The sequence below is a fragment of the Meriones unguiculatus genome, chromosome 2 (genome assembly GCF_030254825.1).
Source record: "Meriones unguiculatus strain TT.TT164.6M chromosome 2, Bangor_MerUng_6.1, whole genome shotgun sequence".
NCBI classification, from domain to species: Eukaryota; Metazoa; Chordata; class Mammalia; order Rodentia; family Muridae; genus Meriones; species Meriones unguiculatus.
The window spans coordinates 111,175,669-111,464,026 of NC_083350.1; the positions used below are offsets into that span (position 1 = coordinate 111,175,669).

Below are 288,358 nucleotides of genomic sequence, written 5' to 3' on the forward strand. Positions count from 1 at the left end.
TTGAAAACAATAGGTTGGCAAAAGTATAAGGTTTTTAAATAGAGTCAAGGACTAAAAGGCCACATTTAACATCAGTATTATGCATGTTGTGCAAAATTATGGCTGGAGAGATTTTACGACAGGCAACACATTTAAAAAAATAATGAAGAAAATTAGCCTGGATAATTAAAATACACAGGAAAAGTAAGGATGTATCATTAAATGATATTTTTTCCCATTTTTCCCTCTTACTGGCAATGTATAACAAACCCAAAAGGCACAGACCATTGAATATTTTTCAGTTACTGACTCTGAAAGAAAAATAAAAAAATAAAAATAAATAAATAAATGCTTTAGTAAATTAAAAATTTGTTAAACGTGGAAAACATTTTCTAGAGGTTAGATTTTCACTCTTGACTATTGTAGCAGGTGTAATTAACCCTGAGCTCACCCTCTGCGTCAAGCCACGCCCACTGCCCTGGATGCGCATTCTCTGTCATTGACCATACCTGTGGATAGCTGTCAGTCCTTGGCAAAACTGATATGTCATAGGTGGCCGCAAAGTGGCTTTTAGCTTGCTGTATTTGGCCATAACGTTCTCTTTTTCTCCACTTGGCCCTTCGATTTTGAAACCAAACCTAGTGTTATTTTTTAAAAGAGTATAATTTTAGCTGAAGAACATTATGGAAAGCAAAGTCGATGTTCAATTTTTCAAGCCAGAAATGAAAAAAACAAGCTAATAACAATTAACAGTTAAGAAAATTCTTTATATCAGGACTACATCCACGTTTCACTTTCTCCCATATTCTGAGACGATGGTACCTACACGAAGCAACTTAAATTAATAAAAATAATCAGACTTCAGAAAACTTCATTTATGTATATGTATGTCTGTGCTTTCATTTGTAGAAAATTTTGTGACTATTATCATCCTTGTTGTCTTGTAATTCATCCTCTAAGTCACTGCAGTGAGCCTGGGAGACAACCTTATGCCACGCTTTCCTCCAGCACACTCATAACAGTTATCATCTTTGTCTACCAACAGACTATTAAAAAATGGCCATAAACTGAATACTCTTCTGAGATACAGTTATACTTAAGTGGTCATATACAATTTAAAAGTTGATATTTTATCTAACGTGACCGGCAACAGTTACACCTTGATTACTTAGAAATAGGAAGCTATGATTGCATATCTATCACAGAGCTGATAGTTGGGCTTCCATGTTAAGTTAAACTGTGGTTTTAAAACACATGACTGCATTTATTACATACAATTACAAACACTTACAGATAGCAAAATAAGAAGAGCAAAAGGAGCTAAGTATCATAAATGCCTGTAAGTTAGCATGCCTCTCCCAGTTCATTAAACTGTCTTTCATGATTTTTCTAATTATATCTTAGAAATCTTGCTTCAAAGAACTCTATCCCTAAGAAGAATCTTTAATCTTCCTTTCTTACTCTTGAAATTTTTATTCTAATAGTGCAACATTTTAAAAGGAGAAACAGAAAATTATATTTAAAATGAAAGCTTCAATATGTTTGAGTAAACACCACGTAAGCAGTATTCAGGAATGGTTCAATCTTCTTCAAGCAACTATATTTAGATCCTAAATGGATTAGAAAGAAGTTAGAAATCACGTATAAATAAAAACAAATTACAGAAATCCTTTCATTAAGCTTTACTTGAAATTTGTGTATATTTTAATAATAAATTTTAATTTTGTTCATTTTATACCTTCACAGCTTCCACTTTCTATTAATATCCATTTCAAGGCCTATATATATGCTGCAATTTTAATATTATTCTTTGAAGAGTTTCCTGAAGTTAAAGCGAGACTTTAAGGAATTATCTGGTATTCTCAGGTTACGTTGATAGTATGAAATAGTGTCCATAGTTTCCAGGGCCGGGGCCGACCAAATAAGAACACACATTTTCCTGTACTCTATACAGAGACTCACGAAGAATATTCTGGAAGTCATAAGTCTCTTTAAAACGGGTGTTGATTTTCACCCTCCTGTAAAATGCATGAAAGAGAACAACCTGAGTTGACATGGGTCAGGTTGGTTCCCTCTGCGTGCCCTCACACAGATAGAAATCTGTACTAAGGGGAAACATGCAGCAAACAGCTGATCACTCTGCATGTAAACATGTTTTTCTATGGTTACGAGTATAACTAATTTAAATAATGGACACGGAACAGAGAACACATGCAGGCCTGGTGTTAATACTGGACATTTCTAACGTTCTTCGTTGGTGCAAACCTTCTTTGTATTATTTTTTTGAAATATGATGAAATTATCATCTGGTTCAAGAAAGACAGTCACAGCCTGCTACCTGTCCTAGCAAATCACCACATGTGGTCAGTAATGACAAATGGAGTATACACAAACTATTAACAAAAGAAAAAAATAACACACACACATAATTTACTCATCTTTCTATTAAAGTAGTTTATGAAAGAGGGAACTTAATAATTTCCTACTTAAAGCAATGGACGTATATGAAAAGAAAATAGGCCTTTCTTTTGAAGTATTGTTGCCTTTCATGTTTATGCTTAATTACCTGACAACTAATAAAGTGTGAATTAAAAATATCAGTTCTATCCACAATCAAGTACTGCTGAGAAGCAAATATAATTTTATCCATATTATTTATTTTAGCTTAAAAAAAAGAAATTAGATCTGTTGTAACTGCTGCCTTAATCATTTGACTAAGCCGTTTATAAAAATAATCAAGTATATACAAAATTACTTAAACTGCATTATTAACATTTACTCTGAAAAAGTCTGAGTAATAACCTATAGCTTTAAAACTAAAATTCAATGGTATGTGTTGAAATGGTGGGAGCTAAAACAATCTCTGAAAGTTTTTATGCTGTTATGTATACCTTAAATTTTATTAGTGAAAATAACTTACGGTATACATAACTATTAAGAGTTTGGTTTGAGTTTGTGATATCATTTAATTTTTTATTATAATAATTCTGACTGTAATAAAGCTATAGATTTGTGGAATGGTATATAAATAATTTGCAAATAACTCACATATACTCTAAGAAATAAAATCCCAATAGTTGAAAAATAAAAAAAATATTTTTATTTATTAACTAAAGATTACAATGACATTTGGTCTTCACCCTTTAAAGTTATTTTTTTTTAACCAGAGATATGCTACCATTTTCTTTTCTTTTTAATTACTTCATTATTAAGCTTCTGAAACAATTCTTGTCCCGCTTAGTGAGCGGCCAAAACTTTTTGCAATTATGAAGAAATTTTTAATGGGCCAGTTTGCTCGCAAGTTACTTTGACACAAGTCTTAGCTGGGAATGCTTCTTCCTTTTGACAAAATATAAGTTTTCAAACATTCTAATATTACCCCTCCCTGAAAAGCCTCCAGCTTTTGGTGCTTACCTGGACCCTGGCCTCCGTGAGCTCCGTTCTCAGCGCAAGCTGTTCTCTGACATATACATCCGGGTAATGGGTCTTTTGGAAGACCTTCTCCAGTTCCTCTAGCTGCAAACTGGTGAATGTAGTTCGGTGTCTCCTCTTTTTGCTGCTGGACACATTGCTGTCACATTTGTCCCCAAGTTCATCCAGTTCGCCCTTCTCTGGCATCCCTTTCACTGGCGACATCCTGAGATTGTTGCAGCTCTCCATTGCTCGATTCAGATCCGTGTGAAGGGGCTGTCCTTCCACTTTCGTGACCCCGTAGTTCACTGTGCTCAGAGGGGAGAACAGTAGTACTCAGGATGGTGAAACACACTTACACGAAATGATTAGTGCGAAATAATTTAGAGCATCAAGAAATAGGTAGGTCTGCTAATGATTTACTTTGTATTAATTCTATCATCACATGATGTGCGGTGCATAATTATTAATTCACTGTGGATCAGGCTTAAGAAGAGTTTTAAATGTGTACATGGGCTCAAGGAGGGCCAAAGTCCACAGATCTATTTTATATGGCAAATGTACTGTTTATGCATATAATTTATAATCAAATTAAAATAGTCAAGTGAAAATTTTCTCCAGACTAAAAAAAAAGAAAGAAAGAAATCTGAAAAACCATGACTTCTGAAATGTGTATGTACAAAACTTATAGCATATACTTTCATTTTACATATGACAAAATTAAACTACTTCTGGTTTTTAAATACCATATTTCAGGCTTAAATAATACCTACTACCAATGTTAAATCTATCTCCAGATCCTCATGAGAAAGAATTCAATAGGGTATGACTTTCATTACATTTCTCAAATTTGAACTCATTGAGTTACTTGTGTCTAAATGTATATTCCCTTCAGAAGGTGATCTACTAACTTTTAAAAATTCCTAGCAAGGTCTGAAAATACTTTTTAATAGAAAGATTTAAGATTTAAGTAAACTTCTTTACATTAAAAACACCTTATATTCCATGAATACTTCAATACTTCTCTTTAACTAGTATATACTTAGGACAGAAAGTTTTATTGTTTTCCGTAGGAAAGCTCAGAAATGCTAATCACAAAAGTAAATAAATAATAAATAAATAAACTAAAATATAAAACGGCATCTTTCATTCCGTCAGTAGTTGTTTCGATTTCAGTCATTTTCTTGAGATCGGAGTTCATGCTTGCAATATGACAAGAAACGAATTATATCACTAAAATTTACAGACAAACGAACATAAGGAAAGAGGTGACAATTTATGTGGGTTTTTCCTTTGTGTGTGTGTTGTTACTGTTATTTTGTAAGGAAAACAAAGTCATTCCAACTAGAACACTGCTTTCCGAAGATTGATCATACTCTTTTTCATTTGCTTCTTTAAAAGGGGGACGGTTGGGGTGTGGGGTGCGATTCTTCAAAACGGTCTGAAGAACCATTTCTTGTGTCCTAGGAATACATCGAAGTTATTGTCTATATAACTCATACTGCACATTGACTTTACGCAAAGGAAGATGTAATTTAAAGTTGGGACTATGAATGATGAACAATAAGGTTTTGTCTTAGCAGACAAGAGTTAAACCGGGAACTGCGGTAATTAGAGAGGGGGAGGGGAAGCCGCAAAGACGCTGGGGGCAGGTCTAGAGAAAGACGGGCTTTTTCTCAAATGTTGCCGGTAACCGTCCATGTCCATTTCATTAAATATTTCCCCGTGAAAACGCTTCCAAACAATGAGATGACCATTTAAAAGTTAACGAAGCACTCCAAATCAATCACCATTTCTCTCTCCCTTTTCCTGACAATTTAAAACACGATGGAGTTTATCTAGCAGTCAACGCAGGCACTACAGAACCATTTATAAAAATCCTGTCAGTTCAAATAACTTCATGCATGCATCTAAGAACGCCGAAAACACAGATGCGGCCTCAGAAATGTAGCCAGGAAGCCAGAAATTTCTTGTATGTAAAATTAGCTGTCCCAGTCTTTCCAAATAAACGACTGAATTCACTTAAACGATAATTTTCTTTATTATGTGCATTTTCTTTTGTAACCGTACAAGTCAAAAGTCACCATCCGCTCTGAATAGAACATAAGATTCATTAAAAAAAATATCTGTCGACAAAGTATTGAGCGAATGAGCTCGCGGAAGAATGATCGTCTTGCCAGGTTTTTGAACCTCCATTAAAATAGGGGGCGGTGGCTTGTTGTAAATATTTCACACTTAATTCGTTTGTTTTTTTTAAGGCAGCCCGCTCCTTAGAGCTTAAGGGTGCAGTGTGCACTGTGATAAGGAAAAGTCCTCTCAGAATCATAAACCTGCTTTAACTGTCGGAATGTGAAATGATAGGTTTGTACTGGGTTAAGAGATAGAAAAAGATAGATGGTTTGTTTTGATAACATTTTGACTTGGAGATACTCGGGCATTCAAAGGTGGAGATTCTATCCAGAAGCATTCCGAAAGGCTCCTTAGGTGGCATTTTGTGTGGAGGAAGAAAAATAGACATTGCAGAGTCCGAAAGTGAGTCACTTTCTTCGGGAATGCTTTTGCCCAAAGCTAATGTGATTTGGTATTTAACAAGAACTTGTTTCGCTCACTGCAAAGGCAATAGATAAAGAAGGAAAATCCTCAGAAATCGCAAATTCACAGACTCTAATACATAGCGACGGGAACACATCAATTTCACTCTTAGGACAATTAAATCGGTTTTGTTGCTTTCCCCCCCACATGCCTAAAAAGAGCTCAAAGATTTTAGTTTTCCTGAGCAGTATGATGTTCAGTGATTGATTTCACCTTCTTGCGCCCTGGCATCCTGGTGGGTTCACAGCGGAGGCGCGCTATCTCGACTCAATTATTGCCTATTTAGCGCCCTGTTCACCTATACTGTGGTCTTGGTCAGAGTCTTCCGCGGCCAGCTGTGGACTCTACGGGAAAGCGAAATAGAATCGCGCAGGATTTAGCTCCGGACCCCGGTGTGTTGCGGGAGTCCCAAAGCAGAGGAAAAGGCGCAGTGCCCGGGGCCCCTCAGCAGTGTGCAACCCTGTGTCCTCATTTCTCCACAGCAACCCTCCCTGCATCTCGCTTCGAGGATGAGGATGGACAGCCCCTGCCCAGCCGCCCGGAAATGGGGATAAGGAAGGATGGGGCTTTGGCTGGAGCCCGGCCCGGGTCCTGGCGACTTACCGCTGCTGTCCTGACAGGGCGAGGTCCTGTCCAGGCGCACGTGATGCTCAGCCCTCGGCAGCGGCCCGAAGGCCTGCACGCATTTGCCTGCCGTCGCTTTGCCGTAAAAGGACTCATTGTCCAGCGTCTCCATAACGTGCTCCAACGCGCCTCCTGTGCCCATGTAAAAGTCGCTGTTTTTACTTGGCGGGCTCTTCAGGGCAAACTTCTCACTCAGGAACTCCATAACCCCGCAAGGCTGTCCGAGAGCTCCCGGGGAGCGTGGAGGCTGCAGGGCGCTGAGGGAGGAGGGAGCAGTGGGCGGGAGGAGGGAGGGTCAGAAAGGAGGGAAGGGGAAGCGAGCCCCGCGACGCCAGGAGCTGCCCGGCTTCCAGACTCTTAATACGTCCCGGCTGCAAGAAGGGGCACCCGAAGTTGCTTTTATATCTTGAAACTCAGCTGGGCTCCTCCGGCAACCTCCCAGCCCTAATGAATATGAAAATAGGCAGGGACTAACTCCACCCCAGGGCCTCCTCCTCCCCCACCCCCCACCCCCCATCCCCTGCTCACCCCCGGCAGGGCGATTCCTGGCCTAGTTCACACAGACAGTTCCATTTCAGGCAAATGTCAAGAGAGACAAGGCCCCTGCACCCAGAAACGCAGTGGCCTCAGCAGAGAACTGGTCCTGGTGAGGAGCCCGGTGAGAACGTCGAGCGGTTCACCCTCCACTCCCTGCTCCCCGAAGTCCCCCCCACACACACACACACTACCCCCCAACACCCGCTGTCCACCCCGCCCCCACGCCAGCCACTCACTCCCGGAAGATTTAGAGGCTTCTTAAGAACTTGAAAGGAAGTATTGCTCTAAAGGGGCTTTTATTTCATCCGTAAATCGTTTACGTGGAAGATCCACATTAATCTGATCCCAAGACGCCGGATGCAGCGGCGGCTGTTAACCGGGTTGATGGTGGCAACGGGGCCGAGGCTGGCGTCGCGGCGGCCGCGGCGCTCGCCCTGGCAAGGCCCTGGCCTCCGTGTTCGCTGTGGGATGCAGCAGGGGTGCGGTGGCATCGGATGGGGACGGGGGTGGGGGTTGAGCAAGAGTCTTTGAAAGACTTTGACTTTACCAATACCAACCAGTTTCTCCGCCTCTGCCCTTGGTCCGCGAGTTAAAAAATAGAACTTTTTTTTTTTTAAGACAAAATTCATAAAGACAAGTGCTTCCGAAAATCCCTTTCTTAGTGGAGGTCAGGAGGGCTCACCACACAGAGTGGTGTGGGGAAATGAAGGCCTTTAGAGCGTTTTAATAAAAGCAGGTTTCGAGAGTTGTGGTGGTGCCTTCGGAAAGGGTTGGGGGAAGCTACTCGCTTCTCCCGACTGAGCTGCACTCGCGGACACAAAACCTTACCACCAACTGCAGGAGAGAGATGCTAGGGAGGGTGAAGCAGCGCTTTAGAGCTGTAAACCATTCTGCTTGGCCTTGTGCCCCGCTTCAGCTTCTGAGGAGCCCGAGGTCGGAGGGAAAAGCGTTCCTTTCCTTGGGCACACATAAGCAGCCATTTGCAGTAGGTCACTCAAGCTCGCAAATTTGGTGAAACTCCTCTACAGATTGTGGACAAGGGAGGTCTCAGCTGACCGGTCCTGACATAGACGTCCTTCCCTGCGGCTACTACTTTTCTACAGGCTACTTTGGCAATTACATCAGAGCCTTAGGCACTTGAGGTATCCCTGCAGAGGATGCAGGGAGCCTAGCCCAGTTCAGAGAAGTGTCCATCCGCAAGGGTTCGGAAATTTCCACTTTCTCGGGGTCCTCGTTTGACCCACACCTCACAGGTGAGACCTTCTTTGAAGCCCAACTTGGCCACAGCTTGAGAAAGATTCCAGGCACTAGTGAACACGAGAACTGTGCTCAGCACTGCCCCAAGGGCGGGGCTGGCAACGAAAAGGCAGATGCCATCGGGTGGGACCTGAGCTGCGGCCAGGAGCAGCAACCTTGTTCACCGGGTCTCGGTCCAACATAGACGCTTCTCTCAAGAAGGGACTCACATGGACAATTCCTCAGATCCCACGAGTTGACACTGTTCTGTCTTTTAACGGATTCCATTATATTTTCTATCTTTCTCTCCGGAGCAGTGCTATAATACCAACAGCCAACTGACGAATCTCCAAGAGATTGCTGTCAAAGAAAAGCATCGAGGGTACTGAGCTCTAGCGGAAAGAAAGACAGGGCTCCAAGCGAGGCATTCTCAGCGATGAGACGTCAAGTTTGCTCAGTCTTCCTTGAAGTGGGATGTAAGTAGGGAGGGAAAGCCCAGGAAATGTGAATGCCAGGTTTGCTGGAAGACCTAGCTTACAGATAGAGATGCTCTATACATCTGGACCGTTTGTCAGATTGGGGAGGCACACTGAGTTAGCCACTAACTTCTTGTTGGCTTGGTGATTTTTGCACAATACCAGCTCTCTCCCTTTTAAATCCATCTTACCTCTACATGTTCTGGAAGTCGGCTTTACCCTAATAAAGGATAGCTATTTGGTGGGTCTTTCAAATATTCACAATAGCAGCAAGCGCTCCTATTACAGATGAAGAACTATTCAGAGAATTTCTAGTTTAAAACTTAGCAGTGCCCTGGGTATGTCAGTCTGTTTATAAATATGCGTTTTAGGAGCCCCAAATTCCCTGAAAAACATTTGGTGTCTTTTAAATCAAAGACACATGATACAAGCTCTCCAGTACACCAATAGAGGTCCGACCAGGAGGAAACTTCAGTGCAGTCCAGGTCAACTGCTTCCTAGGAAGCCTTTTACACCCCATTACCCAAATGCACTCGATGGAAGTGGTACAAGGGTGGGTCCAAGGTGTCATAAACCCTCTTCAGATCCCTGAAACCTCCTGGAAATTCAGGTCTATTACACGGAACCCCTTGTGTTTTGTGACATGTAACCACATGTGCTCATAACTGAGGGAACAGTTAATGGTAAACTCCCATAACGAATGCATAATCTGCAGTTTTTGGCAAGAAGCTGGGTCTTTGGCTGCCAAGAGCTGCACCAAATAGACTTTGGGAGGTTGAGGAGTTCACAGTAATGACACAACCCTAACCACTACAGAGTTAATAGTAAATGTAAAAATACTAATCAAGGTAATAATAATTACAAAGTTTCTGGAAGTCACAAACAAGATGAAGAAATAGAATAGGGGGTCATTTCACCTGTTCTCTGTCGGCCTGATGTCTTTGGTACACAACATTGAGGACAGACTGAAACACTTGGAAAAAAGCTCTCACTCTGCACATACCCAGCATGGGTGCCAATGCACTTTTAAAATTTGTTTGTTCTAGTTTTTGCACATCCCAACTCTCCCTGATTCCAGTCATGAAAAGTCATGGATCAAGTGGGAAGGAAGAACTAAGTTAATTAAGTCTGGATTTAGGTGACTCTCCCTCCCCTTTTTTTTTCTTCAGCCTCAGCCTGTTACTTCCAGGCTCCTATTTCACTTTTCTAGTTCTGCACATTCAAAACTTGTGATCTAAACTCAAAATTTGCTTCTCTCCTTTTCTCTTAACTTAATAAGTCACAAGAGTCTCTCTGCAACCTTTCTCTTATCTGCTTCCTTCACGTTTGAATTTTGAAGTTGGGATATCAACAGAGATCAAGGGCCATTATTTTTCTTTTTAAGCCTGGAAACATTCTGAACTTGTCAGGATTACAGCTCTTTCAGATCCCTGGAAGTTTCCTAGTCTTTGGTGGAGTCTGAGTACCTGTGTAACACTTCAGAGAGGACCATGAAAAGTAAAGAAAGAGAAGAGATGAAGATGGTTAAAAAGACTTTGGGTTAAGGCATGGCTGTTTTCTCCTCTAGCAATTAAGATGTTTTGTGGTAAACTAGATCATTCTTCTGGTGCCCTTTCATGGTTAAAAACAAGGGGAGAATATTTTGTGGATATAGCTGCTAGTCTGTTCTGAGGTCACACCTAACATTGTCCCTGCAGACCTTATTGCTTTTGTGAGCTAGCAGACTCCCATACAGAAATATGATCTGTGTGTTTTTGAAGTTTTATTTGGTTTCCCTTTAATGTCTTTTATTTAAAGAATCAATATCAGAATAAACATGAGCCAAACTATTTGAATATTCTATTAAAGTGATTATTGTAGACACTCCTTCAGGTGTAACTAATTAGAAGTTCAGATGATTGATCAGAAAGGACAATTTGACTCGGTTCATAAAGAAAAGAGGAGGAGGAGGAAGAAGAGGAGAGTAAGAAGAAATCACAGATTAAAGCTGCTTTGAATGATTCCCTTCCCTATGTGATGCAATTTTAATTTTGGAAATGAAAGATAATTCTACTCATATCAAAGCAGTAGAAAAGGCAACATGTGGACAATTCTAGTTTCTTTCCCAACTCACTAAATTAAATGTCACATTTAAATGGCAATAGTGAGCATGTCAAGATAAAACTCAAAACGTTAGTTTTAGCACTTTCTTATTGTAGAGAGTGTCTCGGGCTTATATGAAAAGCTTGGGGTTGGAAGACATCTATGCATGCTGACTCAGGCACAGTGTACCTAGTGTAGAAAAGCAATGTTCTCCAGAGGGGAGGAGGAGCTGGTGAGAGAGAAACTCTCATGAAAAAGTACAAAAATAATTGAATGTCATGTACCATGGCAGGAAGCCAGATGGCCTCATGTTTGTGTGTGCTTTGCTGCTGAGCTCCTTCCCTGGCATCATCTTTAGCCTTCCCACAGTTCTGCAGACAAATGACGCAGAAATATATATCACATCAGAGCAGCCTGGTAGTTTACACACACACACACACACACACACACACACACACACACACACTAGGAGGGGGAGAAGAGAGGGAGGGAGAGAGAAAGAAAGAAAAAAAAAAGAAAGAAAGAAAGAAAGAAAGAAAGAAAGAAAGAGGGAGAGGGAAAGGGAGAAAGAGAGAGGTGATATTTAAAATAGGTCTCAAGTTATAATAACCCCTGGAAAACAGTTCTCTGGTTCTACAGGATCCAACTTACCTATAACAAAAATCAGGTGATGGGTTGCCCTTGGTACAAATATTCTGTTATTTAATACAGTATAGTACATAATACAGTATATTTTGAGTTTATTTGTCTTACCACTTCTGACCTATTTAGCAACTTGTAACATTAGAGGCATGTTTTTATATTCATTAAAAAGTGTGTTTCATTGTGACTATATAAAGAGTAGCTAAATAATAATATTTTATTATATAAAATATAATAGGTATCTAGAGGTAATAGGGATAACTATTTCTCTTTAAAATTGTGTTAATTTTTCAAAAATGTTCTGAACATAACAATGGGTCGATGGAGTTTTCACATGACATCTGTTCCTTTAAATGGTGAATAAACTCAACTGACTTCAATTCCTAAATCCTAATTGCCCTAGTAAATAATTAATCATTTAGAACATACTTCCTAATATCATATTTGATGAGCAATTTGTTTAAACTTCTATTCAGTATATTTTTGAGGTTTTTTTTTTTGTTTTTTTTTTTTTCTCTTACTGATTTCTGGGGTATGTCTTAAAGGCATACTTGTTTTCATGAAGTTATTTGTCTATATACTATAAGCTTTTTATCCTCTCATGTGAAGCCTTTTTTAAAAAGAAATCACAGTACAGATTTTGCTCAACTGACAGATGTTTCTCCTTTGCAGTAGAATTAAACTATGTTAAGTGTAAAATCCATGGTTATTAAAACAAGTCAAACAGGGTAAGTCAGATAGGTGAAATCAAGGCAGGTTCAAAGAGAGAGAAACTTTCTCCTGTGTAAATACCTCACCTACTGGGCCCCTCCATCCCTGCACCCTGTGACTCCACACCAGAAGACAGGGTCCTGAAGCTGAGATATTAGTGCTGTTTGGTAGACATGGCATTTACTGGAAATCTAACAACTTCTTTACCACGGTGCGTCCTACTTCATCAACCGAACAGCAAGAAAAAGAAGAGCACAGTTGTTACACCAGAATTTATTTCTAGAGGGAGAGGAAAAGGTGAGTGTACCAACTTCTTTAGAAAATTAATAAAGAACCCGAGAGAAAAGCAAGGCTCAATAAGCACTCATCTCTCCAAATTGCTTAGACCCTCACTGCAGCATTCATGGTGTGAATTTGGATAAGTGAGATTTAACTTGCAGAGTTTCCTAAGGAGAGTTTCTGGGTAAACAAAGGTCTTTGCGTCTGGGCGAGCCCTGTGGGCCTGCAAGCAGGGTCCCTCCCTGGGAGAACTTGGATCCTGAGCCCATGCCCTCACTGGTGGCCACGGCAGCCTGACAGCCCACCAGGTCGATCTGGTTATAGTTCCACAGACAACCCTTGTGCTGAGGTGGAGGACACCTGGTGCTTGCTCACCTGCTGGGTAGAATACCCTCCCCCAGGAAGCTACAGGTAAGGCGTATTGACAATCTGGGGTGGAGGCTGGGTTTCCAAAAGCAGCCTGGTGTCATTCAGCACTGTGGGCAACACGACCTGCAACCAGAGAAACGTCTTTGTTTGAACGTGGCTGTCTCTTCTGAGCGAAAGGAGCGAAGACGTTTCTTCGCTTCCAAATGGAAGAACAAGAAAGATGTTAGTGGTTAACCGATTTGCTGCTAGTGTTTCATCATCGGTACTCCCCCCCCCCCCCTTTAAAGTCTGACTCTTGGAAAAACAACATATTTTTAAGCTTTCCATCCAAATATTGATGTTGGCAAATAGATAAGCTAACAGTCCCTTGGTAAGGACAGTGCCGTTTTTGTTTTGCAGGTTGGGAATTAGAATTAATCCATATCACAAATTTGATGCATATTTAGAGGTGGTAGAGGCAGGAGGCAGGCACCTTTGACGGTAGTTCCTGAGTACTTCGTGCATGTGTTTGTGTGTTTATAGACACGGACTGCTTTGGAACGAGTCCTCCAGTTTCACATGCCTTCTCTGGATGAGAGATCCAGTCTATGAATTGCGGGAATCCAGGTCTTCTGAGTGACTGCACGCTGTTTCTAGCTTAATAGTGAAATGCCGGCCCTCCTCCCCTTCGCTTTTAAGATCTTACTCTAAAGTAAATTTTTCTTAACAACAGTGAAAATTTTCTGTCGTATTTTATTCAACCAGAGCTGACCTACTTTACCTTTACCAGGGAGCACTGGGTGGTGTCCAGTCTTCTACTAAAGAGGAGGGCCCCAGGACCACGGGGAAATATGTCATCTTTCCAACATCAGATGTTCAGAAATGCACCCTTTTTATCAAGTCAAAGCAAAAGTAAACGCTGCCTGCCTTCATGGATGCTAAAATCACACAAGTTCCATGAACAGTTGATTGTTTATAGTAAGCAGTCCCAATATTTACTGTTATTCGGGTAACTAGTTAGGTGAGAATTTTTTAAGATCAACAACAACAACAACAACAAAAGTCCTTTAAACTTTATTTTTTTATTTTTTTTTGGTTTCTTTGTGAGGTTTCACACACTTGTGCAAGAAACAAACCTGTTATAAGGAGGATTTTCATTTTAAAAGGAACTGTTTGGAGAAAAATCTCTTTAATGCAATTAGTTATAGGGAACCTAACTCCAATAGTGTGCATTTCTGCTTGAAGTTCTTGGAATTCTTTCTTTCACACTGTATTTGATTCATATGTGCTACTTTTGGGGAGAGAAGTATACAGGCTTTCTTTCTCTGTGTTAGGATTGGCTCAATAATTGAATCGAATTAAGCAAATCTAAGTAACTCATTATTCTATTTTGAGTAAAAATGCTCTTTAATCTTGTATTCTAATGTTAATAAAATTTTGAATACTTTGAATACTGTCTTAGCATTTTAAAAGAAATGTAAATCTTGGCAAAATGAATTAAGTGAAGAAACTTTAAAGTATTTTTCATTTCTTAATTAAATAAAGAAGACTATCTCTCCCATAAGGTATGTAGGGTTCTTTTGGGTATCTGTTTGCATCATAATTGAAGAAAACATGGATAGGATGCAAGGTCATTTCTACAGTTCATCATGCAACTTCTTAGCTCCAGAAGTAATAGCAGACTCTGTAAATCTCTTACTCTCCTGCAGGGATGCTATTGATGATGAGCATCAAATTAAAACTTTCACTAAAACGCCAAGAATATTCTTACTAGATAAGGTCTTTATTTATTTATATATTTATTTATTTATTTATTTATTTATTTTTAATGTTACTTAAACCTTTGGGAAAAGAAAACAAAATTTGACTTTGGAAAAGAAAGATTGATAGAATTAAATCAGCTGAGAGAAACACAAAGGTGTAAATTAGGGTTAAGAAACAGAAGGAAACAAAGCTTGTAGGCTTCTAAGCACTGAAGATGTTAGGATACTTTTAATCTACTGTGTGACTTAGTTGCTGGAACAAATTTCATGTACTCTACAGGAACATAAGTGAAATTGGTCCCACAGGAAAGCTCAGGTCTACACTATAAATCATACTATGTAGAAATCTTACATTGAGAGATACTTTTGGGAACTATTTTTGTAGACAGAAGTAAGGTTTTTAAAGTTTTCTTTTTTGTAGTGGCTGGAACTGAGCCAAAAAGAATTTAAAAGTTTATCATAAGAATGGATGAGAGAACTTTTACCCAAGAAGATACATGTGTGGATGATTAAATGAACTCAGTATAGACACAGGAGCAAAAATGCTGGACAACATTGGATCAGAGAATATATTTGTCAAAATGTTTTTAAAAATTGATGATACCTATGATTATAGTGGACTGGTTCTCACAGCTGCAACTACTGGACAAGAGATGTTGAAGAGGTGCATGTGGGTCATGCAAATATCTTTAAAATCGACTTCCAAGTGATGTTCTTAACAATGAAGGAGCTTGCAACCCTGGAATGACCTTTGCAAGAAAATCAGAGTTGCATCATTTTTCAAATTAGGATCAGTTTTTGCCAAAGAGAAAAAAAATGTTGTTCTGCTATTAATAATTTCAAAAACTATAACATTTAGATTTGAATTTCCTATTTACAGATGTTTGACTCTGTAAGGATATGCATGTTGGTCATAATGTATGTTCATATCTATTTATCCATAGCGCCAAAAAATAATAACAATGTGTCAGCTAGATTTAGACTCACAGCATTATGTCCAGACTTGATTGCTAAGGATGATGGCACAGGAATGCATATGCTCTGATCTCTGATTCTCTATCAGGGTGTGTAAAATGGGGGCAATTTCTATCATAGGGGAAGCAGCAAATGTATGAAGAGAGCTAACATACATAGCTATGGACAGGGCTTGGTTATATTTTTTTAATGTAATTTTAAAGACTCAGGATGGAAAATCACTCAATGAAGACGATGGATCAAGAGACTTCAACAAATAAACTAATTGTGTTATGAAGTGTAAAAAAGGATGCTAAAGTGAGTTCTAAGATAGCCATGGCTGTTACACAGAGAAACCCCGTCTCAAAAAACAAACAAACAAAACAACAGAAACAATACCAACAACAGAAATATATAATTAACCACGAAGCCTACATGGAAATGACCTAGGCCCTTGGCACAAATATAATGTTTGTGTAGCTTGGTCTTATCCTGGGACTACTGACAGTGGAGGCAGGGGCTTTCTCTGACTCTGTGGCCTGCCTTTGGGATCTTTTCCTCCTATTAAGATGCCTAGCCTAGGGTTAATAGGAGAGGAGGTGCCTAGTCTTACTGCAATGTGATATGTCATGGCTGTTTGATATCCATTGAGAGGACTGTCTTTTTCTGAAGAGAAATGGAAGACGGAATTGGGGAGAGAAGAGAAGAGGGGAGATAGAGAGGAAGAACTAGGAGGGAAGGAAACTGTAGTTGTGATGTAAGAACAAACAGAGAGATGGAAAGGATCAAGAATCATACATAAAAAATTTCTTAATGTTGTTATGTCTTGAAGGATGTGCACCCAGCATGAAGTTAGGTCCTAAGGTATGTATACCATGAAAATCAGTGTACTTGCCCCACTTTCATTCAGTTATGGTATAAACATAGGTGTCATTAGTAACATACATTCCTTGCCACTTAAGGAACTAGGGTGCTACTCTTAGTTTTATTATTAATTATCCCTATAACATAAAACAAATGCAGGTGCCATTTAGCAACTCAGTTTTTACTATAAGCTATCATTGTAAAACTGTGGAAAATACATTGAAATTTTTGGAAAAGAATGCATTGCTTTAAGATGTTTATCCTCACTAAAGGTATATCTTCCCTCTCCCAACGTATTTGTGATGGAGGAGGTTAATCAACAGACAGCATTTGGAGGTGGAGTCTCTGGAAGACAACAAGGTGAGGTCAGGTCAAGAGGTCAGATCTCAGGATGGAATTACTAGCCTTAAAAGTGGATGAAGGACTGCAAACTCTTACACTTCTCCATCTGTGTGTAGTGCCAGCAAGAAATTGGCTTCCTTCAAATGGTAACCAAGGGTTCAGCAGGGCTAGCACCATGCTTCTCAGAGCTCTGGCATGCAGAACCATAAAAGTAAAATTTTGCTGTTTCAGCCCTTCAGTCTGTGGTATTTGCTGTTTAAGATAAATCCCTCCCGATGTTTGCAAACGCTTTTTCCAAAGCATCCTTTGTTTGGAGATAGCATAGACTGCTGGAAGGAGTCAGGGAGGTGGCACATGGGTCAGACTTAAAGATCAGCATACACCAAGATCAGCTCTTATCAGATTCTCAAAAGTTAATGATGTTCTCTCTACATTATTGGAATTTTGTCTAAGGACAAGTAAAGGAATCATCCCACTCTTTAAGTAGGGACTTTGGTCTAGGTAACCCTACAGACATAATATTATATTAAAAATGTTTCTTAATCTCTGTTTAGCTCTAAAAGTATCCCACTAATTACCACTAATAATACTGCTTTAGAATATCACTTTGTTTTCAAAAACAATCACGAAACACATAAAGGCCGCAACATGAAGGGACTAAAAGCTGTCTGGCTCTTAGTGTAGTTTGTTGTCCTTCTTGCTAATCACTTCTCCCCACTACCTCCCTAACATTCTCACCAGGCTCCCTAACTTCTGCACAATAGTCACATCCCTTGTTGCTCTACTTTCTATTACTTGTGTGTATCAAATGTATTATTCCTCAAACATTTGTTTTGGTTGTATCCCTTTGCCAAAAGTGATTTAATCATATCAACTCATCCTTCAAAATCAAATAGAATATGAAAATGCCCTTTCCTTGACCATCCTTATTTGAAACTAATTCTTCTTGTCTCCAGGTTTAAATATCTTTTTAAATGTTAAAATAAAAATCCCTTAGAGTATCGACTGTTAAGTATACATTGATACTCACTAAAAAGTTAACACATGAAAAATAAAGGTTTTTGTACTCAATATAAAATATAACTGAAGATTTAAGCCCTGAGTAAAGATTCGGAATCAGAAATAAGGGTAGATGTTGTTTGCTTTTTGTGCCTAGAGATGAACCAATATTATTTTCATTAGAAGAGGAAGAAATGAAAAGAATATAGGGATTTTAGACAACTATGTGACATACCCTATGAGATTCTGGAGGTAGAAACATTTCACTAATTTATTTTGTAGTATAAAATATTGCCTAGAGAGCCTTGAGGCTGAAAGTTTTATTTCCTATACATATATTTTATTTGTCTTTGTAAAAAATTAGTCAACATGCTATATATATATATATATATATATATATATATATATATATATATCACTTGGGAGCAAGAAAGATGGCCTAATGGGAAGGACCTGTTATTGCCTAAAGACCCAAGTCTGAACTCAGTTCCACACAGTAGAAGGAAAGAACTGACACCTTGGAATGCACGTGTGACCCAACCAGACAGCCAGACAGCCAGACAGCCAGACAGCCAGACAGCCAGACAGCCAGACAACCAGACAACCAGACAGCCAGACAGCCAGACAGCCAGACAGCCTGACACACATTCAAGAACAAATATGATAAATAAATTTACAATAATTCTAACATAAATAACTTTTGCATTTCCAAAGTATTATACAAGCTTTAAACAATGGATACTCAAGATTTATATATTCAAACTTTGCATTTTACTGTGACTTCAAGATAAATATAAAAACACCAAGTTTTACATATTTCTTAAGTGCATATTCCCATCAATTCATGGAAGTATTTATTAAATGATAAGCAGAAATGGTCCATCTTAATTCTGCTTAATGAAATTTTGGTTTAGTTTTGGAAGACTAGTTAGGAAAGGTTGACTGTGCCATACTACTCTTTTTTTTTGACAACACACAACCAAGAAATTGAGCCTGGGCCTTCTCATACACTGTTATTTGACCTTATAGAATCATTAAGCTGCATATTAAATTGTTAATTTAATAGTAAGGAAAGGGTCTTGGGGAGTTTGTCACTTGTTCAAGATGACTCATCAAAGTAAGGAGTTTAACACATGTCAGTCAGGTTTTTAAAGGCATGTTCTTTTCACTTTCTTCCATATGCTTTGTACTAAAATATGCAGTTAGCAGGGTAAGACTGCTGGGCTGATTTCTTACTTTGTTCTGTGTATCATATTGAGTTATTCCAAACATTGGTTTCATTTTGAAGTTCATAGAAAATCCATGGTTAGACCAAATCTGAGTGATGCAGAGAGATGAGAAACAGACCCAGACTTACTATGTCTCCTTGTAATTTTCTGTTGCTAGAAATATTTGGTAGACAAGTCTAGAGTCCAATAACTTTCAAGAGAAACCTCAAATCCACATCAAAGTTTGAAATAATAAATTTAGTCTTTATGTATTTGATTTGGAACGTTTGGTAACTTATTTATTAAGGGTTATACATTTATAAATATGTAAATCTACAATTTCCCTTAATCCATATCTTTTATTGTACTGTAATATTAAGGGGTAACATAGTTGTAGTTTTCCACTGTAAGACAACTTCTTCTTTGCCAACTTTAACAACACACACTGATTCTGCACATACAGAGAGCTGATTTAAGAGACTAGAGCATGTTAGTTTGTTATACAACATGGGGTCCTAAAACCAGTCAGTTGTGAACAGTGAGAAAAGACCTACCTACCGTATATAAAAAACTAAAAAATATGAAAGTAAAAGTTTGTCAATGTTTGCATGTTTACTGTAGTTGTCAGAAACTTTATTTATGTGTCCCATAATGCATTTGTACTTCCTAGTGATTAACTAGAGCAGTTCAATTACACATCTAAAATAATCCTGAAAGTCTCTGTAACAGACATTACAGCACACTCATACTTTTCATTAATTTCAGTGGTGTGCTCATTATGAATGAAATTTCCCATTTACTTACCTGGTTACATCTAGCAAATGTGCCAAGATTGTGTAAACTACTGATGGGCTTGCAGTGTATCTAACCTCTGGCTCTCAATTATAAAGTGCTATGAAGATGTGGTTATGCTAAAGCAAATAACACTGCTTCAACATAAACATAAGCCAGGAAGAACAAGAGGATTTTTTTTTATGTTTTATTACTTAAGTTGGTTCATTTTTTTTTCTCAGTTTCACAGAAATACTGGGAGAGATGACATAAACACCTGACAATCACAAGGAGGTTGAGGCTAGAAAATTGCCACGAGTTCTAAGAAGAGTTGGGTTATTTAGTGAGTACCAGAACAGCCAGGGATACATAACAAATGTTGATCTGGAGAAGAAGACATTGTGCTGTAACAGATATGATCAAGCAGTTCACTGTTCCAGGCTGCTTCAGGACAACTTCACTGAACACTAATGAAACCTCCTGATTCCATCCCACAGTTCTTTTCAACATCTACTAGAAAACCACTGAAACTTAGTTCTCCTTTGTCCGAAAACTGATGCTTTGTCCTAAACAATGATGTGGGTTCTGGAGAGATGGCTCAGAGGTTGAGAGCACTGGCTCCTCTTCCAAAGGTTCTGAGTTCAATTCCCAGCAACTGTACTATGGCTCACAACCATTTATATTCAGATCTGGTGCCCAAAATATTGTCCATGTAATAAATCCTAAAAAACAAAACAACTAAAACAAAAAGCTTTACTCCATGTTTGGTTTAGGAAAAACCTTGGCTTCTGGTAGTAGCTGTTGAAATGCATATGAGGGAGGGAGGGAAAGCAGAAACTTGGCAAAAGGAATCACACAAAGAAGGTGCTGATCACATCCACTCTAGAATTGATAGACACAACTCATTCATGAGGGCTCTAAGTAGCTGGGTTATTCAGCTCATAATGAAGTGGGATGTTTTACAATAGGCTTAAGATCATTATTGCTTACTAGGTTCACAAAAGTAGTGTTGGTGGCTCAGACTGTGAGAAGGGATTCTTGTTATAAGCCAACATATGGACTCTCAGACCAAAACATTCTGGAATCGTTAAATAACTCACCAAACACTTCCAACAGGCCTTTATCATATAATGATTCAGTTTATCATTCTTACCTGGAAGCAAAACAAAACAACAACAATAACAATAAACTGGTCAGTCTTCCATACTGGAAGTGGCAAATGGAAAGGAAGGGAAGACTCTAATTCAGAAGATCTTAAAAGTAAGACATAGTGTCACATAAAAACAGACAATTGGACCAATGCACTTATGACTAAGTCCACTGTTGTCAATATGAAATTCATTGTCAGGTACATGATATAACAGGCTTACATATTCATCTTCTTGAACCATAAAAGCAAGTATTTGTTAAAAATGCCTCAAGGGCAAGCAAGATGGCTGGCCAGGTAGAGGCACTTGTGCTCAGTACTGACAAGTTGAGTTCCATCTTGGAACCCACAAGGTGGCAGGAGAGAACTGACTCCTGAGATTAGTCCTTTGACTTCCATATATATGTCCTGCCATAAGCACCCACCATTTCTACCCCTGCCTCTCTTTCTCTCGCACACACACACACAAACACACACACACACACACACACACACACACACATATACGGAGAGAGAAATCGAGGAAAGATGTACAGAGACAGAAACACAATTAACACAAACACACACTTAAATGAATGTCTTCTAAAGAAAACAATTCTTTGTTCAAATATTTTGATGCTTTATTAAATTTTAAAAATAACAGTTCCATGAGCACAAATATACTACTAATACTACAAAATGACAGGCTTGAAGTTATAAGGTTCTTTGAATAATCAGTTTTAGGGTAGGCACAATAAATCATTTTATAAAAAACTTCAGATTTAAACACCATAATCTGAAAAGACTTTTATTGACATTTATCAATCATCACCTACAAATTTAAGAGTATCAATACCAATGATCTTCACAATATTATGAAAAAAATCACAAAAGTTACAGAAAAAAACTATGAAGTTTATTTTATATACTAAAACAGTTTAATAATAAACATCTTATTTCTCATACTAGCCTTTCCACTTCATTGGGTAAGTATATGAACCATAAAACCCTATCAATGTCAGCTTTAATGTGGTTTTCTCCTTCCAAGTTGAAAATAAACTGAGATAAAATATTTTCCATCATTACATTATGCTGATTTGTGGATGTTGTTAGCAAAGGGATGACCTAACAGTGTTCACAAAAACAAATACATGTGGAGCTCAATTTCTAGGTTAAAACATATGAATCAATGTTTTCTTTATAGATTGACAGCTCAAGGCTCATTAACATTTCTATCTCAATCAGGTTAAAAGAGATTTACAGGTTTGAAATGCAACAGGACTCCAAAAGTACATGGGGATAAGAACTAAACAAATGTATCTGGAAATCTGTTTAGTCATTTCTGGATGAAGAATTTCAGTGGAGAGCAGGGGAAACAAAAGAGAAAGCTGAAGTTCACTGGATCTTATTACACAGAGTGCACTATGGAGAGTCACTGGAGAACCCTGGCTTTAGCTTCGTGAAAGGCATTCCAGATGCAGAGAAATAGACCCCCTGAGTCCTGAGTTGAACGCAATATTTTGCATACTGTATTAGCTAAGACTAGGAGAAAATTATCCTCATACTAGTAAAATTTAGTAAAACTTCTCTGTAATTAAGAAAAAAATATACTAATATTTTCAAATGATGGTTTTCAGCTTTGAAAAAAAATAAAATGGCAATTGATATGTGCTTTAACAAAATTCAAAGTGATTGAGTATGTGTAAATGAGTTGAATGATTTTAAATAATCAGAATTCACATCTACCTTTTATAAACAAGGATAAGATATACATGAATGAAACATTACAGATAAACTTTCAAATTATTAGGTCTATTATTGTTTAAATTTATCTGTCATTTTAACTTAAATGGTACATATATTTTATTAGCATAATAAATTCTAAGAAGCTGTAAAATAAAAATATTGATTTTCACTATTTATTTTGAATTACCACATTATAGTTTATCATTTACAAATCTAAGAAATATCCATTGATACTTATTAATGTAGTAATTATCCACGAATATTTCTCTAAGCAATATCAACATAGTTATACTCCTTTACACATTATATTAAAATAATTAATAACCTTGAGTATATGTGTCATAAAATATAAACCAAAGGGGAAAGTGTATGTACAAATTGCCCTGCAGTATTTCAGGAATTATTGAGGGATAAGGCCATTCTACAAGTACACAAGAGGGACTACAAACTCTTATTGCTTCTCATTTATTATGAGAAGGAAGGTTACTGCTCCTAGAAAACTACATTATGAACTATCATAAGGAACATTTAAATGCAACACCCTGAAACTTTGTTCACAACTGATAACAGGACCAGATATCTGTAGAAATAACTCAGTCATGTGCTCTGCATTTGGAATGTTGGAGCAGGAAGCATTAGGTGGAGAATTTTGCCTTCTTTTTGCCACTTCCCCATCCACCACTGAGTCGAACAGGATTGTCACGGAACGATATGCGCTCTTTAATAGAAGGTCTTGTATTTGTTATCATTGGTGCAATTATCCCCTTGCTTGAGCAACCTAGACAGTGATATTAAATATGCTTTCACTTAACATGTACTTGAAAAGTTTATAATCTCCAATCTTATTTAAAAAAATCTTCATTGAATTATTGTTTACAAAATGGTATGCTAAAAAATTGGCACATATTACAATTAGGTTAAATAAAAGGAAAACTCTAAAAGATCTAATAGATGTCATTATTTCCATCTATTGGGGTCTTTCCATTTTACTAGCTGTAGGTTCAAAGTTACAAGACAATGCAAAAGAAGAAACATTGTAATGAATCTATACATTCTTATGTTTAAAAGGTTAATATTTAATGGTGTATGTTTTTATAACATAAAGCATATGCTAATATTGTCCTAAAATGTTCAATTATTGAATTATTTCTTCATAATAAAGAAACTTTGATAGAATGTGAAGCACATTTAGAAATTAAGACCATTTATAGGATCAAATCTAGCAAAACAACATATAGACACACAGACACACCCCAGTGCTGTTGAGAACCTTGGTTGTATAGATGGAGGAAGTCACAGATGCCTTACAGGTTGGTGTGGGGCAATATGGTAATGACAGCAAACTGTAAGGATATTTTGCTCCCAGGTGCTATAAAATGGGCGGGGTTAAGATCCAGTTACAGATTACTTGCAGAAAAATAACAGCAAGTGCTACAGGTTAAAACAAATGGTAGTGGCAGAAATGGGCAAGTGGACAAAGCATGTTTTGTTCAGCAAGATTCAAAAGGGCCAAATCAAGAATACCATTAAAGACTGGTGCTCATCTGCTTCAAATCTCCTGGGGATTAAGCAACAGGGCTGTATTTGTGTGGAAATTTCTGTAAAAGCAGCAGAAAGACACATTCCAGGGCTTCCTCAATATTGGCTGGAGGCAAAGGTTCAAACCACATGACTCCTTGCTCTGATGCCATCATGTTTAAATAAGTTTAGACAAAACAAAACAAACTTCCAAAACGTTTTTTTTTTTTTTTTTAATTTAGGCTAATATGTTCTAATGAAAATTTCAGTATACTTTAAAACATTTTAGAAGAACTAGGAAAAGAATAGTCCCTTTGTGGGCAGTGCTTTGTGATTTAAATTTTGTGTAAGATAACGTGAGTATGAGCTTCAGAATCTTATTTCATACTTAAAAATACTCTCATAAGCAGAGTACTATACTTTAGTTGCTGGTGTCAATACTGTGATTAAACAAATTCAGGGAAGTTATTGCTTATCTGCAAAGGAGTACATTTTCTTGATAGTCTACAAAAAGAAGTATTTCTGGAAAGTGTGTGTAGGGAGGGGACTAAAACCTATTGTTTTAGGAAAGGGTGTTTGGGACATAAAAAGATTACCACCTAAGAGCCAAAACTGTTGGAGACAATACAGTTCAGGAGTTTAGAGACTTCTCAGCTGGCACTTCCTTAATGCAACCTCAGCCTAGAGACTAATTAGGGAGAGAAATGACAACTGAAGTTGGCTTCCACATGTGGCCAGATTTATCCTGTGTTAATCTATCCCTGTTGGGAAGACTGCAGATTGGGAGAGTGCTTTCACGTAACAGCGATGAAGATCCGGACATGAAACAGAGATTTCCCAGATGATAAACCAGTGGCCTAAAGGATGCCAGTGGAGCAAGCTGACAGCACAGCCTCTTTCTCACTGTTACATTTTGGAATGATCTAATTTAATTTTTCCCCTAATACCAGAATGAAATGTCTACTTTAGACTTTTCAAAAAGCAGTAAGGGCAAATTCTCATTACACTCCAGCACCTAAAACTTAGAAGAAACTATGCATGATTTTATGACAATTCACAGACACAGACATACACACACACACACACACACACACACACACACACGCACGCACGCACACACACACACACACACACGCACACACACACACACTCACTTGGCTAAGGTTGGGCATGGTATTACAAGTTATCTGAGAATTAATATACTAAAAATGAGATTAATAAAAAATGAGCAGGTTTTCACTACTGTCAGGCCAAATGCGGTGCTCAGTTAGAGAGAGCTAAATCAAGTTGTTGCAAAAATTATCCAAAGTGGTACAGAGAAATAAGTATGAGCTTTAAAACTTAAGTCAATAACATAGCTTACTATCAGTTAAAGCTATTCTTCATAGTGCTATCTAATCGCAACATGTATCATTCAAGTACGTTGTTCTTAATAAAAGTTTGTTACCAGAATACCAAGGAACACCTAAAAAGAAAAGCATTTTATGTCCATATTATTGAAATATTTATAGCTAATTTAATACTCTTCCAGAACAATTAATTTAAAATCAGACTGAAATGAATTTAAACACTTGTTAAAAGAGAAAGAACAAACTCTAATTATAATAGTGTTTCTGCATTTCGAAGGATTCTGTTACTAAAAGTTGACCTTGTGGCCTATTTGTTTTACTAATACTACTTTGTTGCTGTACTTATTTTGAATTTGCTGATGAGTCTTCAAATCTTCTTGTACTTATCTTCACTCTGCTCCTATATTTACAAAGGCTCTTTACAAATTTTCCCTTGTTTAGTGTACTTCATTCGGAAAATAATAGCTACAATTTAAAAAACATTATGGGACAAATTCACAGCAATTGTGAAATATGCTGTTAGTGAATTGGCAACTAGGGAATTAATCTTTAAAATAGACAATACGGTAGTGAACACAGAGTTTTTTTCTAAGACAATAGTTTAGGTGTGATTAAGTGCTTGAGTTTATTATCTTGCTATGTGTAAATGAACAATTTAAACAGCAAACCATTTGGCTTATTTTTCTCATTGCATTAATGTGGGTCTTTGTTACTATCATATAAACTCACAAATAACTAGATACATTGAATACAAATTGGGGAGTAAAAACACATCTGCAGAGGAATCACTTATTGGTGCCCATAACAAAGTCATTACTTCATCCCATGATTACTCTAAGAATGAAACACAGAAATAAAAAGCAATTTCATATGGTCAATGTATAATCGTTCTAAAATTACTTACCCACATGGAAATAAAATAGCAAATTTTCTTGCTTCAAAAAATTGATATTGGAGTTAGACTGAAGAGAGCTCCAGGAACAGAAAAATATGGCCAAAGGAATTCTTACCAGTACCGTTCTGCAGTATTATTGTTATGGATTTTATTTTTTAATAACAATCTGCTGAATATATTCAGGTGATCATAGAAACCAGTCAATTGGTCTCTTATGTTTGTGCAGAAAATGTGTCCTCATGACTGTGCACTACGTCCCAAGAAACCACTTCTTTGCCACATGATATATGTTTTGCTCAAGATTTGTTCTGGTCATTAAAGTTTTTTAAAAAATATTTTTAGATTTAATCCTTGGTTCCTTAACAAATGTCAAGGTCTATATATACTGTGTTTTGATAAGTAATTTAATATGTAAAATGCTTTGAATGACTCTCCTGGTATGTATAAAATAACCTGTTAAACAGGTCAAAATAGAAATCTTATGATGTATAGTAATACGTCATTGGATTTTCATCAATACATCCAATACTGTGTCCGGATATAAAAACTTTTGCAAAGGCCATTCCATATTGTATTACTTAACAGCAGATACTGCATGAGTAGAGCATGGAGGGAAAAAACACAACATTTTAATGAAAGTGACCAGAACAAATTTTTAGCAGCAAAGTATTTAGATCAATTTAAGTGCTATGAATTAGTTCACTGGCCAAATTTGAATCACAGTAGACAGGACAGATTTCAAATAACAACATTTTAAAAGATAACTGCTATGTTAAACCTTGAGTCTGAATGAAGTTCAGGTGGATAAATTTAAAATTTAGCACCAAGTATACAAATAAAGGATGCACAAATTATCTATCCCGTGTGCAGATTTCCTTAATTTCATTTTGATTGTGCTTGAGATTTTATATTTTGTTTACAGAATGAAAGATTTCCTATTGATTTATATTATTAAAAGAATTTTACTTGTTCCCCAAATTGCAACCGAACAATGGAAATTATATTTCTTTTTATTGTTTTGCTTTTGAGAAAGAATGTAAAACTATGGAGTCTCAGCTGGCCTCAGATGCTCACTATGAAGACAAGGCAAGCAGGGGACTCAAAGAGATCAACCTGCCTCTGTCTCCTGAGTGCTGGCCTGTAAGGGTGAAAGATCACAAAATCTCGCTTATATTTATTCTTCTTATGACTTAAGAGACAAAAATTAAAAACCAATAGTCTGTGTACCCTTGATAGTCACAAAGACAGCCACAGTGTTTGCTATCACTGTTAAGATAAATATCCATGCTTGCTTTCTCTTTTTAATTTTGGGGGTTGAGCTTTCAAAATGTCAAAATGTATAATACAGATATGTAGCACTGACAAAGTATATTTAGTTTCAAGAAGTACACACAAAAGTTAAAATGTATCCCATAGAGTAATTTATTGTACAGAATATCTTGTATTTTGCTTATTTAGAAGTTCTATAGTAAATGCCATGTATATGTGAATTAGATTCTTTTTAAAAGAATAACTTCCAGTATACAGTTTTTTAGGTTGTTTTTCTTTTAGCATGTGCTTGTTGAATTCTCATTTAGTACTTCTTGAAGCTGTTTTCTGCATGAACAAAGATGACTGGAACATGTAGAAAACATGGAGTGCTAAAGTCTATTTCTGCTCCTACATATCCTGTGCTTATTATTGCTAATATTCATCATTTTCCTCCTGGAGAATGTTAACTTTGGTGATTTGATTTGGATGATAAAATCTGAATGCTGTGTGCTTTGTTTCAGAAATAGACTACCACCCTCTTGTATGACTCCAAGTTATCACAAACACTTGTTTCCATTGAGAATTATTTTGCATACCCCTGGCTATTGTGGTTTTATGACCCCTCAATTTCATATTAGATAGTTATTGGTCTTTTAAACTTCTATTAACAAGGTAATCAAAGGTAACTCTCATTATTCAAAGATTGAACTTTAATAACCAACACTTCTATCACTTTCTCTAGATACTTCTATTCTCAAATGGAACTTTAAAAGTCAGACCAGGTAAGTTATATTTCTCATGTTGATTTGGGAGAAGTTTATTTATAGAACTCTCAATCACTTTTAAAAATAGTCTTTTCAGAACTATATTCTGTTTCAATTTATTAACATCTAAGAGTTCACAAGTAATTTTAACTAAAGAACAGTGTCATAGGGTAAATGATTACATGCATATTTTTATCTTAGCTTGATATATGTATTTACTTGATGATATCTAGCTAAAGTTTAACACTGTATTTAAATTTTTAATTACCTTTTGTCTTGTTTGCCACATGTTAACTTTGCCAAAGTAAATTTTAAATATTTTTTAAAATGTTTTTTCATATCATTTAAAATGTGAACCTTTAAAATTTCATTTGGATCTTCAAGTTCACATCCTGTCTTTGCATGCTTTGATTTAAAACATTGCTTTAGTTCACATGTCCACTGGTCAATGTGTGTATGTGTGTGTGTGTGTGTATGTGTGTGTGTTGCCTCTAATGAAGACACTGCTCTTTTCCTAATGTTCAAGGTCACTTTCTGGTCAGTTTCCTTCTGTAATACCAAATGATATCAAGAACTGTTATATTTTAGTGGTTTCCATTGTGATTCTAGTCTCTGAATTTCATCTTTACTGTCCTCATATGGAACTTTTATAATACAAATACTTATTTCCACATTCTCAGATAGTGAAGACTTGTGGATAGGTTTTCCAAAAATTTTTCATGGAAACTTTCATTATCCTCTTTCATGCTTATTAGTTCTTAGCAGAGAGACATTTGGCAACAATAAACATGGCTAGCCTGAGGATTTATTATATTATTTCACTTCAGTTTCATTCACTTGACAAATGCATTTCACATTTGACCATACCCATTTATTTTTGAACCACATTAACTAGTATAAGATATTAGCTTGAAAGCAACAACAACAATAACATACATGAAAAAAAAATAGAGTAACACAACTTATTTAGGAAAGAAATTGTCATGAAGAAAAGTCATGAAGAATTAAAATGTTACAGTTAGAAACATTATGCTTTGATCTATTATCAATAAAGCATGTATGTATTCTGTCTTCAAAAAATATTACTTTGTTATTACACAAAGAATAAGTGTAGCTGACATGTCCAGCTATTTTTCCCACATGAAGGCACATGAAATTTGTCTTTTTTTTTGATTGTGTCAGTCTATGTTTAAACTAGCTACTGTTTTAGATCTAAAAATGTTAGCCTGTGGTTACAAATAACTGTTACGTTTAACTGGGCTTAAAATCATTGCTTACTCTTTCGTTAAGCTGTCTCAGACTTTGGATAGCATAAACTAGTTCATAGATATTAAGACAATAGTAATTTATTTTGTGTCCCCTTTCTTATTAAGAGAATTTTAAATATTATTTATATTAGTGGAGTCTGCTGACCATATGAACATGGCTTTGGTGTCAAAACAATTAACAACTTAACATTAATTTTCCAGTGTTGTTCATTAGAATATTCTAAGAGTAGAAATGTCAGTCACTTTTTTTGTTTAATTAACTGTCAAGTACTTCAGAGATAAAATACAAAGATTTAATAAGTTTTTATATTTTAAAGTTCCTGGTCAATAACTTTTTTAAAAAAGCAAAAAATAAAACAGTCGACCACAACAATAAACAAATAAACAAACAAAACAACAAAGTAACAACAACAAAACAGACCACCTTCAAAAACAAGAATAAGAAAGAGCTTCGGAGTAGTAAACAGGTCAGCAGGAAAAATAATTGCTCTTAAGTCTGCGGAACTGAATTCACTCCTCCAGACCCACATGGCTGAAGGAGAGCGTGATCTCCTGACGCCTACATGAGCAGAGAGCACTGCATGTGTGAGTGCACACCCGTGTGCACTCCCATAAACGGGCAAACACACACACACGGAGAGGAATACAATAAAAAGGAGCCTTCAAGTTAAAAGCTTTACATTGGCAGAGGTTAACTATAATAGTAATAATTCTGTGTGATGTCATGTGGAATTTTTTGCTGATACTTGTATTACTATAAAATAAAAGAGATAATAAAAATCTCACATTTTATTGCATAGGATAAAAGTTTAACTGAGCCACAAACATTTTTAAAGTTATGCCTCCACGTATTCATTTGTTTGCGTGTGGGGAACAGAAGCATGCAAAAGCCACAACACATAATGTCTTGGAGGGATTATAAGTCACATGTTTTTCATGTACAGTATAAAAGACAATTGAAAATGTCCTATAGTAAATTTTTACAGTTTTCACCAATTGTGAACATCTAGTAATTGTTTTAGTAGATTTTGTAGACAGAACAGAGCAAATATCTCTTTGCTATCTATTAAAACCATTAGTATAATATATTAAAATATATAATATATATTAAAATCACATTTTATTATTCAATCTGCTAAAGGAATATTTCATGTTTTTCCATGTGCTTTCATCATCCACTTGCTCTTAAATTCTTTGTTGAGATGAATTCCTTCATGCTGTTACTGAAAACATCATACTGAAGGTATAGCAGGGGGTTGGAGTCTACTATGGGCCATGTTACTTGAGCCTCCCATTATTACTTCTCCGTAAAAGATAGCTCACCATTCACAGTTGCAAATTAGAAGCCACAGGCATTATACTAAGTTATTGCTCAAAACACAATAGTAGTAACAGAAACAAAAAAACCCAGAATTTCCAAAAATATCCTGTACAACAACAGATGATCTGGAGGCATCTCCATCCCTGATATCAAGCTGTACTATAGAGCAATAGTAATAAAAACTGCATGGTACTGGCATAGAAACAGAATGGTGGATCAATGGAACCAAATAGAAGAAATAAACCCACCTATGAATACTTGATTTTGACAAAGAAGCCAAAAACATTCAATGGAAAAAAGACAGCATCTTTAACAAATGGAGCTGGTCTAACTGAATGTCAACATGCAGAAAAAAATGCAAATAGATCCATATTTACCACCCTGCACAAAACTAAAGTCCAAGTGGATCAAAGACCTCAACATCAAACCAGATACTCTAAATCAATTGGAAAAAAAAGTGGGGAAAAGCATTGAACTATCAGCACAGGAGACAACTTCCTGAACAGAACACCAACAGCACAGGCTCTAAGATCAACAATCAATAAATGGGACCTCATTAAATGAATAGCTTCTGTAAAGCAAAGGACACTGTCATCAGAACAAAACGACAGCCTACAGATTGGGAAAGAATCTTCACCAACCCAATATCTGACAGAGGACTGATATACAAAATATATAAATAACTAAAGTTAAAAAGCAACAAATCAAGCAATGCAATTAAAAAATGGGGTACAGACCTGAACAGAGAATTCTCTGTAGAGGAATATAAAATGGTAGAGAAACACTTAAAGAAATGTTCAATTTCCTTACTCATCAGGGAGATGTGAATCAAAATGATCATGGGATTTTCCCTTAAACTCATCAGAATGGCTAAGATCAAAAAACTCAAGTGACAACACATGCTGGAGAGGTTCTGGAGAAAGGGGAGCACTCCCCCACTTTTGGTGGGAATGTAAACTTGTACATCACTTTGGAAATCAATCTGGTGCTTTCTCAGACAATTAGGAATAGTGCTTCCCCAAGATCCAGCTATTCCACTCTTATGCCTATATCCAAAAGATGCTCAAGTACACAACAAGAACATTTGTTCAACCATGTTTGTAGCAGCTTTATTCATAATACCCAGAACCTAGAAAAAACCCAGATGTCCCTCAATGGAAGAATGGATACAGAAATTGTCATACAATTACACAATTAAAAACTACTCAGAAATTAAAAACAATGAAATCATGAAGTTTGCAGGCAATGGTGGGATCTAGAAAAGATCATCCTGAGTGAGGTATCCCACAAGCAGAAAGACACACATGGTATATACTCACTTATAAGTAGATACTAGAACTATAAGATAGGATAAACATACTAAAATTTGTACACCTCAAGAAGATAAACAAGAAAGAAGACCCAGGGTAAGATGATCAATCTTTACTCAGACAGACATTGGAAGTAGGAAAAAACAAGTAACAGGATAGGAGTCTACCACAGAGGGCCTCTGAAAGACTCTACCTTTCAGTTTATCTAAGACTCAACCAAACCTTGGGCAGAGTGCAAGGAATCATATGAAAGAAGGGGGAGTTAGTATGACCTGGAGAGGACAGGAGCTCCACAAGGACCAAATCTGGACACAATGGTCTTTTTTGGGATTGTTTCTCCAACCAAGGACCATGCATGGATATAACCTAGAACCCTTGCTGGGATGTAGCCCATGGTAGCTCAGCACCCAAGTGGGTACCCTAGTAAGGGAAACAGAGACTTTCTCTGACATGAACTAAGTGACTGGCTCTTTGACCTTTTCCCCCCAACCCTTGGGGCGGAACAGCCTTGCTAGGCTACACAGGAGGACATTACAAACAGTCCTGAACAAGCTAGGGTCAGATGGAAGGGGAAGAAGCCCTCCCCTATCAGTGGACTTAGAGAGGGACAGGGAGGAGATGAGGGAGGGAGTGTGTAATTGGGAGGGAATGAGGAAGGTGTCTATAGCTGGGATACAAAGTAAATAAACTGTGACCAATAGAAAAAAATAAAAATTTAATTAAAAAACAATTTATCTTTTTGATTTATATATTTTTAAATTTTATTTATAATTAATTACACTTTATTCACTTTGTATCCCCTCTCCTCACCCAGTCCTACCCTCTTTCCCTCTTCTCCATGCATGCCCCTCGCCAGGTCCACTGACAGGGGAGGTCTTCCTCTTCTTCCCTCTGATCCTAGTCTATCAGGTCTCATCAGGAGTGGCTGCATTGTCTTCCTCTGTGGCCTGGTAAGGCTGCTCCACCCTCAGGGGGAGGTGATCGAAGAGCAGGCCCATCAGTTCACACCACAGTGTTCCCATCACTATGGAACCCACGTGGACACTGAACTGCCATGGGTTATATCTGTGCAGGGGATCTAGGTTATCTCCAAGAATGGTCCTTGGTTGGATACTGTGCCCAGATTTTTTGGTTTTGTTGCTCTCCTTGTGGAGCTCCTGTCCTCTCCAGGACTTACTATTTCACACTTCTTTCATAAGACTCCCTGCACTCTGCTCAAAGGTTGGCCATAAGTCTCAGCATCTGCTTTGATAGTCTGCAGGGCAGAACCTTTCAGAGGCCCTCTGTGGCAGACTCTTGTCCTGTTCCCCATGTTCTCCTTCTTCTGATGTCCATCCTCTTTGCCTTTTTGAATAGGGATTGAGCATTTTAGCTCTCGTCCTCCTTGTTTAGCTTCTTTACATGTACAGATTTTAGTAGGTTTATCCTATATTATATGTCTAATATCCACTTATGAGTGAGTATATACCATGTGTATCTTTCTGCTTCTGGGATACCTCACTCAGGATGATCTTTTCCAGTTCCCACCATTTACCCACAAATTTCATTATTTCCTTGCTTTTTATTGCTGAGTAATATTCCATTGTGTAAATGTACCATATTTTCTGTATGCATTCCTCAGATGAGGGAGATCTGGATTGTTTTGGCAGGAATAATATACTAAAAATGGCCATCTTACCAAAAGCAATCTACTGATTCAATGCAATTCCCATCAAATTACCTACACGATTCTGTATAGACCTTGAAAGAAAAATTCTCAACTTCATATGGAATAACAAGAAACCCAGAATTGCTAAAACAATCCTCTACACTATAAGATCTTCTGGAGGTATCTCCATCCCTGATCTCAAGCTGTACTATAGAGCAACAATAGTAAAAACTGCATGGTACTGGCATAGAAACAGACTGGTGGATCAATAGAATCGAATAGCAGACCCAGAAATAAACCCACACACTTGTGGACACCTGATCTTTGACAAAGATGCCAAAACCATTCAATGGAAAAAAAAAATAGCATCTTCAACAAATGGTGCTGTTCTAAGTGGATGTCTACATGCAGGAAAATGCAAATAGATCCATACTTACTTATCACCCTTGCCCAAAACTAAATCCAAATGGATCAAAGACCTCAATATAAAAACCGGGGTACAGAAATTGTGGTATTTTTACACAATGGAATACTACTCAGCAATCAAAAAGGAGGAAATCATGAAATTTGCAGGCAAATTGTGGCATCTAGAAAAGATCATTCTGAGTGAAATATCCCAGAAGGAGAAAGACAAACACGGTATATACTCACTTATATAGACCTATAAGATATGATCAACATAATGAAATCTATACACCTAAAAAAGATAATCAAGAGAGCGGACATGGGGTAAAATGATCAATCCTCGTTTAGAAAGACAGATGGGATGTGCATTGAATGTATGACAGGAGTCTACTGAGCGCATCTGAAAGACTCTAACTAGCAGTGTTTTCAAAGCAAAGACTCATGACCAAACCTTTGGCAGAGTACAGGGAATCATAAGAAAGAAGGGGAGTTAGTCTGATGGGGAAAGGATAGGAGCTCCACAAGGACCAAATATATCTGGGCACAGGGTCTTTTCTGAGACTGACATTCAACCAAGGACCATGTATGGATATAACCTAGAACCTCTGTTCACATGTAACCTGTGGTAGCTCAGTAACCAATTGGTTTCCCAAAGTGAGGGGAAGAAGGACTATTTCTAACAGGAACTCAATGACTGGCTCTTTGGCCTCCCCACCCCCAAGGGAGGAGCAGTCCTGTTAGGCCACAGAGGAGGGCTTTGCAGCCAGTCCTGAAGATACCTGATAAAACAGGATCAGATGAATGGGGAGAAGGTCCCCCCCATCACTACTGGACTTGGAAATGGGCACGGTGGAGATGAAGGAGGGAGGGAGGGACTGGGAGGGAATGAGGGATCGGGACATGGCTGGGATACAGAGTTAATAAAATGTAACTGATAAGAAAAAAATAAAATTAAAAAAAAAACGCACAAGAGACATCTTCCTAAACAAAACACCAACAGCACAGGCTCTAAGAGCAACAATCAAGAATTTATCTTTTAAAATTAAATATGTACTCACCTTATTCATGAAAAGTTTTTTTTCCTTATTATTATTAATTACAATTTATTTACTTTGTATCCAGGATGTAGTCCCTCCCTCATCTCCTCCCAGTCCTACCCTCCTTTTTTTCTCCCTTTCATGTCCCTCTCCTAGTACAATGATAGAGGAGGTCCTCTTCCCCTATTATCTGTTGGAGGACCTATCAGGTCTCATCAGGATTGTCTGGATCCTCTTTCTTTGTGGCCTAGTATGGCATCATTGCCATGGAGAAGTGATCAAGAGATTTTTTTTTAAATATTATGTAGTTATAACAATTTATTTACTTTGTATCCCCACTGTAGTCCCCTCCCTCATCTCCTCCTAGGCTCACCCACCCTCCATCTTTGCAAGAGGATGAAGCTTTTGAATTTTTGACCAGAGTATTAGTACAATATACTCTCTGATAAACTTCCCTGAGTTATCAGAGCAAATCAGGGGTTCAAATCCCCAACAAATATTTACATAGATCACAAACTCCATGACAGATAGACACTGTGCACTTGTTCTGTTATCTCTTCCTTTAGTGATATACTGAATCATCAAAGTGTACATGACATTCTCTTTTGTATAAAAAATGATGGACTGACTTTATTTAAGTAGGAACTACAGAAGTTTGTGCCTTGTGAGTGGATTTGAAAAAACTCAGGTGGAAAAAAATTATTCATCTACTGGCAGATTATCCTCATGGATGCTCATAAATGCATGGATTTAAGTCATTGCAGATACTCTTAGACACTAGAGAATCTACTTTTGAATTTCCATTAAGACTTTTACCTTCCTTGATCAGCATACCATGCCTCCAGTGAAGGAAGAAAAAAATTGTCAGATAATTTCCTTCTTAGCGTTATGTAGTCAATGGAATTCTTTTTTTCTTTCTTTTTTTTTTATTTTATTTTCTTTTATCAGTTACATTTTATTAACTCTGTATCCCAGCCGTGTCCCGATCCCTCATTCCCTCCCAGTCCCTCCCTCCCTCCCTCCCTCATCTCCACCGTGCCCCTTTCCAAGTCCACTGATGGGGGGGACCTCCTCCCCATTCATCTGATCCTGTTTTATCAGGTATCTTCAGGACTGGCTGCAAAGCCCTCCTCTGTGGCCTAAAAGGACTGCTCCTCCCTTCGGGGGTGGGGAGACCAAAGAGCCAGTCATCGAGTTCCTGTTAGAAATAGTCCCTGTTCCCCTCACTTTGGGAAACCAATTGGTTACTGAGCTACCACAGGCTACAAAGATCATTCTGAGTGAAATATCCCAGAAGGAGAAAGACAAACATGGGATATACTCACTTATATAGACCTATAAGATATGATAAACATAATGAAATCTATACACCTAAAAAAGATAATCAATTGAGCGGACATGGGGTAAGATGATCAATCCTCATTTAGAAAGACAGACGGGATGTGCATTGAACATATGACAGGAGTCTACTGAGCGCATCTGAAAGACTCTAACTAGCAGTGTTTTCAAAGCAAAGACTCATGACCAAACCTTTGGCAGAGTACAGGGAATCATAAGAAAGAAGGGGAGTTAGTCTGATGGGGAAAGGATAGGAGCTCCACAAGGACCAAATATATCTGGGCACAGGGTCTTTTCTGAGACTGACATTCAACCAAGGACCATGTATGGATATAACCTAGAACCTCCACTCAGATGTAGCCTGTGGTCAATGGAATTCTTATCTACTCATGCGTGCACTCATTCATACATACATCCACACGGCCAGTAGATGTGAAGGGCCTACCATACACAAGAGAGCTTTCCTAAGAACTAAGAACATTTCATTAAATTCCTGGATGTAGAACATGTGTTCTAGGAGTGGAGAACAAGAGCCATAAACTTACATAATTGGTATGACATGACTGTAGATGTTGTTTAGTGATTCTGGGAGAAAAATTTACCAACAATAGAGGCCTCTTAAAAAGTTTGTATTCATGATGATTGAATTCAGAGTATGCTTTTCTGCTACAAGAAAATATTTTATTATCACTCTAAATCTCATATTTAGACAGTTATATATATATATATTCATTATTTAGCAACAAAATAAATTCACTAAAAGATAAAGTAAAAGGAAAATATTATAAATACAGCAGTAAATCCATATTCTTAATGTGTCTCGTATTTATAGGGAATATAAAAGTCAACTTTGTATTTATGGCTTATAGAAATGTTCTACACATTGCAGATATCTGAGTTGTTATCTGGATGTGTGGTTTGTATAACAACCCAAATATATATATCCTAATACTTACACATTAAATTTACTCAGCATAGTATCATAAATATAGTTTAGCCCAAAGTAGATATTTATATATATGTACTTGTACAAACAGACATGCATCAATAGGCAACATGCCAATGATTCTTGATTTGAAAATTTTTAAATTATATTAGTAAAATGTGCTCATTCCATTTGAAATGAGTAATGGAAGAATAATGGTTGTTTTTAGAAGCTACTTTTGCTTTAGCTACTACTGAAGCCTCTCAGTGTGTATAAGGTATCAGGCGGGCCTCCTGCATACTAAAGACAAAAGGGCTGAGAAAGAAATTAGGGAAACTACACTCTTCACAATAAGCCACTAAGAACATAGAGAACCTCGGTGTAACTCTAACCAAGCAAGTAAAACACCTGTTTGAAAAAAAAAAAAAAAAAAAAAACAACAACTTCAAGTATCTGAAGAAAGAAATTGAAGAAGATATCAGAAGATGGAAAGATCTCCCATGCTCACTGATTAGTAGGATTACAATAGTGAAAATGGCCATCCTCCCCAAAGCAATCTACAGAGTCAATGCAATTCCCATCAAAATAAAAACACAGTTCTTTACAGACCTTGAAAGAACAATTCTCAATTTCATATGGAAAAACAAACAAACAAAAAAGAGAGAATTGCTAAAACAATCTTGTACAACAACAGATAATCTGGATGAATCTCCATCCCTGACCTCAAGCTGTACTAGAGAGCAACAGTAATAAAAACTGGATGGCACTGGCAAAGAAACAGATGGTGGATCAATGGAACCGAATAGAAGACCAAGAAATAAACCCACATACCTATGCAAACTTGAATTTTCACAAAGAAGCCAAAACCATTCAATGGAAAAAGGACAGCATCTTCAACAAATGGTGCTGGTCTAATTGTATGTCTACATGCAGGAAAAATGAAAATAGATCCTTATTTATCACCCTGCACAAAACTAAAGTCCAAGTGGATCAAAGACCTCAATATAAAAATGGATACACTAAACCTATTAGAAGAAAAAGTGGAGAATAACCTAGAACTCATTGGCACAGGAGATAACTTCCTGAACAGAACACCAACAGCACAGGCTCTAAGAGCAACAATCAATAAATGGGACCTCATGAAACTGAAAAGCTTCTGTAAAGCAAAGGACACTGTCATCAGAACAAAACAACAGCCTACAGATTGAGAAAGGATCTTCACCAGCCCTATATCTGAGAGAGGGCTAATATCCACTATATGTAAAGAACCCAAGAAGTTAAACAGCAACAAATCAAGTAACTCAATTAAAAAATGGGGTACAGAACTAAACAGAGAATTCTTAATAGAGTAACATTGAATGCAGAGAAACACTTAAAAAAATGCTCAACATCCTTAATCATCTGGAAAATGCAAATCAAAATGACCCTGAGATTTTCCCTTACATTCATCAGAATGGCTAAGATAAAAAATTCAAGTGATAAAACATGCTGGAGAGGATGTGGAGAAAGAGGAACCCTATTCCATTGCTAGTGGGAATGTAAACTCGTACAACCACTTTGGAAATCAATCTGGCATTTTATCAGACAATTAGGAATAGCACTACCTCAATATCTAGCTATACCACTCCTAGGCATATATCCAAAAGATGCTCAAGTATACAAGGACATTTTGCTCAACCATGTTCGTAGCAGCTTTATTTGTAATAGCCAGAATCTGGAAACAACCCAATTGTCCCTTAGCTGAGGAATGGATTTAGAAATTTAGGTATATTTAAAACAATGGAATACTACTCAGCAAGTAAAAACAAGGAAATCATGAAATTTGCAGGCAAAAAGTGTGAACCAGAAATGATCATCCTGAGTGAGCTATCTCAGAAATGGAATTACACACATGGTATATACTCACTTATAAGTGGATATTAGACATATAATATTGGATAAACATACTAAAATCTGAACACCTAGAGAAGCTAAGCAAGGAGGACCACCCTAGGCAAGATGATCAATCCTTATTCAGAAGGGCAAAAAGGACAGACATCGGAATAGGGAGAAAACAGGGAACAGGATAGGAGCCTTCCATAGAGGGTCTCTGAAAGACTCTACCCAGCAGCGTATGGAAGCAAATGTTGAGACTCACTGGCAAACTTTGGGCAGAATACGGGCAATCTTTGGAAAGAAGGGGTTGATGAAAGACCTGGAGGGGACAGGAGCTCTACAAGGAGAGCAACACATCGAAAATATCTGGGCACAGGGGTCTTTTCTGAGACTGATACTACAACCAAGGACCATTCATGGATATAACCTAGAACCCTTGCTCAGTTGTAGCCTATGGCAGCTCAGTATCCAAGTGGGTACCTTAGTAAGCGGAACAGGAACAGGGCTTGTCTCTGACATGATCTCAGTGGCTGGGTCTTTGATCACCTCGCCCTGAGTGGGGAGCAGCCTTATCAGGCCACAGTGGAAGACAATGCAGTCAGTCCTGATGAGACCTGATAGGCTAGGGTCAGATGGAAGGGAAGGAGGACTGCTCCTATCAGTGGACTGGGGGGAGGGACTTTGGAGGAAATGAGGGAGGAAGAGAGGGATTGGGAGGAGATGAGGGAGCAGGTCACAGCTATGATACAATGTGAATAAATTGTAATTAATAATAAAAATTAATAAAAATAAAGACATCGTGCATGGATGTAGTAGCTGCATTTCATGATTTTGATCACAAAGTTTATCACTTTGGAATAAAAGGTATAAAATTGCTGCCAATATATTTGAGTCACAACATAATCGTACTTTTCCTACTAATCTATGCTTTCAAAGTTCCAAGTTAATTTCTGAAGTCTTCATTAGCCACTTGTTATTAGGAAGAAAGTTAAGTGTTCCACCTAAGACTTCTCAAAAACTAAGCTTCCTTTCAAATCTCACCTTATTTTATATTGCTTTGGTTTTTTGAAAACATTTGTGATAAACACTCTATTATTTTGTGTTCTATTATTTTATTTCTTTAGTATGTAGAAATTCTGACCCAGAAAAATTGTTCCATGGCCCACAAGCATCTATTAGTTTTTACTGTTTGCCTCTATTTAAGAGGACTTCTTGCCATTTCTTTATTTCCCAATTTTCTTTTTTTTTTTTTTTTTTTACTTTTTTGTGACTTTTTTTTTTTATCAGTTACATTTTATTAACTCTGTATCCCAGCCGTGTCCCGATCCCTCATTCCCTCCCAGTCCCTCCCTCCCTCCTTCCCTCATCTCCACCATGCCCCTTTCCAAGTCCACTGATGGGGGGGACCTCCTCCCCATTCATCTGATCCTGTTTTATCAGGTATCTTCAGGACTGGCTGCAAAGCCCTCCTCTGTGGCCTAACAGGACTGCTCCTCCCTTCGGGGGTGGGGAGACCAAAGAGCCAGTCATTGAGTTCCTGTTAGAAATAGTCCCTGTTCCCCTCACTTTGGGAAACCAATTGGTTACTGAGCTACCACAGGCTACATCTGAGTGGAGGTTCTAGGTTATATCCATACATGGTCCTTGGTTGAATGTCAGTCTCAGAAAAGACCCTGTGCCCAGATATATTTGGTCCTTGTGGAGCTCCTATCCTTTCCCCATCAGACTAACTCCCCAGCTCTATTTGTAATAGCCAGAACCTTGAAACAACCCAGATGTCCATCAACGTTGGAATGGGTACAGAAATTGTGGTATTTTTATACAATGGAATACTACTCAGCAATCAAAAAGGAGGAAATCATGAAATTTGCAGGCAAATGGTGGGATCTAGAAAAGATCATTCTGAGTGAAATATCCCAGAAGGAGAAAGACAAACATGGGATATACTCACTTATATAGACCTATAAGATATGATAAACATAATGAAATCTATACACCTAAAAACGATAATCAATTGAGCGGACATGGGGTAAGATGATCAATCCTCATTTAGAAAGACAGATGGGATGTGCATTGAACGTATGACAGGAGTCTACTGAGCGCATCTGAAAGCAGTGTTTTCAAAGCAAAGACTCATGACCAAACCTTTGGCAGAGTACAGGGAATCATATTTCCCAATTTTCATTGTCAGTACGTGTGAAGCACACTGCTTATGAGAGGCCTTCCACTCTCAGTGCAACTACATTAATTGAGTCACTTCTGAACAACACTTATTTCCATATCCAGAAGAATGAATACCTCAGTAAAAAGATTACCAAGTCATAGAAATTTCTATATACGCAAATGAGGACATGACTTGGGTTTATAATTCACTATTACTGAGCCATTTTGTATCTCAGTTCTTTGGTAATTGTAAAAAATGAAGGCTATTCAGAAAGCTCAGCGATGGTCAGAAGTCACCATGGTGAGTGTATAGACAGTGAGACCTCAATAAATGGTTTGAAAATAATTATGCTCTACCCATTATCAAAAAAGTTGTGACTTGGAGGATTCAAGTAGCCACTATCTCTTTTTTGAGGGAGAAGTGAAATCTAATTTGTTAAATTCTTTAATCTTATTCATACTAGCTGTCAAAGAAAAACAATGAAGAATACAACAAACATAAAAATGCATTTACAGTAAAATTATTATTATTGTGATGCATTGTAAGAAATAGGTATGAGATGAGAAAAACAAAATAAGCCAAAATAATTAAAAAATATTTCTGTAAGCATTATTTAAGAAACTCTCTGACATACAAAGTTCTGGATAACAAAAACGCATCCATTCTTTCTTTGAAAACTTTTTGATGGTTCAGAAATCTGGATAGTGATGGTAATTTGGGCTTCTTTTAGTGAGAAATAAAGATGAAAAGAAAGGGGATAAAAATTAGAAATTTCTATATTCCAACACACAATCACTTGCATAGTAGAAAAACACTCAAAAGAAAGACAATTCTGTTGTGGGCTTGTTTTAAAATTATGCAACAAAAGAAAAGCTTCAACAAAGAAAACAGTAGATCCTGCTGTTCCAGCCCTCACGATATGCTAAGTGCTATGTGGCCTGCTTTACACATTTCTTCATTTTACAGAGAATGAACTTGTACTTCGAAGCTAGCTCACTCATGGTCGTATGGCTTGTCTGTGACAGTAGACCTGGGTCTTTCTGACCACAAAGATACCACACTGTTACTGCAACAGGGAAGGGAACATCTAGAAAAGTCCAAAGGCTCAAGGAGGTTTTCACAGTTGTGGCCCATAAACTACTCTCTAGATTTGACTTACAAAGAAGAAAAGAAATGCTTTAGTTTTAACAAGGTGGCAAGTTTTGAGAGAGGGAGAGAGAGAAAGCTCAAGGAAAAAGAGCTTTCAGGGCCATGAAAGTGCAGTTTTTAAAAATGATAAAGTTCAGAGGATCTCCACAGAGTAAAAGTCTAAACCGACTATTTTGGTCGAGTCACTAAGAGTAAGGTTCTTTTATACCCTTGGATCCCCTTATTCTAGCTGGGCTACCTTGTCATACCTCAGTGGGAGAGTATAGACTTAGTGCTGCTGAGACTTGATGTTTCAAGGAGAGATGGTTAGCCTTGAGGACCTCTCCTTCTCTGAGAAGGAGAAGGATAGGGGGAATGATGAATGGGAGAGTGAGTGTGAGGCTGGGAAGAGAGGAGGAAGGGGGCTGGAATCAGGCTGGAAAATGATTAAATAAATAGATAGATAGGTAGGTAGATAGATAGATAGAAAGATAGATTGGTAAATAACCAATTAGCCTATTTATCTTTACACTTGAAATCTTGGTAAAGTCAGCCGCTATTCCAAGATGATGGTTATAAAAACACTTACTAATAAATTATTTTGACCTGATATTATTTTAAATGTTTTCTATTTGATTCTTACAGTAAATCTACACAAAAGTATCATCCCTTTAGGAGGGACTAGGTTATGTTTCATGTCTGAGCTCACAGTCTTTACATATATAGTATATTATGCTGATGTCGAAGATTAACAATAACAATGATTAAGTACTTTATCCAATTGTTTTGTTATTTAATATAATCTTTTTCTAAAGGGCTTATCTTAAAATTTCACTTGCTAAGAATATTTAAACATTGTTATTTAAAGATAAACATAGGTCTTGAAGAAAAGCTTTGATACTCTGTATAGTGAGAAAATAGTATTTGGTGGTTTTCATTCTAGATTGTTCATTTTTTACCTATAGTAGTTGAAATTGATGTTCACTGTATAAGATATATAACATTATTCATGCATGTGTGTGCCACAGTCGATATCTATGTAATCTACATAGTATAACAAGAACCCAGAAATTTATATTTGATAAGTAATTTTCTTTATGTCAATAAACCTAAAATATTTTTAAATCAAACAAAGAAATTAACCAGGGTCTGTAATCAAGTAATAAATATTCAAGAATTGTAAGAACTTCAAAATCTAGGAATATGTGAAAATTAGATATATTGAAATAATTCTTGTAATAGTAAGCCAACATTTATCACAATTAAGTGTATGCATAAAGGGATAGAAATTCTTACAATCTGTCAAAGTCCAAGTACCTGGATTTTAAAAGTGAAAGCTCCAGAATAATTTTCAAGTTTTATCTAGAAAACATGCAATAGAATAGTAATTTATATCTATCTATCTATCTAGCTATATAGATAGATAGATAGATAGATATAAGATCAATAAGTATTCAAGCTTTCAAATGAATAATTACAATGCAGTATGACTTTGTATGTAGACATGAACTTCACTGTTTCTGAACATAGTGAAAATTAACACATACAATATGAAATAAAACATATTACATAATATTATAACATACTAAACAGTATTTCAAATGGTCTGAAATATAAATTAAGTGAAGACTTAGAAAAACATGGGTTATTTCCATAAAACACCTCAATATGAAGATATTTTTCATGTTTATTTTTTTCAGGTTTATAGCTACTACACATTTTTCTTAATACAGATTATGTTTTTGTACAGCAAGCTGTTTTGTTCCTAAGTTAAATGTGAGAGAAAATAGAAGAGGCAGGTATGAATATAAGTTCACCTGTAACAGACGTGATCAGAATGGCATCTTACAAATTAAAGTACTTGTATAAATCATGTCCATTTGACACTTAAAATTCTGATATATTATTTGAAAATTGTCTTTAAAAAGTAATTGTACCTATAATATTTATTAATGACAAAGGCCCAAATTCTCTTGTTTGATATGCAAATTTAACTTTTAAAAGTTATCCTAAAAACCTTTCGAAAAAAGATCAAGGAATTCAACATGCTTAAGAGCGTGGAGGAGTGACGAATCTTCATTTACATAATATAATTAAGAAATAGCGATGACATTCATTTTAGAAATATTTTAATTCAGTCTATATCAAAGAAGACATGTAAAGGAAGGAAAGAGTATGTTTGTGGGTAGCACTGGTGGCTGGCACCCCCCCATCTGTAAAAGAATGCTTGCTGGCATTAGCTTCCATCAATTCGTTTGTGATTGCTAAATTAATTCTGAAGGAAACCAAAGCTTACTTGAGGATCCTGCTGCATATCTGTGTGCCTGGATTTTTTTTTCTTTGTTCACAGACAAAGTGTTTCCACTGGTCATGGAAAAAAGGTCTAAATCCGTGTCTTCTCTGCTTACAAGTCTTGCCTGGGAGCAATGGGAGAGAATGTATACAATCATGAAACAAAATATGGCATTTTCTGAATGCAGCTCACATTACGCCAAATAAACAAACAGGCTCTGTCAAACAACCTTCTTCAGAATGATACCACAATCCTTTATTGCTGCCCAGGCAGAACAAATGTACTATGTCAAAGCATTTTTTGCAAATAAGAGCCGATTTTAAAATTGAGGCTTGCTATTTGAGTCTGTACAACAAAAGAAAACATTTTAGTACAGTAATTTTGATGAAAATCAATCTTAAAAGCAGCCGGTGAAACTTTAAACAGCTTAACATCACTTACTGACCAAGTATATTACTTAATACTAATTAAATGTGAGATGTCATATTAGATTATTTTTCCAGTATCTGTATTTATACTGAGTGTAGCTCTATTTTCTATCAAAATTCATTGAAATGAATTTTCCATATTTGTTTACTATTGCATCACAGACTATATATCCTTTCATTTTAACTGTTATCAGTGTAAAGTATTACATTTTAAATGGCCTAATTTTGGGGTAATGTTAAGTCTATAGTAATTTTAAGATATATTTCATGCACCCAATGGATTTTTCAGTTCATCTAAAATTACTCCTTTACCTTTTTTTTTTTTTTTAAAATATGCTATGTTTATACCTAGCAAAAATAGAACTGCTTCTATTACCTGTGGGATCTTATCCTACAGAATGTCTGGCATAATTAGGAATTTATAAAGAATGAGCTTTGAAGTGGGAAAAATGCTATTATTAAAAAAAAAGAAAGAAAAAAGTGGATAAGATTTACCCAAACCACTGCATAATTGGATCCCTGTGAGAGAGTATTGTCCTAAATGTTTGATGAGAGGAAAATTTAAGCGTAGTGAAATAAAGGCAAGTAACCACCACTGTGGTTAAAAAGTTATCTCTGTGTAATGAGTTACAGAGTCCCAAGAAACCAGAATCTAAGTATTCTCTTTCGCTTTTAGATATTACCTCTTCTCCTCTGCCCCCTCCTCTACCTTCCTCCCCTCCTCTACCGTCCTCCCTTCTCCTACCTTCCTACCCCTCATCATCTTCCTCTGCATCTTCCCCTCCTTTTTCTCCCTCTTCCTTGTTCCTCTTTTCCTTCCCCCATTCCTCTCCCTTTCTTCCTTGGAACTCTGAATCCTCTTCCTGGCTTCCTGGGACTCTCTAGTGGTAAGATTACAAGCACACATCATATCTGGCTTGCCATTTTCTTTCCCTTTTTTTCCACTACCTTTTCACTGTCACTCAAAAATTACTAAAAATGTTGTTTTCTCAAATAAATTTAGTTTTAAGGTTATATTTTTGCTTGCTTATTTTGTGTAATACATTTAAAAATGTATACATTATGGAATAGGCCAAAACAGCTACTGACATATGAATTAATGAGATAACATATCAAGTAAGCCTTCCACATACAAACCTTTGGGCCACATCTCAAATTCAAACCATATAATATAAAAAATCAAAAATTAAAGTTAAATTTAACAGGAACAATAATTTCACAAAAGTGCCATCTGACATCTTAAATTTAAACTTCCAAACTCTTATTGATTTACATCATGGGAAGACAAGTGGGATCCTGACAGTCTTCTCCTTCAAAGCCTAGAAATCTCACACCTAGGTTCAATCCATGTCTGTCAATGAATCTGCTATAGCTTATATATTATTAATGTTTAAATTCTATTTCTGAAATATTGGACTTACTTTTGTTCTATAAACTAACAGAGATAGTAACATCCATCCATCTATCATCTATCATCTATCTATCTATCTATCTATCTATCTATCTATCTATCTATCTATCTATCTATCCATCCATCTAATCTATCTATTCTACTGTATGCTTTCTGTCATTGGAATCTGATGTATCTCTACAAAAAGCTTATGTTCTGATGGTCTGAGCTAGTAGACCCAATCTTAACTGATACTCCAGCCAAGGACCACTCATGGAGATGGCCTGAAACCCCTGCACAGAGGTAGTCTAACTAAGTTCAGTATCCAAGTGGGCTCCATAGTAATGGGGACAGAGACTGTCTCTGACAGGAACTGATTGGCTTGCTCTTTGATTACCTCCCCCTGAGGGGGGAACAGCCTTACCAGGCCACAGAAGAAGACAATGCAGCCACTCCTGATGAGACCTGATAGACTAGGATCAGAGGTAAGGGGAGGAGGACCTCCCTTATCAGTGGATTGGGAGAGGGATGGGGGTGGGGAAGAGGGAGGGTGGGACTGAGAGAGGAAGAGGAAGGAAGGTAAGGGGGGGGGAATACAAAGTGAATAAACTATGGTGTTGGACCAACTGGATGTTTACATGTAGAAAAATGAAAATAGATCCATATTTATCACCCTGCACAAAACTAAAGTCAAAGTGGATCAAGGACCTCAACATAAAACCAGATACCCTAAATCAATTGGAAAAAAAAGTGGGGAACAGCCTAGAACTCATTGGCACAGGAGACAACTTCCTGAACAGAACACCAACAGCACAGGCTCTAAGAGCAACAATCAATAAATGGTACCTCATGAAACTGAAAAGTTTCTGTAAAGCAAAGGATACCGTAATCAAAACAAAATGACTGCCTACAGATTGGGAAAGAATCTTCACTAACCCTTTATCTGACACAGGACTAATATCCAGTATATACAAAGAAGCTGAAAAGCAGCAAACCAAGTAATCCAATTAAAAAATGGGGAACAGAGCTAAACAGAGAATTCTCGACAGAGGAATATCGAATGGCAGAAAAACACTTAAAGAAATGCTCATCCTCATTAGCCATCAGGGAAATGCAAATCAAAACGACCCTGAGATATCACCTTACATCCATCAGAATGGCCAAGATGAAAAACTCAAGCGATAACACATGCTGGAGAGGTTGTGGAGAAAGGGGAACCCTCCTCCACTGCTGGTGGGAATGTAAACTGGTACAACCACTCTGGAAAGATATCTGGCGCTTTCTAAGACAAATAGGAATAGTGCTTCCTCCAGACCCAGCTATACCACTGCTAGGTATATACCCAAAGTTTGTTCAAGTACACAAAAAGGACACTTGCTCAACCATGTTTATAGCAGCTCTATTTGTAATATCCAGAACCTGGAAACAACCCAGATGTCCATCAACGGTGGAATGGGTACAGAAATTGTGGTATTTTTATACAATGGAATACTACTCAGCAATCAAAAAGGAGGAAATCATGAAATTTGCAGGCAAATGGTGGGATCTAGAAAAGATCATTCTGAGTGAAATATCCCAGAAGGAGAAAGACAAACATGGGATATACTCACTTATATAGACCTATAAGATATGATAAACATAATGAAATCTATACACCTAAAAAAGATAATCAATTGAGCGGACATGGGGTAAGATGATCAATCCTCATTTAGAAAGACAGATGGGATGTGCATTGAACGTATGACAGGAGTCTACTGAGCGCATCTGAAAGACTCTAACTAGCAGTGTTTTCAAAGCAAAGACTCATGACCAAACCTTTGGCAGAGTACAGGGAATCATAAGAAAGAAGGGGAGTTAGTCTGATGGGGAAAGGATAGGAGCTCCACAAGGACCAAATATATCTTTAGGGTCTTTTCTGAGAATGACATTCAACCAAGGACCATGTATGGATATAACCTAGAACCTCCACTCAGATGTAGCCTGTGGTAGCTCAGTAACCAATTGGTTTCCCAAAGTGAGGGGAACAGGGACTATTTCTAACAGGAACTCAATGACTGGCTCTTTGGTCTCCCCACCCCTGAAGGGAGGAGCAGTCCTGTTAGGCCACAGAGGACAGCTTTGCAGCCAGTCCTGAAGATACCTGATAAAACAGGATCAGATGAATGGGGAGGAGGTCCCCCCCATCAGTGGACTTGGAAAGGGGCACGGTGGAGATGAGGGAGGGAGGGAGGGACTGGGAGGGAATGAGGGATCGGGACACGGCTGGGATACAGAGATAATAAAATGTAACTGATAAAAAAAAAAACTTAAAAAAAAAAACAAAGTGAATAAACTGTAATTAATAAAAATAAAAAGAAGTTTAAAAAAATAACCTGACATAAAGCAATTGTTAGCTCCATTATTATTACTAGTATTTTTATTATTTACTTTCCCTCCCATATGTAGTTAAAAGAAATAATTCTTGGTGACCACTGTATTTGTAAATTTGCTATTCCATTTCATCAGCTACTGGACAAATTGAGGAGTTCACTAAAAAAATCTCTAGGAAGTTAACCTATTTCTATTGTTTGTAGACTTTGGTATATATTATCTTTGAGGCTTTTATGAATAAACTATAAACATTTCCATGATAAAAAAATTCTAAACTACAGACCCTATTATATCCTGGGCAGATTTCATTTGTACAGCTTGTTTTTATTGTAGTTCTATTGTTTTTCATTATATTTATATATTATTATGATAACTTCCATTACAGCTAACTCAGAACCCTGTTTCATTATTCTAAAAGAGAGCCCATCCTCAGATTAACTAGCAACTACTCATTTGTTATCTTCTGTTAGCACTGTGGTTTTCAGAATAGTATATAACGATCTGAGGCAAACTCTTCTTATTTATCATCATGTTTTCTGCATTAATAATTTTCTTGCTTATTGACATGCAATCATTTTGTTGTACAGTCATTTTACCAGAATTCCACCATTGTATTTTCACCCACTGAGTATACTTTGGTTAAGTTTTGGAGCTCTTATTAACAAAACTACTATAAAAATATTGTACTGTATTCAAAATAGATAATTTTCAAAATTCTTTGAGAATTTCATACAAACTATTTTGATCATATACAACCCTTGTAGTTTTAACATTTATCATTAGTTTTAATGAATGTTAATTTCTTTGAGAAAAAAAAAGTTCAGTAGCAGTACTGTTTAGCTCATCTGTTACATTATGTTTAATTTTAAAAGAAAGTGTCACTTTTTTCCAAGGCTGGCTGTGTAATCTTTCCATCAACTTCCTCTCCAAATTGCAAGGAATATTATGAAAGAAGGGGGAGATAGAAAGACCTGACAGGAGGTGACAGGAGCTCCACAGGGAGGGCAATTCATCAAGAAATCTGGGCACAGGGGTCTTTTCTGAGACTGATACTCCTACCAAGGACCTTGCATGGAGATAACCTAGAACCCATGAACAGATGTAGCCCATGGCAGCTCAGTGTCCAAGTGGGTTCCATAGTAAGGGGAATAGGGACTGTCTGTTATGAACTCAGTGGCTGGGTCTTTGATCACCTCCCACTGAAGGGGCAGCAGCCTTACCAGGCCACAGAGGAGGACAATGCAGCAAGTCCTGATGAGATTTGATAGGCTAGGGTCAAATGGAAGGGGGGGAGGATCTCCCTATTAGGAGACTTGGGGAGAGGCATGTGAGGAGATGAGAGGTGAGGGAGGGACAGTGGGATTGGGAGAGAATGCAGGAGGGGCTATAGCTGGATACAAAGTGAATAAACTGTAATTAACAAAAAAGTTAAAAATAAAAAATAATAAATAGATAAAAATAAATAAATAAAAAGAATAAACTACAATAACCAGCAAGCATGGATATCCATAAGGGTGCAAGAGTGGTATTCATACCTCGGCGGTAACCAAGAGCTCTCTAATTAGATTCAAAGTACACTCAACTGGATGGAAATCATGTCTGGTACCAGATTCCTAGTCAGCTACCGGATATTAGTAAGATCATGGATCATAAAGGCAAACTCACTACCAGTACTTTACTAGACCACATAATTCCTTACTGTGTTCTCAAACTTAGCCTTATATCCACAGATCAGAATAGCTCTAACCTTAAATCAAGATGAAACAAAACAAAACAAACAACTTCCCTTTGCAGCAAACAGACCATTACAGAAAAACACAACTGATTACAACACATGGACTAAGTGATTCTGGTGTTCTGCACCCCAAGGTGGATGCGTCTACAGCAAAACCCGACACCTAAACCTCAGCGATGTTGGGGAAGTGGTTTTGCATAGATTAGAAGGCAAAAGATCAAGAGTCCTCTGCACCTTTATGTATCCTAGAAGCAAAAGAGAACTTCCACACATGATACCTCAACAATATGGTTACCTGAACAATTGCAACCCTAATAGATATGTTAAAAAGGAATGGGGAACTCAATAAATCCCATAGTCCCAAATTTCAAAATCTGGATCTATTTCTGGAATAATGTGAAACATATCTATTCTCTAGAAAATCCCAGAATTTGATCCACTTATCAATTTAATTCAAATATCAGCAAACTTTTCTATATTGTTGACATATTTCCTAATAAATTTTGAAATATTATAAAATAACATTTTCTTATTCCTTTTGGTTATGTAACATGTTTTAGCTGTGCTTAGATACATTATTTTCTAGCTCCTTGACGTGCAGAAATTGACTTTGATTAAGTCTTATGCTATATTATTGAAGTTTAATAAAATTAATAATATTTATAAACATTATTAATAATTTACTGGCTTTTAATGCTTTTCCCTCATTTCTCAAAAGTGGCCACTCAATAATATGTATAATACTAGCAGTCTGACCGACTAATATTCCTAGGGTCATATGTATGACACTCTCACTGAAGAATTTTACTAAAATACAGGAAAATACTTAATGAATGATAATTTTGAATATGAACATAGGTTTTTAACCTCTCTCTTTATATGTATATCACACACATATGTATATATTCAGCAATTATTGATCAAATTTAGGAAAGTGATTGTAAAAATTATTCAAGAAAATGGTGTGTAAATGCTCTGAAAGTCATAATATTATCTTTTATCATAAAGAAAAGTATCTTTAGACATAAAATTCTCCATGGAAAACAAAATGGTAATCTATTTGCTGGGTCTATATAGAATCTTAGCAAGGAATATTTCTTAGTTTTTATAAATGGGTAGTGTCATCCACTTTCATCAACCACAGAAGTACCATACACTCAGAAGTCATAATGACTTCCTCTTTGAAATTTTCTGAGATGACACTAAAATTTTTCCATGTTACAAGATACACTTTTCTAGATTCCATGGTGGCACTGTCATCTATTTACAATAGATGCCTTTCTTCAATTAACTTACAGACAGTGGATTTAACAGCATATGCATTTCATTTTCAAGACTATATTCTGGTTGCCATGCTTAGAATCTTGCCTTAAAGCTCAGTTAATACTTTTCAAAGTATTACACCCAATAAAACTTAGAAGGGTTATATTGATAATCACTTGTTGCTTTTAATATGGTTTGATTTTCCAATTGGGAACTCATTGCTGTTTATTTCCAGTGTAATCTACAAATTCAACTCTTAGAATTTTTAAGAAAATAATCTCACTAAGCAATTTCCCATCCAGAGTAACTTTGTTTAAAAATGGTAACATGTTAATATTTTTACATATGTCAAATAAAATTATTTTAAGCACTGTCATCTTGTAACATTATACTGGAAGTCAAGAAAATACATTATTATTTTAACACATGGTATTTGAGGTTACCACAAAGTAGATACAGTTGTGATATTTTCAAAATTTAAAGATATTATGAACATATTGAAAAGTATTTTTATTGAGTGCTTGTGTCTATGATATTTCTCACTTTTCTGTAACTTTAAACATATTTCTTACCACAAGTTGAACTCTTCCACCATTAAGCACATCGGGATCTAACTCAGGCAAGAAGTGATTGCTACATGGTGACACAAAAAGGACAACAAGTTACAGCATAAATATTGAATGAAAACATCTTAAAATGCCCAAATGAGATAAAAAGCACAGCTTTAAACTATGTTACATATAAAAATGCACATGTTACATATATGCAAGTTATTTCTAAATTAAGTTTCACAAAAATTAATTTCTAAATGATATTTCAATACCACAATTCTTTTAAAATATAAATGTAAATGAACAAAACTGACAGTGATAGTTAGTAAACCTAAATATATTTTAATTATATTTACTTATTTATCCTCCTTTTGCTTTGGCTTTTTGAGACAGCATCTCTTACATCCCAGGATGGATTCAAACTCACCATGTATTCAACGACAAGGCTGAGCTCTTTGTCCATTTGTCTCCACGTTCAAGTACAGGTATGCATCATAACTCTTGGTTTTTACAATTGTAACTTTCACTTGAAACAGGCAAAGATTTCTGCCTGTAATGCTATACTGTGTTTAATGCATACAACTAAGATTTACAGTGATTTAATTTTATCAGAATACTGAGATTTTTACTTTAAATAGTTTTTGTGTTTGGGAGCTGTAGAGATGGGTCAGTACATAAACAGCTTGCTGTGCAAACATGAGAACTTCAGTCATGGTTAGAGTGCTTAGAATCAAAGAACTATGCCGAGGGGGTTGGGCGGAGGGGGCGGGGGATAAACAGATCCTTAGGCTTTGAGGGGCCGCTAGTCTAATTACACTTCATGTCTGAAAAAAAAATGTTGTGGCGTTAAAAAAAGACATGTCAAAAATACCTGGTCCCAGGGAGGGCTGCAGAGATCAATACTCCAACCAAAGACCATGCATGGAGAGGACCTAGTCTTCCTGTTCAAAGGAAGCTCATTGGCTACTCAGTTTCCAAGTGGGTTCCCTAGTAAGGAACTAGTAAGGTACAGGGGCTGTCTCTAACATGAACCCAGTGGCAGGGTCTTTGATCATCTCCCCCTGGGGGGGTGCAGCCTTGCCAAGCCACAGAGGAAGATGATGCAACCAGTCCTGAGGAGACCTGATAGGCTAGGGTTAGAGAGAAAGGGAGGAGGACATCCCCTGTCAGAGGACTTGGGAAAAGGCATAGGGGGAGAAGAGGAAGAGTGGGTGGAACTGGGAGGAGATGAGGGAGGGGATGCAGCAGGGATGCAAAGTAAATAAATTATAATAAATAAATATATAAATAATTTTTTGAAGACATGAATTGTGTGGGTAGAGAAGAGGCGTTGGATCTGGGAAGAGTTTGGTAAGGAAGTCATTATGATCAAAACACACTGTACAAAATTGTCAAAGAACTAACAGAAAAAAAAACAAGATGGAGGGTTCCCAAGAAATGACATTAAAAGTTTATTTCTGATTTCAACATAACATACACACATATGCACCTGAACACAGACACATGCACCCATCCCATGATACACAGACATGCACACACACACACACACACACACACACAGTAATTTTCTATTTGTAAAAGTGATTTTTTTACTATACTACAAAGAAATCTTTTATATTTAATAATAGAAAATAGAAATTCTGAAGAATTTTTGTTTCTTTTACTAGATACAGATTTTACTTACTAGCAAGTGATATTAAATGTTTAACATTTAAAGTTTATCCTCAAAAACATTGGTTATATTTCTACTTTATCACTTCTGCATTAATACTTTTGAATGAGATTTCTCATGTCAAGTTAATATAAACAAATAATAGATTCTGTTGTATTTATTGTAATTCTAAGGAAGCTATTACTATGAATACAGTCAACCTGATTAATTGAACATGACCTTAATTTATGTTTGCATTAGTCAGAATACTTCAAATTAAATGTGAACTATTGATGACTTTATTTCTTTCTTTGTTCATAATAAATATATCAAGTAACAAAATGTTCCCATTTTCTATTTTTTAATTTATATCTTTTTTATAAATTACAGTTTATTCACTTTGTATCCCAGCTATAGCACCTTCCCCCATCCTCTCTCAATCCCACCTTTCCTCTCTCATCTCCTCCCATGACCCTCCCTAAATCCACTGATGGGGAGGTCCTCTTCCACATCCCTATGATCCTAGACTATCAGGTCTCATCAGGACTGGCTACATTGTTTTCCTCTGTGTCCTGGTAAGGTTATCATATCATCTCCTGAGGTGATCAAAGATCCAGGGACTGAGTTCCTGTCAGAGACAGCCCCTGTTCTCCTTACTAGGCACACTTTACTATGGACACTGAGCTGCCATGGGCTACATCTCTGCAGGGGTTCTATCTCCATGCAAGGTCCTTGGTTGGAGTCTCAGAAAAGACCGCTGTCTTTTTGGTTCTGTTGCTCTCTTTGTGGAGCTCCTATCCCCTCCAGGTCTTTCTATTTTCAATTTGCTTTCGTATGAAAGATTAAGACACATATATCAACATAAAACGTTAGACTTTAATTTTAACTGTCAATTACAAATAACCAATTTTTAAAAATCCATACTCACAGAGTAATAGTTACTAGGTATACCCTTTTTCTTCATGAAGGAGAAAAGACTGCATGGTTTATGCATTAGTTATAAATATTACAGAACAATGTTCTTCCTAAACATTTTTGGTGTTTAGGTGAAAACTATAAAGAACAATTAAATCTGCTCTGTATGAAAACCCCTGGTGATGTGATGTATTCACTTTTGGCAATGAAGTTGTGTTTGTTTTAGCACAATTAACACACGTTTCACTTTTCAAGATATGTTTACAATACAAAACTCTAATTTAAAAAATGATCTCACCATTTTTGGTTTCTGGAACTAGTTGTTTCAGAAAAGCCAGCTTGTGTATGAAGCCACTGGTATGTGTACTCCTTACTCCTCTCTAACTTCTCATTTTCAGTGGTTGCCTTGGAAACTGCATCTTCCTCCTCATCTTGGAAAGAAATGTGTAACTTAGTTACTCAAAGAATTTAAACTGGGACAGGTAGCTAACATAATGCTAAGAATTTATTTATAATAAATATTGACTAATGCATCATTACTAAATAATGGCTGCCATTAAAAATTAAGCATTTTTCTAGTTTGAGTTTCAATCACAAGTATTTTGAAAATTAAAAGAAAATTGTAATGCAACTGGCACTGTTTAAATATTAATTAGAAAACTCAGGGTTGTTTTGGGGAAGACAGTAGATTTTTATTGGCAAGAAGTTATGTAAATGTTGGAAATTGAACCTCAGTTCTGAAGAAGAGCAATAAATGTTCATAACCTCAAAGTTATCTCTCTATTCCCCTGATGATTAGATTTTTATTAGCCATTTAATTTATTTTAAGGTGAATTTAAAGATAGTATGTCTAAAATTTTAAATATTTTGGAAAACTTGGTATACCCAGCGTATATTTGCACACTGTTTAATGTTCCATTCATTTTCCACAAATATAGTTCACTGAATCCTTGCTTCATGTTGGTGTCTTAAATACTTAAAAAGATCATCCTGATTGAGGTGTCCCAGGCTCAGAAAGACACACATGGTATATACTCACTTATAAGTGTATATTAAACATATAATATAGGATAAACATATTAAAATATGTACACCTAAAGAAGCTAAGCAAGGACGACAACCCTGGGTAAGATGATCAATCTTCATTCAGAAAGATAAATGGGATGGACATTGGAAGCAGAAGAAAACAGGAAACAGGACAGAAGCCTACCACAGAGGGCCTCTGAAAGACTCTACTAGCAGGGTATCAAAGCAGATGCTGAGACTCAAAACCAAACCTTGGGCAGAGAGCAGGGAATCTTATGAAAGAAGGGGGAGACAGAAAGACCTGGAGTGGACAGGAGCTCTCCTTGTGGGAGATAAAAAGTAAATAACTGTAATTAATACAAAAAATAAAAATTTAGTTAAAAATATTTTTAAAATAAATAAAAAGTTATTGATAATTGGACAATATTGTCTATTTATAGCCATGATTTCTTTACTAATAGGTAAACAACATTAGCCCACATAGTTACTTATTATTTTATATTATATACTGTGAAAATTGTTTCTCATTCTTTTAAATTAGAAACTACCTAAATCTTCATTTATGTTGCTAACTAAGCTCAAATCCTTTTTTATTAATGGTGAAAATATTTTTCTTGTTTTTTGGTGATTTTAATTTCTATTCTATTTTCAAAAAGTCCAACTCTCACAAAATGGGGACAACCTGTTTGTATTACACTTCACACAAAAAACCATCTTTTCATTGAAGCATTTTCTGAATTGAAGTGATTTCGGAAAAGGAAACAAAATAATTAACATACTAACTTAAAATATTTTCCTTCCTTCTTCTTTCTTTCTTTTCTTTCTTCTACCTTCTTCTCTTTCCTTCTTTTGTTCCTTCCATCCTTCTTCCCCTCCTTTCTTTCTAAGGCAGAATTTGAATCCAGAGCCTTTCTTATGGTAAACAAGCTAAGCAAGTACTCTGGCACTGATACTGAACTCCAGCGCTAAATCACATTCTTTCTGATTTGAAACTGAATGAAGTAAAAGAAGCAAGATAACCCAAGAACTGAACAAAGATATGTGAATCATTTTAGCACTGAAAAGGAAAAAAAATAATACTTTGTCATAAATAAATTAATGTGTATTGAAATTTGGCTTGATTCTTAATTTGATATTCCTCTTTTAATACTTCCAGTCTAGTCTTCCAGTAAATAATCTGCCAGGATCGATCAACTTTGTCCTAGTTAAGTAAAAATCTGGTGGTGTCAGATGGACCAAAAGGAACTTACTACCAACAACTACTTAAAAACCATCTCTATAGGGGATTGTGCAATGGTTAACAGACAAAAAGTACTTTTTTTGAAATCATGAAGACATTATTTTGGTCAGCAAGAGCACAGACAGGAACGTTACCTTGGTTGTGGTATACACAAACCACACATAGAAGCACGTGCAGACACACACAGACACAGAAATCGTTCCTATAAAATCTATTTATCAAAAATAATTTCCTAAATATCTTAATTAGCAAAAATTAGATTTTGTTACATTTACAATTTTTATCTACTCTTTACCCAATACTCTCTTTGTTATAAATATAAAATGATTACTTCATTCAAGGACAAGCAAGCATGGAATGAATTTATATCTGCTGTAATTTTGTAAATTAGAAAAGGAGTCAAATCAAAGCTTTGTTCTATTTTGAGATGTGTTGTTATCTGAAGAAAGGCAGCTCATTAAATTTCCAATTATTTTCTAAAAAAAAAAAAAATAGGCCAATTCTCTAGGCATGCAAATTTGTCTATGTCCTAAATATCCTTTGAACTACATGTCATTTTGCTCTGGTGACTTGAGGCTTGTATCTTTGATTTCAACTGCATGAAGTGTAGGACTCCATGAAGAACTTCTGCACATTTTCAGTGATTTATCTTCTACAACAAAACCCTTTCTTTTTTATTTTGTCTTTTTCTATTCTTTTGTAATTTTCTGCAATCTTATTTAGCTAAATTGAAATTTGAGGGATGGGTATTTAGTTACATAGTAGAAAGCTTACCAAGCATACATAGGGCCTAGGCTTCAGCTGCTAGTATAACAAGAAAAAAAATTAACTATTATATCCTTAACCTAACAAGGATCACCCTTATGTTCTCATCATTCTAGAGATTGAGATGAAATGACTGGTGTGAATTTAAAGCTAGCCTGCACTATGGTGACTCAAAAATGACTAAACCAACTCCAAGCAAATTTAAGGCTTTAATTGTTTTCTGTCTATAAGAATATTCACTCAGTATTATAGTTGACTTTTTTTTTAAACAGGTACATTCTCTTCTCTATGATACCATAGAAACCATGATGTGATTGATTCCCTTCAGACTATTTCAAAGAATTTTTGAAGATGTTGGTTTGTTGGGTATACATGGACCGATAAACCCCTTATTATAATGCCTCTCAATATGCTGGCTTCTGATAATGACTAAATAGTTTTATATCTCATAGGGCTAGTAAATTGGATCCCTAGGAATAAATAACTTCCAACATGCTCCTAGAAATATCTTATATTGTCAGCTGAACTTCATTATTTGTATTCAAAATCATCATTTCATCATCATAATCATCATCATCAGGTGATTTTGTTCATGAAGTTCTAAGTTACCTAGCCCACATAAACTGCATTGAGCCCCTGCTACTCTTTCCTTAGCACTAACACATAACCGAACAATGGTGAGCTTACCTCCATGATATGACATTAAGATTGTTCCTATTTTCTACACTTCAATCATTTTGAAAAGGAGTCAGTATGCTTTATTTCATCCCCATTACCTTCCATGCAAAACCTTTCCTTTCAAAAAGACTCCCCCCATCTCCACTTTCAGGTATTTTATTGTATGTGCCTCAATGAGTCTGATTAAGGCTTCTAGCAAGATCACAGATAGGCTATTTACTGGAGCACAGGCTGTTTCTCTGTGGCAGCATCACTGAACATAATGACATCCTTTTGCAACAACCATTAATTGTCATTAATCCATCAGTTAGGGGTGGAAACTCTGTAGCCCCTCCATAATGAAATGTTGCAGACCTGGCCTAGTGTAGGCCTGGTGTAGGTAATCATTAAAACACCTTTGTACAATTTCCTCTACTTCCTCTCCTTTTCTAACCATGGTGTCTTAAACTAGGAAAGGGATCTGACGTACCTGCTATAACGCTTCTGCAAAATGGTTTATTCTTGATATCAGCTCACTAAAACTATGCAAAAATCAACACATTGCTAGATTTTGAAGTGTTATAAACTTACTTATGTTTTGAATAAGAATACCTTTAATATCTGGTCCCTGTTTGGTAGAACTGTTTGGGAAGAATAAGGAGTTATGACCTGGTTGGAGGTGATAGATCACTGGGGACGGGTTTTAAGGTTTCAAAAGCCCATGTCATTTCAAGTACCCCAGCCCCCACTACCCCCTTTTTCTGTCTCTCTTTGTCTCTGTCTCTCTGTATCTCTGACTGTCTCTGTCTTTATGTCTCTTTGTATCTCTGTCTCTCTATTTTTCTCTCCCTCTCTTTCTCTCTCTCTCTGGTGCTTGTGGATCAGGATGTAACTCTCAGCTACTGCTCAAGTTCCATGCTTGCTGGTGCCATGCTTCTCACCATGATGATCATGTTCTGTAACACTGTGCAACCGTGAGCCCCATCAAATACTTTCTTTTATAAGTTGTGTTGGTCATGGAGTCTCTTTATTGCATAGAAGAGTAATGAAGATTCAAGACTTCACTGTTTTTAATTCTCAAAAGTGCTGATTACATTAGATTTTGTTTAATTATACTTGCTGTCTTTCTCCCCTCTTGTAACCACATACCACAACATTTGAGGGTCCAATTCTTGCCAGCCCTTTAGAGTTCAGATATTCATACCTGGAAGACTTTTGCCATGCTATTTTACTCTTAGTTATATGTCCTTATATGGTAACATCTGTTGAAATTCTTTAATCACTATTTTATCTCATTGTGAAATAAAAGATTTTTGTTATGGTTTGAATCTGCAATGCCCCCCAAAGACCCAACTGTTCTCCAGTGCAGCAGTGTTGAGATTGGGGTGAGCCCCGGGGCTCAAAGTTCACCAATGCAGAAATCCACAGGTAGCACAATAGTAAAATGGACATCGGAGGTAGCACAAACTGCGAGAGAGGTGGACCTACCTGAGAAGGTCACAAAAAAAAAAAAAAAAAAAAAAAAAACCCTGAGACTTTTAAGAGTATATCTTGTCCTTTGTCCCTTGTCCCTTGCTCTCTCTCTGCTTCTCAGCTACCATGAAGAAAGCACCTTTGTTTTAACTTAAACATTTTCCCTACCATAAAGCTTTTTCTTCTCTTTGGCACAAAACAACAAACTCCATAAACTGCAGGCTCTTTTATTGTCAGCAAAATAAATCTTTCCTTCTTTTAACTGAATTGTTTGTAACAGTGATAAAAAGATAGCATACCTCATATAGATAGCCCATCATACATCTTGAAAGCCACAATTGAAAAGGTTTCTTTTTTTGCTTTTTTAAAAATTAGTATCGTTTATAACAATTTATCAGTTTGTATCCCAGCTGCGACTCCTACCTCTTCTCCTCCTAATTCCACCCTCCCCCCTTCTCATCCTATGCTCCTCCCCTATCCCACTGATAGGGGAGGTCCTCTGCCCCTTCTATTTGACCCTAACTTATCAGGTCTCATAAGAACTGGTTACATTGTCTTCCTCTGTGGCCTGGCAAGGCTGCACCCCCCAGGGGGAGGTGATCAAAGAGCCAGCCACTGAGTTCATGCCAGAGAAAAACCCTGTTCCTCTTACCAGGGACCCTACGTGGGGACTGAGTCTTAGGCTACATCTGAGTTGGGGTTTTAGGTCCTCTCCATGCATGGGTCCTTAGTTGGGGGAAATTCTTGTTTCTTACCTGCCTTTGGATAATATTCAAAGTGTTTTTTCTTTTACATAGTAGACAAGTGTTTCTTTAGATCTTGCTACCAGACACAATTTAGTTACCCAGCTTTTTGTATCTACATGCTTCTCCTCATTAATGGTATTTCTCCTTCAAGTCTTCAAGTAATTTCATAAAAACTGTTCTTCAGATTAAACTATCTGACTTTCAACAATGTACTTTATATTTTGATTAGTTATTGGTATGGTTTGAATATTTCGTCCAGTGGGTGGTATTGTTTGGGAAGGTATCACGATTTGGTTATGTGGATTTAGGACATTAGTGATGGGCCTTTGAAGGTACAGCTCAGACTTTGGTTCAAGTCTAGCTTTCCATGTCCTGATTCACCAAGACAAAAGGAGACTCCTTGTCCTACCTTGGATTATACCACTGTGATGTAACATGAACAAAAATAACCTGGGCAGGAATGGACTTATTTGGCTTATACATCTGATCACTGTCCATTACTGGGGGAAGCCAAGGCAGGAACACAACCAAAACAGAATTCTGGAGACATAAACTGAATCAAAGACAATTTGAGGACTGTGTCATACTGGCTTGCGTCTCATGTCTCATTCAGAATGTTTTCTTATACAACTCAGGATCATCTGCTCAAGTTTGACATGGCCTACAGTGACCAGGACTTCCATCCATAAATCATTCATCATGAAAATGCCCTATAGACTTGCTTGCAGGCCCATTTGATTAAGGCATTTCCTCAGTTGAGGTTCCTTACCTTTTCCAGGTGGCTCTAACTTGTGTGAGGTTAAACAAAAAATTAACTGTAGCACAATTTACAAATTGTCAGCTTTGTTCATTAACCTTTCACTATTAAAACATAACATGCCTTTCTTCTTATCTTCATTATTTTATTTTAATGTCATAATATAAAACATAATATAACTTTGAGTCCCATAGTCCTTTAAAATTAAAATGCATTAAAAGCACTTTTAAAAAGAAGTCACCAACATTTTTTTAAAACCCAGTATCTCTTACCTATGTGGTCCTATGAAAAAAAAATATAAGTTACATAATTCATTTCCCAAGAGGAAATAACCAGGGCGCAATTGCAACTAGATCAAAGCAAAACAAAATTCTAACAGTGCTAATAGCTTAATGTTCAATGTCTTGAACTCACTCAAGATCTTCTGTGCTCTAAAGGGCTTGGGAAGCTGTACTTCTCTTTACTATCAGCACATACAACTTGTCTTTTAGGTTCATGCCTGCTCTACACCTGCTTTATTCATAGGGGATCCTCCAACTGTCCTGGCATCTCTAACACGTGAGGTTCTCCACTGCAAATGAGGGTAACATCTCTGCAGGGCCGAGCTTCAAGTGTCTCCATCCTGTCAAAATCAGCAACATGTGGTAGACATTGCCAAGCATGGCTTGTCAGCATGTGATGCAGCCTCCATTACTTCCCCACTTATGGATCACAGCTTCTGTCTGTTGACCCTGTAGAAATATTCCCCAAAAGGTTTCACCTAAATGACTCTGTTCTTCCTTAATCAGGGCTGATATCTTAGTCCTACTTAACCAGCGTCAATTGTCCTAGTTAATCAAAGTTTCACTTCTATGGTTCTTGTCTGTTAATTACTGATGTTTCATCAGCCCCAATTGACCAGAAACCACAAACTATTAATTTAAATATATCACATGAACAGTGCTGATAGTCTTTGCCTCTGTCTGAGACTTCATAAGCCAAGTCCCTATCATCTAGAACTCTGTCAGTATTACCTTCCAAGTTCTGGGCACGCAAAGGCCTTTCCAGCTGCAAATTTTAAAATCCTTCTATAAGCTTCCCTCCAAAAAGCATGATCAGGCCAATCTCAGTAACATTTCACTCACTCTGTGGTACATTGACCAAAACCAATCTGGGGAGCAAAGTACCTATTTGGCATACGAATCTTAATCACTGTCCATCATGGAGAAAATAAGGCAGGAACTTAAGTGAGGCAAGAAACTGGAGGTAGAAACTGAATCAGAGACCACGGGAAAGTGCTGCTTACTGGCTTTCTTCTTACGGCCTGCTTACATTGCTTTCCTATGTAACCCTGGACCACTAACTCAGAAGTGGCACCACTCAGAGTGGGCAGGGCCTGCCCATGTTAACTGTTCATCAAGAAAATGCATACAGGACTATCTGATAGCAGCATTTTCTCAATTGAGGTTTCCTTTTCCCAGATGATTGTAGCTTGTATCAAATTTACAAAAATCTGAGAAGCACGCCCCAATAAGCTGTTGTGGACATCAAATGTGCTACATTTTTTCCTGCCATGATGAGGTGAAGCCATGAACCAAAATAAAATCTTTCCTCCCTTATGTTTCTTCTGTCAGGCTTTGTGTCACAGCAACAGTAAAAGGGACTGTTACAGAGATGCTCATTTCAGAGGACCCGAGAGGTATTCCTTGACACTTTTTTCCCTATGTCATATCATAATTTCCTATTTAATTTCTGTTTTGCCTCTTACAATATAAGCTCTTAAAGACACTAATGCATAAATTGATGCCACTCAGTAAATATCGGTGAAAAAAAAATAAGAATATGTGCCAGTTATTCTTTCTGTTTTAAAAAGTGCAGAGCTAAAATGCAAGGGTTTTAGTGCGCATCTGAGCCCGAGTATTGAGAGAGATAGCTCATGTCTAAACATGATTAACTTAATTACTAGACTAGGAAGAAACATTAACTCTGAAAGTAAGAATTACATCAGAATAATAATAAAAAGACAACTAAAGCTAGCAAATGAAAACACAGAACCAAAAAAGGAAGACCTCTTCATATGTCCAGAGTGTGCATAAGCATAGAGGGGAGCAGTTTTATTGAAGAGGTTCACCAAAAGAAATGAAGTAATTTAAAAATTCATGGAAATATTATTCTTTTCTTCATAAGAGGTAATAAAAGGTGCTCATTAAATCCATATGCTTCAAATAAATCAAATTTCTAAATTTTCTGCATAATATCCTATACTGAGGGAAATTAAGATTCAATTATCATTTAAGGCACAGAGAAATAAACTGAGTAGTTATATTTTAGTTCACGTGGTAACTTTCCCATGCCTGTTTCCTTTTTCACTAATGGCTTTTCTCCATAATATAATTTTGAAATAGTCTTGGTTTCATGAGCAGAGATGAGTTCATTTGTTTACCAAAAGCTTTTTGAGGACATTGTTGTGGCTACACAAAATGCTTCTTCTCGTGCTGTGAAATATTTTAAGTCATTTTGATAAATGGTTGATTCTATATAGCTCATGCTAAAAATACAAAAAAAAAATTTATAAAGTATAAATGGCTTGGATGTGTTTAGTAAAGAAATTATTACCTCATACCTCACAAATAAAGGACAACCAAAAGTGGAATTTGGCATAAATACACTAAGAGAATTTGAGTTTCATTAACATCTGTATAAATACTTGTTGATAGGCTGTTTACGGCTCCTTCCTTAACCAAGCCAATCTGCGCCTGGCAAGCAGACAGCCCTGGCAGGAAACCAATAACTCTCTCAGAGCCATTTGAATGTGACAGGAACATCACGATTCTTTAAAGACATATTTGAGTATACATGCCCTGGATCGCTAAGGAAAAAAAAAATGACTTAATGAATAAAGACCAGGACTGTTGGTAAAAAGATTAAAAACAGAAACTTTGGGAAGGCGGCCAAAATTATGCATGTAAGGTCAAAGGCTAACTACAGCATTAATCACTCCTTTACTCAGTTCATTCAATTTTTATGGCCAAAGTGATTAAAAAAATAAAATGAAAGATACTTGTGAGTTTCTGACATTTGAATTAATTCTTAAAACCGGGCTGTTTACAGGCTGAGGTATACAAGAAACATAAGTGGCATTTATGAAACAAAAAAAAACAAACAAAAAACAAACATATAAATATATATGTTTTTAAAGACTACCCTTTAAAAATTTGCTTGATGCAGTGAATGCTTTTGAAATAACAAAAAATCCTTTAACAAAGTGTTTATTATCCAATCATAAAAAGAACATGACTACTTCTTCTACCCAAATATAGCATATTTTTGACATTTGTGTTCTTTAGCTGAGCTGTGTCTTCTTGCTCATGTGTGTATAGTGTATTCTTAAGAGTACATCTATGGTTTCTTTCCTGACAGTAATATAAATTGGAAAAGAAAAGAAAAAAAAAACTTAGGTGGCCTAGATCTCATTTGTAACTGGGTAGGTGACTATGTTAAGATAAGGAAGACAAGAGAGATATTCTCCTGACAAAAATTTTAAAGAAGTGTCAAGAATCAAGAAATATTTTGATGAAATATTATTTATGTATTTATTTTATATCTATTTGATACAAATTTATATTTAGTGACATTTACATATTATATAAATTTATGTTATATATTTATATGTTATAATACTTATTTATGTTATATATAGTTATCAAAATAAATATTTTACTGTTACATGTCTTAATAAAACTCAGGGAAAAATTTATGGTCAACTCTTCAGAATAAGTAACAATGTTCTGTTGAGACACCTGAAGCCTTCAACCAAAAGTCATGCTGATCCTGCCTCTCCCTTGATGTGTGTTTATTTCTGTGTAATACTATCAAAAGCATCAATAGGACATTATTTTTAGAACTGCCAAGTAGCCATAGGGCTTACTTCTTTATATATAGTTTTGTATGAATATGGCACAGAACTTCATTGTTTATGAACAGAGACTCTGAGTTATGACATATAAATTATCTTTGAAACTAAGTAACTTTTTTTTTTTTAAAAAAGAAACTAAGTAACTTAAGAGATGTTTGGAGAGTTGTATTTCATCACTGTTGTACCTGTAGGAAAGTGAGTTGTACAGAGTAAGGTGGTTTTGCACCTATAGGCTGTTTAGTGAGACAAGATAATTTACCATCTCTCTGCTTCTTATGCTTGTACTTGTATTTGATGCACTACTAATAAAAATGTGTAACTCTTAGTTATATATATAGTATAATTAATATATATATATTAGTGCTCCTAATATATAGCTATTTTGTAACTGTAGCTATATTTCTATGATACTCAAAGAAAATGGATTCTGTTTTGCATGGTATTAATATTATCTCGCGTCACAGGCCAGACCTAACCTACCATGCAAGGAAAGGTCTGTGTATTCGTTAGTTTCCAGGAGGTTACTGCAAGGAAGGGAAGATTTCAGAGTTACTCACAATGAGAGAGAACAGTTTTCTGGAGGTTAGTCCAGGAAGTCCTCTTTAGAAAATTTCTAAATCTTCAACAGATATTTTTTAAAAAATGTATTTTCTTTCATAATATGTAAGGGTTCTCACATGTCTTTTTCAGAGAAAAATCAATTTCCAGGAGATAAGAAGGGTGTATGGTCCTAATTGATTTTAAGTTGCTTCAAATAATTTTTAGCAATTGCTTAGTAATAACCATGAAGGAGGTTCCATTGACATGATTCTCTCCTGTTTCACTCCTTTAATTTAATTATACTTGGAAAATATTCCTCTGTCTAACCTCAATTCCCTCAGGGAGTGTTAATATGGTAGGTCATCCAAACTAAGGCCCACCCAAAAGAATAATCAAGGGTAATGATGTAATCAGGTTGGTTTTCAGAATAATATAGTCATATTGACCAAATAAGTATCACTGACTTATTTGACTTATTATTGACCATATATTATTTTTATAGTTTATTTTTCTGGTTTTGATATAAACATGTATACAACATTTTGCTCTTTGGCAAAAAGACATCTACAATTATACTCATTCATATATTTATTTATTAATTGGTAACCAAACTAATGACTTGATTTCCTTCACCTGTTTTATTTCGATGGAAGATAATAAGTGGATCTATATTGGTTCATTAAGGGTAGGAGGTTTAAACTAAAGTTATTTAGAATTTCTTGCCATAATTTTAATCATAGAATATTACGTAACAATGCAACAGAAATACTCCTGTAGCACACACATTTGCACATTCAAAATGAACTTCTCATTGTGCTATTATATATTTAGTAAATTTCACAGTAATGTTTTTCAAATTAAATACAGATACTGTTCTGTTACTGAAAAGAGCTCATACAAAATACTAAATATATTGTAAACTATTGATTGCATTAAAAATAATAATTAAGTGTTTTATTTCACATATTAAACAGACACATCCTGAAGAATATGAAGAGACTTGTTCTGCAGATACTCAGAAAGATATTTTTCATTCTTATAACTTTACTAGTAAAAAGATGAGTCATTATTTCATTTAGTATGATTTTATTTTGTACAAATAATGTCTTCATGATCAATTTTACATTTTTAGAAATAAGCTAGGGAGTCCCAATATATTTTTATGCTAGTAGAGAAAGCCCATAGAGAAAGTATATACCTATCAAAAAAAGTCACTCTCAGCTTCAAACCATTGCAGAACACACAAAAATTCAATATAGAAGGAATACAGGATTCTAAGATTTATGGAGCAAGAAAAAATAATTATATAAATTAAAATAAAATAGTCCAAGATATCTCTGATAATTTCAACAATAGAATACAGTTTGCAAATCAAAAATCCTACTAACCCCGACCTAGGCCCCCAGGGGAAGGCAGCAAACAGAGACTGAACCACCAAAGAGCATGCATCCGCTGCACCTAGAACCACATGTGCAGCAGTTGTGCAGCTTGGTCATCATGTGGGTCCCTAACAATGGGAGTAGGTGCTGTCTCTGACTCTGTTGCCTGCCTTTGGATCCCTTTCCCCTATCTGGACTGCCTTGTGCTTAGTCCTGCTGCCACAGTGGGTTGGAACCCCCTTGGGAACCTCTTCATTCTCTGAGGAGCTGAGGGAGAGGAGGGGATGAGGGTGAGACTGGGAGGAAAGAACTGACAAGGCCGGGATCAGGCTGTAAAGTGATTAAATAAAGGAATGAATGAAAAAAAGAAAATAAAAACCTCTTAGTAATAATCTAATTTGCAAACTCACAAAGGAATCCCTGGATACAGCCCAGGTGCTCTTATGTATGTCTCAGGACCCACTAATGACTTACAGTATAATCTATTCTGTACTTTTGCATTGTTTATGAATAAAAGTCTCTGCTACTTTGAGCAACATAATGATTGCTATTTTTAAATGACTTTTTAAAATTATATGTATTTGTCTGTGCCTATGTGGGTACTCAGAGAAACCAGAAGAGGGCATCAGATCCCCTAGAGCTAGAGTTACAGGTATTTATGAGCCAGCTAAGTTGGGTGCTGGGAACTGAACTCCGGTTCTCTGCAAGAGTGGTAAGCCCTTTTAACCACCTAGAATTCTGTCCAGGCCCCTCATTATTTGCCCTATACATAAACAGATAAATTCTGTAAGTGTTCTTTTTTCTTAGAAATTATTTGAGCATTATTTTATATTGAATATGGCTCTACTATATTGCATTTTAATTATTGCACTGCATTTAATTCAATGAGTGTGTTATAGTTATCCATACCACTGTTGTTTGACACATGAACAAATTCTGTAATTTCTATAAGTTGTGACATATTACAGGTTACAAATATGACAAGAACTTATCTCTTATTGGTTATTTGTGTACTCAACTTTCCATTCAAATTATAGACTCTATTTGTCAAGTATATAATTAAAATTTTTTTCTGCAAAATTAATTTAGATTATCTTGCACTTTTAAGTCAATTTGGGGAAAAATACTTCACTCTGGAAATTAAAAAAAGAAGAAGAAGAAAAAACAGTACCAGGAGTGAGTTATCTCTTTAAGCTATTGGTCAATGAGGTCCCAAAGACTCCAAAGCATTATAGTCTACAGTTGTACTCTTGATTACCCTCCAGAATTTATAGTAAAGTTCTCTTGCAGAAGACACTATATAATCGAGAAAGATAGCATGAAGAAGTCAAGCTGGTACTCACTGGAAGATTTATCCCTACTGGCTAGTTCTCAGGTTCTTGAAAGATGCTATATACTACCAGAGGAGAAAATAAATCATCAATTCACACTGAGCTGTGACTCCTGCAAGATACAGCAATTACTAGCCTGGCAAGATAACTCTTTTGGTGAAATAATGGCACTAATATTATGAGAGTAATCAAGCATTTTTGATTGGTTCTAAGGTCCATATGAGGTGAAACCCATACATGGAGTTAAGAGGAGAATAATCTGTGTCTAGGTCATCTGAGGTCATTGGCCCTTAGGGAGACTCCAGTATTATTATTCTGCTTGTTGGACACAGTATAAAAACTACTTTTAAGAACTTATTGCTATTAGCATAGATCAGAGAATCTTTCACCTTTTATCAGAGAAGCTTCTTGTACTATGGCAATTAACACAGAGACCTTCAACTGGTCAACATAGAAAGAATAAAGGTCAGTAGAATTCTCTGCCCTAAATTAGACATATATAACACACCTCTTCTCATAAAGCTCACAGAAGTTTTAAAGATAGAGATAGAAAGTTTGTAAGACTTGGGGTGTTGGATAACAACAAGGAAATTGTATTTTTCAGACACAATAAGGCATTTGCACAAATGAACACACAATGACTGTGACAATATGTAAAAACTGTGCAAGCTCAAGCAAGACAAAAATCCCAGCACAGAAGAAGTAAGGTGGGAATGAAATCACACCACTGAGAGTCCATTAGCATTTGATGGCTTCTGGGAGTAGAAGACTAAGTTTTCTTTAATGATGGGACCCTTATGTCATGTCAGCATATTTCAGAGAAGATTAATTGGGCAACACAAATTGGGCTGTTGAGAACTGGAGAGAAGAGGAAAACTCAAAGTTGGGTAGGGAGGGTGGAGAGGGTCATTATGTCAGGAGCTGTGGGTAGGGGAAAACTATATTTAAATTACATTCTATGGAATTCTCCAAGAATAAGTAAGCTATTGATTAAAAAACAAACAAACAAACAAACAAACAAAAAACAGTGAACAGGACAGGAGTCTTCCACAGAAGGCCTCTGAAAGACTACCCAGCAGGGTATCAAAGCAGATGCTGAGACTCATAGCCAAACTTTGGGCAGAGTGCAGGGAATCATATGAAAGAAGGGGGAGTTAGTATGACCTGGACAAGACAGGAGCTCCACAAGGACCAAATATATCTGTACACAATGGTCTTTTCTGAGATTGTTTCTCCAACCAAGGGCCATGCATGGATATAACCTAGAACCTTTGCTGGGATGTAGCCCATGGTAGAATCTTATGGAAGAAGAGGGAGATTGAAAGATCTGGAGGGTACAGGAGCTCCACTAGGAGACCAACAGAGCCAAAATATCTGAGCCCAGGGAGGCCTCCAGAGACTGAAACCCTAACCAAGGACCATACATAGAAAGGACCTACACCCCCTGCTAAGATGTAGCCCATGGGCAGCTCATTCTCCATGTGGGTTCCTTAGTAAGGAGGGCAGGGCCAGTCTCTGATATGAACTCAGTTGCCTACTCTTTGATCAACTCCTCCAGGAGAAGTGGCCTTACTCAGCCACAGAGAAAGAGGATCCAGAAAGTCCTGATGAAACCTGATAGGCCCTCGATCAGATAGTAGTGGAGGAGGACCTCCCCTATCAGTGGACTAGGAAAGAGAGATATTGGGGAGAGGGGCAGGAGAAGATGAGGGAGGGTGCTACAACCAGGATACAAAGTGAATCAATTGTAATCAATAATAATAATAATAATAACAGTAATAATAAAGAAAAACTAATAAAAAGAATATGTAAATATTTAAAATTGAAAGTCTTTTATATCATAAAGTATCCCATAAATATTAATAGTTGAAATGCCTGCCTATGTACCAGTTGTTTAGACTGAAACACCCTCTTCCTAATGAGTTCAAAGCTAGCCTAGTCTACAGAGTAAGCTGTAGGAGAGCCAAGGCTACACAGAGAAACCATGTCTCAAAAAAAGTCAACTAAACATATCAATCCTTAACTTGGCACACTATTCCTTTTTCTACCTAGCCACCATACAGTAACCACTGTTCCATGCTTTAGTATATTTTGTCTTAATTTCTGCAACTGCTTGATAAATTATATATTGACATGGCAAATTGTCTCACTTTGTCATTATGAATGCATTTCAGTTGTTCATGGATTTTACTTTATACACTAAGCTTTGGTTCTGCTTGTCCACTTCACAAATCACTGTCACTTGGAATTTATTTGATTTGCATTGTATTTTTCTTAAACTTAAAAGGACCTCATATTTTATGATCAAATTCATAAATATACTCAATGTATTTCACTAATTTTCAAAAATTTTAATATTCCCCTCACAAAGTATTATTCACATTTTGATAAATGGTATATGATTTAAAGTTATAGTATTGTGATTAAGGCATAATAGTGCGTTTCTTCACTCTCACCATTCTGAAAACAAAGCCAGGAAGATTTCTGTGCATTAAAGACCAAGGAAGCCGGTCCTGATGAGACCTGATAGGTTAGGGTCAGATAGAAGCGGAGGAGGATCTCCCTAACAGTAGACTAGGGGAGGGACATGGAGGGAGAAAAAAGAGGGAGGGTAGAACTGGAAAGAGAGAAGGGAGGGGGCACAGCCGGGATACAAATTGAATAAATGGCAATAAACAAATAAATAAATAAATAAACTTATTCTTTCATACTCTGGAGCTTCAGATGGGTGTGTTGTCAATTCATGAGATGTACTTAAGATATCTTTTGTATTTTTCTGCTATTGTCTGACTTTTTCATTAAAATACTATGTCATCTTTAAATATTCCTCTACTCTCCACTCTCATATATTACATATAAGTGTTTAAGGTTAATTTTAAGGTTGTCATGCAGTGTTGGGTTTCATTATAGGATTTTTGTCATAATTCATATTCCTCTCTAATGACCCTCCTCTACACTTAGCAGTTCTTTTTTTCTGGCATCCCTTCTCCCTCCAAATAACTGGCTTCTTTATGACATCAATCTCTGTCAGCCATGTATTCCATAGTCTAATAGACTTTTATAACCACATACCATGCTTTCAGGCTTTCTGTTGTTTAATCCCTAATTCTCACCTCAAACTTCCTACTAAGTATGCCATAGCCTGAAGAGCGAAATTTCTTCTGATAAACTAGCTCATCGCTTAAAACTTAAAGTCTTCTCCAACGTCTCAGGAAATGAAAAGATGCTGTCACACATTTTTCCCCCATATGTAGCCTAACGACCACAGTGTTTGCTGTCTGAATTCTTCTTTGTATTCTGGTGTCCTCAACTGTTAGCAGAATTACAGATTCAGCAGGCTTACAGAATTCTTGAGTTTTAGTCCCGTATCTCCAAAATCTTTCACATCCCTATCATAAATTAGTTCCTAGCATTTAAGGAGTACACAGTGATATTAGTTATGGCAATGATCACACTTAGTATTTTCCATATTAGTTACTTTTCTTGTTACCCTGACGAAGACTCTGACATAAATAATTAAAGACAGAAAAATTTATTTTTTACTTCAAGAGTTGAGTTGGAGAGGGGCATAGAAGGAGATGAGGGAGGAAGGGTGAGATTGGGAGGGGATGAGGGAAGGGGCTACAGCTGGGAATAAATTGAATAAACTGTAATTAATATAAAAAATAAAAATTTAATTAAAAAATAGAGTTGAGTCTAATCTCATGCCCACATGCTTGGGCAAAATTCACGACTGTACAGGCCTTTGCAGGTAAAAATTGGTTCTATTTCATGAGAATCAGAAGGAGAAATAGAAATAGAAATACAGAAATAGAAATATTGGAAATAAGAGAACTGTGGTCCATCCATAATCTTCAAGGCACAAGACTCCCTCTTTGGCACAACTTCTAAAATATACATACTCTCCCCAAATAAAATGAGCAGCTTTCAAAGTTGGATCTGTGGGGAACATTTCATATTAGAAAATCCTTTCTTTTGCCAGATAAAGTCTATTTTGCCAGATTTCTTTAGTGTTTGTGATATTTAAAAACTGTACTAACAAAAATAATTTCCTAATGTTTTTTATTACTTAACCTAACCCTAACTGAAATATTTGCAACTAGGTTGAGTCTCAAAAAAAACAAAAAACAAAAAACAAAACCCTGCTGTTATTGATTTGAATTTTGAGCTGTTGAAAGACTCTTGCCCAGTTACCAATACTATGGCTGCTGGCAGTATCCTTAAAAGATAATAGGTAAAGGGAATTAGGACACTAGGCATGTGCTCTTGAAAGGCACATTGCATTGAATTGAATCCAGAATTCTTCCTAAATTTTTCTGCTTTTAGAAAAAATTAGGTCTCATTCACAACCATCATCAGGAATATTGACTTTCCCCAGGCCCCACAAACAGACCCCAGAAATCATGGACTGAAACCACATTTCCTCCTTTATGCCGATATTCTCAAATATATTGTTAAGGTGATGGAAAGCTAACATGACTGATACATGGGAATTCATCCAACATTTTAGGATTCCATTCATCATGCGTGCACCATGTTTTTCCTTGCCTTCAAATTGTATTGACTACCTTTTCTTCTCTTTTTGTTCTACTAGTGTAGAGATTAGTTGTACCTATCCCTTTAGTTTTTAATCCTAGAAACTATGATGTACATATTCGACTTAATGAAATGTATACTTAACTAAATTTTTCTATATTTTATTTTACTGCTTTGTGAAACCATTCTATTATACATGTTTCCCACCTGAAACATGGTATAGAAACCAGGCTGGCCTGGAACTCAGAGGTCATCCAGCACCTGGGTTAAAGGTGTCTTCCACCAAAGAACCCTAAGTTTCCCTTTTCTTGGGGAATGTAAGACTCAGTTTACATCCAGCTGACTGCATATTAACATTTCTCTCTGTACTTTACATATATATAATTTAGTGATGTTATCCAAATTATTAATTTATCCTTAATTGTTCCATTTTTTTAAGCCAGAATGTTTTATACCTTCTGTAATGGTATATTTAAAAAAAATCTCTTGACTCCAAAGAGAATGAACTTTCCCAGATGTCACCACTGAGTTAATATGTCTTGGTATCATATAAGTCTATTTCCTTAACCAGCTATCCAATCTGTACTCAGCCTGTTTAACTTTAAACTGCCGATAAAAAAAAATATCCAACTGTGCTGTATTTTACATTTCTCATGCAGCCAGTTTTTACAACTGTGATGTGTAGCTTTAATTGTAAATTATGTATAATTCCATGCTGCTAACCCAGAATAATATATGTGTGATTATGTTTTAGTAATCATTAACTGAAAATAGCCAATAGGTTGAGGGCAACCTTATAGAACAAACACCCACCACGAATACTTTAAACTATATATTGATATTGCTTGAGAGTATTTTTTTTTTTGCAGCGTGAGTATTTGAAGTCAGTTTGGTGTCAGTTAAGTTACTCTTTTGCTTGTAAAATTCTGTTAAATATATATGTAATGTGAACTCAGTGGCTGGCTCTTTGATCACTTCCTCCTGATAGGGGAGCAGCCTTACCAGGCCACAGAGGAAGACAATGCAGCCACTCGTGATGAAATCTGATAGGCTAGGGTCAGATGGAAGGCAAGGAGGACCTCCCCTTTCAGTGGACTTGGAGAGAGGCATCCAAGGAGATGAGGGAGGGGCGGTGGGATGGGGAGGGAAAGAAGGAGGGGCTACAGCTGGGATACAAAGTGAATAAATTGTAATTAATATAAAAAAATAAAAATTAACGAATCCCTCATTTCAATTCTTTCCCACTGTTTTTTGTGCTTCTCAATAAATACAGCTCTTTGCTGGAGAGAGTCACAACAGACAGAACACAAGCAACAGGGACAACAAACAGATCAGAAACACACTGACAGATTACAGATAGTCCAGAAACCAGACTACAGATGGGAGACACTGATAAAGAAGCAGAGAATTAAAATTCAGAGTCCCTCTTGGTCATATTAATTCCAGAGGAAGTTACATTTGTTTTTATGTCTTCGTGTGACATCTAAAAACCTTCTGGGGTTACCTTTAATGTGTTTAACTGACACAGTTTTCTTGTATTTGTGATTTTTCATCTAGAAATTTTTTTTCCAGAAACAAGTAATCATTCAGAGTAGAACAAAGCCATCACCGACACCACCATCAACACTAACACCACAACCACCACCCACCAACATCTACCACCCCATCTACCATCTCTAACAACACCCACCAACTGCCACCACAGCAACCACCACCACAACCCACCAATATCTGCCACCCACCACCACCACCACCACTATCCACCAACACACACCAACACTATCACCTACCTCCACAGACATCAACATCCGCTACCACCACAGCACCATAACCACAACCAATAACACCAGACGCTACCACCAACAACAACGCCACCACAACCACAACCAACAGCACCCACCACCACCACGACGAACACTAATAACAGCAACAATCTCCCCAACTTATCCATTCCAAAACATTTCATTTAATAAGGATCAACTAAGGAATTCAAGATTTTTTTATTTGAAAATGTATAACTCTGGAAAGATAATTTAATGATACAGAATTCAATGATACAGAATGTAGTTATATTTCCTACATTAACAAGGATGTTAATTACATTAACATTAACGAGGATGGTTACTCTCATCCTTGTCACCTTTTTCTACTGCTTTTAAAACATCAACTGAAGTCCCACTGCATCTTATTTTTGTTGTTTTTTTTAAAACTCATTTATGTATTCACTTTACACCCCGATTGCAGCCTCCTTCCACTACATCTTATTTAAGGGTGATCACATGTGTAAAGCAGAAAATATGACTTCTTTATGTACAGCTTCAACAGTTATGAAACAGGAAACATACACCTCTTCCAGTCTTACCATGATAATTCAGGCCATAAAATTGATTTTTTTTTAATGTCCTACTCTATTGAAGTATGATTGGTGTACCATCTAAGGATTTCTTTTCAAACACATCCTACACATGATTCAGTATCATGGATTTGTTTAGTGCAGTTCAGGATAATTTTCTGAACTGTATTTTGCTTAGCTGCTTCTTTACCTGGAACTCAAATTAGCCATGATTTACACCAGTTGCTCTCACCCTTCCTAATGCTGCGACCGTTTAATACAGTTGTTCATGTTGTAGTGACCCCAGCCATAAACTTTTCACTGCTACTTCGCAATTTTAATTGTTATTGTTGTGAATTGTAACGAAAATGTTTGCGTTTTCCGAGGGTCTTAGGAGACCACTGTGGAAAGGTTGAGAGCCACTGATTTAGATTATTCTCTCTGAATTTTTACCTCTTAGACCTTTATCCCTTTGCACTAGGATTTAGGATGGCTTCTCACATATTTACAAATTCCTTTCTTGAATCTGTCTGTTGTGGAATTACAGCTAGAGGACAAGATTTTAATTTCAATTGTACTAATTAAATTTGTAAAAAATCTATATTCAGTTCTTTCTCGAATATTTTTTCATGTGCAGATATTTCGTTTTTAATTAAAATTTTATTTTTATATATTAATTACAGTTTATTCATTTTGCATCCCAGCTGTAGCTTCCTCACTCATTCCCTCCCCATCCCACTCTCACTCCCTCATCTCCTCATATGCCTCTATCCAAGTCCATTGATAGGGGAGGTCCTCTTCCTTTCCATCTGACTCTAGCTTATCAAGTCTGATCAGGACTGATTGCATTGTCTTCCTCTGTGGCCTGACAAGGCTGCTCCCCGCTCAGGGGGAGGTGATCAAAGAGCCAGCCACTGAGTTCATGTCAGAGACATTCCCCGTTCCCCTTACTCCCACTTGGATACTGAGCTGCCATGGGTTACATCTGAGCAGGGGTTCTAGGTTATATCTATGAATGATACTTAAGTATCAGTCTCAGAAAAGATCCTTGTGTCCAGATTTTGGTTCTTTTGCTCTCCCTCTGGAGGTCCTGTCCTCTCCAGGTCTTACTAACTCCCCCTTCTTTCCTAAGATTCGTTTCACTCTGCCCAAAGTTTGGTTATGAGTCTCCACATCTGCTTTGATACCCTGTGCAGATATTTCTAAGATAGTGTTTATTCTTTTTTCTTTCTTTTAGTTTTTCGAAACAGCGTTTTTCTGTGTAGCCTCGGCTGTCCTGGACTTACTTTGTAGACCAAGCTGGTCTCAAACTTCCAGAAATTAACCTGCCTCTGCCTTCCAAAGTGTTGGGATTACATGCGTGTGCCACTGTGCCCAGCTGTGTTTATTCTTTAATGAAACTTAACATATGCCATTATTTGTACTTATATATAATTTGTGGTTATAATATTTATTTATCCATCATGGTATGGTGGATATAGAATTGAACTGTCAATCAGGATCTATTATGACATTTATAATTTCACCAATTATGAAACAGAAAACATGCACATCTTTTCTCTTGTGGAGTCATTTTTTCCTAATGTGGAGGCATTATGAAGTCATTTGAGTTTTGTTAAAGATTACTGTCATTATTTTTCTTTCTTCTATTGAGAACTCTCCTTTTTTGACACTTTTTTTTGAGTTCTTTATATATTCTGGAAGTTAAAACTGTCAAACGTATAGCTGACTAAAATTCTCTCCCACTCTGTGTATGTCCTTGTCCCCCAAGTCATTGCTTCTTATGCTTTACAGAAACCCTTTAGATTTATGAAGTCACACCCGTCTTCTTTTGGAATTAAATTGCTGAATGGAATCTTATTCAGAAATAAGATTTATTTCTGAATTTAAAGTTTTCATTGTGGAGGTGCTTCTCTTCCTTGATGATTTGCTTTATTCCAAGATGTTTTATTTTCTTTAAGGCTGTTATGAATGTGAGGGTTCCTATGATCTCTTTCTTTGTTTGCTCATGTATAGAAATGCTATTGACTTTTGCAAGTTATTCTGAATCCTGCTATACTGATGGATATATCTATTATTTCTAGAAGTTTTCTGTTAGAATTTTTGGAATATTGAATGTATAAATATGTCATCTCCAAATAGAGTAAATCTATTTCCTATACTTATTTCCTATACTTTTATCATATAAAATATTGCATTTGTTTTCTTCAAGCAATTTTAGTGTTTCAGACTTCATGTTTAATTCTTTGATCCATTTGGTGTTAGTTTTGGTGACAAAAATGAATGTATCATGATTTTTCTGTATGTGGACATTCACTTTACCCAGAAATCTTTGCTGAAGATGGTTTCTGATTTTTAGTATATGTTTCTGGTTTCTGTCATGTATGTTCTGATGGTACTGTCCTCATGTCTGGGTCTTTGATTTGGCTCTATTGGCCTACATGTCTCCTTCTCCCCAATCCCTCCTCCTCTTCCTCCTGGTTCTGTTTCCCCTCCTCCTCTTTGATTCTGCCAAATTATTTTGCTTTTATTACTAAAGTTCTGCAATATATCTTGACATCTGGAATTGCAATATCCCTAGCATCTTTCTTTCCTTTAGAATAGTTATGGTTACTCGGGTTTTTCTCTGATTCTACTGAAATTAATTATAGTATTTTCTATTTCAGTAATGAATTAGACACAGACTTTGATTCTGGTTAAATTTGCCCTGTACACAGCTTTTGGTAAAATGGTCATTTTTACAATTAATTTTACCAACTCATGAGTATGGACATCTTTCCATTTTCTAACGTCTTTCTCCATCTTGTTCTTCAGAGATTTAAAGTTTCATTGTGGAGGTGCTTCTCTTCCTTGATGATTTGCTTTATTCCAAGATGTTTTATTTTCTTTAAGGCTGTTATGAATGTGAGGTTTCCTATGATCTCTTTGTATGTTTGCTCAATGCTATTGACTTTTGCAAGTTATTCTGAATCCTGCTATACTGATGGATATATTTATTATTTCTAGAAGTTTTCTGTTAGAATTTTTGGAATATTGAGTGTATAAATATGTCATCTCCAAATTGAGTAGTTTGAATTATAACAAGAATTAAGAAAATGAGGTCATGAGTTTGAGAGAGAGCAAGTGGTGTATATGTGGAGTTTGGAGGGAATAAAGGAAGAGAAAATTATGTAGTTATCAACTATACATGAAAGCAAGGATTAAAAAAAATTAAGATTCACTACAATTATATCCTATATGTAGCTAATAGAGATACTACTCTATAAAAGATAAATAAAAGAAGACCTCCCCTATCAGTGGACTTGGGGAGGGGCATGTATGCAGAGGGTGGAGGAAGGGAGGGATTGGGACGGGAGGAGGGAGCGAACCACGGGGGGGATACAAAGTGAATAAGTGCAATTAATAAAGAAAAATAAAAACAAACAAACAAACAAAATATAAATAAGTATTCCTTGTGCCCAATTAGAGAATTTCCCTATAGAAAATGCTCAGATTTAATAATCTAAGAGAATTATATTTCCATCATCTTTATTATCAGTGTTTCTATATTGCAGGTCTTTGTTATATGAAATCCATTATATTTTTAATTATGAACATCATCATACTGTATTATTTATTCATGGGTGTGTATATGTGTGTGTGCATCATGATACTCTCAATTTTTTATTCTGGAGGTCACAGCAATGAACTTTCTTGTTACAGTGTTTTTATTTCAATAAAATTGAATATACTCTGATAAAATTTTTACATTTTAAAATATTTATATAAATTATAAAAAATTTAAAAAGACTACTATTGTATTTTGCTTCTGAGTACAAAAAGAAAAAAGTAAAGCAGTTCCATTTACTGAGCCAATTTTTTTTTGTAGTTTCAAGAGTTTCTCTCTGATATAAAAAAATGGCAATATTCCTTGTTATAATCCATAAAATGCATATGTTTATATCATAGAGACAGCCAGATAAATTAAGATTGTCATAGACATAGCCAGATAAATTAAGATTGTTATAAACACAAAATAAAGAAAATTGTTATAGTCTCAAAATACTGTAAATTCATGTTTATAAAACTATTATATGCCAAGATGCGGTAATTGTACTCCAACTGTTGCCAAAGCAGTCCACAAAATGAATTCATAAAAAAAGGAAAGAAACAGTATTTGAGGCTGATGAGATAAGTGGTTATGTAGTTTAAGATTGTTTTCTCTGTAGTCTTCCACAGGCCTGCTTAGACCAACAGAGCCAAAAATTCTGGGCCCAGGTGGTCCTGAAGAAACTGATGAGTAAATCAAGGACCGTTCATGGAGGACTTAGGCTCCCTGTTCAGACGCAGCTCATGGGCAGCTCAGTCTCCATGTGGGCTCCCTAGTGAGGGGAGCAGGTGCAGTCACTGGTACGAACTGTTTTGCCTGCTCTTTGATAACCTCCCCCTGGTGAGGTAGCCTTACTAGGTAGCCACAAAGAAAGAGGATCCAAACAGTCCTGATGAGACCTGATAGGCTAGGGTCAGATAGTAGTGTAGAAGAATCGTTCCTATTAGTGGACTAGGGGAGGGACATGGGGTAGGGGGAGAAGAGGGAGGGATGATGGGAAGGGAGGAGATGAGGGAGTGGGCTACAGCCTGGATAAAAAGTGAATAAATTGTAAATGTTGATGATGATAATAACAGTAACAACAACAATAATAATAAAAGATTGCTTTCTAGGAAATCATGAGGACTGGAGTTCGGACCAAAGCCCCATAATACAGTCCTATGTTAATGTAGGATTCTGGGTTTGGAAAAGACAGAGACAGGGGAGCTTTCTGGGACTTGCATTCTTCTAGCACTGCTACAAAACATGGTCTCCAGTTCAGAAGTGGCCCTTCCAGGATGGAAGTGATGAAAAGTGATAGAAGAGGATATATGATGCACTACACATAGAGACACATTTAATTCATAAATAAATAAAAAGATAGAAGATTTCTAAGTTGGGTATAAAGGGTTTATTCATAAAATAATAAGCATGAACAGCAGCAAATTTTTATTAGTCCACTTTGTTTCTCTCTCAATTTTAGTAAAGATGAGCTATGGATAATAAAGAAGGTAGGTTTGTCTTGTAACTAATGAAGATGTTTTCTCAATAGGTAAATCACAATGCAATATAGACCAAAGCATGTACCATTAATTTAAAAGAAAAAGGAATGTCTTCATCCTTACAAAAGGAAATCAGTGCTATCTTACGCTCAAAATATCATGGTTTTTAATAGTTTTCTAAAAAGCTGTTCTTCAGAAAGTAATAACCATAGAAAGAGGGCAGCATTATGGAATACATGGATTTTGACCAGCTCATACATAATTCCCTATGGCTAGAATATTTACTGCACTCTGCCATTCTCATAATTTAATATCAGAGTAAATTTAGAAGAAACTTACAAATTCATCTGAAACTAAATATGGAAAATTGTATTTAATTTTTCCCCTTATTTTTCAAAAGTTATTCACAAGAGAAAACAGAATTCTGTGTTATTTTTGCAGCTGGTATATGAATAACATAGTAATGTTCCATTTGTTTCCATATTAACAAACACTCTAAACAGAGTATTGTGGGAATATACAGGTTTTAGCAAAGTGGAACTACCATCTATGTGCTTTTAAGCCACAGAGACCAAAGTTGAAATTCCGATGCGTCATTTGCTAAAGCTTCATTTAAAAAAATGTTTTTCTATAGTACAGCTTAAGATCGGGGATGGAGATACCTCCAGAAGATCTTTTATTGTAGAGGATTGTTTTAGCAATTCTGGGTTTCTTGTTATTCCATATGAAGTTGAGAATTTTTCTTTCCAGGTCTGTAAAGAATTGTGTTGGTAATTTGATGGGCATTGCATTGAATCTGTAGATTGCTTTTGGTAAGATGGCCATTTTTACTCTGTTAATCCTGCCAAGCCATGAGCATGGGAGATCTTTCCATCTTCTCATATCTTCTTCTAATTCTTTCTTCAGAGACTTGAAATTTTTTTCATACAAGTCTTTGATTTGCTTGGTTAGGGTTACACCAAGTTACTTTATGTCATTTGTGTCTATTGTGAAGGGTGTTGTTGTTTCCTTAATTTCTTTCTCAGCCCTTTTGTCTTTTGTATACAGGAGGGCTACTGATTTTTTTGAGTTAATTTTGTATCCTGCCATTTTGCTGAAGGTGTTTATCAGCTGTAGGAGTTCCCTGGTAGAGTTTTTGGGGTCACTCACATATACTATCATATCATCTGCAAATAGTGATAATTTGACTTCTTCCTTTCCAATTTGTATTCCATTGATCTCCTTCAACTGTCTTATTGCTCTAGCAAGGACTTCCAGAACTGTGTTGAAGAGATATGTAGAGAATGGGCATCCCTGACCTTAAGCTGTACTATAGGGCAACAGTTATAAAAACTGCATGGTGCTGGCATAGAAACAGAATGGTGGATCAATGGAACCGAACAGAAGACCCAGAAATAAACGCACAAACTTATGGACACCTGATCATTGACAAAGATGACAAAACCATACAATGGAGAAAAGATAGCATCTTCAACAAATGGTGCTGGTCTAACGGGATGTCTACATGTAGAAAAATGCAAATAGATCCATACTTATCACCCTGCACAAAACTAAAGTCCAAGTGGATCAAAGACCTCAACATAAAACCAGACACATTAAATCAGTTAGAAGAAAAAGTGAGGAAAACCCTAGAACTCATTGGTACAGGAGACAACTTCCTGAACCAACAGCACAGGCTCTAAGAGCAACAATCAATAAATGGGACCTCATGAAACTGAAAAGCTTCTGTAAAGCAAAGGACACAGTCATCAAAACAAAACGACTGCCTACAGATTGGGAAAGAATCTTCACCAACTCTTTATCTGACAGAGGGCTAATATCCAGTATATATAAAGAACTAAAGAAGCTGAAAAGCAACAAACCAAGTATTCCAATTAAAAAATGGGGAACAGAGCTAAACAAAGAATTCTCTGTAGAGGAATATCGAATGGCAGAGAAACACTTAAAGAAGTGCTCAACATCATTAGCCACTAGGGAAATGCAAATCAAAACGACCCTGAGATTTCACCTTACACTCATCAGAATGGCCAAGATGAAAAACTCAAGAGACAACACATGCTGGAGAGGTTGTGGAGAAAGGGGAACCCCCCTCTATTGCTGGTGGGAATGTACACTTGTACAACCACTCTGGAAATCAATCTGGTGCAATCTCAGAAAACTAGGAAGAGTGCTTCCTCAAGATCCAGCCATACCACTCCTAGGCACATATCCAAAAGAGGCTCAAGTACACAATGACATTTGCTCAACCATGTTTGTAGCAGCTTTATTTGTAATAGCCAGAAGCTGGAATCAGCCCAGATGCCTCTCAACTGAATAATGGATGCAGAAATTGTGGTACATCTACACAATGGAATATTACTCTGCAATGAAAAATAAGGAAATCATGAAATTTGCAAGTAAATGGTGGGACCTGGAAAGGATCATCCTGAGTGAGCTGTCCCAGAAGCAGAAAGACACACACGGTATATACTCACTCATATAGACATATAACATAGGATAAACCTACTAAATCTGTACATCTAAAGAAACTAATCAAAAGAGAGTACCCTGACTAAAACGTTCAATTCCCATCCCAAAAGGCAAAGAGGATGGACCTCAGAAGAAGAAAACAGGAAACAACCTAGAAACCTGCCAGAGAGAGCCTCAAAGGGCTCTGCCCTTCAGATTATCAAAGCAAATGCTGAGACTTATGGCCAACTGCTGGGCAGTGTGCATGGAATCTTATGTAAGAAGTGAGAAACAGTAAGATCTGGAGAGGACAGGAACACCACAAGGAGAGCAACAGAATCAGAAAATTTGAACACAGGGGTCTTCTCAGAGACTCATACTCCAACCAATTACCAGGCATGGAGATAACCTAGCACCCCTGCACAGATGTAGCCATGGCAGTTTAGTGTCCAAGTGGGTTACATAGTAATGGGAAGAGGAACTGCCTCTGATATAAGCTGATTGGCCTGCTCTTTGATCACCTCCCCCTTAGGGGGGAGCAGCCTTACCAGGCCACAGAAGATGACAATGCAGCCACTCCTGATGTGATCTGATAAACTAAGAAGGAAGGAGAGGAAGATCTCCTTTATCAGTGGACTTGGGGAGGGGCATTATTGAAAAAGGGGGATGGAGGGTGGGACCGAGAGGGGAGGAGGGAGGAGCTAATGGGGGGATACAAAGTGAATAAAGTGTAATTAATAAAGGTGTTTTTCTTTTAAGGCTATCATCAGGTTATAATTATCTGTATAATACTATGTTTTCTCAACTAAAAGCATCCTGTTTTTTTTTCCTGTCATACCTACTTAATAATATTAAAAATGCACCTTATGTATAAATTTATTTGATATAGGTGTTTACTAGAGACATTTTTTTTAAGAGATTTGAATTTGTGTATCATATAAGGGACCTGCTTCTGGCTCTATGAACCTATGTCCATACAACTGTTAAGATCATTGGTTATTACTTTCCATCCTCAGTGGAGTTAAAGAATGATATTGAATACATTAATTTACAAGTAAATTTACTTTTTTATTATCAGTAAGTGTTTTGTACACTTTTTAATTTACACTGTAATGTCTTTATTCTAATCTGATTCTACAAATGCTATTTTCTTTCTTTCTTTTTTCTCTTTTCTTTTCCCTAGCCAATTGTCTGGTTTTCTCAGTGTAGGTCTATTGTTCTTTTTTTTCCTGTCTTCTTCCTTTCTTTTTTCTTTCTTCCTTCCTTCCTTCCTTCCTTCCTTCCTTCCTTCCTTCCTTCCTTTCTTTTTCTTTCTTCTTCCTTTCAATTTATTCACTTTTAGCCCAACTGTAGCCACTTCCTTCATCTCCTCCCAGTCCCATCCACCCTCCCTCTTCTCCCTCTATGCCCCTTTCCTAGCCCACTTCCTTCCCTTCCATCTGACCCTAGCCTATCAGATCTCATCAGGACTGGCAGCATCATCTTCCTCTGTGGTATGGTAAGGCTACATGCCACAGGGAGAGGTGATCAAAGACCTGGCCACTAAGTTCATACTAAAGAATAGATACAAAAATTTTGGTACATTTACACAACTCAGAAATTAAAAACAAGGAAATCATGAAATTTGCAGGCAAATGGCGGGAACTTGAAAAGATCATCCTGAGTGAGGTAACCCAGAAGCAGAAAGACTTACAAGTTGATATTTGCCATATATTATAAGATAAACATACTAAAAATCTATAGTCCTAAAGAAGTTAAACAACAAGGAGGACCCTAAGGAAGAGGCTGAAACCTCACTCAAAAGGACAAACAGGATTGTATTCTTATTTTTAAATTTTATTTTACATTTCCCGAGATACAGGTCTAAAAGATAGGAAGAATAATCTCTATAAGGAAATGCCAATGTTTTATGTAATATAAGTCCTGGGGTAACTTCAAATTGGTATCACTAGATGAAAATCTGAAATACATTCTGTGCCTTAATAACTGTATATGTCAGTACAGCAATTGTGTGTGTATATGTTTGTGTTGTGAATTAATCTAATTAATCTAATTTCCTTTAATGTGTCATTAGATTTGTCTGTAAGTATCGTCTTCAGTTTTAGAATACTCAGTTTTTTTCAAAAAATCTAATATCACTATACTTTTACTATTCCATTAAATTTTAAATATGTTTTCATGTATTTAATCAAAATAATGCAATCCATATTCAGATAAATCTATTTGCTACTCAATGGAAAAATTTGGTAGCGATTTTGCTTTTATATTGACTTGTGTGGCTGTTTCATCAGATGTTCTAGTTTGTTTTGTTAATGTTTTTACAGTTGCTAATAGAAATATGTACAAGTTGGAGCTCTGTCACTCAGAAAGCTTTTAAAAACTGTCTCCCAAGTTCTTACTGTGATAATATGTAAATTAATTCTGTTTCTGTGTGCTACTATTATTTGTATTTAGGCCTCCACTGAGATGTGAGAGTTATCACTTACATATGATGGGGGAACAGTATATAATTATGCTTTTCTGTCATTTCTGAGTTTTGATATGTTCTCCAAATTTTGTTTTAAAGTGCATTTGTGTTGACATCCAATATTATTCAACTTAAAGTCATATTATGAAGATACAATAACTAAGACATTGTACCAATAAGCTGAATTTAATTAAGTTCAACATTTATATATTCCACGCTGCGTGAATGAGTAATTCCTTTTTTCTATTCTTTTCCTTCTGTTAGTTTTTTTTATTTTTAATTTTTATAATTTCTATTATTTGTATTAATCACAGGTTAGCTGTAGCCCCCTCCCTCATTCCCTCCCAAAGACACCCTCCCTGCCTCATCTCTTCCCTGCCCTTTTCCAAGTCCAATGGTAGGGGAGGTCCTCTTCCCCTTCCTTCTTACCAGGTATCCAGCTTATCAGGTATCTTCAGGACTGGATGCAATGTCCTCCTCTGTGGCCTAGTAGGGTTGCTCCTCCCTGGGTGTGTGTGTGGGGGGGTGTCAAAGAGCCAGCTACTGAGTTCATGTCAGAGACAGTCTCTGTTCCCCTTACTAGGGCACCCACTTGGGTGCTGAGCTACCATGGGCTACATCTGAGCAGGGGTTCCATACATGGTCCTTGGTGGAGTATCAGTCTCAGAAAAAACCCCTGGGCCCAGATATTTTTGGACCTTGTGGAGCTCCTCTTCTCTTCCAGATCATACTAACTCCCCATTCTTTCATATGATTCTCTGCACTCTGCCCAAGGTTTGGTTATGAGTCTCAGCATTTGCTTTGATACACTGCTAGGTAGAGTCATTCAGAGGCCCTCTGTGGTAGGCTTCTGTCCTGTTACTTGTTTTCTCCTACTTCCAATGTCCATCCCATTTGTCTTTCTAACTGAGGATTGATCATTTTACCCTGGGTCCTTCTTTAGGTGTACAGATTTTAGTATGTTTATTTTATCTTATAGGTCTAGTACCCACTTATAAGTGAGTATATACCATGTGTGTCTTTCTGCTCCTGGAATACCTCACTCAGGATGTTCTTTTCTAGATCCCACCATTTTCCTGCAAATTTCATGATTTCCTTGTTTTAAATTGCTGTGTAGTATTCCATTGTGTAAAATTACCACAATTTCTGTATCCATTCCTCTGCTGATGGACATCTGGGTTGTTTCCAAGTTCTGGGTATTACAAACAAAACTGCTATGAACATGGTTGAACAAATGTCCTGTGGTGTACTTGAGCTTCTTCTGGATATATGCCTCGGAGTGGTATAGCTGGATCTCGAGGAAGCACAATTCCTAATTGTCTGAGAAAGCCAATTGGAAGCCAGAATGACTTCCAAAGTGGTTGTAACAGTATACATTCCCACCAGCAATGGAGGAGGGTTCCCCTTTCTCCACAACCTCTCTAGCATGTGTTGTCACTTGAGTTATTCATCTTAGCCATTCTGATGGGTGTAAGGTGAAATCTCTGCATCATTTTGATTTGCATCTCTCTGATGGCTAAGGACTTTGAGCCTCTCAAGTGTTTCTCTGTCATTCGATATTCCTCTACAGAGAATTCTCTGTTTAGCTCCATACCCCATTTTTTAATTATAATGCTTGATTTATTGCCTTGTAACTTCTTTAGTTCTTTATATATGCTGGATATCAGCCTTCTGTCAGATATAGGGTTTGAAGATCCTTTCCCAGTCTGTAGGCTGTTGTTTTGTTCTGACCACATTGTCCTTTGCTTTAAAGAAGATTTTCAGTTTCATGAAGTCCCATTTATTGATTGTTGCTCTTAAAGCCTGTGCTGTTGGTGTTCTGTTCAGAAAGTTGTCTCCTATGCTAATGAGTTCTAGGCTTTTTCCCACTTTTTCTTCTAACTGATTTAGTGTATCTGGTTTTATGTTGAGGCCATTGATCCACTTGGACTTTAGTTTTGTGCAGGGTGATAAATATGGATCTCTTTTCATTTTTCTGAATGTAGACATCAATTTAAATGTGATAGTTTTTGTTTTATCTTCCTACATTTTACTATTTATATTTTATTACTTTCTTTTAAAAATGTATGTATTAGAGTTCTTTCACTTTGTATCCCAGCTGTAGTTCCCTCCTCCACCCTCTACCAATCCTAGGCTCCCTCCCTCATATCCTCTCATGACCCTCCCCAAGTCTGCTGATAGGGGAGGTCCTCTTCAACTTCCCTCTGACCCTAGCCTATCAGGTCTCATCAGGACTATTTGCATTGTCTTCCTCTGTGGACCATTCAGGAATATAACCTAGAAGCCCTACTCAGATGTAGCCCATGGGCAGTTCAGTCTCCATGTGGGTTTCCTAGTAACGGGAGCAGGGGCTGTGTCTGACATGGACTCAGTTGCAGGCTCTTTGAGCACCTTTCTCTGATGAGATGGCCTAACTACACCACAGAAAAAGAGGATCCAGACAGTCCAGATGAGACCTGATAAGCTAGGATCAGATAGTAGGGAAGAGGATCTCTGCTATCAGTGGAATAAAGGAGGGCATAAGGAGGAAAGAGGAAGAAAGGGTGGGATCAGAAGGAGATGAGGGAGTGTGGCTACAGCTTGGATACAAAGTGAATAAATTATAATAAATAAGAATTATAAAGAAAAAATTAAAAATAGATGGTTTTAGAAAAAAACCATATGGATTAAGAAAACCAAGGCCCAGAAAAGCAATCATTCCATAACCTCTCTTTCTCTGAAAATTCTAGCTCCAAATATTCAGATGTGAGTACACATTCTGGGTTACCTGCAAAAATCAGGAAAGTGAAATTGTACCGTTGACAGGTTTGTGGGTCAGAGGAGTAGAGAGAGAAATACCAGTATACAAGTTAGCTGATGAGGGGGAGTGGGGAAAATGGGGTGGTCTCTTACTGAAGGAGGATGTAAACAAAATATAGAAGATGGAGAGTGGAGCATAAGATTACAGTAATGATATCTGAAAAAAGTCATACTGTTAGTGATCTACATAAAATATTACTTATAATAATGTTAATCTAGTATTAATATGCACACATGGTTTAAATAAAAATTTCCCCTCTGTAGTGACAATGTTCCCTCCAAAAGCCAAGGACCATCTAACAAAATTCCCCACATCTAAGGAAGAGAGGCCTTCTTTTGAGTTGAAGAGACTTTCAAACCATTACAGGATATTTACACTGCCTTTGGTTGCTCTCCAGAGGTGCAAGTTAAGTTCCTGCTGCTGAATACACCATGCACTTCAGAAACAGGCCCCAAAAGCCCCTGAGCTGGAACTGATTTGAAAGTCTCCTCCCTGGCAACTAACTCTCTTGGTAACAGAGGTGCCATGCAAGCTTCAAAAGGAAGTAATCAATCAACAGTTCTACCCAGTTATAGTGCCATAAACCACAAAAATAGTCAGCATGGCATGACAATCCTAAGGTTACAGAAATGGCACACACCTTGTTGGTAAACAACAGCTTTCTAATTGGACTTAAGGCCCACTCAACAAGGGGCAAAGAATGCCTGGCACTGAAAACATAGCCCACGCTAGTGAAGTCATGGATCTTGGAGGAAAACCAACATCTGTAACTTTATTAAGCCAGCATAACCCACGACTGTAATCTCTGTCTTTATACCCACAAATAAGTGTAATCCTCATCCTTCATCAAAGAAACTTTTCTTTCCGACAGATGGAGACCATTACAGAAAACCACCGCTGATCAAGATGCAGAGTTTAGAGCTCAGCCCAGTGGATGCATCTGAAGTACAGCTCTGACACCTTCGATTACGGGAACATTGCGAAATGGAGGCATAAAGATCAGTGCTGCTTTATACCACCTTGGATTTTTGAAAATATTTTATGTGACAAAAAGAACTTCATGCAAAAAATATAAATTTCAAAAACCATTGACCAGGTGGAAAATCACTAAATCTTAACATGGAAATATTTGCTAAGTACCCCAACTAAATGTCCACTTATATTTTAACTTCACATAACTAAAGAACATACACACACATTAAACGCATAACTGACAACTGATGATTCCAAATGATCCTGATCACAGTTTTCATTTAAACTATAAATAAAATTATATGCACTAGTCTTTTTAGGTTTTTTAGTATGGAACAACCTTTATCTAATCTGACATTAGAGGAATTCGAGAAAGATCTGGTATCCACTGAGAAGCAGGTAACAGATACTTATTCCTCCCTGAGAGGCATATAGAATGAAACAAAACCAAAACACGTTCACAACAGTAATGAAATAAGGTGGATGCATCTTTTGGACACAGGACTGGAGAAACTCTTCATGATCTGTGGACAAACCCTGTAGAACCCAAACATGTCATTCAGCTGCCAAGAGAGAAATGCAACTGAGTGTCCCACCCAGCTGCAAAATTTATGAATCAAAGCAGTGACCAGCAGCGTGAGAATTCTCAGTGGCATAATAATAGCACTTAGCAAGTCTTGGAGGCAACCAACAGTCATCTGATTGGGCTTCATGTCCTTTCAGTAAGAGGTCATTCATGTCTGGTATGTAAACCTAGCCAACAAGCATGGTGAGGTCATAGACCCCAGAGAAGAATCTACTACTATCACTTTCCTAAACCAGTTTAATTTCTAACTTTATTCTAAAAAACTTGTCCTTATACTCACAGGTAAGTATAGCATCATTAACCTGATATTAAGGAAACTTCTTTATGCATCGGACAGACACTATTTCAGAAAGCCATGACTGGTCAAAATGGAAAGAATAAACGACTGTGGTGTGTTCATCACTAACTTATATATCTACAACACAGCCACTATAACAACAACAGAAAGACTGTTAAATCCAGAGAACCAGAAAATGGTGGTTTCTATATATGAAAGAAAAGCCACTCCCAAGGAATCTTAACAATAAGCCTAAACAAGATCCATACAGTGACATCATCAGTTGGCATGCCAACATGGATGACGGATAATTTCACAGAGCCCTACTGGGTAAAGAGCTTCAGGTAATTGGTGGTTACGGAGAGAGGAATAATTACTAACTCCTTCTCTAGTTCAAGATTCCTAATAGGCTGTCCAGTACCAAGTGGTCAGCCCTAAGTGTGTACATATATGAGTAATAATAAATGGACTTTTTAGACTGCTTTTGCACATGCATGTGTGCATGCATGTATATGAATAATAATTAAAGACTAGGAGGTCATGAATTTGAGAGGAAGTGGAAGAACACAGGAGGTGGAGAGGGAAGGGAGGAATACAAATGATGCAAAGGTAGTACTCACATACAGAATTCTCAAAAAGAAAAAAGTTAACAAAACAAACTTGAAAGAAATTGGTAACATGTTACTACTTTGTGTTCATGTCAATAATTCAAAATAGTAAACTCATTCTTTGGTATAGAATGGAAGCCAAAGGTGGAATAATTTGCCTATGGTGACAGTGATGAAGCTGAAAGCCAACTCTGTATTTGTTATATCGAATCATCCTCATAAACTGATGCCATCCTACCTCTAGGCGCCAACTCCATTCACTAGACACAAACCGATTAAGGAAACAGGCAATGGGATATAGGGAAGATTTTTTTGAGTCAAACAAACAAACAAACAAAAACCCCACAGATAAGAAAGTGTTAAAAATATAAAATTTTAAATATTTTAAGGCCAGCAATCCTCTTGGAAACTAAATGAGTATTTTCTCTGAGAAAGAATAAATACCAGAGACTTATTAGTAAAAACAATCACTGTGCAATTAATTAATAGTAAATTGTTGCTATGAATGTTCTCAGACAGATGTATATGAAATAACAGTGGTATGCCATGACAGGAGAGGTAGCATTTGCAATTTACACAAATCTGGGAAGGCTGGGGAGGCTGAGCAGCCTTCTTGGCTAAGGACTAGGAGTTACGCTTGTTATGGGGAGCTCTCAAGGGTATCACGCAATCAGAGGTCACAATCGAGGCAACAGAAGCAGTGTCACCGTATCACAGAATGGGCCAATTCAGAGCGGGCTCGTGACAGTCACTGAGGTCAAGCTCGCAGCAAGTAATTGTGTTAAATGGGAATATTCCCTGTATAGTTTCAGAATTGTCGTCTGAACAAACAGGTCCAGGTCATCTGCAGGTTACGTCTGAGTTCTTTTCCTGTTGCTTAACATTTACTTTCTAGTCTTAGTCCCTCACAGTTTTTCATCTTACAACTGAAACTTTATTTTGATCAAGTAGATGCATCAAGGTTTCTTGATTTCTGTTGTCTCACCTGAACTCCCAAAGCCAACTAAAATATTTCATTTCAATCTCTGCATATGTCACTTAACTGTGCTGATGTTATTTGTCTGGAAATGTTTTTAAAATTCTGTCACAGACAATATAAATAATTTAAACCCAATGAATTAGTGTGTTATACTTAATTACATTACACTTAAAATAATAAGAAAATAATTGTATGCCCAATTTAAATAGTTGAAAATTCATATGTCATCCCATATGTTTTACTAATAAGCAACTACAATTCAAAAATTATTTTTTGGGAAAGACAATAAAATTTATAAGTAATATTTTGTGTTCAGAAAAAGATATTTGTAAACTAGCTAAAATATTAAGTTAAATAACATAAATACAACATAAGTAAAATATTTTCCTTTAAACTTATATTGTATAATATATTTTATAATCCCCTGAAATCAATGTGAATTTCATAAATTCAAAATATTTTCTAATTCAAACATACTAATTCAAATTATTTTCTAATAATGAATTGTATTTTCTTGAACCCCTTAGATTACACATTAATTTAGTAGCAAATGTTTAAAGTACTCACATTATGCTACAATGTTGATTATAGATAAAGTTTTAATGCATAAATTTATGCATATTACTTTGAATATATATTCTTATTTCTATACTTAGTTTCCACAAATAATGCTTGACAAAGATTATTATTTTTTTTTCTTTTATTTTTTTTATCAGTTACATTTTATTAACTCTGTATCCCAGCCATGTCCCGATCCCTCATTCCCTCCCAGTCCCTCCCTCCCTCCCTCCCTCATCTCCACCGTGCCCCTTTCCAAGTCCACTGATAGGGGGGACCTCCTCCCCATTCACAAAGATTATTTTTTAAGAGATTTCACTTGTCTAAGACCTAAGAAAGCCATTTGATGATTAACTATATTTGATAATGATTTTATATTGCTTTTGAATGATTGTAAATTTAAATTTTAAACTGAAGATAGATACAAACAATTTCATGCAAAAGTTCCAAAAGAAGCTCACTATAAACCAAATTATGATAGCCTGAACAATAGTAATAAATCAGCATACAACTGAGTAGAGTGAAATTCAGTTTTTTACTACTTTTCAGTCAATGTATTACCAAAGTGTGAACCTTGATAGTGCTGTGTCATATTATATTCTAAAGCACATTAATCATCTTTATACTGAGTAGTTGTCTACTTTTAAAGCATTCTTTAGAATGTGCAAGAGAAAAACTGAGAATTTGTTGTCTGATAAATATGCCATCCTTGTTCAAAGTGTAAATTTCAGCTTACATAATTTAGGGTAAATATCAATTTATACATTTCTTTCAAATGATACTTTAAAAATTTATTTTCTTTATATTTTAATCTATGACTTCATTATCTATACAGAGGGGAAAATATCAATCCTATGTGAAACATGAAACTGTTATTTTAAGGAAACACTTCTTGACCTCATTAAAACAATTAACATTTCATAACATTATATTTCACATCCAAGTTATGGAAAGCAAGAAAAATATATCAAAGCAAACTATAGTCAATTACATTTTCAGATCAGCAAAATGCACTTGTAAAAGTCTTCCTTCCCTTAATTTAATTGTCTAAGCTATTTTAAGAGCTCGGAAGGTGGTTAGACACATTCCTGCCTGCTGGGTGACAGAAACAAGCATTTTTCTTTGTTGTTCTTCTGTCTTTCCACAGGTATAAAGGCTAATAGAGAAATAAGACTACATACATGCATGTATCTATAGCTATATAGAATTCAGCTTATTTTAATATAGCTTGTTTCTGAGTGTACTGGTGAGTTGTTACACAAAACAGTATTGTTACATAGGGCATTTTCAAATGTATAGTCTGAATTGTTTTAGTAGGAAGGAAATGATGAACTGGACTGCAGGATTTTGTTTTAGGAACACTTACTGATTTTTAATCTTCAAAGACAAGAGGATCAGTGGCCAGTACACAGAGGTAGAACACTTTATGTTTACACCTTTCTATTTAAGAAAGAATTTCTTTCCTTCAGAAAGAATTTAGCGAAACCCCCTTCTCTAACTCTATGGTGTTTGGTTTGTTTCTAAAATTATCTGGGTTTCACACTCTTAGACTTGGGTCACAACCTTATTGAGGGACAGGAAATAGTTATCAGGTCACCCAGTGGTCAAATGAAAAAGGATTTGAAATGCTTCAGCATTTCAAATACTCCTAAGTGGACTCTATTCATTCAAATGATTGACTTTTACATTGAAAAGGTTGGAAATTCTTTACTAGTTCTAGTCAGCCTACACCTATATGATTACTGCAAAATTAAGAAAAATCAATTAGCAAAATATAAGAGTGTCATCAAAAGCCTCATAAGTCTACAAAAGCAAGAATTTTGTAACCAGCATGGATATTTTAATGAACGATGCTTAACTTGAACTTTCATGGTAGACTCAAAAAATAAAAGTGAGGTGTAAAAAACAAAAGGAATTAAAATTATTTTATGTTATTTTTCTTCTAAATACCTTTCAAACTTTATGGTAATTTAGCAGCACATTTATTATCATACAGGACAAATTCATATAATTTTCCTACATTCGTATGGATAAATTCATGCAAATGATAAGCTCTCTTCTCTTTTAATATCTTCTTGATACTATTTTAAGCAAATATAATCTATCTCTGATGATGAAAAAGGGAAAACAAGAGAAAGTTGGGAGGATGGAGAATAAATACTAAAAAATACTACATACTAGACAATTTTCCCTGAAGTCCAAATCATTATTGAGCATAAAAATGATCATTTTTAAAAATCAGTAATCAAATGTTAGGGGCTTTATACAACAAAGTCTCATGAGAAAGTATTTTAAACCTATATGGCCAGGGAAGGAAGACAACCAACCCAAAGTGTTGGCTGAACCACTCATTTCTAAACAACCACAGCCTGTATGAGTAGGACTTAGGAACCTGAAGACTGCCTGAAATAAAGGTGTGACATATTTGCAAATGCATCTACCTGTCATGACTGAAATTAAAAATTAACCATGATGCTTTACTCGACTAAATTGGAGGCCAGCAGCCCTGTCATTGATAGACAGAAGGTTGGAAAATTAAGCACAGATTTTATTTTTAAGTTTTATTTTATCATAAGAAACCGGGCCATTAAAACTATGTAACCAAAGCTGGAGTGTGTGCACTGGAAGGCCCCTGCAGTCTTTTACAACTTTTCAGAGCCGTGGTTGTGAACTGGGTTTGCACTCTGCCAGCAGAGCAGATCTGACCCACGGAGAGCACTCTTTCAGATCAACACTGCCTCAGGCCTTTCTGCTTTCTCCAAGAAGTCTTACATTTCAGGCATCAAGTTGAATTTCTTCTGGAGATGATTAACCCAAACCCATGACAGATTTTTTCCAAGATATCCAACCCCTTATGTTTATTTTATCCTGGCTCTTTTTTGGATGTACTGGACACAAGTAACTTACTCATTTTACATGTTAAAGGGCTGGTGGAGAGCCATTAATTCCCTTAAAAACGTGAAAATATTTCAATGTGCAGAGCTTTTTTTGTGTGTACTCACTTTAGCTACATGATTTTGAATTTTAAGAAAGATGTTTCTCCTCTACCATAGATTAAAAAAAATATTTCATTGCATCTCAAGATACAGATCTTACAATTTTGGGAAAATGCATTCTTGTGATGCATTAAAAGACAGTGTTAGAAAGATCAGTTTCTGTTTCCGTAAGATCAGTTTGTAGGGGGTTTCAACTAACCTAAGTCTTGGCACACACAATTTCAGTTAATAGTCAAATGAAAACCTAAAAAGGGTTTCTTCTTGTGCTATACCAGCCGAATTTTCTTCTTATCAATGAGATGAATAAGTAAGGTGCTTGATGTCATACTTGATGAGGACCTTTTAAACTTCAAGATGATTACATGAATTTTTGAACATGTCTATAGTTTTTTAAAAATAAGAATTTCAGTTTTTTAAAGAAACATTAAGAAAGGTTATTATAGATTTTAAAACATAGTAAGACTGAGGATTCCAACTGAAATAGAATTATAATTATAAATATATATTAACTGTCAACATACAGCAACATAATAAAGTATTTAGTAACATATTTCAAGAACTATTTTTATACTAACAAAACTTTATTATAGGAAAAGCACAAAAAATAAAGAGTATTTTAATGTAAAAACCTTAGTTTCATTATATACCCTGATAAGGGAAAAAACTTAAGTTAAGATGCATAAATTCCAATTTAGTATTATATACTAAAAGTAAAATGTACTTCATTAGATAGAAAATATGTGCAGATGTGTATCTGTGCAGACTGAGAGGGAATAGGCACAGTACAATTTGGAGAGCGGTTTAAGTTTGCATACTGCTACAAACTCAAGTCCATTTGGATATAAGCAGTACATTTATTTATTCAAATTATTTCATAAAGAGTATTTCACATAATCTGTTCCCATTAAAGAGAAAAATCTTACATATAATTTATGGTCACAGGTACAAGAAACATAGCATATATTTTTAGAAACCTTCAAGTGATTATTTCTTATATTGATAAATATCTTTAAAATGTATTAAGATGTTACATACCAGAATCACAAGAAATAAAGAAAATCACTGCATTCTGGGTGCTGAGGAATTCTACAAGTGTTAAGTTTTCTTTGCACTTGAATAAAATGGCAATGCAAATTTTATTTTTATAAAACATATATCAATATCTGAATCAAAATATTTTATCGCTAAGTGAAGGATAAAAACTAAGTTAATTTTTGTAATTAGATTTATTACTGGAATGTTTAGAGATATCAGATTCTTCTTTAGTTCATGCTTCAGTGGGCTACCTAAGTTCAGGACCTTGTACAGGGCAAAAGAAGAAATGGCTAGGGATAGTATATAAACCGGGGTGGTAGGTTAATGCCAGAAGTGTGACTGATTGATTGATTGACATCACCTTGAAAAATCTGGATTAAAGTAGTTTATTAAATTTATCCAGGTAAAATTTTAAGTAGAATGGATCACTGATTAGATTCAGCGTTTTACCCATTTTCCAGAACCTGGGAAATTCCTTTGCACTCAAACAATAATTCACTAAACAGAATAATAAATGTCTCACTACACAATCACTTACCTATGCAAACTATATTAAATATGGAATGTATCAAAATGTATCCAGTTACTATAATAGAATTAAAATTTAAGTGCAATTTTATTGCAAATGGCTACTGTTTTTGATATTGGCAAGAGCTAAGTATGGTTCCATTGGTTTATGCATACTAATTCATTTGTGGAGCTCTGAGTTATACATTATTTCTCTAATGTTTACCTATTCTCAAACCTAGGAAGCAGACACAGAAATGCCAAGGAAAGGAGGGTAGGTTCAAATCTGAGAGGCCTGAGTCCAGGTTTTGAATTATTGGGTGGCTCTTATGTTTTTATTTCTTAAAATAAAATCACAATGTTGAAATATCTTTGTAGATAGTAGTGACCTTTAGGATAAAACATATGACCTTAATGTTTCCTTAAAACTGATATGAAATTTCTATAGAAAAACATCAATCAGTTAGCATTTTCTAACACATTAGACACATTGACTGCATGTTTAATTTTGTTCTTTCAGATAATGTTCATAAGTTTATGAAACTCTAAAAATGAAAGAGAGATATTTGTACTAAGGTTTTTAAGATCATTGCCCACAGCGTTAGTTAGGCTCCAGGAAGATATCATTGAATGAATTAGAAAGTTTGCTAACTTGAACTCAGAACTTCTGCCTGAGACGGTAGAACTTATAATTTGAATGAGAACAGTGAATGTGTTAAAAGCAAAGTGTTAAAAGTATAACCCAGTATGACAGACTTGGTTACATAGCAACACCCTGTCTCAAAACAAACAAAAAGACAATGGAGAAAATAAAATAGGAATTATGGTTTAGAAAGACATAGCAAAAATACAGATAATAACTTTTGCAAGAGAGATGTGTAGATTTTATAATGAAGACACACTATTTCAAGATGATGCAATGTATTGGAGAAGTGCTTAGATTTAATATTCTAAGAAAAAGTAAATAAATGATGAACAGTCCTTTTAATAGACATGTACTACAATGAAACAAGCAGGTACTGAGTATGAAAAAAACACTTCACAGTACATATGTCAGCTTTGAAAATAGGTAGAAAATGCTAAAAGGAGAAAGATGACTGTGAGAGATGTAGTTGTGATCACTTCTGAACACAAGATTCAGGAGAGAAACACCTCTCTATAAGTATCCCCACATTCACCCCTTATACTGTATCTTGAGCAGGGTTCTTTCCTCGTGATTATATATGTATGTGAGTTGTCTCCCATAAAATCACCTTTTGAGGGTCAGCTCCCTAGTCTCACAACATAACTGGTGGTGGAACTTTAACAAGGGATGCAGTAGAAAGTTGGGTGTCACTGAGATGCTGTTCTTGAGAACAATATATAAAAAGATTAGTGCTTTCTATCCAAATTGATTTATTTCTCTGGGAGGTGGTTGTTACAAAAGAAAAAAAGCAGAATGGACCGTTTCTAGCTTTGGGTTCCCTCCGTCTCCATAAGATCTCTTTCCCACACACCTCCAACTATGCTGTGCCTTCTGCCAGGCGTTTGTCAGTGGAAGCTGAACACATGAGGACACATCAGACTTTCAGCCTCCAACTCTTTGATTAGAATAAACCAACCTCTTTGCTTTGTAAAGAGGTTAGATTAGAATAAACCTCTTTGCTTTCCCCGTTTTAGGTATTTAGTTATGGCACTGTACACGTTCAAAATCTAAACAAAAACAAATCTTTAAGCATGGACTGGACAGATCATCTATCACCATACAGGCTACAAGTAAGTGAGGCATAATTTACTAAGTGAGAAGTTATAAAGTTACAAAAAAATTGGAGTCCCAATGAAATATAAATGTAATAGAAGTTTAATGATTTCTTTCTGTCCATACTAATGGCTATGTACTATGCTAAGTGATGACCTTATACCTTTTACCTGTACTATGGGAGTGATATATTGCAGTTTTCCTCAATAGGTGCCTGCAAACTGAGCAGTCCTACCCATCCATCAATTCTATGGTAACATTTCCAATGCCACCACCTTGCAATTGATTTTACTATGTTCAGTCTGGCTTTGTTCTTATCATGTGTCCCAAGGTCCTAACTTTAAGGGAAAGCTTGATTACTTCATTTGTGATTAAAATTTTATAATGCCTTTTGGTTTTGGGAATATAATCAAGTCATATTCTCAAGGTACCCTACAAAGGTTGGGCTAACGTTGTCTTGCTTCTTGCCAAGTTATCTAGTTGTATGCAAGCTTTGCCTTGCTCATACCAGCGATTATTTTAGTTTCTGGAATGCCCTTATCAACACTCACTTTTTTTTTTTTTCAATGCAGTTTATTCAGGAACATTGAACAATCCTCGGACCCCGGGGAAAGCCAGCCCACAGCTTAAATAGCCTCTGGGTAGCCAACCCAGGCGTGCCACGGGGGCAATGCAGATAGGTCCACATACATGGAAGCAAGCCAGATCCTCGGCCTTAGCCAAATGTGGAGTTGTTCGTGACAGAGAGCACTCACCATCGGGAAGGTGGAAGGCGGGAAACCAGCTCCATCTTTAAGGCATAGCATTCCGCAGCTCTCTACAGTTCCCCCTTTTTGTTTTAGACGCATCAGGCAAGAGTAGAGGTCTGATCTCTGATATTAGAAATAAATTGGGACTTTGTACCGATGTTCATTTAGGTGTCATCTACCCAAAGAGCATCAGACCGTCCGATACCTTTTTCTCAGAGGCGGGACCTGGGGCATCAACCCGCATGCAATCAGACATGCTCTTCTCTGGGTCCAAAGCGGCTGACCCTGAGTGCAGTGCTTAGCCTCGCAACCTGAGCGTATCATTTTAGCTTTTTATGGTATCCAACCATGCTTGGGGAGAATGTCCTGCTTCAATGGCTGTAAAGGCCTGAATGATCATGGCTGCATCACACTGTTGTGAGACTCTAATCTTGCATATATACCACAGGCAAACCAAAGAGACCAACACCAGAAGGCCTGCTAACACTCCCATGCCCGCCCATTCCTTCAGATGATTCATGGCTGCAGCAATCCATGTTGATAATCCTGTGGCTAGTCCTGCGTCCACTCGGTAGAATTTACTGTGACAATGGCCACTCTCAGCTGCTCCATCGTAGTATCGAATTCTCTAGTCCAATTACCTAAAATATAGCTCGACAATTGTTTAGACAGATTTGCAGCACAGGAAAAATTCTCATGTTGTATGCTAGTGACACAAAGTCCAGCATACTTTCATTGACAGCCAGGTTGAGCGATTTGCCATAGGGTATCAATTTGCTCCTGCAAGAGGTCAATCCTCTGATTGAACACCATCAAGCTTCCTTTTAGTTGAGCATTAATTCCTTTATGTTGCTAGTAAAGTTAGGTATGCCCTGGTTACTCGCATGCCTCACTGGGTGCCTATGCCCATTGATGCCCCTCACGCTATGATTCTCTTCAGACAGAAAAGGGATCTTGGAACTACAGCCACCATTGTTACTACCATCTCATTGACGGCTGTTGGAGCTACCACCAGGGCATTAGCCAACACTCACTTTTAAGGCCTTTCAATAAGTCTATGCCATTGTTCAGGTTACTCATGATACACAATTCTTGTTTTTCTCCTACTTTTACTCAACCTTGAAATTTTTCTCAAATAATCATTTCTTCCCTACTCCTTGGCATAGATTCACACTGAGTTTTTCTTACTTTCCTACCATACAATATTATTCAGTTGCATTTCCATACACTTAAATAATATTTATTGTATTTGACACTCCTTATCTTGTGATTCTCTTCTGCCAAACAGTCAACTCCATTCCCCACAATTTGCCTTTACTTCATTTAATAATTCTCTATCTTAATTCTCTTTCATGATAAAAATGTCCAGGTGGACTTTAAATGGATATGTTAATGGAATTAATAGCTAAGTTTATGCTCAGTCCCTAAGTTTTAAGGGTTAACTTATTCGATTTGTTAAAAATGTTTTGTTCAGTTTACTGATGACTTTATATGGTGTGTATTATTTGTTTTAGAATATACTAAACACATCAAAGTAAAACAAATTAAAATTTAAAAAGTTAAATAAATTAGTAAAAACTATAAGGTAATCACAAGCTCTCAAATTAAACCTTTAAAAAAATCTATGCTAGTGACTTTTTTTTTTTGCTCAACAACTAAAGTAAATATTCAAAAAGATATAAAGTTCATCAAAACAAATTTCATCAAAACAAAACAAAAATATATCTGGGACATGACAAGAAATTTGATTTGTAATTAAGGAAAAAAATGGAAGTCCTTCATAGGTATTAAAAGGGGCTTGGTGAGATCTACCTCATTTCCAAACTTTAGGGTGCACAAATTTCCTATCGTATGAAATAGAGTAATGTGTACATATAATTTATGTATACATTCCTGTATACTTTAACTCTTTTTTAGTTTTAATTTTAACTTTTATATTAATTACAGTTTATTCACTTTGTAGCTCAGCTGTAGCTCCCTCCCTCGTTCACTCACAACCCCACCATCCCTCCCTCCCTCCTCCCATGCTCCTCTCCAAGTCCACTGTTAAGGGAGGTCTTCCTCCCCTTCCATCAGACTCTAGCCTATCAGGTCTCATCAGGACTGGCTGCATTGGCTCCCATGAGGAGGAAGCAGCCTTAACAGGCCACAAAGGAAAACAATACTTTAACTCTGTCTAGAGAATTATTGAGGTATTGCAGGTGTGGCTGCTGTGTCACATGTGTATCATTAGGTGGCAGAGAGTACAGAGGCTATGTCTATGTTCAGTGTTCTGATCCATGAACATCTGAATGATTAGTAGCCTAACATTCCCTGAAAAAAGTGAGCCTGAGATGATCACCATTCTGGTGCCATGGGACCCAGAAAGGAAGTTAGACTGAGATGACTGCCAATCTGGGAACACTCAGGCCTGGACAGGTCAGACCATGCCCCGTATCCTGAGGTGATCTCAGACACTCACAGACCCTAGGCACTACTAACTGGAGCAAGTAAGTGGTTCATAAATGGAAGAGAAAGAAAAACAGAAGGATTAAGGCACAATGAAGACTGGCAGAACTGGAGCCTTGAGGGTATTGGGGAACAGCCTTGTGTGAGAAGCCTGTGATGCCACCTGAGACCATGGTGAGATTGTGGCCTGTGTTGTCACAAAGAGCCAAGTCTGGGTCTGTGGCCCTGCAGCAGCAGGAGTCTGTTAACACCAAAGTCAGGTAAATGTTCCTGGTCTGGGAGACCACCAACCTGGAGACGTGTTGATGTCTGAGGGCTTGTGCAGGACTGGCTCCACCAGTCATCTAGGCATCCTGAGAGAGTTTGCCCTTTGAGACTTGAGAGCAGGAGAGATGATCCTCACCCTAGACAGCTGGAGTCCCTGGGAGAAAACGCTCCACATTTTGCAGAATTTGCAGGTGATCCAGCCTGAGGATAAGAGCATGGGAGAGCTGGCCTTGCCCCTTAATACCAGCATCACTCAGGAAAGTGGGACAGGCACCTCACCTAGGTGGCTAGCACAATAGAGTTGATCATGGTAGCAGGGTTCCTTCAGGACATGAACGAGGGAGAGGTGGTCCTGCTGGTCTGTTGTACTATGAGATGACATCAACAAGGGAAAGATGCCCTCCCTCTTGCCTCTTGCTACTTATGGCAGGTAGGAGAGCTATCCCTTGTATCATGAGCCCTCCTCCACTTCCTAACGCCTGACTACCTATAGCAGGTGGGAGGTCTGAGAGAGAACTGGCCATGTCTCTCACCAGCTGCAGCTCTCAAGAGAGCTGGCCCTGCTCCTCACCTTGACAGCATGGTGGAGCTGGTCCTTGTTGCAAGAGTTGTTGGTGAGTGAAACCCTAGGGTGTGAGAGCCAGCCAGCCAGCTTTGTGATCAGCTCAGATACCTCTCAGACACAGACATAGGGATTTGAACTGGTCCAACCCAAAATCTACCCTACATATGAACTGCTAGAGTGCATGAAGGGGCTGGTCTAACAGATTCAAAACTACAGGATCTCCATGACACAGAACAACAACAGGATATGTGAGAGGAGTCCCAGTGAGATTCTAATATTAATAGAGTAGCAAAAGCCAGAGGCTTGGAACAAGACCAACGAGTCGTTGCAATGAACATTTGCAGGCAATGCTATGGCACACTATAGCTCCAAGAAATGTTTTAATCCTCTTTTGGGGAGGCAGAGGTTGCTAGGGTGGAGGGTTGGGACAAGGGAAATATGAGATGAGTGGGATTGGGCTGCATGATGTGAAATATTCAAAACAATGATAAAAAGAGTTTTATTTAAGAAATGGAAATCAGTGCAGCTCCACCATTTTCCGTCTTCCTCATCTTGAACTTAAACTCAAAAAAATACAATTATATTCAATGATTTTTGTTATTATGAAAGAGATCCTGATTTTATTCACAATCCATAATTAAGATAGATCATTCTTACTATTTTAAGAATCTGTAGTTGCTTCTCTTTTGCCCATCCTTATAGCTAATATTTATATTTTGGAAACTTTTTCCTGATGATTTGGGAAGAGGGATTGTTTGTTCCGTTTAGAGCAGAGAACTTCAAGGTTCTCTGTGTGTTTTTCTGTGTGTTGACCAGGTGTGTGTGTGTGTGTGTGTGTGTGTGTGTGTGTTTTGATTAATCACTACCTACTACAAAAAGAAGCTTCTCTGATTCATATAGTTGTGATATATTTATATGTATATATGAGTGTAAAAATAGTAATCAGAGAAAAAGAAGTCATAAACTAAAGAGATAGCAGAATGTGGAGGGATTGGAAGGAGGATAACATGGGATAAGATGAATTTGGGAAAAAGGAGCAAGTGATGTAATTATATTTTAGTTAAAAAGAAAATGCAAAAGAAACATCTTTAATTAGCTGAAAGATGTGCTTACCAAACAGTATAAAGATAAGAACTTAACTGTCATGTCAGCAGAATAATAGTAAGGAGAGTAATCAACCATGTGTTTCTGTCATAGTCAACAGGATCAGGCATAAATTTCCACTTGTATATTAATTAGGCTTTAAATCTAATTGGTAAATAGTTGGCTTCTCATATCGCTTTTACCACTACTACCCCAGCAGGTATGTCTTGCCAGGCACATTGTCATTGTAGCTCATATGGTTTTCAGTTGAGTAGAACTGTTAAATACTTTTTTTCCTTCCAATACCATTTATAGAAAAGTTCTAGCATCATGAAAGCAAGCAGCAGAGATGAAGTTTCCAGGTCACTACTTCTTTGATTTCTCCACATCCTGTTATTCAAATGTGTGGTATCTTCAGTGTAATACCTTACCATTAAGTACTAGAGGATAATTAAGAACAATGGCGATAGTCTCTAATGTTTTGGGAGGGAAATTTGTAGAACCTCAGTAATCAACAACTTGAAAAGTGGTAACCCATACTTAGCACTGGGAATTTTATTAGGTAGACAATGGTGTCTGGGCAGGTCACTGTCAGTGTCCCTTCCCCCTACATTATAAGGTAAAAATTTTAGCAGTTTGGCCAGAGACTATTATCATAATATTTTGGTAAAGAATGTGGTTGCCCCTGCTCAGATGTAGCCCATGGCAGCACAGTCCCAAGAGGGATTCCCTAGTAAGGGTAACAGGGACTGTCTCTAAGGAACTCAATGGTGGGCTTATTGACCACCCCCCCACCCCTCCATGAAGGGAGAGCAGTCTTGCCAGGTCACAGGTGAGGACAGTTCAGAGACTTGATAAGCTAAGATCAGACAGAAGGGAAAGAGGACCCCCCATATCAATGGAGTTGGAGATGGGAGTGGGTGGAGATGAGGGAGGGAGGGTAGGACTGGAAGGGAATGAGGGAGGGGGCTACAGCTGGGATAAAAAGTGAATAAACTATAATTAATATAAAAAATAAAAATTAATTTAAAATTTTAATTATATAAAACAATACATTCTAAACTGATAATGAAATAATTATAATTTGTCTGTATAATAATTTTTTTTTGTATAATAAGTTTATGTCATTTCAAATGTCATCTTCCATGCAGGGAGCATTGTTGTTTATGTTATATTGTGCAGTGTATTTACAATACATAAAATTTAAGTACTTTATAGTTTAATGGAATTTATTATGATATTTGACATTTGATAATTAAAAATAAATTCTACTTGTTTTTAAAAAATGTTCAGAAGACTAGAGATGCTTCTTATCAGGTATCAGAAAGGAATAATCTTGAACATGAAAATCTTTGAATCTTATCAGGATGTAAAGTAAATAAATAACTTAATTAATAAAAAAAGAATGTGGTTGCTTTCTGACCATGTCCTGAGAATTTACTTGAGGTGAGGCTAAAGTTAAAAGTAACAGACTCATTTCTTTGGCTGAGGAGATTTCAATCCTAATATTGACTTTATTGTGTGGTGAATATTAATCACTTACATGCTCATTTAAAATGAAAAAGAGTGAGTAGGGAAATAAGTAAGTAAGTAAAGTATGTACAGTAGAGAACAGGAGTATGAGAAAATTTAATTATGGAGCCAAGGATGATTATGAAAGAAACAGGAAAATTAAGGAGAGGCCAGATCTACAATAGAATAAAGGGAAGCCTGTCCTCAGGGCAATACCTTACCAAGTTAAACTGTGGACTTGTGAAAAGAAAAGGCCTAAGGAATTCTCTGCTCCTTAAAAAAACAACAAATAAAAGCTGGCATTAAGTTTGATTCCAAGAAGCCAGGTTCCATCCCAAGCAAGCAACCAAGCTTGACATTGTTGTCCATATTATTCTAGCTGAATCCTGAGTCCTGAAGAACGCATGAGTGAAGGGGTTTGGGGATCTTCTTTTAGTTAAGGAAAATCACCCAGGCTGGACAACATGTGGCTCAGTAGTCCTGGCCTAAAGACCCTGATAGGCAAGAGGCCTTAACATGCCATTGCATGAAGCTGTGAAAATGAAAACTACACTGCACTAGAAACTTCATTCTGCTGGACATGTCAGAGCCCTGAGACTTTTGTCAAGGATGGATGCTGACAGTGAGAAGGACCAGCCCAACAGAGATGCATATTGCTGGTAGTAGAGCCAGTAGGATAGAGTCATGTATGCCTTGTAATATCAGATATAAGTTGGAGGATTTGGAGTTTGCTCTGCTGTGTTCATGTCTTGCTTTGGTCCAATATTTCCTCAATATTCCTAGAGACCTCTGTGTTGGAATGGTACTGTATATATTGTGTTAATGTATGTTGGAAAAATGTAATTTACTTTTTTTTATTTTTACAGGGGTTACACTAAAAGATTTCCATGAGTTTTAGGAAAGATACTGAACTTTAGACTTTTAAACAGTGTTGAGACTGAAATACTATGGGGACGTTTGAAGTTGCAATAAATGTGTTTTGCATAATGATATGGCCAGAAGCCTGGGTGTGCCAGGGAGTGGAAGACGATGGTTTGAATGAGAATATCCCCATAAGATCATTTGGACACTTCATTCCCAGCTGGCAGAACTGTTTGGGGAGGATTAGGAAGTGTGGCAATGTTGGAAGAGTCCTGTTACTGGGAGTGGGCTTTGAGGTTTCTAAAAACCTGGACCATTTCCAATGTGCTACCTGTGTCCTGGCTTTCAACTTGAGATTTGAGCTCTTACCTGTTTCTGCCACCGTGCTCTCTACTCACCATCATGGAATATATACCTCTGGAATGTTAAGCCTAATTAAACCACTCATATAAGTTGTCTTTGTCTTGGTGTTTTATCAAAGCAATAGAACAGTAATTAATAAAGAAATGGTAAAAAGAAGCAGGTTTCATGCCTCTTCTCTTGACTTATGCCCTCAATAGCCCTTTACTAGTTTCCTGACTTCTATTTTCCAGGATATGTTAAAAGTATGGATTTGGTTGCATTCATTATTCTGACTTTGAACATACCTGTTTGATCTGGAAACTGGTATAATATAAATTGCAGGATGTTTCTAATGATTTTGCTGATTATAATTTTTTATAAATTTGTTATTTTCTCAATGTTTCTTGATGTCCTATAATTCTTAAAGCTAGAAACTCCTGGACTAAGGTACTGATTTATAAATTTTTCTTTTTTTTTTTTGAATTTTTCTCTCAGGTTTCTCTTCACTCTGAATTTATGATGTTTTCTGAAAAATGTCTTAAATACAAAAAAATCTTTATTTTTTGTTTAATTTTTAAAAATATTTAAATTATTATTTATTACAACTTATTCCTTTTATATCCTGGCTATAGGCCATGCCCTCATCTGCACCTGGTCTCACTTTCCTTCCTCTTCCCCCCATGTCCCTCCCCTAGTTCACTGACAGGGGAGGTCCTCCTCCCTTACTATCTGATGCTAACCTATCAGGTCTCATCAGGACTGTTTGGATTCTCTTTCTCAGTGGCCTAATTAGGCCACCTCTCCAGGGGGAAGTGATCAAAGAGCCTGCTATCCCACTGAGACCATGTCAGAGACAGCCCCTGCTCTGATCACTAGGGAACCCACATGGAGTCTGAGCTGCCCATGGGCTTTATCTGAGCAGGGGTCTAAGTCCTCTTCATGCATGGTCATTGGTTGATTCATCAGTCTCTGATTTTTGGCTCTGTTAGTCTCCTTGTGGACACAATGAACTCCCAGTCAGCAAATAAAAACAAGGAAATCATGAAATTTGCAGGCAAATGGATGGAACTAGAAAAGATCATCCTGAGCAAGGTAACCCAGAAGCAGGAAGTCACACATGGTATATACTTGCTTATAAAAGGATATTAGCCATATAATATAAAAAAATACTAAAATCTATAGTCCTAATGAAGCTAAACAAAATGGAGGACTCTAGGGGAGATGCTTAATCCTCATTCAGAAGGGCAAACAAGATAAAAATTAAAAGTAGGAGAAGACAGAGAACATGACAGAGCCTTCCAGAGGCCCTCTGAAAGACTGTGCTCTTGGGGTATTGAAGCAGATGCTGAGCATTTCTTTAATATGGTTTCTCTACCATTCAATATTCCTCTATTGAGACTTCTCTGTTTAGGTCTGTATCCCATTTTTTTAATTGCATTACTTGGTTTGTTGGTGTTTAACTCCCTGAGTTTTTTTTTTTTATATATATATATTCCAGATATTAGCCCTCTGTCAGATAAAGGGTTGGTGAAGATGTTTCTCCAGTCCATAAGCAGTCATTTTTGTTCTCTTGAGAGTGTCCTTTGCTTTATAGAAGCTTTTCAGTTTCATGAGGTCCCATATATTGATTGTTGCTCTTAGAGCCTGTGTTGTTTGTTGGTGTTCTGTTCAGGAAGTTGTCTCCTGTGCCAATGAGTTCAATGCTCTTCCCCACTTTTTCTTCTAATGGATTTAATGTGTCTGATTTTATGTTGAGGTCTTTGATCCACTTGGATTTTACATTTGTGCAGGGTGATAAATATGCAGTTTTCTACATGTAGACATCCAGTCAGACCAGCACCATTTGTTGAATATTCCATCTTTTTTCCATTGTATGGTTTTGGCTTCTTTGTCAAAAATCAAGTATCCATATTGGTGTGGGCTTATTACTGTGTCTTCGATTCAATTCCATTGATCGACCAATCTGTTTCTATACTAATACCATGCAGTTTTTATTATTGTTGCTCTCTATAGTACAGCCTGGGATCAGGGAGATATCTTCAGAAGATCTGTTACTGTACAGGGTTGTTTTTGTTATTCTGGATTTTTGTTTTGCCATATGAAATTGAGAATTTTTTTTCAAGGTCTATAAAGAATTGTACTGTGTATTGATAGAATTGCCTTGAATATGTAGATTGCTTTTGGTAGGATTTTGTACAATTCATTTATATTATTACTTTTTTATTTCAAGAGATATATTTTCCTTTGACTTTAGTCTTTCTGATTGTCTTACTATATATTTATGGAAATATTCATGGTATTTTAAAGATTTTTCCCTCTATTGTGGTAATTTATTATTAATTTTCTCTCTATGTTTGTGATACAAGTTTTGTTTTAGAGTTTAAAAACATATGGTAAAACACACACACAAACACACACACACACGAGTGAGGGACTATTATTAGAAAGCTTCAAGTTAAGATGTCCCATTTGTGTCCTAGAAATTCTTGATGCTCACAGAAGGATGACTCCATGCATATAGATAAAATTCTTTAGGAATTCTATTTTACTCTGTTGTCTGGTCAATAAAGACATAGTGTGAAGAGTTAAATTTGTATTCACATAAAATCTCTCCATTGAAGCCTTAATTGTCAATATATTGGTGTATTCAGGGAGCTCTCTGGGGATTTGTGTTAGACTATCTCATCTTATCAGTTACAATAATGCTGTTATGGTAAAATACTACAACCCAAGGTAACTTAGGAGTTTAATTTGGAGAAAACAATAAACAGGAGCCCACCACAGAGGGCCTCTGAAAGACACTACCTAGCACTGTACCAAAACAGATGCTAAGACCCAAACGTTGGGCAGAGTTCAGGGGATCTTCTGAAAGAAGGGGAAGTTAGAAAGACCTGGAGAGGACAGGAGCTCCACAAAGACCAAATATATCAGGGTACAGGGGTCTTTTCTGAGACTGATTCTCAAACCAAGATAGATATAACCTAGAACCCCTGCTCGGATGTGGCCCATGGAAACTCAGCATCCAAGTGGGTACCCTAGTAAGGGGAAGAGAGACTGTCTCTGACATGAAGTCAGTGGCTGGCTCTATGACACTCCCCTGCCCTGGAGGGAGAAGCAGCCTTGCTAGGCCACAGAGGAGGACATTGCAGCCAGTCCTGATGAGACCTGATAAACTAGGGTCAGATGGAAGGGGAGGAGGACCTCCCCTATCAGTAGACTTAGAGAGGGGTATGGGAGGAAATAAGGGAGAGAGAGTGGGATTGGGAGGGAATGAGAGAGGGGGCTACAGATGGGATACAAAGCAAATACAATGTAATTAACGTAAAAAAATAAAAAAAGTTTATTTTGCCTATCATTCTAGAGTGGTGATAGTCCATCACAGTGAGGAGGTACAGGAACAAGCTGCAGGCCATGCTGGTTGGTTCAGGATGCTAAGAGCTCACATCATCAAACATAAATTAAGGAATAGAGATAGTGATACTTTGACTTCTTCCTTTCCGATTTGCATCCCTTTGATCTCCTTTAGTAGTCTTATTAGCTAGGATTTCCAGTACTCTGTTGTGGACATATGGAGAGAGTGGGTAGCCTTGCCTTGTCCCTGATTTCAGAGGGTTTGATTTAAATTCTCTATGTTTAGTTTGATGTTCGCTATAGGCTTGCTGTATATTGCCTTCATCATGTTTAAGTATATGCCTTGTATCCCTGATCTCTCCAAAACTTTAAACATGAATGGGTGTTAGACTGTGTCAAATACTTTTTCCACATATAAGAAGATGATCATGTGGATTTTTCTTTCAGTTTGTTTATATGGTGGATTATATTGATGGATTTCCATATATTCAACAACTCCTGCTTGCCTGGCATGAAGCCTACTTAGTCATGGTGGATGATATCAGACCTGCAGGGGACAAGGAGCCGGACAAGGAGACCAACTAAACAAAACAAAAAAGCAGGGCCTGGTAGGGACTACAGAGACTGATGCACCTTACAAAGACCACATAGAGAGAGAACTTTGACCTCCTGCTCAGATGGTAGCCCATAGACAGCAAGGTTTCCATGTGGGTTGCCTAATAAGAAAATAGACAGTCTCTGACATGAACTCAGTTGCCTGTTCCTTGAACACTTCTCCCTGGTGGAACAACCTAGCCAGCCCACAGAGGAAGAGGATCCAGGCAGTCCTGTTGGGACCTGATAGGGTACGGTTAGACAGTAAAGGAGGAAGACTTCCCTTTATCAAAGGATAAGGGAAGAGAGATAGGAGAGGAAGAAGGAGGGAGGGGGCTATAACTGGACTACAAAGTGAATAAATTGTAAATAGTAACAGTAATAATAATAATAATAATAATATTTTAAAAGAGGAAAAAGAAACATAAATACCAAGCACTAAGTGGGGTGAAATTAAATATTTAAAGCCCAGCCTCTGTGACATACTTCCTCCTGCAAGTTTCCATCTCACAAAAATTCCACAACATCCCCAAGTACCACCAACTGGAAAACAAGTGTTTAAACACCTGAGCTTGCCCAGGAAGGTAGCCATTTGGAAAACAGACAGAAAACACTTTCCAAGAACGGAATCTATTAGAACCTTCATCTTCAACTTTTAGTACATAGAATTATGAAAAGTAAAGTTCTGATAAGACACTGGGTTTTTGATAATATTCTCTTCAGTACCCTATAGCTTAAGATTCAGTGTGCTTGTCTATGTGTCTAATTAGTGTTACCAAAGTGACAAAGGTTTCAACAAAGCTTTGTGTTCTTGAGTTCAAAGATTGTGTATACTTAACCGAAGCAAACTGAAATACAGAGCCACATCTAAGCGTCGGCTACTCAGTGTCAACTTTACTTTTCTGATGGTAACCCCTCCTTCTGATCCATTTTCCCCCTACTAAATGGGTAAAAAAAGGTTTGTAAACCAATTATAATGGAAATTCATTTTTAATTCCATGTAAATAAAAGCAGATTTTCACTTACAGTATCTAGAACTTATTGGTACAGGAGACAACATCCCGAACAGAAGACCAACAGCCCAGGTTCTAAGAGCAACAATCAATAAATGGGACCTCATGGAACTGAAAAGCTTCTACAAAGCAAAGGACACTGCTGTCAGAACAAAACAACAGCCTACAGACTGGGAAATGATCTTCACCAACCCTATATCTGACAGAGGGCTGATATCCAGCATATATAAAGAACTAAAGAAGTTAAAAAGCAGTACATCAAGTAATCCAATTAAAAAATGGGGTATGGAGCTAGAGAATTCTCTGTAAAAAAAATATAGAATGGCAGAGAAACACTTAGAGATGCTCAACATCCTTAGCCATCAGGGAGATGCAAATCAAAACGACCCTGAGATTTCACCTTATACTCATCAGAATGGCTAAGATGAATAACTCAAGTGACAACACATGCTGGAGACGTTGTGGAGAAAGGGGAACCCTCTTTCATTGCTGGTGGGAATGTAAACTATTACAACCACTTTGGAAGTCAATCTGGTGCTTTCTCAGACAATTAGGAATAGTGCTTCCTCAAGATCCAGGTATACCATTTGTAGGCATATACCCAAAATTTACTCAAGTACACAACAAGGACATTTGCTCAACCATGTTTGTAGCAGCTTTATTTGTAATAGCCAGAACCTGGAAACAACCCAGATGTCCCTCAACGGAGGAATGAATACAGAAATTGTGGTATTTTTATACAATGGAATACTACTCAGCAATCAAAAATGAAATCATGAAATGTGCAGGCAAATGGTGGGACCTAGAAAAGATCATTATGAGTGAGGTATCCCAGAAGGAGAAAGACACACATGGTATATACTCACTCATATAGCCCTGTAAGATATGATAAACATACTGAAATCGATACACCTAAAGAAGATAAACAAGAAAGAGGACCCGGGATAAGATAATCAATCCTCACTTAGAAAGACAAATGGGAGGTGCATTGGACATAGGAGAAAACAACAGGACAGAGCTTACCTCAGAGGGCCCCTGAAAGACTCTGCCTAGCAGTGTATCAAAGCAGATACTAAGAAACATAACCAGAGTGCAGGGAATCATAAGAAAGAAGGGGAACTAGTATGACATGGAAAGGATAGGAGCTCCACTAGGACCAAATATATCTGGGCACAGAGGTCTTTTCTGAGACTGACACTCCACCAAGGACCATGTATGGATATAACCTAGAACCTCTATTCCGATGAAGCCCGTGGTAGCTCAGTAACTGATTGGTTTCCCATAGCAAGGGAAACAGGGACTATTTCTGACAGGAACTCAATGGCAGGCTCTCTGACCTTCCCCCAACCTCCCAAGGGTGGAACAGTCCTTCTAGGCCACAGAGGAGGACTTTGCAGCCAGTTCTGAAGATATCTGATAAAACTGGATCAGATGAAAGGGGAGGAGGTCCTCCCCAATCAGTGGACTTGGAAAGGGGCAGGGAGGAGATGAGGGAGGGAGGGAGGGTTTGGGAGGGAATGGAGGAGAGGGATGCAGGTGGGATACAGAGTTAATAAAATGTAACTAAACAAAGCCACTGCCTACAGATTGGGAAAGAATCATCACCAACCCTTTATCTGACAGAGGACTCATATCCAGTATATACAAAGAACTAAAGAAGCTGAAAAGCAGCAAACCAAGTAATCCACTTAAAAAATGGGGAACAGAGCTAAACAGAGAACTCTCTGCACAGGAATATCTAATGGCAGAGAAGCATTTAAAGAAATGCTCAATCTCATTAGCCATTAGGGAAATGCAAATCAAAACAACCCTGAGATTTCACCTTAAACCCATCAGAATGGCCAAGATAAAAAACTCAAGTGACAACACATGCTGGAGAGGTTGTAGAGAAAGGGGAACCCTCCTCCACTGCTGGTGGGAATGTAAACTTGTACAACCACTCTGGAAATCAATCTGGAGCTTTCTCAGACAACTAGGAATAGCGCTTCCTCAAGATCCAGCCATACCACTCCTAGGAATATATCCAAAAGAGGCTCAAGTACACAGTAAGGACATTTGCTCAATCATGTTCGTAGCAGCTTTATTTGTAATAGCCAGAAGCTGGAAACAGCCCAGATGCCCCTCAACTGAAGAATGGATGCAGAAATTGTGGTACATCTACACAATGGAATATTACTCAGCAATGAAAAATAAGGAAATCATGAAATTTGCAGGTAAATGGTGGGACCTGGAAAGGCTCATCCTGAGTGAGTTGTCCCAGAAGCAAAAAGACACACACAATATATACTCACTCATATAAACATAAAACATAGGATAAACCCACTAAAATCTGTACATCTAAACAAGCTAAGTAAAAGAGAGGACCCTAACTATAATGTTTAATCCCCATCCTGCAAGGCAAAGAGGATGGACATCAGAAGAAGAAAACAGGAAACAACCTAGGAACCTGCCACAGAGGGCCTCTGAAAGCCTCTGCCATGCAGACTGTCAAAGCAGATACTGAGCCTGATGGCCAACTGTCAGGCAGAGTGAATGGAATTTTATGTAAGAAGTGGGAAATAGTAAGAGCTGGAGAGGACAGGAACTCGACAAGGAGAGCAACAGAACATGAAAATTTGAACACAGGGAACTTCCCAGAGATTCATACTCCAACCAAGGACTATTCATGGAGATAATCTAGAACCCTGACAATGCAGCCACTTCTGATGAGAACTGATAGACTAAGATCAGAAAGAAGGAGAGGAGGACCTCCCCTATCAGTGTAATTGGGGAAGGGCATGCATGCAGAAGGAGGGGGGAGGGTGGGACTGGTAGGGGTGGAGGGAGGGGCTTATGGGTGCATACAAAGTGAATAAAGTGTAATTGCTAAAAGTTAAATAAAAAATTAAAAGAAAAACGTTTCAGGCAAAAACTGGTAAAAAATAAAAAATAAAAAAAATATTAAAAAAAGAAAATAATGAAGATTTTTCTTTTCTTGGAACATGAAAGTTTATCATGAGAATTACTGTGTTTATAAAGATAAAACACTTTGGTAGAACAACCAATGCTCTTAACCTCTGAGCCATCTCTCCAGACCAACAGCATCTTCAACAAATGGTGCTGGACCAACTGGATGTCTACATGCAGAAAAATGAAAATAGATCCATATTTATCACCCTGCACAAAACTAAAGTCAAAATGGATCAAGGACCTCAACATAAAACCAGATACCCTAAATCAATTGGAAAAAAAGTGGGTAACAGCCTAGAACTCATTGGTACAGGAGACAACTTCCTGAACAGAACACCAACAGCACAGGCTCTAAGAGCAACAATCAATAAATGGGACCTCATGAAACTGAAAAGTTTCTGTAAAGCAAAGGACACCGTCATCAAAACAAAACGACTGCCTACAGATTGGGAAAGAATCTTCACTAACCCTTTATCTGACAGAGGACTAATATCCAGTATATACAGAGAACTAAAGAAGCTGAAAAGCAGCAAACCAAGTAATCCAATTAAAAAATGGAGAACAGAGCTAAACAGAATTCTCGACAGAGGAATATCGAATGGCAGAAAAACACTTAAAGAAATGCTCATCCTCATTAGCCATCAGGGAAAGGCAAATCAAAACAACCCTGAGATATCACCTTACACCCATCAGAATGGCCAAGATGAAAAACTCAAGTGATAACACATGCTGGAGAGGTTGTGGAGAAAGGGGAACCCTCCTCCACTGCTGGTGGGAATGTAAACTGGTACAACCACTCTGGAAAGCTATCTGGCGCTTTCTAAGACAATTAGGAATAGTGCTTCCTCCAGACCCAGCTATACCATTGCTAGGTATATACCCAAAGTTTGTTCAAGTACACAAAAGGGACACTTGCTCAACCATGTTTATAGCAGCTCTATTTGTAATATCCAGAACCTGGAAACAACCCAGATGTCCATCAACGGAGGAATGGGTACAGAAATTGTGGTATTTTTATACAATGGAATACTACTCAGCAATCAAAAAGGAGGAAATCATGAAATTTGCAGGCAAATGGTGGGATCTAGAAAAGATCATTCTGAGTGAAATATCCCAGAAGGAGAAAGACAAACATGGGATATACTCACTTATATAGACCTATAAGGCTGGCTTTCCCCGGGGTCCGAGGATTGTTCAATGTTCCTGAATAAACTGCATTGAAAAAAAAAAAGATATGATAAACATAATGAAATCTATACACCTAAAAAAGATAATCAATTGAGCGGACATGGGGTAAGATGATCAATCCTCGTTTAGAAAGACAGATGGGATATGCATTGAACGTATGACAGGAGTCTACTGAGCGCATCTGAAAGACGCTAACTAGCAGTGTTTTCAAAGCAAAGACTCATGACCAAACCTTTGGCAGAGTACAGGGAATCATAAGAAAGAAGGGGAGTTAGTCTGATGGGGAAAGGATAGGAGCTCCACAAGGACCAAATATATCTTTAGGGTCTTTTCTGAGACTGACATTCAACCAAGGACCATGTATGGATATAACCTAGAACCTCCGCTCAGATGTAGCCTGTGGTAGCTCAGTAACCAATTGGTTTCCCAAAGTGAGGGGAACAGGGACTATTTCTAACAGGAACTCAATGACTGGCTCTTTGGTCTCCCCACCCCTGAAGGGAGGAGCAGTCCTGTTAGGCCACAGAGGAGGGCTTTGCAGCCAGTCCTGAAGATACCTGATAAAACAGGATCAGATGAATGGGGAGGAGGTCCCCCCTATCAGTGGACTTGGAAAGGGGCATGGTGGAGATGAGGGAGGGAGGGAGGGATCGGGACACGGCTGGGATACAGAGTTAATAAAATGTAACTGATAAAATAATAATAATAAAAAAATAATTAAAAAAATAAAGATAAAACACTTGGAACAAGTAATTATACAAACTGTAAATGATTGATTTCTGAGACAACAAAAGGAAACTAAGTGAAAAGATCTTCTAGTATTGTCATAAAAACAGACACATTGGTCAATGGACTCACACAGTCACCTTGGTACCTAAACTTCACAAAGACCCAACAAAGAAAGAGAACTTCAGGCCAATCTCCCTTATGAACACTGATGCAAAAATACTCAACAAAATACTCGTAAACCGAATACAAGAACACATCAAAGATATCATCCACCATGACCAAGTAGGCTTCATCCCAGGTATGCAGGGGTGGTTCAATATACGGAAATCCATGTGTCTAAAACAAAAAGGGGGAACTGTAGAGAGCTGCGTAATGCCGCTCCTTAAAGTTGGAGCTGGTTTCTGCCTTCCACCTTCCCGATGGTGAGTGCTCTCTGTCACAAACAACTCCATATTTGGCTAAGGCTGAGGATCTGGCTTGCTTCCCTGTATGTGGACCTATCTGCATTGCCCACGTGGCACGCTGGGATTGGCTACCCAGAGGCTATTTAAGCTGTGGGCTGGCTTACCCCAGGGTCCGATGATTGTTCAAGGTTCCTGAATAAACTGCATTGAAAAAAAAAAAAAAGCCACGGAGATTTCATCCAGCAACTGATAGAGAAGATGCAGTGTCCAACAGCCAAACAATAGACAGTGCTCAGGGAGTCCAGTGGAAGAGGGAAAATAATGATCTGAGGAACCAAAGGTTCAGGGAAGCCATGAGAACATGAGACCATTTCCCACTAATCAACTGACTTGGGCTCATGGGAGCATGCAGAGATCAAGAAGCCTATAGGGGTCTGAGCTAGGTCCATACATGTTATGGCTGAATAGCTTGGTATTCTTGTGGGGATACCAACAGTGGAAGCAGGGGCTCGTACTTGTAGGACCCTTTTCTTACACCTGGTTGACTTGTCCAGCCTTGATGTGATGGTATGTACCTGGTCTTATTGTGACTTGCTATGAGGTGTTTGGTTGATGTCCCTGAGAAGCATGTTCTTTTCTGAGGGGGAGCGGGGAGCGGGAAGGTGGGGGAAAATACTGGGGAGGGAGGGAAGAAAGAGGAAACTGCAGTCAGGATGTAAACTTACCTATATTTGAAATCTTTAAGGTTTTTGCTTACCCAGAAAACCACTTACTGAAGATTTACTTTTTAACGATGAAAGTTATTTTATTTTCTCATCACAATTTTATTTTTTTTTTGTTTTTGTCTCATCACAATTTTAAAACAAAATTAGTTTTAAGACACACATTTAATATTGTCATGTCATGTTGCATATAAACATTATTCCTGTCTTTTATGCACATAAGAAACCAGGTCAAACCCAATCAGTGGTAAACATTTCTTCATGGCTCTGTGGCCTAGCGCCCTACAAACAACAGCAGGGGATATGGAGATGATATAAGATTTCACAATGTGGTAAGAATGTAATAATCCAAATTATAGCAATTGTAGGAAACCAAGCTACTGACAAAAATCCAACATTTAAAATCTTTTTATCATGTCTATTCTTATTAATAATGGGTTTTGTTCCACAAAAGTAAGACTCCAGGCATCTTTTAACAGAATCATTTCAGGTTTTCTTTGCTTGCACAACCCCTGTGGCTAAATGCTAGACAACCTAAATGTTAGTAAACCTCTGTTAATTCTTAATATATAAACAGGGTACACTATTAGCAAGTATTATATATATATAGCTATGTAAATGCAAGATCTCCTCTAAAACAATCTGCATAATGATTTTGTGCTCTAACCTGTCATTAAAATGGAGAAAATGCTTGTAATCATAAAGCAAAAAATACCACAAAAGAAGATGGTTTGATTAGAATGCTCTGAAGTAAAAATTATAGAAATTAAACTTTTTCAAATGTCTGCATTACTTGAAAATTTAATACAAAATATTTAAGCATTTATGACATATGGGAACATATGGTATCTGTAAATCTTCTATTTTACAAGAGGACAAATAGGATTCATGTTTGTGATGACAGCACCATACTGGGATTTAAGAAAACTTTAAAATCAAGTAAAATTATTCCAGAGAATAAAGATTTGAGACTTAAAACTATCTTACTGAGAAAGTTGTCAAGCTACACCCAATTTTTTGTGGCTTCATTTCTTCCCCCTGGCTAATGCTAGCATTCTAAATTTGCTTCAGCTTAGAAGCAGCAAATTTAGAAGTTAAGTAGATGAGGGCAGGCAATGAATTTAGTTTATGCATAAATATAAATGAGGATAAATGAAGCAAAAATACACTGTTCACTTTGGTTCTATGTATGTAGTTTTTTAACACCAGCAATGGAGGAGGGTTCTCCTTTCTCCACGTCCTCTCCAGCCTGTGTTGTCACTTGAGTTTTTTATCTTAACCATTCTCATGGGTGTGAAGTGAAATACCAGGTTCATTTTGATTTGCATTTCTCTGATGAGTAAGGACGTTGAGCATTTTTTAAGTGTTGTTCTGCCGTTTGATATTCCTCTATTCAGAATTTTCTGTTTGTCTCTGTACCCTATTTTTAATTGGATTATTTAATTTATTGCCTTTTGTTTTCTTTTTTTAATTTAATTTTATTTTATTAATTACACTTTATTCACTTTGTATCCCCTCATAAGCCCCTCCCTCCTCTCCTCCCAATCGCACCCTCCCTCCCCTTCTTCATGCATGCCCCTCCCCAAGTCCACTGATAGAGGAGGTCCTCCTCTCCTTCCTTCTGATCTTAGTCTATCAGATCACATCAGGAGTGGCTGCATTGTCATCTTCTGTAGCCTGGGAAGGCTGCTCCCCCCTCAGGTGGAAGTGATCAAAGAGCAGGCCAATCAGATTATGTCAGAGGCAGTCCCTCTTCTCATTACTATGGAACCCACTTAGACCCTAAACTGCCATGGGCTACATCTGTGCAGGGGTTCTGGGTTATCTCCATGCATGGTACTTGGTTGGAGTATGAGTCTCTGGGAAGACCACTGTGTTCAAATTTTCTGGTTCTGTTGCTCTCCTTGTAGGATTCCTGTCCTCTCCAGCTCTTACTATTTCCCACTTCTTACACAAGATTCCATGCACTCTGTCCAACAGTTGGCCATAAGTCTCAGTGTCTGCTTTGATAGTCTGCAGGGCACAGCCCTTCAGAGGCCCTCTGTGGCAAGTTCCTAGCTTGGTTCCTGTTACCTTCTTCTTCTTCGTCTTCTGATGTCCATCATCTTTGCCTTTCGGGATGGGGATTGAGTGTTTTAGTCAGGGTCCTCTCTCTTGATTAGTTTCTTTCTTTCTTTTTCTTTTTTTTTACTGAGGTTTTTTTAACTTTATTTTTATTAATTACAGTTTATTCACTTTGTATTCCCCCTGTAGCTCCCTCCCACCTCTCCCCTCCCAATCCCATCCTTCTTCCCCTTCTCCACCCATGTCTCTCCCCAAGTCCACTGATAGAGGATGTCCTCCTCTCCTTCCTTATTATCCTAGTCTATCAGGTCTCTTCAGGAGTGGCTGCATTGTCCTACTCTGTAGCCTGGATACAAAGAAAGACACATATGGTATATACTCACTCATATAGACCTATAAGATATGATTAATATAATGCAATCTATACACTTAAAGAAGATAAACAAGAAAGAGGACACGGGGAAGATGATCAATCCTCACTTAGAAATACAAATGGGATGTGCATTAGACGTAGGAGAAAACAAGTAACAGGACAGGAGCCTACCACAGAGGGCCTCTGAAAAACTCTACCTAGCAGAGTATCAAAGCAGATACTAAGACTCATAAGCAAACCTTCGGCAGAGTGCAGGGAATTATATGAAAGAAGGGGAAGTTAGTATGACGTGGAAAGGATAGGAGCTCTGCAAGGACCAAATATATCTGGGCACAGGGGTCTTTTCTGAGACTGATACTCCACCAGGGACTGTGTATGCATAAACTCTAGAACCTCTGCTTGGATGTGGCCCATGGTAGCTCAGTAACCAATTGATTTCCCATAGTAAGGGGAACAGGGACTATTTCTGACAGGAACTTAATGGTAGGCCTCTTTGATCTCCCCACCCCCCCAGGGGAGGAACAGTCCTGTTAGGCCACAGAGGAGGACTTTGCAGCCAGTCCTGAAGTTACCTGATAAAACAGGGTTAGATAAAAGGGGAGGAGGTCCTTCCCAATCAGTGGACTCAGAAAGGGGCAGGAAGGAGATGAGTGATGGAGGGAGGGATTGGGAAGGAATGAGGGAGCAGGATACAGTTGGGATACAGAGTTCATAAAATGTAACTAATAATAAAAAATAAAATAAAATAAAATAAAAATAAAGTACAATTATCTCTTTCTACAACTGTTCTGTATGATTGTGTGGTATACCAGTAATGTGCTTTAGATTATAATAAACAAAAATTTCTTTAACTTACTTGACACATATTCGCATGCACTATCAGCCTTAATTTGTGTAGGTATTCCCATAATTGCCATTATTTCCAATAATTTTTCAATTACACAATCAGCCTTTTCAGAATTTAAAGGAGTTGCCTATGGAAACCCTGAGTGTGTATCAATAGTATGATGTACATACCTTGTTTTCTAATTCTGCAAAACGAAACACATCTATCTGCTGGATTTCATTTATTTGGTACCTCCTGGGTTACTTCAATAGTTAATGGAGTTTGTTTATTGAGAGAACACATGAGACATTTTTTTTATCACTTGGCAACAAGTGATAGATTTTTTTTCTTTAAACCTTTACTGTTAACATGAAGTTTTTCATGAAATTTTGAGGCTTCTAACACACTTTCTATTAGTAATTGCTCAATTTCCTCATTTTCTTGTGCCAATTGACCTGACAAGAATTTATGAGATCAAATATAAGCAATATAAACTGGATAGTAACTACCTCTGATGGCTTGTAGCAATTGCATAAATAACAAAGTCAAATCTGAGTTTTCAGGAATAAACTTTGCGGTTTCTATATGGAAAATATTTCTTTCTACATATTGAGAGGCAGTAATTATATTAAGAGATTCAGAAAAATCTAATAATACTATAAAGATTGGATGGAATTCTATTTTTTGAACTGAGGTATATGGGCTTTTGATCACCTTGCTTAATTTGTCTGACATACATCCTGTCATTGCCATCTTGTTTGCATCATAGAATGTGCCTCAGGTATGGGTGTTGCTTTTACAATATGTGGAAGAATCCAATTACTTCTTTTAAAAGCTGTAGATGTTTGCATTTAGGATATTTGTTATTAATTTCTCTTGCGTAGTTACTGCAGTCCCTTTGCCAATCTACATTTTTCTTTAGATGTACAGATTTTAGTAGGTGTATCCTATGTTATATGTCTATATGAGTGAGTATATACTGCGTGTGTCTTTCTGCTTCTGGGACAGCTCACTCAGGATGATCCTTTCCAGGTCCCACCATTTACCTGCAGATTTCATGATTTCCTTATTTTTCATTGCTGAGTAATATTCCATTGTGTAGATGTACCACAATTTCTGCATCCATTCTTCAGTTGAGGGGCATCTGGGTTGTTTCCAGCTTCTGGCTATTACAAATAAAGCTTCTACGACCATGGTTGAGCAAATGTCCTTATTGTATACTTGAGCCCTTTTTGGATATATGCCTACGAGTGGTATGGCTGGATCCTGAGGAAGCACTATTCCTAGTTTTCTGAGAAAGCTCCAGATTGATTTCCAGAGTGATTGTACAAGTTTACATTCCCACCAGTAGTAGAGGAGGGTTCCCCTTTCTCTACAACCTCTCTAGCATGTATTGTCACTTTAGTTTTTCATCTTGGCCATTCCCATGGGTGTAAGGTGAAATCTCAGGGTTGTTTTGATTTGCATTTCCCTAATGGCTAATGACTTTGAGCATTTCTTTAAGTGTTTCTCTGCCATTCCATATTCCTCTACAGAGAGTTCTCTGTTTAGCTCTGTTCCCCATTTTTTAATTGGATTACTTGGTTTGCTGCTTTTCAGCTTCTTTAGTTCTTTATATATACTGGATATGAGCCCTCTGTCAGATAAAGGGTTGGTGAAGATTCTTTTCCAATCTGTAGGCAGTCGTTTTGTTTTGATGACTGTGTCCTTTGCTTTACAGACGCTTTTCAGTTTCATGAGATCCATTTATTGATTGTTGCTCTTAGAGCCTGTGCTGTGGTGTTCTGTTCAGGAAGTTGTCTCCTGTTCCAAGGAGTTCAAGGCTCTTCCCCAATTTTTCTTCTAACAGAATTTAGTGCATCTCGTTTTATATTGAAGTCTTTGATTCATTTTGACTTTAAGTTTTGTGCACTGTGATAAATATGGGTCTATTTGCATTTTTCTACATGTAGACATCCAGTTAGACCAGCTATCTTTTTTTTTTTGTATGGTTTTGGTTTCTTTGTAAAAAATCAAGTATCTGTAGGTATGTGGGTTTATTTTGGGGTCTTTTACTTGATTCCATTGATCCACCATTCTGTCTCTATGCCACTACCATGCAGTTTTATTACTATTGCTCTATAGTACAGTTTGAGATCAAGAACGGAGATACCCCCAGACGATCTGTTGTACAAGATTATTTTAGCAATCCTGGGTTGGTATTTTTTTTCCATATGAAATTGAAAATTGTTCTTTCAAGGTATGGAAAGCATTGTTGGTATTTTGATAGGAATTGCATTGACTGTGTAGGTTGCTTTTAGCAGGAAGGCCCTTTTCAACTATCCTTTTAATCCTATTGATCCATAAGCATGAAAGACCTTTCCATCACTGATATCTTCTTTAATTTCTTTCTTCAGAGACTTGAAGTTTTTTCTCAAACAGGTCTTTCACTTGTTTGGGTAGAGTCACACCAAGGTACTTTATCTTATTTGTCGCTATTATAAAGAAATTTCCATAATTTCTTTCTCGGCCCTTTTGTCTTTCATATACAGGAGGGCTAATTAATTTTTTGTCAATTTTGTATCCAGCCACTTTGCTGAAGGTGTTTATGAGCTGAAGGAGCTCTCTGGTAGAAGTTTTGGAGTAGCTCATGTTTCACTATCATATAATCTTTTAAAAGTGATACTTTGACCTCTTCCTTTCCGATTTGTACCCCCTTGCTCCTTTCATTGTTTTATTGCTTTAGCTAGGACTTCAAGTACTATGTTGAAGAGATACAGGAGAGAGTGAACAGCCTTGCCTTGTCCCTGATTTCAGTGATTAAAGTTTTTCTCTGTTTAGTTTTATGTTGGCTATTGGTTTGTTGAAGATTGTCTTTACTCTGTTTAGGCATGTGCCTTGTATTCCTGATCTTTCTAAGACTTTAAACATGAATGGGTGTTGGATTTTGTCAAATGATTTTTCGGTATCTAAGGAGATGATCATGCAGTTTTTCTCCTTCAGTTTCTTTATATGGTGGATTACATTGATGGATTTCTGTATATTGAACACCCCTACATGCATGAGATGAAGTCTACTTGCTCATGGTGTGTGATATCTTTTATGTGTTCTTGTATTCATACTGTGAGTATTTTATTCAGTATTTTTTGCCATAATATTCATAAGAGAGATAGGTCTGAAGTTCTCTTTTTTTGATGGGTGTTTGTGTGGTTTAGGTATCAAAGTGACTGTGGTTTCTTAGACTGAGTTTGGTAATGTTCCTTCTGCTTCTTTTTTGTAGAATAGTTTGAAGAGAATTGGAGTTAGCTCTTCTTTGAAGGTCTGGTAAAATTCTTCAGTGAAACCATCTTGCCCTGGGGGTTTCTTAGAAGGGAGACTTTTGATGACGCTTCTATTTCCTAGGGTGATATAGGACTATTTAATCTATTTACCTGATCTTGATTTAATTTTGGTAATTGGGTAGTATTCCATTGTATAAAAATACCACAATTTCTGTACCCATTCCACCGTTGATGGACATCTGGGTTGTTTCCAGGTTCTGGCTATTACAAATAGAGCTGCTATAAACATGGTTGAGCAAGTGTCCTTTTTGTGTACTTGAACAAACTTTGGGTATATACCTAGCAGTGGTATAGCTGGGTCTGGAGGAAGCACTATTCCTATTTGTCTTAGAAAGCGCCAGATAGCTTTCCAGAGTGGTTGTACCAGTTTACATTCCCACCAGCAGTGGAGGAGGGTTCCCCTTTCTCCACAACCTCTCCAGCATGTGTTATCGCTTGAGTTTTTCATCTTGGCCATTCTGATGGGTGTAAGGTGATATCTCAGGGTCGTTTTGATTTGCATTTCCCTGATGGCTAATGAGGATGTCTACTGAGCGCATCTGAAAGACTCTAACTAGCAGTGTTTTCAAAGCAAAGACTCATGACCAAACCTTTGGCAGAGTACAGGGAATCATAAGAAAGAAGGGGAGTTAGTCTGATGGGGAAAGGATAGAAGCTCCACAAGGACCAAATATATCTGGGCACAGGGTCTTCTGAGACTGACATTCAACCAAGGACCATGAATGGATATAACCTAGAACCTCCACTCAGATGTAGCCTGTGGTAGCTCAGTAACCAATTGGTTTCCCAAAGTGAGGGGAACAGGGACTATTTCTAACAGGAACTCAATGACTGGCTCTTTGGTCTCCCCACCCCCGAAGGGAGGAGCAGTCCTGTTAGGCCACAGAGGAGGGCTTTGCAGCCAGTCCTGAAGATACCTGATAAAACAGGATCAGATGAATGGGGAGGAGGTCCCCCCTATCAGTGGACTTGGAAAGGGGCATGGTGGAGATGAGGGAGGGAGGGAGGGACTGGGAGGGAATGAGGGATCAGGACACGGCTGGGATACAGAGTTAATAAAATGTAACTGATAAAAAAAAAAACAACTTACCTGGAAAAAAAATTTTTGGTAATTGGAATCTATTAATAAAATTGTTCATTTCAGTTAGATTTTCAAATTTTGTGGCCTTTGTAGTAAGGCCTACTGATTGTTTGGATTTCCTCAGTGTCTGCCATTATGCCCTCCTTTTTTTTTTCTGATTTTGCTGATTTGGATAGTATACCTCTGCCTTTTATTTAGTTTTATTAAGGGTTTGTCTATCTTGTTGATTTTCTCAAAGAACCAGCTCTTGGTCTCATTGATCTTTAAATTGTTTTATTTGTTTCTTATTCGTTGATTTCACCTCTGAGTTTGATTATTTCCAATATCTACTCCTCTTGGGTGTGTCTGCTTCTTTTTATTTCCTAGGGCTTTTAGGTGTGCAGTTAATTTGCTTGTATGAGATGTCTCAAATTTCTTTCTGGAAGCACTTAGTGATATAAAAATTTCTCTTAATACTGCTTTCATTGTGTCCCATAAGTTTGGGTACATTTTGCCTTTACTTTCTGTGAATTTTATGAAGTCTCTAACTTCTTTTATTTATTTATTTTTTTATTTCTGTCATTGAGTAGAGAGTTGTTTAGTTTCCAGGTGTATGTAACTCTTTGTTGTTTCTGTTGTTGTTGAGGTCTAGTTTTAAGTTATGGTGGTCTGATATGATACAAGGGATTATTTCAATCTTCTTGTTTCTGTTTAGGATTGCTTTGTGCCCAACTATATGGTTAATTTTTTGAGAGGTGTTAAAAAGAAGGTATACTGTTTTGAGTTTAGGCGAAATGTTCTGTAGACATCTATTAAGTCCATTTGATTTAGATGCTCTGTAAATGCCATTATTTCCTTATTTAACTTCTGTATAGATGATCTGTCCCTTGGTGAGAGTGGAGTATTGAAGTCTCCCACTATTAAGGTGTTGGGATCAGTGTGTGATTTAAGCCTTAATAATGTTTCATTTGCAAAGTCAGGTGTTCTTGTATTTGGGCAAAGTTTTTCAGAATTGTGATGTCCTCCTGTTAGAATTTTTTCTTTAATGAGAATGAAGTGCCCCCCTCATCTTTTTTGATTAATTTTGGTTGAAAGTCTATTTTATTAGACATTAGGATTGTTACTCCAGCTTGTTTTCTGGGTTCGTTTGTTTGAAAAACATTTTTTCCAGTCTTTACTCTAAGGTGGTGTTTATCACTGTTGCAGAGGTATGTTTCTTGGATGCAGCAGAATGTTGGATCCCATTTCTGCATCCATTCTGTTAGTCTCTTTCTTTTTATTGGAGAGTTGAGTCTGTTGATATTGATAGATGTTAGTGACCAGTGAATGTTTGTTCCTTTTATTGTGGAGTTGTGTGGTGTTACTGTGTTTCTATGCTTGTTTTCTTTTAATTTTTTGTTGTGAAGTTATCTACATCCTGCGTTTTCTTGGGTGTAGATGATTTTATTAGATTGGAGTTTTCCTTCTAGTATCTTCTATAAGGTTAAGATGCTGTGTAGATATTCTTTAAATTTAGTTTTGTCATGGAATATTTTGTTTTTTCTATCTATGTTGATTGAAAGCATTGCTGAGTATAGCAGTCTGGGTTGGCATCTATGGTCTCTTAAGAGTCTGAATGACATATGCTCAGGCTTTCATAATTTCTGTTGAGAAATCTGGTGTGATTCTGATAGGTCTACCATTATTTGTTACTTGGCATTTTTCCCTTAATATGCTACTTTTAATATGTTTTCTTTGTTCTGTAGATTTACTGTTTTGACTATTCTGATGTGAGGAGCATTTTTTTCTGGTCTAGTCTATTTGGTGTTCTGTAGGCCTTTTGTATGTTTATGGACATCTTTTTTTTTTAAGTTAGAAAACGTTCTATGATTTTATTTTTTAATTTTTATTAATAACAGTTTATTCACTTTGCATCCCCCCTATAGCTCCCTCCCTCCTCCCCTCCCAACCCCACCCATCCGCCCCCTTTTTTCACCCATCCCCCTCCCCAAGTCTACTGATAGGGGAAGTCTTCCTCTCAGTCTTTCTGATCCTAGTCTATCAGGTCTCATCAGGAGTGGCTGCATTGTCTTTTTCTGTAGCCTGGTAAGACTGCCCTCCACTTAGGGGGAGATGATCAAAGAACAGGACAATCAGTTCATGTCAGACAGTCACTGTTTCTATGGAAATCGTTTGGACACTGAACTGCCATGGGCTACATCTGTGCAGGGGTTCCAGGCAATCTCTATAAGTGGTCCTTGGCTGGAGTATCATTTTCAGAATAGTCCCCTGTGCCCAGAATTTTAGGATCTGTTGCTCTCCTTGTGGAGCTCCTGTCCTCTCCAGGTCTTACTAACTCCACGTCTTTCATAAGATTACCTGTACTCTGCCCAAAGTTTGGCTCTGAGTCTCAACATATGCTTCGATACCCTGCAGGGCAGAGCCTTTCAGAGGCCCTCTGTGGTAGGCTCCTGTCCTGGCCCCTCTTTTCTTCCTCCTCCAATGTCCATCCTCTTTGCCTTTCTGAGTGGGGATTGAGCATCTTAGCCAGAGTCCTCATGGTGTCCTTGATTTCTTGGATGTTTTGTGTTTGGGACTTTTCTGATTTTACTTTTTCTTTGAGTATGTATCAATTTCTTCAATTGTATCTTTAGCACCTGAGATTCTCTCTTTCATCTCTTTTATTGGTGATGTTTACCTTTGTGGTTCTTTTTGGTGATCTTTTTCTAATTTATCCAGCTCCAGGGTTTTCTCTGTGTTTATTTTTATTTTTGCTAATTCTGTTTTCATGTCTTCCACCATTTCCTTCATCTGTTTGAAAATGGATTCCTGTGTTTCTATGAGGGCCTCATTTTTTTTTGTTCATTTCCTTTATGTCTGTACTTGTGCCTCTACATGTACTTTTAGCAAATATTTATAGTTAAAAGGAAGGAAATAGGGTACCTATAGAGGATATTTAGGTGTTTAGATCCACCACATACCAAAGCCACTATAGAAGATATAGTGAAGGATCTGATATAAATATTTCATTATAAAAATCATTGGCTGGTGAGGTAGTATACATGTTAATTAGCTGAATTTAACAATACCATGTTGTATACATAGTCAAATCACCACATATTCCTCATAATTTTATAATCATGATTTATCAATGAATATAATATGAAATAGAAAAAAAAATATAATGACTATCAATGATAGTGACATGATCATCTATATACTACTTTTACTAATTGAACATGAAAATCTTTTGTAAAACAGTATAATGAATCATACTGTATATATTTAAATAAAATTGAGTTGATTTACTGTTTGCTTATAAAAATTAATTAAAACATATAGTTGAAACCGCTATTTAATAGAAAGATTTTACTGTGTTAAAAACAAATTTTGGCATATATACTTATAACAACACAACATTGTTTTCTCTGAGGTCAGTGATGAATATTGACTTAAAGAGAAACAAAACAAAATTTTTATTCAGAGACTTTTAAGATAATTCAACTTTCAAGACAAGATTAGATATTAAACCCATGTGAGAATTATATGTAATAACAGAGGTAAACTAAGATACATACCTAACAAGCAAGCAAGCTAGCAAGCAAGCAAGCCATAAAAGAGCTACATAATCGTAGGTCCTCAGTGCTATAGGAAGAAATGAATAATCTCTGACACACGGCATATCGTTTTGATTATGTCCGGCACAGATGTAGTCACAGGCTATCCTTGACTAGGTTTAAGATAAAGATATTTTTTTCTATTTCATGTACAAGTCAAACTATATAAATATGTACTTTATAAATGTGGAGTGATGAAAGCTAAGGTTTTTACTTTGTACCATTTAATACAATGTATTGCATATCAAATATTTCTCAGGTGTAGCCATAATTTTCATGTGGACATCCTCATTTATCTACTCTCATATAGAAATAGGCCATAATAGTAATCAGAGCATTTAATACAATTTAGAATGCTCATGACATTTCACATCGTCATGACAGCAAAATTGAAGACGAATGTTTTCCTGTAACTCATACAGTTTCATTATAAAATAAATTAGAATTATAGAATCAATACTCAAAAATTACTATGATCTAATTTGAGGAAAATCAAAAATTATGAAATAATGCTGGCATAGCATAGTTCTGAGATATTATTCCACATGGAGTTATTTAATCTAAACCAATAGCAAATTAAATTTTTATTTTCTTCATGGGGGGCATTCAAATTCCCACAAGTTATTTCATTTTTTTTCTTAAGGGAAAACTAGTTCTAATGTTATAAAATGAAGAGGTAATGCAGATTACACAACAGTAAAATTAATGGAATTGTAGTTTTAAAAGTATACTATAGGTGGTCCGGTGACTGGTGTACCTGTATATCTGGGCACAGGGGTCTTCTATGAGACTGCTTCTCCAACAAAGGACCATGTATGGATATAACCTAGAACCCCTGCTCAGATGTAGCCCATGGTAGCAAAGTATCCAAGTGGGTTCCCTAGTAAAGGGGATAAGGACTATTTCTGATATGAACTCAATGGCTGGCTCTTTGACCTCCCTCCTTTCCCCCACTGAGGGAGGAGCAGCCTTGCTAGGCCACAGAGGAGGACATTGCAGCCAGTCCTGAAGATACCTAATAAGCTAGGGTCAGATGGAAGGGGAGGAGGACCTCCCCTAGCAGTGGACTTGGAAAGGGACAAGGAGGAGATGAGGGACGGGGGGGTGGGTGGGATTGGGAGGGAGTGAGGGAAGGGCTATGGCTGAGATACAAAGTAAATAACCTGTGATTAATATAAAAATAAAAATTATAAAAAATTAAAAAATAATAAATAATAAAAAAATAATAATTGCTCTTAGTGCTCTAAATACAGCCTCAAAAAAAAAAAAAGTACACTATATAACAAGTTTTATCTCAAAAAACTTGGTTTAAGAATGTAGCCATGACTGGGCAGCTGCAGTGGGTCATCCTGCTTGAACTATGGTGTCCTCTGCACTGCTGAACATACACTTCAGTGCAGGCTGAGTTCCGAGCAGCCCATAAGACAACATGGAGTTCAATGTGGACGACAGCAAGCATATTATCTTTAACTCTTCTTAAAATCTGTACATTTTTTTTCATGTAGAGCCATCATTGTCAAGCTCACTCTTTAAAATAAAATGCCTTTAATAAACATAATAACTATGAACCTCTAGTTAGAAAAATCTATATATACACAATACTCATTCAGTGTTTCAATTGAAGTTCAAAATATTTAGGATTAGGAAAAAAAGAAAAGTAAAATACCCAGACAAACACATTTCACCAATATTGAGTTGATTCCTTTAATGGACACAATTTGAAATTGTTGTACCATGGACAAATTGTAAATATTAAAATAGTATAATGGATGTGCATACAATATACATGTACACATGCCATAATCTATTAATGCGGTAAACTCAATTAACTGCCATATGTGCTTTACATGTCTTTCTAAATATGTTTGTTGTTACAGTCATTCACAAAAACTCCAGATGTCATGTCTTCTAACCCTACACCCATTAATAATAATAACAATTATTATAATTACTTTTAATAATAATAATAATTCACTGACTTCAAAATCATAATGAGATGCAAATAACAATGAACCCATTCTTAAGCAGGCTATGAGCGATGTATGTATTTTAAGATTTATTACATAAATGATATAGAAAATAATAGTTACTTTCCATTAAAAAATATATTCCTTTTCCCCTGTTATAAAGTATTAGAAGAAAGTAAAATTGAATAAACTATAAAAATGTTAGTACTACAAACAGATGTAAAACTGTTAAGTCACACTGTGGTTCTGTCTAATAATTTAAGTGTATAGGTCTTCTGCATACCAAAATCAGAAATGTAACCAGTCAACTAGATATGAAAACCTTAAATCTAAAACTGAGAAAGCTTTTACTATTGACTGCCTAGGATATAGAATATTTCCTGTTAATCAACAGATTTTTCTAGTTTGAGGAAAAATATTTTAAATAAAAGTATAATTTGTACTGTTAAACGAAATTTGATCATACTGACTATATTAAAATATCATTTTAGCATGTGATCAATCTTACCTATTGAAGATATAATTTGCACCTGCAAAAATTTATGTCAGTATTAACACTGATGATACAATATTGCAATCTTCTTTAGAAAAAAATAAAAGGCACAAATGAAAAATATACTAATATTCAGCATGATAGATAAGGTGTTAATCTTGGTAAATATATGTGATTCTTATTCATGTATAGTTTACATATGTATCTTTCATATGTGTACTTTAGGTCTTATGAAGACTGAAAACATTTTAGTAATAATTTCTTCTTTTTATCTTTTGGTGCCTTTCATTAAATCTTACCTTCAATGTAACTGTCTCTTCTGAGCTGTGTCTTCTTTGGTGACTTTGTAACCAGAACTTTATTTCTGTTTTTTTTGAATAATGCTAGTCGCACAGAGGGTTCTAGATGGAAAAAGACAACAGGAAATGCCAACTATAGGTTATTCTTTCTCTGACATGACCATAGTTTTTCTTCACACTGCTAGTAACAATTATACACACTCTATGGAGCTCTGAGAAATAGAAAAATCTGTTGATGAACAGAGTAGTCAATATAGTCGATATATCAGTGATAAACTATACAGTGATAATAAATGTGAGATGGAAACACGACAGTTAGGAAACATATAACTAATAGAAAAAATAATTTCATGAGTAAAATTATGTTTTCTCTTTTGTACTAATGAATTTACATAACAAAAAAGTTATATGAATACTTTCTATATTTATTAAAATTAGAAATTGTATTAATCTAGCATATTACAAAGTGAATCCCTGTGAATGTAGAGCTTTGTAATTTCTCATTAATAACAAATTGTTGTATGGAATGTGAAAAAAACGGATATGGCCCTTCATTATTTAGATGTTTTGACTAAAGAATGAGAAAGTAATAAAGTAAGTACCAGAAGATGAAAGTTAATAAAAAAGTATGCACTTTTACTATGGTTACATACAACCCACTTTGGGGTGGTACACGTGTCTTTTACTATATTATCTGGAAAAGGTCAAGAAGAGTATGAACCCTTTAGTTAATATTTAGAGTAATAGTATTAAATAGATCAAACAGACAAGTCAATATTTTAATCATCCTAAATACCAAAGCACATTTGTAGTTTGATGCTAAAGTAGTAAGTTTTGGACTGCAGATTGAGAGGAGAAAGGACATCTTTGAAAAGGTGCTCTGGAATGAGCAGCCTGTCAGTCCCTAGCAGGCTTCTAGCAGGAACTGAGCCCCACTGGGCTTATTTACGGGTTTACAAACACCGCATTCAATTAACAACGTTTGGCTACTTTCTGAGTTCCCCCCCCCCAAGGCATTATAATAATTAGAAGTCTCTACCAAACTTCATTAGGAATTAACAGTAATGATAAATGTTCAGATTGCTATAGCACAGGGAGCGTATGTTATATAAGCCAACTATAAAGGGATACCAAAAGCAAACCTAAGTTGATGAGAGGGGGTATTATCCATGAGCTTATGTCACAGATCATGTCATAATTCTGTGGTTCCCCATGGTCATAGTTTAACTCTTAATCTTTCTTCTTCCATTCTTATTAGATCTATGTTGCTTCCAGAAGTTAGAACTCTATATAACTGGGGTAGATATCCATTCCAACTTTCATTGTTTGTATGTATGTGAACACAATGATTTCCCAATCTGTCTTTTCTTTCCAATCTGAACAAAACTGACTTTGCATGTAAGCACTGAAACAGTATGGGAAATGTTTCATGCTCATGTAAGAGTAGGAACTCGACCGACGACACAAACACATCTATGTCACCATAAACTATTTCAACATTTTAAAATAATTATGTTCTTGGCAAATCATTTAATATGCAAAATAGGTAGATGGATCCATCATTGGCTAGCTTTTATTCAAGTGAACAAAATTATGAACAAAAACATGTGTCAGTTCCTTATTTGAAATTTTCTTGGAAAAATAGCACTCTCAATATGTACAAATGAAGCAGGGATAACAAGAGCACTTACATCACAGTGCTGATCAGAGCCAATCATTTAACACATGTAAATTATTTAGAAGGTATGCCACACAAAATTTATTCATTAAAGTAATTTTATTTTCCAGGAATATCTATAGAGCATTACATTATAAATATCCATTAGTCTCAGAACGCTTTGATTGTATCATTTTAAACTGATTTAAAACTCAACTCAAATTGTAAAGGTATAATGATAAGAAGCAAAAATTGTGGTAATTTGACATGGGGGAAATAAACGGATAGTAAAAGTCCCTAGAAATATCACTGTGAATAAAATATCACTCCAAGGCTTAGATTATAGACAAGTAGGGAAGCCAGGTGGTAAAAAGGGATCCCAGAAAGAAAGCAGTTCGTGGATCATTCTGTGTGCATTGTATTTTGAGCCAGAGCCCAGGTGCAATGTTTACTAGTTGTATGGATATGAAAAAAGTAATCTTGCACTCTGACAGTCTTTCCAACATTGACTTTGAGTGTGAAAGTTGATACAGAATATGTAATGACAAAAATACATGCTCTTCTAAGCGTAGGAAAGTAAATGTCACAAGCAAGGGTAAGCCAACCTAAATAACAGCAACATTTTCAAATGATTAAATTACTGGAAAATCATCAATCATTCACAGAATAAGGTGATCCATATAGTAGATAGATGGATCCAACATTTTCAATTGCAAACTCTGTTTTCCACTTTAAGTATACTTGTCTGTTGTAAACGGTACTTTTAAAAATTTTCTCTGACATGAACTCAATAGCTGGCTCTTTGACCACCCCACCCCCGAAGGAGAAGCAGCCATGCCAGGCCACAGAGGAGGACAATGTAGCCAGTCCTGATAAGACCTGATAAGCTAGGGTCAGATGGAAGGGGAGGAAGACTTCCCCTACCAGTGGACTTGGAGAAGGTCATGGGAGGAGATGAGGGAAGGAGGATAGGGTTGGGATGAGGGAGGGGGCTACAGCTGGGATACAAAGTGAATAAACTGCAAATAATATAAAAAAATAAAAAAAAATTAATTAAAAAATTCTTTCTCTTTCTTAGTACGCCTTACCACTGTCAATAAAACACATTAACTGTGCTTTAAGCATATCTAAAGAAAGTTTCAGGTATGCAAATGGAATTCATTTATGCATTTGGTTCTGTGATTTATGCTTTATAGCCATTGTATCATTGATGTAACATGGTTTCCATGACAATATCCATCACCTGCATAATCCTTTTTCAGCTTCTATAGTCTCAGTTTTGATTCACTACCTTAAGACAATGGCCTCAAATAATCTAGGCTAATCTCAAACTTTTAGGATAGCCTTTGAGTTCAAACTTCCTGCCTCTACCTTCTTAGTGGATTTCAACCAGGTACAAGTATGCCCAATTTTGTGAGCTGCTGGGGGCTGAACCGAGGGTTTTCTGCATGAAAGATGCAAATTCTTCATGCTGAACATCTGTACTTTTATGTTGTAATAAGATACCAAAATCAGAAGCAACTCAAGAAATTAAGAAAGAGAGAGTTTATTATTGGCTTGTGGTTCCTGAGAGAAGTGAGTTCATGATGGCAGAGCAGAGTCATAGGAACAAACAGTAGCCATGGCCACAGGAGCAGGATGCTGGGAGCTCACACCTTGAAGCAAAAGCACAAAACAGACAGAACAAACTGAAAGAGGCAACGTTTTAAAATCTCATCCCTGGTGTCTATCCTGTTTGCCACTCTGAATGAGATACAAGCATCCTCCCTAGGATCCTCCTCTGTGTTTAGCTTCTTTAGGTCTATAGATGGCTATCATATATTATACAGCTAATATCTGCTTATAAGTGAATGTATACCAAGTCTATCTTTCTGCTTCTGGGTTACCTCACTCAGGATACTGTAGTTTTTCTATTTCCATTCATTTTCCTACAAATTTCATGATTTCCTTGTTTTTAATATCAGAGTAGTATTCCATTGTGTAGGTGTATCACAATTTCTGCACCATTTCTCCACTGAGGGACATCTAGGTTGTTCGATATTCTGGCTTTTACAAATAAAGCTATGGTGAACATAGTTGAGCAAATATCCTTGTTGAATGGTGGAGCATCTTTTGGGTATATGCCCAGGAGTGGTATAACTGGATCTGGAGGAGGACCCTAGATAGGATGCTTAAATCTCATTCAGAATGACAAACAGGATAAACACCAGAAGCAATGGAAGAGATGAAACAGGATAGGAGCGTGCTCTAGAAGGTCCTCTGAAAGGATTCACCCAACATGGGATGGAGGCAGATGGTAAAACTCAGGGCCAAACGTTGGGCAGATTACAGGGAGTTTTATGGAGGAAGAGAGGGGTGGGAATAGAGCAGCAAGGCAGGGAGAGGAGCCCCACAAGGAGACCAACAAAACTAAAAGATCTGAGCCCAGTGGTCCTGCAGAGAATGATACATCAACCAAGGACCATGCACGCATAGAGAGGACCTCAGATGTGACCGATTGGCAGCTCAGTCGCCCTGTGGATATCTGAGTGAAGGAAGCATAAACTCCTCTATCATGAACTCAGTTGACTGCTCTCTGATCACTTGCCCCTGGGGATGCGGCCTTGCCAGGCCATGGACGAAGATCATCCAAGTAGTACTGATGAGACTTAACAAGCTATGGACAGATGGCAATAGTGCAGAACTCCCCCTTTCAGTGGTCTAGGGGAAGGGGATAGGAGGAAGGGCGAGTGAGGGTGGGACTGGCGGGAGTTGTGGGAGGGGGCTTCAATTGGGAATTAATAAATTGTGAAGAAAAATTAAATTAAAAATAAAATAAAATCTTGCTTTCCCATATGCTTTGCATACCTCCTAAGCCTCCCAAACAATGTTACGAAATGGAACCAAGTGTTCAAATGTCTGACACTATGGAGGATACTTCCAATTCAAACTACTACATTCAACTTCCTGGCCGAATCAACTTCAAATATTTTCACTGGCTTTCATGGTCTTAACACTGTTTGAAAGTTGAAAGTCTCTTCTATTTATTTAAGGCAATCTTTTAATAGTAATCTCTTGTAAAATAACAACCCAAATTACATACTTCCATCATACAATGGCACAGAATATATATTACTATTCCAAAATGGAGAAATGGGGACATAGCAAGGAAATACTGGACTTAAATCAAGACCAGAATTCAGCAAAGCAGAGACCAAATCCTGTGATTAATTTCTGATGTTCAGTAATTTAATTTCAAAGGTCTAAGTGCATCTTTCCTTCTACCTTTGCTTCCTATAACATGCCTCTCTCTGGCTAGTTTTACTTCCCATATACAGCTCTCCTTGGCAAATATTTCATGGCTAACATCTTATGGGTATCGACTGAAGTCTAGGATTCACTTTTACACATTCACACAATGATCTCTTGTCCTTTCAAGGCCTTCAGACAGGAATCCTCTGTCACATGTTGCCTATTCTTAGCATGAAAACATAGTGAACATCCATAATCCCATTGACTTGCATCCACTAAAGCCAGCACCATGTGGAAAACACTGCTAATTGAACAGTTCTTGGGATAGACCCCGGCCCTCTTGAGCCACATTTGCACCGCATGTACATTCATACTAGGCACTAATTTAAACTTAACTTCCTAGATATAAGTCTACAATTGATTAAAGACTCACAGAACCATAAATATAGAGTATTAAATGTTTATCAATAACTTTAATGTTGAGTCAAGTGTCAGGTGTATTAGTAGATTTAATGTAAAATAGGTAGAGACTCAACTGCTTACAGTTCAAAATGAATTCTAATATTGTTTTTGGAAGCACAACAAAGTAGTGTTTGACTAAAATTTTCACTGATTCTAGAATTTTTGAGGTAAATAAAATAAATCTTAAGTAAATCTCATTTTGCTAAAATTTTTGTCAATTCTTCTCACTTAAAAATGCATCAGCTATATTATCATTTTGAAGACTCCTTTCTCACAACCCATAAACTGCTTACCATGCCTAAAATGAGCCTTTTAAAATTTTTCTACATTACTTACTTTTAAGATATGATTTAATGATATGAAATGGCTTAAGCTGTTTTTCATGGAAATAAAGCCAGCAAATACCTACTGAACAAGAATTATATACTCAATATTATTGAGAATTAAACAAGCGGATGGATCATTTTTATCCTGTGTCACCCTTGCATCAAAAATAAATTAACCTTTTTTGTTTCATCTTTTTCTTTACTTACAAAGACTTAAATTCAGCATGTATAAATTTGATACAGAGAAACACGTATTATGTCTATGTTCTACATTTTCTTCCCTTATACTTTACCAGCTTCTATGCACCCAAATGTTCCGCTTAGAGCTTCTGAGGAGTGCTAGGCATCAAAACCAGCCACCCACTCACTTTCCCCAGCCCACTCCTCTAGTGTTACGCCCAAATATGCTCACTACCCTCAGGTTATTGACCTTGCATGTTTTCAATAGACGTGGGGCTCTCGCCTTACATATGGTATTCTTCATTGCAGTGCTGAATTTTAAACTCCTCCAGTGTCTGATAACTCCTATTCTGCTCACTAAATTCTGAAATTACTTTTGTTTACAGGGCAGCAGAACAGACAGACAGACAGACAATATACAAAGCAGGACTAGTCACTATTGTTTCTAGCTGATGTCAATCAAAAAGGGGTGGGGAGGAGATGAAACAATTATTACATAAAACAACAACAGCAATCCAAACATAACCAAGCAAACCATGACAGTTTCCCACAATTTTAGACTTCTTATCAAGACAGCAAGCAATTCCTCCACCATCTTCCCATTCTTTCCTCTTCTGCTTCTGATATTTTGTATCAAAGAAGTAAGATGAAGCAAACCAGACCTGTGCCGGCTGCCTGTAAATTCGGCTGTGTAGGAAACTGGGTCCTGCTGTTCTTTAAAGCAGATGGCCTCAGTTCTGCAGACAGATTTCGTCAGGACTGGAGCTTCCCTAACAACTGTCCACACTTTTTGCTCCCAATAAAGGCTCCTCAACTGTGCTTCACAGTTAATCTACTGCTTCAGTACTTGGCTTCCTCTCTCAGAAACTTATTCCTTCACTCACTACTTTCTCCAAAAACCAGACTTTCTGCAGCTGCCATGTTATCATTTTAACAGTAAATAAGTATCGATTCATATTCCTTGGCCAATACAAGTATGTAAAATGTATGAACAGGAAATATGAAGTGATTTCCCCTGACCAGCAGCTTAGTTTATATTTTTCATGATCGATATTTAATGCTGCCATACCCTACTTGTATGCTTGGATTCCCTGATGATCAAAGCTTTGTTAGCCCACAGAATCCTGTTGACTCTTGAATTCATAGAACCTGTCTCTGACACTCTTCCCACCCCAATCATCTCAGTCAACAGGAGTAAGTCCCACAGCACTTTTGTGGACAATGCTGCCCTCTCATGGCTCCAAATTTTCATGTTGACAAGGTTTCCATACAAGGTACACTTAATATTTAGACTTTCAGTTTAAAACTTTTTCAGTTTAAGCAGAATTTGGATAGTTAAGTAAATACTTAAGTATTCTTTTAGAACATCAATGGCTAAAAGTTTAAATTATGCTCATATTCAAGTAAATTTATGACACATTTGCAGTTGAGTTATGAAAACTGGAATGGCAACAGGAATTTGATCTAAATTTTAAGCTTAAAAAAAAACCCTATAGTACAGAGTCTTAAATAATTTACTCACAGACAGAAATGGTGTAAGTGAACTTAATAAAAGATAAAATATGATCTCTCAAGAAGTTCCTTCTGGTTTTCTCTTCTTTCTCATTTGTAACCCCTCTTATTTCAACTGATATGTTTGCTGTGAGGAGGGCATAGAGGAAAGCCATGAGAACCGTGAAAGGCTGGTCATTAAATTCCAAATTTTGGCATTCAGATTTTAAAGTCAAATTGATTTTGCATCTTGAACCTCATATGTTGATGTACAAAATGTACAAACACATCACATAGAGATTTACATGTTCATACCGTGGGAAAAAGGCTATTGGGCTTGTGCGATTAGTTGGCGATTTCCATTTAAAGAGTCACAGTTTTCATCCACAGCTTCTGTTTAACACATCATGCCTATGCAGCATTGCCAGAATACTAAGTTAAAATGGAGTTACAATATTTGACTGTGGGTTTCCCTTCTCATTTTTGACCCTATCATGCCCCCTTGTGACTGACAGAAGAAACTTTTTTGTTTAATTACATCTAGTTGTGAGCACAAATTTAAAACAAATACATAAAATAGAAAGAAAGAAAAAGTTAAATCAATGCAGATATTGATTGCTGAATCATTTGCTGAAACATAGAAATAAATAGGCTATTACTTGTTGAAAATTGGCCGGGTCAGTTCTCAACCTATTTTGCTTTTGAACTTGGCTCGGGAGTTCAATATATTTTTGCATTATTTTTGAAACAGCTCCTTTTGAAATTCATGTAGAGGGATAGAAAAATAAGCCAAAGAAGACATTAAAAAAGTTTATTGAACAGCCCTATTTACTGTATTGCATTCCAAATTTCCTGACTGAGCTTCAAAAACTTCTGGCTTCAGAGTTGCTCTTTCACTGAAGTTGCCATAACATGGTTCAGTCCACAGCAAATGAACTTCATAGAGACTTACAAAATGAGTGGGTAGCAGGCACAAATGAGGGGAAAACAAGAAACTTACTTAAATCCATTTTAAAATGTTTAAATGTTCAATGTTATGTATTTGACAAATGGTATTCAAATTACAGTATCCTCAAAAGGATAGAATATAGAAATTAAAATAACTAATATCACAATGAGGTAAAAGTTAGATGTTTAAAAAACTAAAAAATGAGTTACCATTAATTTATCAATGGCTAGTGACTGATATGAAAAGCATTTGATTTATTTAAAAGTATTTTGTTATTTTAATATAGATTTTAAACTACATATATGTATATAACTCAGAAATTAATAAACAAAACAAACAGGTAATTTCTGAGCTATAAAAACAGATTTCTTTCTTGGTTACTTGTAACAAAGTTAGAAGAGTCATGTGCCTTTTATGAAGATCCTGAACCTATGATATCACAAAGACAGACATTAAATATACTAGGGAGATAATTATAAATAGTTTTAAAAGATATAAAATCATAACCATTTCCTAATTTTGCCTTATATCTCTATATTTATCATGGATATGAAAATGAGTAGAAGTTTCCAAAGAAAGATAAATGATTTGTAGGATAGCTTCACAAGTAGAGAGAAAATAGATGCCTTCTAATGTTTACAAATTTTTCAAAATCATGAAATAGTGTTTCTTTTCATGTGTGAATCTCTATAGCTAATTTCAACAAACTGATGTATTCGGTTTACTGAATAACCAAGCAATTTAAGAGCATACAGAGCAATGAGCACATGAAGTGGATGGTTTTTAAATCAACATTCCAAATGCACCAACTCAGAGACAAATTATAACATAATTGCCACAGTGCACAGGACACAGAAAAGTCAATACCAGTGTGTATGAAACAGGGACTATTTTAAAAATAAAAGGGCAAATTATATCATTAAATATGATAGCATAATTTTCTTTGGAAATTGAGGAGTTTATGGTTAATTATCTTAGACGTACTTACCAGTGCACTAATTTCTGTTCATATTAAATATACATAGAAAACACAATTTTAAAAAATTAGTCAATACCAAGCACAGCTACTGCTCAGTCTATTACTTACCTAATTTTTTCCTTAATTTTTTTGATTTCATTTTCTGTGCTCTCTTTAGCATTTGCTGAGCTGTAGAGATGTCTTTAAAGCCCCTATTGAAATGATAAATTTAAGATAACTGAAGCATATTTAGTCATTGACATACATGTAAATGTACATGTTTGAATTACAAACATTGAATTGTAATCCTAATTAATAAAGCTAACTAATTTCAAAAGTCAGTTTCTTAAAGACTAGTGACTTACTGAATTCCAAAATATATCTGCCTCAGATAGCCAAGATCTTTCAATTTCTTAGTGTAAAACGGAGGACTTACCATTCTTCTGAAATTTTTTCTTCTTTTTCAGATTGTAGTAAACTCTTCTTACTAGACTTTGATTCAGGGGTCCAGGATAAAGTTTTGTTTTCTGATCTGCTAACAGAAATGCATGTTTTTGAACAGCATCAACACAAGTACATCAGCTCTTTTAAAAACTACAGGCTGTTCATGTTGCTTCAAACTTGGAAATAAAACCTATTTAAGCTACAGAGGAGCTTTATCTTGAAAAGTAATAAAAGTCTGCCATTAATTTAAAATGTTTACATTTCAATTACATGGAGCATATTTCAATCCTTTTGCTGAAAGGACTGTGGTACTGGGGTTTTTATTTTAGTCCTCCTCTCTACCTGTCAAGCCGTGAATATGTTTACCAAAATGTAAGTTTTGTTGCTGCTTTAATGCATCGCTTCCACACAGTTTTGAACACTTATTTTCCTATTTTAACATTACATGAGTTCCATCTTTTACAAGTCAATTAATGTCTATTTTCATGGTTGTTCTACTCTTAGAAGGGGTGGGTACTTTTGCCTTTCTCATTCATAAGTTGGTGCCCATCTTAGAGAGTAACTTAGCTTACCTGCTACTTAACTGTGTGTGTTCTGGTGAAAACACGTTTTCTTTCTCATTGTTTAGCCATGCTTGAGCTGGACGAGTTGGTACAGTAAGTGAAGGTTCACCATGTTTCAAAGTCTGAGGGGTCTTATTTTAAAAGCATAAATAAATGTAAAGTGAATTAAAAAATTCCAGCATCTGTGTGCTTACCTAACATGTGGCAGCCTGAGCAGTCTCAAAGGGAAATGTATTACAACGTTAAAACGATAATCGAACATAATTTCTGGAACATGCCTAAATATTCTTGGGTTACATGGTACGAAGAGTATGCTTTTTGGTATAGCTCACATATACAACATGATTAATTGCAAAGCTCTTAAAAAAATCTCCGAAAACAAAAACTTCAAAGATTATCAAATAAATAACAGATATTGCAGTCCCTTGACCTCTGGCTGAGGATCTTCAGCTGCCGCCTCTCAGAAGTAAAAATGTATTTCTGCAGGTTTAAAGTGCTGCCAACGAGTGATTTTAGTCTACTGCCAAACGTGCAGCTGAGGCACATCAGGGTTTTCTGGCTACTGGGAAATAAAGCGTTGAAAGAAATCCAAAGTAAAGAAAAAAAAAAATAAAGAGCAAATGAAAGAAAAGCTACATGAAAAATTACATCTGGGGATGAAGAGGAAGTCAAAGGCTTCTAAAAGTAATTATGTTTTTCAAGTCAATAAATTGTATTATTAATCACCATGGCAGAGCAGAACCTTCAGAAGCCAGCAAAGATCGAGCACTCATAAGTTTCCATGACATGTTACCTTTGGCCAGGGCAGCTGGTTGGAGAGAGGCAGTGTTTGTGCAGGGAACCCAGTGGAATCTAAAGCTGGCCATTCGTTCTCCAAGATACCCTGCACAAGTAACGGCATTCGGATGGACAACAGTTAGCTTGAAGACCTTTAGCGAGTTTTCTTAAAATTGTACAGGATATCACAAATGTTCACAAAGCCCACGAGGACTTTTGTTTATAGGAACGTTTTGTTTGTTATAATGGGAGGCTATGTCTCTGATGAAGGCACTCATTATAAACTGCGTGATGAGGGTTTTCATCCACACGTTTTGGTTAAGGGAAGAGCTAATATTTGATTGCTTTTAAAAAGAAGTAAATGTTGTTCTGAGTACTCATTCGTTACTACTCTCATATAAGTCTTGGAGTAACCAAGATAAATCAGCTTTTAGTTAATTGTGGTGCAAGTTACATTTCCTGTTAAACATTGTTATTAAAACCACAATATTTTTAATATATTAGAATCCATTTTCCTTAAGTAGTACATATAAGCCAGGGTTTGCATTAATTTTTAATCAGAAGTTTTTTTTGGGGGGGGTGGACAGAAAGGAAAAATTTGTAAGAATGAAAAAATATATATAATTTCTGATGTAATTATTCTACAACACAACTCTTCAAATGGGAAAAAAGCTAATTTATACTTCAAGTGTGAAATTTCTACTGTGCAACTCCTTCCTTTTCATCCCAAATCATCTATGTATCTATGTTCCATTATACAATTCACAAGTTTATTCTTTATTCAATGAAGTTATATAAATTTTGTATATCTAAGATATAATTATATGAATTTTACTTAATTTGGATGTCTTATATGATGTATCTTATAATAAACATCTGTGATTCTTTATGAACAAGGATCACCAAAACACTGATTAGCATTTAGAAAGCTGTAAAACAGCGAAACATTTTGAAGATTAGAATGATAATATTTTGAGGAAATATTAACAGAGCTTTCAATTCATACAAGTTCAGTGGGCCTTGCTCTTTGAATGACTGAGACACAGTGAATATTGGTAGGCCTGGAAACAACACACTTACTTTGGCATTACACTTAGGAGATAGAATCAAGTTCATTTTCTTCCAACATCATGAGAACAGAACAACTGTACCAAATTAAGTATTTTATAGGATTTCCTATTATGTAGGGACTATTAAAATTACAAATATCTATCTCACAGTTACACTGAGATTAAGAGTTGCAATTGAGAAGTGAGAAGTAATTCAAGAAATCTATTGAATTATGTGGTGATTCTCAAAAGTAACAATCTATTAAACATCTCTGAGAGAATTTTAACCATTCTTATGACAGAGTTTAAATATATTGGTTACTGCATTTGACAATAAACTTATTTTTTTACAATAAACTTATTAATTCTACCAGGAAGACATGTTTTAAAGAATTACGTTGCACACAACAAACATACAGATTTTAGTTTTCAACTAAATTAATTCAAATGTGAAAATTCCCAAATAGAGCATTATAGAAGAGAGAGAAAGGGATTGCATGAGAGAGTACTCTCACTGGAAGCTTTAATGTTTTCCTTTCCCATGTCTTAGAATAGTAAGATAAGAAAATGGCAGTGCAGAAAGAATGCTGTAGTTCTGGGGAAGTAGCAGTGAAAAGAAACAAGTGATTGTGGGTCAGAGTTTGAAATGAAAGAGTTGAGACATGGAGGGCATTTGCTTTGATATTTCTGGGAAAGTTATGAAAACAAGATATTGCAAACTGTTTGTAACATATATAACCAGATAATATTATCTACTTGCTAAATCATGTCTAAAACCCAGTAAATTCCCATTGACTTCTACAATCAGAATGGTCTGTCTGGTTCGTGACAAATGATAAAAAATAATTGATGACTACCTTAAAAACAACAAAAAAGAATTGTACTTCAGCATAAAATTCCTGACAAAATTTAGATTCAAAAATTTAAATTTTTGAGTGGCAATGCACACTTATTCAGGGAAAGATCACAGGTTGCTGAAAACTAGCTGTCAAGGAAATGGTTAAAATGTAGAGAAGATGTGAAAATGAAAGGATGACAACTTGGAAAAGATATCATGTCATCTGACCACTGGATATGGAAGACACCTGGTGCTGTCAGGCCTGGCATGAATTTTATACTAATCTTGTAGCTTTTTAAAAATCTATCTTTGTATGCACCTGTCAAGCCAGTCCATTTTCTTTTGTCCTATGGAAGTCTAGTTTGATTTTTTCCCTCTCTGTCTCTATAGTGCTACTCTATATGAGTACTACAGTAGCAGTACTATGATAGCAGTACCCTTTCGAGCAGTTTTCTCTCTAGTGATACTCCAATAGCATTACTCCAGTATCAGTACTCTACTCTCTACAGCTGAACTTGCTAGTGCAGTACTCAGTAGCAGTACTCAATACCAGCATTCTATATAGATATTCTCTCTATAGCAGCTCTCTCTATAGCAATTGTTCTATATTCCAATAGTAGTAATCTACAGAGCAGTACTCCAAAGCAGTACTCCAAAGCAGTACTCCAAAGCAGTACTCTCTCTTTATGATTGAAAAGGGAGAAAGGAAGGGAGAGGACCACCACAGGGATATAAAATAAATAAATAAAAATAAAATAGAAAGTAAAGAAAACCCACAAACAAGAAAATATCTGTATACAGGTCGTGGTGGTGCACGCTTGAATCCCAGCGCTCAAGAGGCAGAAGCAGGCAAATTTCTGTGTTAGAGTTCAGCCTGATCTACAGTTCAAGTTCAAGGATATCCAAGACTACACAGAAAAACCTTGTCTTGAAAAATAAAAAATGAAATAAAATAAAATAATCTTCAAACTATGGACCTGGTAAGGAGTTGCAGCTAAAATGTAAACAAACAAGTAAACAAACAGAAAACCAGAACAACTTTCCAGGAATATGTATGTAGCATTTATATCTAGGATGTGTAAGACCCTAAGATCAGTACTTAGGAATTGAAAAACAAACAAACATACACAATGAAAAATATATTGCTTGACTTCAAAGAAGATAAACAAAGGGTCTGAGCAGATACTCTTCAAAAGAACACACAGAACACACACCAATGACCAACACAATTATATGAAAAATGCTCAACATTAGTATTTTCAGAAAAATATTCATAAAAACACAATGACATGACGTTGTATGCAGAAAAGATGGCTACTAACAAAAAGGGGCATGATAGCATTAGAACAGCATGCCAAGAAGAATGAGCTTCTCATATTAATGGAGGGTATAAACATAGCTTTTATTAACCTGATGTAATTGTCTCTGAGGTTACTGCCTGTCTGCTAACCTAGGCCTGGTCCTGGAAGCCTTTAGCTTCCTTACAATCTATTCTAATCCTAGAATGTTTTCGGCCTCTGAGACTTACTGCTGAATAAGCTCACCCATTCTAGATGTTTCTAAACTCTAGCTGGCTGGTTCAACCCAGCTGTTCTGGCTCAAACTCCTCTCCTAGTTGACTGATTCAAATGGGCTTCCACAGCTTATGAATTGCTCTGCTTGGCCTCAAACTAACTCTAGCACTCTGTTCTATCTTCTGGCTCTTTCTCATTCTCTGTCTTCACCTGTGTCTAGTTTATCTCCTCAACCTGTCTCTGTAAACCTTCCCCACTAAATCTGTCTCTAAACGCCAGGAACTGAACTGCCGCCAATTCAACTCCACTGCACTGCCTATAAGCTCACTGACTCAACTTGAACAGAACTGACTAGAACTCAGAGATCTGCACGTCTCTCTCTCCTGAGTGTTAGGATTAAAGACATGTACCACTAAGCCAGGACCTAACCTTTTCTTTATATGAAACTTCCTGTATACCAGGCTGGACTTGAACTCAGAGATTTACTTGCCTCTGTCTCCTGGAATTTAAGGCAAGTCAGTATTCCAGCTGGATCATACAAACCTGGAAGGTCTTAGGGTATGATATTTTGCCAGAGCATAAAATTCAGCCATATTTTGAATTAAAATTTCTTTACAGGAAGGAAAGTAAATTACTATAATCTGTACTGGGAAACAGCATAAAATCTCTGTAAAATTAATAGAACTATAAAAATAGATCAACTGACCCTACAGTTCCTCTACTTGAGATGTATCCAAAAGAAATTAAATCAATGCTAAATAAATAGCTGTGCTGCATGTTTATTATAGCACTAGGTATCACAGTTATGGTATGAAATAAACTAAAATATCCAGCATTGAGTAGACAATGTAGAACAGGATGGTATCAGCCAACAGAAATCAGAGGCCACCAGTCTCAACAAGACAGATGAAGCAATAGGGCACTGAGAGAAATAGAGATAGAGATTTTGTGATTGTACTTATCTATGCAAACTCTAAATGAGTTGACCCGAAGAGATAGAGTAGAATCTGTTAGAGAGAGGAGAAAGGATGTTGGTTAAAGGATCAACATTTAGTTTGGAAACTGGAGCTAACTTTAGGAAATAATGTACGTGCTATGGAAATATGAGGCTCAGTGCTCAGAATCTCAGAACTCAGTTAAGAAGCCTTAACTTCTCTCAAAACAAGCATTGAAATTTAAAGACAATTAGGCCCAGCATAAGCAACAACAACAAAAACAGAAAGCAAACTTAAAAGTAATTGACAGTCCTTCAAATCTCCCAAAAGTAGAATAAGTGTTGGGTAGGCCCTGTCAGGTAGAGAAAGGGGACATATGGTTAGACATATGGTTATTGAGGGAAAAATAAAGGGAACAGACAAGGCCAAAAACCAGTAAAAAAGTAAGTGAAGCAAAGACACGAAGAAAGCAAAAATACTTCACTAAGGGGAAAGGAGGGGTCACAGGAAAGCTTAAAAACTGAATGTACAACATATAAAACAAATGGGACAAAACAATAATAGAGAAATAACTAGGTAGAGATATCTGTATAGATATCTGTATAGATATATTTTCAGAGAAAATATCTGAAATAATTAGTTCAGCAAAGAAACTATTGTAAAATGGGAAAATATATCACAAATGATTCAGTGATAGAATGATTTAATTGTTAAAGCCTCAAAATATGAGGACTTCATTGTCATACAAAAACTAAACTTTCCCCTATCATTGCATTGGGGGAGGGGCATAGGAGAAGAAGGGGGAAGGAGGGAGGGATTGGGAGGGGAGAGCAAGGGGCTATAACTGGGATACTAAGTGAATAAATTGTAATTAATAAAAAAATGAAAGAAAAACAACACTAAACTTTCTTTAAAAATCCTCATAGCCAGGCTGAGGAGATGGCTCAATGGTTAAGAGCACTGTCTGCTCTTCCAAGGGACCCAGGTTCAACTCTCAGCATGAACAAGGCAGCTCACAACTATCCATAAGCAATTCCAAGTGGTCTGATACCTTCACACCAATGCACATAAAATAAAATTAAATAAATTATTAAAAAATCCTCATAGCCACAAGAGATTTTAGTAGTTTCCTTGGTAACTCACAGATCACGAGGGAGACAGAAGGTTATTTTAAAACAGAAGAAAACTAGAATAGGAACTCAAGATTTTCATCACAGTTTGTCCTGGGAAATAGTTCAGTCAGTGAAGCTCTTGCACTATAAAGATATTGATTTACTCAAGGATTTTATATTAGGAAATCAATGATATATATATATATATATATATATATATATATATGATATAAAAACTATTTGATAGGATTAAAATAACATGTAATCACCACCAACACTGTCAATTTAATCTGTAAACGTTAGGAAAGGTAATATATTCCTAATCCACAAAGTTTCTGTAGAAGGCAAATAGGAATCATTTTACTTAGAGACCACATGTTAAAAGATTTCATATTAAATGAAAAAAATAGTTGTTTGCTGTGATCACTATGATTCAAACTGCAATGAACATAGTAAGAGAATAAAGCAAGAAATGTTAAAACATGTAAGAAAAGAAATATTAAAAAAGGAAAACAGTTTGTTATTTGTAGAAGACATAATTGTACATATAGGGAATTTAGAAATTTAGACAGATTATCCACTAAAATTACAAAGTAATCTCAGCAAAGTGCCTGAGTAGAAGATTAACATGTGAAAATGAATTCAGCTTATGGAATTGACTTTAATATGCAAGCATACCAAACACCTAGAAATATATTTAACCAAACTACAAAGGAGGAGTATAAAGGAAAGCTTCATAATTTTTTTCTAATGTAGATATCTCAAGAAGTTTGTATTTTTCTGTTGGCATTATGGTAATAGAGCAGAACATGGTATCTCATAGATACAAGATATCATGAAGTAGCATTTTCTGTTTCGAGTTAATTGTTAATATATTTGATTCAATGAGGTTCTGATTCACTCATATAATATCTTCAAAAATTTGCTAAATTATTTTTGAAAATAAGCAGCCAGATATTTATAATGGTAGTTAAACTATAATGATATTTCAGCTAAGCTATGAATATTTTTTGGAAAATAGTTAACTTATTTTCAAAATATATGGACACTTATTAGAAAAAATATTCTCAATATAAATAACTAATTCTCACTGATGTGTCACTACTTTCAAATGCAACCATGGAATCAGAATCTACTGATGGAGTTATTGAGATGAGATAAGATCTGAGACCTTAAATGGGTACATGAAACCGTGGCTAACATCAAGCCCTGTATTTACTATGTTCTACTATATATACACACATAGTGAATATAAAGTTTAATTTATTAATTATGTATAAGAGGTTCAAAACTGGAATATAGAATGGCAGAGAAACACTTAAAGAAAAGTTCAATGTCATTAGCCATCAGGGAAATGCAAATCAAAAGGACCCTGAGATTTCACCTTACACTCATCAGAATGGCCAAGATGAAAAACTCAAGTGACAACACATGCTGGAGAGGTTGTAGAGAAAGGAGAACCCTCCTCCACTGCTGGTGGGAATGTAAACTTGTACAACCACTCTGGAAATCAATCTGGTGCTTTCTCAGACAACTAGGAATAGCGCTTCCTCAAGATCCAGCCATACCACTTCTAGGCATATATCCAAAAGAGGCTCAAGTACACAATAAGGGCATTTGCTCAACCATGTTTGTAGAAGCTTTATTTGTAATAGCCAGAAGCTGGAAACAGCCCAGATTCCCCTCAGCTGAAGAATGGATGCAGAATTTGTGGTACATCTACACAATGGAGTATTACTCAGCAATGAAAAATAAGGAAATCATGAAATTTACAGGTAAATGGTGAGACCTGGAAAGGCTCATCTTGAGTGGGCTGTCCCAGAAGCAAAAAGACACATACGGTATATACTCACTCATAGAGACATGTAATATTGGATAAACCTACTAAAATCTGTACATCTAAAGAAACTAATCAAGAGAGAGTACCCTGACTAAAATGTTCAATCCCCATCTCGAAAGGCAAAGAGAATGGACATCAGAAGAAGAAGAAAACAGGAAACAACCTAGGAACCGGCCACAGAGGGCCTCTGAAAGGCTCTGCCCTGCAGACTATCAAAGCAGATGCTGAGACTTATGGCCAACTCTTGGGCAGTGTGCATGGAATCTTATGTAAGAAGTGGAAAATGGTAAGATCTGGGGAGAAAAGGAACTCGAAAAGGAACTCCAAAAGGAGAGCAACAGAACCAGAAATTTGAACACAGGGGTCTTGCCAGAGACTTATACTCCAACCAAGTACCAGGCATGGAGATAACCTAGAACCCCTGCACAGATTTAGCCCATGGCAGTTTAGTGTCCAAGTGGGTTCCATAGTAATGGGAAGAGGGACTGCCTCTGACATAATTTGATTGGCCTCAATTTGATCACTTCCCCCTTAGGGGGGAGCAGCCTTACCAGGCCACAGAAGATGACAATGCAGCCACTCCTGATGAGATCTGATAGACTAAGATGAGAAGGAAGAAGAGGAGACCTCCCCTATCAGTGGACTTGGGGAGGGGAATGCATGAAGAAGGGGGTGGGAGGGTGAGATATAGAGGGGAGGAGGTAGGGGCTTATGGAGGGCTACAAAGTGAATAAAGTGTAATTAATAAAAATAAAAAATAAAAATAAAAGAAGTTCAAAACAGGAAAAACATTCTAATATAGTGTGATAAAATTATCAGCACAATTAATTTTGCATTTCCAACTACAGTTTGAAATAGGCCTAATTTGAACACAATCTAGTTATGCAACAATTGGCAGAATAACCAAGAGAGCATGAGGCAAGTTCTGAGCATGTAGGGCATACGCTGTGGATACATTTCACAAAGAGCAAAGCAGATAATTCATATTCCAGACAGGATGAAAAGTGATGGTAGGAAATACCTTCACACTGCTCAATATTGTTCAAAATCGATAAATTATTTACCTCTGCAACTTCCTATTTATTATTTTTATAGCACAAATAAACAGGGGGTTTTATATTCTCTTAAAGCATATTACAGTCATGATGTATAAGAGATGAGGAATTTTTGCATTTAAAGGAGATAAAAGAATAGATGGCCAAGTATTTGCCACCTATAGCCCTACTTTACTACATCTCAGACTAAAAGTTGGTTGGGCATTGGTAGGACAGGTGTTAACCTGAATAAGGCCAAAGACATCACAGTGTTCTACCAAAGCTTCATCCCAATATTTCTGCTGTGGTGAAGTAAAACACTAATCTTCAGATAATAGGCCCAAGAGGACATGTCTGGTAGGCATTCTATTGCCCCTCTATAGATTTTGCAAACTAAGAGAGTAAAAGGTAGCAGACATAATTACTATAACCACCTTAAAAAGTGGCTCAGAATATTTAAAATGGCTAGAATTTATTCAAGGCTGATTATCACCTACCATATCTGCAGTTATCAACTCTAAAGTTAGTTTTAAAACAGTCTAGAAAAGTATTACAAGAGCAACATTTGTTTGTTTTAGTTGGCACTTACCTCATTATATGTAAAGTCCTCTAAATCTATTTCTTCGTATTCTTCTCCAGATTCTTCATTCCTCACAGCCTCTAGGGCAGTCACCAGTTTCTTTCGTAAAATAAAGCCCTTCCAAACTGCCTGAACAAAAATGTGAAGTATGTTATGCAGGGTTACAGATCAAACCCTAAACCAGATTCTCTGTGTTGTCCCATTAGGAAGATAAAACATCTTAGAACTTAGTTTAATGGCTCAATAATCTGTTTTTTGAACTTTTTGTGACATGTACAACTGCAAGATAAATTAAATGACCACATGTGTATGAATCTCCCGAGACTTCCTTTGTGGTAAGCAGAGAAGAATCTTTAATACTCCCTCTACTGAACATGTAGGTCAACCAATCAATTATCTGACAATTCCTCTAGGACCCATTCTGAACCAAGAATAAAGACATTTTTAAAAGGTCAATTTTGCTCATTTTCTAATCATTATGTTTAAAGTAAGACAACACTCATTTTGAAAAACCCCAGTGTATTTAGATGGCCATACTAAGAAGATGGTATCATGGCCCTAAATAAATTAATTTCAGGAAAAAAGTAAACTCAGCACTGAATAATGAAATTAAAAATAGTCAGGACCTAGAATAATTCTGGAATAGAGGAGTTCTCCAGCTTATGTTCCATGTACAATAAAATTCCAGAGAATAGATGATCTTTATGTTTTGCTGGAGAGTTAGTTTGGGTTACATTAGTATAAAAGCAACAATGAGGTGCATGAATATACTGAAATACATATGTATATATGATTGCTAACATTTATGAATAAAGTATAAAGTTATAAAATTAATTTTTAAAATGGTTACATATAATCTTAAATTTTATGCCCAAGAAGCCTGAATTTCCCAACACTTTAGAGGTGATGACTGTATCTAAAGAATGAAGTCAGTCTAGTTTACACAGTGAGTTCAAAGGCCCTACCTAAAAAAAAAACAATAAAAGCCTTTAATTCTCTGAAAAAGCAATGTTTGTTTAAATATGAGTTTGAACCATGTACATGGTTCACAATAATTGTTAAATTATTGTTAAAGTAAATTAATCTGATCTAACAGGAAACAATTAGAAAATAAAAATAGGATTTATGTTTTGTGTATAACTCTACAAGTTATTAAAGCGATTTTAAAAGTGGATTCATTTAATTATAACCTAAAATATAGATACAAAGACAAATTTGACTGCAAAGGTAATTTTAGAACAGTTTTTACTAAACATGTTTTATAACATTAATTATATTGATAGTTTTGCCATACCGAGAATCAGAATACACAAAACGGTCAGACTGTATTCAAAGACAGAGATCACCCACAGCTGAAACAACCAGTCTCAAAGGCCAGATCACAGCCTCCTCAGAGAAGAATCTAGGAAGCTGAATCGAAACCTAAGCAATTAGCCAAAGGCTGTCGAGAGTTATCAGTAGACTGACAGCTTTCCTGCTTTTATCCTTATGTAAGACTCACTGAAGAATGTTCCAAGTGCTTTTCAAACTAATGAGATAGCTGTCTCCAAAAGTAGTCTACTCCCCACTATGTTCTTATAGCAACAACCTCCAATAAAAATATATCTGAAGCATTCTACTTTCTTTACTACAAAACATCCACATTCTCGTCTCTCTCATCTGTGATTCCCACAGGACATTCTGAATAAACCACCTGTTGAAATAGAAACAGAAGGAACACTACCAAACTCATTCTATGAAGCCACAGTCTCCTTGATACCTAAACCACACAAAGATCCAACAAAAAAAGAGAACTTCAGACCTATCTCTCTTATAAACATTGATGCAAAAATACTCAATAAAATATTTGCAAACCGAACCCAAGAACACATCAAATATATCATCCACCACGACCAAATACCCTTCATCCCAGGCATGCAAGGGTAGTTCAACATAAGGAAATCCATCAATGTAATCCACCACATAAACAAACTGAAGGAGAAAAACCACATGATCATCTCCTTAAATGCCGAAAAATCATTTGACAAAGGCCAACACCCATTCATGTTTAAAGTCTTGGAGAGATCAGGGATACAAGGCACATATGTAAAAATAGTAAAGGCAATATACAGCAAGCTTATAGCCAACATCAAATTCAATGGAGAGAAACTTAAATCAATCCCACTGAAATCAGGGACAAGACAAGGCTGCCCATTGTCTCCATATCTCTTCAACATAGTACTTGAAGTCCTAGCCAGAGCAATAAGACAACTAAAGGAGATCAAGGGGATACAAATCGGAAAGGAAAAGGTTAAAGTGTCACTATTTGCAGATGATATGATAGTATACATGAGCGACCCCAAAAATTCAACCAGAGAACTCCTTCAGCTGATAAACACCTTCAGCAAAGTGGCAGGATACAAAATCAACTCAAAAAAATCAGAAGCCCTCCTGTATACCAAAGACAAAAAGGCTGAGAAAGAAATTAGGGAAACAACACCCTTCACAATAGCCACTAATAACATAAAGTACCTTGGTGTGACTCTAACCAAGCAAGTGAAAGACCTGTTTGAGAAAAAATTCAAGTCTCTGAAGAAAGAAATCAAAGAAGATATCAGAAGATGGAAATATCTCCCATGCTCATGGATTGGTAGGATTAACATTGTGAAAATGGTCATACTGCCAAAAGCAATCTACAGATTCAATGCAATTACCATCAAAATACCAACTCGATTCTTTACAGACCTTGAAAAAAAGATTCTCAGCTTCATATGGAGAAACAGAAAACCCAGAATCTCCAAAACAATCCTGTACAACAACAGATCATCTGGAGGTATCTCCATCCCTGATCTCAAGCTGTACTACAGGGCAACAGTAATAAAAACTGCATGGTATTGGCAAAATAACAGAAAGGAGGATCAATGCAACCACATAGAAGATCCAAAAATAAACCCACACACCGATGAATACTCGATATTTGACAAAGAAGCCAAAACCATTCAATGGAAAAAAGACAGCATCTTCAACAAATGGTGCTGGACCAACTGGATGTCTACATGCAGAAAAATGAAATAGATCCATATTTATCACCCTGCACAAAACTAAAGTCCAAGTGGATCAAGGACCTCAACATAAAACCAGATACTCTAAATCAGTTGGAAAAAAAAGTGGGGGAACAGACTAGAACTCATTGGCACAGGAGACAACTTCCTGAACAGAACACCAACAGCACAGGCTCTAAGATCAACAATCAATAAATGAGACCTCATGAAACTGAAAATCTTTTGTAAAGCAAAAGACATGTCATCAAAACAAAACGACTGCCTACAGATTGGGAAAGAATTTTCACCAACCCTTTATCTGACAGAGGGCTAATATCCAGTATATATAAAGAACTAAAGAAGCTGAAAAGCAACAAACCAAGTAATCCAATTAAAAAATGGGGAACGGAGCTAAACAGAATTCACGATAGAGGAATATCAAATGGCAGAGAAACACTTAAAGAAATGCTCAAAGTCATTAGCCATTAGGGAAATGCAAATCAAAACAACCCTGAGATTTCACCTTACACCCATCAGAATGGCCAAAATGAAAAACTCAAGTGACAACACATGCTGGAGAGGTTGTGGAGAAAGGGGAACCCTCCTCCATTGCTGGTGGGAATGTAAACTGGTACAACCACTTTGGAAGTCAATCTGGCGCTTTCTCAGACAATTAGGAGTAGTGCTACCTCAAGACCCAGCTATACCACTCCTAGGTATATACCCAAAATTCGCTCAAGTACACAAGGACATTTGTTCAACCATGTTTGTAGCAGCTTTATTTGTAATAGCCAGAACCTGGAAACAACCCAGATGTCCATCAACAGAGGAATGGATACAGAAATTGTGGTATTTTTACACAATGGAATACTACTCAGCAATCAAAAAGGAGGAAATTATGAAATTTGCAGGCAAATTGTGGCATCTAGAAAAGATCATTCTGAGTGAAGTATCACAGAAGCAGAAAGACAAACATGGTATATACACGCTTATATAGACCTACAAGATCTGATAAACATAATGAAATCTACACACCTAAAGAAGATAATCAAGAAAGCAGACACGGGCGAAGATAATAAATCCTCACTTAGAAAGACAAATGGCATGTGCATTGAACGTATGACAGGAGTCTACCACAGAAGGCATCTGAAAGACTCTATGTAGCAGTATTTCAAAGCAGACACTAAGACTCATAACCAAACCCTCGGCAGAGTGCAGGGAATCATATGAAAGAAGGGGAGTTAGTATGATATGGAAAGGATAAGAGCTCTAGAAGGACCAAATATATCCGGGAACAGGGTCTTTTCTGAGACTGACACTCAACCAAGGACCATCTATGGATATAACCTAGAACTTCTGCTCAGATGTGGCCCGTGGTAGCTCAGTAACCAAGTAGTTTTCCAAAGTAAGGGGAACAAGGACTATTTCTAACAGGATCTCAAGGGCAGGCTCTTTGGCCTCCCCCCGCCCCAGGGGAGGAGCAGTCCTGTTAGGTCACAGAGGAGGGATTTGCAGCCAGCCCTAAAGATACCTGATAAAACAGGGTCAAATGGAAGGGGAGGAGGTCCTTCCCTATCAGTGGACTTGGAAAGGGGCAGGGAGGAGACCACGGAGGGAGTGTGGGGTTGGGAGGGAATGAGGGAGCGGGATACAGCTGGGACACAGAGTTAACAAAATATAACCAATAAGAAAAATAAAATAAAAGAAAAACACCTGTTTGTTAGCCCACTGTGTGAGCTTCATATTTATTTTCCATTATGTGTGTATAAAACCCCTGACCCAGGGGCATACATGCACAACACAGGGGGAAGACTGAGAGATAGACAGAGAAACAGAGAGAGAAAGAGAGAGAGAAAGAGAGTACATGAGAGAGGAAAGAGAAGAAAAAGAACAATTAAATATGTTATTGGAAACAACAGATTTTGTAAAGAATAAAATAGATGCATATATAGGTCAAACAGATATAAATGTTAAAGTCTTAAATATAAGTTTCAAATATCTGATGAACAAATGAGATAAAGAACTAACACCGATATTCCTCAAGTTATTCCATAATAAAAAAGGAACTGTTCCAAATTCTTTTTACGAAGAATTCTCTTTTTGTGGTTTTTGTAGACCAGCCGGCTACAAAATCACAGAGATCTGCCTGCCTCTGCCTACTAAGTGCTGGAATTAAAGGGACACACCACCTCTGAAGAACTCTTTTATCACTTCAATACCAAAACCAAATAAAGATACAACAACAACAAAAGAATGATAGTCCAATCTTCCTGGCCAATATAAATGTAAAATTCACAAATCAAGAACACATCAACAAGATGATTTGCAATCAAATCATTGTCATTCCAGAGATGTATGAATTGTTTAACAAACATGTTTACATAGACTCAAAGACAGAGACCACATGATCATCTTAGACTAATGATTTTCAGGTTAATTTTTAATTCTGCTACTTTTCTGAACATTGTTGTTAGTTATAGAAATAAAAGTGGACTCGGTGGATCTTTAAAAAGAGCACATGAATTGAGAGAGAGAAAAGTGAAGGGGAATATGGGTTGTGGATTTGATTAAAATTCATTACAACACATATTAAATTCTAAATAAAATGAAACAAAAACAGATGAAAGTAAATGAAAAGGTCTGAAAAAGCATTAGTTTTTGCATTAGTTTTTCTATATACCAACTACAAACATATTGAGAAAAAAAAGCAGGAAATAATTCATACTGAACTCATGAAGTACCTTGAAATAAATCAAATCAAAGAAGTAAAGGGTTTCTACAATGAGAAGTTTAAATATCATTGCATGGTTTAGCTTGAACAACACTCATGGTTATAGTATTTCAGATTAAAGGACAATTATCTACAGTCTTGATAGACAGTGGGACCACATATACTTGTCAGCTAGCCTGAAGCCTGTAAATCTACAAAAGGATAAAATAAACTCAAGTAACTTGAAATCACTGAAACGTTTAAAAACAGAGAATGACTGAGAGAAAGATGAGAAATATATTTTTGTCTCTAATTTCGCTATCAAAGGTTTGAATTCACCTGAATATGAAGAGCAGCCTTCTCCCTTTGTTCTTGAATATTCATAATATTTTCTCTTCTTTCTTTATTTGAAGTAGTCTGGTTGATGATGAAGGGATTATGCAGGGTTTCTGTTGTGGTAGAATGCATTTTTACAGAGCAATTAATCTGTCTGTGTGCAATGTAACGACGCCATTGGACTTGGATCAGCACAGCTGCCTTACTAAAAACAGAAAGAAAAAAAGAAAACAATTTTAGTATGCATGGATACACAGAAGGTAAGTAAGAGGTCTTCACAAGCTGCTGCAAGCAGGTGTTCTATAACTGACAGGTAAACTGCACCCAGGGAATCTAAACAATATGAATGCCTAATAGGACCACCACTATGACAACAGCACTTACTATGCCATTGTGGATGAGAATTACATATATTTATGCATGTATGTACATATATATCTAATAATTAAAATATATGATTATATTAAGATATAAATAATTAAGTCATAAATTTGAGAATGAGTTAGGGAGACACAGGAGGCATTATAAGGGCAAAGGATGGTGTGAGAATTATGTAAACATAGTACTCTTATAAGAAATTTTCAAAAAAATAAAGAAAAGGTCTTTGTGACCTGTGCATATCTGATCAGCAGGGCAGCAGTGGCAACCAACAGTCAGAACTGTGTGCCCCCAAACAACCACAATTGTGTTTCTCAGGTGAGAGCAAACCCCATGGTGAGGGAAACAATAGGGTCTGACCTCAGCTCGTCCAACTAATTCCTGGGATAGTTCCTGGGTTCCTGAAGGCACTTGATCTCCAGTGTCTAGCCACACACCTGCATACTGTGTTCACAGTCCCAAACTGAACTGTGAGCCCCCAAAAACCAGAGACTGGGTGACTGGTGGAGAGGAAACCCCATGGTAAGGAAAACAATCGGGTCCAAACTCAGGTCACCCAGCTAACCTCTGGAAAAGTTCTTGGGTTTCCGAAGGGTAAGAGTATCCAGTGTCTAGCCACAGCCCTGTGCTCTGTGCTTACCAGCCAGTGAATACCTTCTGTGTACTGGAGCACACAGCAACAACCTTAAGCTTTCTAATGCCTGAGAGCTACAGGAACAGCCTCATACTTCATTCCAAAGTTCAATCCTTCTCCTTAGTGAGAACAGAACAAACCTGTGGGCTTCATGGTTTTCCAAGATGGATGCACCCAGCAGACTGTGCCTGCACACAGTGTCTGGGCAGCTGTAGTTCATTAACATCAGAGCAATACAGGCAGTGGCATGGTAGCTGACTCCTGGACTTCTCTTAGTGATAGAAGGACCCCTGGACTCCTGAAGAGTCTAGTCAGACCACAGGATCATATACCTCAGGACAGGCATAGCAATTCCCTGAGAACCACACACCAGTCAGAGATCATAGTTACGAATCTGAGGAATGCTCCTGTGGGAACATCCAGCTTCCTACCCTGGGCTCGTCTAACACTGCCCACCCTGCGCCTACTCTGCCAGGACTCCAGTAGACACCAGAAACTACCAGTCCATGCCAGAGACAACAGGATGCATAATGGCCGGCATAAAAACACAATCAACAAAAGACAAGGTGAGCAACAGAACCAAAATCTGGTCACAGGCGTATTTTCTGAGACTAATTCTCCAACCAAGGACCAAGCATGCAGATAATCTAGAACCCTGACATATGTAGCCCATGGCAGCTCAGTCTCCAAGTGGGTTCCCTACTAAGGGGAACAGAGGCTGTCTCTGATGTGAGCTCAGTGGCTGGCTTTTGATCACCTACCTCCGAGGAGTGGGGGGAAAGCCTTGCCAGGCCACAGAGAAAGACAATGCAGCCAGTCCTGATGAGACCTGATAGGCTAGGGTCAGAGGGAAGGGGAGTAGGACCTCCCCTATCAATGGACTTGGGGAGGGACATGGGTGGAGAAGATGCAGGGAAGGTAGGATTGGGAGGGGTTGAGGGAATGGACTACAGCTAGGATACAAAGTGAATAAATTGTAAAGAATAAAAAATAAAAAAAATAATAATAGAAAAAAAAGCCAAAGCTTTTGACATCTCCAGAACCCTGTTATCCAAAGGCAAGCAGCCCTGGATACCCTAACACAACTGAAAAACAAGAAAATGACCTTAAAACTATGCTTAAGAAGATGATAGGAAAGGAAACAAATAAAATTCATAAAGAAATGAAGGAAGATGCAGTCAAACAGACTGAGGCCATTAGAGAGGTCTGTAGACAGGAAATAAATAATCCACTCAAAGAAATACAGGACAATGGAAACAACTAGGTGAAGGAAACCAATAAAATGGTTCAAGATGTGAAGATGAAAAGGGAAAACAGGAACTACAAGAGTCAGCATCTGAATTCCTATCCAGAAAGGCAAAGGATGGACATCAGAAGGAGAAAAGAGGGAACAAGTCAGGAGCCTGACACAGAGGACCTCTGAAAGGCTCTGCCCTGCAGACTATCAATGCAGATGCTGAGACTTATGGGCAACCTTTGGGCAGAGTGCAGGGAATCTTAAGAAAGAAGTGGAAAACAGTAAGATCTGGAGAGGACAGGAACTCCACAAGGAGAGCAACAGAACCAAAAAATCTGAGCACAGGGGTCTTTCCTGAGACTGATACTCCAACCAAGGACTATGCATGGAAATAACTTAAGACCCCTGCACAGGTGTAGCCCATGGCAGTTCAGTATCCAAGTGGGTTCTATTGTAATAGGAACAGGGACTGTCTCTGGCATGAACTAATTGGCCTGCTCTTTGATCACCTCTTCCTGAGGGGCAAACAGCATTAACAGGCCACAGAAGAAGACAATTCAGCCACTCCTGATGAGACCTAATTGACTAGGATCAAAAGAAAGGAAAAGAAGATCTCCCCTATCAGTGGACTTGGGGGGGGGCATTATGCAGAGGGTGGAGGAAGGGAGGGATTGGGACGGGAGGAGGGAGAGAACCACAGGGGGGATACAAAGTGAATAAAGTGTAATTAATAAAGAATTAAAAAAGAGAGTTACCATCTCCATTATAATACAAGAGATGGAGAAAGGAATCTTAGGTGTAGAAGATACAATGGAAGAAATTGATGAATCTATCAAAGAAAATGTTAAATCTAACATATTCCTGACACAAAACATCCAAGAAATCAAGGACAGCTTGGAAAGATAAAACCTAAGAAAAATAGGAATAGATGAAAAGAAAGATTCCTGTCTCCAAGGCCCATAAAATATCATCAATAAAATCATGGAAAAAATTTCACAAATTAAAAAAAAATTACCTGTAAGCATAAAAGATGCCTATGGAAGAGCTAATAGATTAGATGAGAAAAGGAAATCCTCCCGCCACATAATAATCAAAACACTAAATGCATAGAACAAAGAAAAGATATTAAAAATCTGCAAGGGAAAAAGGCCAAGTAACACATAATGACAAACCTATGAGAATCACACCTGACTTCCCAAAAGAGACTATGAAAGCCAGAAGGACCTGGACAGATGTCTTGCAGACCCTAAGAGAACACAGATGTCAGCGCATATTATACCCAGCAAAGCTCTCAGTCATCATAGATAGAGAAAACAAGAAAACAAATTTAAACAGGGCCTATCCACAAATCCAGTCCTATAGAACATACTCAATATACTACAACCCAAGAAGGCCAACTACAGCCAGGAAAACACATGAAATAAATAACTTCCTATAGTAAAACTAAAAGTAGACAAGCACACAAACAAAATATCACTGGTCATTAATCTCTCTCAACACTAATGAACTCAACTATCCAATAAAAAGATAAACCAAAAAGGAAAAAAAGACTAAGAGAATGTATGCATAAACAGGTCCCAACATTCTGCTGCATACAAGAAACACACCTCAGCCACAAAGATAGATGATCCCTGACAGTAAAGGACCATGATGTTGGTCCTCCTCCCAAGGGTCCAACCCATGGGTGAGGACAGGGGTTCCAACCAAGGGGGTGAGAGGCACCAGAGTCAATACCCAGACACTGGGAGTTGAGTAAATGCAATCTGAGAGCAAGCAGATGCAGATTCAGTTACTCCAGGAAGACAGAGCAACTTAGATAGCTTTGGGCGACCAACCAGATTCCTCCACATCTTCTCTGAGCCTGCCATTGGTTCTTGCTCTCTGGACAGGCTCCTGGATGTCAGGTCACATACCCTCAGCCCTACTACTTTTGCAGTCACATCAGCAGAAGTCACCACAGGTCATAAGTCCCACTGGTCCCTTGCTGGGAATGCACACATAATTTCCTTTTTGTTTTATTTATTGAAACTTGGGAGACAGGGTAATTGGCTCCAACATTGTTGACCCCAAGCATTGGGGGCTCACCTCAAGCAATGGTGCTTGTATTAGGTTGCCCCAGCTCTTGGAGTCTTACTCTTCATTGGCTATCAGTCTCCCTGTTGAGTTCTCCCCAAGGTTCACTCTTTCAAATAGGAGTTTTTTTTTTGTTGTTGTTGTTTTGTTTTTTTGTTTTTTTTAGCACAGACCCTTATTAGAAATAAACCCACACACACTTATGGACACCTGATTTTTGACAAAGAAGCCAAAATCATACAATGGAAAAAAGATAGCATCTTCAACAAACGGTACTGGTCTAAATGGATGTCTACATGTAGAAAAATGCAAAGATATCCATATATTTCATTCTGCACTAAACTACACACACTAAATCTGTTAGAATAAAAAGCAGGAAAAAGCCTTGAACTCATTGGTACAGGAAAGAAACAACTTCCTGAATAGAATATCAACAGCTCAGGCTCTAAGATCAACAATTAATAAATGGGACCTCAAGAAACTGAAAAGCTTCAGAAAAGTAAAGGACACTGTCATCAAAACAACAACCTACATCTAACAGAGTGCTAATATCCAAAATATATAAAGAACTTAAGAATTAAACTCCAATGAACCAAATAATCTAATTAAAAACTGGGATACAGAACCAGAGAATTCCCAACACAAAATATTAATGTCGGAAAAGCATTTAAAGAATACTCAGAGTCCTTAGTCATCATGGAAATGCAAATTAAAAAGACTCTGAGATTTTATCTTATACCCATCAGAATAGCTAAGATTAAAAACACAAGTGACAGTACTTGGCAGCAAGGATGTAGATAAAGGGGAATACTCCTCCATTGTTGGTGGGAGTGCAAACTTGCACATCCACTTTGGGGCTTTCTCAGACAATTGGGACCACAACACCCAGCTATACTACTCTTGGCATATACCCAAAAGATGCTCCACCATACATCAAAGACATTTGCTCAACTATGTTCATGGCAGCTTTATTCATAATAGCCAGAATCTGGAAACAACCTAGATGTCCCTCAACTGAAGAATTGATACAGAAATTGTGGTACATTTACACAATGGAAGGCTACTCAGCTATTAGAAACAAGGAAATCATGAAAATTTCAGGCAAATGGATAGAACTAGAAAATATCACCTGAGTGAGGTGACCCAGAACCAGAAAGATACATATGGTATATATTCACTTATAAATTCATATTAGTGATATAATACAGGATAACCACACTACAATGCACAGACTTAAAGAAGCTAAATAATAAGGAGGACTCTAGAGAGGATAGTTAGCGCTCATTCAGAAGGACAAATAGACACAGGAAGCAGATGAAAGGAAGGAACAGGATTGAAGTCTACCACAGATGTCCTCTGAAAAACTCCACCCATAGGGGATTTAGGTAGATGGTAAGACTCACAGCCAGACTTTGGGTAGAGTGCAAGGAGTCTTAGAAAGAGCAGAGGCATCGAAGAACTCTGAAGGGACAGGAGCGCCACAAGAAGACCAACAGAACAGAAAAAACTATGTGCATGCGGTCTGTAGAGATTGATGCACCAACTATGAACCATGAATTTAGAGGTCCTGGACCCCCTGCTCAGCAGAGGCTATGTTTCACATGGACACTGTTGCCTGGCCTTTGATCACTTTACCCTGGTGGGAATTTTTGCCAGGCCACAGAGGAAGTGGATCCAGGCAGTCCTGATGAGACTTGAGAGGCTAGGAACAAATGGTAGGGGAGGAAGGCAGAGGGCTTCCCTTCTCTGAGGAATAGGGAAGGGGGATAAGAGGGAAAAGGGAGGAAGTGTGTTTCTGGGAGGAGACCAGGAAGGGAGCTATAACCGACATAAAGTAAATAAATAATAAAACATTTAAATTATTGAAAAAATAAAAAAATGAATAAAATGTTATTTATAAACAAAATTACTTTTTAAAAAATATTCATAGAGGGGTCAGAAGAAGAAGAAAACAGGAAACAACCTAGGAACCTTCTACAGAGGGCTTCTGAAAGCCAGAAGAAGAAAACGGGAAACAAGCTAGGAACCTATCACAGAGGGCCTCTGAAAGCCTCTGCCCTACAGACTATCAAAGCAGATGCTGAGCCTGGTGGTCAACTGCTGGGCAGAGTGAATGGATTTTATGTAAGAAGTGGGAAATAGTAAGAGCTGGAGATGACAGGAACTCCAAAAGGAGAGCAACAGAAACAGAAAATTTGAACTCAGGGAACTTCCCAGAGACTCATACTCCAACCAAGGACTATTCATGGAGATAACCTAGAACCCCTTCACAGATGTAGCCCATGGCAGTTCAGTGTCCAAGTGGGTTACATAGTAATGGGAAGAGGGACTGCCTCTGACATAATCTGATTGGCCTGCTCTTTGATCACCTCCCTCTGAGGGGGGAGCAGCTTTACCAGGCCACAGTAGAGGACAATGCAGCCACTTTTGATGTGAACTGATAGACTAAGATCAGAAAGGAGAGGAGAACCTCCCCTATCAGTGGACTTGGGGAGAGGCATGCATGCAGAAAGGGGAGGGAGGGTGGGATCGGGAGGGGAGGAGGGAGGGGCTTATGGGGGGATACAAAATGAATAAAGTGTAATTAATAAAATAAAATAAATAGTCATAGATGTTAAGTTGTATGAATATTCAATCTGAAAGAATGAGCTACAAGTTCATAGGGGGATTTAGTTTCAGAGAGATTTTTAACATTGTTGTCATTTTGATTTGATTACTTCTAAGAAAAAATACATTACAGACATTCTTCTAGAACATACAGCCATTTTCCAGAGGTGGGAAAGTTAGTATTGAAGAGGGGTTACAAACATACAGCAATCAATATGGATTTAGTAAAGAAGGATTAGGTGCTTATTATTATTCATTCCCTTGAAGAGGAAGAGGAAATGCCATTCTTCACATTTGTCATGTGAAGGACCCTAAGAAATTTTTGCCATTTTCTCTTCACTTCCTGGCCATGTGAAAATGCACTATTTAGCTGGTCATGGTGGCACATGCATTTAATCCAAGCACTCAGGGAGATAGACAATACTACACAGAGAAACTGTCTCAAACAAATAAACAAATGTTTAAAGTATTGGAGAGATCAGGGATACAAGGCACATATCTAAACATAGTAAGGGTAAAATACAGAAAACCTATAGCCAACATCAAACTGAACAGAGAGAAACTTAAAGCAATCCCAGTGAAATCAAGGACAAGATAAGGCTCCCCACTCTCTCCATATCTCTTCAACATAGTTCTGGAAGTCCTTGCTAGAGCAATAAGGAAGTTGAAGGAGATCAAGGGGATAAAGATTGGAAAAGAAGAAGTCAAATTATCACATTTGCAGATGATATGATAGTATACATGAGTGACTCCAAAAACTCTACCAGGGAACTCCTACAGCTGATAAACACCTTCAGCAAAGTGGCCAGATACAAAATTAACTAAAAAAAAAAAAAAAAAAAAAAACAAAACAGATCAATAAACCAAAAGGAAAACAAAAAAATAAAAATAAAACAACTTGCATTTGACAGTGCAGGTTATCACAGCAATATTATTCTGAAGATTTTTTTCTATAATAGTAAATTAGTTTTAAGAATTTTTTTTTTAAAGCTTACACCAAACTTTTATTTCTTCGCTTTTATGTCCATCTTTTTTTTTTTTTTTTCAATGCAGTTTATTCAGGAACCTTGAACAACCCTCGGACCCTGTGATCTGGAGTATGTTAAGGTGTCTAAGAGGAAACTGCAGCTTTCTGTAAGTACTTCATGATTGTTGCTGAGGTAATCTGACCAAGACATCCTTACTTGAGCAGCACCAGAAACTTTTCACATGAGGAAATGATGTTTCCTGGGAGGTGATGCTCAGTCACAAAGCATATCTTTGTCCTTGTTTCTTTGTGTGTTATTGTTACTTATACCAGATACTGTGCATTCAGCAAATTAAAATGCTAGGAATATGGTACTGGTTAAAATAAATCTACAGAAAGTAATTTTCAGTAAAAAAAAAAAAAAAAAAACAGTAGCCCTCCTGTATACAAAAGACAAAAGGGCTGAGAAAGAAATTAAGGAAACAACAACACCCTTCACAATAGCCACAAATGACATAAAGTAACTTGGTGTAACCCTAACCAAGCAAGTCAAAGACTTGTATGAAAAAAATTTCAAGTCTCTGAAGAAAGAATTAGAAGAAGATATAAGAAGATGTAAAGATCTCCCATGATCATGGCTTGGCAGGATTAACATAGTAAAAATGGCCATCTTACCAAAAGCAATCTACAGATTCAATACAATTCCCATCAAATTAACAACATAATTCTTTACAGAGATGGAAAGAAAAATTCTCAACTTCATATGGAATAACAAGAAACCCAGAATTGCTAAAACAATCCTCTACAATAAAAGATCTTCTGGAGGTATCTCCATCCCTGATCTTAAGCTGAACTATAGAGCAACAGTTATAAAAACTGCATGGTACTGGCATATAAACAGAATGGTGGATCAAAGGAACCAAACAGAAGACCCAGAAATAAACCCACACACTTATGGACACCTGATCTTTGACAAAGAAGCCAAAACCATACAATGGAGAAAAGATAGCATCTTCAACAAATGGTGCTGGTCCAACTGGATGTCTACATGTAGAAAAATGCAGAGATCCATACTTATCACCCTGCACAAAAATGAAGTCCAAGTGGATCAAAGACCTCAACATAAAACCAGACACATTAAATCAGTTAGAAAATAAAAGTGGGGAAACCCTAGAACTCATTGGTACAGGAGACAACTTCCAGAACAGAACACCAACAGCACAGGCTCTAAGAGCAACAATCAATAAATGGGACCTCATGAAACTGAAAAGCTTCTGCAAAGCAAAGGACAACATCATCAAAACAAAATGACTGCCTACAGATTGGGAAAGAATCTTCACCAACCCTTTATCTGACAGAGGACTAATATCCAGTAAATATAAAGAACTAAAGAAGCTGAAAAACAGTAAACCAAGTAATCTAATTAAAAAATGGAAAACAGAGCTAAACAGAGAACTCTCTGTAGAGGAATATCGAATGGCAGAGAAACACTTAAAGAAATGCTCAACCTCATTAGCCATTAGGGAAATGCAAATCAAACGACCCTGAGATTTTGCCTTATACCCATCAGAATGACCAAGATGAAAAACTCAAGTGACAACACATGCTGGAGAGGTTGTGGAGAAAGGGGAACCCTCCTCCATTGCTGGTGGGAATGCAAACTTGTACAACCATTCTGGAAATCAATCTGGCGCTTTCTCAGACAACTAAGAATAGTGCTTCCTCAAGATCCAGCCATACCACTCCTAGGCATATATCCAAAAGAGGCTCAAGTACACAATAAGGACATTTGTTCAACCATGTTTGTAGAAGCTTTATTTGTAATAGCCAGAAGCTGGAAAAAGCCCAGATTCCCCTCAACTGAAGAATGGATGCAGAAATTGTGGTACATCTACACAATGGAATATTACTCTGCAATGAAAAATAAGGAAATCATGAAATTTGCAGGTAAATGGTGGGACCTGAAAAGGATCATCCTGAGTGAGCTGTCCCAGAAGCAGAAAGACACATACGGTATATACTCACTCATATGGACATGTAATATTGGATAAACCTACTAAAATCTGTACATCTAAAGAAACTAATCAAGAGAGAGTACCCTGACTAAAATGCTCAATCCACATCCTGAAAGGCAAAGAGGATGCACATCAGAAGAAGAAAACAGGAAACAACCTAGGGACCTGCCACAGAGGGCCTCTGCAAGGTTCTACCCTGCAGACTATCAAAGGAGATGCTGAGACTTATGGGCAACTGTTGGGCAGAGTGAATGGAATCTTATGTAAGAAGTGGGAAATAGTAAGATCTGGAGAGAACAGAGACCCCACAAGGAGAGCAACAGAAACAGAAAATTCGAACACAGGGGTGTTCCCAGAGACTCATACTCCAACCAAGGACTATTCATGGAGATAACCTAGAACTCCTGCACAGATGTAGCCCATGGCAGCTTACTGTCCAAGTGGGTTACATAGTAATGGGAAGAGGGACTGCCTATGACATAATCTGATTGGCCTGCTCTTTGATCACCTCCCTCTGAGGGAAGAGCAGCCTTACCAGGCCACAGAAGATGACAATGCAGCCACTCCTGATGAGATCTGATAGACTAAGATCAGAAGGAAGGAGAGGAGGACCTTCCCTATCAGTGGACTTGGGGAAGGGTATTGTGAAGAAGGGGGAGGGAGGATGGGACAGGGAGGGGAGGAGGAAGGACCTTATGGGGGGATACAAAGCGAATTAAGTGTAATTAGTAAAAATAAATAAATTAAAAAAACAAATAAACAAATGAAGAAAAATGCACTATTCATGTGTAAACACATTAGGAAATCTTAAAGTGTGCCAGACCATAAAATAAGTATTTGGCAATATTAGACACTGCATTGCTCTCCTGGGTTGTAATTTGTTTCCTTTCTCATAGATCATGATAGGAATTTTATCAAGGTATAAAGTATAATCAAAGTGGTAGTGTTTCTATCTTAATTTCGTATGGAATTCCTTTATTTGATTTAAAAGTTAAATGAAAAGCAGATTCCATTCCTCAACATTTCCTTGACAGAGTTTTCAATTAGTTTATGTTTGCTTTACTGGATTAAGTGAGATATTCCCCATAGTTTTGGGCATTTAAATACTCATTCTCCAAATTTTATATGTGTGCTTGCAGCTTGCTGGTCCAGACAGCCTCCCTGTTGCACTGTTGCCTTGCTCTAATGGTGATGGACTCTTAGTTCTCTGGAGCCCTTGCACCCTAATAAACTGCTACAAATTGCCCTCATCATGGTGTTTTATCATATTAATAGAAAAGTAACTTATACAGAAGTTGGTGCCATGGAGTGGGCTATTTCATGAAGAACTTGAGCATGTTGTTTTGGGGAGAATGTAAATGACTTTGGAACTTTGCACTAGAAAAGTGTTTGAATGCTGTCAACAGAGATTAATGGTCCATTTTAGAGGAGCTTGGATGAGCTGATAACAATTTGGACCATGGAGTTCAAAATCAATGTGGTTCTAAAGGGAACAATATTAGCAACTAGAGTAGAGAATATTTTTATATTTTGGCAGAAAAAAAAAGTGCGGCTGCTTTCTGTCCTTGTTCTACCTACATTCCTCAGGCTGAATCTAAAAAGTAATGGACTACATTTTTTGGCAGAGGAGATTGTAAAACAAGTTAATATTGGTACTGTTTTGCAGTTACTACTAATCACTATTATGCGGATCTACAATGAAAAAGATTAAGTGAGCAGAAAGAAATGTACAGTTTGAAGAGAAAAAGAGTAATGTTGAGGTCAAGGCTTGTACTGAGAGAAATAAGGAGATGCAGGAGGCATCTGCATTGAAACAAAGGAACGGTTATCCTGAGGGCAAAACCATTCTGCCAAGCTTCCAAAGTCTGGAAAGAAGATTTCTAGGGAATTTTCTGCTCCAAGAAAGGAAAAACACACAAAAGCTCCTGTGATGTTATTTAAGGGGCCCAGAAGCTATCCCAGCTTGTCAACCATACCTCCTAAACACACCAAAGGGTACTACCAACTAGGAACCCAGTATTCCAATATCTGAGATACAGGCATCTCATTCAAACCAGCACATTCCATTCCCTGCCTGCACAGGCTCCTAGAAATATCACAATGAAAAATGTATTTAGTCTGATGCCAAAGACCCCATAACCTTTCAATTTCAATGTTACTTAAAAGTCCAAAGTTTATTCTGAGACCTAACGCAGTCTCCTAATTGTAAACACCTGTAAAATAAATAACAATAAGAAAACATAATTTTCTGATTAATATTGGCTTTAGAATCATGAAAAATACACAAATTAAGGAGTCTTGGAAGATTCTGAAGTTTTAAGTAGCTGACTGAGGTGAAGTGCATGTCATTGGAGTCCCTGTGTGAAGGCCTTGATAGGCTATTTTCTGAAGCTGTGAAAGTGAAGCCTGAATTGCAATGGATATGTTGTTAAGATGATGGAGCCAAGTTGTATCTGCCAAGGAGGCACCAAGAGTGGAGCAGTCCAGGAAAGAGATGTGTGTTGCTGGCAGCAAGGCTGGAAGGGTTGAAGTACTTTGACATCAGAGATGGAGCTGTAGGATTTGAAGTTTGCCCTGATGGATTTTGGTTTTGCTTTGGTTCAGTATGTCTTCACTATACTCTCTTTGTTTTTGTTTGAAATGTTAATGCATATCCTGTGCCATTATATGTTGGAAGTATCCAATTTGCTCTTTTTTTTTCACCATTTATTCATTATATATCTGAACTGAATCCCTCTTCCTCAGCTCCACCCAATTTCATCCTCCCTCACTCTTCTTCTTTGTTCCCTTCCTCTAGTCCACTGAAAGGGAGAGTTCTCCTACTCTGCCATCTGCCCATAGCTTATCAAATCTCATCAGGACTGCCTGGATCCTCTTCCTCTGTGGCCTGGCAAGACTGTATCACCATGGCAAGCGATCAAAGAACAGGCAATGGAGCTCATGACAGAGGCAACAGCTGCACCCCTTCCTTACTCTAGAACCCACATGGAGACAGAGCTGCCAATCAGATACATCTGAGCAGGGGTCTAGGTCCTTTCCATGCACTGTCATTGGTTGGTGCATCAGTCTCTGTAGGACTCCCTGAGCTCAGTAATTTTTTGCTTTGTTGATCTCCTTGTGGGGCTCCTGTCACCTCCATGTCTTCTTCCATAAGACTCCCTGTGCTCTTCCCAAAGTTTGGCAGTGGGTCTCAGGATCTGCTTCAATCCCCTGTTGGATAGAGCCTTTCAGAGGACCTTCTATAGTAGGCTCCCATCCTGTTTCCTCTCTTCTACCACTACTGGTGTCATTTCTACAAATGAATTCCTTTTTAAAAATATATTTATTTTTATAAAGTACAGTTTATTCCCTTGGAATCCCAGTTGTAGCACCTTCACTCAGCCCCTCCCAACCCCACCTATCTTCCCTCATCTCCCATGCCTTTCCCCAAGTCCTCCTCCCTTTCTTTCTGACCCAGCCTACCAGGTCTCATCAGGACTGGCTGCATAGTCTTTCTCAGCAGCCTGGTAAGGCTGCTCTCCCGTCAGGTGGAAGTGATCAAAGAGCCAGACACTGAGTTCATATCAGAGACAGTCCCTGTTCCCATTACTTAGGGAACCCATGTGGACACTGAGCTGCCATGGGCTATATCTGTGTAGGGGTTCTAGGTTATCTCCATGCATGGTGTTTGGTTGGAGTATCAGTCTCACAAAAGAGCCCTGGGCACAGATTTTTTGGTTATGTTGCTCTCCTTGAGGAGCTCCTGTCCCCTCTAGGTCTTTTTACCTCCCCCTTCTTTCATAAGATTCCCTGTACTCTGCCCAAAGTTTGGCTATGAGCCTCAGCCATCTGCTTTGAGACCCTGCTGAGAAGAGTCTTTCATAGGCCCTCTATGTTAAGCTCCTGTCCTGTTTCCTGTTTTCTCCCTCTTCCAATGTACGTCCCATTTGCCTTTCTAAATGACGATTGATCCTCCTTCTATCTCAGCTTCTTTAGGTATTTAGTATGTTTATCCTACATTATAGGTTTAATATCCATGTATAATTGAGTATATACCATGTGTGTCTTTCTGCTTTTGGGATACCTCACTCAGGATGATATTTTCTAGTTCTCACCATTTGTCTGCAAATTTTATGATTTCCTTGTTTTTAATTGATGAGTACTATTTCACTGTGTAAATGTACCACAATTTCTGTATCCATTCCTCAGTGAGGGACATCCTGGTTGTTTCCAGATTCTACAAACATGTTTGAGCAAATGTTATTGTATACTTGAGCATATTGTGGATATATACCTAGGAGTACTATAGCTGTATCTACAGTAAGTACTATTCCTAATAGTCTGAGAAAGGGCAAGATTGATTTTCAAAGTGGTTGTACAAGTTTGCGTCCACCAGCAATGAAGGAGGTTCCCCCTTTCTCCACATCCTCTCCAGCATGTGTTGTCACTTGAGTATTTGATCTTAGCCATTCTGATGGGTCTAGAGTGAATTATCACTGTTTGATAGCATACATGAATGACCTAAAAAATTCAATAAGAGAATGCCTTCAGCTCATAAGCACCTTCAGCAAAGTGGCTGGATACAAAATTAACTCAAAAAAATCAGTAGCCCTTTTGTATACAAAAGACGAAAAGGCTGAGAAAGAAATTACACCCTTCACAATAGCAAATAATAACATAAAGTACCTTGGTATGACTAACCAATCAAGTGAAAGACATGTTTGAAAAACAATTTCAAGTCCCTGAAGAAAGAAATTGAAGAAGATGATGGAAAGATCTCCCATGCTCATGGATTGATAGGATTAATATAGTGAAAATGGCCATCTTGCCAAAAGCAATCTACAGATTCAATGCAATTCCCATCAAAACACTAACACAATTCTTTACAGAACTTGAAAGAACAATTCTTAATTTTACATGGAAAAATAAAAAAAAATTCAGAATTGCTAAAATAATCCTGTATAATAACAGATATTCTGGAGGTATCTCTATTCCTGACCTCAAGCTGTACTACAGAGAAACAGTAATAAAAGCTGCATGGTACTGGCATATAAACAGAATGGTGGATCAAAGGAACCGAACAGAGGACCCAGAAATAAACCCACACACCTATGGATACTGGAATTTTGACAAAGAAGCAAAACCATTCAATGGAACAAAGACAGCATCTTCAACAAATGATGCTGGTCTAACTCGATGTCTACATGCAGAAAAATGCAAATAGATCCATACTTATCACCCTGCACAAAACTAAAGTCGAAGTGGATAAAAGACCTCAACATAAAACCAGGCACACTAAACCTGTTAGAAGAAAAGTTGGAGAAGAGCCTTGAACTCATTGGTACAGGAGACAACTTCCTTAACAGAACACCAACAGCACAGGTTCTAAGATCAACAATGAATAAATGGGAGCTCATGAAAACTGAAAAGCTTCTGTAAAGCAAAGGACATTGTCAACAGAACAAAAGGACAGCCTACAGACTGGGAAAGGATCTTTACCAATCCTATATCTGAGAAAGGGCTAATATCCAAAATATATAAAGAACTCAAGAAGCTAAACAGCAACAAATCAAGTAATCCAATTAAAAAATGGGGAACAGAGATAAACGGAGAACTCTGCACAGATGAATGCCGAATGCCGAGAAACACTTGAAGAATTGCTCAACATCCTTAGTAGTCAGGGAAATGCAAACCTGCAAATGATTTTCACCTTGTAGAATAAACCAAAGTTCATAAAATTTGCTGAAGATTTAAATCACAATTATGAAAATATTTCTTTATTCATCTCTTGGATAAAATTAAGTGAGGATATCTCAAAATAAAATGATATAAGAAGAGTAAGAAAGTAAATAACCTCAGTGTGAGGTTGCATTAGAGTACTTGGGAGTTTGGAATAGGAGGCTGATAAGTAAAAGCCTTGCCTGGGCTACATAAGGGAAACTCTGACATGATAAAAAGGAAATAGAATAATTATATTAAATTATATATATATATATAATATTCACAACATTGAGTACTTTTTTTTCTTGTATCGGGATTCTAGTTTTAGTGCTTATATCCATGTATATGTATGGGTATGAAAATGGTCATGAATCTAAAATTGAAAATGAAAGATGTTGATGGAAGGAAAGAAGGTAACAGAGTGTTTGGCTTGAAAGTGTAAAGATGGCTACACAGGTGACAGAGCCATGAGGAGGAGGCAACAAATCTAATTTATGTCTAAAAATATCATAAGTAATTATAATTCATTGTATGTTAATTAAAGGTGATTTTAAATTAATGATTAGGATGTAGCTCAGTGATAAAATTAATGCCTATTATGCACATGGTCTTAGAGTCAATGTCCAGCACTATAAAAATAAAATTGCCAAGTATGAGCACCAAAAACCAAGAAGCCTTTTAAAAAAATGCATTTAATTAATATAGCATCTTATATTTGTTTATGGATATATTGTTGGAAACTATGAATTTTTCTTTCAGGAATTGTTGGTGTGATTATGTTATTTTAACATTCCCCATTTCCCAATGGAAGCACAACAGTGGAATAGATTCCCTAAGTGGACCTGACATGTGGATCACTTTTCACATATTGAAAGCAGGTAAAATTGTTTTCCTGAATGTAGAATCATTGTATTTTTGAGAAAAACAGCTCTGTCATCCGATTTTTTTCTAAGAAAAAAAATGTAATGTAAATACTCATCCTCAGGTAGAGCAAATGAAAGTCATGCTTAGAAAATTTATTACAATCGACCAAATTTTCCGGAATGGCAAGATGCAGGTGTCTGCTGCTTGTTGCTTTCCTTATCTTTTAGGTCTTTGGTGTATCTGTATTTTCTTTTCTTTATTAATACATATCATAATTATTTGATGTTTTCCACATAATTTGTCCAGAAGATCAAAGTATGGAAATTATAAAGTCTTTGTAAATAACATCTGGAGGTTTTGGATTTAAGGTTAGTAAAGAAAATGATTAAAGAAATAAAAAAGAAGGAGAATCAGAATCTAGAAGGAGTAGGATGAAATTCTTAAAAATTAGTAAAATACCACAATGGAATACTACTCAAGAAATTAAAAACAAGGATGTCATTAAATTTACAGGCAAATAGATAGAACTTAAAAAGATCATTCTGAGCAAGGTAACCCAGAAGCAGAAAGACATACATGGTTTATACTCACTTATAAGTGGATATTAGCTATATAATATAGGATAAAGATACTAAAATCTATAGTCCTAAAGAATTAAACATCAAGGAGGACCCTAGGGAAGAGGTTTAATCCTCATTCAGAAAGTCAAACAGGATAGATATCAGAAGTAAGAGAAGACAGGGAACAGTACAGGAGCCTACCACACGGGACCTCTGAAAGAATCTACCCATCAGGACATCAAAACAGATACTGAGACTCATAGCCAAACTTTGGGCAGGGAATCTTATGAAGAAGGGGGAGATAGAAAGAGCTGGAGGGGACAGGAGCTCCACAAGGAGACCAAAGAGCCAAAAAATCTAGGTTCAAGGAGTCTTTCAGAGACTGATGAATCAACCAAGAACCATGCATGGAGAGGAATTAGACCCTCTGCTCAGATGTAGCCCATGGGCAGCTCAGTCTCCATGTTGGTTACCTAGTAAGGGAAGCAGGTGCAGTCACTAGCATGAATTCAGTTGCCTGCTCTTTGATCACCTCTCCCATAGAGGTGGCCTTACTAGGCTACAGAGAAAGAGGATCCAGCCAGTCCTGATGAGACCTGATAGACTAGGGTCAGATAGTAGGGGAGGAGGATCTCCCCTATCAGTGGACTAGAGAAGACATATAGAGGGAGAAAAGGAGAGTAGGGTGTAACCGGGAGGAGATAAGGGAGGGGCCTACAGCCAGGATACAAAATGAATAAATTGTAATAAATAATAATAATAAAGAAAATTTTAAAAGTCAGTAAAACATTTTTTTTTACATTTGCAGTTAAATACCTATGTATATCAAAATTTATCAAGCAAACATAGCTTCCATAAAAGAAATAATTATTCACCCCAGCATCTACTGGAATAAAGACTAAGAAAAGCAAAAGAGCCCCTATGACATTGGCTATGCTAGTAATTTAATCAGATTACTACTATGATAAGTTAACTGTTCATATTATGAAAAGTAAGGGAATCAATATAAAAATAATGTTGACTTAAATTACAGAGTGAGCAGTTGGTAGCACTTGACTCTACTCAGTTATCAAAAAGAGTAATCATGGTTCTGTTGCTAGGGAGCTGGCTCGATGGCAAAGCACTTGCTGAGCAATGCTGCATAGGGTAGCTGTTATTTCAAACACCTGTGTAAAGTGACAGGGATAGACAGATGCGCCTGTAATCCCAGGGCTGCCCTAGATCAAGACAGGACGACATACGACTAGTGTGCCAGCTGCCAACAGAGATAAAAGCTCAGTAAGAGACACTGTTGCTGGAGAATAAGACACTGACGGGGTATGACGGCCAGTGTCCTCTCCTGGCCTGTGTAGGCATGGGCATACAAATCTACATGTCCACACTACATGCCACATGTACACACACCACACACACCCACAGTATACAGAATGTCTACTTGAACAGGCCTTACATTGCTTCACTTTGCTCAGCATGTCGATTGCTCATTGGGGAATTTTCCATTTCCGTTTCTAAGAACGAGGCTCTTCCGGTGGGAAGACTGCTTAACCTGCTGGGTTCATTCTTCTGCGCCGTAAGTTTTTCCAGACTCCTTCCCTCCAGTTCTTCCCTGTTTAATGGGGAGGGTCCATAGCCAGAGTCCACCAGGTCCTCAGAAATATCTCTACAAATATCTTTACAATTATTATAATGAACGACCTCGTTTTGCAGTGTGCTGTTTGAGAAGGCTGGGTCTTTTTTCTCCGTTTCTGGTTCCGCCCTCTTGATTTCCAAATCCCCATGTTCATGTGCTCGTCTGCATTCATGACTGAGTTTCATTAAGTTTTCATAGTAGTGAGAGAGTTTGTCCCCAGCATGCAAAGTAAGACTGTCCCTGGACAAACAGAGATGAAAATATTAAGTAGAACCCCACTCACAAAAACAGAAACCTGTGTAGATTTTAAAGATGAAATTTACTATGTGGCCAAAGATAAACTTAAAATTGGAAACATTACACATTGTAATTTATTCTAATCATTTATATACAATTTTATATTATTTTTAACAAAATCCAAAACAACGGTTTATTATGATCTGTGTCAAGACAAAGTGCCAAAAATATTTAGGTGCACTTTTAGTCAGTGCAATTTTGGTTTAAAGATAAGAAGATCAAACATTTTACTATCAAAAACATGACAAGCAATGACTTCCTAAACCTGGAGAAGTTACAAATGAATTACAAGTATTGTCTGCACTGACTCTTGTTACACAAAATATTTGTACTGGATAGTCAAAGAGCTTACATTTGGGAAAGTTTTTATGTCTGTTTTTCTATGGACAACTGTTATCCATGGCAAAAATAACTCAAATGTAAATGGCTACGGTCCCCTTGAGAGGGGTTTATTCCTATGTAACTGATAAAAAATGTAGACACTCATTTGAAAACCTTAGCAAATGTGGAAGTTTAACCTGACTGAGTCTCATTCTTAGTCACAATTTTAACATCCATTATTCCTGTTTGTTTCTGAGAATGGAGCTCACTTTAAAGCTCTTGAAAGTGTATACAAGACACTCTATTCCATTCCACCCCTTTTCCAGAACAAATAAGTAAAACAATAATTTGATATTTGACAACTATTTTATGGATGCAGTTAACATGTAATAATAATTTTAAGTGTTTCTTATTATGTTAAATTATTTTAGGTGTGAAAATTTTAATATGAATTACCCTTATAGTAATAAAAACTTCAAATAGAAAATGAACTGTTATAAGAGAAATATGTTAGACAATGTACATAGTAACAATTAAGATATGACTTATTCTCCTAGACACTCTCATAGCAAACTGATCATATCAGTTGGCTATACAATGGAAATGGCCAACCCTGAAAACATATACAAAACGACACTGTACAGAAAGAGCGAGTTGTATTTATGTACTTAGGTCTATATGTGCATGTGCGTCTGTGTGTGTGTGTGTATGTGTGCGTGTATGTGTGAGCATGACAACACACACACAGATGACACATACACATTCACAGATACATATTTGTAAAAACAATTAAAGAGAAGGGAGTCCATGCATTTATAAGAGGCCTTTATGTCTTTCCCTCTTGCTAACCATTATAAATTCACCAGATATTTCTGAGACCCTGACGGACTCTGGCTCCAGACCTTCCTCATTCAATGGGGAATATGAGAGGGCTTAGGGGAAGAAAAGGGAATGGAAATGGTATAATCACATTGTAATCTTAAAAATAAAAATGAAAAAAAAATGAAGTCATGGCTTAGTAATTATAATAAACATTAGGAAGTATATACTTTGTTCTCTTCATAATGGAACTGTAGGTCAAAAATCAGAAATTATTTAGAAATATTAATGACCACATATTATCTGAAGCAATGAAAAATTTTAAATTCTGTTATGGAAAGATCATTGTAATTCATTCATTGTAGTGCATGAAAATTCAAGGTCAGCAAAAGGAAGTTATCAGTTTACCATATTGAATTAGGATAGCTCCCAGCTTTTGTCCTCTGCCCCTCTGGACACACTGACAGCTTTCTGTGTGACTGTGGTGACAGACTAGAGTAATATGTAAAAACAACATGTGTAAAATGGTGTCCTAGTGTATTATTCATATGCTTTCAAACTTACTTTATTCCTTTGTAACTATGAATTCTTAGAGGATAAACAATCTTGAGAAAATAATTGTTGAATAATTTTATGACTATTAAATAACTATGTTCAAAATTCAAATGGACATATTTTAAGACAATACAAGATGTTCAGAATAAGACTACAGGTTGACAATCCCTGAGACACACTGCTCCTAATCAAACTAGTGTCACTGTGATAACCATAGTATATTTAATCATGTGTTTATAGTACATTATTTATTTTAAATACAACAGAAGGAAAATCAGAATCTTACCCTTTCTGTGTGATATACTTGTCAGTTAATGATTTAAACTCTTGAAGTTGGCACTGACAAAGAACCAAGAAACATTTCAGGTCTTGATGACAGTGTTCCTCAATGTGGACCTCAGAGTAAGTGTTTAGTATGTCACCATTGAGGACTCTCAGAGCAGGTAATGTTGTGATTATAGAATCCCTATGAGAGAGAGGGAAGAAATTAATAATCCGGATAAGAACTTAGGGTAGCTCAGTAACCAAGTGGGTTTCTCTAGTAAGGGGAACAGGAACTATTTCTGACATGAACTTAACGACTGGCTCCTTTACCTCTCCCCACTGAGGGAAGAGCAGCTTTGGTAGGCCACAGAGGAGGACATGGCAGCCAGTCTTGAAGATACCTGATAAGCTAGGGTCAGATGGAAGGGGAGGAGGCCCTCCCCTATCAGTGGACTTGGAAAGGGGAAGGGAGGAGATGAGGGAGAGAGAGTGGGATTGGGAAGGAATGAGGGAGTGGGATACAGCTGGGATACTAAGTAAATAACCTGTGATTAATATAAAAAAGTAAAAATTAATAAAAATAAAAAGAACTTATGTTTTAAAATAACCATAAAACATCACATAACAAACATAAAATGTTTATCTCAGAAAATGTGCTTGATTTTGCAGAGAAAATGATAAATTTATTCCAAACTGTGAAATATTCTGTCATATGCAAGATGAGTTTTACAGATCCTAATGCTTTATCTTACAATGAACAAAAAACTCAAATTGCAAATGATCAAATCTATGTTGAATACTCAGGCCAAAATTTGCAATACAAAAATGTTGCTCTTATAAAAAGAATAATGTGTGAAACTTTACTTTATAATGATGATACTTTTGAAAATTGCTGTTTAGAATAAAGACAAAACTTTACTGAGTCGCATTAAAATATAGTGTGAGTAGTGATAAAATGTGGGATGGAAAAGAGTTTTGTTTTATATGATCAAACCATTTAAAATTAGATTTTCACCTCATTTTGGCTAAACATTATAATAATCGACCTTTGGGGGTATGATCGACATACCAGAGCAGTTTATGTTTTATTTATTTATTTTTTTGTTGCTGCAATTTTTACTTCAAAAATAGAGTAATAATATTAATTCTTTGATAATTTCATACATGCACTCAATATGCTTTGATCATATTCACCCCTACACCTTCTTCTAATACATTAAAGATCTATACCCTCTATTTAACCTTCTCACAAATTTCCAAATTTTATGTCTCCTTATCTATTTTTTTGATTATAGAGTAATCATTACATGCAATTCCAATTTGTGCTGTCCACATACTTATATTGTATGGTTATCTATTGGGGTGTGACAGATCCTTAAAGAGAACTGAGTCTTCCTTTCTCAGAAGCCATCAACTGTCACTAACTCCTCCTTTAGGGGTGATGACTAGCATGTCTCTCCATCCACTCTGGGATGTTAACTAATTGCTGTTTGTTCATGAGCACATTAGTACTGTCATGTTCATAAGACACCTTTCTACTCAAGTCCTTCCAGAATCCAGCCCTTACAATTTGTTTTTATTATCCTCTGTATTTTAATGTTTCTTGAACTTTTGGGCATTGAGCGTGATACAGATGTCTCATTTGTGGCTGAGAACTCTTCAGGTTGGTATTACTTTTAGTGAAGGTAGGAGAGATGGGAAGAGGCAGTAATGGCTGAGACCTCATTTGGTCCTATTGCATTACACAATATTAGTCAAGGAGATAAATACAAGCATGCACATATTTTTGAAAAGTACAATACTTACATTAAAAATAAAAAATAAACAGGTGATATTGATGTTAATGTTACTTAACCCAATATAAAGATGATGTTATTCAACATATACTCAATATAAAATTAGTGTTTAGTATGTCACCATTTTTGATGTAACATTTTGGAAATTTGGTGTTTACTCTTAGAGCATTTCATAACATTTCTAAGTTTGGTTTAGTAGCATTTTGAATTCTGTGCTGGACCAGAGCAGTTTAAAATACAAAGGCGTAAGAACAGTACAGACAGCAAGAGCTGTAGTTCCAAGGGCCAAGCTCATCCCTTAGAAAGCACTTGCACAAACCTTTCACAAGGAAAGTATAAGTCTATTTCACATGTAGGTGATGGTCACAGTGAAAAATTAGACTTCTTGAACAAGCAAAATGTATAGCTAAAGACATAAACTCCTTAGAGAAAACCTAAAAGACATGGATGACATATACCAAAGAAGAACATAGAGACATGGCATGCTCATGGATAGAAAGGCTCAATGTAATCAAAGCAATAGTTAATCCCAAATTAATTCACAGATTCAATTGAGTCTCAGTAAGAATTCATAAATGCTTTTAATGAACATCAATAAATGAATGCAGAGATATGAAAGATCCAGGATCCCAAACAACTGAAGAAGAAACAAATGTCAAACCGACGTGTGATTTCTAGACTAAAATTGGAGATACAGTAAGACAGCATGGATTAGGTGGAAAACCAAAACAAAAGGCATGTTGATCAGCAGAGTAGCAAAGAAGGCCTAAAGTAAAGCCCCATGAGTATTTGACAAAAGGGCAAACAGTCAAATGAAGGAAAGTTGTGGACATTTACATGGAAAAAATCCTGACTGTAGACAAATGAATACATTTAAAAATATTAAATTAAAATCCACCATGGACATAAGTGAAAAACAAAAATACATAGAAGATAATAGAACATGAAAAAAACAAGTGCATTAATAACTTTAGATCAAAAGTAAAAACATGATCAAGAAAAAAAATCAGTTGAAAAGCTAAATGTAACTAAAATTAAAACTTCTATGAACAAAAACAAGAAAGGAGAAAATATTTGAGGAATATAAATCTAATAAAGGGCTTATTAAAATACACAAACAAAAATTAAAATAAGAAATAAGACTAATTTAAAACTCGGCAAGAAAATGGAACAGATGCCTTAATTTTATGGTATGAATAAGAATGACCCCTTTAGGCTTATATATTGAATGCTTTGTCAACAAGGAGTATTATTAGGTAAAAGACTTATGCTGCGGTGCGGCCTTGTTGGAGTAGATGTAGCTTATTGAAGTCAGTGTGTCATTGGGTGGGCTCTGAGGGTTTGAAAAGCTCAAGCCAGGTTTCAGTTGTCTCTCTATTCCTACTGCCTGTGGATGCAGATGTAGTGTTCTCAGCTACTCTGCCTGATGGCCTCCATGCTACATGCCATGATGGACTAAATCTCTGAAACTATAAGGCAGCCCCAATTAAATGCTTTCTTTTATGAAACACCACAATGGAAAGTAGGAGAAAACAAGTAACAATACAGAAGCCTACCACAGAGGGCCTCTGAAAGACTCTACCTAGTAGTGTATCAAAGTAAACCCTAGGCAGAGTGCAGGAAAACATATGAAAGAAAAGAGAGTTAGTAAGACCTGGAGAGGACAGGAGCTCCACAAGGACCAAATATATCTGGGCACAGGGGTCTTTTTTGAGACTGTTTCTCCAACCAAGGACCATGTATGGATATAACCTAGAGCCCCTGCTCAGACATAGCCTGTGGTAGCTCAGTATCCAACTGGATTTCCCAGTAAGGGGAACAGGAACTATTTCTGACATGAACTCAACAACTGGTTCCTTTACCTCCCCCCCTCCGAGGGAGGAACAGTCTTGCTAGGCCACAGAGGAGGACATGGCAGCCAGTCCTGGAGATACCTGATAGGCTAGGTTCAGATGGAAGGGAAGGAGGACCTCCCCTAGCAGTGGACTTGGAAAGGGGCAGGGAGGAGCTGTGGGAGGGAGGGTGGGATTGGGAGGGAATGAGGCTATGGCTGGGATACAAAGTAAACAACCTGTGATTAATATAAATATTAAAAAAAGAGATAAAAAATGGAAAAAAAAAACACCATGACCACTGTTGTCATGGTATCTCTTCACAGCAATTAAACCCTAACTAAAACACTTACTAAGGAAGGTTGACGAAAGATAAGTATATGGGAAAATTTGTAGTTTCAGATTTACTAGGGACTTGCAAATTAAAATAATAATGAGCTACCTTGACACATCTTTCAAAGGTCCAAAATCCAAAAGAATGATAGCAATCAAAAGACAGAAGAGATCTGAGGCCACAGAATTCTAATTCATTTCTCTTGTGAAACACAGTGTGTCACAGGTATTTTGGAGTATAGTTTCACAAGTCTCTTAAAAGACTAACTATGCTATTCTTTAATATTGAGCCAAAATCTTTGGTTTTACTTAAATGAATTTAGACTATATGTCCACATTAAGTTGCTACATATAGAGGTGCTGACAGCTACTTTATACATAAGCGCATAAACCTGGAAGCAAGCAAGTTGTCTGTGGTACGTGGGAGACGTGGAGGTGCAGCCTGGAAATGGAACTACAGAAAAACGTGGAAAACGTGTGTGTTACCAGTTAGTGAGGGGAGCACGGATTCTGAATAAAGCGGAAGTATGCTGTATTGTTTTCAGTGTGGACTGATATGATTATGCACTTGTCAAATGCATGGGATATATATTTAGCAGAGTAAGTTTCAACAGAAACTATGGCCTTTGAATGACAACAATGTGTCAGTATATGATTATTCACTCCAGCAAGTTAATATTCAGGTACAGGGTCTCTACAGTGTGGCACTTTCTACATGTTGGTAATAGAGGACATGGGATGCTGTATTGACTGCTTAATTTTGAAGTTGACTTATAACTAGAATCTATTTTCAATAAAATAAAAGGAAAAATACATTGGAACTCACATTAATTGCACATTGGAACTCACGGGATTGTAACAGCATGCACAAAGCATGCATAAGCCATATCCAGATAAAAATCCCTATATTCAGTGGGTGAGGGTGGGCAGAAAAATCTCACTACAAGCTAAGGAGGGTTAGCATGTAATGGCTGCTGAGAAAGTGATAGTTTTTTTTTTCTATTGTGTGACCCATTGTAAGTTAGCAACGCTATAAAGCAGGCTACATTCTCAAGAGTAGTTGGGCAGTACACACACACACACACACGCACACACAGACAGGGCGAGAGAGAGAGAGAGAGAAAGAGAGAGGAAGTGAAGGAGGAAGAGGAGAAAGAGGAGGGAGAGAAAAGGGAGGAGAGACAGAAGGTGAGTATGAAGGTGAGAGTGACTCTAGGATGTACTGAGGGTGAATATAATCAAAATACATTGCATGAAATTGCCAAAGAATAATATTATTTTAAAAGGAAAAACAAATAATTATAAAAATTACCAAATTTTAACAGCACATACATTATTTAAATTAAAAAATTGTTAGTACAGACTTGTAGCATCATCTTATACATCAGAAAAACCAACAAGAATTTGTAAAATAAAGTAAGAGCTATTATTAAATTCTCATAGAGATTTTCACTGACTGAAGTAGCCATTAGATTTGCACAAATAATATAAAAGTTCCTTAGGTCAATACTCCAGAAACTTTGGATATGGTTAATGTACATCAGATTTACAGTAACAACAGCGTTCAATCAAAAACAATTATAAAATGAAAATTCATTTTACTAGCTATGCTAATATAAACATAAGAAATTAGAATAACATGTTATCATACCCATAGTGATATGTATGCATATTGAGACAAACAGTTTATTTAAACATAAATATTTATATTTTATACAAAGAAAATAATGGAAAAAAATCACTAAGTTTAAGGACAGCATTGGATGTCAGATGATTTCCAAAATAATGCACTTGGCACTACTTGGCAGCTACTCATTTGGAAAGAACCAGATAAGAAAGGGGCAAAACTGTATTCCTGCCACCAAATACTTTCCATTTGGCTATTGCTATAACTATCATTATATAAAGCATTTTTTTCTAGGTCGTATAATTTAAGAGAGGACTGGGCTTGAATTTCTATGTTAGGCATATCTTGATGCTGTCTTTCTCACTTTGATCCATAAAAGTTCTTAAGCAGTTCACTTTCATCAGATTATTCTGAAATATTTTTCAGATGTAAAAATTTGCTTGCATGTTCAAGACAGTAACAATATGTTAAAAATCTGTAAGATATATAATCAAGGTTCAAATTTCATTTACAGTTTTCCTTTAAAATTTTATTCCTTAATTTTTGAAGGGAACCGTCCTCAGACCTGCAAAAGCCAACAGTGTGTGGATTGTCCTTAAGTTCAGGAGCCAGACATATGAGTTTAGGGGGAATATATGAGAACACTGATTAATGTTGGGGATGAAGTAGAAGAACACTGTGAGATTTCAAGATTAGTTTTTCCAGCTGGGCTCCTCCTACTCCAGGGCGAAATCAATATTTCATTCAGTGAAAACTTCCTGGTGCATATTCTGCCACTTAAAAAGCTCCATTAATCATCAGTCAATGAAACAAATTCTCAAAGGAGATTTCAAATGATGCCTGTGGATTATGTTTTAAAAGAGAGATTTTTTTTTCAGTACACCAGTTTTTTGCATGTTATCACTGGCTTGACATGAAAGTAAGAAGCCAATTGGGAAAATCTATAACTAATCCCTGTGTTGGTACCAGAGGTTATGTAAAGTTCACTGAAGCAAACAGTATCAAAGTTGAGTTAGTCTTTTCATTAACAAATCCATATTTTATAGACTTCTTCATTTTAAACCCTCTAGATAAATGAATCTCTTTTTATAGATAATGAAATGTATATTAGAACAATTGATCTAACTGAAATTTGACAACTTAGTTTCCCAGTAAGGAAACTCACCACTCCAGTTTTATTTTATAGGCCAAACTTTCAAAAGAAAATGATTGAAATAGTAAGTTACATGATTTAACTGGCTCACAAGAAGTTGACAGAAAATGTTTTCTCTATCAAAGCAAAGTTCAGTATCATAATAAGCCAACTTCTCGTCAACTCCTTGCATTACAATCATACTTTCATTAACTCATTGATATGCTAAAGTATTTTAGACTAATGAAAATTTTAATTTTTTTTTAAATTTCTTTCTTTCTTTCCTTCCTTCCTTCCTTCCTTCCTTCCTTCCTTCCTTCCTTCCTTCCTTCTTTCTTTCTTTCTTTCTTTCTTTCTTTCTTTTTGGTTTTTCAAGACGGGGTTCCTCTGTGTAGGCTTGGCTGTCCGCGACGCTTTGTAGACCAGGCTGACCTCAAACTCACAGTGACTTGCCAGCCAGAGCTTCCAAGAGTTCTGAGATTAAAGGTGTGTGCCACAAGTGTATTTATAACACTCAAAGATAATTTAAACTATTTTAAGTATCTTGAATAATATTCACAGGAAAGTTGGTATCATCTTTTGTCTCAAGAAATGTTAAATAAATTTTATCAATACATGAGAAAATGATACATATACAAACAAATATCTGTGACATTCATGGATTAAAAACTGCTTTCTTACCTCCAGTTTATTTCCTGGAGTACTGGGTTTCCAGTGAGACAAAGCTCACGGAGAGAGTAACATGCACTGAACCAACCCACAATATTTGTTAGATCTATAAAAAAAATATTTAAAATTTATTTAAAAATAATTTTTACTGAATGTAGTTTTAACATAAATGTCATAAATAAATCATGTTTTCCCCATTACTCTGCGGAAATAAAATAATGTTTTTTTCCATTGCGTACTCCATGCTTTCGGAACAGAGAGGGTATTGAGTGGAACATGTCCTAGTATAAAATTATGTTTCTACCATATGGCAACTGCATAAACGTAGGCAAACCATTCCTACAATCCAGTCTTAAGACTATCATGTTGTTTGAGGACTAAATGACATGATGTACTTAATGCTCTACTACATGTGCAACAAAAATTGTGACACCAAATATAAGGTAATACAATGAAGCTAAATAAGAGAATCATGTAGACCTGTTATTCCTTTAGAAGTATAGCTTATACAAGTATAGCTGCTGTGCAGAGCATTGTGTATAGACATGATTTCCCACAGACACTGGCACAGCCTACATGTGCATATGTGTCTGCATACACAAAGGCATACATACATGATATACTTATTTTTTTAACTTTTTATATTTATTACAGTTTATTCACTTTGTATCTTGGCTGTGGCCCCCTCCCTTGTCTCCTCCCAATCCCATCCTCCCTCCCTTCTCCCTCTATGGCCCTACCCTAGTCCACTGATAGGGAAGGTCCTCCTCCCATTTCTATTTGACCGTAGCCTATCAGGTCTCATCAGGACTGGCTGCATTTGGGCAGAATGCATGGAATATTATGAAAGAAGGGGGAGCTAGAAAGATCTGGAAGGGACAAAAGCTCCAGAAGAGACCCATAGACCCAAAAATAAAAAATAAAAAAACAAAAACAAAAGAAAACAAAACTGGGTCCTCGGGGTTGGCAGAAACTGATACCCCAACCAAGGACCATGCATGGAGAGGACCTAAAACCCCTGCTCAGATGTAGCCCATAGACTCAGTCTCCAAGGGGGTTCCCTAGTAAGGGGAGCTGGGGCTGTTTCTGGCATGAACTCATGACAGGCTCTCTGATCACCTCCCCCTGGAGGGGGCAGCCTTTCCAGGCCATGGCTACTTTTAAGGCTGACTCTGACACAAAGGAAACACATAATACATCCCTCAAATCATTTTTATGAACTCAGTAATTATATGTCTAGATGAATATTATTATTATCCAGAATAACAGTAGAATACAGAGTCTGTTTTGAATAATTAAAGTGGAAAGTGTTAGAAAGGCAGCTAGAATTTGTACGAAAAGGACTGAAAAGAAGATGCAAAAATGTTGGAAATGTATTTAGAGAGGTCATCACTTGTCCTTGGCAAAGTGTTGGATATTATGCAGGCTTGAAAATACTCAAAATAGCCCAGGTTGCCAGTGTTAGGGGAAACTGCTAATGAACCCATTCTGAAACTTATGCGACACTTATGAAAACCATTATAGTTTTCAGCCCCTGCATCATGAGACCTGGTCAATGTCAGAGATCACCTAAAGTCCAGGAATATACATTTTCGTAAAGGCCAGGCTCTGCATTAGAGGTATACACACAGTTGAAAACTGAAACATTCTAAAAGATGATAAAACTGGGCTTGCAAACAAGGAAATTAGTCATTACTAATTGAATTAACTGTCAAAATGAACAACCTACACCTACTCTATTACTCAGAAATTATACTTCTATGCATTTAGTCAAAAAATGTATACTGGAAACATAAGTATGCACACCACTTGCATAAAAATATCTGTAATAATTTTACATTTATGGTAACAAAACTTCAAAATATCAATCAAAAGAAAATGAACTTACAAATTGTTTACTTTCAGTGAATAGTTAACATTACAGCCAGAAAGAGCACAATACTGAATAAACAATGTGGAAGGTTTTCATACAAATAAGAATTTTGGAAGCAAAAAAAAAAGCGATATTGCTTGTTTAATATAAGGATAAAATTAGCTTATGATAGCAAATTCAGATTGTAGCTGCTACTTGGAGGGCGCTGAGAGGGAGAGTACATGGAAAAAACATTTTAGGAGGACTCATTCAATTCATGATGCTTTAGCAATCTTTTAATGGATGAGCAGTCAGGAATAAAAAAGGTAGCAACAGTCTTTTTACTCATCTTCATATATACAAAGGCATATGTATTCAGAACAACACTTCATTATATTTGAGACATAAACTCAAAAGCCTATTATTTTAAAATTCCAAACTTACCAGAAATACAATTGTTCCTGACGTCTAGTTTTTCCAAAGACACAAAATGAAAAAGTGGTACAATTGTTGTTAAACTGAAAGCAAAATATAAAAATTCATTGAAAAAAGTAACAAGCATATTCTTAATATAATTCATTTGAAGCACAAGTCATTTACTTAATGAAATTATGTTATTATAAGAAATTGTATACAATCACTTATAATTGAACAATACAATGCAGTACAATTAAAACACTGAGTAACTGTATTTATTAAAAATGTAATAAGCATAAGAATGTAAGTAATCCTATTATGGAAAATTGATATTCATTTCTTAAAAATATACCGTGGAACATTACAATAATGGAAGATTTTGATTCATTTAAAAAAGAAATTACCATGGAATTGTGAATTTCAGTCACAAATACCATGTGCTTTGATGTGTATTTGCTATTCAATTTAAAATGGGTAGCTATTTGGTTATTACTTTGTTTTATCTTTTTATAAAGCTAGTTATACAGAAAATACATTGTTTGTTTTTCCTTCCTTAGTTTAAATACATGGCCTAAAACTTTAAGGTAAAAACTTTTTGGGGGGATTACTATGATTTTTAACATGTTTTTATTTAAATAAGATTATGTCATTTCCCTCATTTCTTCACTCCAGGCCCTCCTGGCTACACTAAGTCAAAACTCTCCAGTGTCCCCTGCCAAGCCGGCAGCCTAATTTTTATTTATTATTGTTACCTACATACACACAGGGGCACATGCTTTGTGTGTGTGCATGTATAAATCACAATAGCTCACACTACCCTAATAAATAACCCATGAGGAGCCCAGCCCAAAGTTAACATCCACATCACAGCAACAGAACATATGGCTCAGGGAACATGAAGAAAAGGGTGCAGAAATACTCTAAGAGTCAGAACTGGCTGTACAGTTTCTCCTATAAACAGATGCACAAACAAGACAGGAACACTGGCAATATCAATAGATATTTTAATTAATTAACTTATTATTACTTATTACAACTTATTCCTTTTATCATGGTTGTAGCCACCCCCCTCCTCCCAGTCCCACCCACTCTCCCTCTCCCACCTCCTATACCCCTCCCCTAGTGCACTGATAGGGGAGGATTGCCTCACCTTCTATTTGACCCTAGCCTATCAGGTCTCATCTGGGCTGTCTGCATCATCTTCCTCTGTGGCTTGGCAAGGCTGTAACCCCCAGGGACAGGTGATCAAAAAGCCAGCCACTGAGTTTATGTCAGAGACAACTCCTATACCCCTTTCTAGGGAAGCCACTTGGAAACTGAGCAGCCAATGGGCTTCATCTGAGCAGGGTTCAAGGTCCTCTCCAAGCTATAAATAGCTGCACAAACAAAATAGGAACACTGGCAATATCAATAGACATTTTAACATGAAAGGCGGAAATTTGTCAGGGTTACACCTCTAGCTAACAATCTAGAGGCAACTACTGGTTGCTGAGAGGAGGAGAATTAACCTCTCCTAGGGCTTAACTCCCTTATTCGTTGTCTACTGAAGGATATCAGGCTTAAAAACCTATAGTATACCTTGACAACAAAAACAAACTCAACAGATTGTATGTGTATGTATGTGTATACATGTGTGTATGTGTATACATATATATATATGTGTGTGTATATATGTATGTATATATATACACATACACTTAAGATCACTTTAATAGAATAACTGATTAGATGTTACTGATTAATGAAAAATATTTTAAACTAGATTTAATTATTATTAATAAAAATACTTAAAGTTGTATTGTGTGTAATTCAGAATAGAAAATACGCTTAAGCTATAATCAATAAGTCCAGAAAGAATAATATTATAAATACTTTATATTAATAAAATAGATTTACTCATGACAGAAAAGCATTTAAAATATATATTCTCACAATCTGTGTATGTTAAGTTATAATAATGAAATTATTGATACTTAAGATTATTTTATTCATTTCCATATTATAATGGTCATTAGTAACTTTTAAGGCAATAAATATAAATGATATTTAACATATAACACATAATTTCAAATAAAAACTGAAAGGCAAATGAATTTCATCGTGATTGACATTTTTAATGGAGGCAAGTCAATCAATGCTTTATAGCATAAAAATGCATTTCCATGGCTATTTGCAAATAAAAATCACATCAGTTTATCATCTGAATCTTTAACACAAAAATATATTTGCCTAAATTCATTATTATGAAACTGTAAATGTCTTTGTTAATTCTTTCTATTATATTGTAAGTCTGTAATTGATCATAACATTCAACTAAAAAGTTGAGTATAATATTTTTAACTCTCTCTGTGTCTGTCTGTCTCTCTCCTATTATTCTAAGGTCAGAGGCCACACAGCAGCACTGTGGCTAAAAGCCTCATGGGGTCTGGCACAGACTAACCCTTGTATGCACCTTGACTCCTCCCTTGTACTTCCCTGGTCTGCATTAGTAGAGGGAAAGAAGATACTTCTGATGAAATGTAGACAAAATAATGAAGCTAGAAGAAAATACCTTTCTGTGTTGTCACTCCTCTGCACAATACAACCATTCATATAATCCTGTGCACTATTACTTTTTTAACAGAGTCTTGTGGGTGGTGCAGTGGAGAATAAAAGATACTAAAAGAAAACATAAACAGCGCTGCCCCTACAAACCCTTTGCTGTACAGCATAAGAGTAAAGTTGACTAAAATGTCACATGGATGTGACAAAAAGAAAGGAAGAAGAGAAGATAAACACATGGAAAGCAGTGAAAAATGGGTAATTAACAGAGAGGAGGAGGGAAGCGGGACCAAATTCAAACATTGTGGATACATAATTATTAAATTTAAGTCTTAATCTTATACTATTTCCCACCTGATCGTGGTTTTGATCATTTTTATAGTATGACATTTTAATTCTTCAAGTATAAAAATACATAACAAAATTATTTTTGTAACTTTACTACATCTTAATATTAACTCTGTTTCTTTTTACTAGAACTCATAATTCATAGGTAATGAATTATTTCACTCTTCATAAAATGGTTGTTCTCTGTCCTACAGAATATTTTGTGTACTTAACAATGCTATAGCATTATATAGCAAGTATATGGTGACATGTATTTGAATACATCAAGAAAAATTAGTCAATGCTATTTTAGATTTTAAAAACATTATGACATTCTCTATAAAATCAATTTACATAAATATGTATCTGCTTTGGTCAAATATCTTTGAAATATTACAATTTTACCTTTTCAGATACCCATTCTTTGTGAATTGATTTGTAAAATTGTCCTTTTTGAGATCTAACTCATGAAAACTGGATATTCATGATTCTTTATTCATTGTGATGGTAGAAATCTGATCGTAGATTCCTTAAAAAACGTCTATAGTTTTTCCCTTTAGTAACATTTCATGAATTTTTTTTCCAAGAAAATTCAAACCAGAATGACAAAGGGACATTAGTGAAAACCTAATACGACTTGACCTTGTCACATTAGCCCTGGGCATTAAACGATATAAGTTTCAAAGACGACAAAAAGCAAAAGATTTGTACACTGAGCATCCAATGGGTAAGTTTCCACTCTGCTCCCACTTAGGATCCCACTGGAAGTAGAACGGTTTATATAGCCAGAGACTTTTCTAGTTAGAACTCCACTTAGTCAAACTTAAACCAGTCACATGTCTTAATGAAAATTCAAAACAGAAGCCAGGATAAAACAAGTACTCCAAACAATATTCACTAAATACTCTTCTTTATGTGTATTCCATTTGCTTAGTAAGAAAGTATGTGGATGTATAATCTCTTCCTTGTGATGAAAATAGTTACCAAAAATAAAACAAAATATATACAATGTAAAACTATCCTAATTATTCACCCCAATGATGTCTGCACAAATGCATTTGAATATCTCCATTGTAAATTCATATCTTTCTGAAGTGGACTATTATATATTCCTTATAAAGATGACGGCTAGAAATTGCTAGCTGGAAGAGAGTCAACAGCAGCCCTTTGACACTTAGGTAGAAGGTCAGGCTCAGAGGGCGAAAAGACTTGCCCAGGGTCAACTGACCGGGATGTCGCAGGCTCAAACCGCAAACCTGAACTGCTCTATCTGTGCACTATGTAGCTCTGCAGACAGTGTGCAGACCCAGAAGTGGGACCTGGACCGGGGCTAAAGAGATAAATATGCTGAGTAAAACACTAAGCCTTGAGATTACGCCGTTAGGAAATAATTTCATTTCCTTGCATGACTTCAGCTCTCCTGCTTCAGTAATAGCACGTGCTGATGTATATGAAGGACTTGAAAGTACAAAAATATCTTTAAATGTTTGACAGTATTATTAAAAATTCAGTATGGTATATACACTAATAATTATGTATAATATGATTGTTGTATATTGGTTGTAAATACTTTCATGAGGAAAATTTTCCTAATAGTATTTAATGTACACTATGTTCTTCAGGTGCATGCCTCTACATCCTCCTTTTTACCTGCCCTCCTCCTAGCCCATAAATGAGTTTTCCTCTATTTTTCTGCCATATAGATATGCGTAGTAGTTTTACAAATCCTAGGAGCCAGAAACGAAAGAAAACCTGGTGTTCATTTTTTTTTAATGTGAATAAGATTTTGTATGCAGTTAAATTCTCTATCTTTAACATGTCTTTTAGAGTTAGAACATATGCCACTCATTGTTATAGCTCTCAAAATAAAAAGCCCCACACCAGTATTCAAAAGTTACATCTAAGTAAACAAAATTTCAAATAACAATCATTTGGAGTAATTATTCTAATTATGAATATCAACTCCAAGAACCGAGTTGGTCTAGTTCAATAATTCCCTCTGCAACAGACTGATACGTGACTATCGTTAGAGAATGACAGTGCCAAAGCTTATCACCTGCATTAGTTTTAACTTTGACAGATAAGAATACTTCATTGTATGCTTAAAGTAGTCAAAGAACAAAGGCATTCTTTTATAATCTTCTAAATTTAAATGTATTCTAGTCATTTGAGAACTTTTGCCAAATACGTGTGTTTTGCCTAATCCTGCATGTTTTGCTACATGTCTAAGACAAAACTCATAACTTAATATTGAGATCATATTTGCTATAAAACAATACTATATATTCATGCAGGTTGAAAGTACTTATATGGGTTCACTTGAAGGCACTTACTTCAAATTCAAACAATGTCCTGCTAAATTTAAGTCAGCTTTCCTAAATTAGAGCTGATTAAAAACCTAAAGGGAAAAAACCTAAAGATTTTAAATATATATTCAGTTTATTTTGATGAATTCTGCTTTCGTTGCAGGAATCCAATTTTTTCTAGTGGTTTATGTACATCACACAATAATTTTTACATGACTTATTTGAATGTATTGCTAAAATAAAATTTATTTTCACCTGTTTTGAGAGATACTTAGATCTTGTAGTAAAGGCAGCCAACAGGAAGAAAGTTCTTCAATGCTTGAGATACTGTTGTCATCCAAGTGCAGTTCTCTAAGCAGAACATGATTTCTTAAGGATGGAGGCTACAATTAAATATATTCTGTTACTCGATAGCAGTCAAAATGTTTTGTAACCAAATCAAAAATATAGATTCTACCAAAGCTTATAATATATACATCCCTCTAAACAATAAACCAAAATTCAAAGTGTATTGTCATGAGTCTTTCAGTATGGATGACATATCTCCAAATTAACTTTATTATTTTTGATAAGCTTTGTAAAAGAAGTTTCATGACAGAATTCAATTTAATTTCAATAGTAGGTAATTGTGGTTCAATTTATGACATAAGTAAAACAGAAATATTATGATATGCTACTTTTGAGTACTCTGAGAATCTTGTGTTAAACAAGATTTATAAGACATAGATATTTGGGTGTTTTACTAAATGAATAAAAAGAAAATAATGAAAAGGGGCCTATGAGTGGGGGAAATATTTAAGAGAGAGTAGAATAATGTAAGAACACAAGTATGAAAGGAAATAACCTTTCAATAAAAGTGATGATGTGCAGAAAATAGATTATAAGGAAATCTATTCAAAAACAAAAAGTGAGGTTTTAATTTATGGTACTCTGTGGAAGTAGAAAAAGCAGCTCCCAGAAGCCACAGGTTGTTAGATGAAAATCTCATTTCAGCAGGGCTCTTTCTTTCATTCTAAACAATGTGGGCAATTGCCACTGCTCTTGACTGCCCACCAGAAGGGGCTGGTTAAGAACCTATTGATGAAGACACCACCTGCCTTGGTTTCATGACATAAAGAAATAAAATGAACTAGGCTGGAAGTTTCTTTCCTGTTTCGACTTTAGGATGTCGAAAAATAAGTTTTTGTTTGTTTTTGCTCTGTTTCTTAGATTTTTAAAAAATTTTCAGTTTATTGACTTTACATCCCAAGCATGCCCCTCACTCTTCCCCTTCCAATCCTCCTTCCCTTACTTCTCCGTTTCTCTCTCACATCCCCCCCAGAAAGGGAGAGCCCCCATCTTCCCATATCAACCCTCCCTAGCACATCAAGCCACATCAGGACTGAGCATATCCTCATTCCCAAAGACTAGGCAAAGCAATGCTGCCAGGAGAAAGTGATCTAAAAGCAGGCAATAGAGTCCATGCTAGAAACAGCTCCCCCACCCACTCCACTTACCAGGTGCCCCCTATTAAGACCAAACAGCCCATCAGCCACATATGTGTGAGGCGGCTATGTCCAGACCATGCATGCTTCTTACTTAGTTGATGTTGGAACTGTCATCAACCTTCATACTCACTGCACCACCTTTTGTTCAGCAATAGTCACAAATCTAATGGGATGAACCCAGTAGTTCAACAGTGGCAAATCTCTTATTGGAATAAACAACCACTTTCTGATTGAATTTGATGCCTGCTGTATAGGAGAGAATTACTCTCCGGTATTGTAAACCTGGTATAAATCCTCCTAGATGGGACGTTTCTAAGCTCTAATGTGGAAGATAGTGCTGTTATTTTGTTAGCCAATCGTGTGCCTCTCAAAAGTGCCTTCTCAATAACTAAATTTATTGTCATACAATGTTACTGCTATCAGTTTCAGAGAATCATGGTTCACCATTAGTGACTGTGGAGGCTCATAACAAATTGGAGAGAATAAAGTAGCTTTGAGTGCCCAGTCATAAACAGGACATCGATATCCCTTCCAAGGCTCCCAAAACATCTTTTTTTTTTTCAAAATAGCATTTGTATTCATTCTTTGAACTTTTCATGTATGTATATAATGTATTTTGATCATGTCTACCACTCTATATTTCTCTTCAGTTCCCTCTATGACCCCTAACATGACTATAATCCAATTTCAATTCCTGTTTTTAAAACTTAAGAACTTAGTAAATTTAATTAATTCTACTAACATATCTGTGAAAGTAGGACCATCAGTTGAGGCATGAATAACCTAGCAACAGCCACAGCCTCCTCCAAAAAGTGGCTCTCTTTTAGGAGTCATCAACTGCCAATAGAACCTTAACTAGAAATGGGATAGCATGGCCCTTCATCTCTTCATTCTGACATTTTGACTGGCTTGATCTTATATAGATCTTATGTAGGCAATCATAGCTGCTAGGGGTTAGTATGCACAATAGCCATGTCATAACCAAAAGACAGCCTTTCATCACTTCCTTAATATCCTCTAGCTCTTACCTTTTTCCAGTCTACTTTTTCTTTCTTTTTTTTTTTTCAATGCAGTTGATTCAGGCACCTTGAACAATCATCTGACCCTGGGGAAAGCCAGCCCACAGCTTAAATAGCCTCTGGGTAGCCAACCCCAGCGTGCCACGTGGGCAATGTAGATAGGTCCACATACATGGAAGCAAGCCAGATCCTCAGCCTTAGCCAAATGTGGAATTGTTCTTGACAGAGAGCACTCACCATCGGGAAGGTGGAAGGCAGAAACCAGCTCTATCTTTAAGGCACAGCATTCCGCAGCTCTCTACAGTTCCCCCTTTTTGTTTTAGACACATCAGGCAAGAGTAGAGGTCTGATCTCTGATATTAGAAATAAATTGGGACTTTGTACCGATGTTCATTTAGGTGTCATCCACCCAAAGAGCATCAGACCCGTCCGATCTTAGGAGGAGCAGAAAGAATGAGGTGGAGTGGTATGGAACACTGTCTTGAGGGCATGTCATAGGTAGCATCCTTGAACACACAGCATTTCTGCCTACCTCCACAAGGTCTCATTAAAACCAGGCTTGTCAACACCTAGTCATGGAATGGAACGTGTCGCATGGAGGCCTCTGCTCTGAAAATCTCTCTGCAGGTAATAGTGGGATTTACATGCGACTGTAAAAATAATTCTACGGCCATATTCCTGTTTACAACCCTAATGAAACTCAGGAAGTCTCTTTGTGTCCCTCTCCCTTTCTCCCCCCTCTCTCTCACACACATACAGGAAAAAAAAACATATATATATATATATATATAAACTGGTGTTGGAAGTAGACAGGAGAGAGTAATATGTTTTGTAAATACAATATAAAATATTTTATATACATGTATGGAAATACTATAATGAAACCCATGATTTCATGTAATTAATATGTGCTACCAACTGCTAAAAAGTAAAAAAGGAGATGTGGGAATAACATACAGTTGATTAATTTAAAAAGAAAGAAATATTATTCAAATTGCTTTTAAAATGTTTGTTAGACATGTAGACATTTTTGTTAAAAATATATTGCGTTATTTACACATATCAATTACTTTAAATAATTTACCTCTCTTAGGTAGTTTCCCTGTAACTTTACTATTTGGAGCAATCCACAATTTCCGATGCCATCAACCTCAGTAAGGTGATTATGAGAGCAATCCAGGTGAACGATGGTGGGTACTTCACAAAGACCTTTAGTGCTAATTAACTGATTATGGTCCACGGTTAGTTGCTGAAGATGTTTCAAAGATTCTAGACCACCTGGAAGATAAGGTCCTGATATCACATTTGTATTATACATTGTTCCTGAGACATAGTATGATGCAAACCTAGAACCCCTGCACAGATATAGCCCATGGCAGCTCAGTGTGGATGCCCTAGTAGGGGAACAGGGACTGTCTCTGATATGAAAACAGGGACTGGCTCTTTGATCACCTCCCTTAATGGGGGAGGAGCCTTACCATTCCACAGAGGAAGACAAGGAAGCCAGTCTTGAGGAGACCTGATAAACTAGGGTTAGATGGAATGGGAGGAGGTCCTCCCTATCATTGGACTGGGGGAGGGGCATAGGAGAAGAAGAGGGAGGGAAGGTGGGATTTGGAGGGGATGAAGGAGGGAGCTTCAGCTGGGATACAATGTGAACAAACTGTAATTAAAAATAAAATAAAAGTTAAAGAAAAGAAAATGGGTATAACAGATTGTGGATTGTTAGCAATGGAGAAAACTTCTCTTTCAATGACCGACAGAACCCTTTGCGTTTGCCTTTCATTATCTTTCTGCACTCTTTTCTCACACTCTCCCCTCCCTCAAAATGCAAGCCACCAGGCTCTATCCCAGGTGTGTGGTCCATGCTTCACATTCTATCAGCAGGAGACATGTTAGGTTCATCAGTCAATATCAAACTGTAAAACAAACCCTAGTTTTAATCGCTGTCAAATAAAGCATTTTAATACGTTTAAAATCTACCAAAAGATTTCAATTTAATGGGGTAAAGGCATTTTAGGCCTCAACACTGAGATATCCTTGACCTAGCCTTTGTGTGGGTTCCAATGAGAACAGCCTCTGCAGGCTCATATGTTTAAATATGTGGTTTTCAGTGGGTAGAGCTGTTTTGGAATGATTGGGAGGTATAGTCCTGGAGGAGGTGTGCTACGAAAGGTGGGCTCTAAGGTTTCAAAGCTCACACTATTCCCGGTTGGCTCTTTCTGCCTCCTGATTGTGAGTCACGTGTAAGTTCACAGCTACCTCTCCAGTGCTGTGCCTACCTGCTTGCATACAGTGAGATAATTATCCCAGACTACCAAATGAAATATGACCAAACACAACACATACCACAGTTTTTCAAAGTTTGAAAGCAACTGTCATACATTATGAAATGTGAACAAATTAAAGTAAAAGTAGCATTGCAAACACAACTCTAACCTCCCCCCGACACATACACCTAAAAAAAAAAAAAAAAAAAAAAAAACAAAAAAACAAAAAAACTTTAAAAACAACCAAACTAAATAGTTGCTGTTCAGAGAATGTTTGTGAAAATTACCAGGATATAGTGCTGATGAAACAGAAGGTATGGAGGTGAGAATTCAGATTAGCTTAGTAAAGAAGAGAGGACAATAAACAAACAAGCATCCAAGTCCACCCTAGGAAGGTCTTCTCACAGAAATGAATATTGCTGCAGCACAGCCTCACTGTGAGTCTAAGCTCAACATTATGTGTAGCCCTCCCAGTAACGCTTGCCACACTTTACCCTATATGTACCCTGTGTAAATTGGTTTTTACACAATCTTAGCGTCTTTCGTGTCTTAATCATTGTGCATTCTGATGCATGATAAGAGTGCTTATTGTAGAGTGAGTATATTTCTTTATAACCACCATAAGTCAGTTTTAAAACATTTCCTCTTCTTCAGTGAAGATTATTCATGTCTATTTAAGTGAAGGTGTCAGAGGTTTAGGAGATGCTAGTATCCTGTTGCCATCAAACGAATGGATTTTAAGGTGGAAAGAGAAGGCAAAATAGCAAATTCTTCATAGTACAGAACAGAAAGAAGTCAATGATATGTTTGGTGCATCTGATGAAGATGGAAGACTGATTTTCAAATGTAAAATGCAAGACTAACTTTAATTAATTTTTATTTATAAATATTGCTTCCTGAGAATTTCATGTACTTTAGGTAAACATTTAATATGCTATAGAAATAAACAAGGCTCATTAAAATATCATGTTAATCAGTAAACACCTGCTTGGGTATTTTGGTAATGACCAAAGAGCTCAAAGATTTCAGAGGTCAATGATAAAGGCTTAAGAAGATATCACACATCCTGAGTGATCACCACACACTACATACATGATCAAATTTCCATAGTTTCCACCGTTGTTGAGCACCTTTAGAGGTCTGAAGTCTTAGGAAAATATAAGTGCTGCCTTCAGTTAATTCAGACATTTAGAGTTAAAAGTGAACAATGGCTCACATTTTTAAAATTTATTTATTTATTATTGATTAGAGTTTAGTCACTTTGTATCCCAGCTGTACCCCCCTCCGTAAGCCCCTCCCCATCCCACTCTCCCTCTCTCTCTTCTCCTCCCATGACCCTCCCCAAGTCCACTAATAGGTGTGTCTTCCTTGCCTTCCATCTGACCCTAGCCTATCGGGACTGGCTGCATTGTCTTTTTCTGTGGCCTGGTAAGGCTGTTCTCCCCTCAGGGGGAGGTGATCAAAGAGCAGGCCACTGAGTTCATGTCAGAGACAGCCCCTGTTCCCATTACCAGGGAACCCATGTGGACACTGAACTGCCATGAGCTACATCTGTGCAGGGGTTCTAGGTTATATCCATGAATAGTCCTTGTTTGGAGTATCAGTCTCAGAAAAGACCCCTGTGCCCAGATTCTTTTTGTTTTGTTGCTCTCCTTGTGGAGCTCCTGTTCCCTTCAGATCTTTCTATCATTTATCATATCATTTTGTTTAGAAAAATAGTCATCACACAGAAACTCTTATAACTTCCAACACTTTAATACATTAAATAGCATTTAATACATTTAATAACATTCCAGATAAGCAAATGAAAATGTCCTATTTTCTTATATTCTTGATATTAATATATAACCAACAGAGCTATTTATGAGAAGTATTCAGTGTTTGTTTCACACTGTACAATGGTCCCCTATATCCAAATGAAACCTGATTTGAATGTACCAGATACAATGTCTAAGACAGAAAACTTTATTGTAAAGGTGTCTACTCTTTGCTTACCTGCCCTAGCAAGGTGGCTTTACTAGGCTACAGAGAAAGAGGATCCAGACAGTCCTGCTGAGGCCTGATGGGCTAGGGTCAGATAGTAGGGGAGGAGGACCTCCCCAGTCAGTGGACTAGGGGAGGGACATGAGGATGGAAGAGGGATGGAGGGTGGGACTGGGAGGAGTAGAGGGCGGGGGCTATAGCCTGGATACAAAGTGAATGAATTGTAATAAATAATAATAATTAAAAATATAAAAAAGACATAATATCTTGAATTGACCAAGCCATTTCTAAATTTGCATGAATAAAATATCATATTTGCAAAAATATTCAAAGGAGAAAAAGTTAAAGGAATCAAAAGAATAGAGAAAGGACATGCAAGGTACAAGCGATCTAGTCAGAAAAATGGGAAAGGGAGGCTTTTTAGGGAAAGGTGAAGGAGATAAACACAAAAGTATGAAAAACAGCAAAAAAAGTAGTAAGGATATATGAGAATTATAAGGAATAATTCTATTAATTATTTATAAAAATTATATTACATGTAAATTATATATGTATTTATACATAGAAATCACATACATATGCAGATACATGTCATTTTTCCTATCTGGGCTGACAATATTCTCTCCAAGATTTAATAGACACGTGAGAAACACCCCAATACCCAGCATGAGAAGCATTCTTTAGTTGTTGGTCAGGGGTGTTCAATAGTCTCCCCAAACACATAGTCTATTGCTTTTGCTTTTGGTTGACTGCCAAGGTTGGAAAGTATGTCCCTAGTGCTGACAACATGGATTTCAGTCATTGGGCCCAGAGTTCCCTGGTCTGAATCTGATCTGAATGGCTTCTTCTTAAATATTAGTTTTCATAATACCAACTGTTCAATGCAATCTTCCAAAGGAGCAAGCAACCAGCAGCCCTACCCATCTAGAACGCCTATGAGTCACAAGAACCACCCTGGCACTAAAATCCTAAAATATGCAGAACAGCACTTCCAAAGGATAAGTATTACATTGTTGAAGAATATAAAGTAAAACAAGAAATTAAGTCACTGTAAATCTGCAGAAATCAAATCTGTTATCTTCCAGAGAAGCATATTCTCAGGGAAAAATGTATTAATATATTCAGTTTCTGCACAGACAAGAAATGGCACTAAAACAATACCCCTACACTCCTAAAAAAAAAATTATTCTTCTCTAGTCACAATAGCAGATAGTTGTTCTTCCCTATCAAAAACAAAACAAAAAGGCACAAAATTAAAAAAAAAAAGAAAAACGCTTTCAAAAGACAGAAACAATAATAAATATAAAGGGCTACTAAAGTGTTCTTGACTTTATTACATAACGAAATTCTCTAAACGGCTCTTTTATAGCTTCCTGATCCTAGAGAGTATGCTTGAACTCAAGCAATGTTTCTCTTTCAGGTGACATTCCTGATTACAATAATTGGTGAGAGAAGACCTGTTCATTGTAGGTGACACCATTCCCTAGGCAGGGATTCCTGGATGGTTGAGTATGGAGACTTTCCTGTCACCTAAAAGAAATCCTGAAATAAATAGCAAGACTAAAGATGTGAAAGTAGCCAGGAAACTCACTAAATACAATGTTGAAGTCTGAGTTTTCTCAGCTTTTCAAAGGTGGTTATGTCCAGGGACTTTTCATCCATACCTACAGATAGCTCAGCTGAGCTCAAGAGTTTTAATTTCAACTGCCTTGCCAGGACACTGAGAAAGAGGAAGTACTCAGGCCTGATGAGACTGGATATGCTGGAGTAGGTGTTTGGAGGGAGGGAGGGTGTTTTTCTGAGGGGAAGGCCAATTCGGGGATGAGGGGGAGACGGAAAGGGTGGACCAGGAGGAGAGGAGGGAAGGGGCTAAGACTGAGATTTAAAGTGAACAAAGAACTAAATGGAAAATTAAAAAAAAAAAGGAAAAAAGAGTTTCAGTTTCAGTTCAAAGTCCTCAAGTGTTATAAATAAAGTATAGAAAGAAAAACACTGAAACAGAAGTCGGGGAACTTATACAAACTATGGATACTTGCCATAATTTTGCCATGAATCAGGCGAAAATCTAGGGTCAGCCTTTTCTCCACATGGACAAACCCCAGACAATCCCTTTTTACAACAAACCGAGGCAGTGTGTATTTCAAAAGGTGAGTTAGTGCCATCTAGTGGACTCAAGACTTCATGGCATTAATAACTCAAATAGCCTACCCCAGAAGGCCCATGAAAGACTCTACCCAGAAAGGTGGAGATGAGGGAGGGAGGGAGGGACTGGGAGGGAATGAGGGATCGGGACACGGCTGGGATACAGGGTTAATAAAATGTAACTAATAAAAAAATAAAAAATAAAAAAAATAAAAAAAAAGAAAGGTAGAAGCATTTGTTGGAACTCATAGCCAAACGTTGGGCAGAGTGCAGGAAAAAAGGGGGATGGGGAAGATAGAAAGACCTGGAGGGAACAGGAGCTCCACAAGAGAGCAACAGAACAAAAAAATCAGGGCCTAGGGGTTTTTTCTGAGACCGATGCTCCCACCGATGACCATTCATGGAGATAACCTAGAACGTCTGCACATATGTAGCCCAAGGCAGTTCAGTCTCCAAGTGGGTACACTAGCAAAGGGTACAGGGTCTGTCTCTGACATGAACTCAGAGGCTGGTTCTTTGACCACCTCCCCCGGATGGAGGAGCAGACATGCCAGGCCAAAGAGGAAGACAATGCAGCCGGTCCTGATGAGACCTGATAGACTAGGGTCATAGGGAGGGGGTGGAGGATCTCCCCTATCAGTGGACTTGGGGAGTGGAATGGGAGAGAAAAAGATGGAAAGGTGGGTTTGGGAGGGGACAAGGGGGGTGGCTACAGTTGGGGAAAAAAGTGAATTATAATAAATACTAAGGAAAAAAGAAATTTAAAAAATAGCTCAAAAACCTATTTTGGAAGAAAAGTTAATATATTTTTGTCATGTCTTTCGCAATGACTCTGAGCTTTAGGCTCAAGAGATGTGTTGCAGATGTAAGATGTTATTATATATAATCTCATAAAAACCCACCATTTTTTAAATTTTATTTTTCTCATTAGTTACATTTTGTTAATTCTGTATCCCAGCTGTATCCCTCATTCCCTCCCCAATCCCACCCTCCCTCCCTCATCTCCTCCCTGCCCCTTTCCAAATCCACTGATAGGGGAGGAGCTCCTCCCCTTTCATATGACTCCGTTTTGTCAGGTATTTTCAGGACTGGCTGCAAAGTCCTCCTCTGTGGCCTAACAGTACTGCTCCTCCCTTGGGAGGTGGGGAGGTCAAAGAACCAGTCATTGAGTTCCTGTTAGAAATAGTCCTTGTTCCTCTTACTATGGGAAACCAATTGATTACTGAGCTATCACGGGTCACATCCGAGCAGAGTTTTATACTCTCATGGTCTTTGGTTGAGTGTCCATCTCAGAAAAGACAGCCATTGAAGCAGGACAGTCTCCCCAAGCATGGTTGGCTACCATAAAAAGCTAAAATATTACGCTCAGGATGCGAGGCTAAGCACTGCACTCAGGGTCAGCCGCTTTGGACCCAGAGAAGAGCATGTCTGATTGCATGCAGGTTGATGCCCCAGGTCCCGCCTCTGAGAAAAAGGTATCGGACGGGTCTGATGCTCTTTGGGTGGATGACACCTAAATGAACATCTGTACAAAGTCCCAATTTATTTCTAATATCAGAGATCAGACCTCTACTCTTGCCTGATGTGTCTAAAACAAAAAGGGGGAACTGTAGAGAGCTGCGTAATGCCGCGCCTTAAAGATGGAGCTGGACCTGGGGCATCAACCCGCATGCAATCAGACATGCTCTTCTCTGGGTCCAAAGCGGCTGACCCTGAGTGCAGTGCTTAGCCTCGCATCCTGAGCGTATCATTTTAGCTTTTTATGGTAAAAGGTATCGGACGGGTCTGATGCTCTTTGGCTGGATGACACCTAAATGAACATCTGTACAAAGTCCCAATTTATTTCTAATATCAGAGATCAGACCTCTACTCTTGCCTGATGCGTCTAAAACAAAAAGGGGGAACTGTAGAGAGCTGCGGAATGCTATGCCTTAAAGATGGAGCTGGTTTCCGCCTTCCACCTTCCCGATGGTGAGTGCTCTCTGTCAGGAACAACTCCACATTTGGCTAAGGCCGAGGATCTGGCTTGCTTCCATGTATGTGGACCTATCTGCATTGCCCCCGTGGCACGCCTGGGTTGGCTACCCAGAGGCTATTTAAGCTGTGGGCTGGCTTTCCCCGGGGTCTGAGGATTGTTCAATGTTCCTGAATAAACTGCATTGAAAAAAAAAAAAAAAAAAAAAAAGATGGAGCTGGTTTCCGCCTTCCACCTTCCTGATGGTGAATGCTCTCTGTCAGGAACAACTCTACATTTGGCTAAGGCTGAGGATCTGGCTTGCTTCCATGTATGTGGACCTATCTGCATTACCCACGTGACATGCTGGGGCTGGTTACCCAGAGGCTATTTAAGCTGTGGGCTGGCTTTCCCCAGGGTCAGATGATTGTTCAAGGTTCCTGAATAAACTGCATTGAAAAAAAAAAAGACCCTGTGCCCAGATATGTTTGGTCCTTGTGGAGCTCCTATCCTTTCCACATCAAACTCCCCTTCTTTCATATGATTCCCTGCCCTCTGCTGAGGGTTTGAAAACCCACCAATTTTAAAAGAAGGTAATAGAGTAAATTCCAAATATGAAATCCTGTAAACATCATTTGTCAGCAGAGTAATTTCAACTGGCCTCCTCCAGTATCTGGGACTTGATTTTCTCAAGTGCATGTAGGAAAAGAAAATTCATTTGTACCTACTTCATAGTATCAACATGAGCAGCAAGTGAACTGAACATGACTAAATTGTTTAGGCAAAGGCTCCCTATTTCTCTTACATTAAAATATGTTTTTCTGTAAATGAGACCTAGAAACCTTTCTTTTTTGTAAAACACAAAGTTTTTTTTTAATGTTTCTGTTGAAGTACGTTAAGAACCAAGATGAAAATAAAAAAAATTTGAATATTCGATTATAAATTACCTGGTTTTCATTAGCATTACCTATTTTTAAAGGAAGACAATTCCAAGACAACTCAAAGATTCTCTGTAAGACAATTTTTGAAACTTTAAGGATCAGTCACAAACTTTCACTCCAGAAATATTTCTCCATCTCACAAATTGAAAACAAAAGTTTTGCCAATTTTAGGCAAAAGGAGACACCAATTATACAAATCATACGAAAACATCTCATTTAACTGCAGGCCAACCAATTTAAACTTACGAATAGAAAATTCAAGAAAAAGAAAACACAATTTAAATAATAAAAGAAAAAGCAAATGACTAGTGTGATAAAAATTTGTCTGCTTTTGTTAAATATTCACAAATAACTCCAGATTGTGTCAAATTCCAATTCAATGGAAATGTCTTTACAAACAGTCCCAAGTGTTCCTAGTGATATAAAAACATAAACAGTGTATTTTATATCACTATACAATTTGTACAAAAGCACTTACTCCAAAAAATGTGCTTACATACTCACTTCATTGACTAAAATAATATGTACTTTGTTATGCAGAAATCTTATCACTGCCATTCAATTCACAATCAAATGTATATTTCAAGTATGATAGTGAAAAAAGTATGTTATCATAGCTACTACATGTAAATACACTTAAATATAAAATTCAATAATGATAAAAAATCTGCTTTGTCACTTGAATTTACCATTACTTTTTAAGAAGTACCTCATATTTTGAAATTAATCTAAGCACTTTGTAGTGTTTCTAGTTATTATATTGTGTTATTTAATTTGTAGTGAATTAATTTTAATTTCAAATGAATAGCTTGAACCAGATTAATAAGAAGATCATTATTCTTGTCCAGTTACATCTAAGAAGAATGGTCAAATAACAACTTTATTTATTTTTATTTCACTGGTCTTTGACCACATGTATGCCTGAGAATTGGACCTGGGTCCTCTGAAAGAGCAGCCAGTGCTCTTAACCCCTGAGCCATCTCTCAAGCCCTAAAAATGGTATTTTCTAATGTAAAGACTAGTTAGAGTGAATGCAGCAAAGATGGTGGGGGCTTAGCAAAGCACTGGCAACTAGGTAAATTTGAAACAAAAATATAAAATAGCGTGGTTTCCCTGCCAATTTTACTTCACCTCCTTAAGAAATATTATACAGTGGAATTGTAACTTGCTGACTTATAAATACTACACAATTTTTTGTGCTCCTCTGTGAGAGTTGTTAAGAGTAATATTTCATCCAAATGACGAAATTTATCTTTTTACTTAGCTTGACCAGAATTTCTAAGTTTTTCCTAGAGATGAGAAACAGACCCCACTAGTTGTCAGGAAAGCACTTGCAAATGTGCAGTCTCCTCACACTCAATAAATACAACCTTCTCAGTATAACAACAGACAGCAGAGACATCTTAGCCTTGTTTGCTCTGTACTACAGAGATACCTCAGGCACATCCATTAGAGCTGTGGCAGTTTTCACATAAATCTTATAGATAACCTGTGCCAGGAAATCCACTGCTTATACAAATTCTCACAAAGGACCACTGCCAATAAAAATAGCAATTCTGCCACTTCTTTTATTAAAAAAAAAAAGCTTGTTTTTGCTTTTTAACTTCACTCCAATACTATAGTGTGTGCCCACACAGTACTACATTATAAACGTGATTACTTTCATTTAAAAAAATTCACTACTTGTATATGTGCTTGCATTAGAATTTCAAAACAAAATTAAGCAACAGTGTCAGTTTTTCCATTTGGGAAAATCAATTGGTGGTCTGAAATTATGTGGTAGATGAACATAGGACCAGAAAATGAGGGAATCATATTTTAAAAAGATGCCCTTTAAGACGATTGAAAAATAGATGCCCTTTAAAAACAAAGATGTTTTTCTTTCCCAAAAAGAAATAGAGGGGAATGGCTGATGGATACTATCTAAATCCAACTTTCCCCTTGCACAAAGAAAATTGCTGAAGAGAGATAGGAACAAAATAGTAAAATCAAGGAGTGTGTGTGTGTGTTTATGATGTGTGTCTTCATTGGATTGTAACGCACTATTTAGGCCAGGTTGGCACAAGAATCTGAATGTCTTTACCTTCTTGACACTGAGACTGTAAATGATTACTCCTAAAAATGACTTGTTTTTCACTTCTCATGTGTGTGCACATGTGTGTGTAGTGTGCATGCTGTATGTATGTTAAAATACGTGGATGCATGTTAAAACACTGAGGATGCATGTGCATGTGAATGCCAAAGACTGATGTTGAGGGAATCATCCTGCATTTGCTCTTGCATCTTATCCACTGAGAGACAGCTCTCAATTGAAGCCAGAGCTCACTGAGAAGTCAAATCTTGCAAGCTAGCTTGTACTGAAGATCCCTTGTCTCCTCCATTGGTGACTGGGATTACAGGTAGGTTCCCACAGTTGTGTAGCCTTTAGATGGATTCTCTGATCCAAACTCAGGTCCTAATGCTTGAACGGCAAGCGCTTTACCCGTCGGGCATCTCCCTCACAGCTTCCTAGGATTTTTTACATGGGTTCTGGAGACCAAACTAAGGTGTTCATGCTTGAAAGTCAACTTTTATCCAATAAAATTATCTCTGTAGGCCTTGGAGGGACTGATATTAAAAATGAATGAATGAAACAAAGTAAAATCATGCAGAGTAAATGTTTAAATATTAAAATTGCTCTTACTGATTCTCATGATCTTATTATGTGAAAGTTCAAGGCATTGTATATTAGTGCATCCATCAAAACCATGAATAGAAGTCAGCAGGTTTTCATTAAGAAGAACAACACAGAGATTTTCCAAATTTTCACAATCGATAGTCTCAATGTGGTTTTCCTAATGCAAAGAAAGAACAAACACAATAATTTTATTTAAATGTCTTATAAATGTAATATTTAATCCTTTCAAAAAATTAAGGTTGAGATACAATGTCTAAATCAACACATAAATCACTAAGTTATAAAAATAACCATGCACATAGCTATACTATTCAGAGAAAAAAATTAAGTATCACACAAAGAATTAGCTATTTATACATTTGCCTAATATATTTTTTAAAAATACAGAGGACAATATGACAACATATTTTGAACCATACAAATGAACACAGTGGATTATTTGTTCATCATGTTGCTGGTACTTTTAGATGGGAAATGTGTTGGTTAACTGAGCCTGGGCCTCCTCATTATTTCTTCATGTCTGAGGGAGGATATCTTTCAATTTTTCTTTGCATTTCTGACTTGTGAGCACCGTGATTCTGCAATGTACCTGAGAAAGTGCACTGGGAAGCTGTTCCTCTACCACATACTGATTTAGATGCAAAGTTCCTGAACCAATGGCATAAACTGATGAGCCTATTTTCTATATGTGAATCAGGAGAAGACAGATGGTAGTAGGTTGCGAAGGAACGTTACTTTGATACTTTCCACGAAACCTGATAACCAAATATTGGCACACATATGGTTCCCTCCCACATGAATTCAGAGTGCAGCCATCGAAACACTGGGCTACATGATGTGAACAGATGCTTATATGCACTGGCACATGTCTGTCTGAACACTCAGTCTTGGCAACAAAAAGCCTTGAACAATCACAAGATAGTCTAACATCTGAGACCTCCTTGTTAAGGCAGCAAAATTCAAAATTTTTTTTTTTTAATTCTCAAGCAGATGTGACAATCATAGAAGACACCAAGTCAACACAATATGAAATGGTCAGCCAACCTGGCTTCAGAGTAGCAGGAATTCACATAGCCAGCTTTTATGCCATTTTAAAGAACATTGTTGTTTGTACACTCATCATACCACTTACAAAATGAAAGCATCAATTTCTGGCTCAGGTTATCAATAGCTTCTCCATTCAGTCCCTAGCAACCTAGGCCCGTGGTGCTCGCTTTAAGCCTCATCCGTGTATCAAGCTATTTTACAGCTTCTTCAGAATTATCATTCCTAAAATATAAGCATGAATCCATTTGATTTTTGTTGTCTGGGAAGTTATAGTAGAATAAGCAACTTGCCTGTACATCGATGTACTTAAGATTTTGGCATTGGCTCAGGCTGTGCAAGGAAGTTAACCCACAGCGTCGAAGAGACAGCAGCTGAAGATTTGAGTAGTCTGCCAGTGTAGAGAGACTACAGCCGGGCAAATCCTGAAACGTGATGTCTGTAACCTGGAGGTATCAAGAACACTGTGGTGAGTGACATTGTTGAACACCACAGTATAGAATAGCTTTTCAAAGCTCTTCAAAAATTCACCTAAATAATTGTATATATTGAGTCCTACCTTTATTAGGAACTCAGTGTATGTCTAGCTATCTGGTCTTTTATTCTTGCAGTGTAGCAAGATAAATCAGTGTAATCACTCACAATCAATTCGAGCTCAAAGGTAACACACATGTAGGCAATATTACAACCCCTTATATTCTCCCTACATTTTAGCAAATTTTAGTTGTTTTCTAGGCTTTGAAATACTTTTCTGTGTATTATACAGCATAGAGGTCCATGCTATGTGTTTGGCAGTAGCTGTGAGATCCCTGGATCTCTGACAAAGATATACATTGGGAGATAACAGACAACATCTGGCTTATTTTTGATTAGCCAGCACTAGTAATAATATATTTTTTAAATTTTGGGTAAGCAAAGGTTCTACTTTCATAATCATCTCAGAGTATATCAAGCATTCATTACCTAAAGCTATTTTTGCAGCCAATTACCTTTCCATTCTTTTCAGAATGAAAAGGTTTCATCCACTTAAGCAACAATGACAAATGCACTACTTACTGGGTTTAAATGCAAACAATGAATTCTATAGAGAGGTGGGCATGCACTAGAAAATGAAAATATTTAAGTTGAGAATTTAGTAAATCAAAATTTGACAATTACAGCCAGCTATGTAATAAATAATAATGCTTGATTGGCCATAGAACATATTATTTTGCTTTATTTGATAACATGCCTATTTCAGTCAACTGTAGACTCATCAAGTCGAGTTACTTATGAAGTGACAAGCTCTCTAATTTCTGTAGTTTCAAGTCATTACAATCCATGAATGAAGGTTATATTGGCACCTTGTTTGAGACACCCACCTTTGACTACATATGAGCAGTTTCACAGTATTCCTTCCATTTCTTTGAATATTAAAAAATTATGTGATACTAGAACATAGCCTATACCTGTCCTAAAATTTTTAAAATGTATGACATCAAAATAAGAGTTTATATTCATTGTTTGACACATGTGTTATAGTAATCACATGCCTAAAATTGCTCTGTATTACTCAAAGTCAATATTTAATTTGTAATCATGTGTCCAAAACTCTTTGGCAAGCAATAAAGATGTTTGACTAAATGTGTCCAAAATAAAAAAAAAAAATCAGTTGTGTCATTTTGTAGCAAAACTCAAATATATTTATAGCAGTCATATTTTCTTTTCCTGTTAAGGACAATATAAAAACATTTGGGAGTCTGTGTTCTCAAGCTCTTTTGGCTTGAGAATGAACCTATAGCACCTATGACTACTTCATTATCTTCATAATTATTACTAGTAATCATTTAATCACACATATTTTCTGAACTAGGTGATCTCTGTCTCTCTCTCTCTTCATATGCAAGACCCAAGATTGCTGTAATATATTAGAAATTGAATTATAAATTATTCTTGAATTTAATCTAAGGAGAAGTACAGTTTTATCCCTCACCACTTTCAGAAGAACCTTCCAAAGATGGTGCTAGAGATTAGGATAAGCACAGACATGTGAAGCTAAATGACTGTAAAATCAAAGTAGGAAAGTTACAGTGGTTAAATAAAACAAAATAATTAGCTATCTGTCCAACAGGAAAATTAGAGAAAGTTTCTGGAAACAAACAAACAAAAAATAACAGGTATTTGATGCTATTTTAGTATTTCCACAACATATTAGCACATATTTTTCACTTTTATAAAATGTATTTGATGCTTTGAAGGAAACTGTAGTTTGCATCAATTGCTTTTACAGGGAAGTATGGTAAACTCCTGTAGAAACCACTAAACAGATCAGCCTACCCATCAATGCTAACCACATCACTTCAGAGACTTAAGTAAAAGATAGTGTTTGTTCAGTCTATTGAACAAAAGACCTTCCTAGCATTTTATGATTAGGCACTGCTCCAAAACAGTGGTTCTCAACCTTCCTCATGCTGTGACCGTTTAGATAGAATTCTTCCTGTTGTGGTAACCCCCAATTATAAAATTATTTTGTTGCTACTTGATAACTAATTTTACTTCTGTTACGAATGGTAATGTAAGTATCTGATATACAAGATATCTGATGTGAGACACCAAAAGGGGTTGGGAGCCTCACATTGAGAACACTGCTCTAAAAGAAGTCAACAGGGTTAATTTTCCGTTTGTGGAAATTGACAAGAGTTCTCAAGAAAGATCAGGGTGTGAACAAAAGAAACAAATATATTAAACAAATGAAAATTTACCAAGTGAATAAAATACTGCATCATTTATTAATACATTTATCTCCCTGGCACCTATCTATATAAAAATGGTATATAGTACTGGGGGTAGCTTGGTAGGAGAACACTTGAGTGGCATATTACCTGAAGCACTACAAAGGACTAGAACCTATGGCTGTGAGGTCTGTGATCCCAGCACTTGGAAGATGAGGCAGGTGTATTATGAGTTTAAGGCCACTGTGCGCCCGATGGCAATACCTTGACATTTTTTTTTTAATAAGGGCAAACAAAACATAAAATGTAAAAAAGACACGAAAGCATTAAATGTGTTTTAATGAAAAAGAGCCTTAGAAGATCTGGGGCCATTTGTGAATGGCTCACTGTCCACAGCCTCATCCTGTTAAGATAGAGGGTGTGCCTCATCTACCCTCATGATGTTCAGACTAGTGTCCTTTGGTGACTTAATCTTCAGAATCATGGTCCCTCACAGAGAACAAGACGGGCCATACTTGTCTTAGAAGCTGGCGACACACAGAGGATCACTGGTAGTTTTCCTTCCTTTCCATCTTGAGGACATGATGCCAGAAGCTGGCCTCCAATACACAACTGAGACACAAAGAGACATTCCTCTGGATCTCTCCCTGACACATGGTGCTGCTTTGCCTTCACATTGATAGATGGAACTGGTGCCTCTCCTGTCAGTTTCCATGTGTGGTGAGTAATTGAATTAAATCAGTTTTATGCAGTATAGATTTGAGCTGAGACTGTGTCCTTCTAGCGTTTGACTTAAGTATTGGAATAAATTGGACATGGTGAACCCTAACCATCCTTGAAGTTAAAAATCAAGTTCCAGGTGCCTAGTATTAGATAGAATCAGGGTAGAAATTTCAGATAATAAAAACCCTGGTACTTGTTTTCCAGAGATCTTCAGAGTTATAATATATTTTAAATGCTACAAAATATTTAAGGCTACTGAGCTGAGCTACACAATTACTCATCACACATGGAAACTGACAGAAGAGAAAGGTACCAGTTCTATGGATGGAACTAGAAAAAAATCATCCTGAGTGAGATAACCCAGAAGCAGAAACACACACATAGTATATACTCACTTATAAGTGGATTTAGCCATATAATATAGAATAAACATACTAAAATCTATAGTCTTAAAGAAGGTAAACAACAAGGAGGTCCCAAGGGAAATGGCTTAATCCTCATTCAGAAGAGCAAACAGGATAGACATCTGAAGTAGGAGAAGACAGGAAACAGGACAGGAGGCCTCTGAAAGACTCTACGCAGCAGGGTATTGAAGCAGATGCTGAGACTCATAGCCAAACTCTGGGCAGAGTGCAGGGAATATTATGGAAGAAGAGGGATATAGAAGGACCTGGAGAGGACAAGAATTCCCCAAGGAGAACAACAAAGCCAAAATATCTGAGCCCAGAGGGGCCTTCAGAGACTGATGAATCAACCAAGGACCATGCATGGAGAGGACCTAGACCCTGTGCTCAGATGTAGCCCATGGGCAGTTCAGTCTCCATATGGGTTTCCTAGTAATGAGAACAGGGGCTCTTTGATAACCTTCCCCTGGAGAGGTGGCCTTACTAGGCCACAGAGAAAGAGAATCCAGACAGTCCTGATAAGACCTGATAGGCTAGGAGGACCTCCTAGTAGGCGAGGAGGACCTCAGCTATCAGTGGGCTAGGGGAGGGGCATAGAGGGAAAAAGAGGGAGAGAGGGTGGGACTATGAGGAGATAAGAGATAGGGCCACAGCCAAGATACCAAGTGAATAAATTGTAATAAATAATAATGATAAAACTGAGATTTAAATATATGCCTCTAAAATAACATTTAAAGAATATATTTGACTTTCAAGCCACAGTTCAATAAAAATTGTTAACTTTATTGAAGCACTGTATAATCAAAATATCCTTATACATCAATTTCTATGTCTTAAATTTGGTTGATGTTGTATTCTCTACAACAGAAAATTAGTAGCAGTTAAAGAAAACTATGCCATGTTTCCCGCATCTGTGTATTACAATTAAATGGCATATGGTTAAATAACATTTCCATGCAGGAAATACAGGGTCTTCCATCCTGTCAGCACCTCTCACGGAAGGAGCTATTTTCAAGTGAATGGAGACAGTGCGTAGGCCCTAATCTAGAATAAACTCTGGAAGTTCAAAAGCACTAAGTGTTCTTATCTAATTCCAGCCATAACTGTCAGATGTTCCTACAGGGATTTGAATAAGTGCTCAAGACACTGAAAACTATCAGTCAAAGCTCTGTGGATTGCTAAGATTGATAAGGCCCCGAAAAACTTTATTTGAGATCTTAAAAATATAAGCCTTCTGAAAGGAAACTATATTTCATTAGTATTTCACTAATAATTTACTAAGAGGAGGAATTTTTATGTATAAAATCATAAAGGTAAAATGACATTACAGACAGTTAATTTTAATTCAGTATAACAATATTATTGTTAAGTTATAACTACCTGCTGTAAAGTATTCCAAGGGCCATGCTGGAGAATGGCTAATGAATCCAAAGGAGGCATTGTATTTGCTGGACACCTCACGAGTTTCTTTCTTTTAGTGATTTTCTTGAGTTGATTTTGTTCAAAGATTTCAGGCCAAGGTTTAAATGATTTTATCCAAGCTAGTCTCCTTTCCTCAATGAAAGATAAAACTGTTATCTGTGACACAGAGCAGGTCAGGGCACTGTCACTTTCATCCTTCTCTGGCTTCCATTGTTCCACAATTTCTTTACTTTCAGACTTAGGAGAGTCCTCCTCTTCTTCACTGACCAAGGAACTGTGGTTACCAGTTTCTTCATTGGGCATGACTTTGCCTGAGACAGAACACTGCTGGTCTGCCTTGTCTTCTGTGTGCGCAGAGGCATCTGAGTTAAAGATGGCATCAGAGCTGCACACACTGTCTTCTGGTATTTCCTCAATTCTTTTTGATTTTAAGTCTGTCTCTTTGTCTTCTAGTATTACATTTCTTTCTACGTGTTCAGGATTTTCTAGTATTAGTGACTGTGGGTCTTTTTGCATGGCAGTAGCCGAAGTATTATTCTCTTCATGCAATGATCCATCTTGCTCTATTGTCGCTCTTTGTCCTATCTTTTCAGCCAGTCTCTCTTGATTTTCCTTGATGACTTCCTGTGCTTCATTATTGTCCTCTTCGCTCGCTTCTGGATTGAATCCAAGCATGACTTGGGTTTCTTGTCCTGCATTCTCCGTGGTGGCATGCTCCCCACTTTCCTCTTTCTGAGTTTGACACTTTACTTCTTGCTCCAGGCAGTCTTTATTCACATTTTCCTTTAGGTCTGAGTTTTTAAATTCTTTTGTCTGGTCTATGTTTGTAAAGTTAATTTCTTGGTTAGCTACATTTTCTGAACATTGTTTTTTTGATATGTTCTCACTATTTCCATCCACTTTTAACTTAGGTGAATTTTCGTTTTTTTCATTCATCTTTAATTCTGCTAAAACTGTCTGTCTTGGTTTTAATTTTATTCCGATCGATTCTTTCAATGTCAGCTGTTTATGTCCTTTATGCACATTTTCTCTCTTGTTGGATTGCTGAACTAGACAAGCATCTTCTTTCTTCTCCGAGCTGGTGTCCACTAATTCTTCAGCACTCTTATTTTTTGACATATTTGCAGCAGCTTGCTGCTTGCCGTTACTTTTTCCCTCCTTTAAAGCACAGCTAATGATTAGAAGTTGGCGGCAATCTTCTCTAGGTCGCACTTTTTCCTTGTTCTGTTGTTCTCTCTCTTGTCTCAGGGTGCTCTTTTTCTCTTCATATTCCCTTTCTCGCCTTCGCTTTTCCTCCATTATCTTATTCTTTCTTTCCTCCTCTAGCCTCTGTTCCTCTTTAATTCTTTTTCTTCTTTCTTCCTCCTTCTGTCGGATCTTTGCTTCCCTCTCTTTCCACTCCTGCTCTTTCCTTTTCTTATTTTCTATTTGCTCTTTTATGATTGGGTTATATTTTCGGTAAGTTACTAATGCTCTGTATTTAGCTTGAATTTTTACAGCTGCGTTATGCCTCAAGTTTAGCAAACGTGCTTTTTCTTTTTCTTGCAGCTCACTTAATATTGTTCTTTCCTCCTCCATTTGTAAATCTAAGTTTCTAATAAGTTCCTAAAATAAAGTAAGAGACAATAACAAGCATCAGCTAAAATCAGTGATTCTATAAGTATATAAAAGGTATTACAAAACCCAAATGTAGAGTGAAACTGCTATAAGATTCACTGAGAAAAACTAGTCACATATTTTATAGGAAATTAACTTTCTAAATACATATAAGATTTATGTCACATTGGAAAGTTGATAATACTCTTAAGGTATGAGCCAATGAGTTACTGATTAAGAAATTATATTCAGACAGAATCATTTGAAATGAAGATGACACAGAAGACATTAAAGGAAAAACAGGCCAAAATCCATTTAAGAGTCTCAAGCTTCTTTTCATGGGTGATGTGGTAATGGAGACTAGGAATTACTACCAACAAGTCCTGGTGTTCCTTGCATTCAAGCATGACGAAGGGCTGGCCTAGTCATACACCTTAGCCCTTTTAAGTCTTAAGATAGCTAGAAAAAAACATAAATTAATATCATTATGTGAGATAAAAAATACATTGCATTAGAACTCTACCACACAAGTAAACAGACAAAATAATTCAGTAAGTTTTTAAGGAAGATTAGCATGTAAAATTCAACTAGGTGTAAAAAGAAACAGTACACTAGGTTAAATCCTCAACATGAAGGGAACCTTTCAGACAAATATATACACCAAAATAATTTTACATAAAATAACAAGTGTTAAATTATGGCCCACTAAAAAATCAGAAAAAAAAAAAAAAGGAACGGTTAGGTGACTGCTGGCCTAAAGAAATATTTTAAAGTGTTTTTTTAGATCAACAAATATATGAAATATATGATATCAGGAATAAAACAAATCAACACAAAAATACTGATATGACCAGTAAGTATTAAGACTAAAAGTGTAAGAAAATTAAGGGCTGAAAGAAATATAAAAGTACATTTCTAGACAATATCAATAAATAAAAGAGCGGAGTAAACTTTACACCCCTCTCTCTCAACATAAATAGAACACATTTTAAAATATTCTGAAAGAACAGAAGTCTCCATGGAAACAAGGATTACTTTCTGTTTTTTGATTTGTTGTGTTTTGTTTTGTTTTGAACATATAGCCACTCAAAAATTTTGGGCCCATACTTAAAAATGATTAAATATTGTTGAGTAGTATTCCATTGTGTAAATGTACCACAATTTCTGTATACATTCCTCCACTGATGAACATCTGGGTTGTTTCCAGGTTCTGGCTATTATAAATAAAGCTGCTATGCACATGGTTGAACAAATGTCCTTGTTCTGTACTTGAGCATCTTTTGGATATATGCCTAGGAGTATATATCCAAATATATATCCAGGAGTATAGCTGGATCTTGAGGAAGCAGCGCTATTCCCAATTATCTGACAAAGTGCCAGATTGATTTCCAAAGTGGTTGTAGAAGTTTACATTCCAAAACAAGGAAATCATGAAATTTGCAGGCAAATGGTGGGATCTAGAAAAGATCATGCAGAGTGAGGTATCCCAGAAACAGAAGACAAACATGGTATATACTCACTTAAAAGTGGATACTAGACATATGATATAGGGTAAACATATTAAAATCTGTATACCTAACAAGGTGCACTAGGAGGAGAAGCCTAGGCAAGACGATCAGTCCTCACTCAGAAAGGCAAACGTGACAGACATTGGAAGAAGAAGAAAACAGAAAACAGGACAGGATCCTACCACAGAGGACCTCTGAAAGACTCTACCTAGCATTGTATAGGGCCTCTGAAAGCCAGAAGAAGAAAACAGGAAACAAACTAGGAACCTACCACAGAGGGCCTCTGAAAGCCTCTGCCCTGCAGACTATCAAAGCAGATGCTGAGCCTGATGGCCAACTGTCAGGCGGAGTGAATGGAATTTTATGTAAGAAGTGGGAAATAGTAAGAGCTGGAGATGACAGGAACTCCACAAGGAGAGCAACAGAACAAGAAAATTTGAACACAGGGAACTTCCCAGAGACTCATACTCCAACCAAGGACTATTCATGGAGATAACCTAGAACCCCTTCACAGATGTAGCCCATGGCAGTTCAGTGTCCAAATGGGTTACCTAGTAATGGGAAGAGGGACTGCCTCTGACATAATCTGATTGGCCTGCTCTTTGATCACCTCCCCCTAAGGGGGGAGCAGCCTTACCAGGCCACAGAAGAGGACAATGCAGCCACTTTTGATGAGAACTGATAGACTAAGATCAGAAAGGAGAGGAGGACCTCCCCTATCAGTGGACTTGGGGAGGGGCATGCATGCAGAAAGGGGAGGGTGGGTGGAAGGGGAGGAGGGAGGGGCTTATGGGGGGATACAAAATGAATAAATGTAATTAATAAAAAATAAAAAAAAGTTTAAAAAAAAAGCAGATAATGAGACTCATAAACAAACTTTGGGCAGAGTGCAGGGATTCCTATGAAAAAAGTGGAAGATAGTAAGACCTGAAGAGGACAGGAGCTCCACAAGGAGAGCAACAGAACCAAAATATCTGGGCATGGGGGTCTTTTCTGAGACTGATACTCCAGCCAAGGACCATATATGGATATAACCTAGAACCCCTGCTCAGATGTAGCCCAAGGTATCTCAGTATCCAAGCGGGTACCCTAGTAAGGGGAACAGGGACTGTCTCTGACTTGAACTCAGTGGCTGGTTCTTTGATCACCTCCCTGGATGGGGGAGCAGCCTTGCCAAGCCACAGAGGAGGACAATGCAGCCAATTCGGATAAGACCTGATAAGCTAGGGTCTGATGGAAGGGGAAGAAGTCCTTCCTTATCTGTGGACTTTGAGAGGGGCATAGGAAGAGATGGGGGAGGGAGGGTAGTTTTGGGAGGGGAGGAGGGAGGGACTACAGCTGGGATACAAAGTAAATAAACTGTAATTAAGATAAAAAATAAAAATTTAATTAAAAAAGTAAAAAATGATTAAATATGCAAAGATTAATGCATAATGTGAAAATCTTAAAGCTTCAAAAGAATGTATGGGTTAAGCATAAATTTTACAGTAACTAAAATGAGTAAATTTACAAGGAAATCATATTATTGAATTGTCAACAGGTAATAGAAATAGGCTTGAATTTCATGTTCAGATATAGTAAAAATTTAAGTAAAAACATTTTCTACTGGGTAAAATTTGGAGAAATTTACTCAAACCTTCCCTATCAGTGGACTGGGAGGCGTATGGCTAAAGAGGAGGGAGGAAGGGTGGGATTGAGAGGGAATAAGGGAGGGGTGCTACAGATGGAAAACATAGTGAACAAACTGTAATTAATAAAAATTAAATAAAAATATTAAAAGATGATTTTCCTGACACATAAGTATTGACAGAAGTAAATGTTGAATGAATACAGAAAAGAGAAAGACAGTGGATATGAACACGAAGGAGTAATGGAGTCATAGAGATATTCAATAGATATGTTGTTCTTCCTTAATTTTACTTTTGAAGTAAGAAATTAGTTTTATTTTTGATATGCTTTACACAGTATGTGTTATTCCTATATTCTAAAGTTTCCTTAGTTCTATGACCCAAATGTAATTGCACTACATAGTCCAGGTGTGATTTTCACATTAGCAATTGCTACTTGAGAATCACAATCTTTGAATGTTCATTTTAAAATGACATTTGAACCCCTCTCCTTGTCATATGGTGATGACATGAACCTTTAATCCCAGCATAAGGGAGACAGAGACAGGTGGATCTCTGATTTCAAAGCTAGCCTGGTCTACAGAGTGAGTTCCAGGACAGTCAGGGATACACAGAGAAATACTGCTTCAAAATCAATCAATCAATCAGTCAATTAATATTGAAGAAAATAAAGAAATCAACCACCCTTGATCATTATGCTCTTACCCATGTCTTCAGAATCACACTCTCTCCTTTCAAGATTACTCTAATGAAGAATTAGGTCCTTTCACAGGTGTCTCCTAGGCAGTCTTCTACTTTGCCTATTTTCTTGTCCTCTCTGTTCAACACTTTAGGTATTTCCTGTTAAACTCTCTCTGCTTCACAAATGCCTCATTATATATCATATATTGTCACACTCAATCATGCAGTTTTAATGTTCACATTTAATTTTCATAAAATATACACTTAGTACTTTATGATAGATTCTAATTGTTCTTTATACATTAGTTGTATAATTATTTGGTTACTGGATGAGAGTTATGGTTATTTTAATAACCCATCTTATCAAACATTTGGATGGCATGTCATTTGTAATTATGTATTTTCCTCTTTTCACTCAAATGAATTTTTCAATTATATTTCTAGTGAATTTTACATATATATACACATATATACAGACTTATACATATATACTACAGACCTATATTTTCAGGGACTGCATAAACAGAAGATTCAAAAGAAATATAAAGAAAGGAAGCAATATTCAACTGAAAAACAGTAACTTATCTACTCTATATTGGAGACTGAAATGGGAAATTTTATCTATTTTATGTTTGTAAATGCTTAGGTAAATTTATATAAAATTTATGGGGTCAAACAAAGATGTAAAATGAAATGTCTATGATAACCATCTTACCTTGAATTCAAAACTCTTTAACACACTCAAGTAATTGTGTCAAAATACAATAATGCTTCTTCAGATCTTCAAATATTATGAAATTTTCCTAATACTACAATTACATTAAAACTTAAAATAAACTTTAAATTTCAACTTCATAAAGATACAGTCATTGAGCTACCTTTTTATTTTTAGGATATTTTTCTTCAATGAATATTTCTAAGATTAACAAATTTCTGAGATTGAAATAAGTTAAATTCCATACCATATAGACATTATCTTACTATGTTCAATATTTTAAAAAGTATAATAATTTACTTCAAATGGAGAATAACAGTATATGAATACAAAACAACAAACATATACCTGATGCTGTCTGTATTTCTCCTTCCACATTTTCTCTTCTTTCTGGAGTTCATCATTCATTTTGTCCTGATCTTGCTGAAAGTAGAAAAACATCAGAATATTATTAAATTCAAATATCAAAGGACATATTCATTTGTATCAGTTTCTTTCAACACATTTATAAACAGATTTCAAGTGTGACAATCACCCTGAGTTCTCAGTTATTAGTAATGAAAGTCTAAGATGGCTGAAATACTCCAGAGTCTTGTAAGAACTGCTGGCGGCATCATTATTCAACATCTTATGCTGTATTACAAACTACAGAGCTACAGTAATAAAAACAGCACTTTCTTTTTTCACAAAAGTAGATATGTTGATCAATGAAATCAAATTGAAAACCCAGAAATAAGTTCACACACCTATGGACAGTTGTTTTTTGATAAAGATTCCATTAATACATTAAGGAAAATAGACAGTGTTTTCAGCAAATTATGCTGGTCAATCTGGATGGCTGCTTGTAAGAAGAATGAAAATAGATCCATACTCAACATTCTGCACAAAACTAAACTCCAAATGGATCTAAGACCTCAACTTAAGGTCAAATATATCTAATCTGATAGAAAAGAAACTAGGGGAATAGTCTTGAACTTATTGGCACAGGAAAAGACTTTCTGAACAGAACATAGTTAGCATAGGTACTAAGAACAAAACTTAATAAATTGGACCTCACAAAACTACAAAGCTTTTGTTCACAGTGGCGCCCTACAGATGGGAACAGAGTCTTACTAACCACTCATCCAATAGAGAGTTAACATCCGGAACACGAAAGAACTGAAAATTATCTATATTAAGAAAATAACCCAGGTTAAAAATAGACTAAAGGCTGTTTGTGATGGTGCACGTAAGTAGAATTTGTTGAAGGAGGCAAAGGAAGGAGGATCATGAGTTCTAAGGCAGCCGGAGGTATAAGAAAAAAACAAACAAACAAGAAACAAACAAAATGGGACACAGAACTAAAGAGAGAATGCATAACATCCTCAATGATCAGGAAAATGTAAATCAAACTACTTTGGGATTTTTTTTTATTAATTACAATTTATTCACTTTGTATTCCCCCTGTAGCTCCTTCCCTCCTCCCTTTCCAATCCTCCCTTTCCTTCCCCTTCTCTATCCTTGCCCCTCCCCCAGTCCACTGATAGGGGAGGTCCTCCTCCCCTTCTTTCTGATCCTAGTCTATCAGGTCTCATCAGGAGTGGCTGCATTGTCTTCCTCTGTGGCCTGGTAAGGCTGCTCTCCTATCAGGGGGAGGTGATCAAAGAGCAGGCCAATCAGTTCACGTCAGAGACAGTCCCTGTTTCCATTACTATGGAACCCACTTGGACACTGAATTGCCATGGGCTACATCTGTGCAGAGGTTCTAGGTTATCTCCAAGAATGGTCCTTGATTGGATAATCAGTCTCAGAAAAGTCCCCTGTGTCCAGATTTTTTTGGTCCTGTTATTCTTGTCCTCTCCAGGTCTTACTATTTCCCACTTCTTTCATAAGATTCCCTGCACTCTGCCCAAAGGTTGGCCATAAGTCTCAGCATCTGCTTTGATACCCTGCAGGGTAAAGGCCTTCAGAAGCTCTATGTGGCAGGCTTCTGTCCTGTTCCCTGTTTTCTCCCTCTTCTGATGTCCATCCTTTTTGCCTTTCTGAAAGGGGATTGAGCCTCTTAGCCAGAGTCTTCCTTCTTGATTAGTTTCTTTAGGTGTACAGATTTTAGTATGTTTATCCTATATGATATGTCTACTATCCATTTATGAGTGAATATATACCCTGTGTGTCTTTCTTATCTCAACAACAGGCAGAATGGCCAGATCAATAAAACAAATGACAGCATATGCAGACAAGGATGTGGAGTAAGAGCAACACTCATCCATTGCTGGTGGGAACTGCAAACTTGTACAGTCACTATGGAAATCAGTGTTTCTCAAGAAGCTGGGAGTCAAACAACCTCAACATCCAACATTACCACTTTGGGCACAAACTTCAAGAATGCTTTATCCTTCTACAAATACACATGTGCTCAACTGTGTTCATTTCTTCCTTATTCATAATAATAAAAAATTGGAAACAGCCTAGATGTCTGTCAAGGGCTGAATGAATAAACAAAATGTGGTACACTTACACAATGAAATATTACTCATCTGTTAGGAAAATAAAATTATGAAATTCAAAGGCAAATGGATGGAGCTACATAAAATCATTCTGAGATGTTAACCCAATCCCAGAAAGATATATGATATGTATTTGCTTTTATGTGGATGATTGCTGTTAAGTCTTCAATAAGCAAGCTACAATCCACAGAACCCAAGGGACTAGGGAGAGGGATGGATCAACCTAGGAAGACGAGAATAAAATAGTTATGGATATATGAGGCTGTAGACTGTAATGTGTGATCTAACGGGAGAGAGAGCAAAGAGGGGGATGAAGAAGTGAATATGGGTAAAAATGGCTAAAATTAAGGCCATTTGAGGGTTGGTATGGTAACTTAATAAGTTGAAGTTTTACAATATATATACATGTATGAGTGCTAGCTAACTGAAATAATCAGAAACAGACTCAACTGGACATATCTAATCAACAAATGAAGCTTCCAGTTCATGTTCTTGGCCAAAACGGTCCCCTGGGCGTCCCCTCCCAGCCCAGGCTATTGCTAAGCCTTTTAGTGGCTCTTCATAGGCTGATGCTGAAGACAATACCTACTTAATTCATTAAACATGAAGAGGACAGCTGGTACCTACCTAGAGCCTTCACAGACTATTGTTAATGATTGTACAAGAAGGTACTCTGCATACTACCAAAGGAAAAAGGTAAAGACTAACACAACTATAATTCTGCAAGATATGCAAGTACAATAATGACACAAAATTTACCAATCAATATCTGATTTGTATTGTCTACTCCATTACATATAACTCGTCCATACCCAGTGGTATTTGGAAGTCCAAAAACCTAAGCCTACGTATGCCAGCGATTAGAAGAAATCAAATAATACTGCTATGCTAAAGAAAGATAGCAATAAAATAACTCCTAGCCACATTCTGATACATTCAATCAATTTGTGTCTTGCACATCCATTATTAGAATGGTCTCTTCCTGCACCAGATGTGCAGTCAGATCAAACCCAGTGAGTGAGAGCCCTTAAAGGGATGTCTTTCTCAACTTCCTCCTCCCTTAAGGTATCAGAGAACTCTATAGAAGAGAAAGAAGAAAGATTGTAATAGCAAGAGAGGATGAAAAACACCAAGAAATCATAGGCTGAAGCATTTATGAACTTACAGAAACAGTGGCTGCATGCAGAGGCCTGCAGACGCCTGTACCAGATGGGGTTCCTGCACGGAGAGGTAGACACAGCACCCCTCCCTAACCCAGAATCTATGTCCAGTTGGTAACTACTTGCAAATAACCATTAATTTTCTCCAAGGGAATCTCACTGGGGAAAGCAAACTACTCTTAAGATTAAGCCAAGTAGTAGATGGCAAACACAAGATGAACGCAAAGGCATCTTTTGAGGTTCTTTGTTTCTTAACATTACATCAGAGCTTTTATTATAATAATTTTATATATTTTATAATTATATAATAACAATAATACACGTAGTAGTAGTATTTTTTCCTTTGTGTTTGTACTATGGCTTCTAGTTATATGTTTTTATGGGTTTCCTATGTGTGTGATTGAGTGCATGTTTCCTGTGCTTTTTCTTGGGCTCTTTTTATTTTTTGTTTGTTTTGGCCTATTCTGACTTGTTGGGTTCTGTGCTATCTAATTTTGTTTTATTATTATTTTTATATGTCTGCTTGTCTTCTAATTAAAGACAGAAAGGGTATGGATTCAGATGGAAGGGGATGTTGGAGAAACTGAGCAGAGCTGGAGGATGTGAAACCATATCAGAAGATATAATATTAAAAAATCTGTTTTCCAGGAAACAACCTCGGAACCTGCCACAGAGGGCCTCTGAAAGCCTCTGCCGTGCAGACTGTCAAAGCAGATACTGAGCCTGATGGCCAACTGTCGGGCAGAGTGAATGGAATTTGATGTAAGAACTGGGAAATAGTAAGAGCTGGAGAGGACAGGGTCTCCACAAGGAGAGCAACAGAACAAGAAAATTTTAACACAGGGAACTTCCCAGAGACTCATACTCCAACCAAGGACTATTCATGGAGATAACCTAGAACCCTGACAATGCAGCCACTTCTGATGAGAACTGATAGACTAAGATCAGAAAGAAGGAGAGGAGGACCCTCCCGCATCAGTGGACTTGGGGAGGGGCATGCATGTAGAAAGGCAGGAAGGGTGGGACCAGGAGGGGAGGAAGGCGGGGCTTATGGGGGGATACAAAATGAATAAAGTGTAATTAAAGTTAAATAAAAAATTTTAAAAAAATCTGTTTTCAATAAATAAATAGATTTATAAAGATATTAAAAATGAGAATTTCTTTAAAATTTTATTAGTGATGGTATCTTTCCACTGGATGTAAACTTAAATTAACATTAAAAATATTCCTTTTTCTTCCTTAGTAAGGAGAACCTGGACTGTCTCTGACATAAACTCAGTGGCTGCCTCTTTGATCACCTCCTCCTGAGTGGGGAGCAGCCTTAGAAGGCCACGGAGGAGACAATGCAGACAATCCTGCTGAGACCTGATAGGCCAGGGTCAGATGGAAGGGGAGGAGGACCTCCCCTGTGTGGAGGGTATGGGGGGAAGAAGGGGAAGGAAGGGTAGATTGGGAGGGGGCTACAGCAGAGATGCAAAGTGAATAAATTGTAATAAATAAAAAACATATTAAACTATTCCATTGACAGCAGTTTGATAGATGAATTGGAAGACTCAGTAGAGCCAAAGATAGAAGAACAAATAGAAAGCAAAAGATCAAATAGAAAGCAAAAGATAAAATAGCAGTCATTAGAAAAGCTCGACTATATAAGAAAACTGAACACAAGGGTGGACAATATAATTATTAAAGGGTGGAAAGCAGAAAAATAGGAAAGAGTAAAATATTGTTCATATCAGATTTTTATTAGGAAACACTTAATTAGGATTACTGGAGGACCACAACTCAGGAAAAACACAATACATTCAGCTTTAAATGTATTTGTAGCATGGAGTATCAATAGGAAAGTTACAAAGTTAGATTTGTGTTTTTATATAGGCTGGTACTGATCAGTGGTAGCTATAGGTGATGTCAAATAACATTTAAGGGGTAATGATGGAGGGAAAAAAAAAAACAGGTTTGGCAGAGTATCCAGTAAAAGATGAAAATACCATACCTTCTGAAGACTCTCTAATTTTTTCTTTTCAACTTCAAACTGCTTCATCCAGCAATGTCTCTTTTCATCATCTTCTTGAAATTTCTGTTTCTCTATATAACTCTGAGCTTCAAGTATTTCTTTGTCTTTTTCTTCTAGTTCTTTTTGTTTGTCCTGCCAAGCCTCAAAAGACTTTCTACATCTTTCTTCTACTTCAAAGTATCCAAAATTCAAATCAGCATCATCTGCATTCATTCAGAGAAATAAAACCTATCATACTAATCAATTTTATAATTATGAATGCAATGTAAAGCATACGACTAAAGCAAATGGTTATACATTTTCTAAATGTGAGTGGATGACAGCAGTCATCCAACTTTGGACATAAGTGATCACATCTGATTGTATGCAGAAATTCTATTACTGTCAATGAGGAGATCAAATAACTTTCCTCAAAATATTTTCTAAAATTTACACTAATATTTTGTGTATATGAAGTTAAGTGGTACAGTTAGGAGATATTGTTCATAATTGTCTAGCTTAACCGGATTTTTTTTTGTTTTCATATGGATTTTAAGATTTTTTTTTAAAGAAAATTTTCTATGGAGAATTACATTGCAATTTTGACAGGGATTTAAAGGTTTTGTGGCTGGGTTTTTGTCCCAATCCCTCCTCTGGACATCTTGCTGGCAGGATGTCTGGTCTGGTTCTTCCTCTGTACTGCCTGCTATTAGAAGTCTTAGCTATGGTCACCCTCATAAATTGCCGAGAGATTCCATCACCCTAAGTTTCTACCTTTCCCCTGGAATACTCCCAGTCCTGGCTCCTCCCCTTCTCCCTCAACCTGATCCCTTCTGTTCCTGTCCCCATCCACTCTAGTCCACCTTTCCCAAAGAGATTCCTGCATCTGGTTTCTTTCTTTGTCTGTCTTGGTGGTACACCCGAAAGATATTGCTTTGGGTATGTTAAATTTGTAACCTGACACTTTTCTGAATATGTTTGTCAGGTCTAGAAGATTTCTCATGCTGTCTTTGGGGCCTCTTATGTATAGAATCATGTACTCTGCAAATGGAGATGTTTTAACTTATTCTTTTCCTAATTAAGTCCCTTTCATTTTCTTTTCTTCTCTCATTGCTCTAGGTAGGACTTTAAGAGTTATATCGAGTAGATACCTTTGTCTGTTATGATAGTAATGGGAATGTCTCAAACTTTTACATTTAACATGATGATGGCTATCCGTTTGTCACAGACAACCTTTATTATATTGAAAAAAAAATTCCTTCTATCCCTAGCTTCAAATTAGTATTTATCATGAAGGGATGATGGAGTCTTTCAAATATCCTTTCCATATCAACTGAAATGATTGTGTGATTTCTGTCCTTGAGTTTACTTATATAGTGAATTACATATCTTGATTTACATGTGTTGAACCATCCCTGCCTCCTTGGTATGAAGCCCAATGATGTGAATGACTTTTTAAAAGCTAATGAAAAAAACAATCACATCATTTCCAAATCTATCCATCTACAATTCATAACTTTTTTGGTGTATTCTTGAATCCACCTTGCAAGTATTTTATTGCAAGGAATATGACTTTCAATTTTTAAAATTTGTATATTTGTGCATTTGCAAGTATCTCAAAGAAAATATTTTCAAGGCACTATGGCATGTCATATAAAAATATTTAGACATATAATTGAGAATGTTGCCCACCTGATAAAATATATTCATCCATGGGTGTATCAAAAATAACAGGTTCAGAAACAGACTCAGACCTGGAAGGATGAGTTAGACTTCTCATAAATTCTTCCTTTTCTATTGTGGCTAAAATCTGAAAGGTTAAAAGAATATCTTTATTATTTAATTATTAAGGAAAGTCAGAATAGGGTAAAATTATGATTTTAATAATGTCTAAATACATATACTGAGAATTTTATTTACTGTAAGCCTTTTCAAATACATTAATAATTATATTTTTTATAAATATGTTATCCTCTTAAACTTTTACCAAGAAAGTCATCAATATAAATCTACAAGTCAGTTAATATGCTTAATAATCCCTTCAAATTATCTCTTCCTAACCTTTTGATGAATTTCTATTTTTATTACCTTTAGTGATTGTTTACACAAATAGAACTATTATCTACTTAAACCTGAATTTTGTACATATCTCCACTGTAGTTAAAAATATTCATCTGCAATGAAGCAACAAAATTCAAAATTAGTATTTCAAGTCTGAGCACTAACAAAAAGAAAGAAAAAAGGATATAAAATATTTTTCAAGTTATATATCTACTCTTACAAGGTGGGAAAGAGACTAGAGAGAAGAGATACTTTGAATGAAATTGAATCTAAGAAAATCTTTAAAAGACATTCTTCAACCATGCAGAAAAGGACCTAGACACCTGCTCAGACCCTTATAGACAGCTCAGTCTCCACGTGGGTTCCCTAGTAAGGGGAGAAGAGACAGTCTCTGACATGAACTCAGTTGCCTGCTCCTCGATAACTTCTTCCTGGTGGGGCGACCTAGCCAGCCCACAGAGGAAGGGGATCCAGGCAGTCCTGATGGGACTAGGTTAGGGTCATACAGTAGGGGAAGAGGACTTTCACTATCAGTGGATTAGGGAAAAAGATAGGGGAGGAAGATTGAGGGAGGTTGGGACCAGAAGGAAATGAGATAGGGGGCTGCAACTAGGATACAAATTGAATAAATTGTAAATAATAATAATAATAACAATAACAATAACAATAATATCCTTAAAAAAACATTCTTCAAAATACATTTGGGAGATTTCAGTCTATAAAATGCTAGTCTTTACTTTCCAGAAAATTTTCTTCTGTGTTACTTTCCAAAGTAATACAAAAATCTACTCTTGAAGATTATCTGCAATACTTCAAGCCTCTGTCAAAATACTTCTTTCAGAAGAAAATCAATAAGCACTATAATACATTCAGTGTTTTCCTCCAAAAATGATAAATGCAGTACCATTCTACTGTTCTGTGCATATGAACATTTAATGCCAAATACTTATGGATCAAATCATTTTTAGCGAATGAAATGTGTGTAGTTTTAGATAACACATCAGAGGATACCACAGAACCAAAAATTATTTGTTTAAAATAATCAAAGTGAAGTCAATAAACTAACATCCTAAGATGTAAGAGAAAACAGCACATTCCTAACTGCAATAGTAAGTATTTTCACTCAGGTGTTACATGCATACCTTCACTAATTTCTCAGAGTTTTCTTTAGCTTCAGCTGGTGTTCCTGTCCTCCAGTGTATAGGACTGTTCGATACTGTGCCACAGCTGCAACCTAGAAAAAAGAAAACAGAAACTACAAATTCAAATATCAGAGTACTTGCCAAAACCTCAAGCCTTTTCATTAAGCTCTATCTTAATTTCTTTCAACAAACTTGATCAATAATTGTAATGTTATAGAATAAAGTTGTAATAAAATAAATAAAATAAAAAAGTTGTAAGAAATTTATTAGTGTTTGTTAAATAAAAGTAAACTTCTGAAGAACTGCCTTGCGATCACTTTTCATATTCTAGACTGTTTTATTTGCATATAGAATCATACTTGCCTGACAATACAATATTAAGGGGCCTGAAGTGCCTAGTTAGTTTCAGGAATTTCTAAAGCTTTGGGGTTGGTTACTTCCTGAGTTCTAAGTAACCACCTTTAAAATATCCTGAGCCTCACTTTAGAACACTGTGAGTCTTAAGGAACTTGCCTCCAAAATAGAGTCCTTTACATCAAAGGAAATTGCATACATACATAGCATACAATGACACCTGGATTTGAAATCTATGAAGGCTCAATTCCATCTGCTAGAAACTGGCAACAGAATCTTGAATAATATAATAAAAAATTTTACTACAAACATTGATTTAAAAATATTAAAATTACCATGATGAATGATATTAATTTTATTTTATGAGATTCAATTAAATTTTATTTTCTTTTTATTATCAGTTCAAATGTAATTACATTCATTTTCTTTATTCAATTAGTATGTTAAATTTTGTCAGTGTTTTCTAATAGCAAACCACCTTTACAGAGGACCTGATTTACTTTTCCCATTTACTTTACCAAATATGCTATTTTTCTTCTTTGATATTTATTCATGATCTTTTTTGGCATGCATTACAGTGTAAAAATCTGAAAGACAGTAATATCATCAACCAAATTATTTTGCAACTAAGTTTCTGTGATTTAATCACATTTTTATTTTCATATATATGTATAAGGACAAGCAGGTGATGTTTCCATTTATTAAGATTGTGATACAAGAGCTTTGAATCAGAAATAAGATGCTACAAGAGAAATTATCTCTGTAGTGTGTGTGTGTGCGCGCGCGTGTGTGTATGTGGGGTGTGTGTATGTATGTGTGTATATGTGTGTATGTGTGTGGTATGTGTGTATGTGTGGTATGTTTGTGTGTATATGTGTGTATGTGTGTTGTGTGTGCCGGTGTTTGTATATGTGTTGTGTATGTATGTGTGTACATGTGTGGTGTGTATTTGTTTATCTGTCTCTTCAGTCTTATCAATAATTATGCTATTAATTGTGGAAGCTGGCCCTCAAAGAGGGTTATTCAAAAGAATGCCTCCCTTTGTTATACACAATCCATGCACTCACTGAAGACATCAGTGTTGTCTTCTAAGTCCTGAAGAATGAGTTCTTCAGCGGATTTACTCCTGTTCTTTATGATGCTGATATAGTGAAGAACTGACTCTGGCAATTCAACAAAATCCTAAAATTTAAGTAACAAGAAATCCAGGGTTAAGTAGATAATAGTGCTCTTTGTACTGTAATCAATATATTAATAACCTATGTACATGACTGAGTGTTGCAATGTCTCTCACTTTCTGCGTATGTTTTGGCTTTGAATCTCTGTATTTGTTCTCATCTACCACAGGAGGAAGCCTCTCAGATGGTGGCTAGGAAAGGCACGGATCTATGAGCATAGCAGAATGGCATTAGGCGTAATTTTAGCAGAAACGTAGTATTCTCTTAGGTCCTGGCCTATTCAAGTTCTTGGCTACCTAAACTGTGTTGGGAATAGGTTTCCTCTCATGGACTGGGCTTTAATCTATCAGATTCCATTTGGTTACTCCCATAAGCTTTGTGCCACTACTACAGCAGGATACCTTGAAGGCAGGTCATCAGTATATATCAAACAGTTTGTATTTACCTTTTTGGTAATGGTGTTTACCTTTTTGGTAATGTGCAGAGTATCTTATAGTGCTAAGAACACTAGTTCATAGAGGTGAAGGCTGTCAATAGGCATCAGCTTGAATTCTTCATGTTCAGTGAGTTACGTAGGTATTTTCTTCAGCCTTGTCAGCAGTTTGTGGAGAACCACCAAAATTCTCTGCTGAGGTCTTTGATATATTTGAAGTTGAGTTTTGTGCAGGGTAATAAGTATGGATCTATTTGATTCTTCTACATGCAGCCATTCAGTTTGACAATCATAGTTTTTAAGATTCTGTCTTTTTTCCCCAGTATGTATTTATAAATTATTTTAAAATAAAAAACCAGGTGTCCACCATAGATTTATACAGTTATGTCTGAGTCTTCAATTTGATTCAATTGCTCAACATTGATCAGTTTGATTCCACTGATCTTATTCTGTGCCATGCTGGTTTTTTATTGCTATAGCTTTATAGTAAAACTCATAGGGCCTGCGTGGCTCTCCACCAGATGGGGTCACAGCACGGAGCAAAGAAGTGGACAAAAGCCCCATCCCTAATACAGAAGCTGTCTCTAATTAATAACAACTCACAAAAGAAAAGTAAATTCTCCCTGATATAGTCTCAGTGGGGGATACAAACCATTATTAAGCACAGGGCCCATACCCAGCAGTAGATGGGCAACACACACACACACACACACACACACACACACACACACCTCAATGACAACTTTGGAGGTTCTTTGTCTCATAATGTTTCATTTAGACAGTCTTTTTACTTTATAGGTACTCTGTAAATACTGTTTTGTATTTTTATAAGATTCCTCTCTCTCCCTTCTCTCTCTCTCTCTGTCTCTCTCTCTCTCTCTCTCTCTCTCTGTGTGTGTGTGTGTGTGTGTGTGTCTACATTTGTTTTGTGCTCTTTTTGTTTGGAACTTTTTTCTTTTGTTTGCTTGTTTTTGTTTTAACTTATTTAATTATTATTAATATTTGATGTCTCTTTGTCTTTTAAGGAAAGACAGAAAGGGTGTGAATTTGACTACCAGCTAAAGAGGGGAAGAACTTGGAAGAGTTAGGGGAAAAGAAACTATAATCAGAATACATTGAATCAAAAACCTCTTTTAAATCAAAGAAAAAGAAAACAAAGCTTAAAAACAAAACACTCCTTTCAAGGCTCAGGGATCTTTGCAAAACTGGGAGCAGAAAGAGCCAGAGGCCGAGTATGACTACCGTTGAAGAGGGTTTCACACACACATCAGGGAGATTGCACATCTGAACTCACTGTAGTTATGGCAGTATGCGTATGCACAAGGTCTGTGTAAGCCCCATCAGATGAAATAGCAGCATGGAGAGGAAAAGTGGTCATGAAGTCTCACCCCTAGCTAAAGAGCTATTGGGACCTAAGAGCTACTAAGAGAGGGAAAATATTATTTTCCAAGAGGCTGGCCCTTGTTAAACAGACCATACTTGAGCCAGTGGAAGACCACATGCCCAAGACGATATGGGCAGCATACATTGTTCATTTGGGGTTTTTAAAAAGGGCATATAGGTGATCAGGAAGGGGAGGGGGAGATGAGTCTTGGAGGATGAGTATGATCAATACACATTGTGTGAAATTCTCAGTGAACTAATTAAAAGGAAAAAGATTATGACAAAACACTTACAGGATCACTATTGTCACTCTCAGTTTCTGATTCTGAATCATTTTCAACCTCATCATTTTCCAAGGAAGAAATGCTGATTTTATCCAATTCAGCTTCTATTTCTTCTCTGAGCTTTGCATCACTGTCATCACTGTCCTCCATAATTCTTAATGATAAAAAATAGAACTTAAAAGTAAATAATCTGATGTCTCTAAAAAACATGGGTTCTACTTTGTCACACAATCCAACATGCATTAGACATTTAATTTAACACACTTCTATGGCGCCTTATGAGGCTAGTTCTCTATGATGAAGAACATTGCTGTGCCTGACTACTCACTCAATCTTAAAAATATTTGACCACAAGATGATCAAAACTATTATTATCTTTCATTTCTTCCAGAAAAATCACAGAATTGACTCGTCTTATTTACAATGATTAAGAAATTTCAAGGTAATACTGTCTTTGCAAGTATAGCCCACAAAAAAAAATAAACAACAAAAACAAAAAAAAAAAAAAACGTTGAACAGTTTGAGTACATAGAAATTAAAATTCATCTAAGAGGAAAACCAAATTCTATTTCTGAGAGAAATTTTGTATTTACTGAGCCCAAATTCTAGTAATTCTGCCCTAGACAGTCATATGCACTTCCTAACTTGGGACATCCTGACAGATAAAATTTTGGCATATAATCTAAATTTTACTGTGCTTAAATCCTTACTACTTAAACTGGATATATCACACTGCAATATGTGTTTCCATCCTCATCATCACTTTTATCGCCACCACCCTAATGATCTTCAGGATACTCTAGACAGCGGCTGAGTGTGTACTAGAGGATAAATATGCAATTGATGATCCTCAGAAGAAACTGTTTACATAAGAACAGTAATGTTTGAAGAGTCTACTTAATCATCTAAAGCCAACATGCTAATGAATAATGGGGACAGAACCTTAACTCAGAGATGCTGACTCCTAAGCCAGTGATCTTCTCACCACTAAGGAGCCTTCCAGCCTTCCTACTTGTTGGAGCTTCCTTCAGAACATCCACTGTACTTCATGTTCCCAGCGTTTGTGAGCTCTCACCCATGCTAGAGAGGGCTCTTGGTGACCCAGCTGCCGTTTAGTCATTCTAGTCCTAAAAACAACTCCTCAACCCTATTCTTGTAAACCCAATAAAACCCACTGTTTCACCAAGTTGGGTTTTGTTGGCATCCTTACTTAGTCTGTCATCGACAGATCCCCCGGGGTGAGTAGGCTTTTGTTTATATCTCCTCAGGAATAGTGTCACAGGAGAAAGAGCGTGTCTTCTGAATAAGGTCTAAGAGTTCTTCCTATACTCTAAAATAGACCTGACATCTACTAAACTATGTCCCACTCAGTACCCCTTTCACGTATTGCCTCAACATCCATTTAACTTCTCTTCTTACAGACAGTATGAACTAGTATCCAACAAGTTAAGAGGGGAAAATAAAAGCCTGTACTTGCCTCTCTGGCTGTGGATGTCACTTATCTTTCTTCCCCACAAGAAATTTCACAACCATTTTCTGTGTTGCCTGAGAAAATGAAAATTTAAATTTACAACGAGACATATATTTAAATGTACAGAATGTACAGAAAGATACAGAAAAGCACTTTCTCATTAGGATCCTAGTATCAGTAAGCTGCCCTAGACTACTTCAGGCTAATAATCACCTGAGCTCTTTAACTGCCTAGCAAGGAAAAAGATTTAAGGGGCTCTCCTCATCGGCCATGGTGTAGAACAGGAAAATGTACTTGATAAAGTAGGAAGAGCTACATCATGACATATGGGTAAACAGCAAAGAGGCTGGAGATAGATAGGAAGAAAAGAAGTAACTTGAGATTGGGCGTGATCGAGAGGAATAGGCAGGATCTCTAGCTGGTCAGATGGAATTTCAAGTTTTGACAGAGCTAGAAGAATCCTGAAAGCGTTTGGAGTCCTGCGTGCTGCACAGCCCCTAGGGCACCCCGTCTTCCTGGAAGTTCTGTCTGCAGTGGCGGCTCAGTGTCCTGTCCACCCCACTAGCCGCACCCTGGCAAGGACGACCTACCTGCTAATAGGCGCCCTTCTCACTCAACACCGCGATCTGGGCTTCCTGGAAGCCAGTGTTTACCGCCTCTCAACAAACCGTAACCATGGTAACAGCCAATCCAGAGACAGTAGAGCAGCCTTTCATTACAGGTGCCCCAACAGGACAAATGACTTCCATTCTAATTTAGACTAATCACTGCCTTTCGAGACCTGAAGGAGGAATTCACCTTTCTTTCCCGGTAGCTGTTAATATTTATACAAGTTGAAAAATCTGGGTTGTTTCCAGGTTCTGGCTATTACAAATAAAGCTGTTATAAACATGGTTGAGCAAGTATCCCTTTTGTGTACTTGAACGAACTTTGGGTATATACCTAGCAGTGGTATAGCTGGGTCTTGAGGAAGCACTATTCCTAATTGTATTAGAAAGCGCCAGATAGATTTCCAGAGTGATTGTACCAGTTTACATTCCCACCAGCAGTGGAGGAGGGTTCCCCTTTCTCCACAACCTCTCCAGCATATGTTGTCGCTTGAGTTTTTCATCTTGGCCATTCTGATGGGTGTAAGGTGATATCTCAGGGTCGTTTTGATTTGCATTTCCCTGATGGCTAATGAGGATGAGCATTTCTTTAAGTGTTTTTCTGGCTCTTTGGTCTCCCCACCCCCGAAGGGAGGAGCAGTCCTGTTAGGCCACAGAGGAGGGCTTTGCAGCCAGTCCTGAAGATACCTGATAAAACAGGATCAGATGAATGGGGAGGAGGTCCTCCCCATCAGTGGACTTGGAAAGGGGCACGGTGGAGATGAGGGAGGGAGGGAGGGACTGGGAGGGAATGAGGGATCGGGACACGGCTGGGATACAGAGTTAATAAAATGTAACTGATAAAAAAAAAAAAAAAACAAAAAACCAAGTTGAAAAATTATTACGCGACCATGTGGCATTTTATTATAACTAATCAAGTAAAGGTGGTCTGTCTGGTCTTTGAGCCATCAGCGACCATCTACTGGATATCTTTGTAGACATTGTTATGTTTTACAAAACTGAGTTTCAAAAGTGATTTGTGAGGCTGAGGTGTGGAGCAAAAGGCAATAAACAGCTTCCTTGAGTGAGAACAGTTTTTTTTTTTTTCAAAGAATGAAAGAATTATCAGTTACTAATTAATGTCTATCAAAAAAATTAATCATAGTTGTCTGTGGTGTAGCAAATTCAAAAAGTTATTTCTTACAATAAAAACATTTACTATAAGCAATTGACAGAAACTATGTGATACAAACCCTGAAGTTCTATGTATCCATTTTTTAAAAAACGTGTTTATTGCAGAGCAACTGTATACATTTACTTTTATTACATATACATTTATTACTTTATTAATGGTTTTAATTTTTTGAAGCCTACAGGCAAGTCATTATATTCTAAGAGGAAGTGGTTAAACACAACAGTAAAAATTATTTGCTAAGCAATTCCCAAAAGCGAACATTTCATGAAGTCTCTGAAAGAAACAGACAATATTTCCTGGCATTAGTTACATCAACATAACAAACAACACATACTGAGAAAAGAGTTATTCTGTACTGAAAAACCACATTAGTAGTTTACCAGAAAGATAATTTCACACTACCTAGATTAAGATTTTATAAACTTTAAGGTATGCTCTTTATCAAAGTCCACAATCAACATTAATTTAGTTTAGTTTCATTGCCAATTTATAGACTATTATAACTACTTAATCAAAATGCTTGTGTTAGCATATTGAGTTTCATGTGATTTAAAACATTATAAGGTTAATTTTATTTGTAACCATTCACTTTCTTGTTCGTTTGTTTTTGTTTTTCAACATAAGGTTTCATTTTGTAGCCTTGGCTGTACTGGACTCACTTTGTAGACAAGGCTGAACTTGAACTCACAGGTATTTGTCTGCTCTGCCTCCCAGAGGGCTTAGATTAAGGTGTGCACCACCATGCCTGGCCACGTTTTCTTAAAACAACAACGACAACAACAAAACTTTAGTTCTTTAATAATACATTTTAAACTTATTTTTAAATAGCTCATTTGAGGAAAGTACTGATTTTGAAACTATCCAAATTAATTTGTCAAGCACATTCATATACAATGCATAGAAAGCCTTTCTGAATATATTCCACAATGACTGGGAATTTTAAGGGTTTGTTTTCATTTTATGCGTCAGGATGCTTATCTGCACTTATGTCTTTGAATGATGTGCATGCTTGATGTCTGCAGAACAGAGTAAAGAGTATCCAATCTCCTGGGTCTGGTATAACAGTTGCACGTGTCCATGTGAGTGCTGGGAACTGAATCGGGTTCTCTATAACACCAAGTGCTCTTATTCACTGAGCCATCTCTCCATCCCAAGGATTGAGATCTTAAAGTCATATTTTTTCTTGTGATTAATTTAGAAATAATGTTAACTCTAAGAAAAATGTTCATTAAACTACATTATCAATGAAATAGGTACAAACTGCAACAAATATCTAAAACAAAATTATAGGATAAATTACGTATTCTGTTGCTTTTAACGTATGTGTTATTTAATAGAACCGCAATAGCCGAATAAATAGTTCTAGAAAACATAGCCTCAATTTCATATGTTATTTTTACTTATCCATGACATATTTACAATGAATGAGAAATTAAAAAAATTGAATAAATAACATAACTTCAATTAAACGTTCAGAATCATTCCCAAGTACGATTGATGGAACCCCTATCAGCCTACTGCATTATATTTCCTTTAGAGAATGTGATAGACATTTATTAATTATGGTAATAAAAAAGGTGAGATAAAACCCCTTGGTACCCAACAGCCATTATATAGCTTTGAAATGGTTAAATGAGGAATGCAACTTTTTCATTTAATAGTATTTTCATTAGTTCTATTTCCTGTACATGAAATTGATGTAAATAATCAATGCAGTGTTAAAATAGCTGCTCAGAAGTAACTCTTGTTTCATTTTTGGTAGGGTGGTTGTGAGTAATATTTTTTTATTTTGGTAACAAACTTATTCCTTATTGGAAATAATTTTTTCTTACACTATAATCTCATCACAGCTTTACCTTCCTCCTCTCACCCCAGAAGCTCCCCACCTCTTCGCCCTTCACATTCCACACGGGCACCCTTTCTCTCTCTTTTAAAATTTAAATTTATTTTTTTAAATTTATTTACTTTACATCCTGATCATAGTCCCCTCCCTGGTCTCATCCTGGCTCCACCATCCCTCCCTCTTCCTACGTATACCCTTCTCTAGTCCTCAGGAAGCGGGATGCCTCCTCCTCTATCCACTGACCCAGCCTATCAAGTCTCATCAGGACTGCCAGTACCTTCTTCCTCCGTGGTGTTCTGTAGTTTTTGTATTTTAGCTTTGAGACTTTTGTTTTTAAAGTTATATTAAAATTTAATTCCTTTTTGTATATCTAAAGCATGAGCTACATTGGCTAAAAGATTATTTAGGGTCTGAGCAGTCTGCATAGTATGACTCATGGCTAATGCCGCGGTGGTAGCTCTAACAGCCGCCAATGAGATGGCAGTAACAATGGCGGCTGTAATTCCAAGATCCCTTTTCTGTCTGAAGAGAGTCATAGCGTGAGGGGCATCAACGGGCACAAGCACCCAGCGAGGCATGCGAGTAACCAGGGCATACCTAAATTCACTAGCATTCAGGCATCGGGTAAAAAAGCAAGTATCATTACCACAATTACTTGGCTCTATCTCGCTAATAATGAATAAAAATGGGGGATATAAACAAACAGGTGTGGGCTTATAGGAAATATTATGAGAAGCCTTAACCCCCTCGTTGGAACATCCTGCATCAGTTCTAGAACTAGCAATGGTGGTGTCTGAGGTCTGAGTAGGTTCAGGAGACCATTGCCCCCAGGGGCGAGACGTGCTCCATGTAAATTGACTAACTCCATGTTTTCCTCCCCTTTTGAAAGTCATTTAAGGTTCTTAAATTATCTTTTCTTTTTTTTTTAATTTTTCAAAAAAGAATTAATGCTCAACTAAAAGGAGACTTGATGGTGTTCAATCAGAGGAGTGACCTCATGCAGGAGCAAATTGATACCCTATGGCAAATCGCTCAACTTGGCTGTCAATGGAAGTATGCTGGACTTTGTGTCACTAGCATACAATATGAGAATTTTTCCCGTGCTGCAAATCTGTCTAAACAATTGCCTAGCTATATTTTAGATAACTGGACTGAAGAATTTGATACTATGATGGAGCAGCTGAGAGTGGCCATTGTTACGGCAAATTCTACCAGAGTGGACGCAGGACTAGCCACAGGGTTATCATCATGGATTGCTGCAGCCATGAATCATCTGAAGGAATGGGCGGGCATGGCAGTGTTAGCAGGCCTTCTGGTGTTGGTCTCCTTGGTTTGCCTGTGGTATATATGCAAGATTAGAGTCTCACAACAGCATAATGCAGCCATGATCCTTCAGGCCTTTACAGCCATTGAAGCAGGACAGTCTCCCTAAACATGGTTGGCTACCATAGAAAGCTAAAATGTAACGCTCAGGATGGGAGGCTAAGCACTGCACTCAGGGTCAGCTGTTTTCGACCCAGAGAAGAGCATTATTCATATTTTGTACAAAACTTCACCTTTCTCTTTATCCTTTGACTCTCAATTGTCACCTAATTCAGATTTGGCAACAGGTTTGAATACTTAACTTCTTGACATATTCTGACTTGTTCAACTTTGCTTTCCAACCATTCAGTACTTTGAGGGAGCACAAACAGCAGCAACAAGCAGGTATACTTTATTTAACTAATGAAAAGCAAACATGTGATTAGGTGAATTACTTTAAAGTGTTCATATTTATAGCATTCATGGCTTTGAACATGTTTGCGGTTGAACCATTTAATCACCTATATGGGAACTGAAAAAAAAAAAAAGAACTACATACCTTACTTAATTTAATTTACAATAAATGCCTTATTCATAGTAAAAGCAAAGGTGTATCTTCCATATCATAACTATTTACGTAAGGACTGCAATGCACTTGTGTATCTTTGTGATAGCTCATCTTTCTTGCGGCCACCTTGTGAGGCTTATTAATGAATAGATCATCAGTTAACCACATCTTAACCATGTTAGGATGAACTTTCTTGGATTATTGTTTAAATACCCATTTTGTCATGTTCTGACATTTTCAAGTTGAATTGTTCTTTTGAGAATACTATGATCATCCTTACCAACCAAATGACTTTGAAAGTCTTTAACCTAATTCGACTTTGTTTGAAAGGATCTTCCTCAAGAGCATGTTCATCTTTTTACTTAAATTTTGAAGTTTACAATTCTACAGTCCTCCCCTTTCAAGCCCACCTTCCCTTCCTTTCTCTTTCCCCTCCTCTAAAGTGGAGTCCCTTGCCCATCCACCCCAGCTTATCAAGTTGCACCAGGACTGAGCATGTCCTCCTTTCCTGTGGCCTGGCAAGGCAATCCTACCAGGGGGAGTGATCCAATAGCTAGCAAGTGAGTCCGTGTTCAATGCAGTCCCCACTCCCCTTACTAGAGGAGTCAAATGAGGCTTCAGAAGCCCATCTACTACATCTTTGTAGGGGCCCTCGCTCCATTTCATGCATTGTCCTTGGTTGGTGCTTCAGTCTCAGGACATCTCACCAGGACCTGGTTACTTGACTTTGCTGATCTTCCTGTGTTGTCACCTCCAGGTCCTTTTCTCTTTCCTCCCACTTTTCCACAAGACTCCCTATGCATTTCCCAATGTCTGGCTGTGAGTCTCAGCATCGGTTTTGAGGCCCTGTTAGGTAGAGTCTCTCAGAGGACAACTCTGATGGGCTCCTGTCTGCAAGCATAGTAGAGTGTCATTCATAGTGTCAGGGGTTTTCAGTCTTTGATAGGGGGGGTCTTTGGTTGGCCAGGCATTGTTTGGGCATTCCCTCAATTAAAATCACTTTTTTAGTCTCATTAATGTAGTTTTTATAAGAACATTTACAAATGATCACTCTGGAAAATGTCATATATCTAACAGGCAATTATTATAAAGTAGGATTGTAGGTGTGTATGTGGTTTCTTTCTTGAAATGAAGGCAGCCCAAGTTAAAGAGTTGCATAAATTATTTGCTCAGCAGGTGGCAGTATTTCTCTAAAGTTCATCAAGTGTGAAACAGCATCTCACTAGGGAATAGGGCTTTCATAGGAATACTGTGAGGAGGTGGACTCAGGAAATGTTGCTCAACAAAGGAAGTGAGAAAAAAGAAGAAAACTGAACTGTTGTGCTGACTCTGGGTTGTTTACAAATCTCAAAATCTGAAAAGAAATAGAGCTCAATATAATCACAGTACTCATGTTAAATACGTATATGTGTAAATTAATTATGTTATCATTAGGTAGTCAAAAAAGTGGAGTCCCTTTTCAAACCACAATTTGAAACTACAAATTTGAAAATACTAATTACTGAATAGCTTTAACTTTATAGAATACTTTCAACATTTGCAATGCTTTTAACCATTTTTGTAATCACGTTGCTCTGTGTGGACAAGGATTTAGGAACAAATAAATTACGCTTTATATCCACATGACTATAACTGGCAAAGGGAAAAATGCATGTTTCAAGTATTGAAGAGCTGGCTTTTGAACATGGGTATTGGTTATCCTATTCAGCAACATTGATACAGTACTGACCTACCAGCTCAGTAAACCACACTGAATCACTCTGTTAACTAAGTATATGAATGGCAAAATTGCAAAGCTCAATGTAGTCCTTACTGAATATCAAATAAGAAAAAAAATGTAGGAAAGAAAATGGAAAACCCAAGTGGAAATCTTGTTATGAAATAAGTCCTTAAAATATTGACTAGAAAGAATTGAGTTCTTCAAAAATTTGAAAACCAGTAAACTGCAGGCTTATTAAATACATGTCATCCTCATTCTGCTCTGCTTGTATACTTTGCTGACGGCAAAGCACCTGTGACATCTGACTGCAGACTTGTCATTTCCCTTTCCATGATAGCAATAATATTTTCCTCTTACTGAAAATTGAAGGTGAGGCAAGTCTGGCCTACCACACAATATCTAATTTACTAGCAATAGCTCTGCAAGTGGATCAAGAATCATTTTCATCTTTTCTTCTTCATGCTGCATTATTATGGAAATGGCAGCCAATTCTTATAAATCCTAGTGTGCCTCATTGTCAAAATCCCCCAAAAAGGAATCAGGGAACTAATCCTTTGTGTTCCATGAAATACAAACAAAACAAACTAACCCTGTGTCCAAGTCATGTTGTGAAATCCTGATTAAGGTAGGTCCTTACCTTTTCTTTAGCAGCAATTTCCAACTAATTTACCACTTTTAAAATGGAGGACTCTGGCTAAGATGCTCAATCCCCATTCAGAAAGGCAAAGAGGATGGATATCAGAAGAGGGAAAAAAACAGGGAATAGGAAAGAAGCCTACCACAGAGGGCCTCTCAAAGGCTCTACCTTGCAGGGTATCAGAGCAGATGCTGAGTCTTATAGCCATACTTTGGGCAGAGTGCAGGGAATCTTATGAAAGAAGTGGGAGATAGTAAGACCTGGAGAGGACAAGAGCTCCACAAGGAAAGCAACAGAACCAAAAAACTGGACACAAGGGTCTTTTCTGAGACCGATACACCAACCAAGTAGCATGCATGGAGATAACCTACAACCCCTGCATAGATGTAGCCCATAGCAGTTCAGTGTCCAAGTGGTTTCCATAGTAATGGGAACAGGGACTGTCTCTGATATGAACTGATTGGCCTGCTCTTTGATCACCTCCTGTTGAGGGGGGAGCAGCCTTACAAGGCCACAGAAGAAGACAATGCAGCCACTCCTGATGAGAACTGATAGACTAGGATCAGAAAGAAGGGGATGAGAACCTCCTCTGTCAGTGGACTTGGGGAGAAAAATGGGTGGAGAAGGGAAGGGAAGGTAGGATTGGGAGAGAAGGAGGGAGTGAGCTACAGGGAGGGATACAAAGTGAATAAACTGTAATTAATAATAAAAATTAAATAAAGGATTCTTCCTCTCCCCCCAAATTTGTTTTCTCTTACCTTTTTTTTTTCTCGTCTTAAAAGCACCTTGTTGGTAGGGCTTTGTCTATATCTGTTTCTCTGATAAGCTTCTGGTACCCCTGTGTTTGTATCATTTGTTCAACTCTTTTCTACATGTCTCTCAAATAACTAGAAGGAAATTTTAATCAAGTAGTTCTCTTATTAAAGCCATCTCCTGATGCCTCACTGTCCTTTTTAACTCACTTGCCAAATATTGCCCTCTACCCTGGATATAGGACTCAACAACCCAGAAGGTCCCGTCCCTCTGGAACATGATTTCAGTGAAGAAGTCAGGAAATGGGACATCATTCCTGGTCACATCTGCATAACACTATGTGCTACCAAACTTGTATTTCTTATGTACAACTTCCAGAGAGTGTCTCAGAAATGCTTCCATGGTTCAAACTTCTCCATATTATTTAAATCTTAAACTCAGGTGTTACCTTCTCTAGTAATATTATCTAAACCTTTTGACATTGATGAGAACAAATTCCTCTGTATCCAGTAGTATTCTGTTAAATGTTTAGTGGCAAGTTCTGGAGTAGAAAATAGACCCGTGGTATTTACTCATGGCCCTGGCTTAAATATGACCACAGTGTCAATTCCAAGGAGCCAGTATAATTTCATTTGGCCTTCAGATTTCCCAAAAAAATGTTAATAGTTAACATGTTTATGAGTCAGTCAAGTGGCTGTAACATGCCACAGCTTCCAGTGTTCCTCTACAATCTAAGGCGTATTTAATTCTATGTATTTAATGAAAATCAAATATTGTTGAACACTTACTATCTTACAGTTGGTGCAAAAGCACTAAACCTACAGTGGTTATTTTATGATGGCATTTGTGTTAGGAGGCTGGGCAACTTTCTACTGTTTATCTGCAGAGATTAGGTAGCTGGAAAAGGGCATTAGTATGACCACCATAAGTCTTTGCTCATTGATTGCCACATGTAGCAATCAGCTGCTAGAGACTCTGATCACTTGCAGATATATCTTCATCATGATGGAGGATTCCCTCTGAAACTGTAAGTCAAAATAAAATCTTTTAATTTTCTTCCTGTCATGTATTTGGTCACACTGATGAAAAAAATCAACTGACTCTGTCAGCAGTGAAAGCAACATGTATGTGAGGACACGTAACTCACGCATATTTTGTAGTAACAATTGTTTAATGAGTACAGTGATGAATATATGAGTATGAAATGGAAGAGATTAAGTGCAGGAAAATATTGACTTCTACAATAGATGAAAGTGAAGATGAGGTGAAGTTAGAAAGATTTACTTATATTAAAGAAATCATCTATCTTGTAAGAAAAGAAAAACAGGTCACTGGTAAAATTAAAAGTAAGTGTTGCTGGAAGGAGGCAGAGAAGCTAAGACATTTAGCAGCAGAAGCACAACTAAGATATGGAATTGTTAAATAGAAACAAGTTGTTGCATAGTAAGTCATCCTTTTGTTTCTACAGATGAATATAACCACTTTATAATGTATATTTCTCAAATTTACTTTAAATGTGATGTGCTATTGTTCGTCTTTGCTGAATGGGCCCTCTAATTAATCACACAAAATCAAATGCTTATAATTCTAGTGTGTATTTACTTTAGTGAACTGATTTTGTGTACTGCATCCTAAGTACCCACGTTACACGTGAGCAAGTGATTTATGGTATCATCACATCACCATAGACTATGCAATTGACAATAGTACAAATAAAAGGCCCCTCCATAAGGAACTTTTCCAGCAAAGATTCTTTGGTGAGTTTTCCATAGATCAAAGAAACACTTCTCCATTTCCTTTGTTAATTCTCTATTTTTCTTTTTAAAACTATTTATTTTATTTGTGAATTGGTGTTTTTCCTGCATGTGTGGCTGTGTGAGGATGTTGAATGCACTGGAGCTGGCATTACAGACAGCTGTGAGCTGCCTTATGGGTGATGGGAATTGAAGCAGGGTCCTCTGGAAGAACAGCCAGTGCTCTTAACTGCTGAGCCAACTCTTCAGCCCCTCATGCATTAATTTTCAAGTTAGAGTCAACAGTACCCAATTTCCAGAAGTGAACTACAATTAAGCAAACACCAGTATATGAGGAATATACAAAAGTCAGTTATCAGTGTGGCCTAGCCCAAACCGAGGAAACAAGTCCTTACTCAATACTCCTTTTCTCCTGTTACTCTACCATGTGGAAATATCACTTATAATTGACGCCACCACTTGTAATTCAGAAGAGAAGTTTAGTGCCAACAGTGACAAACTTTAGCATCTGGTCCTCTCTTCATCTCTGCCTAAACTTCTCTTACAAAAGACTGGTGGTAACCAGTAATATGAGCCATATTTAAAATCTTTATGGCAGATAGGAGTCACTTTCAGAACTTAGGCAAAATATTTCTTTATATATTTTTGAGTCACATTAATTTAAGCCACAGCCATCATCCTGTCAAACAGATTGGCAATTCAATTGTGATCAGTCTGTCCTCTCATGGGAAGAAGATATTGACATCTTCCTATTTTGTAGCACTGAAAGTCTGGCTGGCCACTCTGGAACCTGACTGTCATTTATGTTATTATCCATGAAAACAATGGTGCTACCAGTCCCTTCAAGTCTATCCATTCCACTGCTAGGATGGCCTAAAATGGCAAAGACAGAATGTCTAGGTATCCAGTACATGGCAGTGTAGACATACCAGTAAGGCTTCTGTGAAGGAACAGCACATCTGTGACCTCAACTCCTTCCCTGAAGTGTTCTTCCCGTGAGAGTCAGATTTTTTCAGTGATACAGCAGTCAAAAGATACATGATGTAAGGGTCAGTTGTTATAATTAGCATTTCCTACTTATTACTATTTTAATCTATTCCTGGAACAAGAAGTTTAGTCAACTCTAGCAACCACACTATCCTTTCTCTGGGATTTTGTTAGCAAATGGAAGTCAGATGGCTATTTCTCTGGGAACAATAATTTCCAGAATTAGTTTCAGAATTTTTAATGTTTTTTTAACACTTTACATCCCCTCTGTTTTTTTTTTTTTCCCTCAAAAGCCCATCCTTTCTTCTCAAGTAATATCTGTCCCTGTTTCCGACACTTAGCAAAACTTTCTTATGCAAATTTTGGGATATGTAAATAAGAACAGAAAAAGACTTTTCAAGAAAATTTTGCTTTGTCTCCTTGCCTCAGAGTTTCATCTAAGAAAAAAAAAATGAAAAGCTAGCTACTAGCACAATTTTGGGGATGGTGATGGTGTTGCCATATGCAATTAAAGTCAGAAGCACCCAGATGAAAAGTCACAAAAGATGCTATCACAATGACATATGAGAACATACGATCTGAATATTAATTCTTGAAGCTAACATACTAGTCTCACCCATAATGAAATATTGTTCCTGTTAACCATCATAACACGTGTTCTTTTCTCAATTCCTAATCATTTTCTGATGAACAAATTTTCCAATTAAAAATTTACAAACTGCAGAGACATGACATAAGTGATTTTATATATAACTACTCTAATCCAGACTCTAATTATGTTTTTAGTGTGTCATAAAAATTTCTCTGCCTGTAGATGTTAGTGAACATTAAGGTGGCATATGTAGAATTTTTATAAATCTAAACTTCTAAAATGTCGGATATATTTCTATACAATTTTAATGCAAGGCAGGTATAAAATTTAATATCAAGGCAATGTAATTGTTCTTTGTGTTTATATTACCATTAAACACTTAGATCATTAATTTTTGTATTTATTAATGACCCTAGGTATATTGTATCAGTGATGTAAGTATGTTGCAGAAGACTCAAGTAGTCATAAATTTAATGATAAGCAATATTTATGAAATATAAAAATAATTTTATTAGGTTCTGATGGAGGTATTTTAATTTTCTTTATTTTTGGAATAATTTTTCTTTATTATTATTTTTTTAATATTAGTTACAGTTTGTTAACTTTGTATCCCTGCTGTATCCTACTCCCTCATTCCCTCCCAATCCCACCCTCCCTCCCTCATCTCCTCCCTGCCCCTTTCCAAGTCCACAGATAGGGGAGGACCTCCTCCCCTTTCATCTGACCCTGGTTTATTAGGTATCTCTAGGACTGGCTGCAAAGTCCTCCTCTGTGGCTTACCAGGGCTGTTCCTCCCTCGGTGGGGGGGTGGGGTGTCTTAGAGCCTGCCATTGTGTTCATGTCAGAAACAGTGCCTGTTCCCTTTATTAGGGTACCCACTTGGATATTGAGCTACCATGGGCTATATCCAAGCAGAGGTTCTAGGTTATATCCATATATGGTCCTTGGTTGGAGAAACAGTCTCATAAAAGACCCCTATGGCCAGATATATTTGGTCCTTGTGGAGCTCCTATCCTCTCCAGGTCATATTAATTCCCCCTTCTTTCTTATGAAACCTTGCACTCTGTCATTGATTTGGTTTTGAGTCTTAGTATCTGCTTTGATATGCTGCTAGGTAGAGTCTTTCAGAGGCTCTCTGTGGTAGGCTCCTGTCCTGTTACTTGTTTTCTCCTACATCCAATGTCCATCCCATTTGTTTTTCTAAGTGAGGATTGATTATCTTACCCCAGGACCTCTTTCTTGATTATCTTCTTTAGGTGTATAGATTTCATTATGTTTATCATTTCTTATAGGTCTATATAAGTGAGTATAGAAACATCTTCAATCAACATAAAGTAATAATGTTGTTGTTTCAGGTGCTTTTGATGTTTTCTTTGATTCCTATATGATAGAAAAGCCTGTAGAGAGTTTTCCTGTTTATAAGAATGATGGGCTAAGTGATCCAGGTAACTGAACTGTCCCCATGATAGTTTTAGATCTGAATGAAGACAATATTCTCAGAATCTTCTTCATAATTTCATGAATTACAATCACTTCTTTGTAATCAATTTTTAGTTACACCTGTGTTTTATTCCTTATTTCTTTATTTTATTAAGTTCAGTAATAATTATAAAGGCTACACAACTCATGAATATATACATATGTGTATATATGTATGTATACATAATATACATAATATATTTATAATATGTATTCATAATATATATAATGTTCATTACTCATATAAGTCTTATGGTAAGGCTATGTATTATGTTATACTTTTTCTCATTGTAGCATCAAAAAGCTTAAATAGAAGCATCACTGTCAATTCAATTTCCTTATTTTAGTATGCAGTACTTTTTTTTTTTCCTGTTTTTTCTTTTATTTATTTATTTTTTTTTTCAATGCAGTTTATTCAGGAACATTGAACAATCCTTGGACCCCGGGGAAAGCCAGCCCACAGCTTAAATAGCCTCTGGGTAGCCAACCCAGGCGTGCCACAGGGGCAATGCAGATAGGTCCACATACATGGAAGCAAGCCAGATCCTCGGCCTTAGCCAAATGTGGAGTTGTTCCTGACAGAGAGCACTCACCATCGGGAAGGTGGAAGGCGGAAACCAGCTCCATCTTTAAGGCATAGCATTCCGCAGCTCTCTACAGTTCCCCCTTTTTGTTTTAGATGCATCAGGCAAGAGTAGAGGTCTGATCTCTGATATTAGAAATAAATTGGGACTTTGTACAGAACCTCCCCTATTAGTGGACTTGGGGAGTGGCATGCAAGCAGAGGGAGGAGGGAGGGTGGGATTGGGAGGAGAGGAGGGAGGGGCTTATGGGGGGATGCAGAATGAATAAAGTGTAATTGATGAAAAATTTAAGAAAAAAGGGAAAAAATAATTTAAGAACCTTATATGCAGTACTTTTAATGTTGTCCTTTACCATTCAAATTCTATTTTCAATGTTCATCTTTACAAAGAAAGACAAGGTAAAGAATACAAGTCATTAACACATCATTTTTATGACTCCTGCTAGGTATGCAGGTAGGCTGATGCAGAGCTTCATCTCTTCCTCTGTTCTTCCAGACCCATTCCCTCAGTGCCATCCCCCATCTACTGTGGATCCCACAGATCTTCTACTTCTAACCACCCTCCCCTCACTCATTGCTTCATCCCAGATCCCAACTTCAGCCATCTAATGCCCTGCTCTGTGCAGAAAACCTGCTGAAGTCTCCTTTTTCCTTTCTGATCCTTCCCCAAAAGATCTCTTCCAACTTTCCTCCTCCCTCCCTCCAGTTCTCTCAGTATCCCAGCCTCCAATACCAGCAGGCATTCCCTGGGAACACATCAGCTGAGTGGGCCAGGGAAACAAGTAAGCTAATAGAAAACCTTAACCCCTTCTTCCTCTCCTACAAACCCAAACAGCCAGTCTCATCTTTAACTCTGCAACAGAACACTTGTTGCACACTCACACACACACACCTCCTGTGGATCCCACAGACCTTCCCCTACTAACCTCCTTCTCTTCATTCACTTGTTTTATTCCAGTCCCCAACCCAAGCAGGGACACCCTGGGAACCCACAAGCCACTCCTGCCAGGAAAGCAGATAGGCTGTTTTGCACAGCTTCCCAGATCCAGTTTAGCAGTTTTATCTCCAGCATGACAGCAGACCCTTTGGGGTGACCTCACTTTACTGTCTCTCCATATTCCAAGAAGACAAAATAAGCAGATCCTGGTTGAACATTCTGCTCTCCTCCCTCCCATGAACCCCTCCATCCCCCTAGCTTTTCCCTATTCCCAAGAGTCAGCTCCCAATACCCAGAAATACACTGTACCTGGAACCCCCCAGGGACCACACCAGGCCTCACTCCTTGGTTTCTATTTTCCCCTCTGTTTCTAAGGAGAGTGTGGTGGCTGCATATTGTCTGGAGGGAAATTCTGTGATCCTAACTGGTATGACTGTTAGCTTTTTGTATTCCAGATAAAGGAGCTCAGGAGCACTTAACACATGAATGCAGGGTGCTCATACCTGGGTGGGTTGGTCTAATTTCTTTGGCAAGTATGTGAAAAGGAGGGACCCAGTTGGTGACCTAGGACCCCCAGGGAATATCCCTCTTTTTCTGTTACATAAAAGGAGAAGGGATTGGTTAGGCCTGGAAGATGCAAGGCCTTAAGGAAGGCCTGTTGGAGCTTCCAAGTAATCCACTTAAAAAATGGGGAAAAGAGCTAAACAGAGAATTCTCTGTAGAGGAAAACCGAATGGCAGAGAAGCACTTAAAGAAGTGCTCAACCTCACTAGCCATTAGGGAAATGCAAATCAAAACAACCCTGAGATTTCACCTTACACCCATGAGAATGGCCAAGATCAAAAACTCAAGTGACAACACATGCTGGAGAGGTTGTGGAGAAAGGGGAACCCTTCTGCACTGCTGGTGGGAATGTAAACTTGTACAACCACTCTGGAAATCAATCTGGCGCTTTCTCAGACAACTAGGAATAGCGCTTCCTCAAGATCCAGCCATACCACTACTGGGCATATATCCAAAAGAGGCTCAAGTACACAAAAAGGACATTTGCTCAACCATGTTTGTAGCAGCTTTATTTGTAATAGCCAGAAACTGGAAACAACCCAGATGCCCCTCAACTGAAGAATGGATGCAGAAATTGTGGTACATCTACACAATGGAATATTACTCAGCAATGAAAAATAAGGAAATCATGAAATTTGCAGGTAAATGGTGGGATCTGGAAAGGATCATCCTGAGTGAGTTGTCCCAGAAGCAAAAAGACACACATGGTATATACACACTCATATAGACATACAACATAGGACAAACCCACTAAAACCTGTGCATCTAAAGAAACTAAGCAAGAGAGAGGACCCTAACAAAACTGTCCAATCCCCATCCGGAAAGGCAAAGAGGATGGACATCAGAAGAAGAAGAAAACAGGAAACAACCTAGGAACCTACCACAGAGGGCCTCTGAAAGCCTCTGCCCTTCAGACTATCACAGCAGATGCTGAGCCTGATGGGCAACTGTTGGGCAGAGTGAATGGAATTTTAGGTAAGAACTGGGAAATAGTAAGAGCTGGAGAGGACAGAGTCTCCACAAGGAGAGCAACAGAACCAGAAAATTTGAACACAGGGAACTTCCCAGAGACTCATACTCCAACCAAGGACTATTCATGGAGATAACCCAGAACCCCTGCACAGATGTAGCCCAGGGCAGTTCAGAGTCCAATTGGGTTACATAGTAATGTGAAGAGGGACTGCCTCTGACATAATCTGATTGGCCTGCTCTTTGATCACCTCCCCCTGGGGGGGGAGCAGCCTTACCAGGCCATAGTAGAGGACAATGCAGCCACTTTTAATGTGAACTGATAGACTAAGATCAGAAAGGAGAGGAGAACCTCCCCTATCAGTGGACTTGGGGAGTGGCATGCAAGCAGAGGGAGGACTGAGGGTGGGATTGGGAGGGGAGGAGGGAGGGGGGAGGGGCTTATGGGGGGATGCAGAATGAATAAAGTGTAATTGATGAAAAATTTTTAAAAAAAAGGGAAAAAATAATTTAAGAACCTTAAATGACTTTCAAAAGTGGAGGAAAACATGAAGTTAGTCAATTGGCATGGAGCACGTCTCGCCCCTGGGGGCAATGGTCTCCTGAACCTACTCAGACCTCAGACACCACCACTGCTAGTTCTAGAACTGATGCAGGATGTTCCAACAAGGGGGTTAAGGCTTCCCATAATATTTCCTATAAGCCCACACCTGTTTGTTTATATCTCCCATTTTTATTCATTATTAGCCAGATAGAGCCAAGTAATTGTGGTAATGATACTTGCTTTTTTGCCCAATGCTGGAATGCTAATAAATTTAGGTATGCCCTGGTTACTCGCATGCCTCGCTGGGTGCCTGTGCCCGTTGATGCCCCTCACACTATGACTCTCTTCAGACAGAAAAGGGATCTTGGAACTACAGCCACCATTGTTACTGCCATCTCATTGGGGGCTGTTGGAGCTACCACCGGAGCATTAGCCATGAGTCATACTGGGCAGACTGCTCAGACCCCGAATAATCATTTAGCCAATGTAGCTCATGCCTTAGTTGTACATAAAGGAATTAATGCTCAACTAAAAGGAAGCTTGATGGTGTTCAATCAGAGGATTGACCTCGTGCAGGAGCAAATTGATACCCTATGGCAAATTGCTCAACTTGGCTGTCAATGAAAATATGCTGGACTTTGAGTCACTAGCATATAACATGAGAATTTTTCCTGTGCTGCAAATCTGTCTAAACAATTGTCGAGCTATATTTTAGGTAATTGGACTGGAGAATTCGATACTACGATGGAGCAGCTGAGAGTGGCCATTGTCACAGTAAATTCTACCAGAGTGGACGCAGGACTAGCCACAGGATTATCATCATGGATTGCTGCAGCCATGAATCATCTGAAGGAATGGGCGGGCATGGCAGCGTTAGCAGGCCTTCTGGTGTTGGTCTCCTTCGTTTGCTTGTGGTATATATGCAAGATTAGAGTCTCACAACAGTGTGATGCAGCCATGATCATTCAGGCCTTTACAGCCATTGAAGCAGGACAGTCTCCCCAAGCATGGTTGCCTACCATAAAAAGCTAAAATGTTACGCTCAGGATGCGAGGCTAAGCACTGCACTCAGGGTCAGCCGCTTTGGACCCAGAGAAGAGCATGTCTGATTGCATGCAGGTTGATGCCCCAGATCCCGCCTCTGAGAAAAAGGTATCGGTTGGGTCTGATGCTCTTTGGGTGGATGACACCTAAATGAACATCAGTACAAAGTCCCAATTTATTTCTAATATCAGAGATCAGACCTCTACTCTTGCCTGATGCGTCTAAAACAAAAAGGGGGAACTGTAGAGAGCTGCAGAATGCTATGCCTTAAAGATGGAGCTGGTTTCCGCCTTCCACCTTCCCGATGGTGAGTGCTCTCTGTCAGGAACAATTCCACATTTGGCTAAGGCCGAGGATCTGGCTTGCTTCCATGTATGTGGACCTATCTGCATTGCCTACGTGGCACGCTGGGATTGGCTACCCAGAGGCTATTTAAGCTGTGGGCTGGCTTTCCCCAGGGTCAGATGATTGTTCAAGGTTCCTGAATAAACTGCATTGAAAAAAAAAAAAAAGAAGAAAAAAAAAGAAAGGGCTTGGCGATAGGTTTGAGAAGGGGTTCATTTAAAGGGCCTAGGAATTCCTCATATAGGGGGCAGGCAAAACGGGAAAGGGAAGGGACCCATTAGCATAACAAACCAGCTATTCCTAGGAATCACATCTCCTCTTTAGTAGAGGGGGCTGCTAGAGACTTGGTTAGGTGTTTTCTATCTAAGGTACTGGCTTTGTGAGTTGGGATAATTGTTAGTCCAAAGTAGGTGACCTAAGGGATGGACAATTGGAACTTAGCAGATGACACTCTTATAGCCATGACTGGGCAAGAAATTTAGAAGAGCAGAGGTGTTAGTTTGACTAATTTGTAGGTATGGACTGCAGAGGAGAAGGTCATCTGCATACTGTATCAGTTCAGATTTAGGGAGAGATAAAGAGAGTAGATCAGAAGCCAGAGCCTGGCCAAATAGGTGTGGGCTGTCCCGCAACCACTGGGGTATTTCAGTCCAGGTGAGTTGGGTGGAGAGGTGGGTTTCAGAATCGGTCCAGATGAAAGTAAAAGAATTTTGTGACTGTTGAGGGGGATAGAGAAGAAGGCATCCTTGAGGTCCAGGAATGAGTGATAGGAGGTCCCTGAGGGGACTATGGAAAGGAATGTATAAGGGTTAGCTATGACAGAAAAGAGGGGGGGCACTGGATAATTGAGGAGACTAAAATCTTGAACAACACAGTAAGTTCCATTGGGCATCTTAACTGAAAGTATAGGAATCTTATAGGGGAAAAATGGGGTAAACAAAGTTTTCTTTTGTTGTTTTGTTTTGTTTTCCTTAGGAGGTCAGAGAGGATAGGTATAAGTCCCCTGAGGCTCTGGAGAGAGAGAGGGTCCTGAGCTTGGGTGATGTACCTGGTAGGGTCCTGTAGTTGGATGACAACAGAGGAATGGTGTTTAGAAAGAGTTGCCTTAAGGAGAAGGGGACATGCACTCTGACAAGGCTATCCACCCTGGCAACATCCTGCAAAGAGAAAACTGAGACTGGTTTAGTCTGGGTGGGAGAAGATGGAGGAGCTTTGACTACAGATCAGGAGTGAGTAGTGGAGGGTAGTGCGGAGATTAAAGCTGCTGGTGGGATGCCAGAGCAGGATGGTTAGAGTGGCCTGTTGCTGGAGAGGGAGGAGAGGAGACTGAAGAAGCCAGAGGAGGAGAGGGAGCTGTGGGTTGGGGCCAGTAAGAAGGAGGCTAATTAGCAAGATCAAGGATAGTAGAGGTTTCTTCTCGGTGAGACTTCATAGCCTGAAGGACCTGACTGGGGGAACAGGAAGAACAGAGGGAATGTTTGGAGAAAAGACAAGAGAAAGCTTGAACATAAGGAACATCCTTCCATTTACCCAATTGCTGGCAGTTATTGTAAAGTTCCTCTATAATGCCACGATCCAGAGTGCCATTAGGCAGCCATTTGGATCTGTTTTCTAAGGAATATTGGGGTAAAGTTTGGCTGCAAAGGTGGTTAAGCTTACAAACCCTTAAATAGGCTCTAAGTGTAGGAAGGTCTCCACAAGGCATCCTAGTGGGGAGCTTGGAGGTATGGACGAAGACACTGTTCCCTCAGGTGAAGAGAGGAGTCACTGGCCTGAGTGCAAGGCATCACAGGGGCACTGGAGTGAGTCAGCATGAGCTTACCAGCAGGTCTTCACAAGACTAGACAGGTACCAGGGCTAGAAGCCTGAGCAGACATAGTTCACCTAAGATTTACAAGAAAGAAAAGAAAACTTGCTGGTTGAAGACATAGCCTCACCAAAGTAAAAAGGCCCATGATGAAGGTCAGTAAAAAGGGCTGGCTGTAGCTGTAAAGTCAGTGACTGGGAGTTCTGCTCGCAAGGACACCAGAGGAGTGCCAGACACTCACCAGTCAGTCTCTTGAGTTCAGTGAAGTTGTTTACACCAAACAGGAAGGTGGAACTCACCAATAAGTCTATGTTGAATGCCAAGGTCTATTGATCAGGTGTCTGAAAATTGAGCCTGTTGTAGGCAGACTGGAAATAGGGTCTCTGCCTGGTTTTGACCCACAAAGGGAAACAGCACCAGGCAAGACTTTGAGGCACAGCAGTAGAATCCATAAAATCATACCATGTGACAGATCTCACATGGCAGGTTCGTGAAGGAAGGGTATATAGAGGCAGCCTTCCCTCTGGGAGGTGCAAAAAGGAGTGTGGATGGAGGATCAGGCCATTTTCTAAGGGAATGTAGCCCATGAGCAGGTGGAAGACATGTGACTCATGGCAACAGTGGGGATGTGTCCTCTCTCAGCAGCTAGTGATGATGTATCATGCTGTCACTGGGTCTATAGGGCTGGATGTGCCTTATTGCTAATAATGGACACTGGGGGGGGGGTTCCATATAAAATTTGTTCCTTGGTATTGGGAGCTGACCCTTGGGAACAGGAATGGGAAAGAATCTGGGAGCTGCTGAGTTGGGTCCACAAGAGGGAGGAAAGTACAGTCTTCCACTAAGATCATATTAATGCCCTGGAAATGGGGACAGAGAGTGAGGAAAGGCCATTACAAGTAGTCTGTTACAGTACTGGGGCTGACACTGGGCAATTAGAGATAGAGTGAAGTGGCAGAGGGGGTGGGGGGTTGGGGGTAGGGGGGAGTGAATCTGACACTTCCCTACCTGCCTAGCTATCCTTTTGCTTCTTTCAGTATGTAAGGTGGATTCCCAAAGAAAGCCTGCTCAAGTTGGGAGCTGGGATAACAGGATGAGTGAGGAGCAAGTTTGGAGGAGAATTATCTGCACAAACAGCTGGGGAGGGGAGCAGAGAGAAGGGGGAAGCTGCTACCAGAAGTAGATTAGTTTCGGTGATTGGATTTTCAGGAGAAAAGTCAGCAGTGAAGATATACAATTAGAGGGAATGAGATCTAAAAGCATATAGAGTCCACAGGTAGATGTAATGCTTCCCCACATTATATCTATCCTCTATCTATCTATCTATCTATCTATCTATCTATCTATCTATCTACCTATCATTTATCTGTGTATTATTTCTTGAGATGGAATCACTCATTGACCCCAGAACTTTCTGATGTTGCTAGATTGGCCAGCCAGCAGACTGCAGTATGCTTCCTCAGTGCTATGATTACATATACATATTATTACTACAGGATTTTCTACATAGATGTGAGGACTCAAAATTTGGTCATCATGGATTTAAGGCAAGCATTTTTACCAGTGCATTCATTTTTCAGATAGTTGCTACTATATGTCGAATTAACAAATCATTTCTCACTATAAGCAGATTCCCCTGAATTCTACCACAGCAGCATATTATGCATTTATATTATATATTATTTTATCTATTTGTGATATATTATGTTTTTTTTTTCCATTTTCACTGGATTAGTCATTTTACCACCTCAAGAATTTCATCTATCTACTTGGTATATTTTAAGGCCTGGGCTACAGATATAGCACCCGTGTATCTACACAATCAGTATTTCATGCCTCAACACCAAACACCACAGTATATTAACTGAAGAACCCAACCATGCCATTGCTATGTGAACTTTTTTTTTCCTTTAGGTTTTTAAGGGACACACATGTGTTCTTCAGACCTCATAGAGTAAAACCTTTCAGCATCAAGTACACATCTGGCTTACTGTTTACATGACCATGGATTCTTAAGATTTTTTGTCCAAAAATTTTGGCCACTTTCTCTGAAAGACTCAAAACACCTTTTTAGAAACTAATCAAGAGAGAGGACCCTGACTAAAACACTCAATCCCCATCCTGAAAGGCAAAGAGTTTGGACATCAGAAAAAGAAGAAAATAGGAAACAACCTAGGAACCTGACAGAGAGGGCCTCCGAAAGCCTCTGCCCTGCAGACTAGCAAAGCAGACACTGAGACTTATGGCCAACTGTTGGGCAGAGTACATGGAATTTTATGTAAGAAGTGGGAAGTGGTAAGAGCTGGAGAGGACAGGAACCACACAAGGAGAGCAACAGAACCAGAAAATTTGAACACAGGGAACATCCCAGAGACTCATACTCCAACCAAGGACTATTCATGGAGATAACCTAGAACCCCTGCACAGATGTAGCCCATGGCAGTTCAGTGTCTAAGTGGGTTACATAGTAATGGGAAGAGGGACTGCCTCTGACATAATCTGATTGGCCTGCTCTTTGATCACCTCCCCCTGAGGGGGGACCAACCTTACCAGGCCATAGAAGATGACAATGCAGCCACTTCTGATGTGATGTGATAGACTAAGATCAGAAGGAAGGAAAAGAGGACCTCCCCTATCAGTGGACTTGGGGAGGGGCATGCATGAAGAAGGGGGAGGAAGGGTGAGATAGGGAGGGGAGGAGGGGGGATACAAAGTGAGTAAAGTGTAATTAATAATAATAAAAAAATAAAAAATCTGAAAAAAAAAGAAGGGGAAGACAGAAAGACCTGGAGGGAACAGAAGCTACACAAGGAGAGCAACAAAACCAAAAAATCTGGGCACAGAGGTCTTTTCTGAGACTGATACTCCAACCAAGGACCATGCATAGAGATAACCTAGAACCCCTGCTCAGATGTAGCTCATAGCAGCTCAGTGTCCAAGTGGGCTTCCTAGTAAGGGGAATAGGGACTATCTCTGACATGAACTCTGTGGCTGGCTCTTTGATCACCTCCCTCTGTGGGGGAAACAGCCTTATCAGGCCACAGAGGAGGACAATGCAGACAGTGCTGATGAGACCAGATAGGCTAGGGTCAGATGAAAGGGGAGGAGGACCTCCCCTATCAGTCGACTTGTAGAGCATCATGGGAGGAGAAGAGGGAGGGAGGGTGGGATTAGGAGATGAGGGAGGGGGCTACAGCTGGGATGCAAAGTGAATAAAATGTAATTAATATAAAAAAGAAAATTTAAAATAATAATAATAGAAAAGCTGCAGCCAAAACAACAACAACAACAACAACAACAACACCAAAAAAACACCTTTTTAAACTTTTCATTGTGAAAGGCTTTAAGTTTGTTTAGCTGTGAGGCCAGAACAATAATCAATATTTAGATTAGTTGTAGGCCCTAGGACACACTTAACTGCATCACAAACATACATCAAATAAATTAAATTATTAAAAAATATGTATCTCCTTTTATTTTTTTTATAATTTTGTAATTTATTCTTTATATCCCAATTGTAGCCTCCTCCCTCGTTTCCTCCTAGTCCTACCTTCCCTACCTCCCTCTTCCCCTTTGTCCCCTACCACTAGTCCACCAAAAGGGAGAGGCCTCCTCCCCTACCATCTGACCATAACTTATTAAGTCTCATCAGGACTGCCTGGATCCTCTTCCTCTGTGGCCTGGCAAGAGGGGGAAATGATCAAATTACAGTCAACAGAGGTCATGTTAGAGGCAGCCCCTGCTCCCCTTACTAGTGAACCCACACGGAGACTGAGCTGCCTATGAACTACATCTGAACATTGGATCTAGTTCCTGTGGATGCATGGTCCTTGGCTGGTGCATCAGTCTCTGCAGGACCATCTGAGCACAGATTTGTTGTCTCTCTTGATCTCCTTATGGAGTTCCTGTTCCCTCTATATTCTATTCTACCACTCTTCCATACAATTCCCAGCACTCTGCCCAATGTTTGGCTGTGAGTCTCAACATCTGCTTCATTCCCCTGTGGGGTGGAATCTTTCAGAGGACATCTATGGTAGGCTCCTGTCCTGTTCCCTCTCTTCAACCAGTTCTGGTATCTAATCTATTTGCCCTCCTGAATTTCAAATTTTCTTTTGAAGTTTTTTAGAATAAAAGTTCTCCCCTCCCCATTGGTGATATAACTCCATGGTAAAACACTCAAAAGATAGGTGTAGTGAGGCAATAGATTCAATTCCTAAGAAACAACACACACACATACTTATGCACTCACACACACACACTTCCACGCATACTCTCTCATATACACACTCAGCACACGCACTCAAACACATACTTTCATATGCACATGCAAACACACATTCACTCACACGTACACACACTCACACTCACCAAACCACAAATACATACAATGTCTTTTAGAGGTGACCTATTTCTTTGTGACCTCATTCCCAAATCTCAGATGGCCCTTAACCCTTTACAAAAAGGAGCTCTTGTTTTCAGACAGAATGCTAACAGCCTCTAAGGTTGATCATGTTCAGTGACTTCCTGAAAGGATTCACAGCTTTGCATGTGTGTAAGATTTATTACAATGAAAAGAAATATCAAAAACAACATGTGAATAGGGCAGAAACAAGACAAAAACCAACTGCCACCTTTTGAGATTCCTCTGTCAATTTGATTCACATAGGATGTGTGTAATTTTCCCAGTAATGATTTTTACAGCACATGACTAGTTTTCTCCCATAAAAGCTTATTTTAGGCTCATATAATCCAATAATTGTACTGGTGATTGGTCATATAGATACATTCTGTTGTCCATGTATGCATGTTTGTCTTGTGTATTATCTTCTTAATGTGCTCCTCATGACTAGCACATAACCACTGCTGTTTCACCTTCAAACCTCTTCAGCAAATCATTCAGAATCAATCTGAGCATGCTCTATTTATCAGAGACATCCACTGCCTCTGCCCACATATTTGCTTATTCTATTTTTATGACCTTAAGTATCTCCTTTCTCCTCTCCCATTGTCAGAATTTCTTTAAGTATCATAGAGAAGCAGAAAAGTTGACTTGTGGTGTTTTATACAACTTTGAGCCTCAGAATTAACGTTCTGGAAACTTTCTACTCAAAGTCATGTGCTAATGGTTTTCAATACTCATTCACAATTGATACACATATACAGCAAAACACACACACACAGAGACACACATATTGAAGGCTCAGGAAACACTGAAAGATATCAGGTGGCAAGATTGTACAAACCAGAGCCAAAAAGTCTGCTGCAAGATATTATCTTAACTACATGACACACAGAAGCTATACCCATGAAATCTTTAGAGCATGGCTGCCTAAACAAGACATGAAAATATCAGTTGACAAGCCAATGAGCACAGAGAAATTCCCATGTAGCTTCACACATAGATAAAGAACTACAGACAAACAGAGGCGGCTGAGAGAAGAATTAATATGCTCCAAGGATGAACCCTTGAAATGATTTCCAAATGGTCAGCCTTAAAAACATAAGCTAAAAAACACTAAACAGAATCAGCATGTTGCATTTATATATTTATTAACATTATAGATGTGTAACAATAATAATGAATAAGAGGCCATGAATTTTGAGTGTGGAACTATGGGAAGATTTGGAGAAATAAGAAGAGAGGAAATACTATAAATACTTTTAAACTGAATAAAAAATTTTTAAAAAATGACAATATAAATTAAGCAACAGCTAGAAATAAATGATCTCAGAAACAAAAGTATTTTCAGACAAAGCAGAAAATTTCTAGTTGAAAATTATTTGTTACAGTCCTCTATGTTCTCCATTTCCCAGTTCACAGTCCTGCCTGTAATTCAGGAGCCCTTTGATACTTGGGACAACCATGGGAGACCCCTCCACTCCAATCCCCTAAGAGTGAGCTACACCCTGTCCCTGTGCCTCCATATTCCAGACCACAGCTCTGCTTGCATTCCCAGAGGCCTCCAAGAGTAACCAGGTGAGATTCTTCCCCTCCAATCAACTGCCTGCTAAGTCCTATCCAACAGCTGTAAAATGTACCTGCTCCCTTGTACTCAATTTTCCAGCACCAAACTCTGCCCGCATTCCTGGAGGCCTGCCAGCGCCAGAGACAACCAGATGGTTAAGAACCAGCATATGAACACAATTATCAAGATCTAGGGCAATATGGCACCACCAGAGCCACTACATCCACACAACACACAAGATATTCCTCTACAGTTCCCCCTTTTAGACCTATAAAAGCCCCATACATACAAATATAAATGTATGTGTTTTATATATGTGTATATATATATATATGTTTTGTGTGTATATATGATATACAATACGAACAATTATGAAACAATCAGAAAAATCATGCATAAAAGTTAGATTCAGCCCAGCTGCCACCCAGGCCCAGAAACAGAGCTCTGAGTTGGCCCACCGCAAAATCCATAACATCTATGAACAGTTGGGACATGTGAAAGAGCTGGTCCTGCTCATCTAAAGCTGCAGGATCTCCATGACATCAACCAGACAACCAGGAGGAGTCCGGAGAGGATCCACTACTGATGGTGTCACAGAGGCAGATCTCCAACCAGACCAATGACTTGTTGCAGGAACATTTGTAGGTGAAGAAGCGCAGAGTACCGTGGGACCACAGCTTCCACAATGGATGAGATGTTTACTATGCTGTGTTGGTTTTGTTTGTATTTTTTATTTTGAGGTGGGGAGGTTGGGAGGGAGAAGGGTAGATGTAAGGGGACGGGGTGGGCCTGGGGTGCCTGATGTGAAAGTCATAAAGAATCAATAAAACAATTTAAAAAAATTAAAAGATTAAAAAAAACACAGATTCAGAGTGTTTAGCTAATTTGTATTTGGCAACCTTGAAGAATAAATTGTCTATCTTTATTTAGTGAGTCTAAAGATTTGAGCTTAAATCAATCTCTATCAGGTTTTTTATCTATCAACCTAAAAGACATCTATCTAGATCTAAAAACATCTTCTTAACTCCTAAGCAATTGAGCTTAATTGTAAAACTAAAAGTTTCTAATCTTCAACCTCATCAGAGACTTGAGTAGGAAAAATATATTATTACCCGAGTAATCAGGGGTGCAGACAGCTTCCAAATTACATGAAAATGACAGAGAATGTTCATTGCTTGGACACTCACCTCATATCTCTCTACAGTGTGTGAGTGTTGTCTTCCGCCGTCTGGCCAGGTATATTTGACAGCATTAGTTTTGAAGCAGGACATACTGAGGATTTGCTTACCCTGTCTTGGCAGAGCTAGGCAATCAACTTCCTCACTACTGTCCAAATTTTGCCCACTTTGGACAGTATTCTGTCTTCAGTTGAGTAGGGGTATTTCTTTGCCCAGTGGCTTTGCCACATTTGAAACCATCTCCTAATGAAGTCCTGTTTAAAATACTCTGTGATTCTGAACCAGGTGGGATCAGTAGTTTTCTTTGAAGCTGTCCTGGAAGCAAGCTTTGAGGGTGCAACTGAATCTGTCTGAGACAGGACAATGTAGGATGCTGTAATATCTTGTTTTAGCATCCCAGCATCCTCCAGGATGAATCCTGACAGGGCCAGTTCAACTTTACTGGTTTCTGGGCTTTTGCTCTGAAAACATATAATTAATTTCTCAATACAGTTCTAAAATTATAAGTACATGAGATATGAAGGATGCACAGATCAATTAAGGATGGTTTTTTTTCAGCTCTTTGAATGAGCAGAGGCCTTTCTTAAGCCAGTCTTGACTGTATTCCAAATTATAATGCCAAAATTTCCATTCATGTATTATGAAGGAGTGGTATGTGATAATAATTTTAAAGGTTTTGTAGCCAACAAGATTTATTTGGTATGTATAGCTGAAGATCTGACTGGAGACATTTATATGTCCCTGTCAGTTTCAGAAGTGTTCCCATGTGGAGGGATCAGCAAATTACATTACCTTTCCTGCTTGGTCTTCTTGATTTCTTTCCTTTTGTATGTGGCCAAATTTTTTCAGGGGGTCTCCCTCTATCAAATCTTACTGTTAATACTTTGGATTGAATCCAAAGCCTTTTCTTCTTTCCTATTGACATGAATATAAAGCCTCTTTCCCAAAATAACATAACCTTTGTCTTCTAATTTGAAGTCATTAAAAGCATAGACTGATTTAATTTAGCAGTTCCATTTTTTTCCAGGTCTGCTTTATTTTCTCTTCTCTTAAAGAGGGTATATAATGTTACTATTACCATTGAACATATAAACATTTTCATGTTGATAAACCAAAACAGGACTGTATAGAGTCCAAATATTCTCATATATATATATATATGTATATATATATATATATATATATATATATATATTTTTTTTTTTTTTTTTTGTTGAGACTGCATTTCATTGTGTAGCCCAGGCTGTTTTGGATTTGCTTTGTAGACCAGGCTGGTCTCAAATTCACAACGAACCTATCTGTTTTTGTCTTTGTCTCTCAAATATTGAGATCAAAGGCATTTGTTGTTTTATACTTTTTCTTTCTTTTTCTTCTTTCCTTGGAAATTTAATTTCTATGTGGATATATCTATCCTTATTGAGACAGTCTATCCTGGATTTGTTCGATAGATAAGGTTAGCCTCATACTCACAAGAAACCTATCTGTCACTGTCTTTATTTTCCATGTATTGTGATCAAATGCATGCATTTTATCAATTTTTTTTTAATTTAAGCTCCTTCCATGTATTCAACTTTATTCAAACTCCTTTCTATCTTAGTGCTCAAGCACATTTTTAAGTATATTGTGCCTATTTAGATGTCTGGGTCTTAGATTCTACATTCTGAGCTCTGGCTATCTCTATCCCATACCTTCTTCCACAAGGAATGGGCAGTTCCACCTTTAAATATAAGAATTGTAGCTTTTGTGCTTGGGGACCTATCTTAGGCTGACATGTATGTTGCTACCTGTATTGGCTGTTGTGCCTCTCAGTGCTAGGCTGCTCTGCCATCTCTCCCCCATGAGAGTCTCACATCTATGGGGGTTGCTTGGCTGCCCAGAGCAGAGTGACATCCAATCTTTATTGCTAGCTTTCAATAACTCTTGGCTGTGGGAGGCATGAAGCTTGCATGTTCAACTTCCAGCCTAACTCTTGGTTCTTACATTGACTAACAGAATATATCTTTTCTAGGGAAAAATGCCTTTTGGAAAGTTTCCCATGGTAGTCCCACATCCTAAGGAGACTGACTGGATGCTCAGAGCAGCAGGTCACCCTTTCTCTTCATATAAATGTAAGATAGCTGTGGATATATCTTTTAGATCAGTAAGGACTTTATTATTTATTACAAAGAGAAAGCCTACATAGTACCTTTAAAGAAGGAATGTGGCGTTTTAAATTTTAGGCTGCCTTCTGTAAGGGGGTCCTGCCTTGAATTCATTGTGGAGAGCAGGCTGGTCCAGAATCAGAGATCTACCTGCCTCAGTCTCCTTAGATTAAAGGTATGTGCAACCATTGCATACTCAAATATTTCATCTCAATTCCAAACCATTGTATCTATAATTTAGAAAACAACAAATTTGAAGAGTAGTGACATTTTGAATTTATTTAAAATATTTAAAAATCTATGTATTAATACTGCCAAACAATAAAAATATTCTTTCTATTTCCTGCTATTATGGGAAACAAAAACATTCAAACAAAATAAAGCAAAGGAAAAAGAAATTTTAAGTTTGGGGCCAGTTGTGTTATGTCATGCTGTAGCAGGGAAGCCTTATCTACTAATCCTTGGAATTTAGGTGTTTCAATACTGCTTTGGTGTTCCTTAGAGGAAATAGCTGACAAATATCACACAGTCAGAGAGCTTTTAATTCCAGCTGCCATCAGTTTCCTGTTTTCTATTGGGAAGTGTTCCATTCTTTTGTTTTTTAATTTTACTATATTAATTTATTAAGTCTGACAATTTCATACAATAAAATTTGATAATATCCATTTTCATCTCTTCCTGATAACTCCCACAACCATCCCCATCTTTGACTCCATCTCCAATTTTGTGTCCTTTCTCTATTCTTTTTTTTATTAATTACACTTTATTCCTTTTGTATCCCCCATAAGCTCCTCCCTCCTCCACTCCCGGTCCCATCCTCCCCCCCTTTCTGCATGCATGCCTCTCCCCAAGTCCACTGATAGGGGAGGTCCTCTTCTCCTTCTTTCTGATCTTTTTTTTTTTGTTTGTTTGTTCTTCTCAATGCAGTTTATTCAGGAACCTTGAACAATCATCTGACCCTGGGGAAAGCCAGCCCACAGCTTAAAATAGCCAACCCCAGCGTGCCTCATTGGCAATGCAGATAGGTCCACATACATGGAAGCAAGCCAGATCCTCAGCCTTAGCCAAATATGGAGCTGTTTGTGACAGAGAGCACTCACCATCGGGAAGGTGGAAGGCGGAAACCAGCTCCATCTTTAAGGCACAGCATTCCGCAGCTCTCTACAGTTCCCCCTTTTTGTTTTAGATGCATCAGGCAAGAGTAGAGGTCTGATCTCTGATATTAGAAATAAATTGGGACTTTGTACTGATGTTCATTTAGGTGTCATCCACCCAAAGAGCATCAGGCCCGTCCAATACCTTTTTCTCAGAGGCGGGATCTGGGGCATCAACCCGCATGCAATCAGACATGCTCTTCTCTGGGTCCAAAGCGGCTGACCCTGAGTGCAGTGCTTAGCCTCGCATCCTGAGCGTAACATTTCAGCTTTTTATGGTAGCCAACCATGCTTGGGGAGACTGTCCTGCTTCAATGGCTGTAAAGGCCTGAATGATCATGGCAACTAGAGCCAGTAAGAAAAAAAAAAAAAGGCTACTTTATATGCAAGCTTACACCTTTGTGCAGTTTTTAAAGATCAGTACTGTAAATGTAGTTTTTATTTTCTCAGAAAATGGGATAATATAAAATTCACACCCAAGCTTTACAAATACATGGCTTGGCCTGAGACAAGGGCATTTCTTTCTGACTATCCCTAGGCTTAGGACTGAAAGCATCTGCCCTCTGTACAATCTAATCCTCTGCAACAGACTTTGAAGTCTTCAGCTTCCAGACTCCTTCCGAGACTTGCTGCTGACTAGTAAGCTCTCCCTTACGAGTTCATTCTTAACTTTGGCTGGCTGGTTCAATACAGCTATTCTGGATCAAACTCCTTTCCAAGTTGATTCAGATTGGCTTCTTATGGCTTCTGACTGAATTTCTCTTCTTGGAAGAAACTGCCTCTGATCTCCATGAAGTGAATTGCATTGACTGCATGAACTGAAAGGAACTGTGCAAATTCAACTGAATGCAGCTCAACTTCCTCTCCCTACCCTGCTTGGAAGTGGCCTGTCTTTCCTGTCTGTTCCCCTGATAGTTGAGAGTATCCTACCTTTGAATCATTCCATCAAATGTTTCTTTGAGTCATCACTTTGTCTGTCCCTCAGTTAGACATCACTGTTTCGGATTAAAGGTGTATACTAAAGGTGTGTCTCTATTCCAACCAGAGGGATTAAAGGTGTGTATTCTAGCCAGATCACAGGAACCTGGGACCTGGGATATAATTTCTTCCCAGAGTAGCCATGTTGCTGAACCAAAATTCCTCTACAAAGTACTCTAAGATTTTTAGTAGTGTGTTTCACACTTTTAAAGTGTTTTTCACAGTGTATCCCAATTTGCAGGTTTTCTCAATAACCTTGTAGTGTGAATGAATCAAAACTTGTTCTTCAGGTAAAGCAAATCTCAATGAAAAGGTGATTAGATTAAATGCTGTGAAGAGGTTGCAAATGTTCAGCATTTGTTGTTTTTGTCACCCATATCTCAAATTTATAATCTGTTTTAAAAACCATACAATCACTCTGCCACAGAAAACATTAATAACCATTAAAAAACAAAATAAGTACTGCAAAACTTTTAAACACAAACGTGTTCATAGACACCTCAGTCTTGTTTTTTCAATTCTTTTTAAAATAATTTATTCACATTGCATTATGATTGTAGCCCCCTCCCTCATCTCTTCCAAGTCCCACTCTCCCTCCCTCTTCCTCCTCTTCCCCTCTCCTAGTCCTCAGAAAGGGGAAGCCTTCCTCCCCTATCATCTGACTCCAGCCTATCAAATTTCATCAGAAATGCTTGCATCCTCTTTCTCTGTGGTTTGGCAAGTGCCCCCCACCCCCCCACACACACTAGGGGAAAGTGATCAAAGAGCAGGCAACAGAGTTCATTTCAGAGACTGTCTTTTCTCCCCTTACTAGGGAAACCACATGGAGACTGAGCTGCCTATTAGCTATGTCTGAGCAAAGGGTCTAATTCCTTTCCATGCATATTCGTTGGTTGGTGCATCAGTCTCTGCATGGCCCCATGAGTGCAGATTTGTTGCCTTGGTTGGTCTTCTTATGGGGCTCTTTCTGCTCTGGGTCCTTCTATCCTCAACTCTGAAACTTGTTCTGAACTGTAATAAAAATAGTGGAAAGTACTTGTAACCATGAAACCACCTCTTTTCTTTCTTTCTTTCTTTCTTTCTTTCTTTCTTTCTTTCTTTCTTTCTTCCTTCCTTCCTTCCTTCCTTCCTTCCTTCCTTTCTTTCTTTCTTTTCTTCTTCTTCTTCTTCTTCTTCTTCTTCTTCTTCTTCTTCTTCTTCTTCTTCTTCTTCTTCTTAACACACACATTTATTTTATTTTATTTTTTCCTATGGTATTACCTTTATTGGGATAACTCATTTTTCTTATTCTTAAAAATCTCTTCTACATTTTTTAATTAATTTTTTATTTTTTTTTATTACTTATGGTTTATTCACTTTGTATCCTAGCTGTGGCCTCCTCCCTCAGTCTCTCCCAATCCCACCCTCCCTCTCTCATCTCTTTCCATGCCCCTCTCTAAGTCCACTGATGGGGGAGGTCCTTCTCCCCTTCCATCTGACCTTAGCTTATCAGGTCTCTTCAGGACTGGCTGCAATGTCCTCCTCTGTGGTCTAGCAGGGCTGCTCCCCTCTCTCTGGGGGAGGGGGAGGTCAAAGAGCCAGACAGTGAGTTCATGTCAGAGACAGTCCCTGTTCCCATAATTATCAAGCAGGACAATAAAATTTGACTTTGTTTACAAAATATAAACTAAGTTATAAGGAAAGAAAGGATTAGAAAGGACATTCCACACTACCTGCACATAAATTAAATTAAATTAAATATTATAATAACCCCTAGGAATTCTGGTTTATGTCACAATTGGTTCTCACCTAAAATACTGTCCACAGGTTTGTTTGTTGTCTTTTGTGTGTGTGTGGGGGGGGGTAGTTGTTTCTTTTCTTTTCTTTTTTCCTTACCTGTTTGTATTACTGCTGCACTGCACTAATACAGTACTGTTTTCTTCATCAATATTTCTGATTTACTTTGCTTAACTCCTCTGATGTACTACTGTGGTTCCTTGCAGACTCACATAAGCACTGTCACATGCTATTATTGTTGCTAAGAGCAACACGGCAGATGGCAAAAAATGGGCATTTTAATCACATGTCACATATGGAAACACGTGATGCTTGGAAATGGCTTAAACTACACAAGACGATTTGCCTGCACACAGTATAATTAGATGACATTTAGTCATGTTTTTTAAAATGACATACTGAACACCAATTAATAAATTATTTTCTGACATTTTAACAACAATTTTTTTTCTGACAATGTAGGCATGTAAATAACCAGAAAAAAATATAACCACCCAGGAGTTTTGCTGAATAATTAAAACAAACTATACATACTATTCTGGATTATTCAGTTGTGACAGTTGTGACATATACTTAACCTCATCTCAAAGACAAGAGGAAACACACACACATACAATATTTAGAGTGTCATATGCTCCAAAAGCACATAGTCAATTTTATATCATTTCTAAGTTTCTAATTTCTGTGTCCACATAGTCCACAGTGCATGCTGCTTTTCTTATAATCTTTACTTCAAGAAAATGTGTTTCAGACTTGCTTCATACTTGGGGATCTTATATTTGTTCTTCACATAATACAAAAATCACAATATTATGTATATGCAAATATGCTTACTAAGTACTGTCTATGATATAAATATATGTACATACATTATATAAAATATAACTAATTTTAAATTCAGTTTCATTTTACTTTTTCCTTCCAGGGTGAAACTATTCTTTTCATGGATCAGTGACTCTGAGAGTAGAGCATTGTCTGAATTTTTCTCATCCTGAATACTTGTCAATCATTCTGGAGAGGAAAATTGAACAGATTATCTTGGGAAAAAACGACTGTGATTTTCATGTGATGAAAGTTGAGTATCAACTTAAATCTCCATGGGCAAAGAAAATTGAAAAGCTGGAGCAATTATTGAGCTAATTAAAGAGAAATAGGACAGAACATATTTCCTAATATTACTTAATGAGGTATTTCACAATCTTTGTATTACATTATACTACATACATATATGAATATATATGTATATACACACATATAATACAATTAAAATACCCAAATCACAATGGACAAACTAAATATTTGGTAATAGAAAAAAATTCTCTTTAGGTGCCATATATTTAGTTGCCTTGCAGAAAATAGTAACATATTGCAATATATATATATATATATATATATATGCATATATATGTATATACAGATAGTTCTGTGTTATAGTTATTAAAAAAAGATAGACTTAAACTGGAAAGTAAGATGTGAATTTTTCCTTTTATAATGGGATGTATTACTTAGAATATGGTTTATATGCTATAAGTCTCACTTACTTGATATCTGACAGAAAAACACATGCTATTAGAACATTTGTATGTAAGTATGTTTTAAAGGATGTATTTTATAAAATATATGTCTTAATCTTATTAAGTCCTGGCTTATTGTGATAGTATATGAGCAAAAATTCACCCAAAATAAGAACAAAACATAATCAAAGAAAAAAATCTACACTCAGTGATAAAATGAAACTATTGAATAGTATTAAAATTTTCAGTATTATCTGCCATAAATAAATGTATACATTTTGGGTTTTCTTTGTGCTCTACACCCAACATCATTATTTGATTAAACTGTTCCTTGAAAGGTTAGCGGAGACAATAAATAAAACTATAATCATCCTGATAATTGTACAAAAGGAATGGTCATTTTTAATGAATTCAATGTATTGTTTGAATTTCATCTAAGCAAATTATTTTATGCATGGATAGATTTTTTCATGTCAATTAATAAAATAAACACAAAGCAATTTGAAAACTAAGTACCTCTTTAATATTAATCATTTGGCAGTTAATCAGCCACCAGCAGTGATGCCTTTTAATCTTTTTCTCTTTTGTTTTCCCTCAGACCAACAATTGTGAGCTTCACCATCACTTTCTCTTGAAAGTACAGAGTCATGAGTCTTTGCCTGCACATTTCTCATAACCAATATATATTTGAGAGTTGCTGTGTTTCAGGACTTGTCTATATATTGGAGATTTTAGAGAAGTACAGTTTATGATTTTTGTATAATTTATGGAATACTGTTAGGGAAATATTTTGACACCAAGTATATTTTAGAGAACAATGAAAACAGATCATATACATGAGATTAGTTAGCATTCCATTTTTTTCAAGCATTGACACATTTACTGAGAGTTTTGCTCATAGCTTATGATACAGTGCTGCTTACCTTTGCCTTTGCAGACAGCAGTAACTATTTCCCATTGCAAGAATGAAGCAGTGTTTTGAATTGTAATAAGCATTTCAGAAAAATAAAAAAAAAACATGTCAGGTACTATAATTCTCAATAATAAAGGAAATTACTCTACTTTTGTCTAGAAAAGATAATGTTTACACTGACAACTGCAAATGAAATAAGGTACAATTGAAAAGGAGGGAACAATGTAGAAAAGGAAGTAGGATTGTGCTAGTTGGAAGAGAGGGTTGGGGTACTTGAACACAGTAGTGAATTAGAACGAGGGTGCGGAAATGTAGAGGATAAAGATCAGTATCCAGATTCTGTATGATATAGTAGATCATGTTAATGACTTTAGATTCTGTCTTAAGTACAATACAAATCTGTTAGAAGATTTTTTTAAGGTAATGTGATCACTCATACTTTTATGAAAGTAGCCAAAAAAAAAAAAAGCATAAATGATGGATAGTAGAAGAAGACAAGAATTAATAAGGATTAATAAGACTTAGCCTGGGAAAGAGACAAGTGTTGATATAAATTAATAAAAAAATCCAAATAGGATTGCAAAGTGGACTTACAAGTGCTTGGCTATTGATAAAAGATGTAAGATAAGGAGAGAAAAACACCAGCAAAACTCAACATATTTATATTTGGAGAACCTAGTTACAATGAAAGGAGAATGAGCCAGAAATTCTATTAAAAAATATCCACGGGAACTGAAGTCATTGTTTAAGGCTCAGCTAGTATATGAGTCAGGAGAATAGAGAAGTTCTAAATATAAAAGAGAGACAAGAAAGAAAATATCTGTGCATATTTACCAATTCCCATAGTCAGCTCTGAAACATACATATGAAAATAACATTATACAGATGGAGAGGGTCATATTAGATGAGTGCAATAACTTTTGACAAAAAAAGAAAGTATTAAAGGGAGCAAAGAAGGATGCAAGGGAGGGTTTAGAGGTAGGAAAAGGAAGAGATAAGTGATATAATCATATTCTAATATCAAAATTAAATTTAAAAAGTGAAATAAGAGAAAGTCCATATTTGCAATACTTGGTGATATAATTAAAGTCATTACTGCTAGGCTTAATAGAGAATCTAACTGTGGCTGTAGCTTAGTAGATGGAGTGCTTGCTCCTGTATGCTTGAAGCCCTGGCTTCAACCCTACCCTATTTTCTATAGGCTTAAAAATATGAGATTGTTTCAAATGTTAATAATTTATTCCATTTAACTCTTCTTTTAATTCTTCTGACCTTAACTTTACAGTAAAACTAGATATTCATAATATGCGTGCCTTTCTGTACATATATTTCTGTGCATATGCATGATAAGAACTAGAGATAGAAACTAATCAGTCAGGGCAGGAACTCCAAAACAACTGTTTTCAAAGTGAACTTACTGGAATTCTGGCTCCTTCTCTCTGCTATCTCTTCTCAATGCCTAGAAGCTATAGGGAGACTATAAACAAATAAACAAACAAACAAACAATACAAAAAACATCTAAAGTAGAGGCCTGTTCTCTCCAAGAAGGCAAAGACCAGTGCACACCATTTCTGAAGGGCAGAAGATCCGAAACTCTAAAACTGGCGAGTGGATGGGCGACTGAAGCCAGAGCATCAATTTTGAGGCTTCCAGAGCTAGAGGGGACATCCCCTGACCAGGAACAGATTGGATCCAGCCACCACCACCCCTCCCGTGGATGTCCCTGGGAACCCGAGAGTGCAAACTATCAGCTGCACCTTCGCACTGTGGCAGGGAACATTGCAGCAGGGAGTGAGGCAGCAGCAGGAGCTTATAACCCCAGGTACAGGGTGCCGTCTTACTCTAAAGGCCAAACAGGGTACCCGAATCTGAGAGCAGAAAACTGTGGGCTCTCTGAGATTACCACTTATGCCTGCTAGTGAGTTCAGGAGCCCTCAGCATTTTACACACACATACACACACACACACACACACACACACACACACACACACCTGCTAGTGTGTTAGCGTGTGCTTCTGTGAGAGAATGCATAAAGAGCCCCAGATCTGGGTCTCTCTACTCTAGCAGGCAGACATAGGATCCCTCATACCCACACCTCTAGCTGTGGGCAATATAGGGATCCCTGAGACAGCATCCTCAACATTGAGGCCCCTGTTCTGTGTTTCTCCCAGTAGAGTGCTCCCAAACAATCCCTGGAACCAAGATGGTGCATCTCAGGCAGATCTGAACACTTGGACACCAAAATGAGACAGGCCTGAGCCATTCTGGGCACCTGAAATATGTGCAGTGCACCCGCACAAGCCGAGCTGGCACCACATCCTGCACTTCTCCCTCACCCTCCACCCTTCCAGGCAGGCACATCTCCACACACTCTCCTGCATTTGTGCACTTGTGCCTCTTACCTTCCTCCCTTAGCTGCATCTGAAACACCAACACCCACTCTCACACCAGTGGACCTCTCTCATCTTCCTGAGGAACAGTCCAGAATCCAGGGACAGACAGACACAATCTGCAATACAGGCTCCAGGAAAACAGTAAAGGTTATAACCATCAGTTGGCTAGATCCAGGCATAAGAATACAGACAACAAAAATAAGGATACCGTGGCTTCACCAGCAACCCCCAAATCAATGGATATTTTAATTAATCGGAAATACAGGAAAATGATTTTAAAGCTTTGCTTATTGACTTAGTAGAGGCACATAAAGAGAAAAAGAACAGTTCTTACCTAAAATTCCATTCACTCTGCCCAACAGTTGCCCATCAGTCTCAGCATCTGCTTTGATAGTCTGAAGGGCAGAGGTTTTCAGAGGCCCTCTGTGGTAGGTTCCTAGGTTGTTTCCTGTTTTCTTCTTCTTCTGATGTCCATCCTCTTTGCCTTTCCGGATGGGGATTGGACATTTTTGTTAGGGTCCTCTCTCTTGCTTAGTTTCTTTAGATGCACAGGTTTTAGTGGGTTTGTCCTATGTTGTATGTCTATATGAGTGAGTATATACCATGTGTGTCTTTTTGCTTCTGGGACAACTCACTCAGGATGATCCTTACCAGATCCCACCATTTACCTGCAAATTTCATGATTTCCTTATTTTTCATTGCTGAGTAATATTCCATTGTGTAGATGTACCACAGTTTCTGCATCCATTCTTCAGTTGAGGGGCATCTGGGTTGTTTCCAGCTTCTGGCTATTACAAATAAAGCTGCTACAAACATGGTTGAGCAAATGTCCTTTTTGTGTACTTGAGCCTCTTTTGGATATATGCCCAGTAGTGGTATGGCTGAATCTTGAGGAAGCGCTATTCCTAGTTGTCTGAGAAAGCGCTAGATTGATTTCCAGAGTGGTTGTACAAGTTTACATTCCCACCAGCAGTGCAGAAGGGTTCCCCTTTCTCCACAACCTCTCCAGCATGTGTTGTCACTTGAGTTTTTGATCTTGGCCATTCTGATGGGTGTAAGGTGAAATCTCAGGGTTGTTTTGATTTGCATTTCCCTAATGGCTAGTGAGGTTGAGCATTTCTTTAAGTGCTTCTCTGCCATTCGGTATTCCTCTACAGAGAACAGAACCAGAAAATTTGAACACAGGGAACTTCCCAGAGACTCATACTCCAACCAAGGACTATTCATGGAGATAACCCAGAACCCCTGCACAGATGTAGCCCAGGGCAGTTCAGAGTCCAATTGGGTTACATAGTAATGTGAAGAGGGACTGCCTCTGACATAATCTGATTGGCCTGCTCTTTGATCACCTCCCCCTGGGGGGGAGCAGCCTTACCAGGCCATAGTAGAGGACAATGCAGCCATTTTTGATGTGAACTGATAGACTAAGATCAGAAAGGAGAGGAGAACCTCCCCTATCAGTGGACTTGGGGAGTGGCATGCAAGCAGAGGGAGAAGGGAGGGTGGGATTGGAAGGGGAGGAGGGAGGGACTTATGGAGGGATGCAGAATGAATAAAGTGTAATTGATGAAAAATTTTAAAAAAAAGAGAGAAAAAGAACAAAACTCTCAAAGAAATAGCCACACAAATAAAGGCACATAAAGAGGAAATGAATAAAAAATAGAGGCCATCATGGAAAGACAGGAATCCACATTCAAACAGATGAAAGAAATGGTGCAAGACATGAAAACAGAATTATAATCAATAAAGAAAACACAAACTGAGAAACCCTTGGAGCTAGAGAACTTAGAGAAAAGATCAGGAACCACAAAGGTAAGCATCAGCAACAGAATATAAGAGATGGAAGAGAGACTCTCAGGCCACTGAAGAGACAATTGCAGAAATTGATACAGCTCTCAAAGAAAAATAAAATCAGATAAGTTCCAAACACAAAACATCCAAGAATTCAAGGACAGCATGAAAAGAAGAAATCTAAGAATAATAGGAATAGCCAAAAAGAAGATTCAGGGCTCCAAGGTCCAGAAAACATTTTCAAGAAAATCATAGAAGAAAATTTTCCCAACTTAAAGAAAGAGATGGCCATTAACAAATAAGTTTACAGAACACCAAATAGACTAGACCAGAAAAGAAACTCCTCATGTCACATAACAGGCAAAACAATAAATCTACAGAACAAAGAAAAAATATTAAAAGCAGCAAGGGAAAAAGGTCAAGTAACATAAAAAGGTAGACCTATCAGAATAATATCAGATTCTCAACAGAAACCAAGAAAGCCAGAAGGGCTTGGACAGATGTCATGCAGACTCTAAGAGAACACAGATGCCAAATCAGACTACTATACCAAGCAAAGCTTTCAATCAACATAGATGGAGAAAACAAAATATTCCATGACAAAACTAAACTTAAACAATATCTACACAGCAACCCAGTCCTACAGAAGATACTAGAAGGAAAACTCCAATCTTGGGTGTAGCTGAAATCATCTATACCCAAGAAAATACAGTACATAGATAATCTCAAAAGAAAAAAATCAAAACAAGCACACAAACACTATTACCAATAACTCCACAATAAAAGGAACTAACATTTATTGGTTACTATTATTTATCAATATCAATGGACTCAACTCTCCAATAAAGACACAGATTAACAGAATGGTTGTGGAAACAGAATTCAACATTCTGCTGCATCCAAGAAACACACCTCAGCAACAAATATAAACACAACTTCAGAATAAATGTCTGGAAAAATGTTTATCAAGCAAATGGACCCAGAAAACAAGCTGAGGTAGATATCCCAATATCTAATAAAATAGACTTTCGAACAAAATTAATCAAAAAAGATGAGGAGGGCCACTTCATTTTCAGCAAAGGAAAAAAATCCACCATAAGAACATCACAATACTGAACATCTATCTCCAAATACAAGAACACCTACATTCGTAAATGAATCATTATTAAAGCTGAAATCACAAGTCACTCCCAATACCTTAATAGTGGAAGACTTCAACACTCCATTCCCACCAAGGGACAGATCATTTAGACAGAAGCTAAATAGGGAAATAAGAGCACTTACAGAGGTCCTAAAACAAATGGACCTAATAGATGTCTATAGAACCTTTCACCCCAAACTCAAAAGTGTATACTTTCTTCTCAGCAACCCACAAAACTCCAAAAATTAAACATATAGTCGAGCACAATGCAAGACTCAACTGATATAAGAAGAATGATATAATCCCTGGTATCCTATCAGACCACCATGGCCTAAAACTAGACCTCAACAACTACAGAAATAACAAAAAGCCTACATACACATGAAAACTAAACAACTCTCTATTCTATGACAGCCTGATCAGGGAAGAAATGAAAAAGAAAGAAAGAAAGAAAGAAAGAAAGAAAGAAAGAAAGGAAGGAAGGAAGGAAGGAAGGAAGGAAGGAAGGAAGGAAAGAACTAGGTAATTCCTAAAATTTAATGAAAATGAAGACACATCTTACCCTAATTATGGGACACAATGAAAGCAGTGCTAAGAGGAAAGTTCATTGCACTAAGTGCCTCCAGAAAGAAGTTTGAAACATCTCATAAAATCAACCTAATGGCACACTTGAAAGACCTAGAAAAAAAAAAAAAAGAAGCTAACACACCTAAAAGGAGTAGATGGTTGGAAATAATCAAACTCAGAAGTGAAATCAATAATTTAGAAACAAAGGAAAGAATTTAAAAATTAATGAATCCAAAAGCTGGTTCTTTGACAAAATCAACAAGATACACAAACCTTTAGCCAATCTAACTAAAAGGCAGAGCGAAACTATCAAAATCAGAAATAAAAAGAGGTACAAATTGACAGACACTGAGAAAATTAAAAGAATCATTAGGTCTTATTTCAAAAGCCTATACACCACAAAATTTGAAAATCTAAGTTAAATGGACAATTTTCTTTATAGATTCCACTTACCAAAGCTAAGCCAAGATCAGGTAAATTGATTAAACAGTCCTATATTTTCCAAGGAAATAAAAACAGTCATCAAAAGTCTCTCCGCCAAAAAATGTCCAGGGCCTGATGGTTTCAGGGAAGAATTCTACCAGATTTTCAAAGAAGAGCTGATGACAATACTCTTTAAATTATTCCACAAAATAGAAACAGAAGGAACATTACAAAACTCATTCTATGAGGCCACTGATGCCTAAACCACACAAAGATCAAACAAAAAAGAACTTCAGACCTATTTCTCTTATGAACATTAACACACACACAAAAAAAAAACACAATAAAATACAACTTGAATCCGAAAACACATAAAATATATCATCCACCACGACCAAGTAGGCTTCATTCCCAGTCATGCAGAGGTGGTTCAATATAGGGAAGTCCATCAATGTAACCCACCACATAAACAAACAGAAGGGGAAAAAACCCACATGATAATCTCCTTAGATGGCAAAAAAGTTTTTGACGAAATCCAACACCCATTCATGCTTAAAGTTTTGGGGATATCAGGGATACAAGGCACATACCTAAACATAGTAAAGACAAGCCTATGGCAAACATCAAACTCAATGAAGAGAAACTTAAATCAATTTCACTGAAATCAGGGACAAGGCTAGGCTGTCAACTCTCTCTGTATCTCTTCACCATAGTACTTGAAGCCTTAGTTAAAGGAATAAGACAATTAAAGGAGCTTAAGGGGATACAAAACTGAAAGGAAGAAGTCAAACTATCACTGTTCACAGATGATATGATAGTATACATGAGTGACCCCAAAACAAACAACTTCAACAAAGTGTTTGTATACAAAATTAACTTAAAAATTTAGTAGCCCTACTGTATACAAAAGACAAAAGGGCTGAGCAAGAAATTAGGGAAACTACACCCTTCACAATAGCCACAAAAGAAAAAATATAAAGTACCTTGGTGTGACTCTAACCAACCATGTGAAAGAACTTCAAGTCTCTGAAGAAAGAAACTGAAGAAAATATCAGAAGATGGAAAGATCTCCCATTCTCCTGGGTAGGTAGGATTAACATAGTAAAAATGGCCATCCTACCAAAAGCAATCTACAGATTTAATGCAATTCCCATCAAAACACCAACATAATTCCTACAGAACTTGAGAGAACAATTCTCAATTTCATTTGGAAAAACAAAAAACCCAGAATTGCTAAAACAGTTCTGTACAATATCAGATCTTCTGGGGTATTTCCATCCCAGATCTCAAGCTGTACTATGGAGAAACAGTAATAAAAAGTGCATGGTACTTGCATAGAAACAGAATAGTGAATCAATGGAACTGAACTGAAGACATTAATTAACCCACATACCTACAGATACTTGATTTTGACAAAGAAGCCAAAACCAAACAATGGGAAAAAAAGATATCACACTTAACTAATGCTACTGGTCTAACTGGATGTCTACATGTAGAAAAATGCAAATAGAACCATATTTATTACCCTGCACAAACTAAAGTCTAAGTGGATCAAAGACCTCAACACAAAACCAGTTAGAAGAAAAAGTGGGGAATAGCCATCAGCTAATTGGCACAGGAGACAACTTCCTGAGCAGAACACCAACAGCACAGGCTCTAAGATCAACAAATAATAAATGGAACCTCATGTAACTGAAAAGCTTCTGTAGAGCAAAGGACACTGTCATCAGAACAAAATGACAGCGTACAGATTGGGAAAGGATCTTCACCAAACCTATATCTGACAGAGGGCTAATATCCAGAATATATAAAGTACTTAAGAAGTTAAACATCAACAAACCAAGCAATCCAATTAAAGAATGGAATACAGAGCTAAACAGAGACTCCTCAATAGAGGAAGAGCAAATGACAGAGAAATCTTCAATGTCTGTAGTCATCAGGGAAATGCAAAGTAAAACAGCCCTGAGATTTTAGCTTATACCCATAAGAATGACTAAGATCAAAAACTCATGCTGGAGAGGATGTGGAGAAAGGGGAACCCTCCTCCATTGCTGGTGGGATGTAAACTTGTACAACCACTTTGGTAATCAATCTGGCACTACTCAAACAATTAGGAATAGTGCTACCTCAAGATCCAGTTATACCACTCCTTGGCATATATACAAAATATGCTCAACTATACACTGACATTTGCTTAACCATGTTCATAGCAGCTCCATTCATAATTGCCAGAAGCTGAAAACAACCTAGATGTCCTTCAATGGAGAAATGGATACAGAAATTGTAGTACATTTACACAATGGAATACTACTCAGCTATTAAAAACAAGGAAATCATGAAATTTACAGGCAAAGGTGGGAACTAGTAAAGATCATCTTGAGTGAGGTAACCCAGAAGCAGAATTGAGACACATGGTGTATATTTTCATAGGTGGATATGAAATTATCCTATATTATACAATATAGGATAAGCATATAATATAAGATATATCCTCATTTAATATAAGGTAAGCATACTACAATCTGTAAAGCTAAAGAAGATAAACAAGGAAAACCCTAAAAATTATGCTCAATTCTCATTTAGAAGGACAAATGTGATAAACATTGGAAGCAGGAAAAGATAGGGAAAGGACAGTAGCCTAGCACAGAGGGCCTCGGAAAGACTGGTGATCAAGGTATCGAAGCAGAAGCTGAGTCTCATAGCCAAACTTTGGGCAAAGTTCAAGGAATCTTATGAAAAAAGTGGGTGATAGAAAAAACTGGAGAGGACAGGAGCTCCACATGGAGACCAACAGAGCCATGAAAACTGATCCTTGGGGGCCCTGAAGAGAATGATACCCCAACCATGGACAATGCATGGAGAGGACCTAAAACCCAGGCTCAGATGTAGCCCATGCAGCTCAGTGTCCAAGTGTGTTCCCTAGTAAGAGTAAGCAGGGGCTTTCTCTGGCATGAATTCAATGGCTGACTCTTTGATCACCTTCTCCTGGGGGTGGAGAGGGGCAGCCTTACCAGGGCACAGAGGAAGACAAGGCAACAAGTCCTGATGAGATCTGATAGGCTAGGTCAAATAGAGAGAAGGACCTTCTCTAATAGTGAACTTAGGGAGGGGAGAACAGGGAGGAGGGTGAGATTGGGAGAAGTCTAGGGAGAGGGCCATGGCCGGGATGCTAATTGAATAAATTGTAATAAATTAAAATAATAAAAAAAAGAAAAAAAAGAAATCATTATTATGGAACTGGAGAGGTGGCTCAGTGGATAAGAGGACTGTTTGCTTTTGCAGAGGACATGGGCTCAGTTACCAGCATCCACATAACTGTTCACAAACATCTGTAAATTCAGTTCTGGAGAAAATGGAACCTTCCCCTGAGACTGGCATGCCTGTGATCCACAGTCATGCATGTAGACAAAACCCAGAAAGTAAAATAAATTTATTTTTTTAAGGAAAAAATAAAGAATAAAGTAGAAGCCTAAACTCCTTCATGTTCAACCGACTGGACTGACTAGCTCATCTTCCACTCAGTGCCTCATGAAAGTTTCTTCTGTAAATACTTTAAATGGAGCCCATATTAGCAACTCAGTGGCATACTCTTCCTTCTGCTCTATAGGATCTCTCTACATGTCTCTATTTTGACATCTCTCTTTCTCCCATTCTCTCCCCTACTCTTCATCCCCTTCTTCTTCCTTTTTCCCCTCTCCTTTTCATCTCTCTCTCGCTCACAGAGATCTATAAAAAGCTTCTCTCTAAATCTCTCCTTGAGATCCATGAATTTCATTCTTTAACACTTTATTTAATTTTTTTGTTATTACAATTTATTCACTTTCTATTCCAGATGTAGCCCCATCGTTTGTCTTCTCCCAATCGCACCTTCCCTCCCTTTTCTCCTCCCATGCCCCTCTCTTAGTCCACTTATAGAGGAGGTCCTCCTCCCCTTCCATTTGACCCTAGCTTATCAGGTCTCATCAGGACTGGCTACATTGTCTTCCTCTGTGGACTGGTATAGCTTTACTTCCCCCAAAGGGAGGTGATTAAAGAGTCAACCACTGAGTTCATGTCAGACACAGCCCATGATCCCCTTACTAGGAACCCACTTGGAGACTGAGCTGCCATGGGCTGCATCTGAGCAATGGGTCTAGGTTATCTCCATGCATGGTCCTTGGTTGTAGTATCTGTCTTTTCAAAGAACCCTGGGCCCAGATTTTTTTTGTTGTTGTTGTTGGTATCCTTGTGGAGCTCCTGTCCTCTCCAGGTCTTTTTATCTCTCCTTACTTTCATAAGATTTTTTGTACTCTGCCCAAAGTTTGGCTATGAATCTCAGCATCTGCTTTGATACTCTGCTGAGTAGAGTCTTTCTGAGGCCCTCTATGGTAGGCTCCTGTCCTGTTCCCTGTTTCCTCCCACTTCTGATGTCTATTCCATTTGCTTCCTAAGTGAGGACTGAGCAACTTCCCTAGGGTTCTCCTTTTTGTTTAGCTTAAGAGTATAGATTTTAGTATGTTTATCCTATATTATATGACCAATATCTACTTATTTAAGTGAGTATACACCATGTGTGTCTTTCTACTTCTAGGATGCCTCACTCAGGATGATCTTTTCTAATTCCCACCATTTGCATGCAAATTTCATGATTTCCTGGTTTTAATTGCTGAGTAGTATTCCATTGTGTAAATGTACGACAATTTCAGTATCCATTCCTCAATTGAGGGACATCTGGGTTGGTTCCAGATTTGGGTAGTATAAATAAAGCTGCTATGAACATGGTTGAACAAATGTCCTTGTTTTATACTTGCATATATTTTAAAATCCAAGAAACACAGCATTTGTTGGTTGTGTTCTCTGAGAACTTAGTTCCTTAAGTGAACTCAATAAGAGCCAATAAAATCTATCAAATTCAAAAGTATCTGAAAATTTCCCCCTATCATTTCTATATATATTTTGATTCTGTCTCTCTCTTGGGATGTATAAAAAAGTTAGTTAATAATAAGACTTCAAACAAGCCAGAAAGTCCACCATTCAGAAAGATTCCTTCATGGTTTCTGCTTTGGGCTCCTGCTTAAAATCCTGCCCTGGATTCTCTCAATGCTGAACTGTAACCTATAACTGGAAATAAACTTTTTCCTCACCTAAGTTATTTTTAGTTATAGTTTTTGTCATAGCAACAGAATAAATGCATAATACAGAACATTTAACAAAATAACATCAATGAATTCTAAGGTTATGACTTCGGTGGGTTTTCACCATGTTTACTGCGCTAAGCACATGTTCAAAAATCATGTTTTCAATGAAAATGATAGGGAGTAAATTAATGAACAAGACAGTACATTAAAATGACTATAGTTTTTTTAACTCACAGAAGTGCTCAAACTATATGTTTAAATATTTTTATTCTTATTTATATTCTTTAATAACTCAAAACATTAAAATGTATAAAGCTACTGCAGTAGTTTACTTTGAATTTATTTAACCAAACTAATGAGAATTAAAAGGGGAAAGAGGTATAAAGCCTCATTTTACTACTAAAAAATAGTGAAATTCGTGACTCTACAAACAAGGTTAAACTAAAATTTTTATTTTGGGTGTTAAAGAAATATGAGCACTATGTCTTAAAATAAAGAAAAATATACAACTCTTTGAGAATTAAAAATAGAAATATTACTTTTAGAAATGTTTAAGAACACGGCTGGGATACAGAGTTAATAAAATGTAACTGATAAGAGAAAAAAATAAAATTAAAAAAAAAAAGAAATGTTTAAGAAGAACTTTACAATCTTCTATAACAGAAATAAAACAGGAGCTCAGGGGAAAGATCCTGTGAATGAATTCTCAGAAGAAAAGATAAAAGAATCAACCCAAGAAAGAGGTCTGGACCCAATGACTTTCAGATCAAAAGCTACTTCTTGCATGCCCGTGATACAGATAATGGGATTTGTATTTAGACCCACTAACTAGAAGACTAATATTTCTTGACGGTTGCATATATAATTAGTGGATAAGATTATTACTCACTTAAGGCTAATTTACTTTGGTTATGTCTGAACACTGGCATTAACAAGGAGACATGCCAGGAATAATTTATATAATGTAGGTATTAAGAATAAATCTTGTGATATTGCTGGCTGTGAATCAAAAGTATAAAGATTTTAAAACTTAAATCCTAGAGCATACTTCTTAGTGATTACTCATTCAGCTAGTTTTATCTTAATTAACTTCATAAAATAATACCTTATGACTGTCCTTGGCAGATGTGATGAATATTTATTGAAGATAACTTATTATGCACTGTTTCAATACTGGAAGCACTATAAAATTCATTCCTAAACTATCATTGTTTTTATGTTAGTTATAAATATCTAAAAGAAAAAAAAACTATTAAAACAGTGATAGCTTAGCAGAAATTTATTGTAAAATAAAGTGCAACATAGGCGATATATTCAGATACAATATATTTATAATAAAATATTCTTTTTAAGAGGAATTGTGTTCATGTGTGCTTAATCAGTTTTTCAAGGATTTGTTGCAATGCATTGCAATTAAATTCACCTGCCTTACCAACTCAAATTTATCCTTTCCATGTTCACCCACATTTGTTTTAAAAAGAAACAAAGTTATAATCTTGCCCTCCATCTGCTCTTCGATGTCTGTCCTTCCACTGGTGTCTGGTAAACTACCACAGGCCTCGTAATTAAAGAAAACCCCCTTCTTGCAGCAGCTATATATACATTTCCACAAGGACTTCAGGGCTGGGTAGAGCTTCATCACACACACCTCTCCTTTCCGTGCTCTGATTTTATCCAGCTGGTATTGCACAGTTACTATGCATGCTGTTACGATGTTGTGAGAGCACATGTGGAACTACAATTTTGAGTTTCCTTGTTGCTACCCTCTGCGTCTTCCACTACGGCCCCTGAGCCTTGAGGGGAGAGATGTGATGTCCCATTGATGGGTGCTCATTCCACAATCTCTAATTTTCTGCATTTTGACTGACGATGGGTCTCTTGGTTAAGGTTCTGAGGTATACAAGTCTATGGGCATAATGATGAATGGTTAGGAATCAGCTTAATACTGTGGCTCTTTAGTGGCAGATAATAATATTTTCTTTCCTATGGTTTATGACCTCTTTAGACACAAGATCTTAGCTACAATACTGTGAGGTGATATTGGTTGAATCTTGGGAAGCAGGAACATATCAAATCATGGGGTGGTTATTTACTCCAATGGCATTCATGGCATGATTGCGCAGTGAGAATATTATTAGGTCAGTTGTCACTGTGGATTCCCGAGTTCCCAGCTGAGTACGGTTAGTGAGTACTTCTCTGCTTTAGATGTAGGTATATCACTGTCCAGGGCTATGAAGGCTATCCAATAATCCGGGATAAAGCTTCCAGATGATAGCAACTTGTTCTTTACATGGTCTGTAATGTAAATATGTTTTATATCCAGCAAAATGGTATTACCATGAGGCGCTGGAGGGTAGTCAAGAACATTAACAGTGTCAAGTAATGTTAGAAAAATATGGGACCTCAGTAGCCAACAACTCCAAAAAAAAAAAAAAGAAACTATTTCCTAGTAGGGGGCTTTTTATTTGCTTTCTTGTGGTATTCAGTGGGGACATTGTAGTCCCTTTATAGCACTATTCCATTTTAATTCTTTTCTCTCACACAATTTGAAATAAGTCTAGAAATTATAAACAGGAAAACTAAGGAACTGTGTCATGTTGGTTTTTTTTTTAATTTATTAAATTTTATTTATGTGCATTAGTGTGAAGGTGTCAGATACTTGGAATTGGCATTACAGACACTTGCAAGCTTCCATGTGGGTGCTGGGAATTGAATCTGGGTCCTTTAGAAGAGCAGACAGTACTCTTAACCACTGAGCCATGGCTCCAGCCCTCATGTTGTGTTTTTTAAAACAGCACACAACATCTTAACCATGACTTAAGTATGAAATTCATTGATTTTAAGTAAGTTAACATAGTTGTGAAACATCTTTTGAATATTTTCATTTTGAAACCTTGAAATCTATGTCTGCTAAATAATCCCTTTTGTACCTCCTCCAATCTTACAACTTTTAAATTCTATTGTCTGTGCTGTTCCTTTAAATTAAAGTATTTTAAATACCCCATATACATAGACTCATACAGTATTTGTCTTTCTGTGCTTGGTTTATTTAACACATAATCAATTTTCATTCATTTTATAGTAATGATATTTACCTTTTAATATTGAAAATATATTTTATATGTATTTATATTTGTGTTTTGCCTGCTCATATGTCTGTGCCCCTTTTATGTGCCTAGTGACTGTGGAAGCCAAAGATATGGTATCAGTTCCCTTTAACTATAAATTTTAAGTTACCATATAGGTGCTGGCAATCAAACATTGATCCTCTCAAAGAGCAGAAAATTCTCTTAAAGCAAGCAGCTATTATACATAATATATGTAATATTATATATATATAACATGTGAACATACTTATTTTAATCTTTTATGACACTTCCATGGTAGATTTCCAAATAAGTTCCAAAGGTCTTTAGTTCTAATTATCCCTCTATATATTGCATCTTCTACCGTTCCTTAATTAGGCCATTTCTGTTCCATAGTCATTTGTAACCCTTTATACTATTTCCTTCTATCTCCTCTCTTTTGAAAGACCTTTCTCTCATGACTTCCTACTAATTTCTTGACTAATATTCTATGAATATTCCAAGTGAAACACACATATCTGAAGATTCAAAGCTATCATCCACAAAAGAGAAAAAAAATGTAATCATCGCAGAGAGAAGGCCTATGACCTTCAGATTTATTGAGTTTCTGGTGGCACAGCCTCCATTAAGGAAATGCACTTAAAAGCCACCATAGTCTAGTGCGCAACAACTAGGAGAAAAGGAAAACCCCTCAAAATGTGCACCCCCCTATCACAAATAACGGCTTCTCTGATTAGTCTTCCATCTTTTTGGTGTGTTTAGCACTACCCTAGACCTCTAATTCTCTCTAGAGTTGAAAATATTATAGCTTCTATATATTTGTATTTTCTTCATTTTGACAAGCATGTCAGCTCAGAGGGGAAAATACCAACTATCCACTGAACTTTCTTTACAAGACTGTGGAACTAACAAGAGTTGGTAAGTTAATGTGTGAGTGGTAACAGCATTCCTAGTTTGTATTTATTACCCTTTCCAGGAATCTAATGGATATTATTTCCATTTTTTATTGTTTATTATTATTAGTTACATTTTATTAACTCTGTATCCCAGCTGTATCCCGCTCCCTTATTCCCTCCCAACCCCACCCTCTTTCCCTCAGCTTCTCCCTGCCACGGATTGGGGAGGACCACCTTCCCTTTCATCTGGCCCTGTTTTATCAAGTATTTTCAGGGCTGGCTGTAAAGTCCTCCTTTGTGGCCTAGCAGGACTGCTCCTCCCTTGGGGGGTGGGGAGATCAAAGACCCTGCCATTGAATTCCTGTCAGAGATAGTCACTGTTCCCCTTACTATGGGAAACCGATTGTTTATTGAGCTACCAAGAGCTTCGTCCGAGTAAAGGTTCTAGGTTATATCCATACATGGTCCTTGGTTGGAGAAACAGTTCCAGAAAAAAAAAAAAAAACCTGTGCCCAGATATATTTGGTCCTTGTGGGGCTCCTTCCCTTTCCCCATCATACGAACTCCCAGAGGTTATGGAGAAAGAGGAACCCTCCTCCATACTCAGACAATTAGGTACAACGCTTCCTCAAGACCCAGCTATACCACTGCTAGGTATATACCCAAAATTTGCTCTAGTACACAACAAGGATATTTTCAATTTTTTAAAAAATACATAGATAATATCGGAGAGCATAGTTTAGCTGCAGAAGGGCAAAAGAGTTAGAGTCCCCTGTTTAAAAATCACATACACACTTTCAGGATCTTTTCAGTGGTTTCCAATCTTATAGTCATCACCACCCTATTTATACTAATGTGTAGCTAGAACAATAAGTAGTTTCCAAAGACAGATCCCATACAATTCCTTCTCATATCTTTTCCTAAATGCCACTTACTTTTTCTGCTGTCAATAGGAACCTACGCCTCTTCTATTGAGTCTGATTTGGACTTAGCCACTATTTTGATCAACAGATTGTGTAGGAAGGAATGTTCTGGGACTTTGAAAACAATAAACATAAAAAGCTTCTCCTGTTCTCTCAGAATACTGATATTCACGTGTATAGCCTTTAGATAGGACATGTGGGAAGTGGCCACACTGTTGAGTGCTGAGTACTCAGGCATAAAGTCATAGTTACCATCAGTATTTACAGAATGACACTCTAACCAAATTGCCAGACAAAGTCAATATCTAGGCCCAGACTAGACCAGAATTTGATATAACAAAAGTGCAAGTTTTCTTTTTTTGTGTGATACTATTTAATGGTTGTGAAGATTTATTAATACAGGAAGAGACAAATGGAACAGCAAGAATTCCATAACGCTTGGATCTTCTATAATGTACTAAATTTTATATTTTCGTATTTTTTTCAATTAATCTTTCTACCTCTGCTGTGGTTAGGCAAAGAGGTTCTTAACTTTTTACTTTATCTTGAATGTCATCTAATGAAGTCATATTGCACTAAAAGCCTCATGCTCCTGCACAGTGGACAAAGCTGGGAAAGTTACTCCTTTAACTCAGGGCAAATATTGATGAAGTGCTTATTTCAGTTATGTCCACTACTATAGAAGACCACACAGACAACCATTGAAGAGAAAGGAGATGGCCAGCTAGCCTGCATCCATATGTGGTGGTTGAGTGAGTTAAGTCTTTGCTCCCAAGTGTGAAGGCTGGAATTTGATCTCCATGGTGGCAACACACCAGGCATCTCTAATCCCACTACTCCTACTGTGACATGGGAAGAGGAGAAGGAAGGTTCCTTCGAATATTAGGGGACAGGCAGCCTGGAACACTCAGAGGTGAACAGCAAAAGAGATAACCTTCGTTAAACAAGGTAGAAAAGGGTTGACAGGCAGGATTATCCTCTAACCTACACATGGCATACAACCACACACACATAGACACACATGTGCACACAGAAATATATTTGGCACACATCATATAAAAATGAATAAACAAACAAACATACTGTAGTTATACTCTGTGAAGAGCTACATTGTATAAATTTGAATTTGTGCAAAATCTTTATGATAAAATTTACATGTGTGAAATGGCTTTAAAACTCACATAATTTTAGAGGAGACAATGTTTTTCATAAAGTGTAAAAGTGTAAATTGTAAAGAAAAAGTAATATGGAATTATTAAAAATTTTAACCATATAAATGTAAGGAACTAAATTTTGTAAATGTAGTAGGAGAATTTTTGTATGTGTTGCCCATAGCAACAGTGAAATTGAATAAAGAGAACTAGCAGCTTGCTAAGCATTGTTTTGAAGATGTAACATCTGTTTATTTACAGAAGCACAGACGGATGTTTGAAGGTCTGCCATAGGATTTAGAATATCTGACTGGTTTTGAATATTTGGCCTATCTAAATATTCTTGTTCCTCTTTTGCCTTCAATGTAAGCATGTCAATGATGTGATACATTTATTGTATTGCATTTGTTCATTCATTCACTCAAGTATTTTCAGTGTTTACAAAAGCCAGGCA

General features: G+C 37.2%; 2 protein-coding genes and 1 non-coding gene across 6 annotated transcripts in view; 1 reads left to right on the plus strand and 2 right to left on the minus strand.

The window, feature by feature from the left end:
- Alx1 (ALX homeobox 1) overlaps positions 1-7,273 on the minus strand; it is a 22,122-nt gene extending 14,849 nt beyond the window's left edge. Inside the window, exons 1-4 of one of the 2 annotated variants that reach the window (XM_060376919.1) lie at positions 7,172-7,273; positions 6,586-7,050; positions 3,394-3,698; positions 489-617 (exon numbers count right to left, since the gene is read on the minus strand). In XM_060376919.1, coding sequence (XP_060232902.1) covers positions 489-617; positions 3,394-3,698; positions 6,586-6,811 — 660 coding nt within the window. In that variant the 5' untranslated portion in view covers positions 6,812-7,050; positions 7,172-7,273. Of the gene's footprint in view, positions 1-488; positions 618-3,393; positions 3,699-6,585; positions 7,051-7,134 lie in introns of both variants that reach the window. The other variant, XM_021664708.2, reaches the window with a different exon arrangement.
- A 14,287-nt stretch (positions 7,274-21,560) lies between these two features.
- Positions 21,561-233,263, minus strand: Lrriq1 (leucine rich repeats and IQ motif containing 1). 3 transcript variants are annotated; one of them, XM_060377970.1, is made up of 26 exons: positions 233,123-233,263; positions 230,903-231,017; positions 229,482-229,573; positions 227,971-228,088; positions 226,279-226,502; positions 220,988-221,062; positions 214,470-216,116; positions 209,545-209,697; positions 208,214-208,364; positions 197,325-197,518; positions 193,990-194,117; positions 188,588-188,661; positions 186,304-186,397; positions 178,925-179,104; positions 176,467-176,886; positions 157,985-158,186; positions 151,925-152,044; positions 143,030-143,119; positions 142,246-142,367; positions 141,666-141,761; positions 141,359-141,441; positions 131,976-132,077; positions 55,781-55,913; positions 52,938-52,998; positions 45,183-45,303; positions 21,561-23,468 (listed from the first exon to the last, which is right to left on the minus strand). In XM_060377970.1, the coding sequence occupies exons 1-26, from the start codon at positions 233,261-233,263 to the stop codon at positions 23,326-23,328; spliced, it is 5,079 nt and encodes a 1,692-aa protein (XP_060233953.1). In that variant the 3' UTR covers positions 21,561-23,325. The 3 variants fall into 3 exon arrangements, with proteins under 3 accessions (XP_060233953.1, XP_060233954.1, XP_060233955.1); XM_060377971.1 differs by lacking the exon at positions 45,183-45,303; XM_060377972.1 differs by lacking the exons at positions 21,561-23,468; positions 45,183-45,303; positions 52,938-52,998; positions 55,781-55,913 and adding an exon at positions 116,017-116,146.
- On the plus strand, positions 102,133-102,260 carry LOC132652613 (small nucleolar RNA SNORA17). The gene has a single exon (XR_009590208.1). It is a non-coding gene; the product is annotated as a small nucleolar RNA SNORA17 (small nucleolar RNA).
- Positions 233,264-288,358: the final 55,095 nt, after the last annotated feature.

Bases quoted from the DNA above. Each gene is read 5' to 3' on its own strand.
- Lrriq1 (XM_060377970.1), bottom strand. From the start codon at position 233,263: ATGGAGGACAGTGATGACAGTGATGCAAAGCTCAGAGAAGAAATAGAA. The intron at 209,698-214,469 runs GTAGTTATAACT...TGATACCTCCAG, and splicing joins CTTGGAATACTTTACAGCAG to GTTACAGACATCACGTTTCA. The intron at 23,469-45,182 runs GTAAGCTTTGGT...ATCACTGTCTAG, and splicing joins ATATGCAGCAGGATCCTCAA to GTTGCTCAAGCAAGGGGATA.